Genomic DNA, 257,038 nt, shown 5'->3' with positions numbered 1-257,038 from the left:
GTACAGTGAAAAAGGTAAATAAATCTCAGTATTATAATGAAACTAGTTTTGGCCTTGTGGATCCCCTGAAAGGATCTTGGGGACCGTCGGGGTCAGCAATCTATACTTCAAGAATCACTGCCTATACAGTTACTGTGAGAATTAGATAAAATAATGTATGTAAAGCAGTTGGCATGGTACCTAGAATATTCTAAGTGCTTAATAAGTTCTAGCAACTCCATTTATTCTTCAAAATGATTTCACATATTTCATTTCCCGGTGACTTCTATGTCCTCACCACATCTAGCCCAAACTGCCTTTGTAGAATGAACTTTATACTTTTCTCTGAGCTTCTCAAAAGAAGGGCATGTATTCATAACAGAGGCCTGCCTAGTAACCAACTTATTTAAATGAATATATGAACTAGTCAAGGCAAATGTGCCAAATTCCATTTTACGGATAAAAAATGCTGTATGTCTGAGACTGCCTGACTTTTCAGTTGTAAGGTCAATGCTGTGGGCGGTGGGTGGGGTGGGGTGGAGAGGCAGGGGAGGGTTAGGGGGATGGGGTGGAGAGGCAGGGGAGGGTTAGCGGGGGTGGGGTGGAGAGGCAGGGGAGGGTTGGGGGTGGGGTGGAGAGGCAGGGGAGGGTTGTGGGGGTGGGGTGGAGAGGCAGGGGAGGTTTGCGGGGGTGGGGTAGAGAGGCAGGGGAGGGTTAGGGGTTGGGGTGGAGAGGCAGGGGAGGGTTGGGGGGGTGGGGTGGAGAGGCAGGGGAGGATTAGGCCCAAAGTGGGCATTATTGATTCTTGCATTCTATGAACATGCTGTATCATCCTTCCATTTACTTAGGTCTTTAATTTCTCTCGGCAATGTGTATACAGGTCTTGCTCGTCTTTCATTTAAATCATTTCTAGGCACTTCATGTGATTTTCAATAGATTGAAAGAATCAATATTATAAATATATCAATGTTCCTTAAATTCAATGCAATCCCTAATCAAAATCCCATCAAAACAAGCTAATTCTATTTATTTATTTATTATATTTATTTATTTATTTATTATTATTATTATTTTTATTTGAGACGGAGTTTCGCTCTTGTTGCCCAGGCTGCAGAGCAATGGCGTGATCTCAGCTCACAGAAACCTCCGCCTCCCAGGTTCAAGCGATTCTCCTGCCTCAGCGTCCCGAGTAGCTGGGATTACAGGCATGAGCCACCACGTCCAGCTAATTTTGTATTTTTAGTAGAGACGGGATTTCTCCATGTTGGTCAGGCTGGTCTCAAACGCCCAACCTCAGGTGATCTGCCCGTCTCGGCCTCCCGAAGTGCTGGGATTACAGGTGTGAGCCACCGTGCCTGGCCAAAACAAGCTAATTCTAAAATGCATAAAGGAATGCAAAGGGGCCGGGTATGGTGGCTCACGTTTGTAATCCCAATGCTTTGTGAGGCCAAAGTGAGTGGATCACTTAAGCCCAGGAGTTCAAGCCCAGCCTGGGCAACATGGCAAAACCCTGTCTCTATACAAAAATACAGAAAAAAAAAAAAAAAAAAAAAAAAAGCCAAGCATGATGGCATGTGCCTGTGGTCTGAGCTACTTACTTAGCTACTTGGTAGGCTGAGAAGGGAAGATAGTTTGAGGCTGGGAGGTTGAGGCTGCAGTGAGCCGTGATCGCACTCCATTCCACTCCAGCCTGGGCAACAGAGTTAGACCCTGTCTCAAAAACAAAAAAAACAAAAAAACAAAAAAAAGGATCTAGGGTAGCCAAAATAATCTTGGAAAAGAAGAAAAAATGTCAGGACTTACACTACCTGATTTGAAGACAATAAAACTATGATAATGAAGACAGTGTGGTACTGGGAAAGGATAAACAATGACATCAATGGGACAGGAGAGTTCAAAAACAGCACACAAAATACAATCCACTGATTTTGATGAGGATATCAAGGCAATTCAATGGGTAAAGGGCCGTTACATCAATACATTGTGCTGGAACAAGTAGTTATTCATATAGAAGAAATGAATCTTGACTTTCATCTCATACCATACACAACAATTAATTCAATTTTTTTATACACCTACACATGAAAGCTAAAACTCTAAAGCCTCTAAAAGAAAACATTAGAGACTATCTTCACAAACTTGGAGTAAGCAAAGACTGTTAAGGTAGGGACAGAAAGCTAAATAAGCACAAAAGAAAATTTCCCTCTGCTCCCAGAATCTCCCTCTGGGCTGGCAGCCCCTCCTGCACCTCCGGGTGCTAATACTTGTCCCTGATGCTCCATGCAGAGCCCCCAGCCCTGCACTCCCATCACCATGGGCTTCTGAAAGCTGAGGGTCATTGGGTAGCATTTTCACAACTTTTGCCACGATTTATTCAACATTTCCCTTTAAAGCATCTCCTTTTTTTATATATATTTATTATTTATTATTTTTTTTTTGAGATGGAGTCTCGCTGTGTCACCCAGGCTGGAGTGCAGTGGCACAATCTTGGCTCACTGCAACCTCCACCTCCCAGGTTCAAGTGATTCTCCTGCCTCAGCCTCCCAAGCATCTGGGACTACAGGCGCACGCAACCACGCCCAGCTAATTTTTGTATTTTTAGTAGAGAGGGGGTTTCACCATGCTGACCAGGATGGTCTCGATCTCTTGACCTCATGATCCACCTGCCTCAGCCTCCCAAAGTGCTGGGATTACAGGCATGAGCCACTGTGCCCAGCCTATTTATTTATTTTTGAGACAGAGTTTCACTTTTGTTGCCCAGGCTGGAGTGCAATGGTATGATCTCGGCTCACTGTAACCTCTGCCTCCTGGGTTCAAGCAGTTCTCCTGCCTCAGCCTCCCAAGTAGCTGAGATTACAGGCACACGCCACCACACCCAGCTAGTTTTTGTATTTTTAGTAGAGATGGGGTTTCACCATGTTGGTCAGGCTGGTCTCGAACTCCTGACCTCAGGTGATCCACCTGCCTCGGCCTCCCAAAGTGTAAAGCGTATCCTTTTCACTTACGTCTTGTCCTATCTATTTTAGCCCTGTCCTAAATAATCACTGCTGTGAAATTCCTAGTTTGATAGGTTTGTCATTTTTCTCCACTGCGTATTAGAATAAATTGTAACCGTAAATGTTTAAAATGTGTGAACAACCTAAAATGCTTTCATGTACTGCACTTAGGGTTTTTCCATGTTCTTGTGTAGGAATGTGTGTGAGCATGTCTGTGTGGGGGTGAGTGTGGGTATGGGGGTGAGTGTGGGTGTGGAGGTGTGAGTGGTGAGCATGTATGTGAGTGTCTGGGAATGTGCAAGTGTGTGTGCCTGAGTGTGTGGTGTGTGAGTGTAGTGTGGGATGGGGCTGGAGGAAGTCTAGGCTGACTACACAATGATGAGTCCTCGTCTGGGTGACCCACAATTCCCGGCAATGAGCCACATTCACCAGGAACCAGGCAGGGCAGAGGAAAGGCGTGTGGGGCAGAGGCCCCCACCCCCTTTTCTGCTCATTGCCCACAGGCCCTCAGAGGAGAGAAGGCTCTGTCAGTGGCCCAGGGAGTACCTGGTTACGGCCCGGCAGCCTGGTAACCATCACCAGGGACTAGGAGTACTTCTGGGAGCAGCAGGCGGGGGCAGATCCTTCACTGCTATATTTACAGGTCTGGATTTAGCACAGGACCTTGAGGCGAGGGACTGAGATCCAAAGTGTTCAATATGTTCTTCCCCCGGCAACCTTGTGCAAGGGGTATTTTTATAGGAGCTCAGAGAAGCCAGGAAAGTTCCTCAAGGCCCCACAGCTACGACATTCGGAGTGAGAGGAGGACCCAGGCCTTCTAATTCTAAGGTCAAAGCCTTTTCCAACATAGCAAGGAAGTACGGCACCTCCCAAAAGCACTGTGCCACCTGCTGCCCAGGTGTGAGAACCCAGGAAGGCGTGCCAAGTGCCACCCAATTTCATTGGTTCTTCTTGTACAGGTCTGCCTCAGTGGTCTCAGCTGAGTGGTTCTTGCGCCCATCTCCATGACCAACTGCTCAGCCAGAAACGGCTGGCCTCCCAGGCACAGGAGACCCATGAGCAGGGGTGATATTCCACAGAGCACCTGGCCTGCAAGGGCACTGACTGAACAGAACTAACTTCAGCTTGAGGAATGGGGGCAGGGTCCTGGAGGCGGGGCGGAGGGTGGTTCCTGAGGAGGCATCACAGCAGCCAGTGCACTGGGGACACTTGTGGGGCCTCAGGACGGTGGCTACTGACCAACCAGGAAGGAAGCACTTGCATATGTAAACAATCCATATTGCATACCCACACACTGTGGCTGCATGCCAGCCTTGCTCAAGAGGGCTCCTGTGTATTCACTCTTCTCAGAGGCAGAAGATGAGGAAGCTCCTTTCTCTGTCCCTCCCTCTTTTGCATTATGTGAACTGGGCCCCTTAGTGCCAGGCACAATACTGAAGATAAGAAGATAATAAAATCCAGAGCCCTGCCTGCCCCCAAGGAGCTCGGGCCTGTTTTCCCAGGAGATGTCCTCTCGATAATCTGGCCCCAGTGCTAGGCTGTCGAGGGGCCAGGTTGGTTAGTGCTGGTCAAGGGGCACACAGAGAACCCAGACCTAGTCCTGCATGCAGGCCCCCCACAGTCTTGTTTTGGGCCTCATAGTGGAAAATATACATAGGAACTAATAAGGCTAAAGAGGCTTCACATTAAAGAGAGCGGGATACATCCTGCAGCATGCAGGACCATCGCCAGCTCCGACCAGAGTGTTATTTGGGAGCCCGAGACTCCTGCATAAGGACCTGCCTTCATCTCACTTAGCCATTCCAAATGTTACTGAACACGAAATCACTCTAGGGGGGGTCATGGTTAGAGGTTTATTTTAATATATAATGGAGGCCGAGCATGGTGGCTCATGCCTGTAACCCCAGCAGTTTGGGAGGGTGAGGCAGGTGGATGACTTGAGGTCAGGAGTTCAAGACCAGCCTGGCCAACATGATGGAACCCCGTCTCTATTAAAAATACAAAAATTAGCTGGGCATGGTGGCAGGTGCCTGTGATTCCAGCTACTTGGGAGGCTGAGGCAGGAGAATCGCTTGAACCCAGGAGGTGGAGGATACGGTGAGCTAAGATCATGCCACTGCACTCCAGCCTGGGCAACAGAGTGAGTGAGACTCCATCTCAAAAAAAAAATACATATATATGTGTGTGTGTGTGTGTGTGTGTGTGTGTGTGTGTGTGTGTGTGTATGTATGTATGCATGTAATGGAGACAAACCTGTCAACTAGGAGCTTCACACCACTCTCATAGCAGCTGCTGCCCCCCACACTTGCTTATTCCATCTTTGGGTCTTTCTGCTCAGAACTCAGAGTCCCAGGGGAGGAAGCTGGAATGACAGCCCCAGCAAGACTGTGCACAAGGAGAGAAGGATTCCCCCTAAAAATCAAAGCTGGGCCCTGCTTTCAAAGGAAGGGCAGAATATAAGCTGGACCAACAAATAACAGCAAATATTCCACTGGTTTAGGAGGGAGGTGGGTGGTGCTGGGACAGGGCATGGACTTGGGGCCAAGGAGACATGGGTTAGAACCCGAGCCCTGGCACGGCTGGCACTGTGGACATACCCCACTTAAAACCCCACCAGGCTTCCACTTGCTCCTGGGGAAAAGCCTCCAATTCTTTCAAGGCTCTGCATGCTCTACCTCCAGACTCATTGCCTGGACATGAGCCATTACTTCTCTCTACAGAGCTTTCCCCCTTCCCTTCCTCTGTGTATACTTAACACCTCCTCAGCCTTCAGGCCTCACTCACAGCCTCATCAGCCTGGTTGCCTAAATATATATATGAAGAGAGAGAGATTGAGATTTTGATTTTAAGGAATTGGCTCATGTGATTGTGGGGGCTGGCAAGTCCCAAATCTATTGGGCAGGTCGGCAGACTGGAAATTCAGCTAAGAGTGAAGTTGCAATCTTGAGCTCAAAATCCACAGGGCAGCAGGCTGGAAACCCAGGCAAGGGTTTGATGTTGCAATCTTGAGGCAGAATTTCTTCTGAAACCTCAGCCTGTGTTCTTAAGCCCTTCAACTGATTGAATGAGGCCCACCCACATCATGGAGGGTAATCTGCTTTACTGAAAGCCTACTGACTGTAAAAGTTAACCACATATAGCCCAGGCACGATGGCTCACACCTGTAATCCCAGCACTTTGGGAGGCTGAGGCAGGCAGATCACTTGAGGTCACGAGTTCAAGACCAGCCTGGCCAACATGGTAAAACTCTGTCTCTACTGAAAATACAAAAATTAGCTGGGCATGGTGGCACATGCCTGTAGTCCCAGCTACTCGGGAGGCTGAGGCAGGAGGATCACCTGAACCTGGGAGGCGGAGGTTATAGTGAGAAGAGATTCTACCACTGCACTCCAGCCTGGGTGACAGAGCTAGACTCCTCAAAAAAAAAAAAAAAAATTTAACCGCATATAAAGAATACCTTCATAGCACCATCTAGGCTAGTATTTGACCGAACCACTAGGCTAGTATTTGACCAAACCACTAGGTACCACAGTCTAGCCAAGGTGACAGGTAGAACTAACCATCACACCTTCCCTGGCTTCTGGGGAAGATGGGCACCTCATCTGCTCCCCCGTCCTTACTTACATGCTATTCTGGGGGCTGTGTTCCCTTCTTCATAGAACTATGGCACTTTGTACTATTTATCTGTTTATCTTTGTTGTTCTCCCGATTTTCCACTGAGCTTCCATTAAAATAATTAAGTAGAAGGTCATTAGACTGAGGTGGTTTTAAAGTCCTAGGTTCTTATGTAAGTAAACTGAATCCTAATTCAAAATTAAAGAGAAAATTGGCCCAGTGCAGTGGCTCACACCTACACCTTGGGAGGCTGAGGTGGGTGGATCACTTGAGCTCAGGAGTTTGAGACCAGCCTGGGCAACATGGTAGAACCCCACCTCTACCAAAAATACAAAAATTAGCTGGGCATGGTGGTGCATGCCTGTGGTTCCAGCCATTTGGGGGGCTGAGGCAGGAGGGTCGCTGGAGTCCAGGAAGTCAAGGCTACAGTAAGCCACGATCTCACCACTGCACTCCAGCCTGGGTAACAGAGTGAGACCCTTACTCAAAAAATAAAATAATGAAAATGTTTAAAAAGATAAAAAAAATTAAAAATAAAATAAAACCGTCCAGGTGTGGTGGCTCACACCTATAATTCCAGCACTTTGGGAGTCTGAGGCAGGCAGATGGTTGAGCCCAGGAGTTCAAGATCAGCCTGGGTAACATGGCAAAACCCTGGCTCTACAAAAAATAAAAAAAATTACCCAGGCATGGTGGTGTGCACCTGTAGTCCCAGCTACTCAGAAGGCTGAGGTGGGAGGATCACTTGAGCCCAAGAGGCGAAGGTTGCAGTGAGCTGTGATCGTGCCACTGCACTCTAGCCTGGGTAACAGAGTGAGATCCTGTCTCAAAAACCAAACAAAACAAAACAAAAAAAAAGAAAAGAACAAGAAAATGAAACTTAAGTTCAGCCAATCACAGGTGGCCAACTGGGTGTATATTATATCATCTCGAAATTCCCATAGGATAGTCTGAATAAGGCAATTGCTCAAACATTAACCAGTCAAATAATTTTTTTGCTCTCTTCTGCATTCACCCTATAAAAGCCTTCCCCTTGTACCCCATTGGCAGAGCCCCAAGCCTGCTTTGAAGTCTCTGTTTTAGGGCTGGGTGCAGTGACTCATGCCTGTAATCCCAGCACTTTGGGAGGCTGAGGCAGGCAGATCACCTGAGGTCAGGAGTTTGAAACCAGCTTGGTTAACATGCTGAAACCCTGTCTCTACCAAAAATACAAAAATTGGCCAGGTGTGGTGGCTGGCGCCTGCAATCCCAGCTACTTGGGAGGCTGAGGCATGAGAATCACTTGAACTTGGGAGGTGGAGGTTGCAGTGAGCTGAGATTGTTCCACTGCACTGCAGCCTGGGCAACAGAGGGAGACTTCATCTCAAACAAACAAACAAACAAAAAAAGTCTATTTTAAAATCACCCTATAAAACCCTCTGTTTTAGAGATGCCCAATTCATGAGTTGCTATTTGCTCAAATAAACTCTTTAACATTTTAATGTGCTTCAGTTTACCTTTTAACATTCCTAAGGTGTGAATTTGTGTTATGTATTCTTAAGTCTTCAGATGCTTATTTAAACTGAAGATTTAGGTGTTTCTTTAGTTTTGATCAATTCTCAGCCATTTTCTCTTTAAATATTGCTCCTTCCTCATTTCTTCTTTGATCTCATTTTTCCCTCTATGTCTCTTAGCCACAATTGCTTCCATACTGTTCTTGCTGTGCTGCTGAGAGGGTGATTTTTTTCAGAGGCATCACCCAGTTTGCTAAGCGTGTCTTTAGCTCCATCTTGTTCTGCTGTTTAATCCATTAATTTTAATAAATAATCCTTTTTTTTTTTTTTTTTTGAGACGGAGTCTTGCTCTTGTCGCCTGGGCTGGAGTACAATGGGGCAATCTTGGCTCACCGCAACCTCCGCCTCCCGGGTTCAAGCAATTCTCCTGCCTCAGCCTCCAGAGTAGCTGGGATTACCATGCCTGGCTAATTTTTTTGTATTTTTTTAGTAGAGAGGGGTTTCACCATGTTGGCCAGGCTGGTTTCAAATTCCTGACCTCAAGTGATCTGCCCACCTTGGCCTCCCAAAGTGCTGGGTAAAATTACAGTCATGAGCTACTGCACCCAGCCCTAAATAATTTTTAAAGCTGTATTTTTCATTTCTAGAACTTTGTTTGATTTGTTTCCCAACATTTTTTAATATTATCTTGTTTCTTATTATTATTTCTTTTCTATTTAAAAATTCTCTAGAATTATTTAACCTATTTATTTTATAACTTCAGGTTTCTCTACTACTCCTGCTTCTTAGGGGATGAATTCTGATTGGTTTGGTTTGGTTTGGCTTTGGTTTTGTATTTACTGATTATCTCTTATGGTGGTTTGTTTCCCTGTGTGATTTGTAATTTTCAATTGGGAAACTCATTTCCAGTGGAAGGTTGTTTTTGCTGTGGAATGCCTGTGAGGCTGGGTTGTGAAAATGTACAGAGTACCTTGGGTTTTGCTTCTGTCAGGGCCCTAGGTTCTGGACTAACTTTTTTTTTTTTTTTTTTTTTTTTTTTTTTGAGACAGAGTCTCCGGTCATCCAGGCCAGAGTGCAGTGGCATGGTCTTGGCTCACTGCAACCTCCACCTCCTGGGTGAGGTTGATTCTCCTTGCCTCAGCCTCCCGAGTAACTGGGATTACAGGGGCACACCACTACCTTTGGCTAATTTTTGTACTTTTAGTAGAAAAGGGGTTTCACCATGTTGGCCAGACTGATCTCGAACTTCTGGCCTTAAATGATCCGCCTGCCTCAGCTACCCGAAGTGCTGGGATTACAGGCGTAAGCCACCGCACCCGGCCTCTGGACTAACTTTTAGATTAACTTTTTGGCATAGGAATCCTGGGACCAGTGGCATGCCAAAGCAGGGGATGAGGCGGGAGCAGTCCATCTCTCTCCTCCAAGTGAGGGAGGCCTGGCCTTTCCATCTTTCACGTGAACTTTTCTCCCACCCAAGACTTCTACAGTGAGAAAACTGTTGCTCCTTCTGCAGGCCCAGTTGGTAGTTTTTCCAGCCTTTCTTTTCTGTGACTGGGATACTCCTCAAGGCTCCAAGCTGTATTCAGCTGGATCAGTTCCAACTCTCCTGCCTCAAACAGCCTGGGGCTGCCTCCTGTTTTTGAAGGGGCTTTAGAACTCTGGGCTCTAGGCCTTAGGGCCTATATCTAGTCAAAACCTCACAAACCGGAGGCTTAGCTCTCACTCCATTTTCTGGCTTTGAGTTCTTGGAACTATTTCTGGAATCTGGGGTTTTCCTTTCTCTTGAGCTCAGCTTTGTATGTTCAAGTGTTTTTCTTGTATTTTATACAGCATTTTTATAGTAATGAGAGAGGGGCTGTCTGAAACAGTGCAATCTGGCATGTTGCCAAAAACCTTCTGCTGCATTGACCTGTGATTATTCAAGGAATATAGTCCTCTCCACTAGACCATAAACCCCATGAGGCAGGGGCTTTGTTGACTTTGCTGAATTCCCAGCTTCTAAAAAGGACCAAGCACATGGCAAGGGATATATATATATATATATATATATATATATATATATATATATATAGACAGTGTCTCACTATGTTGCCCAAGCTGGTCTCGAACTGCTGGGCTCAACTGATCCTCTTGCCTTGGCCTCCAAAGTGCTGGGATTACAGATGTGAGCCGCTGCACCTGGCCCCTCAATAAATATTTTTGAATAATGAACAAAGATACTCCCTCTAGGGGCATTAATACCTAAATCTTAGGGATGTTGGGAGAATTTAACAAGAGAATATGTAATATGCTTGCTATATGGTGGCAACTCAGGAAAGGTAGCCATCACCATAATTTGTCTGTTAAGGCAAAAGCTTGAATGATAGTTTCCCTGCAATTCAGCTCCCACCCTCACCTCAGACAGTAGTCCTGGCCCAGGATGGCAGGCAGGTTCTGTGGGTGTGGCCTCTTGCCACTTCCCAAAGTACCAGGTCAGCCCTTCCACCAGAACAGCCACAGCACTGTGGTTTTATTTTTATTTTTTTGAGATGAAGTCTTGCTCCGATACCCAGGCTGGAGTGCAGTGGCTCAATCTTGGCTCACTGCAACCTCTGCCTCCTAGGTTCAAGTGATTCTCCTGCCTTAGCCTCTAGAGTAGCTGGGATTACAGGCACCTGTAACCACATCTGGCTAATTTTTGTATTTTTAGTAGAGACAGGGTTTCACTATGTTGGCCAGGCTGGTCTCGAACTCCTGACTTCAGGTGATCCGCCCGCTTTGGCCGCCTCCCAAAGTGCTGGAATTATAGGTGTGAGGCACCGCGCCTGGCCTGGAAACAGAATTTGAACACTGATTTGTGTGTGTGTGTGTGTGTGTGTGTGTGTGTTGTAATATCTCCTTGGACATATTAGAAGGATAACCCATTAAGGACTATAATAATAATATATATTAAATGCCTATTGTGTCGGACACCCTCTTTAGTTTAATGCTATTCATTAACTGCTAGGTGGGTACCATCCCCCACTTTGTAAATGAGGAAATTGAGTCTGAGTGATCGTAAGTAACTTACCCAAGGTCCTGTAGCTGATAGGTCAAGGGCTAAACTCCTCTAACTCCCAAGCCCAGTCTCCTGCTGCCAAAGGATTTTCTTTCCTGTGAATGAGAAATTCTCTTGGAGCCCTGGTTCCCAACTTTGACTGCTTGCTGGACTCTCCTGGGAAGCTTTACAAAATCCTGATGCTTGAGTCCTACCCCCAGAGATTTTTATTTAATGGGAAATCAGGATTTTCTGAAGTTCCCTAGGTGATTTTAACAGGCATCCAAGGCTGAGCGCCACTGGCTTAGTGGGTTCCAAATCCCACATCCACCAAGGTCCTTGACTGTAAATGTCACCTGGCCTGACCATCCCCACGACTGGAAAGAAGACCAGAAAAGTCCAGGACAGGAGCCCACCTCAAAGTCCAAGGTCCGTAACTGGTGCCTGTAACTGCTTGCCCAGAGCCAAACTGGGAAATAGGCACCAATAATAGTAACAACATAATGGTGACAATAATGATAGCCAGGGTTCAAACAGTATTTCAATAATGTACTTATTGTGACGTAGCAGGCGCCTTGCGTACTTTACCTCATTTGTTTCTCACAGCAATGCTATGAGTGAGGTGCAATGAATCTCTCCATTTACAGATGAGAACACTGAGGCACAGGCAGGTGAAGTGGCCAGCCCAGGGCCACTCAGCGAGGCTGGGCAGGTTGTGTTCTGGACCACTGGCTTTTCTATGCTGCCTCTCCAACCCCGGGCTGCCTCTAACTTTGCAGTCCCTGGGTCCCCTCAGAACTCTCCCGCTACTCACAGCCCTAGCACTTGATTTGCTGAGGGCCTGCCCCGAACTGGGGAGGTGGGGGTGAGCAATAAATGTGGATAAGGGGCCTGGCCTGGCCCCTCCACTGGATCTCACAGTCTGGCAGGGGTGATAAGGCCAGAGTAGGTGGAATGAGACACAGAGGATGGGTGGAGGGCGGAGGTGGTGGGATTCACCCTCAGCCACCAATTGATGGAGAGATCCTAACCCTTGGTCAGCAGGCTTCTAAGACACCCCTGCCACCGTATCCCTTGAGGCCAATGCCTGAGGCTGGATCCCTGAGCCCTCTTTCTGCCCCCGCACAGTTCCTGGAGGAGGACCATGTCATGGTTAGGACACACGTGGGTTCAAGACCAGACACCTCAACTCTGCAGACCTGGTTTCCTCACCTATGACATCCCTCCTCGCAGGTTTGCTGGAAAGATTGAACCAGCTGGACACAGCCAGTGCCTGGAGTCGGCCTAGCATAGTGTGGGTACAGCCCTTCTCTCATCCTCACCCTGCACTCCTCCCAGCGCCCAGCCTGGCTGCCCAGCCACTTCCCAGCACCAGCTTTCCATGTGGGAATGGAAACTCTGAGAGGGACCACGTCTCTTTGTATTTCCCCAGACTGAATTGTTCACAGCTGGCAGCATGGCTGAATGACTCACCCCTCCCGGAAGGATGCCTGTGTCAACCCAGCAGCTTCATTCAGGTCAATGCTTATTCCCTGAGCACCCGGTAAGTCCGTGGCTCTCATCCCTGGCAGCACACCAGAATCAGGGGGTTTGGAAGTGGGTGAAGCCACAAGGCAAGGAAGAGGCAGTGGAATCAGGATCTCTGGGGTGAGGCCCAGGCATCTGCATTTCTTACACAGTCTCTTTCATAAGGTCAGCAGAGGGTCTTCGGTGTAAGACCAGGGTGTTTGCTTAATATACAGAGTTCAGGCACACGCCCACACCAAGTGAATCAGACTCTGGGGATGGGTTGTACAACCTGTTTGAACCCCTTTCCCTGCAGGATTTCTTTCTTTTTTCACAGAAAGGTTTAGAAACTTCCCTACTTAGAAGAAACCAGTGTGAGGAATAAATGAGCCCAGCTGCCGAAGGACGTACCCTTGGGATGAGAGGATGGCCAGGAGCTGGAGGAGGCAAGGGCTGAGGGCCGGGAGGATGAAGATGAATCTCAGCTGAGGGAGAGACCAATCTGGGCTAGGGAAGGTGAGGCTGGGAGGTCTCTTGGAAGAGGCAGCTACATTCCTCTCATTCCTTAAAGGTGAATTTCTGAGGGTAGAATTTCAAGGGGGCGAATGGAAAGGACAGGAGCAGTATCTATCTATATCTATCAATCTATTATCTATCGGTCTATCATCTTCCCCCAATCCCCTCCCAGTGTTAACCAGCTCACCCTGTGGCAGCAGGAGCCTCTAGAGCTGGGTGTGTTGGAGGTTGGTGTGTTAGACTGCTCGGGTTTCCACAACAAGATACCAGAGACTGGATGACTTGAACACCAGAAATCGATTTCTCATAGTTCTGGAGGCTGGAAGTTTAGGATGCCAGCAAGGCAGCTTTCACTCTGAGACCTCTCCTCTTGGCTCGTAGTGGCTGTCGTCTTGCTGTATGCTCACATGAGCTCTTCTGTGAGGGAGAGGGTGGTGAGGGAGGAGAAGATGGGGAGAGGGCAGGGAGAGCTGGGGGAAGAGGGAGGAGGGAAAGGAAGGGGAGGGAGGGAGACAGAGACAGAGCATGCTCACTCTCTCTTGTGCCTCTTACTAATCCTATTGGCTCAGAGCCCCATCCTTATAACTTCATTTAGCCGTAATTGCCTCCTTGAAGGACCTGTCTCCAAATACAGCCACATGGAGCGTTAAGGCTTCGAGGTAGGAACTATGGAAGACATAATTCAGTCTGTGGCAGTGGCTTCTCTGATGTCTCAGCTTGCTCAAAGGACCATGCTGGAACTCACAGCATCCTCCAGGGAGACTGGACCAAAGTGGGAAAGGGTGTGGGTGACTGTTGAGTCCCCCTCGTGCTCGCAGTTCATAGACTGACCTGGGGGCTGGGGGTGGAAGAAGCCTTGCCTGTGCCTAGGCCTCTGGAGACCCAGGTATAGGAATGAAGGAGATCGGGATCCAAATAGCACACAGGGCTGGCCTGGGGATCTCTGAGAGCCAGACACAAGGACAGCAGCCATGGCCCAGGGGAATAGGAGCTTCCCTGGAAGCAGCTCCGAGGGGCACTGCAGCCCCTTAGGCAGATCAGCCTGAGCCCAGGTGCCTTCCTCACAGCATGTGTCCGGAGTGTCACAAGCAACATGTATCTGTTTACTCGTTCATTCATTTATTCATTCAACACTTGCTATGTAGCAGGCACTGTGCTGGGCTCTGCAGCTCAGCTGTGCATGAAGCAGACAAGGCCCTGCTCTCATGGAGCTTACATATGAAACAGGCAGCAGGCAGGACAAGAAACAATCCAATATCTGATGTAATCAAGTTGGGCCATGAGTGTGAGGAAGAAGCATGCAGCAAGTTTCGGAGAGGGAGTGACTAGTGTGGAAGGTTCCGCGCAGTCCCCTGAGAAGACAGCAATGAGTAGAGAGAAGCCTGAATGGTGTAAGATGGGGAAACCTGCGGATCTGCGGGGAAGGGTGTTTCAGGCAGAAAGAACAGCAAGTACAGAGGTTCTGAGGCCAGAAGGACCTTGACACACACGAGGTGTGGCAAGGAGGCCAAAGGGGTTGAGTGGAGGGACAACAGAGTGCCGTGGTGAACAGAGTGAGGGGCAGGCAGGGCCGAGTCACTGGGACGAGTGGGGTCCACCTGTTTCTCTCCGTCTGATGGGAGGCCATGGAGGTTTTGGGCAAAGGAGTGGCATGACTTAGGTTTAGGAGGGTGGCTGGATGCTATGTGGAGAACAGATGATGGGAGGTCAGGTGGGGGAGCTGAGAGACCCAACAGGAAGCCACTGCAGGTCAGGGAGAGGAGGTGACACCTAGGGGTTAGAAACCTACCTTTCATTCACTTCCAGATGGAACTGACCACTGGGGAGAGGCGGGGTCCCCTGGAGAAACAGATGGGAGAGCAGGAGGAGTGAGGAATGAGCCTTGGCCTCCGACTTGTGGAGGTCAGGAAGAGGAGGTTGAACCAGCTCAGGAGACTGAAAAGGAGCCAGCGAGTGGGACCAGGCAAACGGTGTCCTGATGACAGTTCGTGCAGAGGCAAAAAAGAGGGGACGCTGACCTCTGCCAAAAGCTGCAGACTTGCCCAAAAGACGAGGACCACCCCAGACCATCCAGATGGGCAAGTTGAAGTTCATGGCAGCTTTGACCGCAGCAGCTGCAAAGCGGGGATGGGGACTTAGGCCTGATGAGAGTGCAGGAGAGAATGGGATGGAAGGAGATGGAGATGCAAGACAGGCAAATTAGTTGGAGGATTTTGCTAGAAAGTATCAAAGAAACGGAACCGTCAAGCTGGTTGGCCATGAAGGAGGAGGGAGGAGAAGACAGGGTGTGGCCCCGATGGCCTCAGGAGGAGGTTTTAGAGCTGCAGATCAGGTGGTCAGGGACTGTGTCAGTCACTAGGTGGGCTTGACCTCCCTGAGGGTGGAAGGAAAGAGGTTGATCAGGGGAAGGTGTTCTAGGAGATAGAGAGCTCTGCCTGTGTTTTTTCCCCCTAGCCTGAGACATCGCCATCTTTGTGTTTTGGAAGCTGTTTTTAATTTTATTTATTTATTTTTTTGAGACAAAGTCTCGCTCTTGTTGCCCAGGCTGGAATGCAATAACTCAGTCTCGGCTCACTGCAACCTCCGCCTCCTGGGTTCAAATGATTCTCCTGTCCCAGCCTCCCAAGTATCTGGGATTACAGGTGTGTGCCACCATACCCTGCTAATTTTTGTATTTTTAGTAGAGACGGGGGTTTCACTATGTTGGCCAGTCTGGTCTCGAACTCCTGACCTCAGGCGATCCACCCACCTCAGCCTCCCAAAGTGCTGGGATTACAGGCATGAGCCACTGTGCCTGGCCGGGAAGCTGTTTTTTAGAATCATGGAAAATAGCAACTAAAGAAAAAGATGCTAGCTGAAATGCTACTTCCTGATTACTAGCTAAGAGTGTAGCTGAGATAGAGGCTGGTGGTAGAAGGACCCAAAAGAAAGAATGAGCTCTAGGTAAAGCCGAAGGCTGAATCTGGCTGGGTAGGTCTGGTCAGAAAAGCTGGCCTGGCTGACGCAGCAAGCACAGGACAGGACGGACAGGATGTCAGCAGTCCACAGGCTCATGACCTGGGACTTTCCTTACCACTGGGTGGTGCATTGACTTAGGAACCTACTGGCTACAGTGGAGGACTGGTGATGCTGAAGGGCTCATGGACCTCTGGCAGGGAGGAGCCCTTCCTGCTGTCCCAGCATTCTCAGAAGGATACTCCTGCCCCACCTGGGAAATATGAGGGTGACTTTTGCATCCAGAAAAAGGATGTACCAGCTGGGTTGTGTCCATTTAGGGTAACAGTGACCCTGGCTACTCAAAGTGTGGTCCTTGGACTGGCAGCATTGCCATCAACTGGGATCTTGCTAAAAATACAGAAACTCAGGCCCCACCCTAGACCTACTGAAGCAGTGTGTATTTTACCAAAATTCCTAGGTGACTTCTATGCACATTAAAGTTTGAGAAGCACTGGCTTAAGCCACTGGTCCTCAGACTTGCTGCACTTTGGAATTACCTAGGGAATTTTAAAAGATGCTGATGCCTGGGTACCACCCTGCAGCTCCCCAACACTCCCAGAAATACTGATTTTACTACTATGGGGTATGGCCTGGGTACCAGGAATTTAAAGGCTTTTCACGGGATCATAATGTGCTGACTTAACCACTAACTTTGAGAACGACTACCTGAGGCCATAAAGATGTTTATCTGGGAGCTAGATTCCAGGGTAGCTCTAGGTGGACTCAGCAGCCCCAGGATATAGTGGAGGACTCACCACTGTCAGGATTTGTTTTGTTTCCTTAGGCTTGTTGCCTCATGATTAAAGATGGTTGCCATGCCTCCTAGAATACTGCACTTACAGGAGATTCAAAGGTTGGGAAGACAGCTCAGGTGGGAGGTGGTAGGAGAGCTTGTTTTGTGACTTCTCTCATTTTGTCAGGCAGGGAAAAAACTTTCCCCAAATCCCAGCACTTTGGAAGGCCAAGGCGAAAGGATCACTTGAGGCAAGGAGTTTAAGACCAGCCTGGGCAACACAGCAAGACTCCTGTCTCTACAAGACAAACAAACAAGGCCAGGTGTGATGGCTCACATCTGTAATCCTAGCACATTGGGAGGCTGAGGTGGGAGGATTGCTTGATCCCAGGAGTTCCAGACCAGCCTGGGCAAAATGGCAAAAACCCATCTCTACAACAAATACAGAAGCTAGCTGGGCCTGCATTCCCAGCTACTTGAGATGCTGTGGTGGGAGGATCACCTGAGTCCAGTGGGGTCAATGTTGCAGTGAGATGAGTTTGCACCAGCCTGCACTCCAGCCTGGGCAACAGAGTGAGACCCTGTCAATCAACCAATCAATAGAAAAAGAAAAAACTTTCCCAGAATTCCTGCAACAGATATCCCCTTTGTTTTCATTGAGCAAAGACAGGTCACCCTTAGCTGCAAGGGAGCCTGAGAAAGTGCATTTTTGGCTTTTTCACTTTCTATAGTAGGAAGCAGAAAATAGAGAACGGGGTTAGAAATGACTGTTAGATAGCCAGTCATCAGTATGTGCCATAAAATGCACATGAGATATAAATGCTTATGTGGCAAACTCGATAAATTAAATTATTAAGTAATTAGCTGGCTAGGTTTTCAATGGAAGAAACAGGAAAGATGGGGTCTTCTATTAATTTTCTCTTGTTAGCTGATTTGATCAATTGATCTTTTTTCTGTTTAATTGATTTGTTTTATGTTTGTTCAGATCAAAAAGTCAAAAAGTTTTCTTTAAAATACAAGGGCCAGGTGTGGTGGCTCATGCCTGTGATCCCAGCACTTTGGGAGGCCAAGGTGGGCGGATCGCCAGAGGTCAGGGGTTGGAGACCAGCGTGGCCAACATGGGGAAACCCCGTCTCTACTAAAAATACAAAAATTAGCTGGGCATGCTGGGGGCACCTGTAGTCCAGCTACTTGGGAGGCTAAGGCAGGAGAATCGCTTGAACCTGGGAGGCAGAGTTTGCAGTGAACCAAGATGGCACCACTGCACTCCAGCCTGGGTGACAGTGAGACTCCCTTTAAAAACAAAACAAAACAAAACAAAAACAAGCTCCTTTGAAGGCAGGCGTTCCCATTTGAATGTAAAGGTTGTATATTGTTCCTAACTCAACGTCACAACGCTCAGTAAAAATAGAGGTGAAGAGACCAAAAAAATAAGATAGCAGACCATATTCATTCATGCTCTACAAACTAATAAATGTGCTGTCTAAAAAAGCTGCATATAGAAACCCTTAGGATTTTGTATCTGTTTAACACAGAAATTCAACTTCTGGGAATTAGTTCAAAGGAAATAATCATGTATCCATTTCAGAAATAGTCATTGCTGGCCAGGCATTGGTGGCTCACACCTGTAATCCCAGCTTTCTGGGAGGCTGAGGTGGGCAGATCGCTTTGAGTTCAGGAGTTCTAGACCACCCTGGGCAACATGGTGACACCCTGTGTCTACACAAAAAACACACAAAAAAATAGCTGGGCGTGGTGGCACATGCCTGTAGTCCAAGCTACGCAGGAGGCTGAGTGAGAGGATTGCTGGGGCCGGGGAAGTGGAGATTGTAGTGAGCCAAGACTGTGCCACTGCAGTCTAGCCTGGGTGACAGAGTGAGACCCTGTCTAAAAACAACAACAACAACAACAACAACAACAACAACAACAACAAATGGTCATTGCCGTGCTACTTATAAAAATTGGAAACTACCTAAATGTCCCATGACAGGGGATTGGTTGGATGATCCAGCCACATACATACAATGGAATACTACACAACCATAAAAACAACAATGTTGAAGCTGGGCGCAGTGGCTCATGCCTGTAATCCCAGCACTTTGGGAGGCCAAGGTGGGTGGATCACTTGAGGTCAGGAGTTCAAGACCAGCCTGGTCAACATGGTGAAACCCCGTCTCTACTGAAAATACAAAATTAGGGCATAGTGGCACGTGCCCATAGTCTCAGCTACTTGGGAGGCTGAGGCATGAGAATTGCTTGAACCTGGGAGGCGGAGGTTGCAGGGAGCTGAAATCGCACTGCTGCACTCCAGCCTAGGCCACAGAGCGAGACCTCGTCTCAAAAAAAGAAAAACATGTCGAATAGTATTTAATGGCATAAGAAAATGTTCACAACATATTATTAGATGAAAAAAGCAATATGTAAGGCAATATATAGTAAATCACATTTTTATTGTGATAAAGTATATTTATGCTAGGAAAAAAACCACTACAAGGCGACACGACAAAAATACTGCCTTTCTGGATGGTAGGATTATGTAAGGTTTTGCTTTTTCTTTTGATTAATCTACATAGCATGTTTTTGTTTTGTTTTGTTTTGTTTTGTTTTGTTTTGAGACAGAGTCCCGCTCTGTCACCCAGGCTGGAGTGCAGCGGTGCGATCTCGGCTCACTGCAAGCTCTGCCTCCCGAGTTCAGGCAATTCTCCTGCTTCAGCCTCCCGAGTAGCTGGGACTACAGGCACCCGCCACCACGCCCGGCTAATTTTTTCGTATTTTTAGTAGGGACGGGGTTTCACCATGTTAGGCAAAATGGTCTCGAACTCCTGACCGTGTGATCCACCCGCCTCGGCCTCCCAAAGTGCTGGGATTACAGACGTGAGCCACCACGCCCCACCAACATGTTTTATTTCATTATAAGGAAACAAGTTAGGGAGAGTCACACAGCCTAAACAACCTAGCATGTGTTTGTGGAGCCCAGATGAGAATTCAGGTTTTCCTTTCTCATACCTTCTCTCCACCCAAAACTCCACTCCCCACCCCCGGGCTAAGCAAGACACCATCCCTCCATTTCTGAGAATGTCCTTGGAGGCTTCTGGAGACCTGGCCCACTTGGCCAAGTTTATGTTTTGGTGGAAACTCTTAATGTTTCCATTGTCTGACTTGAGAGTCTTTAAATTATTCATCTTAATTAAGTGCAGCCTGGGTGTTCTTTGACAGAGCCCTGGCCCCGTGGATTTTCTTTACCTCTTCTTTGTTTTAGAAGCCAAGAATAAAGAGGGTTTAGAGAGAGGACAGACTGTTGGCTTTGCTGCGTCTACATCTGAAAGGCACCCATTCTGTTGGGAGAAATGACGGCATGGCCATTAGGCCTGTCTGACATCCCACACAGTGGTTCCTTAGGGTCTTGGAAGCCTGCAAGAACTATTTCTCTGCAGAAGTAGCTGCCTGGGTTTCGAGGTGAGTCAAATAACATCCCTTACTTGAGTAGCTTCATGAACAGACATATCCTTTCAACTACGACCTGCATTCTTACTGTGTGCCAGGTACTGGGGGCGCAGCAGACAGCAAGGCAGGCAACAAAGGCCCTCTCTCAAGGGACTTATGATGGGGTAGGAGAGGAGATAGAACAAATTAGTGAACTGGCAATTAAACAAGGTGACCTCAGAGAATGGTAGATGCAAGGAAAAATTAGTGCAGGGTAAAGTAAAAGGCAGTGATGTAGGGGGGAGGGAACAAGTATAGACAGGTGACCGTGGGTGGCCTCTCAGAGGTGGTGGCATTTGAGCTGGACCTCACTGGACATCAGATCATGAGCAAATCCAGGGGAACAGGTTTCCAGACAGAAAACAGCAAAGAGAAAGACTTGTGTGGGAATGAACTTGACCATTTTTATAGAAAAGGAGGGAAGACTGGGAGGTCTTTTCTTGGAATGAATTCCCGGAGTGGGTAATAGGACCAGAAGTTACAAACATATTTATGACTTTCAATATATATTGGTGGATTGCTTTCCAAAATGAATATATATCATGTAGCTAATTGTTAGCAGTCATTATCCTTGGGGAGTGGGATGCAGGGGTCAACAGCATGAGTAAAGGGATTTTAAAGTTTCCATCTTCTGAGCCAGGTAGGGTGGCTCACACCTGCAATCCCAGCTACTTGGGAGGCTGAGGTAGGAGGGAACATTGCTTGAGCCCAGGAGGTCGAGGCTGCAGTGAGCTATGATTGCGCCACAGCACGCCAGCCTGGGTGACAGAGTGAGACCCGGTTTCTAAAATAAATAAATAAATAAATAAATAAATTTTAAAAAGTTTCCATCTTTTGTATGACTTGATTTTTTTTTTTTTTTACCAAGGGCATAACTTTTTTTTTTTTTCTTTTTAGATGGAGTCTTGCTCTGTTGCCCAGGCTGGAGTGCAGTGGCTCAAACTTGGCTCTCTGCAACCTCTGCCTCCTGGGTTCAAGTGATTCTCCCACCTCAGCCTCCCGAGTAGCTGGGATTATAGACGTGCACCACCATGCCCAGCTAATTTTTGTATTTTTAGTAGAGATGGGGTTTTGCCATGTTGGCTAGGCTGGTCTTAAACTCCTGATCTCAAGTGATCTGCACTCCCTGCCTCCCCCCAGCCTCCCAAAGTGCTGGGATTACAGGCGTGAGCCACTGCGCCTGGCCACATATTATTTTTATAACTTAAAGAGACGTAGCATTTTAGGACATTGGTAATAAGCAGGGTGGTAAATAATGTTGTTTTATTATTCTAAATACTATATATGCATTACACAAATTATGTTATATATACTAAATATTTTATAATAAAGCCTTGGATTTTTTATTTTTATTGTGTGTGTGTGTGTGTGTGTGTTTGTGTGTGTGTGTGACTCACTCTGTTGCCCAGGCTGGAGTGCAGTGGCATGATCACAGATCCCTGCAGCCTTGACCTCCCAGGTTCAGGTGATTCTCCCACCTCGGCCCCCTAAGTAGCTGGGACCACAGACACGCGCCACCTCGCTAGACTAATTTTTGTATTTTTTGTAGAGATGAGGTCTTGTCACATTGCCCGGGCTGGTCTGGAACTCCTGGGCTCAAGTGATCCTCTGGATTCAGCCTCCCAAAATGCTAGGATTACAGGCGTGAGCCACCACACTTGGCCAGCTGTGGGTTTTACACAATTTACTAATTTTTCTTTTTCTTTTTCTTTTTTTTTTTTGAGACGGAGTCTTGCTCTGTCACGCAGGCTGGAGCACAGTGGCGCAATCTCGGCTCACTGCAAGCCCCGCCTCCCAGGTTCACGCCATTCTCCTGCCTCAGCCTCCTGAGTAGCTGGGACTACAGGCGTCCGCCACCACGCCCGGCTAATTTTTTTTTTTGTATTTTTAGTAGAGATGGGTTTCACTGTGTTAGCCAGGATGGTCTCAATCTCCTGACCTTGTGATCCGCCCTCCTCAGCCTCCCAAAGTGCTGGGATTACAGGCGTGAGCCACCGCGCCTGGCAAAATTTACTAATTTTTACATCATCAGGTAGCTATAAATGTGGCAGCTTCACCACATGCTCATGAAGATTGATGATTATTACTCTTTGACATTTTTGCTTCTTTATTCAAGTTCAGTCACTGGTTTGCTCTGATATTAGATAAGTTACTTTAGCCTCGGTAGGTTTCAGTTTTTTGTCATACAGGAAGAGAGATCCACCCAACCTCTCAATTTCCTAGTAGAATTGCTCACAGAATTAAACAAAATAGTAAACAGAAAGGCACTCTGCAGATTTTTGAATGCAATAGGATAGAATAGAGGAAAGAGAATTGGGAGGGAATTGTCATCTGGAATGGAGTTTCCCTTTCCAAAATGAATATATATCATGTGACCAACTGTTAGCAGTCATTATCCCTGAGGAGTGGGATGCAGGGGTCAAAAGGATGAGAAAAGGGACTTTAGAGTTTCCATCTTCCATCCACATCTCACCAGGGCCAGCAGATTCTCAATAGAGCCTGCCTTGACTGGACCTTTCACTCTGATCTCTCTGTTCTCTAAATTCTTTCTTTCCTTTCTTTCCTTTTCTTTTCTTTTTTTTTGAGATGGAGTCTTACTCTGTCGTCAGGCTGGAGTGCAGTGGTGCAATCTCGGCTCACTGCAACCTCCACCTCCTGGGTTGAAGCGATTCTCCTGCCTCAGCCTCCTGAGTAGCTGGGATTACAGGTGCCTGCCACCACGCCAAGCTAATTTTTGTATTTTTAGTAGAGACAGGGTTTCACCATGTTAGCCAAGATGGTCTCGATCTCTTGACTTTGTGATCCACCTGCCTCAGGCTCCCAAAGTGCTGGGATTACAGGTGCGAGCCACGGTGCCCGGCCTCTAAATTCTTTTTTTTCTTTTTCTTTTTGAGGTTATCATAAAACAGCACATTCTCTAAATTCTATCTCAAATGTTTTTGAACTTAAGGTTATTTGATTTTATAGTTTAATTGTTTAATGCACATTAATGATGACTTCCCTCTTACTTTCATTTCCTGTAGAGGAGGGTCCACCGAAGGCATGGCATTTCAATGGTGGAATTTTAGGCATTAGCAAGGTGGTCAAAGAGATATTTTTTGAGGGAAAGAGTGGTCTTTTCAGATTCTAAAATTACAGAAAGTTGGATGTATTGGGAAGCTTTCAAAGACGTAGGTTATAGTCTGGGTGTTTCAATTGCTAGCCCTGAGCATGTCAAGTCTCGTAACCTTCCTGATTTCAGTTTCTTGAGCTAGAAAAGGGGGCCTATGAATAACTGCCCTGCCCACTTCCTTGTGGTGTTTTGGGGATTTGGTGAACCAATGTACAATTAAAAAGCTTTGAAGATGGTGGGGTTTTGTGGAACAACAAGGGCCTACAGCTGTAATGTGATGACTTCAAGTGTGCCCAGCAAAGTCACTCAAGGGACACTCTCACACAATGCTTGCTGGCTGAGGCTGGAAGGAAGGGATTCCTCTCATTGGCCCTGAGTGTCATGGACAGACCTCGGGCTTTGGCTTTAGGCAGAACTTGGTTCACCAATAGACCTCCTCCCCTTCCCAGCACATGGGAGACTGTACCTCTCAGCTCCCTTGCTGTTGAGTAGAGCCATGTGGACTAGTTCTGACCAATGAAATGATAGATGAAGTTCACTTCCAGGCTAGTGAAACACACTCATGCATGATTCTCCATTCTCTCTCTTCCCCTCTCATGGCAATTGTAGAGGAGGCCTTGTGTTGACACTGGGAGACCCAAAGATCACAGCAACCAGGATCACTGAGTCCCTGCTTGGAAGGTGGCTGTGTGAAGGGGAAATACACACCAGTTGTGTAAAACCACTGAGATTCTTAGAACTGTTTGTTACTGCAGCACAACCTAACCTATTCTGTCCAATGTACAGCCTGAGTCTCAGGTGCCCCTCCTCTGGGATAATAACACGTATTGCACATGTTTGTGGTGAATATTTAATGAGAGAATGTGTGATGCTCTTAGCTCAATGTTGGCTCATGGGACGAGCTCATGAAATGTTAGATTCCTGTCCTCTTCTGGGAGGGTAGTGCATTCTTGGCAAAGGCAGATAAGCCCACCTGACCAGACCTTCCCTTGGCCCTCCGAGGCATAACAATGAGGTCAGGAGTTCCTCAGGGAAGCAGACACACAATCCTTATTAACCTGCAAGTATTATGAGTTCTGTCTCTCCACACTTCCCATCTCTTTTCATATAAATCCTGGGGCAGTAATTTGAGGCTGCTGAGAGATGTGGTACTGACAGCCGCTGACATCCATCTTCCATTTGCAACAAGCTGTGGCAACTCCACTTTCCCCACCCCACCTCCACCAGCTGGCTTCCCTTCTACTGGGGGTAGGGGTGGGGACTGAATGGCTGGGGAGTGGGTGGTGGGTGGGGAGGGGGCTTTCCTGCCTCACTTACCATGATCTGTCCCCCTCAGCATCAAGAAGCCTAAGGGAAGCATTTGGGAACATCAGCATTCAGTAGGGCTTCTGAACCTCGCTTAGTCCATGCCTTGACTCAATAAAAAACAAAATAAATGCAAAATAATAAATAAAGGAAGAAAATAAAAACTCTAAACTGTGGGTGCCTTTTTTGTTTTTTGAAGTGAAATTGAATGAAATGGTGATATGCTAGGAACAAATCATAAACTCGAAGCCTCAAAAGGTAGAAACAAAACTTCTATAGAAAAGCACCTTTCCCCACCTCCCACCTTTTTCTTTTTTGAGGCAGGGCTTGTTCTGTCACCCAGGCTTGGGTGCAATGTTGTGATCTCGGCTCACTACAACCTCTGTTTCCTGGGCTCAAGCGATCCTCCTATCTCAGCCTCCTGAGTAGCTGGGACTACGGGTGCACACCACCATGCCCAGCTAATTTTTTTAGAAATGAGGTTTTGCTATGTTGCCAAGACTGGTCACAAACTCCTGGGCTCAAGCAATATGCCTGCCTCAGGCCCTCAAAGTGCTGAGATTACAGCTGTGAGCCACCATGCCCAGCCACCTTTTCCTTTTTAATAATGGTCCAAGATGTGGTTCTGCGTGGGTGCTTCTGCAACCAGGCTGGTCCTTTCAGCTGAATCAGGAAAGTGATTTCTTGAGTCCCACAGAGAGGAACTGGAGAGCTTAAAAAGCCTTTAGAAAGTTAATTCAGGGTGAATGTAGTCTTTTCCAGAGCCAGGAACTGAGGCCTCACCTGGACACCTTCCCCCACAATGTCCTCCCACTCTTCCGTGCTTTCACACATCCAGGCGCACACATATCCATTCAGTTATGGAGGAGAGGATGGGAGCAACTGGAGAGGCTTCCAGCCTAACCTTTGAAGACCCAAAAGAAATTCAAGTCCGTTTTCAAAGTGTAGCCCTGGCTGTGGTGGGGCCTGGTCCTGACCTGCAGGAGCTGTGGCCAGACTAGTAAGGAGCTACTCCAGACAGGCCAGGAGAATAGATTCCACTTCCCACACCCCACCTTATGAGAAACAGATGACTCCTTTCTGTAAAATGGTGAGCGCCTCCAGAAATGCATCCTTGTCCCCTGTTTTATTTTGTTGCAAAGCAAATACTTCCCTTGGCTTCTGTTCTCACATCCAGACAAGCTCTGCAGGAGCAGAACTCCCAGAGCCCGGGACCTGGACTTGAATGGAAGTCAAAGAACCTATGGGTGAGCTATGACCACAGACTGGTGGGCTGGTTTCATAACAAATGCTCCAGACTTACATATCCAAATAAGCATTCCCTTCAAAATCATCACCTACGTAGGCTATAGGTTTATTTCAAGGGTAATTAACAAAGGTATCAACATTTATGGAGCGTCTGCCAAATGTTAGGCTCTGTGCTAAGGGGCCTATGGGTATTAGCCCATTTGACCTTCACAGCCTCAATAACAGATGAGGAAACTGAGGTTCAGAGAGTCACATCGCTACTGGGTGATAAGGCTGAACTCAGGTCATCTGACTTCAAAACCAGGGTTAGAATGACTTTCAGAGCCGGGAATGAACGCAGTCCTTTAAGATCTCACTGCCGTCGTAAGGGTATAGCTTTGATCAGTTTCAGCCAGTGCAATCCAGAGCTGTCACACTCTTTCATTATTTCATTGAAATCTCTCCACAGTGTGGCAAATGAGTGATCACCAAGACCTTCATAGGCAGGAAGCTGGGTAACTCAGAGAGGTTAGGGAACTTGCTATTATAGGAAGTGGCACTGAGATAACTCTTGGGAATGGATTTGACTTCTGGAAACAGCCAAAAACTATTTGTAGCAAAGTCAACTAAACTAGGTAAGTCCTCGAGGTGGGCAAAATTAGGCATACTCAATAAAAATTTACACAAACTGCTCATCGTGTGTGGTACATAGGCTGGTCATGAAGACATGGCCTCAGTTCTTAGCCTGAGCCAAAATCTGCCTCCTTGTAATTTGCCTCCGGGGCTCCAATTTGAATTTGGAGGTACATTGAATTGGTCGATTTAATACCTCTCCCTTTCTTCCACGCCTTCCTAACAAGCCTGGTTATCTGGTTACCAAACTGGGCAGACTAGAAGCAGCAAATTAGAAAACACAGAGATGTGGCCAGATGCAGTGGCTCATGCCTGTTATCCCAGCACTTTGGGAGGCCGAGGCGGGTGGATCACCTGAGGTCAGGAGTTCGAGACCAGCCTGGGCAACGTGGCGAAACCCTGTCTCTACTAAAAATACAAAAATTAGCCAGGTGTGGTGGCACGAACCTGTAATCCCAGCTACTTGGGAGGTTGAGGCAGGAGAATCGCTGGAACCTGGGAGGCAGAGGTTGCAGTGAGCTGAGATCTTACCACCGCACTCCAGCCTGGGAGACAGAGTGAGACTCTGTCTCAAAAAAGAAAAAAAGAAAAGAAAAGAAAAGAAATCTCTCCCTCACACATCCCATTGGTTCTGTTTCTCAGAAGCACCCTAATACACCTTGTCTCACAGATATTGCTAATCTTCCCATTTTACAGATAAGAAAATGTTCACGTCAAAGCCACTGCATATGTGGCCAGCCCTGAAAAAAGTTCTATGGCTTGTTCAAGGTCAGTGTCAGTGTCCTTGGTAGAGCAAGACTTGAAAGTGAGTTTAATTTATTAAATTATATAGCCTTTTCTGGGAACTCCCTTTCTCAAGCACAGGACCCTCCTTGAGAACCCAACCCTCAAGGGGCTACTCCTAGACTCATGATTAGCTGTCTCCAGCCCCTGAGAAGCCTGAAAAAACAGAGTGTTTCTCTTCTGGGCTCTAGGTTCTTCCCAATTTAGCTTTGGATTAAAGCGTGCTCTCCTGATGATGGGCCATTGACATGACTCAGGTGTGCACTGCCTTTACCTCTCTAACAGCAGCACCTGGATTTTGCTCATTCTCGCTCTGCTCTCCTTGCCCGCTCCATTCTCCCCATGTTTCGTGCATTCTGCAGCTCATCTTGTCCAGGTAGAGCTCCCACTTCAGCCCCCTCCCCACCTCGTCCAGTATATGCCTGGATCTACAATCTCTGATTCTTTCACAGGGAGCTACGCAAATGGATATTCACAGATGAGTTAAACACAGGCACTGGCCTTCCCTGTTCTACAGTCCTTTCCTTATTTATTTATTTTTATTATTATTTTTTTGAGATGGAGTCTCACTCTGTCTCCCAGGCTGAAGTGCAGTGGCACGATCTCAGCTTACTGCAACTTCTGCCTCCCCGGTTCAAGCGATTCTCCTGCCTCAGGCTCCTGAGTAGCTGGGGTTACAGATGCGTGCCACCAAACCCAGCTAATTTTTGTATTTTCAGTAGAGACAGGGTTTCGCCATGTTGGCCAGGCTGGTCTCGAATTCCTGACCTCAGGTGATCTGCCCACCTCGGCCTCCCAAAGTGCTGGGATTACAGGCGTGAGCCACTGCACCTGGCCAGTCCTTTCCTTTTTAAAGAGTTGAAAATATTTCAGAACCCACATTATTTCCATTTTGCTGTCAAGCCACAACCATTGTTTCAGAGAGAAGGCTGTATATGAAAAAGACTAGGTCTTTTTTTTATTTTTTATTTTGACTTATTTTTTTTTCTAAGTCAGGTGCCTCTGGATATGAAAAAGACTAGGTCTTTTTAATCTCCATTTCTCTCCCCACCTCCTTGTACATTCCTTTCTCATTCCAGATAATTGCCTCCTCCCTGCAGGTTTATTTCCAAAGCAATTCAAGAAAAGCTGTTTGATGGGTCCACACATTGTGATCTTCTGTGGCTCCTAAAATGTTTTAGAGTTTCCCAGTGGGGGGATAGGTTAACTTTTTCTTGGCCATAGACTGGGTAGTTCTGGTATGACAGCAAATGTAATCTGATTTTTCTTTCTTTTTTCTTATTTATTTATTCATTCATTCATTCTTTTTTTTCAGCTCCAGCTCAAAGGAATTCTGATTTTTAGATGATGGAAAAAAGGGAGGAAGGAAAGAAAGGAAGAAAGAAGCAGAAGAAAGAAAGCAAGAAAGAAACGAATAGCAGCATCCAACAAACCAAGTTTACATGTACCTTAAGGGAAAGAATTTTGTAAGAAAGCTTTTATTTGCAGATGATGTCTGCAAATTGCACCTGTGGCCAACCAGAAATGGGGAGGACCGACAACTGCAGCAAGCCCCTTACCAGCTTCAAAATTATATTTATCTTATTTCCCCCATTTTTAGTAGTTGAAAACACTTCAACACATCCACTGTTAATAATTCTTGCTTCTGAGCATATAGAAAATAGGTCAGTGATGGGACATGCTCAGGATTATAGGCCATGGTGGGAGATAAGAAGATCTTTGAGACCTGAACAACTTCCTCCATGAGGCTGTCACTCAGGGCAGCTCCTGGGTAAGACCTGGGAACCATGCTGTTAAGCTGTGCTGAGATGGAGTTAGAGGAAATGTGGAGGAGGGCTTTCCAGAAGGCAGGAGGCTGGAAGAGGGACTTGAGGGTCTTGAAGAAAAGGCATGTGGGCAGGAGTGTCAGGAGGGGCATGAGGTAATGTTCCCAGAGTGCTCTGAGCCCTCTGGTTAAAGGACATTTAACCACAGATTATTATACTACCTATTATTTGTGTCTGTAATAACTGCTATGACAATGGATGCTGCAAAGGTCAGCCCTGGGGCTTCTGTTGTCTGATGCACTTAGTAAGGGTTGGGGGTGGAAAAGAGTTGATGAGGCTTGCTATTGATCTAAACACTTTTCAGCTGGCCAAGGCCAAGGTGTGGGGGGCGGCCTATGAGAAACTCCAGATGAAACTGATCTCCTCTGGGACTCAGGCAAGGATGGCAGCTGAAATTTAACTTGAATATGTGCAGGGTAAGTCCCATGGTGTAAAAGCTCATCTCAGCATCTTTTTGAGTGCAGGACTCTCCACCCTGAGAGGCTGGACCAGCCACAGAGAGTAGGCACTCACTCAGTTCAGGGCAGAGGCCTGCCTTGGTCACCAAGCATGCAGCATGCCAGGTGGAGTGGGGCCCTGGGCTCTGGGCTCCTGAACAGTTACTAGGCCCCACAGGAGTTTGGACTGCCCTTTCCTGTCTAGAGTCATCTCAGATCTCACTGAGCATTGCTTGGTAGGACTGTAGCAATTCCACCCCTTCACCTTACATGAAGAGAGGGAGGATCTTGGAGGAGAAAAGTCTCAAAAAAAAAAAAATTAATAATAATAAAGAGTTTGAGACCAGTCTGGCCAACATGGTGAAACCCTGTCTCTACTAAAAACACACAAAAAATTAGCTGGGCATGTTGGTACATGTCTGTAATCCCAGCTACTCAGAGGCTGAGGCAGGAGAATCGCTTGAATTCAGGAGGTGGAGGTTGCAGTGAGCTGAGATGGCACAACTGCACTCTAACCTGGGTGTCGGAGTGAGACTCTGTCTCTAAACAAACAAACAAATAAATAAATAAATAAATAAGCTGGGCATGGTGGTGCATGCCTGTAATCCCAGCTACTCGGGAGGCTGAGGTGGTAGGATTGTTTGAGCCCAGGGAGTCAAGGCTGCAGTGAGCCATAATAGCACCACTGCACTCCAGCTTGGGTGACAGACCCTCAAAGACAAGACAGAGACCCTGCCTCAAAGGAAAAAAAAAAGTTTCATTGTGTGTCCTTCATTCAGACTGGGTCCCATGCCCTAAGCCAATCGTGTGCTCTGATTGGCTAGGCCTGTCATTTGCCCAGCCCTGTTGACTAGGGGTGGGGTCAACTCTCCCTGAAGCCCAGGGATTGGAGCAGGGGAAGTGCCCTCCCAGAGGAATATCAAGGTATGGTTGCCAGGAGGGGGAAATGGTTGCTGGGCAGCAAAACAGCAGTTATCTATTAGACCCACATTTGCATTGTACTTTTCAGTGTGTGTCTCATGTGCATTATTTCTTGCTAGCTACTGTGACCTCTTGGCTGCTCCTGGAATGCTCATGTTTTCTCACCCCTTTAGGTCTTCAATGTTACCTACTCAACAAACCTTCCCTGAACACCCCATTTAAAATATGTAACCTCCCTCTACCTCTCCCCAAATTCTCAATTCCCCTTCTCTGCTTTATATATACATTCTTTCCTTAGAGCTTAACACTATCATATTATTTTACTTCTTTATTTTCTTACCAGGCTCTCCCAGTTGAAATGTAAGTTCCATGAGGTAGGGACTTGTATCCATTCTGGTCACTGCTACATCATCTGTGGCAAAACAGTGTCTGGCACATAGTAGATACTCAATAAAAAATAGTTGACTGAATGAATGAATGTGCACAGCCATCCTGTGAGGTAGGTGGGATGGAGGTGATTCTCTCTGTGTTATAGATAAGGACATTGAAATTTGAGCAAAGGATCCTGTTGGTACAAAGATCAAAAAAAAATTTTTTTTTAACTTTAATTGTTCAGTGCTAATGAGAAAACAGCAGAGGGAACTTGATTCATTACAGTGTGTTCCAATCAAGTGAAGGTTAAATGATGCCCTGATGCAGTAGTTCAAATAGAGAAAGTGGTAGGAGAATTGAGTCATTGCCTGGCACGTGGTGATATAGGCATCCCCAACGCAGAAAGAACCACCTGCTTGATCACAGTCAGAATTAAATCATGCTGGGAGTAGCAATTTTGTTTCAGCAAATAGCAACAGTTACATTTAAATTAGTGTGGCTAATTTGAATCTTACTGGTTTTATAGTTTCTTTTAAATAGAATTTGTAAGCTTGTTTTCATTTTGTAGTTGATTGTAAACCCCAAATGTTAAGAAGTGTTGTGCCTAGTTTTATGTTCATACACATTTAAGGAACATTAAAATAAAAATTAAGTAACTTTGTGAGGATTTGTATCCTTTCAAAAGGAACTTGCTTAGTATTCAAGATAGAGAAACATTGTTTCAGAAGATTCAAATCATCCTCTCACTGGAGATAAAAAGGAGGAGTTGCAGAAAGACATTCTTAGAACAGTGCTCAGAACTTTATTACCAGGAGCTTAAAGACTGTCTGGTGAATCCAGCCCTGTCATTTTGCAGATAAGTAAACTGAAGCCCAGCGAGCTCAGGTCTCCTTGCCTTGTCCTGCTTCTCACATAAGGATATCTGCCCCTGAAAGCTATCCCATCATTTCCATGGAAATGATCTGGACAGAGTGGCTTTTCAGCTAGTGGCTGCTGTAATTGGTAAGGCCAATGCTGTGTTGTGGGGGAGGTGGAGGGTTAGGCATCAAATTGGGGGTTACTGATTCTTCCAATCTGTGAACATAATAAATCAGCTTTCCGTTTATTTAGGTCTTCACATTCTCAGCTGTGATTTGGGTGTGTTGCTCTGATTTTTGCTGGGAACAAGAGACAGATGGGGAAGAGCTCCCAGCCCTCCTTGGAGGGCCCAGGCTGGGCAGCTCTCAAGCCTGACTAGCTCTGCTCCCAGAGCTGACCTCAAGGTAGCCATCTAAGGTAGAGATTTCTGATGGTCCAGGTTGGTTTACCCTGGGTATCTGGGGGAGATAAATATGCCTGATCACTAGGGAAAAGAGTGTACCTGGCCTGGCGCGGTGGTGTGTGCTTGTAATCCCAGCACTTTGGGAGGCCGAGGAGGGTGTATCACCTGAAGTCAGGAGTTCGAGACCAGCCTGACCAATATGGTGAAACCCCATCTCTACTTAAAAAAAAAAAAAGAAAGAAATTAGCTGGTGTGGTGGCACATGCCTGTAATCCCAGCTATTTGGGAGGCTGAGACAGGAGAATTGCTTGAGGCAGAGGTTGCAGTGAGCTGAGATCATGCCATTGCACTCCAGCATGGGCAACAAGAGTGAAACTCTATCAAAAAAAAAAAAAAAAAAAAGAGTGAACCAGACAGGCCAGATATTCTCTCACCTGAGACCCTAGAGCTGGGCAGAGGATGGGAAGCACAGGAACTTTTCTGCCAGCCTCTTATTAGAGATCCCGCACGAGGGAAACTGCTGAGTGTCTCCTGCCCTGCCTCACTGGTCTCTGGTGGGAGAGAGAGGAATTGACCCTAGGGCAAACTGTTCCAGTGAAGCAGAAGCTGGTGTGGAGGAATTCATCCTGGTGGGTGATGGCTGAGTGCTGCTGGCTGGGGCATCGGAGTAGGGACAGCCAACTCAATTTCACCACCATGGGCTTCATGAGCTTCTCAGGAGGCCCAAGAATTTGGGAAATGCTTGTGTGGACCATGGCAAAGGACTGGCCTCCCCAAGCCTCCCATGGATTGATGGAGAAACAGGCAGTGAGATGGAATTTGGCTAATGCCATTTTTCATTTCATGAATATTGAACTGGAACACTTATTGTGTCCTAGGCCCTGTGTTACACTGAGTGGGGGAAAGAACAGGGTTGAGGCTTCATAAAGGCAGTGTGAGAGAAAAAATGGACAAAGGACTAAAATAAAGCAAAGTATACTCTCTTAGTTACAAATGGTATGCTATGGGCGTTTGGGGAAGAGGAGTCTATTAACTATATTGCTACTGGGACTGGGGACAAAACTGAGGTTTCTGATTTCCCAAGCCCAAAACCCAAAAAACTATAGTGATTTATTTCCTACCTCCTTCTAGCATTCTACAAACACTCTAATGACTACCATGCCCTGGGCTCTTAGGAAGAGCTCATAGGAGCCTATCACCATTAGGCTGTAAGGTTAGAGAAGAACTCAGGATACAAGGAAGGCAATGGCCAGATATCTAGGTGGGAGGTCCATAGTGCTTTTAGTTTCCAGAATCTTGCAGATCCTACGTGTCTATGTCTCCCCACAGGGCCTCACATGGTCAGTCACCCATAGCAGGGTGGAAAAGAAATTCATGAGCATTGAGGTGGCCTGCTGCATGCCAGGCATGGGGCTGGCACTCTCCCTTCTTTATGTCACCTCATGTGTCAATCCAGTTCTTTTTTTTTTTTTTTTTGAGATGGAGTTTCACTCTTGTTGCCCAGGCTGGAGTGCAATGGTGTGATCTCAGCTCACCACAACCTCCACCTCCTGGGTTCAAGTGATTTTCCTGCTTCAGCCTCCCGAGTAGCTGGGATTACAGGCATGCGCCACCATGCTTGGCTAATTTTTTGTATTTAGTAAAGGTTGTCTTATACTGAGACTAAAGTCCCCAGTATCATTTCACAGGGTGGTGGCCATGAGTGAGAAGATGGGTCAGTCTGTTACCTTGGTCCATCTCAGGACCTCCCTTATTGAGAAGATAAGTTCATCAGTTATTGTTTCAACTTACTTCCTTACCGTCTTCCCACACACTGTGGGCATCCTCACGCATCATAACTCCCCCTTTTCTTTCCTCAGGCTCAGATGAGGGTCTTTCTTTTCTTTTTTTTTTTTTCTTTTCTTTTTTTTTTGAGACCGAGTCTCGCTCTGTCACCCAGGCTGGGGTGCAGTGGTACGATCTCAGCTCACTGCAACCTCTGCCTCCTGGGCTCAAGCGATCTGCCACCTCAACCTCCCAAGTAGCTGAGACAACAGGTGTAAACCACCATATCTGGCTAATTTTTGTATTTTTAGTAGAGATGGGGTTTCACCATGTTGGCCAGGCTGGTTTTGAACTCCTGGGCTCAAGTGATCCGCTTGCCTTGGCCGTCCAAAATGCTGGGATTACAGGCATGAGCCACCTCACCCAGCCAGATGAGGGTCTTTCTTCTTGTTCAATGGCCCATCCCTTAGCCTGTGTCCTTGAACCCATATGGTCCTATCTCCTCAAGAACTTTGTGCTATCCCTCAACTTTCCTTTTTTTTTTCTAGACAGTGTCTGGCTCTGTCACCCAGGCTGGAGTGCAGTGGCCCAATCGTGGCTCATTGCAGCCTAGACTTCCCAGGCTCTAGCAATCTTCCCACCTCAGTCTTCCAAGTAGCTGGGACCACAGGTGCACTCCACCACGCCCGGCTAATTTTTAGTATTTTTGGTAGAGATAGGTTTTTACCATGTCACCCAGGCTGGTTTCGAACTCCTGAGTTCAAGCGATCCACCTGCCTTGGCCGTCCAAAGTTCTGGGATTACAGGCGTGAGCCACTCCACCTGGCTCCCTTAACTTTCTTTAGCTTACATTTTCAACTTTTTCCTCTTAACTGAATTCTTCTTTTCAAACAGCTCACATTTTCCAGTTTTAAAAGAAATCTTCCTTTGATCTCAGTACTTGCGTCTAGCTATTGCCCCTTTAGCTACTTCTTTTTCCCCTCTATATTCAGTCTCCATTTATTCACTCCTAATGTCTCTTTAAACTTACAGCTTTTGCCACTCTGCCAAAATTCCATTGGCCAAGGTCACCAGTGAATTTTCAACTGTCATATCCAAGAACACTGTTTAGGCCTTATTTTCCAGACTTTTTGAATATATCTGATATTGCCAATTCCTCTTACTTTGAAACCTTACTCCTTTGACCTCCTCAACGTCATATACTCCAGGCCCTCCTCGTTCCTGGATGACCATTTTCTTTGTCTCCTTCAGGGGTTCTTGTTCTTTGCTGTCCCTTTCTAAGTGTTGTTCTCCAGGGTTCTGCCCTCTTCTCATGTCCACCTGGGCATTCTTCATGGGTGGTCTCCTGGTGTTAATATCATCCATATGCAGATGACTCTCAACTCTGTTTTGCCTGAGGTCAGGGCTATGCAGTCAAACTGCCTGCTGGTCTATGGAATCTGGACATTCTAAGAGCACTCCAAATTCAATGTGTTCAAACTCAATCCATGATTCTGTTCCTAAATATTTTCCTTTTCTGTTCTATCTTAATTGGTCATAGTGCCACCATTCCCCAGATCATCTAAACTATAAACTCATGATTAAAGCAGGATTGCTCAACCTCAGCACTCTTGATATTTTGGGCTGGTTAATTCTTTCTTTCTTTCATATTTGGCTGGTTAATTCTTTCTTTCTTTCTTTTTTTTTTTTCTGGACAGAGTGTTGCTCTGTCACCCAGGCTGGAATGCAATGGTGCAATCATGGCTCACTGCAGCCCTGACCTCCTGGGCTCAAGCAATCCTCCTGCCTCAGCCCCCCAAGTAGCTGAGAATACAGATTCACACCACCATGGCCAGCTAATTTTTGTATTTTTGGTAAAGACGGGTTTTCGCCACCTTGCCCAGGCTGGTCTCGAACCCCTGACCTCAAGCGATCCACCTGCCTCAGCTTCCCAAAGTGTTGGGATTACAGGCATGAGCCATCATGCCTGGCCTGGATAATTCTTTGTTGTGGGGATGCTGTCCTATCCATTGTAGAACGTTTAGCAGCATTCCCAACCTGCATCCACTGGATGCCAGTAGGAACCCACCAGCTGTGATAACCCAAAATGACTCCAGACATCAACAAATATCCCTTGTGAGGGGGAGCTGTTAAAATATCCTAGAGTTGAGAACCACTGGGGTTAAAGGCACAGGTCTGGGAGTCACATGTACTGGTGCCATTTTGGACTAGTTACTACCTCTCTGAGCCTCAGTTTGTTTTCTCTGTAAGACAGAGAAACACCTCATAGGAGGAACTTAATATAGGTAAAGTGCATGGGATCTCTCAACAAAAACACTTATCTTTTCTCCAGACTCCTAGGTCTTTCAGTTTTATCCCCTAAGTATTTCTGGTCTATCCACACTTTTCCATTTCGACCTGGATTATTGCAACAGCTTTGCAACTGGTGTCAAAGCTTCCAGCCAGCCTTGCTCCCCTTAGATCCACACTCCACCTGGCACATGAGGCCTTCATGGTCTGGCTGCTTTGCACCTCTCTAGCCCCGTCTCTTGCCCCTCCCGGCCTTGGATTTCTAGTCCAGCCACGTTGAGATGCTAGACATTCCTTTGTATACCATGCAGTTTCCTGTCCTTGTGCATTAGCTTGTGCTGGTCCTTCCTTCTGGAGTAACTTCCCACACTCTTTATCTGGCTGACTCTCATTCTTTAACGTTCACTTAAGTTTCACCTCCTCCAAAAAGTTAAGCCTGGAGCCTCCTTTCCCACGGGGTTCAGTGCCCCTCATCTGTTCCAACAGTACACTTGTCAGATCTCTCTCCTTGCGTCTAACTCATGACATCATATTTTTGTTTCTGTGTCTGTCTGCTGGGCTGTGTGCGACAGGGACTATGGCTTTTTCATCTCTGTATACATCTAGTACATTCCCTGATATGCAGATGGTGCTCAGCAAATATTTATTGGGTGAATGAATGGATACAGCACTACCATTACCCTCTGTGTTAGGTTTAGAGCCACAGTTTAGAAGCGGTGATAAAATGGTCCATAAATCAGCTGTCTCTGTGGCTCAGAAGCAGTGCTTCCTCAGCCAGGGGCTTTTGGAAGGCACAGTGCTGGAGGGTAACACTCATATGAATATGTGTGGTTGACGAATGATGCAGCCAGAGACACCATCCGATATCTGCTCACAACAGCAGCAGTGGCTCTTCTGAGAACCAGGGGGCACTTTCTTCACCTTTTCCATGGGTGGCTTTCAGGTATCCACCATCGCCTGGAGAGAAGGTAGAGGACAAAATCCAGCCCATAATTCAGGGCCCTTCCTGTCAGTGAACTTCTTCTTCTAACTCCTTCACTCACTTCTGAATTGACATATTTGCATTTTAAATTTAAATTTAAATTTAAATTTTTGCAGTTGATGCAGCCATTCATCCTACAAATACAGTCCTCCCTTAGTATTGGCAGGGTATTGGTTTCAGCATCCCCATGGATACCAAAATCTGAGGATGCTCAAGTCCCTCACAGTCAGCCTGGGTATCTGCGGGTTCTGAAGCCTGTGGATATAAAGGGCCAAATGCATATATGTATGTATATATTTTGAGACAGTCTTGTTTTGTCACCCAGGCCGGAGTGCAATGGTGAAAATGCACCTCACTGCAACCTCGACCTCCCAGGCTCAAGGGAGTCTCCCGCCTCAGCTTCCCAAGTAGCTGGGACTACAGGCGTGTACCACCATGCCCGGCTGATTTTTGTATTTTTAGTAAGGACGGGGTTTTGCCACGTTGGCCAGGCTGGTCTCCAACTCCTGGGCTCAAGCGATCTGCCCGCCTCAGCCTCTCAAAGTGCTGGGATTACAGGTGTGAGCCACCGCCACCGTGGCCAGCCTCAAATCCATAAATTAAGCTCTACTATGTGCTGGGTGCTGGGGTGGAAGACTGGCACATCTGTTGTTCACAAGACAGTGCATAACCTAGGAGAGGTTTATTTGCTACTGTTCTTCGGAACCGGGATCCCATAGAGGAGCCTGCCAGAACGCGAGGCCTGCTCCTTCCCGGGCATTAGCGCGTTTAGACTCTCCTCTTACTAAGCCCAGGGAAAGGAGTCCTGGCAGGTGGCAAGCAGAAGTTAGAGCTATTTAGTCACTCCCGCCCTCCATCCTCCTCCAATGACAATAAGGTTTTGTTTGTCAGGCATAAGGTTACCGGATTGGCCTGTGAAGTCCAGAAGCTCTTTCCGCGCTCGGCTCTTTGAGCCTCAGTTTCCCCATCTGTCAGGCGTGTGTATGTGGGAGGGGGGTACGGAGTAGATTTACCTAGATCACTCGGGGTTGTCCCTTCCAGTTTTGAGGGTGATGTCGGGGTGTCTGTGAGGAGGAGGGAGGACCCTGCCACGCGAAGGTAGTTTTGGTCGCAGCAGCCAGCCAAGTGTGCCCGCGGAGACCGGCAGGGAATTCCGGGAGGCCCCGCTGTGGAGCGGTCCCCAGAGCCCGAGGGCGAGCTAGAAGAGTTCCTGCGGCGAGGCGGGAACGCTCGGTAGCCTCTGAGAGCAGTTCGCTGGCGAGAAACCGGGTTCCTGCAGGGCAGGGATCAGCCGGGTCGCGCCTTGTAGGGTGGGGTGGGGTGGGGCGGGGCCGGGGGGGGCGGCGGTGGAGTCGTGAAATTCCCAAGAAATTCCTTTCCATTGCCCCACTCCGCCCCCTTTCCTAGGGTGCCGACCTGCCCAGACCCAGGTTCCCTGGGAAAGAGAAAATGAATGTTCTTCGGGTTTCCTCGCGTCCTTTCTCCAGCCCCCTCCCACCCCGGGGTTTGGAGCGCGCGTGGGAGCGCAATAACGGTGGCGGGGAACGGGTCCAATCCCGGCGGCTCCTGGGGTTCCCAAGCGCGCTGCCACTCAGTCCCCGAGCTCGGGGAGGCGTCTCCCGGCTTCGGTCCCGTTCAGCTTAAGCTGGCGTCACATGAGCCGCGGGGGAACGGGCACCGCGGGAGTGGGCGGGGGTGTGCGCGCCGGGAGGGGGCCGCCCAGTCCACCTATATGCGCCGCAGCCCGGCTGACGGATGCCAGGAATTCCCAATGAGAGGCGATGGGGGGAAGTTTGGGCAACTCGGCCTGGCCAATGGAGAGCCTCGGGAGGGCTCTGCCCCTTCCCCCCGCCCCCGCCCGCCTCGGCTCCCGCAGCGCTAGTGTGTCCGCCTAGTTCAGTGTGCGTGGAGATTAGGTCCAAGCGCCCGCCCAGAGGCAGGCAGTCCGCGAGCCCAGCCGCCGCTGTCGCCGCCAGTAGCAGCCTTCGCCAGCAGCGCCGCGGCGGAACCGGGCGCAGGGGAGCGAGCCCGGCCCCGCCAGCCCAGCCCAGCCCAGCCCTACTCCCTCCCCACGCCAGGGCAGCAGCCGTTGCTCAGAGAGAAGGTGGAGGAAGAAATCCAGACCCTAGCACGCGCGCACCATCATGGACCATTATGATTCTCAGCAAACCAACGATTACATGCAGCCAGAAGAGGACTGGGACCGGGACCTGCTCCTGGACCCGGCCTGGGAGAAGCAGCAGAGAAAGGTTAGCAGCCGCCCCCGCCCGCTGCAGCCCCCAGCCCCCAGCCCCCAGCCCCGACCCGCTCTGCCTGCCGGGCTCTCGGCTCCGGGCTCTGAACCGGTTCCGGGCGCGCACGGGAGGGGGCGGGGGCGGTGCGGCCGTTGCGAGGTGGGGTGTTGGGTTACAGGCGCCTGGCGGAAGCGGGAGCGCCCCTGCCCCGGAGCCCGGGAACGCCGGGCCGGAGCGCGGGGAGGTGGCGCCGCTGGCGGGCAGGTCTCCTTGGGGGTCCGTGGTCCAGGCCACCCTGCGGCTGTTGCAACCATCCCCGCGTGGGCTGTGCTCGGGGGCGGTGGTCTTCAGGCTGGGGCTGAGACCCCGGCTCGGGGCTGCTTGCTCCGGATCGATTTTCCCTTTTCTTCCGCCCCTGGCCACCTCTCCATATGGCGTGCGGTGGCAGCGCCGCTTCCTGGGCCGCCCTGGGTTCAACCTGAGCGGCGGGCCTCCCGGGACCCTGCTGCCCCTTAGGCGGAGGGGAGAGCGCCGGAGAGATCGGCGGCCGCCTCCGGATCTGCCTGGAGAAGGACCAGCTGGAGTGCGGCTGGGGACGAGAAAACTGGGGGGCGTACGCGGGCTCCCCCGCGGGCCCTGTGGGGGCGGGGTCAGGACAGCAGACCGTTTTATTGCTTAACTCAGTGGGTTGGAAGCTGTAACCCCGACATGGGCTTGCGCTACGTCCTGCCCCTCCGACCCCCGGGAAAGGTGGGCAGCTCGGTTCGAGTTGAGGGGCTGCAGAACGAGGGTCAGTCTTAGGGGATATTTGGGGCCAGTCACTGGGGATCCCTACTTAGCCACGGAGCTGCATCCCAGGCAGGCGCGGTGTGCCGGGTGCGCGCCCCGCCACGGGAGCTGGGCTCGGAGCTGGCGATGGGACCCGGGCACAGTGGCCAGTGGCAGGAAGAGGTCAGAAACCACTCGTGGTGGTGGGGGGAGGGCGCCTCAACCCTACCGCTGCTTCCTGCCTGCGCGGTGAGCCTGTGCCCCCAGGCGGCCACGTACCCTGAATACCCCTTTCCCTCCCCCTCCTCCCGGCTGCCCACTTCCATCCGGTCCCTCCCCGTTTCATACCCTCCCCACCCCCAGGCTGATCTGGGAATGGGGTTTTGGGTGGGGGGGGGACAGGATGGCGCGTCCCTTTGGATAGTGCGGTTAGGGCTGGGCTTGAGGGAGAACGCTCATGTCCAAAAATGGTAACATTCATTCCCTTTTTTAAACTTAAAAGGGGGGTAGTTTATAGAGCCGACTGAAGTTTTTTTTTTCAGCCAAAGGCATCCTGTATTAGCTCACTCAGGAATCCTAGGCCCTGAAACGGAGCCCTTTTACTCACTTCATCAGACAGGCAGAGGTAATCTAAAACACACACAATGGGCTTCCTCAAAGCAGGATGACCTGGGCCGCGGTGCCCAAGGCCTATGCAGGGCTGGGCCCTATACAGCGACATCGGTCATCTACATCGGACATGGGAAGGTCCCCTGACTTCGAACTGACTTCTTTGTAATGTGCCAGTTGCTTAAACTCCCCCTCTTCCTGTCATCTTCCTAGTAAGAGCTGAAGACTGGGGGCTGCAGACAGTCCCCCACTCACTTGGCTTATTTCCTGGGACCATGGGTGCTGTGGGTGGAACTGAAAAGTGAGTGAGTAATTTGGAGATCCCTATGGGGCACCAGGCAGAAGGCTCTTTAATAATTTCAGGGTGAAGCCTTCTTGAGAATGGATTTTAAATTAGAAGTGAGATTAGGGTGGTGGATTGGGGTCTTCCCTGGGGGTTAGAATCGAAGGAGAAATCCCTGCTTAGGGAGCACCTGCTTTGTGCCTGGGAGGGGCAGGAGTAACAGAGCTGCCTAGGAACTAGGCCCCTGAAAGGACTGTGAGACCAAGTTCCTAGGGGACAGACACTGAGCACCGGCCTGAACATCGTATTTAATATTTCTGAATGAATGAATATATTAAACGCAGTGGGGAGAAGAATATAGATTCCCAGGGCTCTGACCTGGGTGGCAGTGGGTGTGCCCCAGGCCTTTGGGCAGCCAGGTAGGAAGAGGTGGTCTGGGAAACTGGGTTATCCTGGAGGCAAACTCAACAGTGCCAAGAACTGGCATTTGCTGATATGTGCCAGGCACGAACAAGGACTAGGAAACCAGGGCCAGAGAGGGGAAGTAACCAGCTCCAAGTCCAGACTGTGTTTGGTGGGGCTGGGATGCAGCCATGTTTGGGACTGGCAGCTTCCCCTCACTTGTCCCTCCTTGGCAAGGGAGGCAGGAAAGCTGGGCCTCGCAGCCAGAGCCAGAGCATCTGGGAACCAGGAGAGCCGACACGTGCTTTGGGCGGGGTTGATGGAGGGGCCATGGCAGAAGGAGCTCTGGGCCTGACTCTGAAGATTCAGATCCACATTTTTTGTTTGTTTGTTTCCTGTTAATTCTCTAGATTATCTTTCGTGGGCCTCAGTCTGCAGAATTTCTGGCCTGCCTAGTTCTCAGTAGGGTGATATTAAGGAGGTGGTATTACAGGTGAGGGATAAGACGTAAGGTAAACGTGTTGCTTTTGACACTCTTTCTACTGACTGGGAGGCGGGGTTTGTGTGGGACCAGAGTCCACAAGTGGACAGAGGCTGATGGTTCCAGAGGGAGGCAGGGGAGTGAGTGTGAGGAGGGGAAGAGGAGGACACAGTGTAGAGGGATACAAAGGTCACCCGGTAGAAGGCAGAAGACCCTCTTTTTAGCTTTGGTGCAGCCATAGCTATTTCTGAGACTTTGGGCAAGTCTTTCCATTTCATCGAGCTTTTATTAGGTCATTCAGCAAATACTTTGTGAGCACTCATTCTGGGTCAGACACAGTTCCAGGTATTAGGGATGGGGCACTGAGCAAGACAGACCAAGTTCCCGTTCTTGTGGCATTTCCATTAGGTTTCCTCCTCTGTAAATGGGACACATTTCTGCCCGTGGAGCCCTCAGGACTCTTCTGGGGAATCAGGTTAAATGATGCATTGAGAAGTGCTTCCTTGGTGAAAGTATGGCCTGATGTGGAGGCAGGGAGAAGTCTGTGCAGGCAGGAGGCATGACTCAAGAAGCTGCACTGGCTTGGCCGAGGCTTGTCCCTCTTTCAAAGAATGCTTCGGTACGGAGTTCATGGGCTGGTCGCCATGCCTCCAGACACAAAATGCAGTTATCTTCCAGACAGAGCACGTGGATTAGAGGCATTTCCTCTACTTTTCCAGGTTTCATAACCTTCCTGATCTTTGAGGCTGGGCTCTGAAGTCACTTTTCCTAGGAGTTGCTGTTATTTTCAGGGTGACTGCAGCCCCCAGTTTTCTCCCTTATGTAATTTCGCTCACATTCTTAGGTGTATGTGTGTACCCAGTCAAGCTGGAGGTAGGTCAAGCTGGAGAGAGCATCAGCTTGGTGTAGGATCCTGGCTCTATTATTTTCAGGCTTGTGACCTTGGGCAAGTTCCTCTCTGAGTCTCCAATTCCCTACTTATAAAAAAGAGCTAATACCTACCTTGCTGGCTTGATGCGAGCAGATATGTAAAATGGCAGCTTCTGCTGTTAAATTTTATTTTCTCTCTTCCTTCTGAAGTCCTAGAGATTATGGTTTAATGTGTGTTTCCACAGGTGCCAGCCTGTGGCCTTTTACATGTAGGAACTTAATCAATACTTGTTGAGCGAATGGATGTTGAAACAGAGAGGCAGCGTTGGCAAGTGCATAGAGGTGGTTGTGAATAAGGCCCACATCCCGATTCTGCAGACAGGTGAGGCTAGGTCACAGGAAGAGGGGACACATTGTTTGCACTTCCTTCTGGACAGCAAGGCCATTGCAGGAGCTATAGCCAAGGCCACCAGTCAAGGTGGAGGACTACAGAGAGAGGAAAATCTGCAGGCTGTGTCGGACTTGGACACCCCTTTTCATCTTCTCGAGGAAGGCATGGGGCTGGGCACCTGGCTGGGGGCCATAAACCATCAGTCTGGCTCAAAGACTTGTCACACAAGACCTGGGGGCCTGGAGCCAGGGTGGGGCAGCTGGAGCCTGAGATGTGGCCTAGTCACAGATGTGCTATGTCGGGTCTCTAGGAAAGAGCCCAGCCCTTAACAGGGTGAGAATGTAGACAGTTCCTTCTCATGAAGGCAATCAGTAGATGTTCATTAAACCCCTGTTAGGTATCAGATGCTCTGCTTGCTGTGTAGAGTGTGGAAATGAAGGTTTAGGTAGAGAGGGAACCAGAAAGATGCAGAGTTGCAACAGGCTCTGCCAATAATGGCCATTGGCAGGAGCTGGTGGAATTGGAGGTGCATCTCAAAGGAAGGCGGTTCTGCTGGGAGCCTTACCTTTCCCTGGCATTTCAGCCACGTGTGTGTGTGTGTGTGTGTGTGATGTTGTAGGACAGAGGTGGGGAGAGGGGAGATGCCTGAAAGGGCAGAGCAGAGCAACAGTGACTATCCATGCTGGGGAGCACCCCCTCCCATTCTCCCTTATCATTCTTCTATTATAGTTTAAAATTTTTAAATTTATGTTTTATAGAGATGGGGGTTTTGCTATGTTGCCCAGGCTCTTGGCCTCAAGTGATCCTCCTGCCCCAGCCTCCCAAAGTGCTGGGATTACAGGCATGAGCCACTATGCCTAGCTTCATTGTTCTTTTCCATTTGTTTTGCCCCTCCCAGAGCTGACCTCTCACCTTTCTGCGAGAGACGGCCAGGCCATCTGGACAGGTCACAGACCAGATTCTCAAGTCCACACCTCTCTACAGATATTGTTGGGATCATCCCAGCCAGTTAACCCCACCTGAGCTGCCTCCATGTGTAACCCACCTGTGGTTTTCCTGGACTTGGTATGGAGCCAAAGGGTACCTTCCCCACTGGCCCTGCTTTTATGCCCTCTTTAGAGTGCATAGAGAGATGTTGGTAGGCCCATGTCTCTGCTAGAGGGGCCTGTGGGTTGGGCTGAGTTACTCGCCATGGACAGTGGTGGGGTCCTGGAACCCACCAGCTGAGATGGTTTGGGCGGTTCTAGTCTGCACCTCCCCAGAGAGGTCATGGCAGAGAGGCCAGGCACAGAGGAAACCCGCTGAGCCTGCTTCCTTAGTTCTGGCAGATGGGTCAGCCCCCACAGGACTCAGGATTCAATTTAGCCCGGGGTTCTGGCTCCATCTCCCACAGTGCCGGTGCCAGTGGCCTCCTAAGTACTGTTTGGCCAAACCTGGCTCTGACTGAGACAAGGAGCCTTAGGAGTAGTAGGGACAGGAGACACAGCAAACTAGGGCTCAGAGCCACCCTGGAACCCCTTCTTCCTCCCTCTTCATGCATGACCAAGGTTTCTGTATTTGTCCATTCTCATGCTTCTAATAAAGACATACCCAAGACTGGGTAATTTATGAAGCAAAGAAGTTTAATTGACTCACAGTTCAGCATGGAGGCCTCAGGAAACTTAAAATCATGGCGGAAGGGGAAGCAAACATGTCCTTCTTCACATGGCTGCAGGATGGAGAAGTGCAGAGCGAAGGTGGGGAAAAGCCCCATATAAAACCATTGTATCTTGTGAGAACTCACTCTCACGAGAACAGCATGTGGGTAACCACCCCCATGATTCAATTACCTCCCACCGGGTCCCTCCCACGACATGTGGGGATTATGGGAACTACAATTCAAGATGACGTTTGGGTGGGGACACAGCCAAACCCTATCAGTTTCCCACCTATCCCCAGGCTGGGCATCAAGTCCAGGCTCCCAGGAATCCTTCTCTTCTCAGCAGATGGGGGGAAACGCATGGAGAGGGTTGCCCAGGCTCCCCCTTCTCTGCCTCTCCTGCTTTCCCTCCTTTCATGTCGTACCAGGGGGTTATCTGGCGGGCAAGTCTGGTTATCTGGGCATGGTGAGTCTGGTCTAGTGATGGGCAGGCCCCAAAGCTGTGTGTGGCAACGTTCATGACCCCAACTGGCCCCTTCCGCATGCACCATTCTGCCATAAAGTTAACAAGATTCCTTTTCTCATAATAATTATAGTGGCTCGCCCTTTTTGAGCACATGGTAATTATCAGCAATTGTCCTAAGGACTCTACATGCATGAGCACATCTAACCCTGTGAGATGGGTCCTCCTGTTATCCCATTTTGCAGATGAGAGAGCTGGCTCGGAGCAGCTGCGGAACTCCTCCAGGCCCACGCAGCCAGCAAATGGTGGAGCTGGGATCTGAAGCCAGGCAGTCGGGCTCCAGCATTTGCACTCCTTCTCAACTTTGCTCTGCCGCTTATACAACAAATGCTTGCGTGGGTAGAACATTTAACCCAAGACAAACATATACAAACAAAACCCCGGTGATGGAAATGTTCTGGAATTGGATAGTAGTGGTGGTTTCACAACCTCACAAATATACGTGAAACCACTAGATTGTACATTTTAAAATGGTGACTTTATGGCATGGAATTTTATCTCAATTTTTAAAAACCTAAGAAATTATTAACTAATATAAAGAAGAAAATGACAATTGCCTGTCATCCCACCTCCCAGAGGTAAACAAGCATTCACAGGATTTCTGATGGCTTCTGCCATCCTTGTCCCTCTTCCCCTGTTTGTGTGTCCCCTTCTCTGTCATGCCCACTTTTTAGAGCTGGGGTCCAGGTTTATGATGAGTGAGAGGAGTTTAGAAGAGGAAGATAAGGGCGGGAGCTTTTGTAGAAAGCGGGATGAAGGATGTGGCTCTTTCCTTGGAAACTGACCAGGAATAGATCATAGATATGCACAGGCAAACAGAAGACTGGGTGGGTTGGGGAGAGGGTGGCCTTCATTTTCCAAGTCTCAGTCCTTGGGGAAAATTTCTCCCTAACCTCTGTCTATAAACCCTCTTGGCCTGGGATTGCTTCTCTCCGTGTGCTCTCCCCAGGGTTGGCAGGGTGGGAGTCCAAGTGAGGCAGCTTTCCTTAGGGTTGTAGGCAGGGGAAGGGGAGGGCAGGGCCAGGGTGCCCCCCAAAGGAGGCAGCTGTACCACTCTTGGAGGTTGCCTAGCAATCGTGGGGAAAGGTGACCTAGCCCACTACAGAAGCGGGAGGAGAATAAAAGGCAGCCAAAGATGGAAATCGGGCGTACATTGCAGAGGAGGCTGTTCCCCTGGAAACTGCCTCCTTGGTCCTTGGCTACAGCAGGCTACTTCTGGGGTGGGGATCTGTTCTCCATTAAGAGGGAGTGGGGTCTTCCCTAGGCCTGCCACCCACAGGTCAGGGCTGGGGGACCTAGGGAAACCCTTCTTGCACATGGAGTGTATGTCAGATGCGTTTGTCAGTGGCTTCATTTAACGTTGACAACAGCCTTGTAAGATATGTGGGATGATGACACTTCATAGATGAAGATCCTGAGTTTAGAGATAGAGAACAACATGTTCACAGCCGCACAGCGAGAGAGGCCTGGAAATGAAGGTGCTGGCACCCTTGACTCTTAAAGGGAGCCATTCATTTTGCTTCAAAGCATTTCACAAGCCCAAGGTACTCGGAGGTAAATGTAAACACTGTCCACCTCCTGGGAAGGGAACAGAAGATGAGAGAGGGAAGGCTGGAAAGGTGTGTTACCTGTTTTATATCAACCATCCAACCAACCAACCAACCAGTACTTATTAACTATGTCTTGGTTTTCCAAGTAAGTACAAAGACGAATAGTTCACACTGATTAAATGCTGAATGGTTTGGAGTACCTCCACATGTCAAACAACTCTTTGGGGAAGGGACTGTTAGTTTTCTTGGTACAGACAGGGAAATGGAAGCCCAGAGAGGTTAAGAAACTTGACCAAGATTAGGCAGATTGACCTCAGAACTCGGCTTTTAACCAGAAGTACAGACACACTCTTTGCTATTAAGGAGTTTATGTTTGAATTGGGAGGCAAGGCTTATATGGAATTGAAATAAGAGAACAACTCATTGTGGCGCATTTTTAACATTTGTGCTTCCATGTGTGGCTTTCTCTTCAGTAATCATGGTGAGCAAACTTGTGAGGTCTTATCCCCATTTTACATGCAGGGAAAGTAAGGCTCAGAAAGGTTAAGCGACTTTACCAGGCTTTCCGTAGCCTGGAAGTAGAGTTGGTTTTCAATCCAGGTCTTTGACGGGAGGGTCTGTGAGGTTTAAGGGGATGGACATAGGCCTCAGTGAAGGTACTTTTCTTGGTTTTAAAGGTAGTGAAGGATGCAAGTTGTATTTCTCTGTGTTTTTCAGTTGAAGCAGTAACTGTCAGGAATAGACTCAAATCCCCTGAACCTGGAGGCCTCCCCAGTCCCACGTTCCTGGTGGCCTCTTCTGGTGCTGACCCCAGCTTTTGGGAGCTAGCTTCCCCTGCTTTAAGATTCAGCAGCACCCTCCCCTTCTCTCTTGTTTTGGTTCCTTCAGTTTCACCTGTTCTGTCTGTCCTTCCCTTTGTTTAGAGAGTCTCTTCCTTTGTGGTCACCACGGGAACCAAACAGGCTTTGAACCAGGCAGCCGAGGCTCAGGTTTATTTTGATTTTAAAAGCCTGTGCACGTGAAACCCGTAACGTTTGAGGTTCTTGTTTAAGCCTTGAGACGATTTAGAAAGTTGATGAGGGAGTGGGGGACTTAGGTTGGCTTTTGGTGTTACAGGGCTGGGGAGTTTTTGTGCCAGGTCAGAGATCAGCACCAAGTGGGGGGCAGTGCCATTTCCTGACCCCCAGCTTTGAACCTTCCAGGCCTAAATCAGAGGCCCCAAATGTTCAGCTCCAGGCCAAAGAGCAGTCGGCTGGGGGAAGGGAGCCTCCTCTCTGTTACCTTGTTTTTCCTGTTTCTTGGTGGTGGGTGATCGTGGGGCTGTTGAAAGCATGGTCACAAGGCCTGTGATTTGAGGCCAGGCCAGGGCTTGTAGGGGAGCATTTTTATGGGCCTGAAGATTTATTTTTTAAAAGCCATCTGCAAAGCTGATTATAATTGATGGGAGTGAGACAGCATCTGAGCTCTATTTTCAAATCATCTGTAGGTGAAATGACGGGAGGGGAGGCAACTTCAAGGTGGGTGGGCTCCTTCAGGCCGGTCCCCTAATGGAACTTGGCTTTCCAGGCTGGAAGAGGCACCAAGCCTTGCATGTGGGTGGGAGGGGTTCTTAAAATCAGACTCTATCTTTTCTCCTTATGTCTGATGTGGAGATGTCCAACGCATAACAGCCTGTAGTTTGGGGATAGAGAAGTGGAGCTTTTAATTCTTCTGAGTCAAGTCTCGACACCCCCAATATGGGGTCTTGGTCCAGGAAAAAGAGGGCAGCCTCCACCGAGGTCCTCTGTCTTAACACTTGTGTCTGTCGGGTCTGTGAGCAGGGGTGCCTGTCTGTCAGCGTTTGGCTGCATGTGTCTCTCTGGCTCCAAGAAGCCCCTCTGTTGTTTTTGGCCACCTCCTTGACCTTGGCAGAGGAGTGGCTCCCTTTTAAACTCCGCAGACATCCTCCAGATAATAGATAATGGCGCTTTCCAGTCGAGTTCCCGATATTTTGTAAGGGCCTTTCTTTCCAGGAACCCAAAGTGCTTTTCCAGACTTGGCCCTGGGAGCTGGGAGATGCAGGAGGTGGCTTATGAATTGTGTTTTCCTGGAGGCAGGGAAATGGGGCCAGACCCCTGGTTTCCTGTCCTTCATCTCGGATACTGGTGGCTGGGGCTGCATGGAGGTGTTTTTGCATGCATGAAGTCCTGAGGCCTCTTATTAGAAATCTGCATATTTTCCCAACTTTAGCTCCAAATGAAGTTTTGCTTTGTAGCTTTCTTTTTCTCTTCTTCTTTTTCCTCTTTCTCTCTTTTCTTATATTTAGAGGTTCATTGTGTATAGTTTCTTTAAGGAATGCCACATTGGGGTCTCAGTTATATAGTGGGCCCGTGTGCCACCCCCTCACTGAGTCTGCTTGGCATGGGCAAGGAGGCCACAGTAGCACCCAAAGGTGCCTGGCTGGGGGGCCTGTACCTGATGCCTTTTCCCCAGAAGCCACTGGTTCGGAAGCAAGCTCAGCATAGGCCCACATTGCTGGCCCTGGGACTGTTCTGGGAATATGGAGCTGAGCATCCCTGCGTCCCGCTGCCCTGCCCCCAGCAGCAGCCAGCCCTGGTACTGTGCTTTGGGCCAGGCACATGTCTAAGTGCTTTGCAGCTATTAATGTAATCCTCACAATACCCATATGGATGGCTTAGTAGGAGGTAAAGGCCATTTGAGGGTATTTGGAAAGACCTGAAAGGTTCAGGTGGTTACAGCAAGTATTTCTAGATTTTCTGACCTTGAAGCCAGTTCACAAAGACCATGTTGGCTTCAGATTTTTATTTTCAGGAAAGAGTACCTTGTAGAGTTGCGACCGCAGTGTTCTCCCTGATCCCGTAACCTTCCCTCACCGGAGTTAACCGCTGTTCCAAGTTTGGTGTTTTTGTTCCTATACATTTCTTGCCTATATAGCTGTCTGTATCTTTGTGCCTGTTTTAAAACTTTGTGTAGATGGGGTCATACCCAATGCATCACTCTGTTCATTGCTCCTTTTGCTCCCACATCTCCTTTGCCCTGGAGCTGTAAAGGTAGACCTGTGGGAGCTCTGCCATCCCTGTTTTGTGGCTGAGACTGCTGAGTTCCAAAGCACTTGCCCAGGTCACACAGCAACTTGTAGGTGGCAGGTGGGACTGAACCCGGCTTCCTGCCTCTGCGGTGGCGTTCGTATGTTACACCTGCCACCCTGCACCCCGCCAGTGTTCAAAGACTTGCTGATGTTTGATGAGGGAGGGCAGGAGACGTCAGTCTCAGTATCTTACTCTCTTTCCACCCACACGTGTGTGTGGCATCTGGTGTCCGTACCTATGGGTCCCTGGTCCCTTGCCTGCTGCCCTCTTTTCCTGGGCTTGAGATTCAGGTTCCTAGGGACCTATGCCACGTTGCCATTTTTTTCACCTCCCAGGGTAGTAGTTGTGCTTTTATTACTTCTTGATAAAGCAAATGTGTCATGACGAAAAGGTGCGTGAATTTGGGAATGCTTCTAAATGAGTTTATATTTTATGGCTCAGCAGCCTCTTGTGCCATTTGGAAGCTGGCTGTGCTCTGCAAGACAAGAGACTGCTCTGGATATGAGGCTTGGGCTGCATGTAGAGTTTTGGAAGAGGCCAGATGTGGGGAGCCACGATGAGCCCCACTCCGCCAGGACCATTCCTAGGCTTCAAGGACAACAAGTGGGGTCCCAGTTGAGTGGCCTTTGTCCCTGTCTGATTTCCCTCCTCTTGCCTTCTTATCTTCTGGCTCTCAGCCACTCGGCCATTGCCTTGCCCAGTTAGTACCTGGGCTAGGAGAGTCAGAAAGGACAGATATGTGGCAGCCTGCCTGCCTTCATTACACTTTCTTGGGGCACTGTTGTGAAACTCCTCTCTAAAGACATTTAGAGGATTCTCAGGGGATGTCACTGATCTGTAACTGATCTGAGGCTCCTTGGATGATCAAAGGTGGATTTGTGGAGTCTCCTGGGGTCCCCCTAGTAATGGACTTTCAGGAGCTCCCTGATGAGCTCATCCCAGCACCCCAAAGAGCAGGTAAGCACGAATCAAGCTTGCACATACTAGGTATTCACCGAGTATCCAGTGTTGATGAACAGTGGTGGTGAGGGCCTTTGGACAGGAGTGTGGCAGCTGTAGTCCTGCAGGAGACAACTGACAGATGCTGAGGGCCTGGGTGGTGGTAGTCTGAGTCACCAAGGACCACCCCAGAGATGAGGTTGATTGCTGGGACCAGGGCAGAGGCCCAGTTGGCTCCTCAGGACTAAGAGGTGTGTCCTGGAATCAGAAGGAGGACAGGGGCCAGGGAAGCTGGCCTTGTCATTGGGATGGGGTCATAGCCTAGGATGACCTCAGCCCCTGCCATGCTGCTCAGCGCCCCTCTCTGAGCTGGTGCGTCCAATGGTAGGCTGGTTGGAACTGGCACAGACCTCCCAGCTCCCTACCAGCCAGCCTAGCTGCGTTTTTTCTTTGGCTAACAGCCCATCAGATTCCAAGGTGCTGGCCATACTGACATGTCCCTCTTCATCCTGCCCCTTCCTCTCTGGAGGGTGGGGTTATTGCATTTGGCTGAGCCCTGCTTCAGAAAATCACAGGGAATTTCTGGTCCTTTTGTGTGGGTTTGTGGACCTTAAAGGAAGTAAAACCTGGGTCTTGGTTTTCCTTCTCCTTCCAGTCCCTCTGCTGAGGGTTCTCTCTGGAGTGTTGGACGTCAGCAGCCCACTGTCTTTAGCCACAGTATCCCGAGGGGTGTGGATCTAGATAACTGTGGGGCCTCAGCAAAGCTTTCACCTGCCTCCTGCTCCCTTTCTGTTGGGACTTTGGGAGTGGCATTTGGGAGTGGGGATAGGTGTGAAAAGACTGTCTTCTTTGATTTATTAGGCCAGAGAGTTGTTTGGCAGAAACCTATCTTGTCCCCCAGGAACAGGAAGAATGGTTGTGTGTTAGGTACCGGGGCCTCAGGAGACCCGAGGTCTTGTCCTAGTGCTGCCTGTGGCCACTTTGTGATGCTGGATAAGTCACACCTGAAACCACCTATAAACCGAGAAATTGGATGGTAGGATGGTGGTGGGGCTCTGTTCTAAAGGCTGTACTTGGATTATCACATGCAGATGATCTCTGGGGTCTGCGGTGATGCCAACATTCTGTGTTTCTGCCCTCTTGGACACTCAGCAGAGTTAAGCACTTCTTTTTTTAAAAACAAAATTAGTTACTTTTTTATTTTTTGAGACAGGGTCTCGCTCTGTCACCCAGGCTGGAGTGCAGTGGCATGATCTCAGCTTACTGCAGCTTCTACCTCCTGGGCTCAATTGAGTCTCCCACCTCAGTTTCCCAAGTAGGTGGGCCCACAGGAGTGTGTCGTCATGCCCAGATAATTTTATTTTTTTTGTAGGGACAGGGTCTTGCTGTGTTACCCAGGCTGGTCTCAAACTCCTGGGCTTAAACGATCTCCTGCCTCGGCCTCCCAAAGTGCTGGGATTACAGGCATGAACCACCATACTCATCCGAGTCAGGCACTTCTAAAGGTGACCTTGCAGTTGACTCCTGGGCTTTGTAGCCTGGCCCTGAAGTTAACTATTCGGCGAACACAGCTTCTTTAGGAGCCCTCTGTGTCTTCAGCTTTGAGGAGTTTGTTCTCACCCTCTAGGGAGGATGCAAGTGGGGCCAGGTGAATGTGCTTCCTTTATAGACAGACCCAGAAGCCAGTGCTCTTGTGTGTCCTGGGCTCTGCATTCACTCTGGCTCTGGAAATACCTGCTTAGGGTGTGGTCCTGAGTGGGAGGCCAGGTGCCTGGGGAGGGGAGAATCAGGGAGGCACTCTCCCTTGTTTGGTGTTGGTGAAGGGTAACTTAGCTCTGCCTTCTAGTCTGGGTGCTCCAGGTGTGTCTGGGGGTGGGGATGCTGGAGGTGGCTCAGGAGAATTGCAAGGTGGACTGATCATAATTGGTCCTTTGTGTAGACTTGGCTGACCCACAGGCCTGGTGTGAGGAGGCTGCTTGCCTGTGGGCTCAGTGGGTCTGAAACACTGGCTGGAGCCAGGGAGCAAGGCTTTCAGCCTGGAATCTGCCCAAGGGACTGGTGTCAATAGGTGGCCTTGTCTTTCACTTGTTTATTTGCAGAGCCCAGCTCTGGCCCTTCTCTCCTTTGCAGCAGTTTGAAGAAATCAATAGAATGCCCAAGCCAGAAGGGACCTGCACTGTCACCTACCCCTCTTCTCCCTCAGATAAAGGGATGAGGTCCATAGTGGTGATCTGATTTGTCCAAGGACAGTCTGCCATGAGTTCATTCCTTGTGGGGCTAGATTTGGTAAGGATTCTTTATTCTGGGTACACGTAAGCCATCTTCTGAAGTTATCCTTGCAGGTGGGCTCCAGAACACCTGCAGATAGATGCACATGGGGCGGGCCTCTGTATTCTGAAGGCAGATGAAGCTGCTGGGGTTCTGGCTAGTGTGTGGGTGGTCAATTTCAGATGAATTTCACACATGCAGGCAGCTGCACCCTGCCAAGTTGGAGGTAGTGATCCACATGCGGGCCCTTACACTCTGATGTTCCTGGGACTGGCTCTTGCGTTTGCAGTTGAGGAGGGAATGGAGAGATGAGCCTGCAGGAGAGAGGCAGCCTGGTGGCGGCGGTGATCTTGGTGTTAACAGCCAGCACTTATTACCGCATGTCCAGCACTGTGCTAAGTCCATTACGTGCATTATACCAAGGAATCATCATAGCCGCCCTATGAGGAAAAGGTACTGTGACATTTTTAGTCCCACTTTACAGAAGGAACTGAGGCTTAGAGAGATTAAATATTTTCTCCCAACTCACAGCTTTTAGTGGGGCAGTTGGGCTTTGATTTCAGGGCTGCCTGGCCAGAGTCCACACTGCTAACCCCTGTCCTAGTTGCTTCCTCTCTGCTAGCTCATTCCTTCTGGTAGCAAGCACCAGCTGTCAGCCCTGACTGGAGAAGGGAGGCCCCTCATGAGAGATGGAGCTGAGTCTCCACCCTCCCGGGCCCCATACACTTCTCTCCTGACCCGTACATTCCTGTGCACCAGGGAAGTGGCCCCTCTCTGGTCGTGGAGACTGAAGTCCCCGTGCTGTGTTGAGCAGTGGAGGTGGGGGTGGCTCAGGTAGAATGGAGGGTACTTGACTCCTGTTTTTTGAGGGAAAGTTGCCTTTAAGTTGGAGGGATGCTGTTGGCTTCCTGCAGCTGCTTGCTGCCTTTTGATGACGCCCCTGTGCATGGGGGCCTTCAAGTGTAGGTGGAATAGGCAGGGTTGGAAAGGCTCTTTTCTCCCCACAGTCCAGGAGAGGCAGTGCTGGAGCCCCTTATTTGCTGTTCATCCTTTGATGGGTCAGCATAACCTTTATGTTACAAATGCCAATAGATATTTAATTCCTGGGGTGGCATAAGGTAGCAAGCAATTTAGAATTTAATAAAATTACAAATTCTTGGGGAGATGATTCTGATTTCTCTCTTTATCCATGATGCATGCTAGTTGCATGAATAAATGAATGAATTTTTTTAAAACTTATGGAAAATTCACACACAGGAGTAGAGAGAATAGTATAGTGATTTCCCATATACCCATTACTCAGCTTCAGCAATTAGCAACAGAATTGCCTGTAATATTTAATCATCTGGGCTATTTTATTGGCACTGAGATTAGTGTGCTAGTGTGAACTGCTAGGAACTTCTCAAGTGAGAAAGGACAAGCGGAGAAGAAATGATATCATAGTATGAATAAAAACTCATCTTTGTGGTGCTGCCATGCTAGGCAAGTTGCAGGTGCTCACCGGAGGGTTTGAACTAACTGCTCTGGATAACTGGCCAGGTGGTGTTGGGTTCCAGCCCCAGGTGGGAGGAAAGTTTCTGAAGGGTGAGTTCAGCTGGATACGTGAGATTCTCAAACACACACTGGGGCAGAAGGCACTGCAGCCAGCCCTAGTTCATCTACTCAACTCATGTTTACTGTGGATCATCTTTTTTTAAAGTTGACATTTCAAACATAAGAAAAAGCATTGAGAATCATAAAATGAATATCTACCTGCTTGCCACCCAGACTTAACAAACATAAAGCAGACATTCTTTCCAGATGAGGGACAGATGCATGGTCTCTGTCTCTAAGGAGGCCTGTGAGTGAGAGACCCAGGGACGGGCAATTTCCTTGTCATATACAAAGATATCACATCTGGTATAGAGAATGGAGTTCCAAGGAAGGCTCCAGCCCATCCTGGAGGAGACAGGTAGGACTTCCTGGAGGAGGTGATCATGTGAGCTAAAAATCAAATCTGGAATATGTGAGTCAGGCCAAGCGGGTGCGGGGGCAGGGTCAAGGGGAGGTGGGCCTGCAAAGGGTGTAACCAAAGGTAAGAAAAAGGGAGTGCAAAGTTCTGGGGAGGGAGGGGCAGGAGGTGAGTGAGGAGTGGGCTGGGTGCAGCTGGAGTGAAAGATATTTGGGAGTGGGCAACAGTGAGGACTGGTGAATCAGTGAGGGACAAGCTCTGGGCATCTTTAGGGCAGTAGCAGGCACCAGGCTTGTCCTGAGACCTGCTCAGTGCGTGGCTGCCTGAATTAGACTCCACACATTGAGAGGATTATAGACCAATATAATCCCATGCAAAGAAACCCACACAGCGGGTGCGGAAGGGCAGAAACTGTATCAGGACTATTTGATTGACCTGGGCTGCTTAGAGCAGGCTCCAGGCTGTCATTTGAAAGAGGGGATGTGTTGGGTTGACCCAATGGGGAGAAGTAGGACTTGGTGAGAGTTGTGTGGACATGGAATCTGGCTCAGAATAGAATTTCTAACAGCCTTCCAAAGAAGGGATGCATGGTTGGGCGAGAGTTTCATGGTCTTAAATGTGTTGAAGTAGTCTCAGGTTGGAAGCAGGCAGGGCTGGGGTGTGGAGGGAGGAGGGCTCTGCATTGCCTGGCCTTCAAGGCCTCTCCTTACTCTGAGTTCTGAGATTTAGGCTGGGGAGGGTGGGTAAGTGACCTGTGGGCACAGGCAAATGGTGCTCCTGGGAAGGCGGCTGTGGAGGAGGTGCTGGCCCGTTGCCATGGGAACCATCACTGCCGTGGGTTTCCAGTTCCAAGGATGCCCTGGAAGGGAATGAGCTCACTCCACCTGCGAGCTGGTGAGTCAGCCCTGCCTCTCCTGCTTGCTCGCCAAGGCTAGGCGGGAATTTGAGCAGTGGACCCTGCCTCTACCCCCTCCTCAGACCACCCAGGCGCCCGTGCCCTGGATGTGGGCTCTTGTCGTAAAAGATGCAGGGCAATAAAGGCAGCTGCCAGCCATTCTGGCATCAGTGGGGATCCTGACTCGGGGAAGCTGCTAGCCTAGTTGGCTAAACCTTGGCTGTGTTGCAGAGGGTGAGCCATTCTCTCTGCCGGCCACTCAGCTGATGTGGGCTGCACACCAGCCACAGCTGTACTGGGCCAGGGCTTGTGGTCCAGGGGGTAGATGGGTGCCGAGGGCAAGCTTTCAGGGTGTCTTGTGAAGGAGAAGTACAGGCTGGGTGGGTGTGAATGCCTGTCGGTCGGGCGTGGGGGTAGTTTCTGGAGGTGGATGAGGAATGCTTCCCGTGGGGAGTGGCTTCTGATCTGGTGCTGGAGGGATGAGGAGCAACTAGTTTGCCCACCAAGTCCTAGGCATCTGAGGCCAGCCAGGGTCATGGCTCCTGCCTCCTCCTTCTGTGCCCCTCCCCAGATGCCCAGTTGTGAGGGAGTGATCAGAACATGTCGGGGGTATTGCAAGAATCTCAAACAGCTGTGACTTGAGTGTACAAGCCATTTTTATCCAAGACCCTGTGAAATCCATGGCACCACCCACTGGGGGCTGGTCCCTCAGGATCCACATAGGGCCTATAGCCCACCCCCGTGCCCCCGCGCCCTGTGCCCCGTGTGGCGGCCTGTGAGATGCATCAGAACACCCAGGGGAACACTGCGTTTCTAGCCTCTGCTTGCCTTACTTGCTTCACCCACATGGGCCTCTGTTTCCATTTGAGAAGATAGATAAGTTAGGGGAGAAAAATGACCATCTTAGACCCTTTCTCCTAAACATAACCATTTATATTTTCAGAAACCTATTTTTATTTTTAATCTTCATGCCTGCATTATTCTGATAGCGGTAATCATAGTGTACATAAAAATTAGCTCTGCTTTTTTATTTCCCCACTTGGCATTTTATCAAAAACACTTTTTCTTATATAGTTACACAGCCTTTATGTTCCTTGCCTGGAGAAAGTGAGATCCAAGTATAGAGATTGTTTCATAAATACATGTTTATTTGTACTTTCCTGCCTCTTTCCAAAAAGCATTTGAGGTGGATATATTAAAAGTCTCGTGTATAACAGGGTTTTTTGTTATTTCGTTTTAGAGACAGGGTCTCACTCTGTTACCCAGGCTGGCGTGCAGTGGTGCTGTCATAGCTCACTGCAGCCTCAAACTTTTGGGCTCAAGGGATCCTCCCACCTAAGCCTCCTCTGAGTAGCTGGGACTACAGGTGCATGCCACCATGCCTGGCTAATTTTTACATTCTTTTGTAGGGTCTTGCTATGTTGATCAGGCTGGTTTCGAACTCCTGGTCTCAAGAAGTCATCTGACCTCGGCCTTCCAAAGTGCCAGGATTACCAATGTGAGCCACCACACCCCCTTCCTTCAGAAGTTTTTTGTTGTTTAATTTTTTTTTTTTTTTTTAATAGAGATAGGTTCTTGTCAAGTCACCAGGACTGCTCTCAAACTCCTGGCCTTAAGTGATCCTCCCCGCCTGGCTTCCCAAAATGCTGGGTTGACAGGTAGGAGCCACTGTGCCTGGGCCAGAGTTTTAAATTAAAGTTAGAAGATCCAGAGCTATGTCATAGTGGAGGTGAGACAATTGTTAAGAAAACAATGTTAAAAGAGGTTAGTTTTTAAGAAATTTTAATGTAATTCCCCCAGCTTTATTGAGGTAAAATTGAAAATTTTAAATTATATATATTTCAGTTATGCAATGTGATGATTTGATAGACATGTACACTGTGACATGATTACCACAATCAAGTTAATTAACACATCCATCACCTCACATAGTTGTCATTGTTTGTATGTATGTATATGTGATGAGGATACTAAGATCTGCTGTCTTAGCAAATTTCAAATAAACAATATACAACCGACCCTTGAACATCACAGGTTTGAACTGTGCAGGTTCACTTACAAGATTTTTTTTCATAAAAGTTATACCGACTGTGCCTGCCTCTCCTGCCTCCCCTTCCTCCTCCTCCACCTCTTCTGCCTCTGCCACCCCGAGACAGCAGTAGCTGTCCTCCTTCTTCTCCTCCTCCTCAGCCTACTCAATGTGGAGACAACCAGGATGAAAACTTTCATGATGATCCACTTCCACTTACTGAATAGCAAATATAGTTTCTCTTCCTTATGATTTTCTTAATAACATTTTTTTCTGTAGCTTACCTTATTTTAAGAATGCAGTATGTAACATACAACATGGATGTCGATGTGTTTTTAATCAAATGTTTATGTTATAGGTAAGGCTTATAGTCAACACTGGGCTACAACAGTTAAGTTTTTGGGGAGTCAGTTATATGTGGATTTTCTACTGCATAGTGGGAGTGTGAGGGTCGTTGCCTCTTACCCACATGTTCTGGGGACTCAACTGTAGGATTATTAGAAATAGTAACTATCCTGATGGAAGGTTTGTACCCTTTGACCAACATTTCCCCATTTCGTTCAACCCCCCTGGCTCTAGTAACCACCATTCTACTCTCTGCTTCTATGAGTTTGATTTTTTTAGATTCCATGTACAAGTTAGATTATGCAGTATTTGCTATGTCTTGCTTATTTCGCCTAGCCTAATATTAAAAGAGGTTAGTTTTTGTAAGTCAACCCTGACCCTGGTTCTGAGCTTCCTGGCAGCCGAAGCAAAAAGAGAACTTGGAAGTATCAAGTGTTTATTTCTTAGTAAAAGAAAGTATACCAGTTCACGAGAAAGGGGCACTTTTTGTAAGCACTAAAAGCTGAGTTTTACCATTTTAGGAGAGTGGTGCAGTAAACAGTGCTGTCAGTATTAGTTTCATGGAACACACAGAAACTTTTTGTATACTTGTTTCTTAAATCAGCTCCCATTGAAAGCCACAGGTATGGTGTTAAATCACACTTGTAGGAAGGCATTTCTGTGGGGAGCTGAGGCAATGAACTCGAGCTCCACTGTTTCCAGAGGTTTAACCTCAGAGAGGCACAAGTCCTTTGAGATACTCTTGAGCACTTCTTGGAGACTCTGTCGTGGCAGTTGTTTGACAGGAGCTGGAGAGCAGGCTGTGTGGACTCCTGGCTCTGAGTTCAGAGGTTTTCTGAGGTCTTCACAGAAAAGAGAGCTAATAGGTTGGTGCAAAAGTAATCGCGGGTTTTGCCATTAAATGTAATGGGAATTTTGCACCAACCTGAATATTTGTTTTGGGTGCTAAGCATGTGAAGGGCAAAGCTGCTTTTTTATTATGAAAATGAGAGCCTGGCCCACTCTCCCTTTCCAGAAGGATGGCTGTCGAGGCCAAAGTTGTCTTCTAGAAGCAGTTTGGGATCTGCCCACAGAACTGGGATGAGGCCCTTCAGGAAGGAAACAGTGTGGTCAGTCGGGGCTGGGCCTGGGCAAGTCCCCCTTACCAGCTGCCTCACGCCCTGGCTGCTGGCATGTCCTCTGCTAATAATTCTTCCATTATTGGACACTTCCGTGGTTTCCAGTTTTGGCCTATCGTAGATAATGCCTCTATAAATATTCCTTTCATGTGGATGTTTTCCTGCATTTTTGGATAATATCCAGGAGCTGGGTTTTTTGATCATACTCGGAAAGGATCATTTCTGAGTCCTTTTCCATGTGAATCAATTGCTTTCAAAAGACTGACCAGCTTAATGTGCCACCTGTTTTTTTTTTTAATTGAAAAGGAAAGTAATATTTATTGTGGAAAATTTGGAAACTACAGCAAACTACAAAGAAGAAAATAAGAATTAGCAGAAATTCTACCACCCTGAGAGCACAGAGGTGTGTGGCCTGGTGCACACACCTGGTTCACTGCTGCAGTGAACTCGTCTCTTGTCAGGCAGGGGTTTGAGCCTCGGACAGTCCCCTGCTAGTAGTCTGTCTAGGTGCATGGGGCACCTGATTTTCCTCTGCCTCAAACGGTCTTCTCAGCCACTAATTTGTCTGCCTCTGAGCATACATTTCTAAGGTTTTGAAGGCCCTGTTAACCTATTAATCTGTTAATCATAGAAAGCGGTTTAGAAAACTTTTAAATGTCTAAATGTTTGGGAGGAAATGTTAAATTATCACTGATTGGCTTCTTAGTAGATTCCTCAACAGCTACCACCTGCCAGGCGTGAAACCCAAGAGGTCGGGACCCCGGGCTGATGCGCTTCGGTGTGAGAAGTGGTGGAATCGCCTGGGAAAGTTTTGCCCAGATCTGACTCCTGACCACGTTCCTCAAGTTCCTGTCTGGCTCTGAGGCTTGTCTGGAGAGCCAGGGTGTTTGGTAAAATGGAAGGGAAGTGCGAGCGATCATAAATGAGAACCTAAACCTGCCGTCTCTCACTTCCCTCTCTTCACTTCGCTGAACCAGACATTCTCTGGGCCAGGTAGACACGCCCCTCTACTCCCCTGTCATTAGGAGGAAGCTTCCAGGGCAGGGAGACCCCTTCCCATGCTGGCCAGATGCCTTGCTGAACTCTTGACCAGGGTACTGGTTGTGGGCTGAGGGTTGCTGACCCCCTGCAACCCACAGAGTTGCTTCTGTTACTGGGTAGCTCCACCATCACCTAAGCAGTTACATGTCAGACTGAATTTCCCAGAATATGGGGCAGGAAGAAGATGGTCCATTCGTGGAATTACTTGACCTCAAATAGAGAGCGAGGCTTCAGTCCTTAGGAACTGTAATGACTGATCAAAGAGTTCCCGGATGGCTTTAAATGCCAGAATGGGCATGGCAGGTGTGCTGGGCACTGTGCACACAGCAGTGGCACACCTGATGGCCGAGTCATTGTTCAGCATATAGGAGCTGATGCACAGAAGGCCCCCTCTCCTGCCACTCTAGCAGTTTCATTGAGTTGGGTGGGATCTGGGCAGGGACCACAGCTGGAGGTCACAGGTGTCTCTTGGGGGAAGAGGGGATGAATGCCTAAATGATGGCATCTTATCCAAACCCCTCTTACCATGCATGGAACTCTCAGACAGACTCTGTTAGAGATGTGCCTTCAAGATAGATGCTCGATGTTCTTAGAGCTGTGTATCCTCCGGCCAGCCCATCTGACACATAGTTGCAAACAGCTTTCAGTTTTCCAATTTCCAGGGGCTGTGGATGATTAGAACTTTGGAACCATGGGATTCACCAGAGAGAATCTTGGTTTGGGGATGTTTCCTTGGGGCAGAGAAGGGGGAAGCCACTGGAATGTCTCAGCTGCTGTTTGTGTTGTTTGGGTGAAGAGCTCCCTGTTGGGATCTCGTGATGCCTCCAGCTTGTGGCCATGTGGATGGGCTGGGATTGATTTGTTCTGTCTGGTTTGTTAGACACTCTACCCGCTTTGTCTCTCCCCACCCAGAAAACCACAATGAACTCTAAAGGCTGGTCCAACTAAGATTCATGGTAACTGGGAGAGAGAGAGAGAGGGACTTGAGGAGACAAGAGTGACTTGTGCTTTGGTCTGTGAAGGAGAGGTTCCTTTGCGATGAGGATTGGAGGTGGGTCATGCAATGAGGGGCCTCCTGCCTAAGCTGTATTCAGTGATCATTCGCTGCAGGTGACCACAACTTCCTTGTAGATATTCTAGCTCCCCTGGGTATGTCCACCCTCTGCTACCCAAGTGGAGAGGTTCACTCCAAGGCTATATTCCTTATAGGATGGCCCGTGGACCACCTAGGTTTGTGTAAAACTGTAGCTTCCTGGGCCTTTTCCAGACCTCCTGAACCAAATGCTCTGTTAGAGCCCAGAAATCTGCATTTCCAGCAAGCGCCCTACTTAATTTTTAGATAAAGCTAGATAACCCTATGAAGGATTATCTGGAGGAATATTATTGCTTCAGTCTGAATGGAAAGAGTTTAGCTAAATGAACTCAATTCCTTTACATTTTTTCCCCCTTTAATGTTTTTCACTTTTTATGAAAATGGAGACAGGGTCTCACCATGTTGCCCAGGTGGGTCTCAAACTCCTGGACTTAAGCGATCCCCCTCCCTCTGCTTCCCAGAGTGCTAGGAATACAGAAGTAACCCACTGTGCAGCCTCTTTTTTTTTGTTTTTGAGACAGGGTCTTCATCGTTCTGTAACCCAGGCTGGAGTACAGTGGCATGATCATAGCTCACGACAGCCTTGGACCCCTGGTCTCAAGCAGTCTTCCTGCTTCAGACTCTTCAGTAGCTGGGACTATAGTGTGTGCGCCACTGTGCCTGGCTCCAGCTGCTTCACTCTTATTTACTCTTCCTCCAGGACCTTCTTAATGAAGCTTTGTCTCCTTGTGGCTTAGACCGTAAATTCACTAGCCACCCCCAAATGTGAATCAAGTATTTCTTCTGGACGCCAAACCCCCATGACTTAGAGCAAAAGTGAAGAAAGGAAAGGCAATCTGTTATTGCTTTCCTGGTTGTAAACTGCTTTTGGATTTGGAGCACGTGGTCTGGTTGGCTCTCTGCAAGGCTGCTTTAAAGCAACACTGCAGTGCTAGCAGTGGAGGCCCTGCTGATCAGTGATTCATCCCAGGGATTCTGAGGGGCCATCCATATCAGGCAGGTGGCCCACCCTGCCCACTGATCCCTCTCACCCTGCTCAGCAGGTCCTCCCCTGCCACCGAGCGCAAACATCTGTGTCCTTCAATGACCTGCCCAACTCTGTTTGGTTTCCTGCGGAGAGAGGGCTTTTTAACTTTCTGCTTCCTGCCTCGCCCTGCTTCCCTGGTTGGCCCACCGGAGTGACCTCTGATCCTCTAGTCTCAGTTGAGCCAAATTCTGACTGTGGACTGTTGTCTGGGTTCTAGCTTTCTTTCAAACCGCGTGACAGTAGGGGTTTGGGTTGGCTCTAGACACGGTGAGCGCCTAGTCATTGTCATGAGACTGGATCATTTCAGCCTGGGGGTCTGCCAGCAGTTGTGTGTTTTGCTGGGATAGACTCAGACAGCTCCCTTGAGACATTCCCAGGCAATGGGAAGCCTAGGAGGCCTGCAGGACTCAGTTTACATGCAATCTCCTACTGACTCCACACCTGGGGTTCATTTTGGAGGCTCTAGGTCAAGAAACCCTCTGGCTGCTTCCCTCTTTTTCCCTGTGGGAGCTTCATAGGGTAGATGTGGAGGCCACAGTGTATATGGGGACCAGGAAGCTCAGAAATAGAGGGAGGCTGATGATGGGGGAGCAGAATTGAGTGTGGCATGGAGGCTGCCAGGGGAGCTGTTACAGGTCTGCTTGCATCAGAGTGGACTAGGTTGACGAGAAGGATTAGTAAAGAGGAGCTGGGACTTGAAGCTAAGATTTAAGAAAAAGGATCTCCAGGACACTTCATCTGGAGGCCCAGAGAAGGCAAAATCTTCCAGTCAAAGCAACTTAGCTGAGGAACAATTTTTAAAAAGAAAAAAAGTCTGACCAGGGCAAGGTTCTAATAGAGCGAGTGATGTGTTCATTTCTTAAGGTGTTGCACATTGGCACAGCCTTCAGGTTAGCATCATGGCTGTTGATGCAGCAAAAGCTATGAAAATGCTCAGACCCTTTAGCCCTGTAATTTCACCCCCCAGGAGTGTGTCCTAAGGAAACTGTCCAGCTGAAAGAAAGACATGCTTAAAAATATTCTCTGTATGGGCCGGGTGTGGTGGCTCATGCCTGTAATCCCAGCACTTTGGGAGGCCAAGGTGGGCGGATCATGAGGTCAGGAGTTCGAGACCAGTCTGGCTAACATGGTGAAACCCCGTCTATACTAAAAATACAAAAATTAGCTCGGTTCGGTGGCGGGTGCCTGTAATCCCAGCTACTCGGGAGGCTGAGGCAGGAGAACCTCTTGAAACTGGAAGGCGGAGGTTGCAGTGAGCCAAGATTGCACCACTGCACTCCAGCTTGGGTGAAAAGAGTGAAACTCCATTTCAGAATAAATAAATAAATAAATAAATAAATTCTCTGTGTGTAACAGCAAAACTGGGGGAAAAAAGTGCTTCCATATCTAACTAACCCTGGGGAAGGAATTTAACAAACTATCCATCCTGATACATCATGGTGGTGTAGTATTTTTGCAGCCTTTAAAAATGATAATTAGGAAGATTATACAGGAATAAAATATTCAACAGACTGTTGAAAGTCGGAGAACACTAAAGAGTAATACATTATAATTGATCGTACTGTAAATAAGGAAGATAGTGTAGTAAGTAGTGTAAATAAGGAAGATAATATGTAAAAATACAAATGGCTATGTTAAGGCTAGAGGATTCATTATTTTAAAAAATTAGTATTTAAATTTTATGGCAAGTCAGAGAATTTCTATCTGAAGCATCATTCCTCTTCAAATATTTTTCTACTATCACTTGTCCCTTTTCTTTTTTTTTTTTTTGAGACAGAGTCTTGCTGTGTCGCCCAGGCTGGAGTGCAGTGGCGCGATCTTGGCTCACTGCAACTCCACCTCCTGGGTTTAGGTGATTCTTCTGCCTCAGCCTCCCGAGTAGCTGGGAGTACAGGCGCATGCCACCACGCCTAGCTAATTTTTTTTTTTTTTTGTATTTTTAGTAGAGATGGGGTTTCACCATATTGGCCAGGCTGGTCTGGAACTCCTGACCTCATGATCTGCCTGCCTCGGCCTCCCAAAGTGCTGGGATTACAGGCGTGAGCCACCGTGCCTGGTCACTTGTCCCTTTTCTTAAGGAGTCATGGCAACTGGGTGAGATTGAATGACCCACTTTGAGCATCTTTAGTGTGTGTTGTGCACTGCCAGGCTCTGCGGAGTACGCACAGTGTAAGATGTGGTCCTCTGAGCTTAAGGGCAGAGGATATGTGTCTTTGCTGGGGAGATAAGATGTCCCTGTGCTGGGCACGCTGATTAGTGCTGAGGCTGATGCATGGCTCAGGCATGGAGTGGGGGACATGGAGGCTGAGGGTAGGGAGTGGGTGGAGTGGTTTGGGCCTTTAGCTGGGGCTGGAAGAAGGACCAGGAGAGCTTTCAGGACAGGGAAACAACCAGCCCGGCATTGGGGAAACCTAGGAAGACCAGGAGAGTTGAGTTTGCCTAAGAGGGATTTTCAGATCATCACAGCTGTGAGTGAGCTCAGAGTTAAATAAGATGTCTGTTATTCACCCTGTTTTCTAGAGATTGGAAACTGAAGTCCAGGAAATAAGCTCTTCCAGGAATCTCCAGAGTCCCCTGGGGACAGGGGTGGGTGCGCAGGCTGACTCCCTGTGGGTTGGCTGCGTTCCAGTGGCAGATGCCCCTAGGGATGGGAAATCATCCCCCCGACCCTCTCAGGAAACCCTTTCCATCCCTTCTGGGTTGGTGGCGTCACTGGTGGTGGAGGATCAGCATTCCTTCTCCTTTCAAATCTGCCCGTGCCCTGCTTGGGTGTCAGGCCCTCCTGGGGGCTGCTCCATCCACACTTTCCATTTGGGGGACTTTGACATTTTGTTTAAGTGGAGATGTGATTGAGAGTGTGTGAGGGTGAGAACCGGAGGCTCTGGCTCTTTAAGGCTCGGCCTTCAAGTGAGGTTTGGCAGAGAAGATACTGAACGTTTAATTTTAGGGCCAAGGTAGGGGGTGGGGGAAAGTCCCTACCGCATCTGGTTTGTGTTAAGCCTGTGCCTTCAGAAAAGGGCTGTGTTTATGGTTAAAATCCAGCAGGGATGGGGGGTGGGCGGGATGCCGCTTTCCCCTACTAGGCATTGCGGCACAGGGACAGGGCACATATCTACCTTCCTTCTCATTCTTTGACCCCATCCCAAGCCCGACAGTTACAACTTGGAGAAAACTGCATGTGACATCCATTTTATCTCTGCAGTTAAAGCCAGATGTTTGCTTTCAGGCAGCCTCCAGCAGCTGGACTTTGCCAGGCTGAAGCTGTATTCTTTGTGCCCCAGAACTCCCTGCCGTTGGCCGCCTGTCACTTCGACCTGTCTGCAGCCCGCAGGGTCCCGGGTGGGTCATTGCTGCTGCGGAGTCCAAGCTGGGGCCTGTCAGAAGCTGCCCAGGGCTGGCCTCCAGCAGGCCTCCCTCTGGCGATCCCAGGATTGAGAAGTTGAGTCAATCCCTAGGATGTCTAGACTACCAGCGCTGGAAGGTCCCACAGAAACCAGAGCCAGCCCCCTCTGTCAGATAAAGAAACTGAGGCCCGGAAAGCTGGAGACTGAACCAGACCTCCCTCAGCTCTCAGCTTGGCTCACTGCTCTTTTGCCAGCTTCATGTGGCTTCCCTTTTGGCTACTGTTTGTTTTGCTCTTCCATGCTCTACTCCCTTAAAGGGCCGGCCCTGGGGACAGGGAGTAGGGTGAAAGATCTTCAGACCCAATGGGAAGTTCACAAGGCTGCGCTTGTTCACTGCTGTTTGCCAGCATTAGTATAGTACCTGGCACAGGGTAAGAGTTTAGAAAATCTTGAATGAATGAACGAACGAATGAATGAGTGAATGAATGATGGGGTTACTTGGCCTGAGGGTGGGGACACTGGTGCTGCACTTAGAGCCATTACTTCTGGGAGGGGTACCAGGCACGAGTCTCCACACCCAAAGCTCTCCCTGTTCCAAGACCACGTCCAGTCTTCTCCAGGCCTTCCTCAGTCCCAGCCCATCACCCGGCTTTTACAGGAGCCTGGAGTTTCAGAGCTGAAAGGGGCCTTGGATATCAAATGTTGCATCACCTTCACGTTAGAGTTGGGGAAACGGAGTCAAGGGCACACAGCTAGTCAGCGGGAACGTCAGGACCAGAGCCCAAGTCTGTGGGGTTGCAGAGCTTCCATGCATCCCTCCTTGGGCATTTATGTTGGGAGTTGAGGTTAGAAAGAGAAGGCCCTGTCTTGTCCATTGTGCCTCCCCTTTTCTGTATCTTCCTCTGTGGGATGAGCTGTTTCCTCTTTCTCTCCCTCCTCACTCTGGCTTCCTCTCCTGTAGTGGAGGACGGTGGGGTGGTTTCTCCATAACAGTCTGAGTAAAAAGGCTGGGCCCCTGGGATTGGGCCAAGTCATTCCCTTGTGTCTTCCTAGAAAGGGAAAAAGAGAGTCGGCTGGCTCACTTCCTTCCGGGGAAACCAGCGCCTGAGTCACCCTGGAGTCAGGGCCCAGGGAGGAGCCTGCCCGTCACCCCGTTGCCTCTGGCCATGGGTGGCGCTTCCCTGCCACTGTTTCTCAAAGGGCGGGGGGCCAGGGAAGGCCTGTGCTATCCAGCTGCCCTGCCGTTCGTCTGCCTTCGTCGCTTCTTGGGAGAGTTTCTTGGCCTTCTGCAGGCAGGCTGGTGCTGGTGGCAAGGAGGGCAGGCAGGTGATAACATTGCCCCCCTCTAACTGGAGGTCTTAAACACCCTCCTGAATCACAATTTGAAATGTTTTTGATTTACAAGTCTTCAATATCTGTTTTGTTTTATGATAAAAGTTTGACATGCTTAGGGCCGGACGTGGTGGCTCATGCCTGTAATCCCAGCACTTTGGGAGGCCAAGGCAGCCAGATCACAAGGTCAGTAGATCCAGACCATCCTGGCTAACACAGTGAAACCATGTCTCTACTAAAAATACAAAAAATTAGCCAGGCGTGGTGGCGGGTGCTTGTAGTCCCAGCTACTTGGGAGGCTGAGGCAGGAGAATGGTGTGAACCAGGGAGGCGGAGCTTGCAGTGAGCCGAGATCATACCACTGCATTCCAGACTGGGCGACAGAGTGAGACTCCGTCTCAAAAAAAAAAAAAAGTTTGACATGCTTGTGGTAAAATAAAAAACAACTCCCCACAGGTAACACTGTTATTTTTCTATACCACAGATTTTATATGTTTGATTTATATATATATATATACACACACGCATATATATTATGGTAAAAGATACATAATATGATATTTACCATTTTAGCCATTTTGAAGTGTACGTACAGTTCAGCAGCATTAAGTACATGTATGTTGTTGCGTAACCATCACCAGCATCCATCTCCTGAACTCTTTTTTTTTTTTTTTTTTTTTTTTTTGAGACAACAACTCACTCTGTCACCCAGACTGGGAGTACAGTGGCACAATCTCAGCTTACTGCAACCTCCTCCTCTCGGGTTCAAGTGATTCTTCTGCCTCAGCCTCCCCAGTAGCTGGGATTACAGGCACCTGCCACTATGCCTGGCTAGTTTTTGTATTTTCAGTAGAAACGGGGTTTCATTATGTTGGCTAGGCTGGTCTCGAACTCCTGACCTTGTGATCCGCCCACCTCAGCCTCCCAAAGTGCTGGGATTACAGGTGTGAGCCGCAGCGCCCAGCCCCATCTTCTGAACTCTTTTCATCTTGTAAAACTGAAACTCTGTACCCATGAACAATTCCTGACCCCCAGTCCTGATAATTCCATTCTACTTTCTGCCTCTATGAATTTGACTACTCTAGGGGCCCCATGTAAGTGGAATCATATAGCATTTATTCTTTTGTGTCTGGGTTATTTTCACTTAGCAGAATGTCTTGAAGGTTGGTCCATGTTGCAGCATGTGTCAGAATTTCCTCCCTTTTTAAGGCTGAATCATAGTCCATTGTATGTATGACCATGTTTGGTTTCTCCGTTCATCTGTTGATGGACATTTGGGTTGTTCCCCCCTTTTGGCCGTTGTGAACAGTGCTGCTGTGAATGTGGGTGTACAAATACCTGTTTGAGTCCTTGCATTTAATTTTTTTGTGTATATGCTCAGAAAGTAGTACTGCTATATTTTATGCTGTTACTGGTTGTGCTTCTCAGGCACCTTGGGTCCCCTGGGCAGTGTTGACAGGTCAGCAGAGGGCTTTGGATACCACCCCTTCCCCCTGCCAGCGCCAGGCCTGCCACAGTAGCTGTCTGCAGAGGCTAGGGCTGGCCTGGCCATTTGGGTCCCCGAGGGCACACTGTGGAGCTGCAGAGCTAATGAAAAGTTTTGGAATCTTGTGGTGCAGAAGGGCCTTTTTGGGCCAGGTCCCCACCCTTCCTTCCTCCTGACCTCCTCGTGTTTTGGACTTGGGGAAGGGGGATGCAGCTTCTGGGAGCCCTGGGGAGGCACGGGGACCCCGAGCTTACTTTGGGACCTAGAGGCCCATTCTTCTTATGACCTCCCCCACCCCTGCCTCCAGTTCTTCCTGTCCTGGGCTGTTTTTCTCTCCGAGGCTCTCCCAGAGGGTTAGTGTGAAAAAGATTTTTGGCCCGTTAATTACAGAGACTAATGCAAAACTTCCTAGCTTCCTTTGGAGGAAAATTCTATTTCTTGCTAACAGAGCAGGAGCTCCTGTCCTGATGCCTGCTTTCACCAAGTTGGGCCCCAGAGCAGCTCCTCGCTAGAGCCCTGTGCACAGCTGACTGGTCTCTGTGGGCTCACTGGTTCGAGCTTCATTATGAGCTGCTTTGACCCCCTGGCAGAGATCTGCACGTGGCTGTCTTTTGGGTGCCCCGTGCGCCTCAGGAGGCAGTGTGTCTGTTCTGTCAGCTAGATCACAGCTCTCTGAGAGCAGAGCTGCTGGTTGTTTTTCTTTGTGGCCTGGTAGTGGCTGGTCTGGTAGCCTGTACTTCCTGGATGCCCAGTTACAGAGAAAGAGAGGCCATGAAAATAATTTGGGATTTGGCATTGGAGAACTCCTGGCTTTTGGTTTGGGGCCTGCTCTTTGCTAGCCGGCTTACTTAACCCTCTCGAGCCTGTTTTTCCGTCTCTAAAATAGGGATCAGAAAACCTTACTTCTTTTTTTTTTAAGATGGAGTCTTGCTGTTTTGCCCAGGCTGGAGTGCAGCGGTGCAATCTCGGCTCACTGCAACCTCTGCCTCCCGGGTTCAAGCCATTCTCCTGCCTCAGCCTCCCAAGTAGCTGGGATTACAGGCGCTCGCCACCATGCCCGGCTAATTTTTGTATTTTTAGTAGAGACGGGGGTTCCACCATGTTGGTCAGGCTGGTCTTGGACTCCTGACCTCAGGTGATCCACCCACCTTGGCCTTCCAAAGTGCTGGGATTATAGGCGTGAGCCCACCGCACCCAGCCAGAAAACCCTACTTCTTAATAAGCTTGTTGTGAAGAGTAAATGGGGTCATTGTTATAAAGTGCGTAGGTAAGTGTCAGTGAATGTCAGCTTTTGTCACCGTTGTGCCTCTGCTAAGTGGAAGGGCCTGGGGGGGACTCCCTGCAGAAGGCCAACTTCCTAGGACCTCTGTGTGCTTTCTGTCCATCCAAGCCCTACTCCCCTGGGAGAGGCTGCGTGTGAGGTTGTCTGGTTGGGTGGCAGCAGCTTCCCCTGCAGAAGGAAACTGCTTCCTCCCCAGGGAGATGGGAGTTGCTAAACTCTGGCTTGGGCCGGCTGTGTGCTCTAAGCAGGGATTATGTGCGTGTGTGATGAGGGCGGTGCCTTGGGCTTCATTCCAGATACACCGTGTTCTCTGACCTCGCACTCCCTTCCTTGGAGCCCCTCACTCCAGCACCAGGCATTGTGGCTCAGAACTCCCACTGCTCCGGATTGCTATTTGACAGTTTCATAGGTGGGTCCTACTTCCCTTTTTAGATGATAGGCTCCAGGACCTCCATATTCCTCATATTTGGGGACAGAAAATAAGAGCTTCTCTTTCCATGCAGTAGGATGCCCCTTTCTCCTGTGGGATGATTGGGACCGGCCTGTCCAGGCTTGGGGGAGGGAATAGGAACGGGAACCCTGCTTGGAGCTGCATTCTGTGTTCGGCCCCTCCCTGCAGAAGACTTCACCTTGCAGAGACTGCAGAGTGTTAGGGAGAACCCAGCTTTGGAGCCAGCAGCACTGGTGTGGAGGCAAGCTCTGCTGTCTGACTTGCTGTGTCCTTGAGCTGGTCCTTATTCTGAGCCTCAGTTTCTTCCTCTGTAAAAAGACAATCTGTCTTGCAGAGTTGTTGCCGAGACTAAATGAGATGATGGATGTAAACCACCCAAGCTGGCATCCCATACCTGGTAGGCTCCCTAAGTGTGTTGTTATTTTGTGTGTGGATGGGCCAAGGGGTGCTTTTAGCGAACCATTCTTCTCCACACAGAGGTGTGGTGAGACAGACTTCCTATATACATTTCTGTAGCCCAGAGTTGCCCAAACTTGCCTGATTATAGGATTCACATGGAGTACTTGTTACTTGTTAAAATACCAATCTGTGAGTCCCATCCCAGAACTCCTGAACCAGAATGGTGGTTGTTGGGGTGAGGGGTCTCTACTTTTAACCTTTTTTATAATCGGGCCAGTCTGGGAAATGCCGTTTCCCTCAGATTGCTCTGCCAGTTGCTGTGTCATTCCATCTTCACGGGGGCCCATTGGAATGAGACAAGTATGGCCCCTTGGAAAGTGGGAGACTTTGCAGGTGAGACTGAAGCTTGAAGGGGCTGGCCTGAGGCCCTGAGCTCCTTGTGGTGGAAGCAGATTTAGAACTGAGATCTCCCAGTGATGTGTGTCCATTGTGCCTGCAAACATTCCACTAAAGCATGGAAAAGGTGAAGGTGGGGATGGAGAGAGATGGAGTGACAGGAAGGAGGTGAGGGCTGAGGGCCTCCATGATGGCCTTGGGAACCTGCAGAGACTAAGTGGGGGATGGATGGTGGGACAGAGCCCTGAGCCCCACTAGGATGCTTCCCCAGGTGTGCCTTCTGAAAACCAGGGCCCCAGTGAGCATGTGGGGCCTTGGGCTTCTTAGAACCACTGGGAATCCACAGGTGTCAGAGCGTAGGCGCGGTCTTAGGCAGCATGGACCCAGCGGGAGGGGCTGGGACTCCTCCTCAGGGCTGCTGGTGGAGTCCTGGAAGTCCTGTGGGTAGGACTTCTGCCACTTCTCCCCTCTTCCTCTGCCTTTTTTATTGGGCTGGGAAGTTTTCTAGAAGCACAGGCAGGGCTGGCTCCCTTGTTCAGATAGGGAAGTTGAGGAATAGGTATTTCCAGGGTCAGCTGATGATGCCAGGAACTGGGGTCCCACTGCCTTGTCTGCTTCCTCCTTCTCAAAGTTGGCCTGGTCCATTAGAGAAAACCCCTTTTAGGTCCTTACTATGTCATCCTTTCCAGTTTACCCTTAAGAGGCCCTTAAGGAGGATTTCAACCTCTGCTGGGCCCCACCCCCAGAGGGTGACTTGATTGGTGGTGGTGAGGTGGGCTGGTGGGCTGGTGGGCTGTGAGCGGAGGGGCCCTGTTACGGACAGTTGTGAGAGTGTGGCCGGGGCACGGTGACCTGCTGCCAGGCCCTGGGGAGAGTCACGCTGACTGAGCCTGTGGTTGAAAGTGTGTGACTGCCACCGCGGGTGGAATTCTGGCTCCTGCATCTACTGTTCGCTGTGACCTTGAGTGGCTGTGAGCTCTTGGCCTCGGTTTTCTCATCTGTAAAATGAGATGCCTTCTGGGGTGGTTAAGATTGATTGGGTTGACACTGGTAGAACACTTGGGGCAGTGGGTTGGGAGTGACATCCTGATCTCTGAAGCTCTTCCACTCAGACCTTTCAATTAGATCTGCAGCCTCAGGACTTTGGACCTTTGGGGACTGCTGTGAACAGCGAGCTGCCCCAGGTGTCTGGGCAGGCAGGGAGTATGGGTGCAAAGCTGTGGCCTCTCTGCCTGTTCCTCCTTCTGTTGGCTCAGGTCTGAAAATCTGGGTGTGGCCTCTGCCCCTCCTCCCCGTCTCTCCTGAGTATCTCTTGTATCCACCTGCTTCTCCCTCTCCTACACTGCCACCCTGGACTGGCTCCCTTTGTCTCTGGCTGGGACCTTTTCGTGATCTTGTGCTTGGTCTCTTTTCAGCCACTCTTTTCCATCTCTGATCTGCCCTTCCCATGGCATTTAGAGGTCTCTTTCTAAGATGCAGGTGGAATTATGTAACCAGCATCTGATTGGCACTCCCAGCCCAACTCAGCCCGCCACAGCCCCATTTGTTTCTTTCAGCTAAAATAAAATGTCTTCGGTGACTTCCACTGCTCTCAGGAGAAACAACAGCTGCAGGAACCCGAACACCCATGTGGCTAGTTGATCTCCAGTCTCTGGCACCCTCTTCTTCCCTCCTGCACTGTGACTTTTTTTTTTTCAGTTTTTTGAACAGACCTTACTCTCTTTTCTCTGGGGCCTTTGCTGTTTGTTTGTTTTCTTCTTCTTCTTCTTTTCTTTCTTTCTTTCTTTCTTTTTTTTTTTTTTGAACCGGAGTCTTACTCTGTTGCCCAGGCTGGAGTGTAGTGGTGCAATAGGCTCACTGCAACCTCCGCCTCCTGGGTTCAAGCGATTCTCCTACCTTAGCCTTTTGAGTAGCTGGGATTATGGGCACGTGCCACCACACCCAGCTAATTTTGTATTTTTAGTAGAGACAGGGTTTCACCATGTTGCCCAGCCCCACACACGCGTAGGGTGACCTACAGCTACCTGCTCCACACACGCATAGGGTGACCTACAGCTACCTGACCCACACACGCATAGGGTGACCTACAGCTACCCGCCCCACACACGTGTAGGGTGACCTACAGCTCTGCCTATACCTGTTATGCTGGTGTAATTATTAGTAGACCCCCTGGTGCCTTGGTTTGGATGACAGGTTATGTGGGCCCCCTTCACATTTACGAACTTTTCATCTAATACTCCCCAGCCTTATAGATTCACTGACTCCCTTGGGGCAGTGATCAGACACACTGCCCCCCTACAGCCCCCCAGGATCAGTTCAGGGTCCTGTTTTAGCCTTATGCCTTCCAGGACCTTTCCTATAGGCACTGGATCTTAGTGTACAAAAATACACGCATTGATAAAATCTTTGCTTATTGTTTGTCTTCTCCATTAGACTGCAGGCTCCATGACTTAGGACAGTGCCTGTATTTGCCCACGATGTAACCCTAGTCCCTGATACAGAATGAGTGCTCAGTAAGAATTTATGGAAGGAAGGAATGAATGAATCTGGCTGCAGCTGTCTGGCAGGGGAGGCCTGGAGCCTGGGCGAGTCTGTAGAATCTGCAGTGGCCTGCGTGAGGGAGGCTGCCAACATCGGGCCAGTCCAAGCCCTAGCAAGCCAGTTGCCCACACTCTGGCACACATCATCGGCTTGGTGGCCCCTTTAATTATTCATCGGTCTTTCTCAATGGCCTTTGTGTTCAGAAACCCAAGACAGAATTCAAACCCTCTTTCCATCTCCCTAAAACTGAGACCTGGAAGAAAAACCTGCTGGCCCATTCTGCATCCCCAGGGGGCCAGCAGGTCCACAGCCTCCTCTCGTGGCTGGCTTTAAGCGTTGAAGTGTCCTGGGCTGCCCTGTGGCTCTCCTCCCCAGTCCACTGGGCTCAGGGACTGCCTGGGCACAGCTGAGTGGGTGCCCGTGTGGCTTGAGACTGAGCAGGGACTGGTGCAGGCTGGTGGGCAGAGCTGGATGAGTCCCCATCATTCCCCAGCCTGAACGGAGTCTGAAGGCTGGCCTGGAAGAGTTTAGCCTCCCAGCAGAGTGGAGCAGGCTCAGGCTTTGACCGACCTAGTTCACACCTCAGTTCTGCCTCTTGCCAGCTGTGTGACTGTGGGGAACTGGCCCTTGGTGTCCTGTTCCTTTGTTCCTTTAACCTAGAATTGTTGAGTGGACTTGCTGAGATGGCGCATGCCTCGTGGGTGATGATAACAGTGAGTGAGCACTCACTGAGGGTTATAATGGTAGCCAACATCTTTGAGCAACCCTAGGATATGATTCCCTCTCCTTCCCTCACCTCCCCTTGGGGCTCCCTGAAGTCCACGTTGCCATCAGTGTCCCCATCTTGAAACTGAGGATGGAACGCTGATCTTTCCTTTCAAGGTTGGGGGGAGGGGGCTGGGGAGCCGAAAGCACCCCAGGGCTGCCCTTGCTGCAGTGTCTGAAGTGAAGCCTAGGAGCCCCGGTGCTGGTGGGCAACAGCAGGCGTGGATCTCTCTGATCTTTGAAGAGGACTGTGAATACACTGACCACAGGCGGAAGCCCCTTGTCCCGTCCTGCCCTGCACTACCCAGAGGTCCCTGGGCTTCTCAGCAGAGGTGGACAGATCTGCTTGCAGCTGCCCTTCTTCCCACGCTTCTGGAAATGGAAGTTCCCACAGACACATTCCTGTTCCTCAGCTTGCTGCTCCCTGCTTGCTGATACCTTGCCGCCCTGTCCCTCAAACCGGGCTGGCCATACCAAGGTGTTGGCGAGCTGCTCAGCCTGCTGAGCTGTTGACACCCCAGACCACCGCCGGCCTAGTGGACAGGCCAGGAAGGCAGTGATGGCACTGGGTCACATTGTCCTGGGCCTGGGTGAGGGTTTCTGTGCTGCTTTTTAATGTGCTGATCTGTGTGTTTGTGTTTTGGGAGAAGAAACTTTGTGTTGCGGAACCTCAGGTGAAGAGAATTGAGGTCGTTAGGCTCCTCCGTCATGGCCCAGTGTCATCTCGGGGCCATGCAAGGCCTCTGTGTGTCCGTCACATTTTATCCTACAATCTCCTGTGATGGATATGCAGATTGTCCCCAGCTGCTCTCCTGCTGACACAAATGAGGCAACGATGAACATTCTCCCATACATCCCAGTGCAGCTGTGTGAGGATTGCATTGAGCAGGGAATTGCTGGGTTGCAGGGAATTTCCTGATACGCTGCTGAGTTACCCCCTAAAATGGCTGTACAGTCTACTCTCCACCAGCCGGGCACGAGGGCTTCCGGATCCCTCAACCCCACCAACATTCGGCGTAATCAACTTTCTAATTGTTTGCCTGTCTATTAGGTGTAAAGAGATGCATTTTAGTTTTGAGCTGCAGCTGAAGAGGAACTCTCCTCCAAGTGCCAAGACTGCTCCCCTCCTCCAGTCAGCTCTCTTGGAACCAGAAACTTCCTCCTGGGTGGTGTTGAGAATCATGGTGATGCTCTGCAGAAAACCTCTCCTCTGTAAGGAGTGGCAGTTTATAGATACAGCCCGTTAATGCCTCAGTCCCTGCAGGAAGTTCTTTTTTTTTTGAGCTGGGGTCTCACTGTCTCCCAGGTTGGAATGCAGTGGTATGATTATGGCTCACTGCAGCCTCGACCTCCCTGGGCTGGGGTGATCCTCCCACCTCAGCCTCCTGGGTAGCTGGAACTATAGGGGTGCACCATCATGCCTGGCTAACATTTTTAAATTTTTTGTAGAGACAGAGTTTTTTGCCTGTTGCGTAGGTTCCTGCAGGAAGTTCTGCTCCCTGGGAGTGTCTGCTCCAGTCCCACCCCGGGGGTGCAAATCACTGCTGTGACTTGTGGTGGCTTGTGATGCTTCCACAGTTGCTGAACTTGTTGCCTCATCCCCTGGTATCTCTGGCATCCTGCGGGCTTGGGTTTCCTGGAGCTTTGAGAATTCCTTTGCAAAGTCATGTGGCTGCTGCCGGGTGGTTGTCCCTCAGGGAGGAGGTGGGTGGCGCTGTGGCATTGGCTTGGAGTTTGGGCTGGATCAGTGCTGAGGTCCTATTGATCAAGTTTTGACTGAGTCAGAGAGGTTGGGGTGCAGTGCCTGCTGGATCCTGCTAGCCCAGATGAAGGAACACACTGGGTGCCAAGGTGTCCCCCATGATCCCTTGATGCTACCTGGGACCGTTTAGTAGACAAGGGCAATTCCATGGGTCCTGGAGTCGTTCTTTTTGTCTCATGCCTTTCCATGAGCACCCTTTCTCTTGTCTTTCTTGTACTTTAGTAATGAACTCTAGACACTATTAACTACTTAGGGTGTGCTGGGCTTTTTGCATAGATTATCTCATTGAAACTCCTTACCAAACCAGTTGAGAAAGGTATTATCCCTGTTTTACAGATGAGGAAACTGAGGCTCAGAAAGGTCAAGAACTTGCTTAGGTTCCAAGGTTAGTAAGTGGCAGACCCATATTGAACCCAGCTCTTCTGTGCCCAAATCCGTTCTTAGCCACTAAGCCTTGGTCCTCAGAGTGTGGTCTCTGGACCGGCAGCATCAGCATCACCTGGATACTTGTTAGAAATGCAGTTTCTCTGCCGGCCTAGAACTTTGGAATCAGAAACTGGCGGTGGGGCCCAGCAATCTGTATTTTAACAAGCCCTCCAGGTGATTCTGGTAAATGTTCAAGTTTACATATTCAAGTTTGAGAACCACCGCACTGAATTATCCTGCTGTTCTTTTTTCTATTTTTTCTGCCTGGCTTCTCCCCTTTTGTCATTGGGCCAGTCACTGTGAGCCCAGACTTTGAACCCTGGCTGCTCTTCAGGGGCTTCATGCCCCTTTTAAAGAGGTGCAGTAATTCGTCCTCTGGGGCCTCCACAGGAACCCCTCCCAAGTCCCCAAAAGCAGTTGACAGAACTGATGCTCCAGCTGACAGCCTGGTGACCGGAACCACCATGGGGGTCAGAGTTCCCAGTCACTATGCCCAAGGAGGTGCTTTGAGGGGTCCGGGTGACCCAGGGGTGGACTGTGGGACAGACCAGGACAGAAGCTCCTGCTGGGAGATTATTTTAGGGGCACAGAAAGGAGACTTGGAAAACTTCCTTGTCCAAGCAGGATCTCTTTCTTTCTTGCAAATTTGTAATGATAAGTGGTTTGACCTTTGGAGAGGAGCTTCCACACAGGGGTTTGGAATCTAGGCAGGTCCTTGTTTCTGGTCAACAAGGCACATTCAGGAGAAATGACCCTGGGGAGAGGATAGAAGCTAATTTTTTTTTTTTTTTTTTAAGTAGAGACAGGGTCTTGCTATGTTGCCCAGGCTGGCCTTGATCTCCTGGCCTCAGGCAATCCTCCTGCCTCAGCCTCCCAAAGTGCTGGGATTGCTGGTGTGAGATACCAGAGCCAGCCTTATTTAATTTTTGAGCCCCTACCGTAAGTCTAGTTTTGTGCTATTTAATTCTTAGCCCAACCCCAGGAGGGGTGGATTTCATCATCCCATTCCACAGATAAGACCATGGAGGTTTCAAGCTGGAAGACTGAGGGTCATACCTCAACTACATGGAGGGGTCAAGTTAGGGGCCAGAGTCTGCCAGACCCCGGGTTCCCATATTGTATGAGTAGCAGGCTGGGCCAAATCCCTGTCAGCTGGGGGAGTTCTCTATGGAATTGAGTGACCCAGAGCTCTCAGCATCTGTGCCAAAAAAACCAAATGACCTCACTTTTGGTGGCTTTTCCTTCTTTGGGGAAGGAATGTGCTGGCCACTGCTGGGAGCTACAGCCTGCTGAGGCCTGTGTGCTCTCAGACCTGCAAGGGCCAGAATCAGACTCCAGACATGGGGGAGGGGTTACAGCAGGACCAAACTGTAACCCCGGAGGACCGGGGAGGAGGCTGTTCTCACACTGGCCTCCCGGAGCGGGTGCCACTCTGCTTCGAAGACCAGCTCCGCCCATTTAGTAATCCTCATCTCAGCAGGCTTACCAGCCACTGTTCAGTAGCTGAACTAGCTCAATTACATCAGTCCCCCGAGAGGGCTCTGGTCCAGGGCCTGTCTTTGAGCCTGGTTTCTTTCCAATGGGCCAAATGGGTTAAAAACAAAACCACGTCTTGATATAAAAGGCTTAGCGGGGTCCTGGAACATTTTAGTTTAAAAGAGAAATAACAGCTTTATTGAGATGTCATTCACATACCCATACAATTAACCCATTTATACAACTTCATGGTTTTTAGGATAGTCACATAAATGGGCAGCTATTTTTGCCATCAGTTTTGAACATTTTTATCACCTTAGAAAGATATTCTGTACCCCTTAGCTATCACCTCCCCCAACTCCTCCGTTCCCAGCCCTAAGAAACCACTAATCAAGCCGCTTTCGGTCTTCCTAGGTGCTTTTGTGTTTTAACATCTAGTGAGTGCTTGGTCTGCGTCTGGTAGCAGACTGAGCCCTTTGCACTAGCTCACATAGCCCTCCCTCGTGACTACTTTATGGGCTGCAGGCTCATTTTATCTTTATTTTATTATTACTATTTTCACCATCATCATTCTGGCCCACAGAAGTCTTTACTGATGTGAGAACCAAGGCTCCGGGAGGCCCAGTCGCAAGTACTGGACAGAGCTAGCTGGTGGCTGGCAGTTGGGGTGGGCTCTTGGGTCCCTGGGAGGGGTGAGGCTGTGGATGGTGACAGATTGGCTGAGGCAGTTGACTCTCATTGGCGAGGAGCTAAGAGGACAGACCTGTTTCTTCACTAGGATCGTGTGTCCACCTGTTTTAAAGTGGCTCTGATTTCTCCTGGGAGCCCATAGGTTCCACCTGTACCAGGCAAGAAGGAGCTGGGCAGTCTGCCTTCTGGGGGGCCTTGGATGGCAGGGAGGCCAGATCAGAGTCTCATGGTGGCCCAGGAGCCCTCTCAAGCACGGTGCCTTTGTTAGGCCTCCCAGAAAAAGCTGCAGGCCCCCTGCTTCTTGGCCCTGGTGACCCTCTGGGTGTCTGGTGCTATGTCTTTTGAAATGGGCTGTAGATGGGTGTAAACCAGGAAATGCAGGCTCCACTCCCCCCTCCCCATCTCCTCCTCTTGGCCAGAGGCCCGTCTCAGAGTTCTCTCATCAGTGGGGAAAAAAAACAACAGGACTTCTTTCTTGCTCTGTGAATGATTAACTTTGATTAAATAGACAGTGGATGGGAAGTGAGAGCATGCTGACCGCTGACATTGACTGGGCTCCTGATGTGTCCAGGGTATCTTGCTGGCTGTTTTGCTTCCATTGTCATAATCTTCACAAAGTGGTGATGTTCTTTATCCCCATTGTAAGGTGAGGCAATTGACACCTAGACAGTTTAACTAAAGCCACACAGCCAGTGAGTGGTGAGGACCTGCTGGGTTAACATTGTTTAAGTGTCTGTTGTGGACACAGCACCAGGCTAAGTCTTTCAGGACATAGGGTCTAATTTGGTCGTCTTTCATTCTGTGCCATTGTAGGCCTTGTTATCCCCATTTTACAGATAGGGATCCTGAGGCTAGGATTAAATCTCCTGTCCAAGCAGACAGATGTAATGTGAGGTGTGGGCTGGCACTGGAGCCTAGGTCTGTCTTGTTCCAAAGTCCAAGGTGCACCCCCAGTCCCCCCTACTCTGAATCTCCAGGACCCCAGCACTCACATGTCCTGGGGACAGGCTGTTAGAGCAGTGCCAGGTCTCAGCAGAGGCCTGGTGGTTGTCAGCTTTTTCAGCAGCCACTCCCAGGTGGGTGGGAAGTGGGCAGATCTGGGTGGAGATGTTCCCGAAGACTCTGCTTTTCATCAGCGCATGAACCAGCTGACGGCTGGCTTTGAAGGGCTGGCAGTCAGCCCCTGATAAGTTAGCCAGATACTCCTATTTACCATGCCAGAACACTGGGCATCTGAGATCACTTCTGGGCAGGTCTTTGCTTAGACAAACCACCCAGGGCCCACGCCCTGGCCAGACTGGCCATACTTGTATGGGGGTCAGAGGGATTCCAGCACGCCCCCTGGCTGCACCTCAGTAACGTCTTCAACATCAGTGGATGCTGCAGAGGACTCAACGCTGAGCACAGGTGCTGGCCTGGCCTTCTCCAAGGACCCTGCTGGTTCACACACCCCGCCCACACAGCAGGGGGCTGGCTTGGGCTGGCAGGGTGCTTGCCTGGGGAGGCTGGTGAGTTTGTTTTTGACTCGATGAGCCTAGACCAGAGTCCTGGGTGCTCTACTCAGGGAGAAGAACGACCATCAGACGAGAAGCTGGCTTGTATAGGAAGCTGTGTACCATTTTCAGGAAGTGTAGAAGCTCATTTGGGTGATTTCCTGGGGTCACTTGGCCAGAGCACAGCCCTTTATCTTACCCAGTTAGCAGTTTGCTGTCTTAATTATTGGGGAGATGTGTGTGATTGCTGGTGTATCCTCATGTCCTGCTCCCTAATTATGACTTTCTTTAAGATTTTACACTGATAAGGCACTTTAAAGTTCTTCAGAGCCTTTTCCCTATATTATATCTTATTTTATTCTCAAACTCATTCTTTTAAATAGATGGGATAATTTTTTCATTTTTTATCTTTATTTTGGAAACATCCTTTTTCCTCCTCCATAATACCTGAGCCTTGTCCCACCCTTGCCAAATAATCCCAGAGAAATGGGAAGTCCTCTCTATCCTATCCTAGAGGTCTGACATAACAATTAAATGTATATATTCCCAGACAGACTTTTCTTTTTTCTTTTTTTTTTGAAAACCACTAACTTTATTGATCTAAAAAACTTTACAAGGACAGTGACTGTTCTGCCAAAAAAGGAGCCAAATGGTATCAAATGGACTGCAAGTGAGGGTGGGGGTGAGAGACGGGGCCAGGAATCCATGCAGGAAAGCTGATAACTGTCACCAGGGAATTGGCAAGGGAAAAAGGAAGGAGGAGGCATACAAGAGCGAGAATCCAAAAAAGTTGAAATGGTTAGGGGAGAAAACTCTCAAAAGACCCTGGAGTACATCAGAGGTGAGTACAATAGCAATCTTTTCCTCTGTAGAGGACAGGGGAGGAGTCCCTTCATGGCTGCAAACTCTGGATGAGGGCTGGGGATTGAGGGCTTCCCAGAGAGCATCACAAGAAGTTGTCCTACCACTCTTAAAGGCATCAGAAGCAGTTCTGGGATTGCTTGGCGTTGGCACCACAAGTGTCCTTCAGCCATTCCTGGAAGAGGTCTTCAGTTTTCTTCAGCACCAGAAACTGGCCAAGGACAACATAGGCTTTGTCAAAGCCCCTTTCCTCCGGCTTCTTGCCCAGGACTTCACCCGGCCAGGCTCCCCACTGGCTCTTCCCCCATGGGCTCTGCCACGAACTCTCGGTGCTTTTGGAAGGTTGTCATCTTGATTAGGCCTAATCGGCAGCTTCAATTCCCGTAACAGTTCCTCCCGCCACCCCCTAGACAGACTGTTCTTTTATTTGCATACTTAAAAAAAAAAAAAAGGTAATGACAGCACATTTTGGTACAAAACTCAAACAAAAGCATATTCTGTGAAAAGCAAGTGTTCTCTACCCCCTGCCTTCCCATTTCTCTCCCTGGAGGCAGCCGATGATCCTGGTCCTTCTGTGTCCTGCTAGGAATGTTCTAGCATAAAGCTTTTAGATGCTGTCCGGGACACTAACGTCAGGATTCTGCTTGCTGAGAAGGGTTAGGAGCTGGCTGTCTTGAGACAGAAACACTGAGTATGTTTTGAGTTCATGGAGATGAAATTGTCCCTGGGAAATTTTTTGGCTTTCTTTGAGAGCCCACCAATCAGAATAAACCCTACACAGGAACAAAAGATTGTTGCCGGGTGCTGTTTGGTTGTGTCTTCTCATTAGGCGTGTTCTGATGGGAAAAGTTTCTGGGCTCCAGCCTGCAAGGTAGGAGGGACTTGTTTGCGCTAGCAGAGCTGGAAGGGATTGAAGTGACTTATCTGAGGTCACACGCCTGGCTGAGCCAGGGCAGGTCCCAGGTTTCCTGATCCCATCCTCTGAACACTTAACTCCCCTGGCCTGAATGGTGGCTGGTATTTTTGATTCCGGGAGAGTGGGAGGATGTGCTTGGAAGAGGTGTGGCCAGCACGTGAGTTTGGAGCCTGGGCTGTCCCACCACTGCCCAGCTAGTCTTGTTTGGCTGCAGGTGGGTTATCTTGTTTATTCCACTGTGCAACAAATGGAAAAAGCACCTTTGTCAATGGAGGCTTCTCTGGGGAGGTCAGCCAGAGTGGATGGCCTGGATTGTGTGTTGAGGCTTAAACATCAGAATAGAGCGCTCTAGCCGGGTGTGGTGGCTCATGCCTGTAATCCCAGCACTTTGGGAAGCCAAGGTGGACAGATCGCTTGAGGTCAGGAGTTTGAGACCAGCCAGGCCAACATAGCAAAACCCCGTCTCTACTAAAAATACAAAACTTAGCCGGGCGTGGTGGCACGCGCCTGTAGTCCCAGCAACTCAGGAGGCTGAGGCAGGAGAATTGCTTGAACCTGAGAGGTGGAGGTTGCAGTGAGCTGAGATTGCACCACTGCACTCCAGCCTGGGCAGACTCCTCTCAAAAAAAAAAAAAAAAAAAAAAAAAATGAACAGAGAGCTCTCTGACAGGAGAAGGGAGAGGGAGCAGATCATCATAAAAACCAACCACATTGCCAGGCACAGTAGCTCATGCCTGTAATCCCAGCATTTTGGGAGGCAGAGGCAGGTGGATCACCTGAGCTCAGGAGTTCGAGACCAGCCTGACCAATATGGAGAAACCCCATCTCTACTAAAAATACAAAATTAGTTGGGTGTGGTGGCACATGCCTGTAATCCCAGCTAGTCGGGGGAGGGTAAGGCAGGAGAATAGCTTGAACCTGAGAGATGGAGGTTGCAGTGAGCGGAGATTGTGCCATTGCACTCCAGCCTGGGCAACAAGAGCAAAACTCCATCTTAAAAAAAAACAAAAACAAAGCCCACAACCAACCACATTTACAGACAACTGTAAAACAGCAAAAAATCCTAATCAGTTCAGTTACTGGAGTGCAAGCCCTGTTAGCATTTTGATGTGTTTTGTTTTTAGTCATTTTTTTCATGTTTGTGTGATTGCCCACATAGTTTTAAACTTGCAGTACATACAGTCTTGAATCCTGCTTTTTTTGGTTAATTATATATAAGCAGTTTTTTTCATAGTAACATAGTTTCAGAACCCATCATTTTGGCCATGTAATATTTCATTAAGTGGATGATGAAGCCTAATATACTTAACCTAATACCTTATTAATACAATTTCTGTCTCTTTCTAATTTTTCTCTCTCAAGGAATACTGGCAAGAACATTTGTATGCTTACAGCCTTTGCTTTATATTTAGAATTATTAGTCTTTATTCAGGATGGTGGCCCAGAATTGGGCTAAGGGCTGGTGCCCATCTTAGTTCACCTTGGTGAGTTGCTGTCCATCAGAGTTGTACCAATCGCCTGCCCACAGTAATGTGCCTTTGTCATTGAACCCACCAGCAGTGGAAATGATCAGAAAACTACTTTGCACATGTAATAAGTGACAAATACACCTTTTGAAAATTCACAAGCATGGCAGCATGTGCGTGACATGTCTAACCACAGGCCCTTGTGACAGGTATTGACGTGGGTTCCTCATTGATCCAGCCCCAGGAGAGGCGCGCCCGCTGCCCCTTACGGGAAGTCTTGCCAGCTTTTGCCGACTCCCAGATGGCTGATGTCCCCAAGACCTGTCAGGAGTGTTAACTGTGGTAGGCACAGCTGTCTGCTGCGTGCTTGTTTTAGCATGTCATACATTATTACGTGTGTAACTTTATTAGCAGACTTAGAAAGCTTTCATGTTTTCCCATTGTGAAACTAAAGACCCATTGGGTCTTAATTCACATTTAGCCTGCTGACATTTTTGGGGGGCCTGTGGGATGTCTTATTTTTATATTGTGGCAGCATTTCAAAACTGAGGGAGTCTACATAAAAATCTAGATTTTTTTTTTTTTTTTTCTTGAGACAGGGTCTCACTCTGTCACCCCAGGTTGGACTGTAGTGACACAATCATGGCTCTCTGTAGCCATCATCTCCCAGGCTCAAGCAATCTTCCTGCCTTAGCCTACTGAGGAGCTGGGACTACAGGTGTGTACCACCATGCTTGGCTAAATTTTGTTTGATTTTTTCTGTAGAGATGAAGTTGCCCAGGCTGGTCTCGAACTCCTGGACACAAGTGATCCTTCCACTTTGGCCTCCCAAAGTGCTGGGATTACAGGCATAAGCCACTACACCCAGCATAAGTTCAGATTTCTGTCTCTTCTTCATTGGAGGTGTGGCAGCCAAGGGCCTATGTTCCCATATGAGGCACAGAGGAGCTGCTTCTGCCCCGGGCCACCTCCTGCCGTGATACAGAGGCCGTATTCTAGTTGCCATTGAGTAGCTCTCATGCACCCTAGTATACTTGTATTTCAGGATAGCCATGTTTTCTTCTGGGTAGAAAAACAAAGGATAGCCCAAGAGGGCCACTGTTTCAAGAACAATGCATAAGAATACAGGGAGGTGGCCGGGCGTGGTGGCTCATGCCTGTAATCCCAGCACTTTGGGAGGCTGAGGCGGGCGGATCACTTGAGGTCAGGAGTTTGAGACCAGCCTGGCCAACACGGTGAAACCCCGTCTCTACTAAAAATACAAAAAAATTACCCAGGTATGGTGGTGCTTGCCTGTAATCCCAGATACTCAGGAGGCTGAGGCAGGAGAATTGCTTGAACCCCTGAGGCAGATGTTGCAGTGAGCCGAGATCGCACCACTGCACTCCAGCCAGGGCGACAGAGCGAGATACATCGCAAATAATAATAATAATAAAAAAAATACAAGGAGGTAAGGACTAACTTGTCCTACACTTGACCCCTCCTTGTGCCTTAGTTTCCTCATCTCTAAAGTGGGGAGAATAATACTTGTCCCACAGTGTCATTGTGATGATTCAATGAGTTAAAGGAGGTAAAGCACTCAGGAGAGGATCTGGCGTGTAGCAAATGGTCAATACGTATTAGCTGCTGCTGTTATTACGATCTGTGGCATATGTGTTTGTCTCCTCCAGATGAGGAACTGAGGGGTGAATTTTGCTTGTCATAGCTTGGGGTTGGGCGATGTTACCAGCAACTAGGGTGTGGTCCAGGGGTGCTGCTGAACATCTATGATGCATACAGCAGCTTCCCTGCCCCCACCAAAAAATTTTTCAGACCCCAAATATCAGTAGTACTGAGGTTGAGAAACCTTGCTTAGACCTTGGCGTGTGTGACCCTTGGTCTGACTGAACTCTTCTAACAGGTCTAGACCAGGTGCAGTGGCTCACGCCTGTAACCAGCACTTTGGGAGGATGAGGTGGGAGGATCACTTGAGGCCCAAAGTTTGAGACCAGCCTGGGTAACATAGAGAGACCCAGTCTCCAAGAAAAATTAAAAAAAAAAAAAAAAAAAAAAAAAAGCTGGGTGTATTAGTCAGGGTTCTCTAGAGGGACAGAACTAATGAGATAGATGTATATATAAAGGGGAGTTTGTTAAGGAGCACTGACTCACACACTCACAAGGCGAGCTCCCACAGTAGGCCATCTGCAAGCTGAGGAGCAAGGAAGCCAGTCCGAGTCCCAAAGCTGAAGAACTTGGAGTCTGATGTTTGAGAGCAGGAGGCATCCAGCACGGGAGAGAGATGGAGGCTGGGAGACTCAGCCAGTCTAGTCTTTTCACGTTCTTCTGCTTGCTTTTATTCTGGCTGTGCTGGCAGCTGATTAGATGGTGCCCACCCAGATTGAGGGTGGGTCTGCCTTTCCCAGTCCACTGATTCAGATGTTAATCTCCTTTGGCAACACCCTCACAGACACACCCAGGAATAATACTTTGCATCCTTTAATTCAATCAAGTTGACAATCAATATTAAACATCACACTGGGCATGGTAGTGTGCACCTTGAGTCCCAGCTACTTGGCAGGCTGAAAAAAAAATCCTCTAAACCAACATTTTCAAGGGCTGCCTCAGGCTCTTATAGAGTCAGAGTGATAAAGGACCTTACTTAGCTCAACTGGAGGGGCTGCTTGAATCCCTTCCCCAGTGCCCTTGCCGAGCCCTGCCTTCAGCCGCAGGTAGCACACTGTACAGCCAGCTTGTGGTCTGTTCTTTATTATGTTGAACTCTAATCTTCCCTGAAACTTTCTGTCCTTCATTCTAAGAATAGTAGCTCCCATTTTTGGAGCCTGTGTGTGGGTGATTCTGCTTAGCATTTTCCACGTGCTACTGCAACGATCTTCCCCACCCTGTGAGGTGGTTCTATTACCATCCCCATTTTACAGATGTGGAGATGGAGGCTTGGAGAAGTCAAGTCACATGCACAAGGTCACTCAGTGGATCCAGGTCCATCTTGCCGTAGAATCCACATTCCTCACCATTCCTCACCACTGGCCTATTCTGCCTGGTCTGTACCCAGCAAGTTTACTCACTCATTCATGGAAGGATCTTTAGATATTTGCAGTGAATCCCTCAGCCATCTCATCTCTCCTCCTGGTCATAGAGCCCCAGTTCCCAAAGTTCCCCTCAAAGGGCTGTCTGGTCTGCTTACCATCTGTAATGATCTCTCTTGCCTCTTGACAACACCTGTCTGTCCCTGGGCTCTGCCTCTGTCTGCCAGGCTGCCCCAGAGGGGCTGCCCATCTTCTGCCAACTCTGCTGATGTTCCATCAACTCAGACTCTCTGTGCCAATGCTGGCTGCGGTCCCCTGGATTTCATCTGGTTGGTGTTTTCACTTCACAGTGACCCATTTTCAGTGATACCCTATGAGATTCAGCTTACCTGTTTGACCATTGAGAATCTCAGCCTTGGTTCTGCTGTTCCCTTCCAGCACCCACCCATGCCTGCACCTGAAATCCACGTCATTCGGGTGGAGCAGAAAGTGTGAGGGGCTGGAGGAGTCAGGAGGTTGAGTTGTGAATATAATCCAGCCGTGTGGACTGGGGAAAGCCTCTCACCCTCTCTTTTTTGTGTCCTTAGTCGTAAAGTCAAGGTTTGACTTGGATGGTGCCTAACACCTCTTCTAGCTCTAACATTCTTTTATGAGGTGTGTTAACAGCATAAACTTATAATAATTATACCCCCAATTGTGGTGGCAATAGTAACAATAGATAATTATTGCAGTTGCTATAATTTTCAGTGTTTTAAGTGGACTGTCTCATTGACTCCTCCAATAATCCTCTGGGTAGGTGCTATTACTACCCCCATTTTACAGATGGTGCCTTAAGGCAGAGCCATGTCAAGTCACTTGTCCAGGGTTTACCACCTGCTAGAAGCTGATAGGCCTGGATTTGCAGTCTTCTTTAGAGTGACTAAATCCTTGCATTCCCATGGATACTTTTCTGCAGAGTGATCCGAGTGAATCCCATGGCCCTCCTGCTTTAGGGTCTTGTGATTTACCTCTCCCTCTCCCCATGACCAAGGGTATGAAGGATGCTTGATTGTAAAAGCTCATCCCCTAACTCATGCTTCTGGGGTAATCTTCTGTACCCCAGCTCCTTGCAGAGTGTGATTATTCAGACATCCTTTTAGAATCTAAAATTCAGGCAGTGATGATGACGGTAGGAACTACCACTTTCTGCACACTTACTATATTTCAGACACATTGATACTATATTGTCATTATTCACATAAATTAACAACATTACTATGCTAAAATTATTTACTGAATAAGGGTACTTCCTGTCAGTCATGCCTGGGAGATGCTATTGTCCCCCATTTTACAGACTTGAAAACTGAGGCTCAAAGAGGCCTGTTGTGGCTAAAGAAACATTGCAGTGTGTCTGTCTGAGCTTGGGGGCAGGGAAGGCACGTTCTCAAAAGCCATATTCCTTTCCAACACATTTTAAAGGAAGTATATCACATGATAATTGTGAAAGATGTGACGAAAAGAGGTTAGCGGAGTCTGTGAGAGCAAGGCTATGAGACCTGTACAGAAGGTGGACAATGTGATTCTGTCTCCATGGCCAGCTCCATGGCTCCTAGCCTGGGCTGGGGCCCCTCTGTTGGCGCCTGGCCAGGTCCCTCTTTGCAACCCTGAACTACAGGGCTGGACAGTTGCACTCTCCACCTCCTCAAACCACCTTCAAACTGGATTAGACATGGGCAGTGGCTTCGAGGTCATTGAGAGGCTGAGCAGGGGTCCAGGCTGTTTTGCGGCCCCTCCCTCTGTCCCGGGTCCTCAGAGACTCTGCAGGGCCGGGGCAGGTGGAGTGCAGACAGGGCTGCTGAGAGGGGAACAGGCCGTTGCCGCTGCTCTGCGGGAACATCCCAGTGTGGTCCTTGGTCCCAAGGACTTTTCCTGGGACCTCTCGGCATCCCTGAAGCCATTTCTGGAACGGAGTGTATCCACTGAAGACCTGCCATCCCGGATCTCCTTTGTCAGGCTGTGAGCCTGAGTATGGCCCAAGGAGGTGACTTGAAGATGGCTCTTGGGGTGAGGGGAGGCCAGATAGGGCAGGGCTTCATCGGGCTGAGCAGTAACATGGCCCTGTACCCTTTGTTTGAATGCGGCTGGGCCACAAACCTGCCGGGGTAGCACTCCCCACCACGCTGGGCGTCCAGGCTGGAGGTCTTGGGGCCGTGGGTCTCTAGCATGGGCCTCTCCTGTGGCTTTGACCTTCCTCTCCTTGCTGGACCCCTGGAGCACTGCTAAGGAGCAGGTGCCACCCCCTCATGCTGGAGCTTGAGCCTCAAGACCAAGGCTGCCCCAGGCTGGAGGGGAGGATATAGTTGTATGGTGTGCGTTCAGCTGTCAGACCTCCTCTGCGGAGGTGCACAAGGCCACTGTCAAAATCCCTGGTTTTCTGCACCCACGCCACTGTTCCAGCCCTCTCCCACGAACGCACCACAGTTCCAGCCCTCTCCCACGAACCCGCCACAGTTCCAGCCCTCTCCCACGAACCCGCCACAGTTCCAGCCCTCTCCCACGAATGTGCCACAGTTCCACCCCTCTCCCAGGAACTCACCACAGTTCCACCCCTCTCCCAGGAACTCACCACAGTTCCAGCCCTCTCCCACGAACACACCAGCACCGGTGCAAAAAAGAGCTCGCATGTTGTCATCTTGGAAACAGTACAGCGCGTGGTGGGGTGGGACCTACGACAGGAGAGTTTGGTGGCTGGGGGCAGGGAGAGGATGTGGGGTGGGAGTGCAGAGGAGCAAGAGCAAGTCCTCTGAGACCTGGTCCCGGGATCATTTTGGGGGAGCTAGTCCTGTCATCTTCCTCCTCCCCACTGTTCACTGAGCACTTACTAAATGGCAAGTTTTTTACAGATGTTTTTGAGTTAATCTTTTTAACTTTTATGGAGCGCTGTTACTATCCCTGTTTTACTGCAAAGGGAACTGAAGTTTAGGAAGGTTAATCTGAAGGTCACACAGCCAGTAAATAGTGGATCTGAGAACTGAATCCAGCTCTGATGCGTCCCGAAGTGCATGTTGTTGATCACCGGGTCACAGCCACCATTTCCTCCTCTAGCCTAAACTTTGCGGTGGCTGCTGCTTGTTGGGGAAACTTTCCAGTTTGAGAGGTGCCCAGAGCCCCCTTCAAGGCAGTAATCTATGGGGCCTCTGAGGATTGGGGGTTTTAGTAAAGCCATGTTCCAGGGCTTTGTCCAGGAGACCTGAGCAAACATAGGTGTGTTTTGTTTCCCAGGGCTGAGCCTGGCTTTTCCAGGAAAGGGGGCTGGCTGCTTTCAACAGCACTTTTCCTCTTTCAAAAGCAGTGTCTTTTTACGACAGCAGCCTCTTCCTCCTTTATCTCATCCCAACCCCCTCCACGACTGGGTAGTAAACAGTGAGAATTTATAGCCCCCAGCTGGGCGGGTGGGCTCAGGGCAGTGCCTGCTAGGACCCTGGATGTTTCAGGCCACATTGGACCTGAAAGCATCCCTTCGAGTTGCTGGGGCTGACACAGTTCCCCTCAAGGAAATAGAAAACCTTAGGCTGAAGGTTCAGTGCTGGGGGACTGGGAGTGGGTGCTGGGGATGGCCAAGATGGTGATAAATGAGAAAAGACCACCCACCCCAGTGTCAACGCACACTCAAGTGTGAACGCACAGCTTGAAGACACTGGGCAGACCAGTGTCAGCTGGGAGAGAATGTGCAAAACCAAAGTAAATTATATTTGTTTTAAAGAGTTAAAAATCCTTTAATATTTTTCTACCAATAAAAAGAAGTTAAAATAAGGATAAAGGCTAAAGGCCCTCTCATCTCCTGCAGTGCCAGCAGCGGAGGAAGGATGCTTGGTACATACGCTTCCCTGTCCTGCTGCGTCCTCTTTCCTCCGAGCTGTCTTCTGTGTCCAGGGGGTCCCTAAGAGCACTGTTTGTCCCATCACCCCCTGCCCTGAGAGCATTCAGCCTCACCCACAAGGTGCAGTTGGATCTCCCAGGACCCTCTCAGCTTTGCATCCAGTTCCCCACTTGTTCCTTCACCTGGCTGCCCAATTCTTACGTCCACTAGAATGTCTGCTGCACAGAGGCAGGGACTTTTGCTGTTTAGTTCACTGCTGTGTCCCTGACTCTGTGCCCTGGGTCTCTGGGATATAAAGGTGAACATTGAGTTTCTACCTCCAAGAGCTCCCAGGCTGGGGGTGTGGAGCTGACAAGTGGCTAGGCATAATGGGTGAATGCAGGGTGCTATGGGTGTGTGTCCAGCCCAGACAGAGCAGGTGGCTATCAGGAAGGCTTCCTGGAGGAGGTGATATCTCTACCCAGTCTTGAAAGATGAGTGAGTTAGTTAAGCAAGATAGAGAGGACATTGGAAATCAGTGTATGTCCCCTATCTACCCTGATCTGTGTGCCAGTCTTCCCAGAGCTCTGGGATAGCACAATACGCCGTTTCTCTTCATCATGGGAGTAGGCTGGCCTGCAGAGTGGAGATATGTTTGCAGGGAGAGAGAGGTATTCCATATTGGTAAGTTACTAGTGAGACATGATTGAAAAATTAAGCCCAAAGTCACAGGGTATCATAATGCTGTCCCTTTCTCCCCGCCTGTGTGGAGGGATAGCTTCTGTCCCCCTGTTCCCTTTCTTGTTCATAGGCTCTTCAACTTTTGCTCCTAAATCTAAGCAGCTATTTCTTTTCCCCTGATACTCGCTGGTGTGATGTTCTTCCCTCTTCCTACCCACTTATTGCCACTTCACCTTTAGAGTTCCCCAGGGCAGGAGGAAGGGATTGGGGAGCATGAAGCTGTGACCTTTCCCATGAGGAAGAGTATTTCTAGTGTGGCTCCTACTGTCACATGAATGATACACTGCCCATCCTTTGAATTTTGCAGGGCAGGTGGGAAGAGAGCTGAATGGCTCTGGTGTTGGGTGAGCCCCATGTAATTGGTAGTGCCATTTGGTGCAGAGAAGTCTGGAGTTGCCAATGAATGGTTTAGATCTAAAGCAAGGGAGCTCTTCTCTCTGGTTGCCACAGAGTGGAGACAGCTGGAGAGAGACACCTGTTTTAGATGGACATGTAAAACTGCGATGCATGCTTTTGTTTCTCATGTTTGTTGAGACACCCTCTTCCTGTTTGAGCCACTAGCTGGTGCTGTTGGCACAGGATGGCTTAGTTGCTGCCTCACCTGATCATAATCTGCTTAATAGAGAAGTAACTATGAAGCTGATGGTCTTTGATTTGACCTCCTTACATTCCCTTTCTGGAACTCTTCATGCTTTTGCAGCTTAGGGTGCCCCTATCCCCACCCAAAGCACACACAGATACACATTGGGGTGCTTACTCTTCTCCCTTGTCCTGACACCCTGCATCTGAATTCTGTTCTCAGCAAAACTTACTACTCCTTTCTCTTAGCTGGCTGCCAAGTGAGAAAGGATTTAATATACTAATTTACCCTAAGGTATCAACAGGGCTTAATATGTTCCTTCGGGGTTACTCTGTCTTAAAACTGTGAAGATTGAAACTAAGTCTTATAACTTAAGAGGTAACTTGTAAGAATGGAATTGTGGCATTTTCAAATGTGGGTGGGCATGAGTCTTTGAGAGAGGGCTGGGAGGCGGATGTTAAGGGAATTTGCTGCTTCATGTATCCTGCTTGCTCCCACCCATGTAGCAGGCTCTGTGTAGGGTCCCTCAGCTGCTGCCCTGTGGGTAGCTCAGTGCTTGGTTGATGCAGTGAATGAGACCATGGTGGGGCAACTGTGTTGAGAGGCTCTGCTGAGTAGGTGTCCACCTCCCACCCCCTGGCACCATTAAATGGCTTGTCCAATGAGGGTGACAACACCAGCCCCCTGACCACTTGCCCTTCTTGTCTCTGCCCAGACATTCACGGCATGGTGTAACTCCCACCTCCGGAAGGCGGGGACACAGATCGAGAACATCGAAGAGGACTTCCGGGATGGCCTGAAGCTCATGCTGCTGCTGGAGGTCATCTCAGGTGAGGCGGAACCTGGCCCAGGACGAGATACTGTCTATTGGTGCTGCCTGACACCTTGGCATCTGCTCTGCCTATGAGCGCAGCTGGTTTTGGTCTCTTGAAACAAGTTGGGGATGACATGTATGAATTCATCCTAGGAGCGTGGGTCTGAGTTCTGGTTCTGCTGCCAGCCATCCAGGTGCCTTGGACATTTGTTTCAGCATCCTTGTTTGTTTTAAAAAAAAAAAAAAAAAAAAAAAGGGTTTGAAGGAACTGAGGTTCCTTCTCCTCCCCAGTGCCAGGATTCTGTGGCCAAGAATGTTAACCATGGGTGACTGTCTCCAAATCTTGGCTCCATTACTACTTATCTACCTGTATCCAGGTGACCCAGGCCATTCCCCAGCCCCTGGTTTGTCCAGATGTCTGGAGGGACAGCTCTACTGGAACACACATCTCATCCTGCTTATGAATGCCTTTCTGCCACCATCCCTTAAGGGGTGGGAGTCCTGTGAGTCTAGCCTTGGTTGATACACTGGGCCATGTTAGCTACTCTCTTCACCTTGATGCCGGTGAGCCTTAGACCTAATCCCAGCCCAGCCCTCTCCCTCGAGCCACCTCTGAAATGCTGAACCTCGCTGGGCGTCTCCACCCCAATGTCCCACACAGTCCTCTCAGCATGTCCAAAACTCTGTGCTTGTCACTCCTGCCCTAGCAAACCTCTTTTCCCTCCCAGAGTCCTGTTCTTCTGCACCCAAGCTGGGATCATAGACAGCTCTTCTTTGCAAGTTGTTACTGATGTTCTGTTTATTCTGATTCCTTCTTCTCAGTCCTTCTTTTAACCCCTACTGTTGTGGTGTCAGTGTGGCCTGTGTCAACTCTCACCTAGATGATCCCACAAAGGCCTTTACCCCAGCTCTTCCTGGCAGTCCACCCCTGTCACTGTAGCCAGAGGGCTTGTCCGACAGTCAGTCCAAATATGGTCACACTGTTCCCTCTCACAGCCCTCAGCCCGCGGTGCCTCTCCAGGGCTTTGAGCCTGCAGGCCACATTCCTTAGCATAGCTTATGGAATCCTGCATGAGCTGGCACCTGCTTTGTTTTCAACTAACTATTCCCAAAAAGGTATCAGACCTTCGATCCTCTGCCAGTTGTGGGGTGGGGGCAGGGGGAACGTGCAGCTCTCCCCAGATGACATGCACTTTCTGTTTCCTGTGCCTTTGCACAAGCTCTAACTGCCCTTTTTTTTTAAAAGTAGTTTTTTCTACTTTCAGATAAAACCTGTGTGTGTGGTAAAATAATATATAACAGAAAATGTATCATTTTAGCCATTTTAAAGGGTGCAGTTCAGCGGTATTAAGGGCATGCACTGACTGTTGTGCAGCCATCGCCACCGTCCACCTTCAGGGCTCTTCATCGTCTCAAACTGACACCCTACAGCTGTTCAACACTAGCTCGCCGCTCCCCCCGGCCCTCCCCTGGCAACCACCATTCTACTTTTTGTCTCTGATTTGACTACTCTAGGTATACCTTGTACGAGTGGAATCATACAGTATTTCTCCTTTTGTGACACTGGTTTATTTCACTTACTGTGTCTTCACGGTTCATCCATGTTGGAGCATGTGCCGCCATCCCTTTCCTTTTTATGGCTGAATCGTATTCCATTGTATGTATGACCTACAGCTATAAAATGGCTCCCCACATTTTGTTCATTCACCTGTCGGTGGTCACTTGGGTTGTTTCTACCTTTTGGGTATTGTGAATAATGCTAGGACATGGTTGTACAAAATATTTTTAAAATCCCTCTTTCAGTTCTTTTTTTGTATATTCCCCAAAGTGGAACTGCTAGGTCACATGGGAATTCTCTGTTTAATTTTTTGAGGAGCCACCGTGCTGTTTTCCTCTGCCGTTATTTATTTATTTATTTTCTTTTTTCTTTGAGATAGGGTTCCACCATGTTGGCCAGGCTGGTATTGAACTCCTGACCTCAGGTGATCCTCCCACCTCAGCCTCCCAAAGCGCTGGGATTGCAGGTGTGAGCCACCGTGCCTTGCCTCTAACTGCCTTTTAGAATGTCCCTGCTTCCTACCTCCTCCACTACCCTTCCCCAGTTTTAAACAAATCTGGCCTTACAATTTATCATTCTTCAAAATGCAGCTTGAGGGTGTCCTTCAAGAAGGCTTCACCCTTCCTCTCTCCCCTAATCTGAGTGGACTGTGCCCTGCCCGCACCACCCCCCTACCTGCCCAGCTCCCCAGCACCTATAATACCCCATTAATTCCTCTGCTGTGTCTTTTATCACAAAGTGTAGTCATTTTCGGTTCGCTTGTTTTCTTCTCTGCTCCACACTGAGCTCCTTGGGGCAGGTCATCTTCTCTCTGTGTCTCAGGTGCTTAGAACAGCACCAGACATGTAGGCGGTGCTCCGGGAACATTAGAATGACTGAGTGCCCAGAGCCGGGCTTGTCCTCATGATACCCAGTGTGTTCCTGCTGCATAGGTCTGACGTGTGCCCAGGGGACCTGTGCATTTCTGTGAAGCATGTGTCTCTTTGCCAGGGTTGGGAAAGATCTGTTCTGTGAAATGATCTGTTCTCCCCTGGACAGGAAATGCTGGGATACCTTTTTCTCCTGATCATCGTTGGAGATGGGTAGGGTGCCCCAGGATGAGGAGAAGGAGGGGTATGCTGCCTACAGAGGTTCTCAAAGTGTGGTCCTTGGACTACCCACACCAGAATCGGCAGGATTGCCTGTCAAAATGCAGATTTCCAAACCTTAACCCAGTCCTCCTAATCACAAACTTAGTGAGAGGGGGAAAGGGGCTGGACAGCCACAGATTAGCCAGTTCTCCAGGTGATTTTGTGCTGACTGACGTTTGAGAACCACTGGCCCAGGCCTGGGAAGCTTTTTCCATTCTCCCGTGTTTAACCCTTGCCTCCTCCACTGTCCTTTGCAGAAGCCCCCTTCCAGCCAGTGTGCACAGCTGCTGAATGGCTGGGGCACTCCGCTTAGCTGGACAGGCCCCAAGGGCTGGGGCTGTAACAGGAGCAGCCTTCCAGGGAGGGGACGTGGTGCTGCCTGCATCCATCCTGTGGGGAGGGAGCCTCTGTGCCATCTCCCCCCGGACAGGAAATACTGGGGTACCTTGCTGGGTTGCAGCCAGAGCCTTGGGAGGGCCCCAAGTGGAAAGTCTTGATTTAATTTAAAAAACAGCTGTGCTTCCCTGGGAGCTGACAGCCAGATCCCATCTGTGGCAGGAAGTCTGCCGTCTTCCAGAAGCTAGCAGGCTGCTGGGAGGCCACCTGGAGAGGTGCTGCTCTGACAGGGTGGGCCTGGCCCAGAATCCCCGTGGCTGGTCCCTGGAGTCCTCGCAGCCAGATTGTCGACCTGCTGGGGAGACAGTGGGTGTGGTCGGGATATCAGGGCAGGCACAAGGGGCCTGAATTCCAGGCTCTGCGATGGTGGTTCTCAGCCTTTTGGGGTCCTTGGCCCCTTAGAGACCCTGAAAGCTATATACCCCTTCCCTAGGTATGGCTCTATGCTGCACTTAGAAAATTCTCAGATCATTTCAGGAGGCCCCTGGATGCTCTTTGTTCTGGAATAAAAGTGCTGTTAATGGGGTATTTGGAGAGCCAGCTCCTCTACCTTTATTTTCTCAAAGGTTCTGACCTTGAAACCTGAGCAGCAGAAGCTACTGTGTGGAATCTGGAGGTGGGGGTGGAGGGTTGACCTGGAGCTGAGCCCTGGGTGCCCACAGGAGGCAGCATAATAGGACAAGAACTGTGGTTCTCAGATGGGGATGGGCTGCTATAGGCAACTCCATTTAAACACCAGGGAAGTCCATAATACTTGAGTGACCTATACCCTCCTCCCAGGGCAAAGGGAAGGCTAGAAGGAGTTCAGGGCCTTTGCATGTACTGTTCCTTCTGCCTTGATCATCATTCCTTGCTTTGTTTGCCTGGCTGCAAAGACTCAGACCTTTCCTGACCACTCCTCAGTTCCTCCTTCCTCTTCCTCCTCCTCTTTTGAAGAGCATGGATCTTTCTTTGTATTTGTTCATTGTATATATTTATTTGTGTTTCTCTATTTAAGGTCTGTCTCTCCTACTGGACTGTAATTACATAAAGGCAAGAAACTGTTTTGTTCACCCCCCTATTCCTAGCACCCAGCCAAATCCCTGGCATGCGGTAGGGGCTCGATAAATAAATGTTGAGTGGATGCAAGCAGATTTCGACCTGAGAAGCAGAAGAAAGAAGAGGCAGGGTAGATTCTCCCTCTCATTCCCTGCCAGGGTGACATTCTCCAGCCCCTGAGCAGCGTGTGAGCACACACACACGTGCACACATGCACATGCTTCTGCCTAGCTAAGCTGTGCTTTGGATGAGGGTGTAGTGGTAGTAGCTCTGGCCCCTGGCTCATAGCGTCTCACCTTCCTCTTCCTCCCTCTTGATCCAAACAGGTGAACGCTTGGCCAAGCCAGAGCGAGGCAAGATGAGAGTGCACAAGATCTCCAACGTCAACAAGGCCCTGGATTTCATAGCCAGCAAAGGCGTCAAACTGGTGTCCATCGGAGCCGAAGGTAAGGCCTACCTCTGGTGGCCCCAAGGAGCCTGATTTTCTTTGTCCCCCTGGTTCTCTTGGCCTTTTTTGTGCTGCCTCCTGGGCCCATGCATCACTTGGGGGCATTGGGCAGTGGGTCCCCAGCACCTCCATCTGGTCGCCTGTGGAGGCTTTGTATTGCAACAGCGCTTTTCTTCTAGTCTCAGCCCTGCCCAAAACCAAGGACTTAGACCCCTGTTCCCATGCCTGCACCTGCTTAGCCACGTCCTTGCTCTGTGGAGTCCTGTGTGTGTGGCATGCCACCTCCCCCATCCAGAGGCCTGACTGCACGGTGTTGCCTGGAGCAGAGGATTTGTGTATGGGCTGGAAAGGGTGTGCAGACACAGGCTGGTGGAGGCTGGAGGCTGCCCCGAGACTCCCCGGGGCCCTGGGAAGACTGAAGTCCCGAAGCCTCTAGGAACATTTTTAATAGCATTTCCCTGCAGTGTAGCTTCCTAACTCTTTAACTTTTACTTAGAAACACTTACCAAAAAAGCTATTAGCATTTCCTTAATGATTAAAAGAAGGTAGTGTAATTTCTTGTGTGCATGGTGGTGGCTCTGAAAAATTGAGAGTGGGTTGTTTAGAGTGGGCAGAAAATGTTCTATCCAGGCCCCTTCAGTCCTGTGACCATGGATTTAGCAAGTATTTATGGGGCACCTGCTGCGTGATGTCAGAGACCTAAAGATGAACGAATCTCACTCATTCAAGACACATCGTGGCTGTGAGAATGGATTGCTCACTCTGTGGCATATACTTAATCCTCACAACAACCCTATGAGGTAGCTCTAAGAATTAATTATCCTGATTTTGCCATAAGAAAACAGATGCTTAAAGAGATTACGTGACTTCCTCAAGGTTCCGCCATCAGTAAGTGGCAAAGCCAGAACTCAAACGCAGGTCTTCGTGACACCAGAGGAATGCCCTGAGAGTGGCCTTCCCTTGGAGGGGGCAGGGGTCTTGCTCCTGGGAAGTCCATAGGAGCAGATCTCTTCTCTGGTTGAAGCTTACAGTCCCCTCTCTTCTAGAAATGGAGGGATATTTATCAAATGGAGAACTTTAACACAGGCTCAGCAAACTGCAGTGCATGGGGTCGAGTCCGGCTGATTTGGATTTTTGGAAATATTGGAACACAGCACACCGGTGTTAATGTATCATCAGTGGCTTTGTGCTGCAATGACAGAGTTGAGTAGTTGCTACAGAGCTTATATGGATCATAGAGCCAGAAACATTTCTTATCAGGCCCTCTACAGAAAAAGTTTGCTCACCTCTGCCTTATCTGGAATTCAGGCCAGTGCCCAAGGTGGTCACGCAAGGTGCCTTATGGATTCCAGCATCTCCCCCACCAGCTGTGAGCTTCTCAAAGGCAGAAACCTTGGTTTCTACATCCTGTGGCCCCAGTTCCTAGCAGCATGATGCACACAGTAGGTGCTCAATACATGTTAAAAGGATTTACATATAGCAGTATAATCTGCTTTGTGATGAGGAAGATGTTCTCTGCCTTATAATAAGAAAAGAACAGTTTGCTTTATTAGGGAGCAATTCAAGACTTGGCAGAAAAAGTTATAACTAAGCAGGCGTGGGAAGCCAAAGAAAGTCACCCAGGTGGTTAGTGCAGGCTCGGATGCCCCTGGGGCAGGGAAGTGTAGAGAATTTGTGAAGTGGTTCAGGGGTCAGTGGCAGGGGTGGGTAGGGACCGTGGCAAGCTAGAGAGTCATGTCCTAAGCGGGATGGGCACCTTGTGGATGTAAGAAGTTGCTGCTGTGTGGATCCAGTGCTGCTAGATCTTCCAGTTTTTCAAAAGAAGCCAGAAATCCAGATTTTTTGAAAAGAAAAATTTGGCAACTAAATTTAAAAAAATAACTTGTTTGCTCTTTAAAGCCTCTACCAAAGGGGAGGAGGGCAGGGAAGGGGAAGGTGGAAGAGAATAGCACTCACCGAGTACCCGCTCTGTGTTGCTAGACAGGGTGCTTTACGTGGGCCATCTCCTGCTACACTCATGATGGGCTCGTAGGATGGGTATCACCAGCCACGTTTTACAGTTAAGGAAACTGAGGCTCAGAAAAGTTGCTAGAGTGGAAGAGTGTCATCAGTTGAGCCCAGGCTCTGAGCCAGACTGCTTCTATGTGGCAGATCCAGGGTTAAACCCAGGGGTAGGCTCCAGAGCTGAGGCCTTCCTCTTCCTGTTACTGTCGGCAGTGCTGCCTCCCCAGTCAGAGCCCAGGACAGAACTTTCTTTTCTTTTTTTTTTTTTAGTAGAGATGGGATTTCACTGTGCTAGCCAGGATGGTCTCTATCTCCTGACCTTGTGATCCGCCCGCCTCGGCCTCCCAAAGTGTTGAGATTACAGGTGTGCGCCACCGCGCCTGGCCTAAGATCTGAAACTTCTTTTTTTTTTTTTGAGACGGAGTCTCACTCTGTCGCCCAGGCTGGAGTGTAGAGGGGCGATCTTGACTCGCTGCAAGTCCGCCTCCCAGTTTGACGCCATTCTCCTGCCTCAGCCTCCCGAGTAGCTGGGACTACAGGCGCCCACCACCACGCCTGGCTAATTTTTTTTTAAATATTTTTAGTAGAGACGGGGTTTCACCGTGTTAACCAGGATGGTCTCGATCTCCTGACCTCGTGATCCACCCGCCTCAGCTTCCCAAAGTGCTGGGATTACAGGCGTGAGCCACCGCGCCCGGCCAGAACTTTCACATCGAATTGTCTTCAGTACTGAGATGGCAGATCAAGCCTGCCCCTGCCATGCTGGCCTCAGGGGTGAGGAGTGAGAGGAACACTGGCGTGAACTCTCATCTCACTGCTGCTGCTGTGCTGGGAAGGTCATTCACCTGGCAGCCTCAGTTTTCCCGTTTCCTTTGACGCAGGCCTAGCTTCTCTAAAGATTTTGAAAAGGCTCCTTTATTTTTTATTTTTTGAGACAGGGTCTCACTCTGTTACCCAGACTAGAGTGCAATGGCACGATCTTGGCTCACTGCAACCTCCACCTCCCAGGCTCAAGTGATTCTTAATCTGCTTCAGCCTTCCAAGTAGCTGGGATTACAGGTTTGTGCCACCACGCCTGGCTAATTTTTGTATTTTTAGTACAGATGGGGTTTCACTATGTTGGCCAGGCTGGTCTTGAACTACTGACTTCAAATGATCCGCCAGCCTCAGCCTCCCAAAGTGCTGGGATTACAGGCGCAAGCCACCACGCCCCGACGAAAAGTTCCTTTAAAGTGAGACGTTCTTTACCTTCTCCCTGCCCTGAGGAGCCAGTGTTTTCAGCTGTGGCTTCCAGGAGTGAAATCATCCACTCCCATCAGGCTGAGCACCAAGATTATGCCACAATGGCCGCTCTGCTGAGCCAAGAAACTAGATGAGGCAGCAAATGGCGTTTTGTGGGCTTTTAAAAGTGAAATGGAGTTTATTGATGTCGATTATAAAATAAAAGGCGATGGGCAGATGGCATAGAATGAGCTCTCCTGGAAGGGGAGCGGGGGAACGTTGCAGGTTGTCCATCCTGGGCTGCTGAAGGCTGTGACTGTGGAGACCAGGCCCAGCAGGGACACCCCTCACCCCCCACCAAAGTCTTTGAAGGATTATCATGCAGTGCAAGGACTAAGACCTCTGGCTGACTCCGAAGGGCAGAACCAGGCCCAGAATAGGTACCCTGTAGGTAGGTGGACTCTGGGAGCCTTGGGAAATGGAGCCGGGGCTCTGGGAGGGTTATGAGTTCCCTGTCCCTGAAGGTGTGCACATGAAGGCTGGAGACAAGGAGCTTCCACACATAAAGGGGAGGTTAGAGCAGATCCTTAAGGTCTCCCCTACGATATTTGGTTCTAGAATGCATAGACTTCATGGAATTGGCCTGGGTGAGTGGTTGGAATGTAGTTAACCAGGGGAGAGAACTCAAAAAGGATTTTGTATTTTAAGGTCTTTGGGCAGGTGGAGCCTGAGGGTTTGGGTGCTGTGAGCATGGAGGTGGGCTCAGTGAGGTAGCATGTATCTTTAGGATGGAGGGGGCGGTGGGTGCCATACCACAGCATTGGTCTGGGAGGTGGTGGCCCCTGGGGTTCTAGTTTCTGTCACATGGAATTTCTGCAGCATTCATTCTGCCGTCTGAATACTGAACAGATGACGGTGTCCCTGGAGAGAGAAGGAGGGAGAAACATGTTCCCAGTAAACAGGGGATGTGAGCAGCTTCATAGCTCGCTGTAGACCAAGAAGGTCTACATTACAGACGCTGTTAATCTGTCACCAAGGTTTTTCCACAAAGCCCAGTTGTGGCCTTGGAACCCTCCCTTTGGGGCCAGCCTTCTAAGCAGTCCCTGACATAAAGCTGCCTGAGAGATGAGGCACCCCTGCTGCAAACGTTGAGAAGCCGGAGGCCCGGTATACAGGACCTGCCATGCCAGGGAAGGGGAAGGAGAGTGGATGGGATGGGAGTCAGGTGGGAACTGGGGCTGGGCGTGCATGGGCTGCTAATTAAGCACGCCCTACTCTCTATGCTCGTGCTTGGCGCCTCTGTTTTCTGGAGTGAAACTATGCCTTTGGTGTGAATGAGAATTCAGTAAGCAAAATTCTCTGGGGAGTTTCTGGGGAAGAAGAAGAGGAATAAGTAGGCAAGACCCTAAAAAGAAGCCACCTGCCTCTCCCAGTCCCTCCGGGAGGACTCCAAGAGGGCAAATCTGCAGGCAGTGAGCTCAGGGCCAGCGGGAGGCCCTGGAGTTTGGCCGTCACAGAGTGGGGCAGCATGTGGGGGACCAAGGGAGGGCTAGCATTGCAGCCCCACTCCTAGGAAGGCCAAACCATGGGATTACCACTCAGAGCTTTTTTCTAGGCTTAAAAAATTTTTCCCTTATATTTTAAACACTGTTTATGAAATTTTTTACCTGCTTTTCCCACTTCCCATGCTAAAAAATTTTTCTAAGTTATTAAGCACTCATAAGCATTAATGTCTGCGTTCATTGTCTTTTTTGTTTTGTTTTTTTGAGATGAGTCTCGCTCTCTTGCTTAGTCTGGAGTGCAGTGGCACGATCTCAGCTTACTGCAACCTCCGCCTCCCGAATTCAAGCGATTCTCCTGCCTCAGCCCCACGAGTAGCTGGGATTGCAGGCATGTGCCACCACATCTGCCTAATTTCTGTTTTAGTGGAGACGGGGTTTCGCCATGTTGTCCAGGCTGGTCTTGAACTCCTGACCTCAAGTGATCTGTCCCACCTTGGCCTCCCAAAGTGCTGGGATTTCAGGTGTGAGCCACTGCGTCTGGCCTCATCATCTGTTTGTCGTACTTCGTCCCAGGCCTGGGCCCTGCCCTGGAAGAGACTGAGGTCCATTGTGTTCTCAGGGGGCCAATGGCAGGCCTGTGTTAGCTCTGCCCATTCCCCCACTTGTGGTTAGTGTTTGTTCACTCATTCGTTCACTCAGCAGATGCTGATGGGGGCTTTGCCTGTGCCAGGCTTCATACTGAACTCTAAGCAGTGATGCAAAACAGGAAGTATTCTTACCCTCAAGGGGCTTACATTCTAGAGGGGAAAGAGAGAAAATACACATGTACACCTGTCAGATGGAGAAAACCAAAGCAGGGAGGAACTTGGGTGGTCAAGGGAGGTGTCCATGAGAAGGGGACGTGTGAGTGAAACTGGCAGGAGGCAGGGACAGGCCACGTGGGTATCTAGGGAAGGGGAGCTGCAGGGAGGCCCGAGCAGGGGGGACGGGGAGGAGGAGGAGGAGAAGGAGGGGAAGAAGGAGCAGGGGGAGGAGGGGGAACAAGAGGCCCAGGCGGCCAGACCACGAGGGCCTCTCTGGCCACTGGCTTTGACTCTCAGGGAGGTGGGAAGCTGTGGAGGTTTTTTAGCAGAGGGTGATATGGGGTCTGGGGATTTACTTGGTCATTCTGTGTACTGTGTACCTTTGCGAGGTTTCTAAGTACGGGGTGTGATAAATAGCCTTGCAGCAAGTGCATTCATTCAGGAACCTTACTCTGCATTTCCTTTCATTGGCTAGGGATAGATTCCTGGAGATAAAATTATACTGCCAAAAAGCTGAGCAACTGTAAAATGCGTGCTCCTTGTGGCCAAATTATTTCCCAGATTAATTGATTAATTTCCCAGAAATTATTATTATTGTTTTTTAAACCAATTTACACTTCTAGTGTGGTGGCCTTGCTGACATCAAGGCGTGTGGTTTTCAACTTTGGGTTTTTTTGTTTGTTTTGTTTTGTTTTGTTTTTAAGAGACAGGGTCTCAACTTGTCGCTTAGGTTGGAGTGCAGCGGTGATATCACACAGCTCACTGCAACCTTGAGCTCCTGGGCTCAGTCCCCAGTCCTCCTGCCTCTGCCTCCCAAGAAGCTAGGACTACAAGTTTGCACCACTGCACCTGGCTAATTTTTTCATTTTTTTGTAGAGACAAGGTCTCCTATGTTGCCCCGGCTGGTCTTGAACTCCTGGGCTCAAGCGATCCTCCCACCTTGGCCTCCCAAAGTGCTAGGATTAAAGGCATGAGCTACTTCACCCAGCCTAACTTTGTTTTTTAACTTTGCTAATTTAATAGCTGGGAAGGTGATCTTATTTCTTTGATTACAAGTGAGATTGAACATTCTTGTGAATTGGTTATTTGTATTTCATGTTTTATGATTTTTTTGTCTTTTGCCTATTTATTGAGAGTTTAGTATTTTTCAATTGTCTTTTCAATTGAGATGAACTCTTTAAACCATTGGAAATAACAAATGAAAGTGCATTTTTTAAAATATCAAAGATTTATGAGCCGATTCCTTTACTTTTTTATTTTATTTATTCATTTTTTTAGAGAGGGTCTTGCTTTGTTGCCCAGGATGGATTCACAGCTCACTGCAGCCTCTGCCTTGGCTCAAGCAATCCTCCCACTTAAGCCTGAGTAGCTGGGACTACAGGCACTACCATGCCTGTTTAATTTTTGTATTTTTGTAGAGATGGGGTTTTGTCATGTTGCCCAGGCTGGTCTTGAACACCTGGGTTCAAGCAATCCACCTGTCTTGGCCTCCCAAAGTGTTGGGAGTACAGGCTCGAGCCACTGTGCCAGGTCTATGAGTTGATTCTTGATGAGTAGTACTACCTCCCCACAATGTGGACTGCAAAATGCTGGCTGGCTGTGTTGCTTGGTAGCAAAAGGGGTTGCATGCTGCTCAGCTCTCTGTTTCTCTCCAACCCAAGCATTTGGATGTGGGACTGTGCCCCGCCTGGTGTCTGGGGCTCTGGGAGGGGCATTTTTACTTCCCTGTTTACAAGAAGGGTTACATCCTATTCCAAGTCCAAAGTGGACACTTGTTCCTTTGCTCAGCATCCCATGCAGACTCAGCAGGTTACCCGCTCCCCTGGGAGGTGGCTGTGGCCAAGCACTGCTCCATGGACTACACCCGGCTGGTCATGGAACAGCATACAGTTTTGCCCTCACTTTTGGGAAAGGGGCTAAGATGTTAGAGTATACCATCCTTAATGGAAATCCACTCTTGTTTCAGGGGTTTGTGGGATGCAAATCCTAGTAGGGTCAGAACTGCCTAGAAATTGATCCTTCTCATGGTTCTATTGGGTCTCCCCTAAAATTAATGTTGCAGGTAGGAAAAAAAAAGATATTCTTTGGGTACCTTACTCTTAACTGAGCGTGTCTTACCATGGGCCGGATTACTATCTCCTGGTCTGGAAGCAGGTGATGAGTGGGTGTGGAATCTACATTTGAGTATCACTTGTTCAACCACAAGACCATAGATTGCTCCATGTATTGGGCTCCTTAAAATAGGGCTTATTTATGTTGTATTCCCTGCCATTAGGCCTGGTACAGAAAAAAAGAGAAAATCTACTTCATAGAACTTGTAGATTCTAAAACTCTAAAAGGTGCTGCTTAGACTAAATATATTGGGTTATCTCTTAGCTGTGATCTTGAAGCTATTGTTTGATTTTTTAAAAAAACATCTGTTTTAATACCCAAACTGATGGCATTGTGAGATTGAGTCAGTGGATAGTTCAAGATGGCAATTTACAAAACTTTAAGTTTGTGACTTTCTCTTGATTCCACTGTTTTTCCACGTGTGGGTGGCTATTTTGAGAGCTGTGATTGCCCAGAGAGCCCCAGCTCACAGAATTGCCAGAACATTTGTGATTGCTTAGAAATCCTCCCCTCTTCATCAGGCTGGGAACACAGATCAGGATTTCAAATGCCCCCTTCTCTGTGGCCTTCCCTGATGTACCCACTGTCTCCAACTAGGATTGATTACACCCTTTTTTTGTGCCCCAAATAGACTTCTCTTCCAGCACCTGTCACAGTTTATTGCATTAACTTTAAGAAACATCCAGGCCAGGCATGGTAGCTCATGCCTGTAATTCCAGCACTTTGGGAGGCTAAGGTGGGAGGATCGTTTGAACCCAGGAGTTTGAGACCAGCCTGGGCAATATCGTAAGACCCTGTCTCTACAAAAAATGAAAAAATTAGCCGGGTGTGGTGGCCTATCTGTAGTCCCAGCTACCCAGGAAGGTGAGATGGGAGGATCGCTTGAGCCCAGGATTTGGAGGCTGCAGTGAGCCATGATTGCACCACTGCACGCTAGCTTGGGTGACAGAGCGAAAACCCTGTCTCAAAAACAAGCAAAAATCCTGTTTCCCTCTAGAAGTAGAGCTCTGGAGTCTTTTGATTCCTAGCGTGGGGCATGGAGTGCTGTGGGTGCTGAGGGAGTGTTAATTCTGTCCCCGCTGAGGCCCTTTCTGATGTGTGCTGCTGCTGTTTCTGTAGAAATCGTGGATGGGAATGTGAAGATGACCCTGGGCATGATCTGGACCATCATCCTGCGCTTTGCCATCCAGGACATCTCCGTGGAAGGTGGGTTTCTGCTTTGTTCCATCCCGCCATCACCATCTCGTCTCCCTCCCTGGGCTTAGCCTGGAGAACTCCCATACCCAGGGCAACGGACGTTGATCAGGGGCCATGTCCTGGGCTTCTTGCTCATTTATTGGGCATCAGCCTTCTCCTCCAGTCAATGTAGAAAAAAGAACTGTTTGCCATTCTGATTCTCATAGGCATGTTGGCCTCAGGGAAACTCCCCACTTTGGGAAAGCCCAAGGCTGCCATGGGGAAGTATATTGGAAAACCCACCTGGCTCTTGGGTTGTTAATCTGAAAGGGTGGGGAAATAGCGGCTGGGAGGAAGGACCAGGAGGGGCGCTAACCCCGTCCTCCACTTTGCTCCCCTAGCACCCTCTAGTGGCCATTTCACAGATCTGCAAGGGCCGCCATGGTCTGGAGAGGTGATCTCTACGCTTGATTCCACACTCGGGCAGTTTTTGAGCTTTATGTCTGCTATGCCTGTATTTATCTTGCATAATAATATTTGTGTATTGTTGTGCCTGTGATAAAACACACATACTGAAACAAACTTTTACAAGATGAGATGGAGATACTATTTTTTAAATATTTGTTTTAATGGCATAGACATCATAAACATTTTTAATCAAAGGAATTTCTTAATGAAAACAACGTGGATTCAATTCAATTGCTTTGTGATGGAGATCTAGGTGTGACACTCTGTGATGCAGCAATGTAGAGTTCCAAGTTCGGTTTATGGGTACTTGGTATTTAGGGTTGAAGTGGTTGGAAAGAGGGTCATAGTAGTCACCTGGGGTGTGGTTCTTGTTAATGATAGTGGATGTAAATCCATTTCTCAAATAGCCTTCTTGATGATTTTGATTCTTTTGGGTGGACTTCTTGTCAGCTCTGCAGTCATCATTGTGTTACTCTTGTGATTTAGCTGACGAAGAGCTTAAGCTAAGTAGAAGCATTAGCTTTTCCAATTTTTAAATTGTCTGCTTTTGCTTAGGTGGTTATGGTCTTTGTAGGAACCCTTGAATGTCATTTTAAAGTCCATTTTGTGTGTTGAAAATAAATGAGATCATTCATGAACACAGTCCACTGAGTACCTTAACCTCCAATTCACAGGCACAAACACAGGGTGTATTAGTCCGTTTTCACGCTGCTGGTAAGGACATACCCGAGACTGGGTAATTTATAAATAAAAAGAGGTTTAATGGACTCACAGTTCCACATGGCTGGGGAGGCCTCACAGTCATTGCAGAAGAGCAAGGGAGAGCAAAGGGACCTCTTACATGGCAGCAGGCAGAGAATGAGAGCCAAGTGAAAGGGGTTTCCCCTTAGAAAACCATCAGACCTCGTGAGACTTATTCACTACCACGAGAACAGTATGGGGGAAACCACGCCCACGACTCAATCATCTCCCACCGTCTCTCTCCCACAACACGTGGGAATTATGGGAGCTACAATTCAAGATGAGATTTGGGCGGGGACACAGCACAAACCTAGCAGGGGGGTAGTGTGGTTTGCAGTCTTTCTTCTGTGCTGGGAGCTCCGTGAGCCCCCTCAGTTGCCTGCCTAACCTCATAGACACGTGGCTGCTTCACACACAGAGGGCAGCAGTATTGATCCGTGCAGTAAATATAAGGAAACCTTATTTTTTAGATTAAAAACAAAATCTGTCTAGGAGTCCTAATGCTTTCTTCTCACTCAGCTGTGTGCACCCCTCAGGCTGTGGGATTCCCCTGTCTGGAGACCCCTAGATGTGTAGATTTCCCAGATCAAATCTTCCTCCCCAACCTGATAGAGGTTGCCGACTTATTTTGTATCATTACCATTTCTTTGAATAAAAGAGAGTAGGGGGAGCTAATTCTTGAAGTTTGAAAAACTGTTGTCTCAAAATTTACACGTGTAACACGACTAGCTCTGAACAGCTTCCCAGCTTGCTTTTTCTGTTTCTCAAATAACTTCTCAAACTCTGTCAAGGGAATAGACTTGATGGCCAGGGCTCCTCCTTCAGTAGCTGCAGGGTTGGCATCAAAGGGTCACAGTGGGGCCTCCTGTGAGCCGGCATCCCTCCCTCCACCGAGTCAGCCCTCTGACCTCGCTGCCCATCCCCTTCCCCATAGAGACTTCAGCCAAGGAAGGGCTGCTCCTGTGGTGTCAGAGAAAGACAGCCCCTTACAAAAATGTCAACATCCAGAACTTCCACATAAGGTGAGTGCTGGGGTCTGAGGGGCTCTCACAGAACCAGGCTGCCTCCCCCGGGAGCTCCCAGACCCCCTTGGCTGGGTCAGTCTCAGCTTTAGAACAAAGTGGAGACCTCTGGGGGAAGAAGTAGCTTTCCTTGGGAAGGGGATGTCGCCATCGCTCTGAATCCCCCCGTCTCTCTCCCTGCAGTGTCTTAGATGGGGCTGCTGCCTGATATAACTTTGGTTGATGCTTTTGCTACTGGGAGCGCCCCCAAGGAAATTGTCCAGGAAGTCCCAGCCCAGGGCTCTGGAACAGCAGACTAGGGCCATAGGCCTTGGTCGGGGGTAGGGCTGGATATGGCAGGTTTATCTGAACTTGTCAACCCCCCCACAAAGTCTTGACCCTAGTGCCTGGGATTTGTGGCAGGAAGAAATGTCCCTTCCCATCCTGTCTTCTAACTCCTACCCCAGAAAGCTCTATGTGTTCATCTCTCTGGTGTCTAGGAGGCCCCTGCTTTGCCCTGGTTGCCCGTTTGTTCAGCCTCATTTACCAGCCTGCTCCTTCTTCTCTCTCCCCGGGCAGCTGGAAGGATGGCCTCGGCTTCTGTGCTTTGATCCACCGACACCGGCCCGAGCTGATTGACTACGGGAAGCTGCGGAAGGTATGTGTGCCCACCTGACCACCCGCTTTGGGTCCCTGGCAGGTGGGGTGGGAAAAGAGCAGGACTAGGACCCTTGTTGTGACAGTCCATGGTCCAGCCTGAGCAGTGTTGGCCTCTTAGAATAGCCAGACAGAGCCCCAACTGAAAGTGAAGAGAAAACACCTTCCCTGTTAGGGCAACTTCATTACCCTTGTGCGTGGTGTGTGTGTACTTGCACACATACACAGCCCATCAGGAAAATATCACAGCTGTGACAGCAGCTTTGTCAGAGGGATGGAATGATACATGGTGTTTCTCCCTTCTGTTTTTCCGGGATTTGTAAAGAGGAGACACTATTTTCATCATTGAAAACAGTGCATATTCTAAGGGACAGTTCATCCCCGCCTTGTCCTTTGACCTGCTGTGCGGTCCTGGGCAGCTTATCCCACCCATGGATTTGGTTTCCTTTATTGCTCAAGTTTGGCTGGGGGATTTTCTTTTGGTTTCACTCCCGCCTTCAGCATGAAGCTGCAGTGATTTTTCTTGAGTGGGTGTGTGGAGTGGGGACAGATGCAGGAGTGGGAGCTGTGTTTCTAGCCTCATGGTGGTTCTCAATGTCTGAGCTGGTTGGACGACACTGCCCTGGACCTTGGAGAAGCCTGTCCTGGACCCTCTGACCACACTCTCCAGGTTCCCTCCTGGACCCTCTGACCACACTCTCCAGGTTCCCTCTTGGTCCATCTTGGTGCCAAGAGGCCACATGGCATGGCCATCCAAGGAAAGACCCTTCCCACGCCCCAAGTTGGTGACCTGGAGTTGGGGTTGGAATGTCGCCTATCTGTGCTCAGATCTCTTGGCAAGGGAGGCTTCAAGGAGCGGCTGGACTTGTGTGTCTCTACTTCACCTTGATGCTGGAGAACACAGTGTTCAGTGTAGCTCTTGCCTTGCCTGGGCCTCCAGGAAGGGCGTCTTGCTTCTCAGTGGCCAGGAGAGGTTTAATATCACTGGGGCAGGAGCTGCTGTGCAACTCATGGTGGTGGCAGGCCCTTTGTTTCGGGCGGGTGGATAGCAAGCTGCCAAAAAGGATCTTGAGGGAGGAAAGGAGCAGATGCCTACCCGCTTCCCTGCACCGTGCCCCGCCCCACCCCCACCCCATACACACTGCCCCGTCACCTGAAGCTTGAGGCTGAGGCCTCTGCCCACTGGAAGGGCCCATCTGCTGAAGGAGAGGAGCCACAGCAGGGGCCAGCCCTTCGCCAGCTAACCTCCTGGGGGAAGAGGATCCTTGGCCCACCTCCTCAGCTGCTTTGCAAGGAAAAAAAAAAAAAGAGAACCTTCCTGTCCTGCTGGAAAGTTGTGTGGCCAAATCAAACGTGGCCAAGGGGGAATATTCTACAGGTGGCAGTTTTTTCTTTTGAAGGCATCACCACTTCCTATTCAGCTGATGGGCTTTGGTGACAGGTGTGCACCTATCTCTGTCCCTGCTTGGGTATGCTGGGGTGTCAGTGGCCAGTTCATCCACAGCTGTTGGACATCCCCACTAAAGGGGTCTGTGCCGACCGTGGCTCTAGAGCCCCCTCCCTTATTCTGAAGGATTTGGAAGCATCAGCCATTTGGGAGGTGAAAGTCCAGGGGTTCTTTCTGATACCCAGTTAGCACTCTCCCACGCACTATCCCTCTCTGTCTTTTTATTTATCTCTGCCAGTTTCTCCCTGTTTTGCTGTCTCTGCCTCTCCTTCTGTGTTTTTTTGTTTTTGTTTTTGTTTTGTTTTTTGAGACAGAGTTTCACTATTGTTGCCCAGGCTGGAGTGCAATGGCGTGATCTCCACTCACTGCAACCTCCGCCTCCTGGGTTCAGGCAATTCTCCTGCCTCAGCCTCCTCAGTAGCTGGGATTACAGGCGCACGCCAGCACGCCTGGCTAATTTTTGTATTTTTAGTGGAGACGGGATTTCACCATGTTGGTCAGGCTGGTCTTGAACTGCTGACCTCAGGTGATCCACCCGCCTTGGCCTCCCAAAGTGCTGGGATTACAGGCGTGACCCACCATGCCCAGCTTTTTTTTTTTTTTTTTTTTTTTAAGAGAGTCTTGCTGTGTCGCCCAGGCTGGAGTGCAGTGGCGTGATCTTGGCTCACTGCAACCTCCGCCTCCCAGGTTCAAGCGATTCTCCTGCCTCAGCCTCCTGAGTAGCTGGGATAACAGGCACCCAGGCTAATTTTTGTATTTTTAGTAGAGACAGGATTTCACCATGTTGGCCAGGCTGGTCTCGAACTCCTGACCTCAGGTGATTCGCTCACCTTGGCCTCCCAAAGTGCTGGGATTACAGGCATGAGCCACCGCGCCCAGCCCCCCTTCTGTTTTTTAATTGTAATTTTTTTGTAGAGATGAAGTCTCACTATATTGCCGAGGCTGGTCTCGAACTTCTGGCCTCAATGTGACCCTCCTGCCTCAGCCTCCCAAGTAGCTGGGATTACAGGAACAGCCACCACACCTGGCTTCCACTCCTTTTAATTCAGTATCATCATCAGTAAAATCCAGCCCAAATCCTAGCACACACCTGAGCCCAGTGAACCAGGAACACCCTTCCAGAGAACAAGGAGGTTGTGAGACCAACTGGTGCCGAAGAATAGGGACAGAGGGCTGAGGGGCTCCGACTGGGAAGCTCTTCCTTCCTGCAGCAGCCATGGGTGGGCATGGGGCCCTGGGGTCCCTGGAACTCACGTGGGGCGGGTGTGTGTATACCTGGACCTGAGCACTGGCAGCTGCTGCTCCAGGCCCTGGATGAGAATGACCTTGACTACTCGGCAGTGTTCATCCTCCTGGCTGCTGTTGGAGACTTTCCCAGAGGGACCCCACCTTCTCTGTTTAGAGCAATTTCCTCCTGAAAACATCCTGGATGATGTATTTATCTTTGTGTTACCCTATACTTCTCCCTTTAGCAAACAGGGAAACTGAGTCCTGGGCCGACACAACCAGCTTGCTTTAGGTTAGTCTGGGGAACCAAGAATAGAGGAGAAGGGCCCAGCCAGAAACTCTTCCACTAAGGTTTTTTATCCTCTGCATTAAAAACTTATACAATAACTGGTACAATATACAAAACAAAATTTACCACTTTAACCATTTTTAAATACACTTACTGTTCAGGGGTATTCCGTACACTCACATTATTGTACAACTGTTCCTACCATCCATCTTCAGAACTCTTTTCTTGCAAAACTGAAAGTCTGTACCCATTAAACGGTAGTTCCCCGTTCTTTCCTGCCCCCCCGGCCTCTGGCTGCTACCATTCTGCTTTCTGTCTGGGAACCTCATAACAGTGAAGCCATATGGTGTTTGCTGTTTTTTTTTTTTTTTTTGAGACGAGGTCTTGCTCTGTTGCCCAGGCTGGAGTGCAGCAGCGCGATCTTGGCTCATTGCAACCTCTGCCTCCCGGGTTCAAGCAATTCTCCTGTCCCAGCCTCCCGAGTAGCTGGGACGTGCCACCACACCCAGCTAATTTTTGTATTTTTAGCAGACACGGGGTGTCACCACGTTGGTCACGCTAGTCATGAACTCCTGACCTCAAACAATCCATCTGCCTCGGCCTCCCAAAGTACTGGGATTACACACGTGAGCCACTGCACCCGGCCTGTGTCCTTTTGTGTCTGGCTTATTTCACTGAGCATAACATTCTAAGAGTTCATCCATGTTGCAGCATGTGTCAGAAATTCCCTCTTGTTGAGGCTGAATAATATTCCATTGTATGTATCACCACGTTTTGCTCATCCGTTCATCCATCAATGGGTACTTGGGTTGCTTCCACCTCTTGGCTACTGTGAATAATGCTGCTATGAACAATGGAGGTATAAAGATCTCTTTGAGAACCTGCTTTCAATTCTTTTGAGTATCTCCCCGCAAGTGGAATTGTAGGACCATGTAATACCATGTTGAATTTTTTGAGGAACCACCATCCTATTCTCACAGCATTTGACATTCCACCTACGTTTATGTTGCATTCATCGCACAAGGATTACAGCTTCTCAACATCCTTGCCAAGCCCCGCTAAGTGTTCTTGCGAAGGTAGCAGAAGCCAGAATAGTCCAAAGCTGTGGCTATTTAAAGGAGCCCCCAAATTTCATGAAATGTGAGCACCAGAGGGGCTCCTGCTCCGAATCTTGACTAGTCTAGAGTTTAGAGCTCCCTACCCCAACTCTTGAGTTATGGATGGAGAAGCTGAGGTCAGGTTAGCTACCCACGAGTCCCACTGGTTGAGGGCAGAGCTGAAACCAGAAGCCAGGATGGATGGTGACTAGGCCAGTGCCCTGCCCTTGGCACACGTTTCTTAGGAACTCCTTCCTACCCCCGACTCAGGCTGCAGACTACTTCGCCCCATTTTCCTGACAATCTGAAGCTTGAAGGGGGAAAGAGAATGCTTTAAACCTCCAACCAGTGAGCCCCAGTGGTGAGACCAGCCTTCCACATCTGGAGCTGTCCCCTGAGGATCGAGCTGGGGCTGGGAGAAAGTCGCTCTGCTCCCCAGTTTGGGTGGCCACCCAATTGGGAGTAGCCAGTGACTTGTGGTGGCTCTCACTTTATCATCCCTTCCTCCTTTTCTCCCTCTAGGATGATCCACTCACAAATCTGAATACGGCTTTTGACGTGGCAGAGAAGTACCTGGACATCCCCAAGATGCTGGATGCCGAAGGTGAAAGGCGCTTTCCTTCTGTGTCTCTTGCCCATCGCCCACCTGCCACTCAGCGGCTAAGAAGGGGTGGACCCCAGCAGTCCGGGGCTGGACGGGAGGAGGCCTGGTCTTCTGGGACCGCATTTGAGGAGCATGGGGATCACAGCCTCTTGGGGATTCTTCCATCGTTCTTTGAGCTTTGGAGAGAGAGGTGTTAGTTGATTCTGCAAAGGTCTTAGGGGCTGTTCTTGCATCGACTGCCTGAGGATGGTTCTTGTCTTTGCCTTGGAGTCAGGATAGCGGGTGCTGGGGTGTGGGGAAATGTGCCCTTGTTGTCCGGCACAGTTTGGGATGGGAAGTTTCCCTTGCTGAGAGGTGCACTGTCCTCACCCTCTGAGCCCTGGGTGGTCTCTGGACAGCTGAGCTTAGCATCTCCTCTATGCCCCAGCTCTGACTGGGGCTGGCTGGGCATGGTGTTTTTCTCATCTGTAACCCTGGCTTCCTTCTAGCATCTTCTGAGGAGGGTGCTAGAGAACTATGGCTTGGACTTTCTCAGTGGTGGAAGTGTCCAGTTCTGATCTGTCTGGGAAGATCCCAGCCAGAGGCAGTGGCTCCATGTTGGGTAGGGAAGGAAGGAGGGGGCCCAAGTTGAGTGTTGACTTTTCTGTTCCTCACCAAGGCCTTGCTGTCCCAGATGCTGCTAGCCAGGATGCCTGGATGGGGACAGGTTCAGGGTTCGACACTAGAACATCCTTACCAAAGATTGGGCCTGGGGCTGGAAACCCAGCTCTTCCTGGCTGCTGACCTTACCATTGCCCCTCTCCCTGTGTAGAGCGTCTCGGATGGGGTGAGCAGGGGCTGTGGGGGGAAGGGAAGCATCTGGGAGCATAGGGGTCTGTGGGCTTATGAAGCCAGGGCTGGCAGCTCCAGGCTGGGGTCAGGCTGGGTCTTGTCCCACCTCCGCGCTTGCCCCTTGGGAGGAGCCTGACTCACCACAGCCCCTTCCCTGTGTGCTCTCCTTGGCCCCAACTGCTCAGTGCTGAAGGGCTAGAAAGGGGTTATGGAGACAGGAAAAGACCACGGTGGGGTCCAGACTGTTCCCTGCCCCTCTGCCCCACCAGTGGCTTTTTTTTTTTTTTGAGACGGGGTCTCCCTGTGTCACCCAGGCTGGAGTGCTGTGGTGCGATCTCCGCTCACTGCAACCTCCGCCTCCTGGGTTCAAGCGATTCTCTTGCCTCAGCCTCCCAAGTAGCTGGGATTACAGGCACCCACCACCGGCTAATTTTTATATTTTTAGTAGAGACGGGGTTTCACCAAGTTGGCAAGGCTGGTCTCGAACTCCTGGCCTCAAGTGATCCACCTGCCTTGGCCTCCCAAAGCCACCAGTAGCTTTTAAAATTTCAAAATGTCATGAGGAAAATTTTCAAACGCATAAAAACCCAGGCAAAAGCAGAAAGAATAGCACGATGACCTTTCCTATTTCCATCATCCAGATAGAATGGCTACTGAGGTCTTGCCACACTTTGTGTTTTTCTTGTTTTCTTTGTTGAAGTATCTTAAAGCAATTCTGAGATATCACATCATTTTACCACTGCATACTTCCGAATACATCCTTAAAAATAGAGTTATTTTCTTAGTCAATGATAAAGTTATCACATTTAGCAAATTGATAATTCCATGTGATACCCAGTTCATAATGAAATTTCCCTAATTACCTATGACATTTCTTTGAGGGTTGGTTTGTTTTAATCAGAATCCAAACAAGGTCCATACTGGCATTCGGTTGTGTTTCTGACAGCTTTTCCCATCTCTAGTACTTCTCTCCTCCCTTTGACCCCTTTTATTCCTGCCAATGAACTTGCTGCAGAAATGGGGCCGCTGTCCTGTAGCAAGTTCCTTATACTGGGTTTGTCCGCCTCCTTTGGGGCTTCATTTCACCTGTTCCTCTACTTACATTCCCATAAGCGCAAGTTGACGCCAGAGGCTGGTTAGATTCGGGCTCCACATTTTGGCAAGAAGACTTGGTGGTGCTGCGAGCTTCTTTCTGCCTCACGTCGGGGGTGTATGGTGTTCTTGGAACCAGCTGGCTTTAACTCCAGATTTTTCTTGACAGACATCGTTGGAACTGCCCGACCGGATGAGAAAGCCATCATGACTTACGTGTCTAGCTTCTACCACGCCTTCTCTGGAGCCCAGAAGGTACCCGGGGCCCCCTGCTCCTTCCATGCCCAGCACACCTCCTGCTGGACCCCAAACCATGTCCTCCTGCCCGCCTCCACCTCTCCTGGTGACAGGTATCTGGATGGTCTGGTCTCTCGGACAGAGGCAGTCCCTAGTTCTGAAGTGGCGTGTTGTTCTTACCTGGCTCCCGTCCCACCCCACACCTCTCTCTCTCATCTTCTACTGTTAACAAGAAAATTGGGCAGCAGCTCACTTTCTGGGACCCAGATGACTGGCTTAAGCAGGAAGGGCTGTGTGCATGAGGCAGCCGGGGTGGTTCTGGAAGGCTACTGAAAGGTGAACAGGAGCAGCCCTTCCATGCCCACGTCTGTTGAAGCCACTGGCTCGATAGAGCAGCTGGAGCTCCCTTAGAAGGGCAATGCTGGGAGACACCTCCAGTCTTCACTTACCCACTTGGCAAAGGCATCATAAAGCCCCACCTTTGTCCTGCTCATGGGCATGACTTAGCAGATCTGTCCTCAGCCCCTTGGGCTCTAGTGCCTTCTCCTGTATCCTGCCTGGGACTCCCATGCGGCCATGCTGCACTCTGTGTTCTCAGACATAAGCAGAACCTCTGGGAGGAAGGGAGAGGCGGTGGGCAGCTGTGAGCCCCGTCAAGTGTCCTGGCCCAGTTTTGCTCCGGGAGGCCTGAGATTAAAGTTCAGTCGTGCAGGTTCTGCACCACACAGGGGTTCCACGACTAAAGGGCACTGTCCATGCTGTGGACATTGAAGATTTGAACATTTTCATCACCAGGCTTAGGCAGCATACACCCCTCCCCCAGACCTCCCTGGTAGGCAGGACTCCAGAAGAAGCACAACATCACCATGACCACAGAATCTTCACGTCTCATGCAGATCTCCTGCCCTCCACATGGCATCTGAGTGACCGTTTTAAAATGCATGATGAGGCCGGGCTGGTGGCTCACGCCTGTAATCCCAGCACTTTGGGAGGCCAAGGCAGGCGGATCACTTGAGGCCAGGAGTTCGAGACCAGCCTGGCCAACATGGTGAAACCCCGTCTCTACTAAAAATACAAAAATTAGCCGGGTGTGATAGCACCCTCCTGTAATCCCAGCTATTCAGGAGGCTGAGACCAGAGAATCGCTTGAACCCGAGAGGTGGAGGTTGCAGTGAGCCAAGATTGTGCCACTGCACTCCAGCCTGGGTGACAGAGTCAGACTCTGTCTCAAAAAAAAAAAAAAAACAAAACAAAAACAAAACAAAACAAAAAAAAAACAAAAAAAAACCATAAAACAAAAAAAAAATGCATGATGGGAGCCCCTGCCCTCTCCCACCTCTCCTATGCCGTCCCTGCCTCAGACTCTGCTCACCTCCCACCCACTCCCTCCCCTGCTGTTTCATTTTTTCTCTTTCTGCTCATTCCCTCCTTTTCTGTCTGTCCGTCTGTCTTGTGTCCTCTTTCTGTCCACCATGGCTGTTTGGGTTTATTCTGTGCTGCTGCCGCTGCCTACTTTCTCCTCTCAACCTCTTCTCCTTCTCTGTGCAGATGTGTAGGCACGCTAAGGCCGGATGGGAAGGCCGTGTGACCTAATGTTTCATGTCACGGCCACGCCTTCTCGGGTGTGCAGAAGGTGAGCTCTCCCTCGGCCTCCTCCACTCTCCCCTCTTGCCCATCTCTTCCGTCCTCCCTGGACACTCCAGCAGCAGGCCCTGGGATGGAAGGAGGGACTAGAGAAGCCCCTCCTTCTCCTGCAGGGGAACAGGACTCTGAACTTTGGCCAGGACACTTGAAGATGCCAGAGAACCCCAGCCTCTGAATGACCTCCTGTGTCTCTGTCCCTATGCCCTGGGCATAGCGGATACCACAAGCGAGAGAGAAGCTTGTGGTCTCAGCTTCTTCCCTGCACCCCGCATCAAGAGCCCTTATCCCAGGCAGCACAGCTCTTGGCAGTGCTTTCTATTTCCTTAAACATCCAGGACCTCTTCCCTCTCTCTCTCTCCCTCCTTCCTGCTTGAGCAAGGCCACCCTCGCAAATTTAGCCAGCAGCCAGAGCAGGGAGAACTCTTCCTGCCTTCTCCAGGGAGTCCAGACCAGAGCCCTGCCTGATGCTTCTCAACCAGGCTGCCATGGACAGTTGTGCAGGTTGCAGACTACTCACAAGTGCCACGTGTGTGCAGTGGACAATGGAGATTTGAATATTGATTACTAAAGTGATCCTGCAGATGGCAGTGAAAATGTCTTCTAACAAAATCAGTAGGACATTTTCCCAGTAGAAGTGCCCTTGGGGAAGAGGTAAAAAATGATCCAGAGACACCATATGGGCTGGCAGCAGCCCTGTTCCCTGCCTGGTTGGGCACCCAAGACCCTCCGGAACTTCCTTCCAGGGCTCATTGGTGCGGGCCAGAGACAGGAGACCAGCCCCGTCTGGAGGCTGTTTCTCATAGGTATCCCCCGAGCCTGCCCAGCCCCTCTCAGCCCCTCCTCTGGCCTTCCTTCTGCTTCCTCTTTGTCCTTCCCACATCTCCTGCTGCTGTTCCTGTGCCCCTCCCCTGGCCCCTCGCAGCCAGGGTGTGAACAGCTTCTCTCCCTTGCCTTGGTTGGCCTCCTGGCCCAATAGCCACGGGTGTGCACCTGCCCGTGTCCGTGGTCAGGCTGAGCTCTCTGCTATGGTCTTTTCCCCTCTTCCCAAAGCTCCTTCCTTCTCTTCCAGTCTCTCCCCTTCTCCTTCAGGGGTCTGTCCCGGGCTTCATGCCCATTGGTGCTGGCCTTCCCTGTCTCTGAAGCCTTCTCTGTGTCCTGGCTGGTGACAAAGCTTGGAAGGGAATGTGAGATGCGTGTGGGTGTAGTGGGTATGAAGTGGGTGTGTGGTATGTATGGGTATGGGGGGTTCTGAGGAGTGTGTGGTTTGAGGTATGTATGGTGTGTGGGGGATGTGATGGGTGAGATATGGGGTGTGTGTGAGGTGTGTGTGTATGGTATGGATGTGGTGGGTGTGAGGTGTGTATGGGGAGTGTGGTGTGTGTATGTGGAGTGTGGTGTGTAAGGTGTGTGTCTGGGGGGTGTGGGGAATGTGGTGTGGAAGGGTGTAGTGTGTGAGGTGTGTGTATGAGGTGTATGGGGTGTGGGGACTGGTGTGTGTGGTGTGTAGGAGGTGTGAGGGGTGAGGTGCGCTGTGGGTGTGGTGTGCTGTGGGTGTGAGGTGTGTTTGTGGTGTGAGGTGTGGCATGTGGGTGTGTGTGTGAAGGGGAGTGCTGTGTGTGTGGGGTGTGGTGTGTGGTGTGGAGGGGTATAGTGTGCTGTGGGTGTGAGGTGTAGGGTGTGAGGTGTGTGTGTGGTGTGAGGTGTAGGGTGAGGTGTGGGTGTGGTGTGGTTGTGGTGTGGAGGGGTATGGTGTGCTGTGGGTGTGAGGTGTGTGTGTGGTGTGTGAGGTGTGTGTGGTGTGAGGTGTGGCATGTGTGTGTGTGTGGTGTGCTGTGGGTGTGAGGTGTAGGGTGTGTGTGGTGTGAGGTGTGGCGTGTGTGGTGTGTGTGTGTGGAGTGAAGGGGAGTGCTGTGGGTGTGGCATGTGTGAGGGGTGTGTGGGGTGTGTGGAGTGTGTGGGATGTGGATGGCGTGTGGGTGACAGCCTGCTCCCCCTCCCAAATCTCATGCCACCTCCCCATGCCCCCTTCCCTTTCACTCATCCCTGTTGCAACCATTTCACGCTGCTTTTGTCCACACCTGAGGGCAAGGTCACAGCTGGGTTGGTGGTAGTGGTGGTCGTCCTCTCATGTCCTGGTCAGGGGTCTGACCCAGAGTTGCCCCCACCACTTCTAAGGTGACTGCTTTGAGCTGAGCAGGCAGGGGAGGGGAACCCTACCTCGCCTTGTGTGGTGGGGCTGATGGAGGAGAAGGACTCTTGCTGACTCACACACTCCTGTCTTGTCTGTCTCCGGGCTGGCACCGATGAGGAAAGTCTTCCAAAACCCGTGCCCAGTGCCCTCCATCCTCTCCACTGTCTTTCTGTCGCCCAACCTTGTATGGTGGAATGAAAAGGCAACAGCGCCTAATGTGTGTGTGCACGTGTGGTGCACAGCTCGTGTGCCTGTACAGGCACGTGCTGTATAATAAGTCTGTGTACTGATTTCCCTCATTAGATGAGGACCAACTGCTGTTTGACAGGTGGGTTTTGGTTCTAATTCTTTCTCTGCTTCCCTCTCCCCTCCTCTTCCCTTACAGGGACTTAGAATGGATGGAGAGCATTAAGATTTTGTTTATGTAGCTTGTGTTTTAGAGTTCATGGTCTGCTGTTTCTGAGAAAGAACACTTGAAGGCTTGGACTCGATCTGAGAGAAATTCATGAGCCATCTGGGAAAACCTAAAAAAAGGAGCCGGCAGTGGCTGCGGTCTGACCAGTGCCCTGCTCTGCCCCAGATCTGAGCAGGGCAGGTGCAGTCACAAGACTGCCGGCCACCAAGGTTTTCTTGAGCAGCAGAAACTTGAACATGAGGTCTGTGGGGGGAAGGCTTAGCAAGGCCTTGGGAAGGGGCAGACAGTGTTGTGGAGGGAGGTGACCACAGCTTGTGCAAGAAGCTTCGGGGTATGCAGGCGGAGCCTGCAGTAGGAGAGGAAGCTGGCAAGGTGTGGGCTGCCTGAGGAAAGGGGCCAGTTTCCCTCTGCCTGGTCACCCACCCTGGCCCACTCACCGTGAGGAAGCTCGGATGCCTGGTCTGAGATCTCTGCTGATCTGGGGCTCTCTTAGTAGGAACCCTGGGCTTGGTGGCTGACTCCGGACAGAGGGAAAGACTGGGCAGTGGACAGCTGTGGGAAGAAGAAAAAAGCAGGTCCAGCTAGATTTGGGAACATTTTGGCTACAGATGACATAGATGAGATCCTCGTGGCATTCATGTGAATCTGTGGGTTGTGGGTGGTGGAGCCACAGCACATCATCTGGCCACGTTTGGGTGTTTTGATGTCACCTTGAGGACAGTTCCTCTCTAGACTGTGCCTGTATCAGGCAATTGGATGCTGATTATTAGGGTAGCAGTTTGGCTTGGGATAGCTAAGTACTCCAGGGATAATAATAGTTCATATCTTTTAAAAAATAACTCCAGGGATAATAATAGTTCATATCTTTTAAAAAATAACTCTTGAATATACAACAAAGTGTATATGTTAAGTTGTATAATAGCGCAGCTTAAAGTAGGTCATAAAAAAACATGAAAATTCAGGTTGGGCGCAGAGGCTCACACCTGTAATCCCAGCACTTTGGGAGTTGAGGCTGGTGGATCACCTGAGGTCAGGAATTTGAGACCAGCTTGGCCAACACCGTGAAATCCCATCTCTACTGAAAATACAGAAATTAGCCAGACATAGTGGCGCATGCACCTGTAATCCCAGCTACTCGGGAGGCTGAGGCAGGAGGATGGCTTGAACCTTGGAGGCAGAGGTTGCAGTGAGCCGAGATTGTGCCATCGCACTCCAGCCTGGGTGACAGAGCAAGATTCTGTCTCAAAAAACAAAAAAACAAACAAAACAACCATGAAAATACAAACTAAGGGAAAGGAAACACAGATTTCTAGTAGTCTTCTCCTTTGGCACTTGGAAGCAACATTTTGCTCATTTCCAGAGAATATTTTCTGAAGCCATCAATTATCTGTTACATCTGTTACATTATCTCATGAAGCCATCAATTATCTGTGCATCTGTTACATTATCTCATGTCAGGGCACCTGGTTCTTCTTGCTGGGGCCAGAGCAGCCCATCTCCTCTTCAGGAATAGCCTGAAGCCAGGTCTCTCCCGGGGTTCTCTTCTGAAGTTGCTTCTGAAGCTGCTTCAGTTCCTGAGGTTCTCAGGGAAGGAATCTTTCCTCCCCTAGAACACATCTCTCCTTTGAACTTCTGGACTAAAGGGTTGTCTTTGAGATTCTTTATGTACTTGGTGGTTCTGGGTGCCTCTCTCCTAGATCCCTCAGAGTTCATGGGGTTCTTGTAGCTGTGAGAGGAAAAAGCTAGAAAACCAGGAGTTTGCGGTGATGGGGAAGGCCTGTCACCCCCAGCGGCCTTTCCTTCTGCTCCCGGGATCGTGTCCCGTGGGCCTAAGCCTGGCCTTCCCAGCTGACCTCATCTTACTTCTCAGGCTGAGGCTGGTGGGTGATGAAGCCGCCTTCATCAAGGGACCACGTGGAAGCAGGTCCAACTCACCACCCAGTGGGCTTCTCTGTGGTGCATCCTGCCTGTAGGGGGAGTCAGGCTGCGAGAGAAAGGGAGAGGATGAGGTTCTGAGGATTCTGCCGTAGTTTTTTTAGAAAAATCAAATCTGGACTTCAGGAACCTGCTTCCTGAAGGTAATGTAGGAGCTGGGCTGTCTCTCAAGGGAACCCGGTGGAGTCTGCAGCCTGGCCTGCCATACAGAAAGCACTCTTGTGTCTCCCGTGGTACTTGTGTGTTATTTCTGAAGGCTGGTTCACTGGTTATAATGGATGGTATTCTCAGTCAGTCTCCTTCTGGAGAGGCCATCCTGGGAGCAGGTGGCTGAGACTCTGGCTTGGGAATGCGGTTGGATCTTTGTGGAAAGTCCCCAGGAGGCCCACCCGGAATCTCCCCCAGACTTCATCCAGAAGGGAGCCCTTTTGACCCTGACTCTGGAGTAGTCAGCAGGCTCTTGGGGATGGGCGAGGCTCTTGAGGTCCCATAGGACACATGTAAAATCCCACAAATGCAGACCTTAGTCCACCAGTTTGATAAATTGGCACACATCAGATTTTATGACCATCGAGCCGATGGATCAGGAGAGTAACAAGGTGAAGGTGGCTTTATCCATGAAAATCACAGCCGCAGTTGCTTCGTGCCAGTTATGAGTAGCTGCCAAGGGGTTTCAGCTGTTTGAGTGGCACATCTCTGGCATAGTCTTCCGGGGTGGCACATCCTCACAAAAACATCAGCCTGGAGGAGGACACGCGGGTCTCTCTGCAGCCCCCTGCCCCAGCCTTGAAGGGAAGTAGTCTGGGGCTTCCGGCAAGCTGCTCCCCAGTCAGTCCCATGAGGCTGCTGGCCTGGTTCCCATGGCCCCACTTGCTTTCTGGGGCTCCAGGTCTCCTAGACAGGCTCCAGGAAAAGCATTTCCCTCTTCGTTGCTTCTTGGGATTCCCCGTGGGTGCTTGTTGGTTCTCGAGAGAGATGGCGATCAGTCAGGAGTTGTGGGTGAGAAGCAGTCATGGCATCTCCAGGACAGGGTTGAGTTGGGGTCAGGGGGTGAGGGCCTAAGGATGTGACTCCCTGTCTCAGTTTCTTGAGGCCCAGGACTCAAAGTCCCCACCTCAGGGGACTCTTAGACCACCCTCTGGCCATTCCCACCTTCTCCTTATTGGTTCTCCCAACCCATTCTGACACCTTGCTCTGCAGGTCATGCCTCCCTTGACCTCCTTGACTGTGTTTCTGACAAGGCCTTTAGGATGATCTCATTCTGCCCCTTACCCCCTGCCCCACACACCCCAGCATAGTCATCCATCCACAAAGCACATGATTTGGTGGGCGGATTCGAGAAGTTCTTCAAGGAAAAAACATTTCCGTCTTCCATCTTAGTCATTCCTTCCAATTCTAAGCACGTTCATTCTCAGGAAGCTCTTCCTTACAACCAGCCTCAGTTCATCTTGCTGCAGTTGAAACCTGTTTTGTCTTGTTCATCAACCAGTTGTGAGGTCCTGTCTTTCAACCTGTTAATCCAGGGATCATTTTTCATCTGCAGGGCACCCTTCTCCAGGGTCTCAGGATGCATGTCTGTCTTCTCACAGATATCATCTTCTCCCACCCCCAGGCTGTCTTCCTTTCTACCCTCTGGCCCCCAAAAGGCTTTGAGTTCACTTCCCCCTTGGTGTAGGGTTGGAATGTATGCAAGAACACAGCTGGATTTTAAAACCACCTATTTGAAGTGGACTCAGGAATGCTGGGTCCCTGCTGGTGTTAGGGGTACAGTAGCCCCCACAGCTGCAGAAGGCGCTCTCCCACTAAGGTTTCTTAGTCTTTGCCTGGGATTGCCATTCAGTCCCCTTTCCTTCCCTTTGCTGCTGAGGCCATCTTGGGTCCCTGCTAGCCCAGCACGCAGCGCATGATGTGTGCTTAGCTGTCTGGAAGAGGCCTGTGCTGGGTTTGCTGGGCATTGAGCCCATACTTGGTTGATCCGGAAGTCTGGACTTGGGTGCAGTAGAATGTCCGTCAGTTTTCTCTAAAGTGCTTCAGGCTTTGGGCCAAGAGCCTTGGGAGATTCTGCAGGGATCCCAAGAGGTCCCATGATTTCTCAGTCAGCACTTTATCCCAGGACTCCCGGATTTGAATTCCCACATCTCCAAGACCCTGGAAAATCCAGCCAGAGGTCCTAAGCCTTGCAGTTCCAGTGCCTCCACTTGGAATTCCAGGATGGGCATGAATTTTCTCACCTCTCCACCTGACCTGAGTATTTTGATTATATCAGTCATTGGATTAGTTTCTTCCCAACCTGCAGGTTGGGCCTTAAACTCAGGCTGTTCTCCAGGGGCCCAGTTCAGCCACCAAGACCTCTGTCCAGGCTCACTTGACCCATGGGACCTGGCCATGGGCTGGCAAGGAGGATGGTAAGGAGAGAGGAGGAATGTGACCTCACAGCCTTCTTAACTCCCTTCCAACCACAGGGAGCTGCAGGGATGGGAGGGGCTTTGTCAGCACAGGTGTGTACCAGGTGCCCCTGCTGCTGGGGCTGGCTGGTCGTGACTCTCTCTGTCTTGTTGCCAGGCGGAGACAGCAGCCAATCGCATCTGCAAGGTGTTGGCCGTCAACCAGGAGAACGAGCAGCTTATGGAAGACTACGAGAAGCTGGCCAGTGATGTGGGTACCCCCGGGTTCACCTGGCCTGACTCTAGCAAGAGTCAGTCCCCTAGAACGTGTACCTCCAAGTCTTTCCTTGGAGCATAGTCTCAGGCTTGTATAGTCTCTGATCCCAATACTGCTAGTCCAGGGCAGCCTGAGCTCTGTTGTGGCTCTCCCAGAAAGTAGTGAGGTGGGGGCAGAGGCCAGTCCCTGAGTTATCATGAGCCTAGGATATCCCTTTGCCTCTCAGAGTCTTCTTGTTTTTTTCACTTGTCAAGTGAGAGTTGAGCCAGGGGATGTCAAAGCCTTTCCAGCCTAGTGTACTCTTAGTCTGTGAGTTTTGCTTCAGTGAGAAAAGGAGCACATCTGGTTCTAAGAGGGTGAGGGTAGGGTTTTCGGTAAATTAGTGCCGGCTCAGGCTAGCATAACAGCTACCAAAAGTAGCGGCTGTCCCCTACTGTTCAGGGAACAGGATGGCACAGTGCTGGGTTTCCTGTTCTGCCATTGGCTACATTTAGGTTAAGCCTCCTCTTCTTGAAAGAATTCAGCCCGTTGAGCTGCTCAGCCCAGCCTCTTGGTGGATCTGCTGCCCAGCATAGTAAGAACGCAGGTTCTGGAGCCCAAGTGCCTGGGTTTAAATTTCTGCCATTCCAGCCAGGTCACCTTGGCAAGTTACAGGACCTGGTAGGGCCTCGGTTGTCTCCTCTGTAACATGCAGGTGATCACAGCCCTTAGCTTTGTAGTGTTTCTGTGGTGATTCAGATGAGTCCATGTGTGTGATGTGCCTGGCCCCCTGCAGGTGTTCAGTGTATTCCTATTGTCATGTGCACCCCTCCACCTTCTCCACCACCATCACCTTGGCCCAAGGAAAACAGTCCAGGCCGTGCCTGCTTGTGCTCCAGGCCAGCTCTCTGCCCAGAAGCCAGCCTCTTCCCTTTTAAGTCAGAGACCCACATTCTAGATTCTTAGGAAGTCAGATGGCAAGAACTTCTGGAAATAGCTGTTAACCCCCTCCATGGTATAGATGAGGAAACTGAGGCCCAGCCAGTTAGAACCTGGTACTAAAACCCAGGCTTCCTTCCTGCCTTTTAGTTGCACTAACTTCACACCAGGTCTATGGGTCTTCCCTTAGCAAAGCAGGGAGGTTGAGTGACGTGACTGTGAGTCGATGTACCCTAGTAGCCAGGCTTCACGAAGCCTGTGGTTCTCAGAGGGAACACCCTGGAAGCTGACTTCATGGCCTGGGAATGTCAGTGGTTGGGAAGGAGTGTGCTATTAGGAGAGACCCCTTCCCCATGTGGGAGGGCTGTTGGGAGGAAAGGGAGGCTGGCCCTAGCACACTCCCTCCCCGCCTCCTCACCTCCTGCCCCCACCGCCTTCCCACCCTAGCTGTTGGAGTGGATCCGCCGCACAATCCCGTGGCTGGAGAACCGGGTGCCCGAGAACACCATGCATGCCATGCAACAGAAGCTGGAGGACTTCCGGGACTACCGGCGCCTGCACAAGCCGCCCAAGGTGCAGGAGAAGTGCCAGCTGGAGATCAACTTCAACACGCTGCAGACCAAGCTGCGGCTCAGCAACCGGCCTGCCTTCATGCCCTCTGAGGGCAGGATGGTCTCGGTGAGCACTGGGGGTGAGCCTGGGCCCCCAGACTGGACTGCCTCCACCTCTGAGCTGCTCCTAGTTGTGGTCAAATTCAGCTTTATGGGGGTGCGGATGGGCGTGTTTGCTTCTACCTACATACACTGCTCCAGAAGTCACTTCCCCCTTCCAGTTACCACCCAGGCTCAATCCCAAACTCGGCCATGTGGGGCAGCCCCCTCTGCCCAGACCATTCTGGGTCAGGCTTGCCCTTCCAGACCCCTGAGCATCTACTCCAGACCTCCCTCTCACAAAAAATCATCCCTATGAACACAATGCTTTTGACACCCTGAACCAAACAGGGCATAATTGAATCGCAGTCAAGTTGATTTCTACTTCCATGGAATCTTAAGTAGTTAAAAAATATTATTATTGAAGTAATAGTTTTGTGGGTTTTTTTGGGTAGTATATTTCAAAGATACAAATAAGCAAAATACAGAACATGGAAATTACTGAAAATCTTACTACCCAGTATCAACTTTAAAAAAAATGATTTTAATCCTTTTGGTTTTTTCGTGTAAATATTTGAGGGAATCCTAAAGTATATGTATTTGAAATTAAACATTTTTTCCCGGTTTCTGTACTCAAGTGTCCCCTGACAGATAACTAAAGCCTGTTTTATATAATAAGCTGCTTTAGGAAAACCCCCAATCTTACATTATATTCTGACCAGCTTTCCATGTCATAAAATACTCTTCTTTTAGGTTATTTTTGTTATTCATCCTTCTTGACCCTGTCCCCACAACTTAGGGAAAAATTTCATAAGCCAGAGAAACACACAGAAGAAAATGTAAGAAATTTGCCATGACGCAGCTTTTTGTCCTTAAGTGAAAAGTAACAGGAGTGTCATGGGCACATGACAGGTCTAGAAGGGGAGGGTGAAAGGCAGACAGCATCGTGGGGAGACGGCAGCCCAGGGGGTCATGGAGGGAGAATACATTGCAAGTGGGTATGCAGTTTGGAAAATTGCAGTCATTTCGGGGCTCCAAGGCTGAATCAGTAGCTTTTAGGTGGCCAGAGCCACTGCTAGCCTAAGGGTGCTCTATGAGAATTAGACAAAGTACCCTTTCTGGGGGACAGATGTAGCTTGGCCTGGGGACATGTGGGGAGGGTGGCTTGCAGGGTGCAGCCCCAGTGACTGTCCAGCTGGGCACTGTTGCACAAACTGGAGGCATGGCCCTGTCTGAAGGGGCGTGTGGGTTTGCACTCAGCATCTGTCCTCCCAGAATTCTGGCCGGCTCACCCAGGCCGGGGTCTCTGTAGGCTCCAGGTTATTGCCCAGAGGCCTGAGTCCATGAATGGATCCAGGACAGTGGGGAGGCTGGGCAGCTCCAGTGCCTGCTTGCCTCATTGCACATTGTTGGTCTGTTTACCTCGGGGGCCCTTTGCCTTAGCACATGTGTGACCTCTGTGATCGGTTAGAGTCCTGCGGGAAACCAGTCCTAGTCAGGGAGAGTCTGGGGCCCTTTCCCCACAGGGCTCTGTTCTCAAAGTCCCATAGCTGGGTGACCAATGTAGATGCAGGTCCCATGCCTTGCCCAGGAGGCCTGGCTCCTGGGAGCCCAGAAAATACCAGTGGGAGATGGGAGGTATGGTGGGGCAGCCTGGCTAGGGTGGATATGGGGCAGAGATAGGGAAGAGGCTCTTCCTGGAAGGCATGGGGCACCTTCAGGGGTCTAGGGGGCTAGGGGACCTGAAGCCTAGGCCCAAGCCAGACCCTGACCCTGTACCTCCCATCCCCACAGGACATCAACAATGCCTGGGGCTGCCTGGAGCAGGTGGAGAAGGGCTATGAGGAGTGGTTGCTGAATGAGATCCGGAGGCTGGAGCGACTGGACCACCTGGCAGAGAAGTTCCGGCAGAAGGCCTCCATCCACGAGGCCTGGACTGACGGTGAGGCCAGCCCAGCCTCCTGCCTCCCCCCAGGGCTTCACTTCCCTACTCTTCAGCCCAGCCAGCAGCCACTATGCTATTCTTTGCTTTTCATTTGTTTCATTTGGTCTCTTACTAGTTCCATGGCTTTAGGCAAGTTCATTAGCCTTCTGGTCGCCTCAGCTTCCTCATCTGTAAAGTGGGAATAATAATAGTACCAACCTCACAGGCTTGTAAGAATTGAATCAGTTAATACATAACGAAGTTCTGAGGAGAGTTCCTGCATAGTGCAGTGCTGTGTGAGTGTTCACTTTGCAGTCAAATCCTCTACCCCGAGTGTTCACTTTGTTTTTTAGTTTTATGGGGGTTTTTTTTTGAGATGGAATTGTGTTCTTGTTGCCAGGATCGAATGCAATGGTGAAATCTCAGCTCACTGCAACCTCCACTTCGTGGGTTCAAGTGATTCTCCTGCCCTAGCCTCCCTAGTAGCTGGGACTACAGGTGCCTGCCACCATTCCCAGCTGATTTTTGTATTTTTAGTTTCACCATGTTGGTCGGGCTGGTTTTGAACTCCTGATCTCAGGTGATCCATCTGCTTCTGCCTCCTGAAGTGTTGGGATTACAGGCGTGAGCCACTGTGCCCAGCCGTATAATGTCATCTTAAGGAATTATGTCTGCAAAGAGCCTGTTTCCAAATAAGGTTCTATCTTGAGGTTCTGGGTTGACATGAGTTTTATGGGGGACCCCATTCAACCTAATTCAGTCTCCTCATGGGTTGTTGTGAGGCTTAAATATTATAGTACATTGCATGCTTGTGGTTTTCATCTCTTCAGCTCTTTTTCCTCTATTTCCTGGCCTCCAATTACAGTGAACCAGCCTTTGCCTTAGCACATGTGTGTCCCTGTTGCTCCAACCTTGAGGCTCTTGGGGGCGTGTCTGGTGTCTGCTTATTGGCAGCTAAGGTGAACTCTGAAGAGAGAGGATCATACCTAGGATAGTATTTTCCCCAGAACCTGGACCAGGGCTGGAGGTGGGGAACAGGCTGCCTATCTGCTGGGGCCCCTCCGGCCATTTCAGCTGGAGCGTGGGACAGACCTATTGGCCGGCGGAGCTCAATGCCCTAAGACTCCCCCAGTCAGCCCTGTTTTGTACTCCTCAGATCTTAGGTTGGAGATGAGAAGGAAGAACCATACCCCAAGGCCATTTGGGAGTGGCTTGGCTTGGTGTAGGGCAGCGGTCCCCAGCCTTGTTGGTACCGGGGACCAGTTTCGTGGAAGACAGTTTTTCCATGCAGTGGGGAGGAGGCAGATGCTTTCAGGATGACTGTTCTACTTCAGATCATCAGGCATTAGATTCTCATAAGGAGCACACAACCTAGATCCCTCGCATGCGCAGTTCACAATAGGATTTGAGCTCCTGTGAGAATCCAGTGCCGCCCCTGACACAACAGGAGGCGGAGCTCAGGTGGTAATGCTCTCCCACCTGCTGGCTCACCTCCTGCTATTTAGCCCAGTTCCTAACAGGCCACGGACCAGTACCAGTCTATGGCCCAGGGGGTGGGGACCCCTGGTGTAGGGGATGGGAGTGTGCTTGACTGGCTAAGGGGGGTTGGCTCTAGTTCCCCTTTGTAAGTACAAATGCTGGGCTTTGCACACAATGGTAAGAGGTTGCTGCCCCCACATCCACTGTGCGTGTATGGAGTTATTTATCCAGACGTGACGGGCAGAGTGGAGGAGGCACAGTGGGGATTGCACTGATTCATCACATGCTTCTGTCGGGTCCAGCTCACAGCCAAGGTACAAAGCAAAGATTGACCTCGTTGCCTTGCCAGCCACCAGCAGGGGCATGAGAAGTGCTGGCATGCTGGCACAGCCTCTGGGGAAAGCAGTTTGGCCACATGTATTCAGTTCTACCAATTTTACTACACTCTGACCTGGGAATTCCATTTCTTGAGACTGTCTAAAGAATCTATCCTGGGCGTGAGGAGTGGCAGCGGCCAGGCAGCACAGTTTCGCAAAGGCTGTCAGCATGCCGCGGCCCGCAGACACCTGGCACGCGCCCTCCCTGCCGCCAGGATGCCCAAGGGGAAGGTCAGCTCTGCTGAAGGAGCCGCCAAGGAAAAGCCCAAGAGGAGATCGGCGCGGTTGTCAGTTAAACCTCCTGCAAAAGTGGAAGCGAAGCCGAAAAACGCAGCAGTGAAGGATAAATCTTCAGACAAAAAAGTGCAAACAAAAGGGAAAAAGGGAGCAAAGGGAAAACAGGCCGAAGTGGCTAACTAAGAAACTAAAGATTTACCTGCAGAAAACGGGGAAATGAAAAGTGAGGAGAGTCCAGCCTCTGATGAAGCAGGAGAGAAAGAAGCCGAGTCTGATTAATACCATATACCATGTCTTATCAGTGGTCCCTGTCTCCCTTCTTGTACAATCCAGAGGAATATTTTTTATCAACTATTTTGTAAATGCAAGCTTTTTAGTAGCTCTAGAAACATTTTTAAGAAGGAGGGTATCCCACCTCATCCCATTTTTTAAGTGTAAATGCTTTTTTTTAAGAGGTGAAATCATTTGCTGATTGTTTATTTTTTGGTACAACCAGAAAATAGTGTGGGATATTGAATTATGGGAGGCTTTGACTGTCTCGGGTGTCAGCTTAACATTCCATAGATGGGGGGGTTAGTTTTTATATCCTATAATACAAAGCATATTAAATGGCAATATGGAGTCAGTCCTGCATTTAATATCTTGAACATTTTAAATTACTTCTGTTGCCATGTTGTTTTTTTAGTAGAATTGTTTCCTAAAGAAAACCACTCTTTGATCATGGCTCTCCCTGTCAGAATTGTGCACTCTGTAACATCTTTGGTTGTGGTAGTCCTGTTTTCCTAATAACTTTGTCACTGTGCTGTGAAAGATTACAAATTTGAATATGTAGTGTACGTGCTATTCAGTTGTGAACTGGTGGGCCGTATGTGACAGCTGACCAACATGTGAAAATACTGGTACTTGATAGCCTCTTAAGGAAAATTTGCTTCCCGATTTTAAGCTGGAAAGTCACTGGAATAACTTTAAAAAAGAATTACACTACATGGCTTTTTAGAATTTCATTACGTATGTTAAGAATTGTGTACAAATTGAAACGTCTGTACTGATCTTCAACCAATAAAATCTCAATTATTAAAATACAAAAAAAAAAATCCATCCTGAACATGGAGACATCCACACTAGGGCAAGCTGAGGGCCCAGCAACTCACAGTAGGGCAGTGAAGGGTTAGGGGAGTGGACGTGCAGCCTTTCTGCAGACGTCTACATGAGAAGACTATGGAGCCAGGGCAGAAATTCCAATAATGTGCCGCCAATTTTTTTTTTTTTTTGAAACGGAGTCTCGCTCTGTCACCAGGCTGGAGTGCAGTGGCATGATCTTGGCTCACTGCAACCTCTGACTCCCTGGTTCAAGCGATTCTCCTGCCTCAGCCTCCCAAGTAGCTGGGATTACAGGCATGCGCCACCACGCCCAGCTAATTTTTGTATTTTTAGTAGACATGGGGTTTCACCATGTTGGCCAGGATGGTCTCGATCTCCTGATGACCTCGTGATCTGCCCGCCTCGGCCTCCCAAAGTGCTGGGATTACAGGCGTGAGCCACCGTGCCCGGCCCATGTGCTGCTAAATATTTTAAAAGCAGGAAACATAATTTATATATGCCCAAAGAATATCCACATAAGGAAAGACTGAATAGGAGTGGATAAGTAGGCTTACCTGTAATTTTTTTCCTAAGCTTTATATATTACCATTCTGTTTTAAAGAAGAAAGAGTAGGGGGAAGGAAAGAAATGCCACCTGGGGACACAACCTTGGCTCCCAGCCCAGCCTTATTTATTGAGATGGGCCGAGCATACCAGCAGCAGAGGGTTGGGTATGTGAGTGAGGGAGGCTGGGCCAGCCCCCATCCTGTGCCTGTCAACTTCACAAGGCAGCTGGTGAGCGTCGTCTAACAATGGCCCTGGGAGGTCATTTCTTGTTCCTGCTTTCCTCCTGTGGAAACAAATTTAAGAAACGCAAGACCTGCTTGTGCCCTGTAGATAGAGGGCAGTGTGTCTGAGGGTCAGAGAAGGCGCTAGCCACTGTCGGGTTCTGTGCAGAGTGCACTGGACACACTGACCGAGGGAAGGGGCCCCTGCAGGGCTGCCGGCAGCCAGTGACGGTAACTGGGGACATTCTAAAGGCAGGGTACTCCTGAGGTGCTTGGGTTGTTTTTTTCCTGGTTATACCAGAGGGTGTGGATGGCTGTGTTTCCCGCTGTGTGTATAGCGTCATGCCCTATGCATTCCCACAGACTCCTGCATAGCCTTCCTGCGTAGACACTTTCATGGCCTTGGAAGTGCTCTGAGGAGAGTGCTTTTCCCCGTTGCGCCGGTTGGTGGATGTTCTAGTTGCACATCTGCTTTTGCACCCTGCAGATCCCTGCACAATGGGCACCTCCTTGAGAAGCACCCCCAGAAGTGGAGCTCCTGGGGCCCTGAGGGGTGGGCGGTTGGGACCAAGGAGATGCTTCTCACTCCAGCTCAGCCATGTGGCCCTCTCTCAACCCAGGCAAAGAGGCCATGCTGCGACAGAAGGACTATGAGACCGCCACCCTCTCGGAGATCAAGGCCCTGCTCAAGAAGCATGAGGCCTTCGAGAGTGACCTGGCTGCCCACCAGGACCGTGTGGAGCAGATTGCCGCCATCGCACAGGAGCTCAAGTAGGTGGCCCCAGACACCCCTACCCTGTGGTGAGGGGCTGAGGCTGGGCTTTCTCAGCTGCTGGGGGAGGTGGGGGTGTGGCCGTGGAAGATGGGGAGGGTGGGTACAGGTGGGTGCCCAGGTGGGGAGGGAGTCAACGCAGGAGACAAATATCTCTCCTGGTGGGGAAGGAGCCCGGGACCACTGCCATCCTGTTAAAGGCCACCAGTTCTCGCCTGTAGCTAGTACAGGAGCAGAGGGTGACCAAGACTTGGTTCTGAGCTTTCTCGTTGGGCCTCGAGGGCTCCCTGCCATTGGCCATTGAGGTGAAGGCTGGTGTCACCTCCAGCCATGACTGGGAAAGGGGTCTTCTTTGGTCTCCTCTCTGCCAGTCTCCTGAAAGAGGGGAGGGGTGGAAGGAGTGCCTGGAAGGTCTCTTGAAGGGAGCGCCCCTGGCTCTTCCCAGCACCACCAGCCACCCCACTGACAGCCTCAGAGAGAGGGAGATGGGCCATGAAATTAACCTGGGTCCCCTGACTTCCTTGTCTCTTCCCTCCCCAGTGAGCTGGACTATTATGACTCACCCAGTGTCAACGCCCGTTGCCAAAAGATCTGTGACCAGTGGGACAATCTGGGGGCCCTAACTCAGAAGCGAAGGGAAGCTCTGGAGGTGAGAGGTCCCAGAGGGAGATCTAGGCCCATATCCGGCAGCCCTGTGGTGCCCCTTCCTGCTTCTTGACTCTCTTTGCTTTGGGCTAAAAGACTCTATGGCTTCCCCAGACCTCCCCCAACCCTGGCCTAAATGTGGAAGATTCACTTTGGCACAGGATTTGGACTTTGCCCTCATGGCGATGCCTCCTCTCTTGCCCTCACATGTCTCATCCTCCCAGTTTAGTGTGCTTTACAGCCCAACCCCAGCCATTTGAGAACCCTCCTATTCTACACACCAGACTCTGGGACCCAGGCCAGGTGACTGTGATGTGAGATGGTTCATACAGCTGGCAGGAAGAGCTTGTTCTTTCTGCCTGATTGAGTCAGTGCTTCTAGACCTGGGGCTCACCAGGAGGATCTTGATAGGAGTGGGGGATGATTCTGGACATCACTGTACTAACCCTTACCCTATTTGGCACTCCCAGCGGACCGAGAAACTGCTGGAGACCATTGACCAGCTGTACTTGGAGTATGCCAAGCGGGCTGCACCCTTCAACAACTGGATGGAGGGGGCCATGGAGGACCTGCAGGACACCTTCATTGTGCACACCATTGAGGAGATCCAGGTGAGCCCCACCTCCACTCCCCGGAGGCTGGCTCCCCTGGGGCCCCTGGCCCATGCTCTGTGGGTCACTTTTGCAGGACTGCCCCCTGAGGAAGAGCATCCTAAGGATTTTATAGACCCAGAACCTTTGCATTTGACTTATTTTGACAAGATAATATATGTGCATGATCTAAAATTTAAAAAAAATTAAAAAGGTTTATGATAGGGTCTCCCTCTGACTCCTTATCCTCCAGCCCCTAGTTCTCTCCCCAAAGGTAAGAATTTGACTACAGTCTCTGCACACAAGCAAATGTTTGTTTCCATGCTTTGTACCCTTTTTGTATAAAACAAAAAGTACCTTTTATTATATACCATATTCTGAACCTTGATTTTTATTTATTTTATTTTTTTAGAGACAAGGTCTCACTCTGTCACCCAGGCTGGAGTGCAGTGGTGGGATCATAGCTCACTACAGCCTCCAACTCCTGGGCTTAAGCGATCCTCCTGCTGCAGCCTCCCTAGTAGCTGGGACTACAGGCTCACATCACCATGCCTGGCTAATTTTTTAATTTTTATTTTTGTGGAAGTGGGGTTTTTTCTTTGTTGCTCAGGCTGGTCTCGAACTCCTGGCTTCAAGAGATCCTCCCATTTCGGCCTTCCAAAGTGCTGGGATTACAGGCATGAGTCACTGTGCTCAGCCATGAACCTTGATTTTTAATGTAACATTTATTTGGAGCTCATTTCACATCAATTAGCAGCTTCCTCAATCTTTCATGCAGTTGCAGAATACTGGATTTAAAAGGTTTTGCCAGGAGCTAAGGAAGCTCATGTTGTGGGAGGTCACCTGGGTAGTGAGCCTCTGGAGCAGCCCTTCTCCCTGACCTGTGAGGTGGTGAACACACCAGAGAGGTTGCTGCTAATTTGACCAGCCCTAAGGATGAAGCTGTTGCTTTTGATGACTGTGGCTTCACCTTCCTGTGGCCATACCTGCCATCCTGGTTCTCAGCCACAAGAATCTTTGAATTGATGCCTCCTGGTCTCCCAGCTGGTGTGGAACTCAACCTCCATGGCCCTTCCACTCACTTCTAGCGCTCCCTTTGTTCCTCTTGCCCACATATTCCCATCTCTGTCCAGGGACTGACCACAGCCCATGAGCAGTTCAAGGCCACCCTCCCTGATGCCGACAAGGAGCGCCTGGCCATCCTGGGCATCCACAATGAGGTGTCCAAGATTGTCCAGACCTACCACGTCAATATGGCGGGCACCAACCCCTACACAACCATCACGCCTCAGGAGATCAATGGCAAATGGGACCACGTGAGTTGAAGGGCATGGGCCGAGCCATTGTAAGTTTCATAAAGGCAGGGATTTTTGTCCATTTTAATTGATTTTTGTCAATTTCATTTAAAATTGTCATATAGTAAACACTCATTGTTTGTCCAAATGTCAAATGACTGGGTTTCCAGAACAGGTTGACACCTTTACTCCTGTTCTGTTACTGACCGGCCCTTCCCCTTCTGGGTCCTCCATTTCCTCATCTGGCACATGGACAGATGGCTGACCCATCCTGAAAGTCGCCTTGTTGTTCCTGCCCCAGGTGCGGCAGCTGGTGCCTCGGAGGGACCAAGCTCTGACGGAGGAGCATGCCCGACAGCAGCACAATGAGAGGCTACGCAAGCAGTTTGGAGCCCAGGCCAATGTCATCGGGCCCTGGATCCAGACCAAGATGGAGGTGGGTCCCATGCTGGGAAGCAGTGCTGGGGCTCCCACCCCTCCCCCCCGACACTATCCTAGCCAGCCAGGCTGCCTGTCTCCCTGGGTGGGACCCATGGAGGACTGAGGCCCGGAGCCCACCGTGGGTCTGCTGTTCTGTAGAAGGCTATGGGGGCCTATGTGAAGAAGCCCTGCTGGCAGTATCTGATTTGGGAGCAAAGACATATGAGGACACCACTAAGAAGCTGCCTGTGGGCTCACGCCTGTAATCCCAGCACTTTGGGAGGCCGAGGCAGGTGGATCACCTGAGGTCAGGAGTTCGAGACCAGCCTGGCCAACATGGTGAAACCCCGTCTCTACTAAAAATACAAAAATCAGCCGGGTGTGATGATGCGTGCCTATAATCCCAGCTACTTGGGAGCCTGAGGCAGGAGAATCGCTTGAACCCGGGAGACGGAGATTGCAGTGAGCTGAGATTACGCCATTGCACTGCAGCTTGGGCAACAGAGCAAGACTCTGTCAAAAAAAAAAAAAAAAAAAGAAGCTGCCTATGAAAGTCCCATACTAGGGTCAGTTCCTGAGCGCCCGATCCAGCTTAATCCCCTTGATGTCTCTTGTTGATCAGGCCTCCCCTTCCTCTCCTCCTCCTCCTGAGCAATGAGCCTGGCCAAAGAAAATGATTGATCTTCCCAGAAAGAGAACTGAACCCCAGTAGAGCATAGAATTTTTTTCTGAATTGTGTGGGGTAGATAGTGGGGTGCTTTAGCAGATCAGGAAAGAGGCCCTGCTTGGCTAGAGCATGGCCTCTGAGTTCCTTAAGAACAGAGACCATGTTGAGTTCACATTGGTATGTGTCGCTCCCCTGCACCCCTGCCAGCACATTGTCCTTAGTAGACAGGCAGGAAATATCTACTGAATTGAACTGAGTGGACAGAAAGTGCTTTCACAAACAATGGTTGTTTACATGGATGAATAACAGACAGAAATGGGCATTAGGCCTGGCCTGCAGGGATGAATGGGATTCAGGTGGGCCAGGGCAGGCATCCCAGGAGGCGGAACAGCAGGAGCAAGAGCATGGGTACTGAGGAGGTGAGTGAGGTCTGCCGAGGCTACGAGGATCCTGGTTCAGTGGGTCCCTGAGATGGACAAGACTTGGGAAAGGGCATTTGAATGGCAAGCAGAGGAGTGAATATTTAGGTTAGAACTGACCCTGCATCCCCTTTCTGAGGCTGACAGGTACCCGAGAGTTGGTAGGTATTTCATCCAATGATAACAGTGCTTGTTATATACCTCTGTGGTGCTGTTTCCATACCTAAGAGCACCCATGCTAAAAGTGTCTTACTAATTACCAGTGATGGCCTCCTTAGGGCTGGGATGGGAACTGAGAATCATTTGAGGGCTTAATAAGTGATTTTGGAGGCCCCAGTCCCCACCCTATGGGAGCAGAGTGAGGTGGTCTGACAAGGTGCTTCCTTCCCGGTGAGCAGGAGATCGGGAGGATCTCCATTGAGATGCATGGGACCCTGGAGGACCAGCTCAGCCACCTGCGGCAGTATGAGAAGAGCATCGTCAACTACAAGCCAAAGATTGATCAGCTGGAGGGCGACCACCAGCTCATCCAGGAGGCGCTCATCTTCGACAACAAGCACACCAACTACACCATGGAGGTGGGTGGGGCTGGCCTTGTTCCTCTTCGGGAGCCCGTGGCCCCTTCTGCTCTTTCTCCTGGGTGGGGAAGTCTCCAAGGGAACAGGTCATAGTTGGAGGATAAATTAACTTCACCCCTGAAGCCTCACATCTTCAATTTTTAGTACCTTCTGCTTTCCCAAGGAATGTGTTGAGAATGCACATTTCTAGGCCCCATCTCTAGAATTTGCTTCACTAATTCTGGGGTGGAGTTCAGAATAAGCACTTCTGGTGGTTCTGGGTGCTGGTGGGCTCCAAACACTGGCTCAGGCATCTGCTTTGAAAATGGCTACTTGTTTTAACTGTGCAAGAGTGTGTGTGTGTGTATGTGTGTGTGCGCGCGTGGCTGTGGGGTTGGAGGTTCGGGGAATCACACATTTTTTTGTCTCAATCTTTCCTACCCCCAAATCTGCCCTCCTTCCTGACCTGACCCCCATTGGCAAGTCCTGGTTTCTTTGCTCTCCCAGGCAGAGGCTGCCACCCTGCCCCTTGGTCATCTAGGGTCCTTGTCCTAGTAGGTTGTCCTTGTCCTGGTTCCCCTTCCTCTGGTGACACTCAGCCACACAGAAGGCCAAGTTTGATGGCTTTGGCCATTTTGATGGTTGGGGAGTAGGATGGGCAGGGGCCGCCAGGAGCCCAGGCCTGGGACCCCTTTGCTGACAGGCCCCTTGCCGTCCTGCAGCACATCCGTGTGGGCTGGGAGCAGCTGCTCACCACCATCGCCAGGACCATCAATGAGGTAGAGAACCAGATCCTGACCCGGGATGCCAAGGGCATCAGCCAGGAGCAGATGAATGAGTTCCGGGCCTCCTTCAACCACTTTGACCGGGTGAGAGCCCCATCCTGTGCTTTCTTAGTGCAGCCCCCAACCCCTGCCCCAGGGCCCTGGAGGGCACTTCCCCGGGACGTGGGCTGCCATGCAAGTGAGGAGGGAGAGAAAGGGGAAACTGCCGTCAGCCTGCCCTGACTCAATGCACCCTGCAAAACCAGCCTTGGAAAACCTGTGTTGGTGCCCCATAAGCTTCCCTGCTTTCCGGGAGAGAGTGTTCAGACTGTGGGTAGAAAGAGGACCTTTGACCCCTGATCCTTGCTCTCCTACCATGAGGAGTCACCCTCAGTGAAGGCTTGCTGCTCCCTGGCTGTGGAGACAGAGGAGCAGAAGAGACTCCTCCTGCCCTCGCTGGCCCCTACCCCTACCCCGACCTCCAGTGGCCTCTGGGACTCTGCTGGGGATGTCAGAGGCCTTGGTCCTGGGTTCCCATCCCAGCTCTGGGTCAGGCTGGGTTTTAGTGGGCTGCCCCTTCCCAGTGCCCTGGGGCTTGCGGGCGGTCCCAAGGCGTGGGAGCATGGGCTTGGGTGCTGCCCACCACCCCACCTGCTTCATGGCTCTCTAGGCACCTGGGGGGAAGCCCCTGGGGAAGCGGGGGGGCTGGGTCACTTCTGAGGGAGCTTCTCACCCTTGTGGCTCATCACACCCCACTGTGGTCCTGCTCCCTGGAGCAGGGCTGCGTGTGCTGGGGGGAGGGCACCCCCTGGAGCCTCGTTGGTGTGTCTAACCGTGTGCACTTTTATTTCCCCTCCTCCCCCGCCCCCCCACCCTCCCTCCGCATGCCTGTCCCTGTGTCTCCCCACACACGCCACCCTCCCCCGGGGCATGCCCCCCTCACGGCTCCACCTCCCTGACACCGCATGGCTCGCTGCCTGGCGCACCGCGGCCCCAGGATCACTCCGGCACACTGGGTCCCGAGGAGTTCAAAGCCTGCCTCATCAGCTTGGGTTATGATATTGGCAACGACCCCCAGGTACTCGCCTCCTGCATGGAGCACGCTCAGGGGTGGCGTCTGGGGCAAGAAATAATGCGTTTTTCCTTTTTCTCTTCTCTCTGTCTGGATCTCCTGTCCCCCTCCTGTGGGCCATGGGGCTCGTCCTCTCCTGCTGTCTCTGTCTGCCCCATCACTGGTCCACCCTCTGCCCTCTGCTGTCTTTCATGGCAACCTACTGGGTGCCCGCTGTCTTCCGTCCTCGCTGCTCTTCATCCCATGGGTGGATTTTTGCATCTCCCTGCTCTGTCTTCCTCCTGTCTTTGGACATTTCCACCGATGTGTGTTCGCATCTTCTCCTATGTTCCTTTACCTATCCTGACCCCCAAAACCATAAATCTCATCCCCGTTCTGGCCATCTGTTCCTGTCTTCCTGGCCCCGGGCCGGCCCTTCCTCTTCCTGCCTTCCCGACCCTCCTTGTGTCTTGGTACCACTGCCCCCCACAGAAGAAGACAGGCATGATGGACACGGATGATTTCCGCGCCTGCCTGATCTCCATGGGTTACAACATGGTAACGTAAACCCCACCCTCTGTCTGCCCTGGTGAGAAGGCAGCCAGCTGGCGGGAGCAGCCAAGTCCCAGGAGTGGCAGGCTGGAGGCCCTCAGGCTAGGGGCTGCCCTCCCTGGAGGAGCCCCAGGGCCCATGTCCTTGGGGAAGATGGCTCCCTGAAAGCCGGCCCGGCCACGGGCGTGTGTGTATCCGGGAGGCCTGACCTCCTCGCCTCAATCTCTGTGCCACTTCATCTTCTGGTACTTCTCACTCCCACTGTGGACAGCTGGGCTGACCCTGAGGCTGGCAGGAAGGACTGGTGGTGTGGGACATCCCAGGTTTCGGGCTGGCATGCGTCACCTCACATGGAGCATGGAAACCGAGACTTCCACCTCTGTCCTGGCGGTGACTCTGGTTGGGCCTGCCGCCCCTCTGGATTGTCCCAGGCCGTCCCCCACCCCCCAACCTTCCTAGTCTGTCCCCCCTTGCACAGACATTCTGAGCAGAGCAGTCAGGTGACTCCTGAGCCATGGTGCCAAGTGCAGAGCCCACAGGCTGTCCAGCGCAGGGCATGGGCATGGGGCTAGGAGCAGTGAACCTGGGAGTAAATCCCAGCCCTGCCGTCATTAGTGTGTTACCTCAGGTGAAGTGGGGGAACCCTACAGGACTGTTACAAGGATTAAATGAAGGAATTTAAGTGTGTGCATGTATCTGGCATGTAGAAAATACAGTGTGGTGGGGAGAGAACAGATTCTAGAACCAGACTGCCTGAGTTCAAATCCCAGTTCTGCTGCTTCCTGGCTGTGTGACCCTGGGCAAATCACTTAGCCTGTCTGGGCTTCAGATTTCTCATCTGTACAATGAAGATAATAAAATACCTATCTTTATGGTTGTAGTAAGGATTAAATGAATTGAAATAAAGCTTTTAGATTAATACTTGATATGCTACATAGGTGTCAGCCATTGTTAATCATTGTTGTCATTATAGTTATTATCAACATGATTATTTGCTCTAAGAGGAACTCAGGCATCTGCAGGGTGTGGGGAACCCTGAGCTGGGTCTCCCCTGTTGGGTGTTGTGTCCCCATCATACCCTTAGGACAACCCAGGTTAGGTCAGGGGGATGTGCCCTTCTCTTCCAGCCATAGGCTGCTCTGAGCCCCCAGGGTCTTCAGTCCATATGAGATATTCCCAGCAGGCCATGGGCTGACAGGCCTGGGTTTGGCTGTTCCCTCCAGGGAGAAGCAGAATTTGCCCGCATCATGAGCATTGTGGACCCCAACCGCCTGGGGGTAGTGACATTCCAGGCCTTCATTGACTTCATGTCCCGCGAGACAGCCGACACAGATACAGCAGACCAAGTCATGGCTTCCTTCAAGATCCTGGCTGGGGACAAGGTGGGTGTCCTATGGGTGGGCACTGTGCTGGGGTGGCAGGCACTGGCTGGACTGTGATCTAAAGGGGTGAGAGCTGGAACATGAACTCCTCAACCGCCCCTTCTTCCAGGGTCCTTTGGCCTCTCCTTGTTTGCCACTTCTACTCATTTCTGTAATGTCTTGGGCTCAGCTAAGGTGTCAGGACACAGGATTAGTATAAGTGACCCTTCCAGGATCACTGCATGCCAGTGAGGGACTCCATAGCTGGGATGAAATGACGGGTGGCAGATGAGAATAGAGTGGTGTGGATGTGTGATCGGACTCTTGGAGTCCATCTGACAATCCCTGGGACTTCACCCTTGGTCTCATCCCGCGCATCGGCACGGACTATAATGGGAGCAGGAAGAGGGACTGTGGGACCCAGGAAGGAAGCATGTCTCTCGTGTTTTCTACCCTGAGCAGTGATCTACTCTGGGTTTCCCAGTCTCCCAAGTACCCTGCAACACTCCACCTGGCAGTGGATGGATGCAGGGGGTTGTCTCCATGGATGCCAGAGGCTCAGTCCAAGTCTCCACTGTTCTGAGATGGTCATTGGTAGACCTGGATGTTACCCAGAACCACAGCCATCTCCAGCCCAGGGACCTGAGGGGATCTGTAGAAGCCACAGATCCCTCGAATATTAGAGAAAAGACTCACAGAGCAGCCAGAAGAAATGGTGGGGGTGGGGTGGGGGCCTAGGGTCTGTGTTCTGTTCAGTAAAAGTCACAGTAAATCCTTATGCCATCCTTCCTTCAAAACTGAAAAGATTCAGGCCAGGCACAGTGGCTCACGCCTGTAATTCCAGTACTTTGGGAGGCTGAGGTGGATGGATCAGGTCAGGAGTTCAAGACCAGTCTGGCCAACATGGGAAAACCTTGTCTCTACTAAAAATACAAAAAATTAACCGGGCGTGGTGGCGTGCACCTGTAATTCCAGCTACTTGGGAGGCTGAGGCCTGAAAATCGCTTGAACCTGAGAGGTGGAGGTTGCAGTGAGCCAAGATTGTGCCACTGCACTCCAGCCTGGGTGACAGAGTGAGACTCCGTCTTAAAAAAAACCTTAAAGAATCAGTTAGCGAAGCAAAAGCCAATAGGGAGGGAATATAATTTCTGGAATGTCTGTCTATAAGGGAATAAAGGCTGAACCTACAAAGAAGTCCCTAAAGTTCTGATTTAAATACAAGAACAACGTTATTTGCATCATAGCACTTTGGAGCTGGAAGGATCCTCAAACCATTTAGTTGTAGTGGCTAATTTTGTAGAGGAGGAAAACTAGGGCCCAGCTAGGGGCCTGGTCTCCCAACTTTTGGCTTGACAGTGGCAGCTCTACCCTCCCTCAAACTGGTTCCCAGGGCACTCTGGCAGAGGTAGGGCATGGTGCAGGGCGACTACCTTGTGGGTCAGAGCCCCCAAATGAGCTCTCCTGGATCTTGAAGCTCCTAAAAGAAGCAGCTTCCAAGTAGACCTATCATGAGCAAACCTGGGAGAAGGTAGATACCCAGGCTGGAGCTGCTTGCATGGGGCAAGGCCCGCATTTCTGCAAAGCTGCTTAACATAGCCTGGCCATATTTGGGAAGCAGTGATGCCCAAACATGGATGGTGTTCTTAATCTGCTGGAGGGCTCATTAAAATTAGACTGTCTGTCCGAGGCGTCCAGAGAGCTCAGTTGAGTGCGTGTGGGGTCTCCCCAGGAACCTATACGCTCCACCAGAGTATCTGCTGATACTGCTCCAGCACGCAATTATTGCAGACTAGTGTGATTCAGAAGATGATTATAGGTGTAATTGGCACATGGAATTAGATTGGAAAGTGGCTTACAAAGTAGGTACTGAAGTGGAAAACCTGAGAGAATTTTAAAAATACATGTTGTGTATGCGGTATGTACATGTGTGGATATTTACGTCCGTACATCCTGTAGTTACAGGAGGGAGGCAAAATGCAAACGGCACATGCTGCCTTCACGCCGCCAGGCTTTGCGGCTGTGTCGGGCCGCGCCGCTTTACGGCTGCTGGACTTTGCGGCCTTCCTGACCACTCTCTCCTCGCAGAACTACATTACCATGGACGAGCTGCGCCGCGAGCTGCCACCCGACCAGGCTGAGTACTGCATCGCGCGGATGGCCCCCTACACCGGCCCCGACTCCGTGCCAGGTGCTCTGGACTACATGTCCTTCTCCACGGCGCTGTACGGCGAGAGTGACCTCTAATCCACCCCGCCCGGCCGCCCTCGTCTTGTGCGCCGTGCCCTGCCTTGCACCTCCGCCGTCGCCCATCTCCTGCCTGGGTTCGGTTTCAGCTCCCAGCCTCCACCCGGGTGAGCTGGGGCCCACGTGGCATCGATCCTCCCTGCCCGCGAAGTGACAGTTTACAAAATTATTTTCTGCAAAAAAGAAAAAAAAGTTACGTTAAAAACCAAAAAACTACATATTTTATTATAGAAAAAGTATTTTTTCTCCACCAGACAAATGGAAAAAAAGAGGAAAGATTAACTATTTGCACCGAAATGTCTTGTTTTGTTGCGACATAGGAAAATAACCAAGCACAAAGTTATATTCCATCCTTTTTACTGATTTTTTTTTCTTCTATCTGTTCCATCTGCTGTATTCATTTCTCCAATCTCATGTCCATTTTGGTGTGGGAGTCGGGGTAGGGGGTACTCTTGTCAAAAGGCACATTGGTGCATGTGTGTTTGCTAGCTCACTTGTCCATGAAAATATTTTATGATATTAAAGAAAATCTTTTGAAATGGCTGTTTTTTAAGGAAGAGAATTTATGTGGCTTCTCATTTTTAAATCCCCTCAGAGGTGTGACTAGTCTCTTTATCAGCACACACTTAAAAAATTTTTAATATTGTCTATTAAAAATAGGACAAACTTGGAGAGTATGGACAACTTTGATATTGCTTGGCACAGATGGTATTAAAAAAACCACACTCCTATGACAGCTCTTTGCCTGCTCCTTGCTTGATGTTTTCTGGAAGTGTGTGTGGGGTCAAGGATGGTGTGGGGCACCTGTATCTACTCCTAATGTTTTTGACCCTGCTGTGTTCAATCTTCTTACACTTCAGTTTCTTCATTTTAAAAAGGAAAAGGTAATTTCTTCACAGTCTCCTATGAGTTGGACAGAAAGTCATGGATGTGTAAAGGACTTCTTGATGATAAGCCCCACCTTCATTTTTCCACGGCACCAAACAGCCCTGTGACATCTGCATTCACCCCACTCGTTTTATTTTTGCTGCAGTGAACAGCTTGAGTTGTCTCTTAAGAGTCATCTCATCCCTTGCTATTCGAGATGACCCACAGATGGCAGCTGTTCAGCATCACCTGGGAGTTCATTGGAAATACAGAATCTCAGGCCCCACCCCTGAATGTCGAATACTGTGTGTACTGCTCTAGCTTCTCCAGAGTAAAAGATAGTCTCTATAGGATGCCGTCTGCTCTGGCACCAGGCCCCCTGAGCCCATGCCTTTTATCTGACGTTTGTTTTGCAACCCATTACATCACTTGCCCCCGGGCATCCTTTAAATTTCATCCTTGGCTAATTCTCATTGTAACCGGTTCCAGCTTGCTTTAAATGATTGGGTGGATGGAATTCTCCCCATTGACAATTGACAGGTGGCAATTAATTGTTCATGCCTCAGTGGGATGAATCCATTACATCTCTTTCCTGCCTAATATTTTTATCTACCTCCGACTTTTTTGTAGGGACTTTGTTGATATCCTCATGAAGGCCCATCTCTCCTCTCTCTGGCTTGTCCATCCCTTGACAAAACCTTAATGACTGTTCTGGGTACCAAATCTGTGGCAGGAGTGTGACCCAGCTGCCACCCACCTCCTCCATCACTGGACCAGCTCATAGTTGTCCCTTGGACATGGGGTTAGTGCCCAACAAGTGTAGTCATTTGGCTAAGTGAGTTACTAGGAGGGAGAACAGATTCAATTTCCTGAGGTGGTGAGGAGAGACTGAAGGCTTTGCCAGTTCTTTGGCCTATGCCAGGCTCTCTGGTACTTCTGCAGGTGGCATGAGCTGTGTGAAGCGCCTCTAAATTTAAGGCTCCAAAGCTCTCCAACACAAACAAGACTTTAGGGTCTGCGTTATGGACGCCAAGGGAAGAAATACAACCTCAACATCAGTGCCTGTCAAGGGAGGCAGATGTGAGCTCGTCTGCCTGCCACCGGCCATTTGGACTACCTTGGGCAAGTGACCTCCTTAAATGGGGCCGATAATGTTGCTTTCCTTCTCTCCCTGGCACACAGTAGGCATTTAATAAGTGGCAATGGGTATTGTCCCTAGAGTTGTATAAAAAACCAGCTCTAGCAGGGCGTGGTGGTGCATGTCCGTAGTGCCAGCTGCTTGGGAGGCTGAGGTGAGGATCACTTGAGCCCAGGAGTTTTGAGTCCAGCCTGAACAACATAACAAGACCCTGTCTGTAAAATGGGGGAAAAAAGTCAGCTGTGCTTTGTTATGCTGTTTAAAATATTCTTAAAGAAAAAGGCCTGATTACAGAAAAATACCATTAAGGGGAACCCTCTTTCAGTCTCTGTGCTGAGGGTAGTAGTAGGCTGAGTAATGGTCCCCCAAGATATCCATTTCCGAGTCCCTGGAACCCATGATTGTTAATTCATATGACAAATAAGACTTTGCAGATGGGATTAAGAATCTTGAGGTGGGGAGATTGGTTCTGGATTATCTGGGTGGGTCCTTAGGGAGCAGGCATGTCGGCATCAGAGGAAATGTGACGACAGAAGCAGGGGTTGGAGTGATGTGAGGCCACAAGCCAATGAATGCGGACAGCCTCTAGAAGCTAGAAAAGCCAGGGAAACAGATTCTCCCTGAGAGCCTCCAGATAGAATGCAGGTCTACAGACCCATTTTGGGTCTCTATTCTCCAGAACTGTGAGATAATACGTTTGTGTTGTTTTAAGCCACTTCATTTGTGATAATTTGTTACAGCAACCATAGGAAGCTAATATGTGCTCCATCGTTCATGCCCTGGGGAGCTGGCTGCCTCCCTGACGTCAGTGACCCGTGGTATAGGCATGACCTGCTGGAGAAACTGCCCTAGCTTCAAAGGCCTGAGTGTGCAACATTGGCCCTTGGGAGGCTGCCTTAGCTGCTGGACTTGATCTCCTAAGCCTTAAAAGCGCCATTCATGGAGAGGGGAGAAGGAAGCTTCCAAGTTCTGAGAGCCCAAAAAGGCCAGAATAGCTGGGCCCAGCAGGAGATGTAAGGCTTCCTGTTGTCTCAGATGCAGGAGCCAGAGGGCAGCCCAGCTCCAGGTAGGCACCAGCCACAGAACTGGAAAGCCCTTGGGAGGCTGAGGTCCTGCCTTCTCTATAGCTTATCTTGGCCCCTCTCTGTGTGTCAGCCTCCCTCCTCTCCCTGCAGCCCAGCTTTGGGTGCACACCTCCCCATGGTGGCAGAGGTCAATTCCACAGTGCCTAGTGTTGACATTTTCTTGACACGAGACTAGTCCCAATTCCAAATGTCCAGGAGGCACTTGGCCCAGTCTGACCTGGTGTGATAAAGTGATGCCTGTCAGTGGATAAGGCTGGGGCCGTTGCTCATGGGCTAGATTGGGTATCACCTTTAGGATAACCCAAAAGGTGGCCTCATAAGAACTGTCTCAGTTCATCAATTTTCACATTTTAGCATCTCTGATATTGAGATAGAGCATACAATTGATCTCACTTTAGGATTAATGGTGTCTTACAATTGCTGTTGGCCAGATAGCAGTCATGACTTAGTGTCATTGCCTGCCTATTTGAGACAGGAATGTGAGTCCTGTCTTTTGTCTCAAAAACTTCCATTAATCTTACCTCCTGGTAAGATCAAGCTCCAGTATCAAAAGTTGCATAGTGGGTACCCAGAGAGAAAATGCTGATGATCATAGTGTAGTACTGGCTTACGAAATGCTAGCCAGGGTGCAATGGCTCATGCCTATAATCCCAGCACTTTGGCAGGCTGAGGTGGGCGGATCGCTCGAGCCCAGAAGTTCAAGACCAGCCTGAGCAACATGATGAAACTCCGTCTTTACTAAAAATACAAAATTAGCCGGATGTGGTGCCGCATGCCTGTAATCCCAGCTACTTGGGTGGCTGAGGCAGGCGAATTACTTCAACCTGGGAGATGGAGGTTGCAGTGAGCCGAGATCATGCTGAAGGAAGGAAGGGAGTAAGGGAGGGAGGGAGGCGAGAGAGAGAGAAAGAAAAAGAAATGCTGCATTTTCAGTTCTATTGATGGCACAGCAGGCAACGGTGTGTGAAAAACAGGCACTTAAAGACTCTGGGCCGGGCACGGTGGCCCATGCCTGTAATCCCAGCACTTTGGGAGGCTGAGGCGGGTGAATCATGAGGTCAGGAGTTCGAGACTAGCCTGACCAACATGGTGAAACTATGTCTCTACTAAAAATACAAAAAATTAGCTGGGTGTGGTGGTGGGTGCCTGTAATCTCAGCTACTCGGGAGGCTGAGGCAGGAGAATTGCTTGAACCCGGGAGGCGGAGGTTGCGGTGAGCCGAGATCGCGCTACTGCACTCCAGCCTGGGTGACAGTGTGAAACTTTGTCTCAAAAAAAAAAAAAAAAAAAAGACTCTGACAAGGGATTCAGAAGAGAATTTTAGCAAATTTGGTTTCCTCCTATTGTCCATGATACAAGTCTAAAAAAGTCTGAGCTCTTTCAATAAGTATATAATAATGTACATATATGAGTACATAAAGAACATAATAAAATTCTAAAGAAAGCATTGTGTTATGGTTTAACTGGTTACACTTTATAGCTCATAAAATAATGGAGCATCTATAAATCTGATCATATCTGAAGAGTATAATATGGCCTATGGGCCCTATTGCCTGTCAAATCCACCAAATCTGGATTCTATATTTGATGGAAGAGGAAAAGAAAGATACATCCTAAACTTAATCCAAAAGCAATGTAAGGGATGTCTGGAGGGCCTGGGAAGGTCTTCAGAGTGGAAGAAGTCTGTGAGAAGTTAACCTGGTGATACCGATTCAAAGAGCCTGTCAAGTGAAGCCCCCTAAAATGGGGAGAATAAGAATCTTAGAGGTTGTTCAGTAGAAGTCTTGGAATGCATTTTCAGTGGTTAAGGGAAAAAAATGACTACTCTTAAAAGTTGAGAAACCAAAGTCGCCCTTACTTCATCCCCAAACTGAGGAGCCACCTAAATCTGTTGAAGTTCCCTCTGGGGTCCAATCCAGAAGCCATCATAGCCTTCAGGGTCCATGGAAGAAAGCAGTTCCATTACAGAGAGCCCAGGAGTTCAGCCAGGGAAAATGCTCACTGAAAAGCAGTAGAAGTGGAAGCTGTAAGAATATTAGGTCCCTCTGGGCGTGATGGCTCACGCCTGCAATCCAAGCACTTTGGTGAGGCCAAGGCGGGCAGATCACCTGAGGTTGGGGGTTTGAGACCAGCCTGACCAACATGGAGAAACCTAGTCTCTACTAAAAATACAAAATTAGCTGGGCGTGGTGGTGGGCGCCTGTAATCCCAGCTACTTGGGAGGTTGAGGCAGGAGAATTGCTTGAACCCGGGAGGCAGAGGTTGTGGTGAGCCGAGATTGTGCCACTGCACTCCAGCCTGGGCAACAAGAGCAAAACTCTGTCTCAAAAAAGAAAAAAAAAAAAAAAGATTATATCCCAAAGCTACTATAACTTATGATAGCTCCAACAAAAATATAAAAATACAATAACACATGATAGCTCCAACAAAATTATGATGTCTCTGGGACATCATAAAGGAGAATTCCTTAGTCAGAGGGAGTTTACAGAACCTAATAAGGAACTCTCAGAGTAAAGAATGTATTGGAGGCTGGCTCACGCCTTTAACCCCAGCACTTTGGGAGGCTGAGGCAGGTGGATCACGAGGTCAGGAGTTTGAGACCAGCCTGGCCAATATGATGAAACTCTGTCTCTACTAAAAATACAAAAATTAGCCGGGTGTGGTGGTGCGTGCCTGTAGTCCCAGCTACTCGGGAGGCTGAGGCAGAAGAATCGCTTGCACCTGGGAGGCGGAGGTTGCAGTGAGCCGAGATTGTGCCACTGCACTCCAGCCTAGGCAACAGAGCAAGACTCCGTCTCAAAAAAAAAAAAAAAAAAGAAAAGCTCAAGAATTATGAAAGAAGGTTACTACAGGACAAAGAAGGTCTTTGAAACCAGCTCTGTATACAGAAGGAGGTAAATCATGAGATTAAAAAGTTGCTGATGGCTTCTGTTGGGGATGATCTTCAGTATCACTTTGAATGTCTAGTCCTTGAGAAAAATCAGCTTATTTTAGAAAATGAAGCCCTAGGTTGAAATACAGCTCAGCTTTCCAAACAGAACGTATGTCAATACAGTGTGATACATGGCAAAGTAAATTCCTTGCAAGCAGGGTAATGGCAGATGAGTTAACCAAGTCAAGAGCATCAAGAGCAGTTTTGTTTTTCTTTTTTTTTTTTTTTTTTTGAGATGGAGTCTTGCTTTGTTGCCCAGGCTGGAGTGCAGTGGTGCAATCTCAGCTCACTGCAACCTCTGCCTCCCGGGTTCAAGCGATTCTTGTGCCTCAGCCTCCCAAGTAGCTGGGATTACAGGCACCCATCACCACGCCTGGCTAATTTTTGTATTTTTAGTAGAGTTGGGGTTTTGCCATGTTGGCCAGGCTGGTCTCGAACTCCTGGCCTCAAGTGATCCTTCTGCTTCAGCCTCCCACAGTACTGGGATGACGTCAAAAACGTGATGCACGTGGGGCCATACAGGATCTCCTAAGTGAATGGGAACAGTTTCTTCAGGAAATGATAGCTACCCAGAAATTATTGGAGGAGCTCTTAGTCTCCTTGCAGTGGGGAAGAGGGCAACTTTACTCCCCTAATGTACAACCCCACAGCACAGCAGAGCTGGCATTAACAAATCACAAGTTGGCAAAAGCAGCAAATTCTCATCTTCTGCGAAACGTTGGCATTAACTATCAAAAAAAGATTCCATCGACAGTTGAATTCTGCAGCACCCCAGCTGAGAAAATGGCTGAAATGGTTCTATAAACTTTAGATCCAACTACCTATACAGAGAGCTCACCTGATAATCCATGTTTTGAGTTTTCACCAACCACCTTACTTGCTGCAAAGAAAAATTCTGGATGATTTCATCCCTAGGCTAGATATGAAAATATAACTTTCAATTTCTGCAGTCACTGCCAGGGAGAACTTACTGCCCTTTAACAGTCAATATATTGGAGGCATGCTACAGGTACTTGCTTATTACCCGAGAGTCATTATTTGGGAGCTGGGGTTCTTAGAATGCTAGAAGTAATATCACTTCCTATTTACAAAGTGTATATACCCAAAGATGTTTTATGTACTAGACTCCAGATTACCCCTTCTTAATAAATATCTCAGGGTAATAAAAGAATGAAACTGTATTTAAAATTTAAATACAGTTGCATTTTTTTTCTTTGAGCTTATACAATGTTTTAGAAACAGTCTACTTTTTATAAATATCAAGTTGGATATTCTTGTGTGTTAAACTGTATTTAATATTTAAAATAGAGAATACTTCCCAAGCAATACATGATGCTTTTCCTAAAGGACTCTAAAAGTAAAAGGTTCTATAACTTTCTTTTAAGCACTAAATTATTATTTATCTTACTGGATATTTTATATGAACAGTGTTAATTTAGTTACACTAAAGCAAGGGTAGGCAAACTACAACCATGAGTCAAATATGGCCACACCCATTCATTCACTATTGTCTAGGTTGTTTTTGCTCTATAGCTGCAGAGTTGAGTAGATGCAGCAGGGCATGTATGGCTTGCAAAGCCTACAGTATTTACTGTTTGATCCATTACAGAAAAAGTTTTCTGACTCCTACTCTAAAGTAATTGTAGTAGAAGGCCAGAGGGCTTTCTTTCCCTTTATGGTAATTTTTTGAGCTACAAAAGAGCCTTGGATAAGTGAATGAAGGGATTAATCTTTTTAAAATAAATGCTGTAAGTTAGAAAAAGAATAAATATTTTAGAGCCAAATTAACAAGTACTTCAGCAAAACATGTTAGTTTTATGCAGGGGATTCTGTATTCTGAATGGACACAATCTGACATAGATAAACAGATTCTTAACTGTTGACTCTTTAGCAAATGCAACACACAGGAATATCCATTTGATATTTATAAAAAGTAGACTGTTTCTAAAACATTGTATAAGCTCAAAGAAAAAAATGCAACCCATCAATTAATATATATTATGTAATATATACTATTGTATATTTATTATGAGCCATCATAAATACCCATTGATTGGCCTTTAAGAATAATTACAAAATATTTATATCAAATTATGCAAATTTGTTGCAGAAGTGCCTATCAGTAGAGAAGTCTTCAAAAGACAAACCTGGTCAAATAATAATATATTTTAATGTCAACTTAAAAAAGGCAATATAAAAATCCCCTCTTATCACAGATTACCTTAAGATATACTTTCTAATTGCACTCTGTAGCATCTTCCATTTCTAATCATGCTTCTTGTCTAGAAATCTCCTTAAGTCCTACTTTTCCAACCAACAATGCAAGAGAAATTTTGCAAACTCCAATAGCTGGGGAAGCTGGCTTCTGGAAACAAGCTATTTGAAAGATGGCTTGTGAGCACTTGTAAAAGGATAGGGGGGGCCAGGCGCGGTGGCTCACGCCTGTAATCCCAGCGCTTTGGGAGGCTGAGGCGGGTGGATTACAAGGTCAAGAATTCAAGACCAGCCTAGCCAACATGGTGAAACCCCATCTCTACTAAAAATACAAAAAATTAGCCAGGTGTGGTGGCAGGCACCTGTAATCCTAGCTGTAACCCTAGCTACTCAGGAGGCTGAGGCAGGAGAATCACTTGAACCCATGAGGCAGAGGTTGCAGTGAGCTGAGGCCAAGCCACTGCACTCCAGCCTGGGCAACAGAGCGAGATTCCATCCCCCGCCCCCCCCCGGATAAGTTACTGGCTCAAATAACTGAAGTGTTCAGAGGTAATGCTGACTTTCCAGGTGGCTGAGGCAGAGGCTCAAATGCCAGCAGGGCCTAGCTTCTCTGGCTGGACCCCATTCTCAAAAGTGTCTCTCTCCAAGGCAGCAAAATGACTTCCAGCAGCTCCAGCTTCCCCACCTTGTGATTGCAAGTCTGGCAGAGAGAAAAAGGAGTGACCCCAGCTGGAGGCAGGCAACATAGTGGCCCCAGCCAGGACAGTGGGTTTTGCTTATTGTTATATGTAAAATGTTTATTCAGAAATAGAATGCTTGTTCCTCGGCACCACAAGGAAAAATTAGCATTCAGACAAGAAGTTTTCTCAGCAAGGCAATTTTACTTTCTGCAGAAACGGTGCTCCTTGCAGATGGAACAATGGTGGGAGCACACCTGAACAAAGGAGGGAAGCAATTTTTATCCTTTACACAGCTTGTCCCTGCTACTGTGTCCTGTCTCCATTGGCTGGAGCCAGATCTCACAATCTAAACTAAAACCCAACAGGCTAATAATTTAAAACTTTTCTAAATAGGTAAAGGCAAGGGAGAACAAAGGAAAAGAGGAAGTTGCTTATGCCAAATAGGGAAGGGGCATAGGCTAAGAGCTGGGACATGCCTGTGAGCACGTCCGGCACAAATATCTTGGTTAAAGTACAAGGACATAGACTGTATTACGTGCCTGTGAGCATGTCTAGCACAAGTATTTTGGTTAAAGTATAAGGAAATAGAATGCACTTATTCCTTTATATCTAGCAGCTACATAGGATAGGGCTTAACAAAGAGTTAATAGCACAAAGCAAGGAGGCTTGAAGGAAGTTAGTCTTTAAAATAAACTATTATTTCTAACATGATTTATTTTTTAACAAGAAGGAAAACTTTGAAGAGGAAACTTTTTACTTTCTACACTTACTGTTTGAGGCCTAGCTTGGGTTGTATGCTCACCCTAGGGTGGCGGGTGCGGTCCCACCCAGGCCACCTGAATTCAGAATGGCCTGGCCAGTATGTCAGGGCTCCTTATCACAAGCAACAGAAACCCTTTCTGCCTGCCCCCAAAACTCATATAGGGCGTGGGCTTCTCCAGAGGCAGATGCCGGTCGAGAGACAGGACAGACATCTATGAGCATGGGGAGGAGTGGGCTCCCAGCCCGGATCCAGGAGAAGCGCTGTTGGGACAATAGGCAGCCAGCACCTGAGTCAGAGGTGAAGGTAGCCTCTAGCAGCAGTTGTCACCACCCCGCCCGTGCCTGTCCCACCCTTCAGTTTGTTCCAGCAAACTTCCACCTGTGTGTACCTGCATCTGTGTGCCTGGGGCTTTCCTCCCAGAACTGCAGAAGACCACTCTGCCTGTGGATGGAGCAGGCTACTGAAGAAGCAGCCACCAAGAGCAGCCCTCAGCCCTCAGGGTGGGTGTCTGAGGCCCTCAGCTCCCTCACACTTGGATGGGATGATTCTGAGGCACGTGTTTTAGACTGTTTCTTGGCGCTTCTTTCTCCCATGGGATTCAGTGCAGATGCCCATGCGGTGCTGAGCTCATAGCACAGCTTCACTGTTAAGTCCCCCTTCCCTGAGTCTCTTCCTCATTTCCATCCCCTGCACCTCCCACGTAAACCACTGGTGCTAGAACCCTCATCTAGTGCGTGCTTTGGGGTGTCCCAAACTAGGACACAGCCCACTCTCTGGGACCTACCTGGGGACAGTGACTTCACCTGGAAGTCCCGCTCTAGACCTTTGAGATGGGCTGGGAAGGAGCCCCACACCAGGTCCTCAAACAGCACTGGAACACTTAGACCCACAGGTAAAGAAACCATTCCTGCTTCTGCGGTAAGGAGGGGGCACCAAGGGCTTGGGAAGGAGCTGCCACCTCTCCTTCAGCTGCCCCCTTGTTCTTCATTGGCAGCCCCCACGGACCAAGCGGGAGAACAGGAAGCTCCTGTGTGCCTGCAGGAGTGGGGGTCCAGGCATGCAGGCATGTGGCACAGCAGGGGTCACCTGTGGAGACCTCGGTGCCTGTAGGGGACCCCAGGTTTAGAAACAAAATTCTCATTTTATGATTCAAGACAATGAGAAAACAGTTCTTTAAGGAAAACATCTCTCTATAGGTTATATAGGTTATATTTTATAGGTTGTATTAATATTTTATAGAACTTAGGCTGGGTGCGGTGGCTCATGCCTGTAATCCCAGAACTGTGGGAGGCCGAAGTGGGTGGGTCACCTGAGGTCAGGAGTTCGAGACCAGGCTGACCAATATGGTGAAACCCCATCTCTACTAAAACTACAAAAATTAGCCAGGCGTGGTTGCATGCGCCTGTAGTCCCAGCTACTCAGGAGACTGAGGAAGGAGAACTGCTTGAACCCAGGAGGCGGAGAGTGTAGTGAGCCGAGATTGCGCCATTGCACTCCAGCCTGGGCAACAGAGCGACACTCTGTCTAAAAAAAAAAAAAAAAAAAAAAAAAAAAAATTATAGAACCTATTCTGTGTATTCTGTGATAGGTTATATCTGTTTACTAAGGGCTGCCTGGAATAGGATGCATAAAATGAACTACTAGGATAAAAGAACTAACCCAGTGTCCAGTAAGCCCCCATGAAGGCTTCCTTCCATCTTCTGCACCTCTGCAGCTGGAAAATGCTTTTTTAGAATGGCCTTCCTAAAAAACGAGCGAGTGGATGCTGCCCTCCAGTGGCCAAGTGTGCCCTTAAAGCATGTCAGAAGAGGACCAGGAAGCAAAATCAAACCCTTCCCCCCTGCTTCTTCCCAGTGCTTCACAGACTGCTCCTAATGGGAATACTGCTGGGATATTCCTGGGGTGCTGAAGGGGCTTGGATCTGTGCCACAAAGGGACAGCAGAAGCAACAAGGTGCATTTAGCAGGAGAAAAACAATAGCTAACATTTGCTGAGTGCTTACTTTGCATTGGCCTAAATCTCAAATGATTGACATGCCTTTAATCATCACACATACCATTGTTATCTCAACTTAAAAAAACAAGGCCAAGCTATGTGGCTAATGCCTGTAATCCTAGCACTTTGGGAGGCTGAGGTGGGCAGATTGCTTGAGGCCAGGAGTTCAAGACCAGCCTAGGGAACATAGTGAGACCCTGTCTCTACAAAAAACCACAAAAATTGGCCAGGCATGGTGGCACGTGTCTGTAGTCCCAGCTGCTACTTGGGAGGCTGAGAGGGGAGATCCCTTGAACCCAGGAGGTTGAGGCTGCAGTAAGCTATGATCACACCACTGTACTCCTGCCTGGGTCACAGAGAGAGACCCTGTCTTTTTTTTTTTTTTTTTTTTCAGGATTTGGTATGTTTTATTAGAGCAAATTTTTAACAAAAGGTGGCTTTTATTTACAGAATTTAATGTGGGGACAGTGGGGACTGTCCAACCCATGTGGACTCAAGTAAGGGTAACCATTAAGCCTGCTAATGTATTTTCTTATTTTCAGTTTACATACAATTTTTTTTGTTAGCTTCACATTAATAAAAAAAACCAATATTGTAAATGACAAATAACCCCTCCCATCCCTTAATTAAATATACAAACAGCTTGAAAAACATACAATTTAAATTGGGTTAATCTTGAAGTGTAATCCAATGAGACTGAAAACTAAACAATTCAAGTCTTGTACCAAATAGTAAAATACTCGAAGGCCTTCGGGATCCTTTGACTGATTTACATCAATAAGAGAACCTATTTTTGATGTGGTAAAAGATATGTGGGCCGGGCGTGGTGGCTCACACCTGTAATCCCAGCACTTTGTCATCCCAGCACCACCACCAAGGCGGGTGGATCATGAGGTCAGGAGTTTGAGACCAGCCTGGCCAACATGGATAAACCTCGTCTCTACTAAAAATACAAAATTAGCCGGGTGTGGTGGCTTGTGCCTGTAATCCCAGCTACTTGGGAGGCTGAGGCAGGAGAATCGCTTGAACCTGGGAGGCAGAGGATGCGGTGTGCCGAGATCGCACCATTGCACTCCAGCTTGGGCAACAGGGCAAGACTCCGTCTCAAAAAAAAAAAAAAAAAAGATATGTGCTCATCTCCAATTACAATTTCAAGCTCCTGTCGGCCAGCCCTGTCAGGGGGAGGCCACAAACCATCATCTTCTTTTGTGATTTCATTGTCATCAATAATTCTCTTCAGTTCTTCCATTAAACTCTTGTGCACGTAAGCCTCTTTTCTGATCATGACGTCATTTTTGTAATTGCTACTGTTGGCATATCTAAGCTTTCCATCCAGCTGAAATTCGGACTCCAAAAACTCATGCCCAAACTTGCCCTTGTGCCCTACGTAGTAGCGCAGGTAGAAATCGCTAGCCATAACCATTTTTGTCCCTGGGAAGCCCGCTGAAAACCCAGACAACTGAGAGACCCTTTCTTAAAAAACAAACAAAAACAGGAGGCCACGGCCTGAGATCTCCAGTGAGTGACAGAGCTAGGACTTGAAACTATGTTTCCCTCATCCCCAGGAGCGATATTTTATCCACTTCACCAGTGGTTCTCAAACTTTGCGATGCCCAAGAATTGTTTAGGGAGATTGGTAAAGAGGCAGCATGTAGGACTGTGTCCCCAGAGATTCTGATTATTTCTAAGAGAAGTAAAGACAACTGGGAATTTGTCCCTAGGACATTCTGGGTGGGGTCTGGTAATGGAAACAAGTTCATGGACCACCTTTGAGAAGTGCTAGATTAAAACCTCATCATTACCAAGAGGGAGATTTTGTATGGATAGAAGAGAGAACTTTCTAATAGTCATATCTATATTCTGATCCAACTATTGCTGCGTGCCAGCATTTGGATTGGTGCTTTCATATACACAATTTCATCTCCTCTTGGTGGCTCTTTGAGTAGGTGCCTGCAGTTTGCAGATGAGGATACCAGGCTCTGATACCTTCAAGAGAGTATTAATCTCTCCCTCCTTTCTTCTAACTTGGGGCCCTGCACCTGCTTCATTTGGCATTCCATTATGTGCTTATGGTGAGTCTCCCTATGGAAATTGTGCACCTTGATGTTGTTGAAGGCCTTTGAGTGTTGTCTGGCGAAGGTCACAGATTGTATCTGTTGAGCTGAAATGCCCCATCTGCTGTGAACAGGCTTGAGCGATGAGGAACTGAGGGACCTATGGAGCAGCTGCCCCATGTGTCACTAAGGTGACATCAATCCTGGTATCTGGAGCCGCTAATCCCTGGGGGAAGGTCCTGTGGAGGAGAGAAAGTGCTATAACTGGACATTTGGGAGCCGAGTCCTGGTCACCTTGGGGCTGCTTCTCAGGGGAACCTGCCAAGTGCTGTCAAATCAGAACATGTCCTCCGCAGGGAAAAGATCCCATGAAGGCAAGCCCAGGGTTGTCAGAGGGTCCCAGGAACCAGAGTAGCATGAAAGCTCTGAGGAAGGCTGGGAGCAGGGTGAGGCTAGCTATCTCACAGTTTGGGCCCTGTCACTCCCAGTTCCTCCCCAGAATCGGTAGGGCGTCTCTCACTTCCACCCCTGAAGGTGCTCCTCTCCTTACATTCTGCCCCTCACACTTTCCCTTTTTTTTTTCTTTCTGAGACAGAGTCTTGCTCTGTTACCCAGGCTGGAGTGGAGTGGTGCGATCTTGGCTCACTGCAACCTCTGCCTCCTGGGTTCAAGCGATTCTCCTGCCTCAGCCTCCTGAGTAGCTGGGACTACAGGCATGTGCCACCACGCCTGGCTAATTGTGTTTTGTATTTTTAGTAGAGACGGGATTTCACCATGTTGGCCAGGCCGGTTTTGAACTCTTGACCTTGTGACCCGCCCCCCGGTTCAGCCTCCCAAAGTGCTGGGATTACAGGTGTGAGCCACTGTGCCTGGCCACACTTTCCTCTTTATACCATGTTGTATTAGCTGATTTTTTTTTTTTTGCATGAATCAAGTGTCACTTTTATAATCATATATAAAAAAGTTTCATTTGGAGAAAACTACAAATGGAATGATCTCCAGGAAAGCAGGGTGTAGGGGAGAAAAACTAAGATCTTTCCTTCACCCACCAAGAGGTTCATGGCTGACACCCCTGTAACAAAAGACAGATTAACAAGAGGAAAGTTTAACAAATTTATTTAACCAAAGTTTTATGTCACATGGGAGCCTTCAGAAATAAAGACCCAAAGACCCAGGGAAAACGGTATTTTTATGCTTAGGTTTGATGAACAATGGACAGTTTTGGCCAGGTGCGGTGGCTCACGCCTGTAATCCCAGCACTTTGGGAGGCCGAGGTGGGAGGATCACCTGAGGTCAGGAGTTCGAGACCAGCCTGGCCAACATGGAGAAACCCCATCTCTACTAAAAATACAAAATTAGCCAGGCGTGGTGGCACATGCCTGTAATCCCAGCTACTCAGGAGGCTGAGGCAGGAGAATCGCTTGAACCTGGGTGGCGGAGGTTGCGATGATCAGAGATCACGTCATTGCACTCCAGCCTGGGCAACAAGAGCAAAACTCTGTCTCAAAAAAGACAAAAACAAACAAACAAACAAAAAAACAAAACAAAGAAAAAACCTCAGATGCCAAGGCGCCATGCTTTGGAGTATTGCAGGGGAAAAATAATAGCCCCCATGGGTTTGTAGTTAGAAAAGCGCCCCTGTTATGAAAGACAGACTAAGAAGAGAAAAACAAACAGAAGTTTATTAACATGTATATTTTATGTATACATGGAAGACACTCAGAGAATGAATAGTTCTCAAAGAGGTAGCTTTGAATTCTAGCTTGTGTAGCATCTTCAACACAGAGCAAAGAACAGTCCATTTTTAGAGCAGTGACAAGACAAAGGAAAAGGGCGTTGAGTCTCTGGCGGCAGCGGCTTGTGGGGAAGGCAAATAAATGGCAGACAAAGACTAGTTAGTAAAGCTTATTAATGTAGATTCCTCTGGTACCATCTCCAGGCTGATAGGGTCTAAATCTGTCTTCAGTGGTTAACCTTTGTTCTCCCTGGTTAGAAAGGTGGTTGGGGCTGGGCAAATTGGCTCACGCCTGTAATCCCAACACTTTGGGAGGCCAAGATAGGCAGATCACCTAAGGTCAGGAGTTCGAGGCCAGCCTGACCAATATGGTGAAACTCCGTCTCTACTAAAAATACAAAAATTAGCTGGGCGTGGTGGCAGGAGCCTGTAATCCTAGCTACTTGGGGGACGGACGCAGGAGAATCGCTTGAACCCGGGAGGCGGAGGTGGCAGTGAGCTGAGATCGCACCACTGCACTCCAGCCTGGGTGACAAGAGCAAATCTCCGTCTCAGAAAAAAAGGGGGGTTGGGACACCTTTTGTTGTTGTAAGTCTATGTCCTACATTTAGGCAAATAGAGGGAGGTCAGGGATCTTTCCCACATCTGCTCAAGGATCCTTCATACTTTGGGGCGGCACGTTCCGGACTCCTGCAGTATTGTGTTCTTAACCCCGGCAAGGTTAAGAGGGATCATTTTATTTCAAAGAAAACGTCTCAGGACCCAGTCTGGAAAATTCTAACTTGGAAATTTAAGGTCTTATTCTGTTAAAATGGCTTTCAGTTGTGAAATAGTAATATAACAATGTCATCCTTAAAAACTTGTAAAAAAAAACACAAAACCTTAAGATTATTTATTAAAATAAACACAAAACTTAAAAATCTCATAGAATTTTAGTTCCTGAACACGGGCAGGTCTAAGTGCTCCAATTTGAGACACACTTACGTGCGACACATACGGATGTCAAGTTGGTGCTAAGACGCCCCCATGGCCCCCAGGTATTACCAGGCAGGTGCAGATAAGACTGTGTGATGGTGTGGAGGAGTGCTGAGAACTGAAGTAGTAGGATATAAAGGAAATTGTAGGCTTGAAGTTTCAGGCCGCAGGGTCCGATTGCTTGTGCTCAAATCCTAGCTCTGTCCCTTGCCAACTTTGTGTCCTTAAGCAGCTTTAATTCTCTAAATCTTGATTTCCTCATAGAGTTAAAAATGACCTCTGTTTTAAGCCTCTTTGGAGGGTTGAATGAGGGGGAAAAAAGGCAAAGCATTTTTATAGCATACTGGCACCTGGCACCTGTAGCAAGCCTTCCGAATGAGGAAAAGGTGTTGCAAGGTCTACCCCATACCCTTATTGCAAAAGACAGATTAACCAGAGAGAGGCATAGCAAGGGTATTCAGGGTAAGTTTTACATGATGAAGACACAAAGACCTGGGGGTATGACCCAGTGGTAATGAACTGGAGGGATCTTGCCAAAGCCTGTTTGTTCAGATTCTTTCTGGCCTCTCTGTGAGGCATGTCCTCGCCCCAAATATGGGGTAGGATCCTTTTGCAATGAGGTTCCTGTGGCCACCTTGAGGGGAAGGTAGGTCAGAGGTCTCTAGGTTTTATGGCTGGCTTTGCGGGAGAGTAGTTCTAGTTTTTATGACACACCTTGGGGAGGAGAAATTCTAGTTTCTATGACCTGCTTCGGGGAGAAATGGGAAAAGAAGAAATGAGGGCAGGAGAAGGTCAGAGAGAGACTTTGCTTCTGAGGCCTTCTAATCTCCTTTAGTTCAAAGTACTCAGCCTGCCCAAGGTCCAGACTTCAGGGTATTGTTTTCTGAGCCCCGACACTATCAATGTTTACCACATTAGAAATGAAAATTAAGAAAAAGTTAAAGTAGTATTTATTAGTTTAAAATAATGAATGTATATATTGTTATATTTATAATAAAAATTTTTTAAATTATATCTTCCAAAACAAAAAAGTGAGAAAATCAGTATTATTTTTAAAATAATTTTTAATTTTTGTGGGTACATAGTTCATGTATATATTTATGAGGAACATGAGATGTTTTGTTTGGTAAGACGTGCAATGCATAATAATCATATCATATAGAATGGGGCATCCATCCCCTCAAGCATTTATCCTTTGTCTTACAAAGAATCTAGTTCTACTCTTTTAATTATTTTTCAATATACAATTAAATTATTATTGACTATAGTCACCCTGTGGTGCTGTCAAATACTAGGTCTTACCCATTCTTTCTATTTTTTTTTTGTACTCACTGACCATCCCCACCTTCTCCCCACCCTCTTACTACCCTTCCCATCCTCTGGGAACCATCCCAAATCAGTATTTTTTTTTTTTTTGGTGCGACCATACCTGGCTAAATTTTGTATTTTTAATAGAGACGGGGTTTCACCATGTTGGCCAGGCTAGTCTGGAACTCCTGACCTCAGGTGATCCACCCGTCTCGGCTTCCCAAAGTGCTGGGATTACAGGCGTGAGCCACAGCACCTGGCCCCAAATCAGTCTTTTTAATACATTTTTTTCAAGTCTTTTTAATGTCTGGCTTAATAGAAACCAGCTGGACACTCATATTTGCTTCTGCATTCAATCTACTGCAATATCACATGTCATGCAGCCTCTGGAAAATTCTGTACACACAAGAGAATGAGAGGGCACAAGAGAACGAGAGGGCAAAATACTAATGTCTTAGTGTTGCTATAAAAATAGTTTTGATCTTGTGGGGGAGAAAAAGTAATATCTTTTCCTCACCTGTCGCAAGGTTCATGGCTGACACCCCTAAAACCAAAGACAGATTAATAAGAGGAAAGCATAACAAATGTATTCAATATCAGTTTTATGTGACTTGGGAGCCTTCGGAAAATGAAGACTCACAGACCTCGGGTAACCTGTGTTTTTATGGACAGCCATGAAGAAGTAGGATCGGAGCACAGGGAGAGAGGATCTAAAATTTAAAAACTGGGGGAAGTCAGCAAGGCCTGTTTGCTCAGATTCTTCTTGGCATTCCCATGTGACATTTCTTTTCTCTGTGTATGGTGCAGGACATCTCTCACATGAGGGTCTTCGGGGAGAAGGGAGGGAGAAGGTCAGAGAATGACCTTTCTAGGTTTTGCTGTTTTCTCAAATGCCCGAGTGCCGTATTTTGGGGTAGGATTTCTTTTTCTTTCTTTCTTTCTTTTTTTTTTTTTTTCCTGAGATGGAGTCTTGTTCTGTGGCCCAGGCTGGAGTGTGATGGTGCAATCTCAGCTCATTGCAACCTCCGCCTCCCGGGTTCAAGCGATTCTCCTGCCTCAGCCTCCCAAGTAGCTGGGATTACAATGGCGCACCACCACACCCGGCTAATTTTTTTATTTTTGTATTTTTAGTAGAGATGGCGTTTCACCATATTGGCCAGGCTGGTCTCGAACTCCTGACCGCAGGTGATCCACCTGCTTTGGCCTCCCAAAGTGCTGGGATTACAGGTGTGAGCCACCGCGCCGGCTTGGGGTAGGATTTCTAAGCCACAACAATCTTATGACTCTCCTGACAGGTCTCAAGGACGCCCGGGGGCAGAACAGCAGTCTCTGCAGGCAGGAAATGTATAGTCTGGGGGTGCCGAGCCTCCAGCCTGAGTGGGCTCCCTTACCAGACACGGTGGTACCCTACCCAGGTCACCTCTATTTGAGGGCGGCTGCCTGCACTGAGTGCCTCAGGTGCAGCATTTTTCCTGGAAACGGGAGCAAGCTGGGTCCAAGCACAGAACCCGCTGGAAGCGCCAGGGAGTCAATGCGGGCCAAACGGTGACGGGGTTGGTGAGTAAATACTGGCTTGCTCACGGCTCCGTGTGACCGCTGAGGTCTGCTCTACCTCTGCCATGCCTGGTAGGATGGAGTTCCGACTGGCCACGTTGGCAAAATGGCTTGATAATCCCCGTCTAAATAAGCCCCTTCCCTTCCCTGCCTCACTGTTGTTGCTCTTTGTGATCACTGATGGGGCTCGGACACCCCAGGATAAGCACCTTGACATAGTGAGTATTTGACGATGCAGGAAACTGAGAAAACCACAGAAGCAAGAAGGTCACTTTCTGACCTCATTCCCGTCTACCCTGAAGTAGGTCGTCTTCATTAACGTTCTTATCTCAGAAGACACAGAGAGGCCAAGAAGAACCCGAACAAACAGGACTTTTGTTTGTTCTGTTTGTTGTTCTGTTTGCTAAGTTCTCCCAGATTTCTACCATTAGATTATACACCCCTGGTCCAACATACTTTTTCATGACTGTCCTTAAGAATGTACAAATTTCCCTGTTTCTTTGGGTCTGCATTTTCTAAAGACTTCTGTGTCGTGTAAAACTTATATGAATTAAATGTGTGTGCTTTTCTTTTGTAAATCTGTCTTTTGTTGTAGGGGTTCATGGCTGACAACCCACGGGCCTTGTGATGGGTGAGCAAAAGACATGACTTTTTCTCTCCTACATCGCCTTCCAAAAAAAATACTTTCTCCCAAGTGCTCGTCTCAGGATCCATTTTTAGGGCGAACACAAATGAAGCTAGCAGCCTTCTCGGGGCTCACAGTCCCCTGTAATGCTGCTTCTGCAGTGGGGTGCTAGGAAACATTTAACAACTTGCAGAACGGGGAAAAAAGCCCTGGTTTGCAGTTTGCTGATTTCCGTGGTGTAAATACTGCCCCCATGGCTGGTTTCCATCTATGAAGTTGACGTCACTGACCACAGAGTTGAGGAGAAGTGCATAGTGTTGGCTCTCACGAAGTGGTTTGGGCTGGCTGCAGCCTGGGTCACTGCTGTAACCCTTGCCACCCTCTAATGTAATTGTCTGTCTAGTACTCTGTGTCCCCTCTACAAGGAGACCTTAGCACTGTCGCAGTGTCCACTCATCATGGGTACTAATACTCGTGGAGCCATAAGTAAAAGCCACAATGGTGGTTGGAGAGCTGCTGTCAGGGAAGCATGTCCTGGGCTAGGGGAGAGGTGAAGAGGCTGCATGGAGGCCACCTCCCAGCTGAGACTGGAAACATCAGCTTGGGGGTCCTCCAGCCCTGGCAGGGAGAGACTGAACATGCAGGGGTCTGCAAGGGCAAAGCTGGAGCCAGGGAGGGCGTGTCTGGAGAATATTGGGTACTCCGGGTTGCGAGGGCTGCAGCATAGAGGAAGAGAAAGGTGACCCTCTGCCTCTGTGGGGGACAATGACCCTGGTTTGGCCTGCTGTCCCCTGGTACCCCTGAGACCAGAACCCAGGCAGGCCTTCCAGTGACCCCTTCCGTCAGTGCTGACATGAAAGTGGGAGCCCTGGCCTGGCCACAGAGCCTGCCAGTTCCAGCCTGACTGGAGAACTTGCAATTCGTGTCCTTCCCAAAGATGCCACCTGGAGGAGAAACTTCAACCTCTTTACCCAGGGCCTGGTGTGGGTGGAGGAGCCGGTTTGGCTAGTAAGGAGCCCAGTGGGCCTGGGAAGGTCACAGGAAACCCACAGCTAGAGCTGGGCAGGGTGCGGGGTGGAGGCAGGCACGGGAGGCCAGGTTTACAGAGCTGCTCCAGATCCAGGCGACATGTAAGCACAGAGCCAGGGCTCCCTGGAAGTTTCTCAGTTTGGAGCTGAACATAAGCGCCTTAGACTGTTCAGGCTACTGCAACAGAACACTGTAGACCACGTGGCTTAAACAACACAAATTTATTTCTCCCAGTGCCGGAGGCTGGAAAGTTGAAGATCAGGGCACTGGCAGATGCAGTGTGATGAAGGCTCACTTCCTAGTCCATAGATGGCTGTTTTCTCATTGTGCCCTCACAGGGCAGAAGGGGTAAGAGAGTTCTCTTAGCTCTCTCTCTTTTTTTTTTTAAAGACAGAGTTTTGCTCTTGTTGCCCAGGCTGGAGTGCAATGGCGCGATCTTGGCTCACTGCAACCTCCGCCTCCCGGGTTCAAGTGATTCTCCTGCCTCAGCCTCCCAAGTAGCTGAGATGACAGGCATGCACCACCATGCCCGGCTAATTTTTTGTATTTTTAGTAGAGATGGGGTTTCTCAATGTTGGTCAGGCTGGTCTCGAACTCCTGACCTCAGGTGATTCGCCTGCCTCGGCCTCCCAAAGTGCTGGGATTACAGGCATGAGCCACTGTGCCCGGCCTAAGCTCTCTTTTAAAAGGACACTTGGGCAGGGCGCAGTGGCTCATGCCTGTAATCCCAGAATTTGGGGAGGCCAAGACAGGTGGAAGGCTTGAGCCCAGGAGTTCAAGACTGTTATATGTAAAAATGTTTATTTAGAAATAGAATGCCTGTGGGCCGGGCACGGTGGCTCAAGCCTGTAATCCCAGCACTTTGGGAGGCCAAGGAGGGTGGATCACGAGGTCAGGAGATTGAGACCATCCTGGCTAACACGGTGAAACCCCATCTCTACTAAAAATACAAAAATTAGCCGGGTGTGGTGTCAGGTGCCTGTAGTCCCAGCTACTCTGGAGGCTGAGGCAGGAGAATGGTGTGAACCCGGGAGGTGGAGCTTGCAGTGAGCGGAGATCACACCACTGCACTCCAGCCTAGGCGACAGAGTGAGAAGCTGTCTCAAAAAAAAAAGAAATAGAATGCTTGTTCCCCAGTGCTGCAAAGAAATAGCACTCGAACATAAATTTAATTCTCTCAGCAAGGCCATTTTTACGTTCTGCAGAAAGGGTGCTCATCGCAGATGGAACAATGGTGGCAGCACACCTGAACAAAGAAGGGAAGCAATTTTTATCCCTCCCTTACGCAGTTTGTCCCTGCTACTGTGTCTTGTCTCCATTGGCTGGAGCCAGACCTCACAATCTAAACTAAAACCTGATTGGCTAACAGTTGAAAACTTTTCTAAATAGGTAATGGCAATAGAAAGACAAAGGAAAAGGGGAAGTTGCTTATGAAGGGACTTAGAAAAGTAATAACATTCCCAAATAAAGAAGGGGAATAGGCCGCTAGCAGGGACATGCCTGTGAGCATGTCTAGCACAGATATCCTGGTTAAAGTACAAGGATATGGAATGTACTACATACCTGTTAGTATGTCTAGCATAAAGTTAGTTTTTAAAAGAAACCATTATTTCTAACACTTATGATTTATTCTTTAACAAGAAGGGAAACTTTGAAGAGAAATTTTTACTTTCTACAGAGACCAACCCCATCTCTACAAAAAATACAAAAATTAGCCGGATGTGGTGGCATGTACCTGTAGTCCCCAGCAACTCAGAAGGCTGAGATGGGAGGATCACTTGAGCCCGGGAGGCAGAGGTTGCAGTGAGCCGAGATCACGCCACTGCACTCCAGCCTGGGTGACAGAGTGAAATCCTATCCCCAAAAAATATATGTGCAAATTAATGAAAAATAAATAAAAGGACATGAATCCCATCACTTAATCACCCCCAAAGGCCCCATCTCCAAATACCATCACACTGGGGGTTAGGTTTCAACATATGAGTTTTGGGGGTACACAAACATTCAGTCTATTGCAGTAAGGGCCCAAATAGAGGTGCCAGAGGAGTGACCTACCCTGGAGAATTATCCAGGACCCACAGACCTGAGGACCGAAATGACACACTGAATTTGGCCTTGTCCCCCATCACTTCACCTAGAAGGAAAGGAGATGAGGCCAATATAGTGAGAGGGATAGATGCATTGGGCCCCAGCACACTTGGGTTTGAATGCTGCGTCTGCTGTTTACAGGCTGTGTGACTTTGGGAAGTTTTCTGAACCCCTCTGAGCCGCTTTTGTGGTTTGTAATGCAGATCTCTTGGAGGGGTATGATGGTGTGTGCTAACTGGCCAAAATGATGCCTGCAGCATAATTAGGGCTCCGTAAGTCATCCTATATTTCATTGAATCTGGCATGCCACTCATTTGAAGAGGCACCTTTACTTTAGCTCCTCTAAGAAAGGAAAACAGCTGCCAAATAAACTGACCTGCCATCAGTTGTAAGATGCACCCAGATTTCAGAGATAACAAAATGTAATATAAAAAAATGTGTATCTTACAATCGATGAAATGCAGTAGTTCTTTTTCTTCTGATTGGTGGTTTGTGTGCTTCTGGGGCTTCTGTCTCTGGAAGATAGCAGGGTACAATGACTGATGAGGCGGCCCCACTCCGGAAGTCGCCTCTGCCCAGGCACTGCTGCCTGCTCCTTTTGCCTGTGCTGCTGCCCCTGGGTGGCTTGTTCTTGAGGGTCTCAGCTTTGCCTGTGGTTTCTGGCTTCTGTCAAGGTCCGTTTGAGTCTACAAGGCTGCTCAGCCTTTCTGAGGCCAGGGAAGCCATTTTCTTTTCTTTTTTTTTTTCTTCTTTTTTTTTTTTTTTGAGACAGAGTCTCTCTCTGTTGCCCAGGCTGGAGTGCAGTGGCAATCTCGGCTCACTGCAACTTCTGCCTCCCGGGTTCAAGCAATTCTCCTGCCTCAGCCTCCCGAATCGCTGGGATTACAGGTGCCCACCACCATGCCTGGCTAATTTTTGTATTTTCAATAGTGACAGGGTGTCACCGTGTTGCCCAGACTGGTCTTGAACTCCTGACCTCAAGTGATCCACCTGCCTCGGCCTCCCAAAATGCTGGGATTACAGGCCTGAGACACTGCACCAGGCCCAGGGAAGCCATTTTTGATCTCTCCGCAATTCCTGGGGGCAGAGCTGAGCTACAATAGATGCGCAGAGTCTGCCACTAGCCCTCTGTTCTTAGAAGGTGGGAGGTGAAAGTGAACAGGCCATGCATGAGGACAAATGTGCCCATTCCTCACCTTGCCACGAGGCCTGTTACATGCTGGCAGCTTTCCCAGTGAATTTTCTCCACCCCAGGACCTGGGAGGGAAGCAGGGCAACCCTTGGGCTCCCTGTGCTGCAGATGAGGAAACGGAGTTAGGACAGGCTAAGTGATTTGAGAGCATTATCTGCTTAATAAGTGCCTGACTAGATCCCAGGCCTATCTTAGGGGCTGCTTCTCCTGTTTAATGAGCAGTCGCTGGGTGTAAGAAAGACACGATGATGCTGTGCAGGTGAGGCAGGGACCAGAATGTAGTGCTGAGCATGTTCCAGGGATGCTGACAGGTTGGGAAAGCCTAGACCTGCACTAGTGTATATATTTAAATACTTTGTGGAAATTATTTAAAAAATACTTTGTGAAAAAAATAAAATAAAATTCTATATATTGGGTTAAATAACATATTTCAAACTTAATTTCACCTGGCTGGGTGTGGTGGCTCATGTCTGCAATCCCAGCACTTTGGGAGGCCAAGGCAGGTGGATCACTTGAGGTCAGGGGTTCGAGACCAGGCTGGCCAACATGGCAAAACATCCATCTCTACTAAAAATACAAAAATTAGCTGGGCATGGTGGTATATGCCTGTAATCCCAGCTACTCAGGAGGCTGAGTCAGGAGAATCACCTGAACCTGGGAGGTGGAGGTTGTAGTGAGCCGAGATGGTACCACTGCACTCCAGCACTCTACCTGCACTCCAGACAGAGCAAGACCCTGTCTCAAAAAAGTAAATAAATAAAAATAATTTCACCTGTTTCTTTTTCCTTGTTTGACGTTACTACTAGAAAATTTCAAATTATATATATGCCTTGCAGTATATATATTTCTGCCCCCACAGTGTTCCCCACCACCCCATCCCCTGCTTTTCTCCAGCCCAATCTCTGAGACTTCCCTGTCCCTAAATAGCAGAGTGATGGCCTGTTGGCTGCTTTCCACTATCACAGTGGGGCTCTGGGAAAGTCTGGGTCTGCAGTGGCTCGGGTGTCCGAGGGCTTCTGGGAGCTCTGGGCCATGGCTGTTGGCCTCCTAGGTCTCCCAGCTCTCCAGAGGCCTGCAGGCCTATTTCACTTTCCCTGGCTACTGCCTGTAGAGGTTCAGGATAGAGTGAAACAGGCTCCCTCCACCATGGTTGAGCTGCAGTCCTGACCATGTGTGCCCTAGGCACTAGTTAAGGCACGTAGGGGTCTCTGAGCTTTTTGCCCACCCAGCTATGGCCTGTGTTTGGGCTTTCCCATCAGTTTTGTCCTATCTAGTGTTTTCCTTTATTTTATTTTATTTTGTTTGTGTTTTGTTTTGAGACAGGGTCTCACTCTGTTGCCCAGGCTAGAGTGCAGTGGTGATCAGAGCTCACTGTAGCCTTAACTTCTTGGGCTCAAGAGAGCCTCCTGTCTCAGCCTCTCCAGTAGCTGGGTCTATAGATGCAGGCCACCACTACAAAAAAAGTTTGTAGAGATGGGGATCTTGCCATGTTTCCCAGGCTGGTCTCAAACTCCTGGCATAAAGTGGCCCTCCCACCTCAGCTTCCCAAAGTGCTGGGATTATAGGCATGAGCCACCATGCCCAGCTGTGTTTTCCTTCAATATATAACACATGTATGTGCTTGCTTTTGGCCACACTTTTAAAGTAATGCTGATAGCTATGAATCAGAAATCTGTTTCCAAAAATTTGTTGTTGCTGTCGTTTTGAGATATTCTGGCTAAATGTTTGATAGTTGTGTGTTTTTTTTTTTTTTTTTTTTTTTTTTTTCTGTATGGAAGCTATATTTACATTTCAGATTAGGTGCAGTGGCTCATGCCTGCAATCTAGGCACTTTGGGAGGCTGAGTGAGAGGACTGTTTAAGGCCAGGAGTTTGAGACCAGCCTGGTCAACATAGTGAGACCTTGTCTCTACTAAAAATAAAAATTAGCTGGGTGTGGTGGCAGCACCTGCAGTCCCAGCTACTTGGGAGGCTGAGGTGAGAGGAGCCCTTGAACCTAGGAGGTCAAAACTTCAGTGAGCCATAACTGTGTCACTGCACTCCAGCCTGAGTGACAGAGTGAGACCCTGTCTCTAAAAAATAAAAAATTGAAAAAGTTATATTTGCATTTCAAAACCTATTGATCCATTCAAGGACTCTCAGTTTATTCTGAAACCCTGACTGTGGACTGTGGCCCTTGGCACTTGGACAACTAGAAAAGTGGTTTTCTTTGGCAAATGTACCACAGCCCTTCTTTTCTCCTTGTTAATGGAAGAGTGTGGGTTTTGGAATCAGACAGACCTGATTTTCAGCTCCTGCTTTGGCACTAACTCTCTGGGAGACAGTCGATGAGCAAGGGTCCTAGCCTCAGCTTCCTATAGGTAAAATGGAGATAATACCTGTCTCATTGTGAAAAATAAGTGAAATAATATATATAAAGTGCCTAGTAGAGTGCTTTGTGCTTAGCAGGTAGTGCATTCAATAAATGTGACTACAGGCCGGGCGCGGTGGCTCACGCCTGTAATCCCAGCAGTTTGGGAGGCCGAGGTGGGCAGATCACCTGAGGTCAGGAGTTCGAGACTAGCCTGGCCAATGTGGCGAAACTCCGTCTTTACTAAAAATACAAAAATTAGCCAGGTGTGGTGGCAGGTGCCTGTAATCCCAGCTACTCAGGAGGCTGAGGCAGGAGAATAGCTTGAACCCGGGAGACGGAGGTTGCAGTGAGCCAAGATTGCGCTGTTGCACTCTAGCCTGGGTGACAGAGTAAGACTCTGTCTCAAAAAATAAATAAATAAATAAATAAATAAATAAATAAATAAATAAGTAAGTAAAATGACCATAGGATGTACTATCATGTTCTTGAATAACATTTTAAGAACATGGGAAAATTTGCATGATATGGGAATTGATGGAAAAAAAAGAAAATACATAATCATTTGTAGTGGGTTCATAACATTGTAAAACAGAAAATTGTGTACACATAGTAACTGGCCGAAAATACACCAACATGTCTGCAGTTGCTGTAATCGGGTGGGGTATAGGTGATTGTTGTTTTCTTCTTTTTATATTTTTCTCTTTTAAAATTTCTATAACAAACAGTTATTATTTTTATCAGCAGTAAAAAACTCCACCATTTGTGTGTCTATTCTAGGTCTTATCATCATGGAAGAAATGTTTTCTTTAAATTAGATTTATAAAGACATAAGTTCCTTGTGTGTAAAACCTATGCCTTTTGGTGAAGAAAAAATTCCTCGTTTCTTCAAGTTGTTAAAATATTAAAGGCATTTCTTATTCTACTTAAATCCCTGGTCAATTACTGCTGTGGAAACTATTGTAATGGATATTCTATGAAAGGATAAATGCAACTATTAAAAATTATTGAACAAGTGTACCTGCTACGGTAAAAAAAATATATATTGTACAGTGTATGTAATAAACCTTTCCCCTCCCCAAGAAATAATCACCAGAATGTTACCATGCATATACCAACCTATGTGTGTATTTTTAATTTAGTTTTATAGAAGAGAATAAGTTACATACTTTTTTATGATCTTTTAAAAACGTTTTATTAATGTATAATTCACATACTATAAAATCCCCTCATTTAAAGAGTATAGTTCAGTGATTTGTGTGTGAGATGAGGTCTCAACTCTGTTGCCCAGGCTCAAATGCGGTGGCACGACCTCAGCTCACTGCAGCCTCGACCTCCCGGGTTCAAGCAATCCTCCCACCTCAGCCTCCCTAGTACCTGGGACTACAGCCATGCACCACCACGCCTGGCTACTTTTGTAATTTTTGTAGAGATGGGGTTTCACTATGTTTCCCAGGCTGGTCTCGAACTCCTGGGCTCAAGCAGTCTGCCTGCCTCAGCCTCCCAAAGTGCTGAGATTACAGATGTGAGTTGCCATACCCAATTCAGTTCAGTGATTTTCAAGGTTAATTTATACAGTTGTGCAACCATCACCACAGTCCAGACACTCCCATGGTGCTTTCTCACTCAACACTGCCTCTTGGAGATGGTTCCGCATAAGTGAGTATGGATCTCTGTCATCGTTTTCAGTGGTTTGCTGGTTTTCCATCACATGGATGCACCATCCTTTATCTAACTAGTGCCCTACTGGTGAGTCCCAGTTTTTTTGCTACTATTAACTGGGCTTCAGAGGAATCCCTGTACATACATCTTTACACCCATGAACATGAATGTATCTGTAGGGTTCGTTACCAGTGAAGGAATTGCTGCATTAATGAATATGTGCTTTTATAATTTAAAAGACTTAAAATTACTTCTAATTAACATTCCTACATTAGTGTTTGAAAAAAACCATTTGTTCAACTAGGACTTTAAAACAATCTAATAGGATAAAAACTGCATAACCAAATTTGATGTAAGAAGTGACAGAGAGGCCAGGCATGGTGGCTCATGCCTGTAATACCACCACTTTGGGAGGCTAAGGTGGGAGGACTGCTTGAGGTCAAGAGTTCAAGACCAGCCTGGGTGACATAGTGAGACCCCCATCCCTAAAAAAATTTTTTTAAAAACTTAGCCAGATGTCATGGCACACACCTGTAGTTCCAGCTACTCAAGAGGCTGAGGCAGGAGAATTCCTTGAGCCAAGGAGGTGAAGGCACCAGTGAACCAAGATTGTACCACTGCATTCCAGCCTGGGTGACAGAATAAGACACTGTCTTTTTTTTTTTTGAGATGGAGTCTCGCTCTGTCACCCAGGCTGGAGTGCAGTGGCGCGATCTGGGCTCACTGCAAGCTCTACCTCCTGGGTTCACACCATTCTCCTGCCTCAGCCTCCCGAGTAGCTGGGACTACAGGCGCCCGCCACTGCGCCTGGCTAATTTTTTTGTATTTTTAGTAGAGACAGGGTTTCACCATGGTTTCGATCTCCTGATCTCGTGATCCACCCGCCTTGGTCTCCCAAAGTGCTGGGATTACAGGCATGAGCCACGGCGCCTGGCCTGACACTGTCTTAAAAGAAAAAAAAAAAAGAATAATAATGATAAGAAGAGAAGAAGTGGTAGAGGTATCTTTGTGCATTTGTATGTATGTATGTGTGTGTATACAAACACAAATTTTTTTCCTAATGTTTATAAAGTATATGTCTTTTTTTTTTTTTAGACGGAGTTTTGCCCTTGCCACACAGGCTGGAGTGCAATGGCGTGATCTCGGCTCACTGCAACCTCCGCCTCCTGGGTTCAAGCGATTCTCCTGCCTCAGCCTCCTGAATTGCTGAGATTACAGGTGCCTGCCACCACGCCCAGGTAATTTTTGTATTTTTAGTAGAGACAGGGTTTCACCATGTTGGCCAGGCTGGTGTCGAACTCCTGATCTCAGGTAGATCCACCTGCCTCGGCTTCCTAAAGTTCTGGGATTACAGGCGTAAACCACTGCGCCCAGCCATGTCTGCTATTTGTTAAGTCTCTGTATCCCTGGAAACCACACAATTTACATATGTAAGAGTTAGTACATTAGACATCACTATTTCTATGGAGTTTTTAAAATGAGAAAAACCTGCTGGATACACACACACACACACACACACACACACACACACACACGTATATCCAAAAGAAAGGGAATAAGTATATTGAAGAGATATTTGCCCTCCTGTTTACTGCAGCACTATTCCTGATGGCCAAGATACAGATCAACATAAGTGTCCATCAATGGATGAATAAAGAAAGAAAATGTGACGTATATACACAATGGAATATTATTTAGCTATAAAAAATGATAAAATCCTGTCATTTGCAGCAACATGGGTGGAATGGAGGTCATCATGTTATGTGAAATAAGCCAGGCACAGAAAGACAAATGCCACATATTTTCAGTCATGTGGAAGCTAAAAACAAAAGTGGATCTCATGGAGCTAGAGGGTTGAATGATAGTTAACAGAGGCTGGGAAGGGGGCTGGGGAAGATGAAGAGAGGTTGGCTAATGGGTACAAACATACAGCTAGACAGAGGGAATAAGATCTAGTAGTTGATACTACTGCAGGGGAATTATAGTTAACAATAATGTATTGTATATTTCAAAATAGCTAGAAGACTTATAATGTTTCTGACACAAAGTAGATATAAATGTTTGGGGTGATGGGTGTCTGATTTTCTCTTTACATGTTGTACACATGTAATAAAAATATCACCTGAGGCTGGGCGTGGGGATCACGCCTGTGACCCCAGTACTTTGGGAGGCTGAGGTGGGAGAATAGCTTGAGGCCGGGAGTTTGAGACCAGCTTGGGCCACAGATGGGGATCCTGTCCCAAAAGAAGAGGGGTGGGGGGAAGAAACAGAATAAGAAATAAATTAAATTTAAAAAATCACAGACACCCCCAAAATATGTATAACTATGATGTATCAATAAAAAAAAAAACTCCAACAATGAGAAAAACCAAAGCGAAATGGAGGACCGGACACTTGATTGACGGTGACCGGGGACTGTGCGTCTTGAGCTGGTTGTGCTCAGGTCTCGTCCTCTCTTGGAATCTCGCTGTGGGCCAGCAGGTGGCGCTTGTGCTCCCCGTGGCCGCGATCCGTGAAACTGGATTTAATATAGTAACCCGATGTTGCCCTGAACATATAATTTTCAAACCTTCCAGTCCACCACAAGGAAAACCTCTGAGGATTTTCTTCTGGGAAGAGCAATTAGCCTAACCTCTTAGGAGGAGAAATTGCATCGCTGAGCTTGTCTGGGAAAGCAACATACCCTCCCAAGAGCAGTCTTGGGGAGGGCGGAGAGAAACCGCCAAGCAGCCTTTGTGAAGAGGGAGGGGTGCTGGAGAAGGGCTGGGAACGGCAGGGTAGGATTTGGGGCTTGGAGTGGGAAGTATCCTAGGTCTGAGGACAGCAAGTCCCGGGCCTGTGGGCTTCTGGGCTTAGGCGGGAGGGTAACAGAGACCGAATGGGTGCAAGATTACTTGGGTGGGCTGAAGATGCTCTGCCCAGCCCAGGCCAGGCTGGGAGAGCCCCTCCTTCACCCACCTACTGTGACTAAATGCCAGGCACTGGTGACACAGCTGTGACAAGACAGGCCTGGTCCCTGCCCTCACAGAGCCTGCAGGACGGGGGGCGGAGGGGGGTGGGCAGGAAATAGCAGTGACCAGGATCTAAGGGGGTTGTTGAGGTGTGTTTGGGGAGGGAGTAGGGCAACTTTCTCAAGGGGTCCAGGCCACTGCCCAGACTCCAGACTCCCTGGGATGGGGAGACTAGACTGGAAGGAGCCATCGGGGAATAGGGATCAGCTGAACCAGGGCAAGGGAAGAGAGTGGCTACTGGGGGTCACAGGGCAAGAGCAGGGAGCTTCGAGCTGGGGGATGCCCAGCCTGAGCCTGTGGGAGGGGAGAGTGGCACCCTGTGCCCTGGTCACAGATGAGGCTGGGAGGGGTGTGTCCTATTTTGAAGAAGAGGCCTTGCTTTGGCAAAGGCTGTAGTTGGGAAGAGAGGGAGAGAGATAGAGAGAAAGAGGCAGGGAGATAAAGACAAAGGGAAGAGAGAAAGAGAATTATTTTGTCTCTACCCTCAGGGACAGTGTAATCTTGGTGGAAAGTGAAAATGTGCCAGTGTACAAGTGCACACACACACACACACACACACACACACACACACACACAAAGACTGTTACCATAAGGTTGTCAGCAACTGGAGCCAAGGGAAGCATCCAGATGGCTGAGCCTATATGACCTTGGGCAAATACTTAACCTCCCTATACCTCAGTTTCTTCATCTGTAAACTGGGAGCAATATTAGTATTGACCTCATAGGGCTGTTAAGAGGATTAAACACAATAATCCTTTTGAAGCATGCAGCATAGTCCCTGGCAGCTAGTAAGGTCTCACAAGTGATTGTTGTTGTTGTCATTCATCATGATCATTAATATCAGTTGTCATCTGCTGGAAAAGGAGGGATTAGAAAAGGTGGGATATGGATAGGCACAGCCAAGACAAATGCGCGGGATGGGAAAAGCAATTCAAGCTGGAAAAGAAAGAACTCGTGGGAACAAAGGTGAAGAGGTAGGAGGGTGAGATTCTAAGTCCTCACTACTCAAAGTGTGGTCCAAAGACTCACCAGCAGCAGCTGCTCCTGGGTGCTTGTTAGAAGTGCAGAATCTTGGACCCCAGCCCAGGTCTACTCACCCAGAATCTGCAACTTTTCAAGCTGTTCAGGTGATTTGTTTGCTTGGGGGAGTTTGAGAAGCACAGCTATCAGCCATAACTCATGGGAGTGAACGATGCTGGTGCCACAGTGGGAGCAGCAGAGAGAAGGCTACAGAGGGATGGGGACCAATCAGTACATGTCCCTGAAATAGTTCCACGTGCAAGTTACTGCCCAGGATTCAATATTTGTTATAATTTTTCCCTTTGAGGTAAAACCTATATACAATGAAATATATACATGAACTGTACCTCTAAGTTTTAACAAGTGCATCTACCAATGTAAACTTGGACTCCAGTCAAGACATAAAACCTGACCAGCCACCCAGAAAGTTCCCTCATACCTCTTCCTAATCGATCCCTGCTCCAGTCCCTAGAGGCAGCAGTTGTTTTGACTTATTTTCTGCAATATAAATTACTTTGCCAGTTTTAGAATTCCGTACCCATGGAACTGTATGATAGGTACTGCTGTGTAACCCTTCATTTATGCAGCATAATGTTTTTAGACACATCTGTGTCACTGTATCAGTCATCTGTCCCTTTTTATTGCTGTGTGCTCTTCCGTTGTATAGGTATGTCACAGTTTGTTTATCCACTATGCTGTTTCTGATTTTTGGTTATTGTAATTAGGCTGCTAGGAAAATTTCTGTATGTCTTTTTGTGAACATACATTTATATTTCTCTTGGATAAATACCTAGAAGTGGGAGTGCTAGGTCATAGGGTAGGTTATGTTTAGTTTTATAAGAAACCACTAGCCCTATTCCAGAGTGGCTGTACCGTTTTATGCTTTTACCAACTGTATTAATCAGCTCAAGCTGCCATAACAAAATACCATAGGCAGAATGGCTTAAACAACAGACATTTATTTTCTCACAGTTCTGGAGGCAGGAAGCCCGAGGTCAGGGTGCCAGAGTGAGGGCTTTCTTCTAGCCAAGAAGGCCCCTGCCATCTTGCCGTGTGCTTACATGACCTTTTTTTTAAGTGTGTGAGTGGAGACAGAGAGAGAAAGAGAGAGAGAGAGAGGGTGCTCTTTAGTGTCTTTTCTTATAAGGACATTAATCCTATTGAATCAGGGCCCAGCCTTTATTACTTTATTTAACCTTAATCTTAACTTTAATGGTCCTATCACCAAATACTGTCACACGGGAGGTTTCAAGATAAGAATTTTGGAGGGACACAAACAATCAGTCTGTAACACCAACAATGTGTGAAAGTTCCAGTTTTGTCAGGTATTTTAATTTTAGCCATTCCTGTGGGTGTACAGGATATTTCATTGTGGTTTTATTTCCCTGATGACTAATGATGCTGATGATCTTATTTTTTCCATTTAAAAAATTGCAGTAATATACACATAACATAAAACGTACCAACTTAACCATTTTCTTTTTTTTCTTTTTTTTTTTTTTTGAAACAGGATCACACTCTGTTGCCCAGGCTGGAGTGCAGTGGTACGATCATGGCTCACTGCAGCCTTGACCTCTAGGGCTCAAGCAGTCCTCCTGCCCAGCCTCCCAAGTAGCTGAGCAGCTGGGACACAGGTATGCACCACCACACCTGGCTAATTATCTTTATTTTTATTTTTGTAGAGGCAGGGTCTCCCTATGTTGCCCAGGCTGGTCTTGAACTCCCAGCTCAACTGATCCTCTTGCCTCAGCCTCTCAGACTGTTGGGATCACAGGTTAAGATGAGGCCACCATGCCCGCCTCATCTTCATCATTTTTTAAGTGCACAGTTTAGTGGTATTAAGTGCATTCATAATGTTGTGCAACCAATCACCACCATCTGTCTCTAGAACACTTTTTATCTTGTAAAACTGAAACTCTATACTCACTAACCAATAATTCCCCATACCTCCATGTCCTGGCCCTGGAAACCAACATTCTACTTTCTGTTTCCATGGTTTTGACTACTCTAGGTACTTCACAGACTCACGCATTATTTGTCCTTCTGTGACTGGCCTATTTCAGGTAGCAAAATGTCCTCAAGGCTCATTCATGTTGTGGCATGTCAGAGGGTTTTTTTTTTTTAATTTTCAAGGCTAAATAATATTCTGTTTTTTTTCTTTTCTTTTTTTTGAGATGGAGTTTTGCTCTTGTTGCTCAGGCTGGAGTGCAATGGCACAATCTTGGCTCACTGCAACCTCTACCTCCCAGATTCAAGAGATTCTCCTGCCTCAGCTCCCGAGTAGCTGGGATTACAGGCATGAGCCACCACGCCTGGCTAACTTTGTATTTTTAGTAGAAGTGGGGTTTCTCCATGTTGGTCAGGCTGGTCTCAAACTCCTGACCTCAAATGATCCACCTGCCTTGGCCTCCCGAAGTGCTGGAATTACAGGCGTGAGCTGCTGCGCCTGGCCAAGGCTAAATAATATTCTGTTACATGTATATACCACATTATGCTTATCCATTCATCCAGTGATGGACATTTGGGTTACCTCCACATTTTAGCTATTGCAAATAATAATGCTATAAACATGGTGTACAAATATCTGAGACCCTTCTTTCAATTCTTTTGGGTATATACCCAGAAATGAAATTACTGGATCATATAGTAATTCTATTTTTAATTTTTTGAGAAACAGTAAATGCATCATTTTGCATTCCCAACAACGTTGAACAAAGGTTCCAATTTCTCCACATTTTCAGCAACACTTGTTATTTTCTGTTTTTTTGTTTTGTTTTGTTTTTTTAATAGTGACCATCCTAATGTATGTGAGTGGTATCTCATTATAGTTTTGATTTGTATGTCCCTAATTAGTGTGTTCATCCATTATTGCATTGCTATAAAGAAATACCTGAGCCTGGGCAATTTATAAAGGAAAGAGGTTGAGTTGGCTCACTGTTCTGCAGGCTGTACAGGAAGCACGGCACTGGCATCTGCTCAGCTTCTAGTGAGGCCTCAGGATGCTTTCAACCATGGTGGAATGTAAAGGGGGAGCAGGCATATTCCATGGTGAAAGTGGAGCAAGAGAGAGAGGGTGGAGGTGTCACACACTTTCAAACAACCAGATCTCATAGGAACTCAGAGGGAGAACTCACTTATCACCAAGGAGACGGCACTAAGCCACTTATGAGGGATCCACCCCCACACAGTGGTGGGGACTCCCACCAGGCCCCACCTCCAACACTGGGGATTACATTTTGACATGACATTTGGAGGAAACAGACATCCAAACCATATTATTCCATCCCGGCCCCCTAAATATCACGTTCTTCTCACATTGCAAAATACAATCATTCCCTGCCACTAGTCTTCAAAAGTCTTAACTCATTCCAGCATCAAGTCCAAAGTCCTGTCTCATCTGAGTCTCATCTCCTTCCATCTCTTTGGCTGTACAATCAAATCAAGTTATTTACCCCAAGATAAAATGGCAGTACAGGCATTGGGTAAACATTGTCATTCCAAAAGGGAGAAATTGGCCAAAAGAAAGAGGCTGAAGGCTCCATGCATGTCTGAAACTCAACAAGGAAGACATTAAACCTCAAAGTTCCCAAATGATCCTTGACTCCATGTCTTGTATCCAGAACACACTGGTGCAGGGGGAGGGCTCCCAAGGCCTCAAGCATCCTTGCCTCTGTGGCTTTACAGAGTGCAGCCTCCGTGTCTGCTCTCACAGATTGAGGTTGAGTGCCTGTGGCTTTTCCAGACTCAGGATGCAAGCTGCCCATGTCTCTACCATCCTGCGATCTGGAGGGCAGCAGACCCCTTCTCACAGCTCCACTAGCCAGTGCCCTGGTAGGGACTCTGTGTGGGGCTCCAACCCCACCTTTCCCCTTGGTGCTGCCCTAGTAGAGGTTCTCCATAAGGGCTCTGCCCCTGCAGGAGGCTTTTGCCTGGACACTCAGGCTTTCTGGAACATCCTTTGAAATCCAGCAGGAAGCTGGCAGCCTCCTTTACTTTTGCACTCTGTGAGCCTGCAGGCTTAACACCATGTGGAAGCACCAAAGCTTATAGCTTGCACCCTCTGGAGTGGTAGCCCAAGCTGTACCTGGGCTCCTGTGAGTTGAGGCTGGAGCTGAAGTAACTGGAATGCGGGGAGCAGCCTCCTGAGGCAGAGCAGAGCAGCTGCATTCTGGGCCTGCCCCCTAAAACCATTCTTTCCTCCTAGGCTTCTGGGTCTATAATAGGAGAGGGTTTCTCCAAGATTTCTGAAATACCTTCAAGGCCTTTTCCCCATTGTCTTAGATATTAGCACTTGGCTCCCTTTTAGTTGTGCCAATCTGTTTAGCAAGTGCTTGCTCTGCAGCCTGCTTATATTTCTTGCCTGAAAATGATTTTTATTTATCTGCCACAGGGCCAGTTTGCAAATTTTCCAAACTTCCATGCTCTGCTTCCCTTTTAAATATAAGTTCCAACTTTAAGTCATTCCTTTTCTCCTGCATCTGATTTAGACTGTTGGAAGCAGCCACATCACTCCTATATTTATTTTTTCCTAAAAAAATTTTTTTTTTTGAGACAGAGTCTCGCTCTGTCACCCAGGCTGGAGTGCAGTGGAATGATCATGGCTCACTGCAGCCTTGACCTCCCAGGCTCAATTGATCCTCCTGTCTCACTCAGTCTCCTGAGTGGCTGGGACCACAGGCATGCACTGCCATGTCTGGCTGATTTTTAAATCTTTTGTAGAGACGGTGTCTCACTGTTTACGCAGGCTGAACTCCTGGGCTCAAGCAATACTTCAGCCTTGGCCTCCCAAAGTGCTGGGATTACAGATGTGAGCTACCATGCCTGGCTACATGCCACTTCTTGAATGCTTTGCTGCTTAAAAATTTCTTGCATCTGATACCCTAGGTCATTACTCTTATGTTCAAACTTCCATAGATTATAAGGACATGAACACAATGCAGCCAAGTTCTATGCTAGGGCATAACACAAGTGACTTTAATCCAGTTCTCAGTAACTTACTCATTTCCATCTGAACCTCATCAGCCTGGCCTTCACTGGCTATATCTCTCAGTATTTTGGTCACAACCATTTACTCAGTATCTAAAAAGCTCCAAATTTTCCCTCATCATCCTGTCTTCTTCTGAGCCCTCCAAACTCTTCCAACCTAGAAGACTAGAGTAAATAACTGATCCTTCAGTGCAAAAACAGAGGAGACATCCAGAAGAAACAACAGCAAACAGGGAACCATGACCTTCTGTAATGGACAAAGCAAGGAACCAGTGACTGACTCTAATGAGACAGTGATACATGAACCCCTTGACCAATTGTTCAAAACAGCAGTTTTAAGGAAACAGTGATCGCCAAGATAACACATAAAATCAATTCAGAAATGTTTGAGACTTTTGTTTTGTTTTGTTTTTGAGATGGAGTTTCAGTCTTTTGCCCAGGCCAGAGTGCAGTGGCGTGATCTCGGCTCACTGCAACCTCCGCCTCCCAGGTTCAAGTGATTTTCCTGCCTCAGCCTCCGAGTAGCTGGGATTACAGGTGCCTGCCACCATGTCAGACTAATTTTTGTATTTTTAGTAGAGACAGGGTTTCTCCACATTGGTCAGGCTGGTCTTGAATTCCTGACCTCAGGCGATCCACCCACCTCAGCCTCCCAAAGTGCTGGGATTACAGGCATGAGCCACTGTGCCCAGCCAAGAAAAATTTAACAAAGAGATTGAAATAATAATTAAAAAATCAAACAAACAGAAATCTTGGAACTGAGAAATACATTTGCCAAACAGAAAAATGCACTAGAGGCTCTTAACAGCAGAATGGGTTAAGTGGAGGAAATAATTAGTGAGCTTGAAGACAGGCTAATAAAAAATATGGCCATAGGAGAAAAAAGAAGAATGAAAAGGAATGAAAATTATCTACAAGATATAGAAAATTACCTCTAAACACCAAATCTAAGAATTATTGGTATTCAAGAGGGATATGTACAACAGCAAGGGGCAGAAACTCTATTCAAAGAAATAATACCAGAAAACTTTCCAAAACTTGAGAAATATATGAATATCCAGTACAGGAAGGTCAGAGAACATCAAACAGATTCTACCGAAATAAGAGCACCCCAAGGCATAAAATAATTTTCTCTCAAAAGTCTAAGATAAATAAAGGATCCTAAAAGCAGCAAGAGAAAAGCAAATAACATATAAAGGAGCATCAGTTTGTCTGGCAATAGACTGCTCAATGGAAACCACATTGGCCAGGAGGGAGTAGGATGACATTTTCAAAGTGCTGGAAAAAACAAAACAAAACAAAATAACCCTGCCATCCAGGAATACTGTATCCAGCAAAGTTGTCCTTCAAATATTAAGGAGAGATGTAATCTTTTTCAGACAAACAAAAGCAGAGAATTCACCACCACCAGACTCATCTTACAAGGAATGCTAAAGAGAGTTCTTCAACCAGAAGGAAAAAAACCACCCCACGAACATGCAAAAAGAAAACACTTGAAGGTATAAAATCCACTGGTAAAATTAAATACATGGACAAACCCAGAATATTCTAATATTGTAAATGTGGTGTGCAATTCATGCATAACTCTAGTATGAAACCTAAAGAGCAAATCTATCAAAAACAATATAGCTACAGCAGCCTACTAAGAGATAGGCAGTATAAAAATATGTAAATTGAGACAATAAAAAGACAAAATGTGAGGAGGATGGAGTTCAAGTGTAGAATTTTTTTCATTTTTGTTTCTATTATTTTCTTTGTGATCTAGAACTTTGTGATAAGTTGCCACCTCTGTAAAATGACTTGTTATATTTATAAGATGTTTTCTGTAAGCCTCATAGTAACCACAATGCAAAAACCTATAATAGAGTCACTGCAAATAAAAAGCAATGAATTAAAACATACTGCCAGAGAAAACCACTTAACCACAAAGGAAGACAGTAAGAAAGAGAGAAAGGAAGAGAGGAGTTACAAAACAACCAAAAAACAAGCAACAAAATGGTAGTGGTAAGTTCTTACTTATCAAAATAACACTGAATGTAAATGAATTAAATTCTCCAATTAAAAGGCATAGAATGGCTAAATGGATAAAGAAACAAGACCCAACTATATGTTGCCTACAAAAAAACCCATTTCACCTATAAAGACACACATAGAGCCCAGGAGATTGAGGCTGCTGTGAGCTATGATCGTATCACTGCACTCCAGCTTAGAAGACAGAATGATACCTTTTTTTTTTTTTTTTTTTTTTTGAGATACACATAGACTGGGCTGGGCACGGTGGCTCATACCTGTAATCCCAGCACTTTGGGAGGCCAAGGTGGGCGGATTACCTGAGGTCAGGAGTTCGAGACCAGCCTGGCCAACATGGTGACCCCGTCTCTACTAAAAACACAAAAATTAGCCAGGCATGGTGGCACATGCCCGTAATCCCAGCTACTCGGGAGGCTGAGGCAGGGGAATTGCTTGAGCCTGGGAGGCATAGATTTCAGTGAGCCGAGATTATGTCACTGCAGCCTGGCTGACAGAGCAAGACTCTGTCTAAAAAAAAAAAAAAAAAAAAAAGATACACATAGACTGGAAGTGTGTCCAGTTAAAATAAGATATAGTACGCAACTGGAAACCAAAAAAGGGAAGTAGATATGTTTATACCAGATAAAATAGACTACAAGTCAAAGACTGTAAAAAGAGACAAAGAAGGTCACTATATGATGATAAAGGGGTCGATTCAGCAAGATGATACAACAATTATAAATATCTATGCACCTAACGTTAGAGCTCCCAAATATATAAATCAAACATAAATCTATCTAAAGGGAGAGATAGACTACAATATAATAATAGTAGGGAATGTCAACACTCTACTCTCAGTAATGCACAGAACATCCATGCAGAATATCAATAAAGAAACATTAAACTACACACTAGACAAAGTAGACCTAACTAATATTTACAGAATATTTCACCCAACTGCTGCAGAATACACATTCTTTTCATCAGCATATGGAACATTCTCCAGAGTAGACCATGTCTTAGGCCACAAAACAAGTCTCAACAAATTCAGAAAAGAAGAAATAATATCAAGTATCCTTTCTGGCTACAATGGAATAAAACAAGAAATCAATAACAAGAAGAACCTCAGAAACTACACAAATACATGGAAACTAAGCAACATGCTCCTGAATGATGAATGGGACAATGAATAAATTAAGAAAAAAAATGTAAAAAGTCTCTCAAAACAAATTAAAAGGAAATATACCATAATCTGGGGGATACATCAAAGGCAATACTAAGAAGGAAGTTTATACAACAAACAACTATATCAAAAAAGCAGAAAGATTTCAAATAAATAACCTAATGATGCACCTCAGGAAACTAGAAAAGCAATAACAAACCAAACCCTAAATTAGTAGAAGGAAATAAATACTAAAGATTAGAGCAGAAATAAATGAAATTGAGATTTAAAAAATACAGAAGATCAATGAAACAAAAAGTTGGTTCTTTTGAAAAAATAAAATCAACAAACATTTAGCTAGACTATCTAAGAAAAAAAGAGAAAAGACCCAAGTAAACAAGATCAGAAACTGAAAAGGAGACATAAGTGAGACTACAGAAGTTCAAAGAATCATTAGAGACTATTATAAACAACTACATGCCAACAAACTGGAAAACCTAGAAGAAATGGATAAATTCCTGAACATATACACTTATCAAGACTGAACTATGAATATTGTTCATATGAATATCAAGACTGAACTATGAAGAAAATAGAAAACCTGAACAAGCCAATAATGACTAATGAAATTGAAGCTGTAACAAAGAGTCTCCCATCAAGAAAAGCCCAGGACATGATACCTTCACTGCTGAATTCTACCAAACATTTAAACAAGAATTAATACCAATTCCATGCAAACTCTTCAATAAAACTGAAGAATAGGGAATACTTCCAAACTTGTTCTACAAGGTCGTCATTACCCTGATACCAAAACTAGACAAGGACATGACAAGAAAAGAAACAACAGGCTAATATCACTGATAAAAATAGATGCAAAACCCCTCAACAAAATACTAGCAAACTGAATTCAATAACACATTAAAAAGACCATTTGGCGGCTGGGCACAGTGGCTCACGCCTGTAATCCCAGCATTTTGGGAGGCTGAGGGAGGCGGGTCATGAGGTCAGGAGATCGAGACCATCCTGGCCAACATGGTGAAACCCCATCTCTACTACAAATACAAAAATTAACTAGGCATAGTGGCACATGCCTGTAGTCCCAGCTACTCGGGAGGCTGAGGCAGGAGAATCGCTTGAATCTGGGACGCAGAGGTTGCAGTGAGCCGAGATTGTGCCACTGCACTCCAGCCTGGGGACAGAGTGAGGCTCTGTCTCAAAAAAAAACCATTTGCCATGACCAAGTGGGATTCATCCTAGAGACATAAGGATGGTTCAACATTTGCAAATCAATAAATGTGATACATCACATTAACAGAACCATAAGACCATTTCAATCAAGGCTGAAAAAGTATTCAATAAAATTCAACATCCCTTTATGATGAAAACTCTCAACAAATTGGGTAGAGAAGGAGCATATCTCAAAATAATACAGGCCATATCTGACAAACTGTCAGCTAACATCATACTGAACAGGGAAAAATGGAAAGCCTTTTCTTTAAGATGTGAAACATGACGAGAATGCCCACTCTCAACCTTTTAATCAACATAATATTGGAAGTACTGGCCGGAGCAAGTAGGAAAGAGAAAGAAATAAAGGGCATCCAATTGGAATGAAAGAAATCACATTAGCTTTGTTCACAGATGACATAATTTTATACTTAGAAAAATCTATAGATTCCACCAAAAAACTGTTAGAACTGATAAACGAATTCAGTAAAGTTGCAAAATCAATGTACAAAAATCAGCATTTACATACATCAACAGCAAACAATCTGCAAAAGAAATCAAGAAAGCAATGCCATTTATAATAGCTACAAAGAATATAAAATACCGAGGAATCAATTTTTTTTTTTTTCTTTTGAGACAGAGTCTTGCTCTGTCACCCAGGCTGGAGTGCAGTGGCTCAATCTTGGCTCACTGCAAGCCTCCCAGGTTCAAGCGATTCTTCTGCCTCAGCCTCCTGAGTAGCTGGGACTACAGGCACATGCCACCATGCCCGGCTAATTTTTTGTTGTTGTTTGTATTTTTAGTAGAGATGCAGTTTCACCATATTGGCCAGGCTGGTCTCAAACTCCTGACCTCGTGATCCACACACCTCAGCCTCCCAAAGTGCTGGGATTAAAAGCATGAGCCACCGTGCCTGGCCCCTAGGAATCAATTTAACCAAAGACGTGAAAGATCTATACAAGGAAAACCATAAAATTTTGACAAAGGAAATTGAAGACGACATACGAAAAAGGAAAAGATAGTCCCTGCTCATGGATTGGAAGAATTAACATTGTTAAAATGGCAATATTACCCAAAGCAATTTATAGCTTGAACACAAGCCCTTTCAAAATACTAATGATATTATTCACAGTAATAGGAAAAAAAAAAACCCTAAAATTTATATGGAACCACAAAAGACCCCAAATAGCCAAAGCAATACTGAGCAAAAAGCACAAAGCTGGTGGCATCACATCCCATTATGTGATTTCAAAATATACTACAAGGTTGTAATAACCAAATCAGCATGGTACTGCCATAAAACAGATACACAGATCAATGGGAACACAACAGAGAACTCAGATATAAAATCCATTCATTTATAGCCAACTAATTTTCAATGAAGATGCCATGAATATACACTGGAGAAAGAAGAGTCTTTTCAATAAATGGTGCTGGGGAAACTGGATAACCATATGCAAAATAATAAAACTAGACCCCTATTTCTTACCATATATAAAAATGGATTAATTACTTAAGTCTATGACCTGAAACTATGAAACTACTAGAAGAAAACATTGGGAAACACTCCAGGACAAAGATTTTTTGTGTAAGACTCAAAAGCACGGGCAATAAAAGCAAAAATAGACAAAGAGGATTACAGCTAGCTAAAAAGCTTCTGCACAGCAAAAGAAACAATCAACAAAGTAAAGAGGTAACCCCCAGAATGAGAGAAAATATTTGCAAACTACTCATCCAACAAGGGATTAATAACTGAATATATAAGGAGTTCAAACAACTTAATAGCAAAAAAAAAATCTGATTTAAAAATGGGCAAAACATCTGAACAGACATTTCTCAAAAGAAGACACACAAATGGTGTATGAAAAAATGCTCCACATCACTAATCATCAAAGAAATACAAATCAAGCCTGGGCGAGGTGGCTCACGCCTGTAATCCCAGCACTTTGGGAGGCCAAGGTGAGCGGATCAACGAGGTCAGGAGATCGAGACCATCCTGGCTAACACAGTGAAACCCCGTCTCTACTAAAAACACAAAAAATTAGTTGGGCGTGGTGGCGGGCGCCTGTAGTACCAGCTACTCGGGAGGCTGAGGCAGGAGAATGGCATGAACCCGGGAGGCGGAGGTTGCGGTGAGCCGAGATCGTGCCACTGCACTCCAGCCTGGGTGACAGAGCAAGACTCTGTCTCAAAAAAAAAAAAAAAAAGAAAAGAAAAAGAAAAAGAAAAAGAAAAAAGAAATACAAATCAAAACAACAGTGAGATCATCTCACTCCACTTAAAATGGCTTTTATCAAAAAGGGATGCTGCTGAGGATATGGAGAAAGGGGAACCCTCATAGACTGTTGGTGGGAATGTAAATTAGTACAACCACTATCAATAGCACTTTTTGAGCTATTTTTAGCACAAAAAACTAAAAAGAGAACCACCATTTGATCCAGCAATCCACTACTGGGTATATATCCAAAAGAAAAGAAATCAATATATCAAAGAGATATCTGCACTCCTGTATTTATCACAGCACTATTCACAATAGCCAAAAAATGGAATCAACCTAAGTGTCCATCAATGGATGAATAGATAGAGAAGATGTGGTATATATACCCAATGAAGTATTATTCAACCATAATAAAATAAAATTATGTCATTTGTAGCAACATGGATGCAAGTGGATGTCACCATGTTAAGTGAAATAAGCCAAGTGCAGAAAGACAAATATTGCATGTTCTCACTCATATGTGGGAGCTAAAAACTTGGATCTCTTGAAGACAGAGAGTAAATTTGTGGTTTTCAGAGGCTGGGAAGGAGAGGGGAGTGAGGGGATGAAGAGAGGTTGATTAATGGGTACAAATATACAGTCAGAAAAAGTAAGATCTATTGTTCTATAGATCTGTAGGGTGACAATAGTTTGCAATAACCTATTATGTATTTCAAAATAGCTAGAAGGGAATAACTTGAATGTTTCCAGTATAAAGAAAAGACAGATATTCAAGGGACAGATATCTCAATTATCCTGATTTGATATTTACACATGATATGAATGTATTAAATTATTACATGTACCCTGAAAATATGTACATCTATTATGTATCAATAAAAAATAAACATACCTTAAAATAAAATAAAATGTGTAAAGGAAAAAAATCATTTGACCATATATGTGAGGGTTTGTTTCTGGGCTCTGTCTTCTACTTCATTGGTTTATATGTCTGTCTTTATGCCAGTTCCACATTGTTTTGAATACTGTAGCTTTGTTTTGAAATCAGGAAAAGTGAGTCCTTTAGCTTCGTTCTTTTTCTTTTTCTTTTTTTTTGAGACAGAGTCTCTCTGTCGCCCAGGCTGGAGCACAGGGGCGCGATCTTGGCTCACTGCAAGCTCCGCCTCCCGGGTTCACGCCATTCTTCTGCCTCAGCCTCCCAAGTAGCTGGGACTACAGGCGCCCGCCACCAGGCCCGGCTAATTTTTTGTATTTTTAGTAGAGACGGGGTTTCACCGTGTTAGCCAGGATGGTCTCGATCTCCTGACCTCGTGATCCACCCACCTCGGCCTCCCAAAGTGCTGGGATTACAGGTGTGAGCCACCGTGCCCGGCCAGCTTTGTTCTTCTTTTTCAAGATCATTTTGGCTACTTAGGGAACCATGAAATTCAATATAAATTTTAGGATGAGTTTTTCTTTTCTGCAAAAAAAAAAGTCATTGGGATTTGATAGGGCTTGCATTGAATCTGTAGATTGACTTGCTGTAGTGAGAACTTCCAGTACTATGTGGAATAGAAGTGGTGAAAGCAGGCATCCTTTCCTTGTTCCTGATCATAGAGGGAAAGCTTTCAACTTTTCACCATTGAGTATATTTGCAGTGAGTTTTTTGTATACAGCTTTTTAATGTTGAAGTAATTTCCTTTTATTTTTTAAAAAAACTTTTATTTTTTAAAAATCAACAGATAATAATTGTGCATACTCATGGGTTACCTACTGATTTGATTATACATATAATATGTAGTGATCAGATCAAGGTAACTAGCATATCCCTCATCTCAAACACTGATCATTTCTTATATTGGGAACAGTCAGTATCCTCCTTCTAGCTATTTGAAACTATATATTTTATTTTTAACTATAGTCATCCTACAGTGGTACAGAACACAGAACTTATTCCTCCTATCTAGCTATAATATTATATCTTCTAACAAATTTCTCTCTAACTCTCTCTTCCCCTTACCCTTCTCAGCCTCCAGTATCCTCTGTTCTACTTTTTCTATGAGGTCAACTTTTATTTTTCACTTCCACATATGAATGAGACATGCAGTGTTCCATTCCTGGCTTATTTCACTTAATATAATGTCCTCCAGTTCCACCCATGTTGCCAAGAATGACAGAATTTCATTCTTTTTTAAATAGCTAAAAAGTATTCCATTGTGTATATATACCACATTTTCTTTATCCATTCATCTGTTGTTGAACATTTAGAATTCTATTCCTAATTTGTTGAGTGTTTTTATCATGAAACGGTATTGAATTTTGACAAATGCTTTTTTTGCATCAGTTGAGATTATCATTTTTCCCTTTTGTCTGTTAATGTGGTACATTATATTGATCATTTTTTGTATGTTGATCCATCCTTGAATTCTGGGAATAAATTTCACTTGGTCATGTATGTAATCCTTTTAATATGCTGCTGAATTTGGCTTGCCAGTATTTTGTTGAGGTTCTTGCATCAATGTTCTTAAGGGATATTGGTCTATTGTTTTCTTGGCATGTCTGTCTGGCATTGCTTTCAGGGTAATACTGGCCTCATAGAATGAATTAGGAAGTGTTTTCTCCTTTTTTTTTTTTTTTTTTTTTTTAGATAGGGTCTCGCTCTGTTGCCTAGGCTGGAGTGCACAGCATGATCATGGCTAACTGCAGCCTCAACTTCCTGGGCTCAAATGATTCTCTCGCCTCAGCCTCCAGAGTAGCTGGGACCACAGGTGTGCACCATGATGCTTGACTAATTTTTGTATTTCTTGTAGGGACAAGGTCTCACTGTGTTTCCCAGGCTGGTCTCAAACTCTCAAGCAATCTGCCTGTCTTGGTTTCCCAAAGTGCTGAGATTACAGGTATGAGCCACTTTGCCCAACCCCTCCTTTTTAATTTTTAAAAACGTTTGAAAAAAATAGGTGTTAGTTCTTTAGATATTTGATAGGATTCACCAGTGAATCCATCAAGTCTAGAGCTTTTCTTTATTGGAAGGTTTTGATTACTGAGTCAATCTCTTTACTAGTTATAGATCTATTCAGATTTTCAATTTCTTCTTGATTTAGTCTTGGTAGGTTTTATGAATATGTCTATTTCACCTAGGCTATCCAATTTGTTGGTGTACAATTGTTCATAGTACTCTCAGAATCCTTTTTATTTCCATAGAATTGGAAATAAACGTCCCCACTTTCTTTCTTTTTTTTTTTTTCTTTTTGTGAGACGGAGTCTCACTCTTGTCACTCAGGCTGGAGTGCAATGGCGCGATCTTGGCTCACTGCAACCTCCGCCTACCAGGTTCAAGAGATTCTCCTGCCTCAGCCTCCTGAGTAGCTGGGCATTACAGGCATGTGCCACCACGCCTGGCTAATTTTTGTACTTTTTTAGTAGAGACAGGGTTTCACCATATTGGCCAGGCTGGTCTCGAACTCCTGACATCAGGTGATAACACCCGCCTTGGCCTCCCAAAGTGCTGGGATTACAGGAGTGAGCCACCGCGCCCGGCCAAATGTCCCCACTTTCATTTCTGATTTCAGTAATTTGAGGCTTCTCTCTCTCTTTTATTAGTCCATCTAGCTAAAGGTTTTTCAATTTTGTTGATCATTTCAAAAAACAAACTTTTTGTTTCGCTGGTTTATCTCTATTGTTTTTCTTTTTCTTTTTCTGAAATGGGGTCTTGCTCTGTTGCCCAGGCTGGGGTGCAGTGGCATGATCTTGGCTCCCTGCAACTTCTGCTTCCCAGGCTCAAGCGATCCGCCCATTTCAGCCTCCTGAGTAGCTGGGACTACAGGCACACACCGCCATGCCCAGCTAATTTTTTGTATTTTTGGTAGAGGTGGGGTTTTGCCATGTTGCCCATGCTGGTCTTGAACTCCTGAGCTCAAGTGATCTGCCTGCCTTGGCCTCCCAGAGTGCTGGGATTACAGGCATGAATAACTGTGCCCAGCCTTTTCTATTGTGTTTCTATTCTCAGTTTCATTTGTTGCTAATATTTATTTTGACTACCACGACTGGCCTCCAGTTATATTTCTGTTATTGATTTTTAACTTCATCCTGTTGTGGTCCGAGGAGATACTTTATATGACAGTTATCTTTTTAAATTTATTTAAATATTGGGTTGTTTGGTTTTCTCTTTATACTTCCTCAAGTTGTAAAGTTAGGTTGTTGATTTGAAATCTTTCTTGTTTTTTAATGTAAACACTTACAGCTATAAATTTCCACCTTAGCACTGCTTTTATTGTATGTCATACATTTTGCTATGTTGTGTTACTTATAGCTATAAATTTTCTCCTTAGCGCTGCTTTTGTTGTATCTCATACATTTTGCTTTGTTGTGTTTTCATTTTCTTTTATTTCTAGGTATTTTCTGGTTTCCTTTGTGATGTCTTCTTTGATCCATTGGTTAAGAGTGCATTGTTTTTTCACAAATTTGTGAATTTTCCAGTTGTATTTCCTTTTCTTTTCTTTTTTTGTAGACAGGGTCTCACTCTGTCGCCCAGACTGGAGTGCAGTGGTGTGATCACAGCTCACTGCAGCCCCAACCTTCCCAGGCTCAGATGATCTTCCCACCTCAGCCTCTAAGAGTAGCTGGGACTACAGGTGTGCGCCACCATGCCTGGCTATTTTTTATTTATTATTATTATTATTATTATTATTATTATTTTGTAGAGATGGGGTTTCAGCATGTTGCCCAGGCTGTTCTCGAATTCTGGGCTCAAGTGATCTGCCCACCTCCGAGGCCTCCCAAATTGCTGGGATTACAGGCGTGAGCCACCACGACCGGCCTTCAGTTATATTTCTGTTATTGATTTTTTAACTTCATCCTGTTGTGGTCCAAGGAGATACTTTATATGACAGTTATCTTTTTAAATTTATTGAGACTTCATTTGGGTTTGGTCCCATGGGGCTTGTGTAGCTGCAGGGCTGGAAGTTAAGTGGACAGCTACCTTTGGAGTTACATATTGGATGGGGCTAATACTTCCTCCCTCACAGGGCTGGTGTGACGTGCAAATAAGATAACACAGGTGAAAGGCCTTTGTAAAGTATAACAAGATAAGGAAAAGTTTATCATTGATCCTTTTTACCACAGAGAGGAGGAAGAGCCATTTCCCTGCTTTCTCCTCAACAGTGCAGTCTCTCTTGGGAGCAGGAGACAGGAGAGAAAAAGCTACGCTTTTGGTTGGAAATAGCCTCTTGTTAAAATCTGAGCAGTTAAAGTCGAGTGCCTAAACACCAGCACAAGTTTGCCATCACAGCTGAGTTGAAAAACCCAAGTTCTGTATCTTTTTCATTTGTATTTTTTGTTTGTTTTATTTTGTTTTTATTTGAGGCAGAGTCTTGCTTTGTTGCCCAGGCTGGAGTGCAGCGGTGCAATCTCGGCTCACTGCAACCTCTGGCTCGTGGGTTCAAGCTATTCTCATGCCTCAGCCTCCCAAGTAGCTGAGATTACAGGCGCCTGCCAGCATGCCTGGCTAATTTTTGTGTTTTTAGCAGAGACGGGGTTTCACCATGTTGACCAGGCTGATCTCAAACTCCTGGCCTCAAGTGATGCACCCGCCTCGGCCTCCCAAAGTGCTGGGATTACAGGCGTGAGCCACCGTGCCTGGCCACCCCTTTTTCATTTGTGAACTAGAAATAGTAACACCTACCTCATGGGTCATTGTGAGGATTAAGATAACTTTTACTCTTGTTGGTGTTGTCATCACTAATATTTGAAGAAAGCCATGCTAAAGGGCTGTATATGTTGTTCTTCCATCTTGCAATGACCTTCTGATGTAGATCTATCACTTCCTTTTTTCTTTTGAAAAAATTGAGGGTTAGTTGCACAACGCTTCCAGACCCTGTAGGAAGGAGACTGGGATTGTCCCTGTGCTCCTAGGCGAGCTGTCTTTGGGAAGTGGGGCTCTATGCAACCCGTGCCGGGAGAGGCCACTAGAGGGCACTCGCCTGCTCCTCATGGCCTGTGCTGGACCGGAAGGTGTCCAGCCCTAAACACACCCCCTCGGACAGCCGCTGTGCCGCATGCCCAAAGTGACCTCTATGGCATTTTCCAGGATGGAGCGTAGTCTCCAGGACCACATGTGGGAATATGGGGCTAATAGGCCTGCTCAATTTGTTCTCAGAACAGGGTGGTGAAAACATTTGCCCTGCTCAGGTTCCTGGGACTCTGTGCAGAAAGGTGAGGGAGGATGGTGCTGTCTGTCCCCTTCAAGGATTCCTCCAGGACAGGCAGCTCATGCAAGACCTGAGTGCACAGGGGAGGGCACCAAGGTGTTGAGCAGTTTCCTGTGCACCCCACCCCCTCCAGGAGGCCCTTCATACCCTCTGTTAGCTCACTGTATGTCATGACAAGCCCCCACTCCCGAAGTGGGCAGTGGGTACAAACTCACTGCTGGGGAGGGGCTGTGCCTGACCAGGCATGGCTCTGGGGTCCCCTCTTGGCTTCCTCTGACCCCAAGTTGAGCAGCATCTGGGACTTGTTCTCCAGAAGCACGCTGGCCAGCACCTGCCCCTGGCTTACTCCAGTCTTCCTTGGAGAGCTGGCTGAGGGCTGGATGGGAGAGTTCCCCTGTGTGCCCTTTAACTCATGGAGTTGCCCTTGACTTGGTCCAGTTACTTTCCCCTTGTGCCTCATGGAAGGTGTTGGTGGGCTATAGATCCCTATGTTTCCCTGCCTGCAGCCCCAAGATCCACAGCCCCTTTTTGCCAAGTTATCCTGACTCCTGGGTCCAGTCCAGCCTGCCCCTTACCCCATTGGCCTTCCCTGTCCATGGCAGTGACCCCTTGCTGAGTCACATCCGCACCACCTTGCACCCACCCCCTTGGGCAAACAGGGCCCGGGCAGTGACCCCCAGGGCCCAACAGCCAGTGCAAAGGAGTTCTGCCCTGGCCAGGCCTACTTGCCTTTCCAGGACAGCAGTTGGGGCCTCTTGGCCACCCACCCCCACCTCCACCTTGGGCAGAACCAATGGATCTCTTTTTCTTCTTTTCCTCCCAGCAGGGGTGGGCAGATCGATACGTGGCCCAGGTTCCTCTTAAGCAATGGAGCTCCCAAAGCCCTGTAGATGATTGACCTGGCCAGCCCATTACTTGGTCATGGAATGTGTGTGTGCCTGGCAAGCAGAAGCCCTGTGGCCTCCAGAGTCCCTTTCTGGGTAGGGTTCTTTCCAGGGGGGGAGACCACCTGGGGGCTATTATTCATGGTAAGCCAGATCCCAGTGGGCCACCCAATTTCTCAAAAGCCCCATTCCCTCTTCACTCCCAGAGGCCATTTGACAGAGCAGCGATTGCTCCTCTCTCTAGGTCAACCCTTTAACCACCGCAACATTCATTTACTAGTCTGCATGTCCACTGACTGCTCAACCACTCACTCACCCATGCGCGCTTATACACTCACTTGCCCTCCCACTCATCCCCATATCCTCTCACATATCCCCTTACCTGTCCACTCCCTCCCTCATCCCAGTGAATACCTGAACATCTGAGGTGCCAGCCTGGTGCTAGGCACAGCCAGCAGAAAAGCTCTAAGCAGTTGTCAAGGGCAAAGCCTTTGGAATCAGAAGGATGTGAATCCTGACTGTACTGTTTCCTGGCCACCTAGCTATGGGCACATTTCTCCAATCTGTGAGCCTTAGTTTCTTCATCTGTAAAACAGGGACCTCATGCACCTTCCTTTCAGGGAGGCTGTAAAGATCGGCTTTAGGATTAATGCATGCAAAGTGCTTCAACCAGAGCCCAGAGAACACAGCTGTGGTCACCGGGCCTCTCAGCAGCCATGTCCTGGCCGTGGGGACTATAGTTGGCCCCATCTGACCCTGGGCTGACCCTGGGACAGGCAGGGGCCCATTCCTGCCCCTCAGCTAGGCTATGCTCCCTGGACAGGTGGTCCCCACCCCCAACCCTGGAATAGAGGGCAATAATCACCCAGCTTCCCATGCATCCCTTCCCTGGCTTTCTTTCCCTCAGGGCGCCCTGGGGTTTTCAGGTCAGCCAAGACACCTGGAGCAAGATCTAGCTTGCTCTCTCCCCTCTCTGCCAAGGAAGTTCTCTGTGACAGCAGCAGGGGGTGGGAACTGGTTGAGAGCATCTGACCCTCTGAGGGAGCATTTTCCTTCCCACATGAGGCCCTATGTGCCCAGGACCTGGTTAGCCCCCATCCTCTTCCCTTCCACCCAGAGCCCCAGTGCAGACTGTTCCCTCCAGCTCATCTGGGAGTTCCCTGGGGCAGGAGGTGCACCCTGAATGCCAAAAGGTGGGCTTAGCTGTGGGGTCAGCTAGGGCAGGGGAAAAGAGAGGGACTGGAGCACGGCTGGGGCAGGGGCTCCGTGTGAAGGGATTTCCTTCATTTCCCCTAGACAGGCAGCCATGTGAGGTTCACAGGGGAGCGTTGTGGGCCCCTTGGCTTTTATTAGGGGATGTGTAGAAATGTGGGTGTGGACCTTTGAGTGGCTCACACCAGAATGCAAATTTTCTACACACTGGCCTGGTGACCTTGGATAAGTCACTGGTAAAATCTTAGTGGTTTAAGAAATACACGTGACATACTCAGCATGCACTGACACCCAGGAAGTGCTGTGTTATAAGGGGATGGCCCTGGGGCCAGTGGCTTTGTACCAGCCTGGGTAAGTCCCTGGCCATTCAACTCAGCCAGCAGGGGAAGGGCTGTAGGGAGCCCTTCCCCTCCCCTTGGCCGGTCCTTGGTGGCACTTTCAGTGGCCATGTCCTTGCTGGATAATGCTTCTTTCATCCTGGATGGGGTGCAGGTGGGGGTGGCAGTTAAGAAGTCCCAACTCCCCAGGCTCATGTTTTCAGCCTGACTTACTGAGTAGACCTGCCTTGGTGAGGATGAGGTGGGATGGGGTGAGCGGTAGGGGTGCATAACTGTCTGGAGGTGAGCTCGGCTGTGGACATGTGAGCACACACACACTGTCTCATATATTCCAGCTGCAGCTGCCCGTGGGTTAGGGCCCTGCCTCTGGTCTCCTTGCCCCTGGCAAGGTGGTCATTATTAGTTTCCTTCTCAGTTTGCTCTATTTTAAGCTTCTAGAGGACAGGAACATGTTTGTTTTGTTTTTAAAATGTTATATCCTTATTGCTCAGTAGAGTAACTGGCACTGAATGAGTGAGATGGAAGAATAATTGGACACTAGGCAGTCAGTGTCAGAACAGGGTGTGTGGACAGTGCACACTGAGTCTCAACTGGCCATCAAGTGGGCCAAGGTGGGCATCCCCAGGCAGGCATTCTAGGGTCCTGTGTATTGCCATATCTGTGCCCTCCACCTAAGGCTGGACGTTGGTAGGGGCCCTTATGTCATGGCCTTCTTGATGTGACAGCCCTGCTTTCCTGAGGCCAGGGATCCCCGGTGTGGGCTGTGTCAGGCGCTGCCAGCGGGGAACTCCCCAGGCTCAGTGCTGGTGCTTGTTCTCCGGAGCACCCCTCTGTCCTGCCCCTGGCCCCAGCACCCAGTTTCTGTTCTGGGGTGGCTCATCCTCATCAGAAAGGGAGCTCCTTGGAGGCCTCGTGGTGCCTGGCTGGTATACAGTGGGTGCTCAGTACATGCCTGCCATCTGAGTGGTCCACTTGCTGGACGGGGCTGGCCATGTTGCCTAGGGAAGCTGGCTGGGAACAGCGTTCCCAACCCGGCCTGCCACCAGGCTGGCCCCCAGGGTTGAGCACCTCCCAGCTGTCACAACCCAGTTGTGAGAAACGGTTCAACCCCCGGGAGTGCTATGGTCTGTGGTTGGCCAGGGGCTGGAATTCCCCCAAGGAGGCGGCCCCTGCGGCCACGCTATGGTCTTGCCTGGATCAGGGTGACTGGGAGGCCAGAGCACCCTCGCCTGTGAACCTGCGCTGAGAAGTGAACCTGCGCTGAGAAGTGAACCTCAGAAGGGGTCAGGTCACCACTCAGGGACCAGCATGCCCCCAGGGGCAGCCTCCTCCCAGACGGCAGTGCCAGGATGGGGCCATCTGGGGAGCAGGCTTGCACGGACCATGTCTCTCCGGTGTGGACTCAAGCTGGGAGTCTCAGCGCCTCGGGACTGTTTCCTCATCTGTAAGATGGGAGTGCTTACAGACAATGGAACATTATTTAGCCATAGACCAAGGTGTAATAACAATACATGTTACAACCTGGATAAACCTCGAAAACATGATGCTAAGTGACAGAAGCCAGACACAAAAGCTCTGGATAGGTGAAGTATCCAGAATAGGCAACCCCATAGCGACAGGAAGTAGAGGGTGGTTTCCAGGGCCTGGGGGAGGAGGGAAAGGAGAGCAACTGTTTAGTGGGTATGGGTTTCCTTTTGGGGTGATAAAAATGTTTTGGAACTAGACAGAGGCGGAGGTTCCACAACCCTGTAAATATACTAAATTCCACTGAAGTGTTCACTTTAAAATGCTTCATTTTATGTTATGTGAACCTTACCTTGATAAAAAACACAGGGGTGCTACTGACTTCACCAGCTGGTTTGGAGGCTTCAAAGAGAAGATGGCCGTGTAGCCTGAGCTCAGCCAGTGACACTGGTGAATGTCAAAGAATGGAAGCCATCGTGACCCTGGGGGCTGTGTCAGTTCCCTTGCCTTGCTGGACTCCAGACTGCGGGAGTCAGGGGCAGGAGCCAAGGGGGAGGTGAGGGCAGGTGGCTTCGCTGGGCACACCCCTTAGTCAGGGGCAGAGGGAGCTGCTGCGGCTGCTTCAGCAGCTGTGGGTGAACATTCCTATGCTGCAGGCCCAGGCTCCCGCCTCTGATTTGCTGCGCACTTTGGGTTGGCCCTTCAACCCTGGTTCGTTTCTTAATCTGCCCATATCTGCCTGGGTACCTGCTCTTCTGCCGCTGTATTGGACACCTGACCCCATCCTCATACCCGATTCCCACAGCGCAGGTCACTGCCAGGCAGTGTATTACCGATCTCTTGGTTCTGGGGTCTGTGGTCTATCTTCCCTACAGAATCAAGGGAAAATGGATCTGTTTTGTTCATGACTGTATTTCTAACACCCAGTGCCTGGCACATAGCAGGTACTCAATAAATATCTGTTAAATGAACAAATGTACAAATCCTCATTCTTTACGTAGTGGGTGCCAGGTCCTGTCTGTACTAAGTGCTGTCAGTAAATAGCTGTGAGGTCAATGTTATCATTATCTCCGTTTTACAGAGGAGGAAGCTGAGGCTCTGGGACATGGAATGGCCATAGCAGAGCTGGGATTCTGACCTGGCAGCCCAGCAGCAAAGCCCTCGCTCTGACCCACCCAGTTCTAAGCTGTCTTCTGACCTGGAGCTCCCACTCTGGGAGGCAGCTTGGGCCCTGAAGCATTCACTCTGCCTCCTCAGCCACCGGGCCCCGCCCACTCCCAGGGAGGGGCTCCCTCTGAAGCCGCACACCCACCACCCCGAGCCCTTTCTCAGGCTCACTGCCACCCCAGCCGGCTCCCTTCCCTGGGAACCTCCGTCATAAAGAAGGCGAGGCCCTGATCTGGCCTGTCTCTCCGCCCTGGGGCCTTCCTCACCTCAGGGAACCTTAGTTATACATATGGGAGTTACGCCTTGAGCTTGTATTAAGCACCTTTCATCTGGAGAGCTCCTGGCTGCTGGGAGGCTAATTAGCTGCTCTCTGGAAAGAGTGAGTAAGAGCTGACGTCCTAGCCAGGGAACTGCCTAGCTAGGCATGGGGCTGGCCCTCCTGGGAGAGGTGTGTGAGCCATCATCTTGGGTCACCCACTTCTCCATATTTCTCCTTCTGTAGGACCTCCTCACAGAGTCCCTTCTCTCTGGCTAATGATGAAGCCCACCGTTTATTGAGTGCTTATTATGTGCCAAGAGCTTGCTAAGCCCCTTCGCCTGTTAAATATGTGTGCAGAGCAGTAGGGCCGTAGGACTACATAAATATATGTGTGCAGAGCAGTAGGGCCGTAGGACTACATAAATATATGTGTGCAGAGCAGTAGGGCCGTAGGACTACATAAATATATGTGTGCAGAGCAGTAGGGCCGTAGGACTACATAAATATATGTGTGCAGAGCAGTAGGGCCGTAGGACTACATAAATATATGTGTGCAGAGCAGTAGGGGTGTCATGCGTTAACAACTGTGATGGAGCCCTACTCCTTGCTGGCATGGGACCAGTACTTCTGCACATGACCTCATGGAGTGGATGGGAAGCCTCTAGTGTGCTGCCTGGCACGGATCAAGCACTTGCTAAGTGGTAGCTATTATCAGTAATCTTCAGAACAGCCCAGTGAGGTAGGTACCATGCTATTCCCATTTCTCAGATGAGGAAACAGGCTCAGAGAAGTTAAACCACTTACTGGCTATCACAGAGTCAGGAATAGAGTTGGATTGATTTGATTGATTCTAAAGCTGCACATAGTTTTTCAGCTGCTCCCCGCTCCCTTCCCCTAACCTGGAGTCTGTTAACGACAAAGGCCTTGCTTTGCATAATGCTAGGGTCATGGGGTCATTGGGCAGGGCTGTTCTCGTCCATCTCTCCAACAGTGCACTGGTGGGCTAGGCATGGATCAGAAACCCTTGGAGATCATCTAACACAACTCATCCGCACCCCACATTTTTCAGATGTGAAAACGGGACAGAAGGGACTGAGCAAGGTAACAGGATTAATGGGATGATACCTCCTTGTCAGCACAAGGGATAAAGTGGCAGTGGTTGGTGGTCATCCTGGCCCCTGCCATCAAGCTGGCATTGATACAAAGTAAGAATCATTAGAACACTAGAATTCCTGGCTGCCATTTGTCAGCCTGGCCCACCTGCAATGAGTGACCCCAGGGATGTTTGGGTGGGGTGGGGGTGCACACAGCAGGCTGGAGCTGAGACTGGGGCGGGGAGGGTGTACTCCACCTACCTGCCCTCCAGGGTGCTTGGCGCCTCCTAGGGCAGGCTGGCCTCTTTGTGCCATGCCCCACAGAGCATTGCAGTGATCCTAGTGCAGAGCACATAGTAGGTGCTTAAAAATGCTCATTGGAGAAACAGCTGGATCCTGGACTGCAGGAGGGAGGAGATGGCACACTGAGGGCATTGATGGGTAGATGGTAACATCATGTCTGTTCATCATTACTCAGCAGACCTGGTTCCATCAGATGTGACTGCCCTTCAGGCCTTACAGAAGGTACCTACATAAATCTGCTCAGGCAAAGAGAAGTTTGTGGGCTGTGGGCACCTGGCTGGGGTTCCTCAAGGTGGAGCATTCTTCTTGGCACTGACGGGGGTAGCTAAGATCTGAGCATGCAGGCAGGCCCTCTTCTCCCCTGGATGCTGCCCTTCTGAGGAGGCAGCTCTGTGGGTACCAGAGGCATGGGCCTAGGAGGCTGTGACCCCCTGCCTGGCCCCCTACCAGTCTCTGCTTCTACAGACAGGGTCTGCATCTTACCTGCTCCTCCTGCCAGTTCCAGTCCCCTCCCCATTCCCCTCAGGACCTCATCCCTCCTCCTGGCCTCAGCTTAAGGGTTTCCTCAGAGAGGTCTTCCTCAAGAACCTTCCCATCCCAAATCTAAATGAGTGCCCCATTTATATATGTTCTCTGAGCACCTGATTCTTTTCCTTCATAGGAATTTGAAAGTCTTTTCAAATGGAATCTTATATTTCTTTCTAGGTGATTTGTTGAAACAAGTCTGTCTCCTCCGTTAGACTAAGCTCCGCGAGGGGTGAGAAAGTTGTTCCGTCCACTCGTCCTCCGGGGCTAGCAGGACATATTCTGTATTAAATGAGTAGATGACAGAAACCCCGTGAGAGAAAGAGTGAGCCGAGCCAGTGGTTCTCTAAGTGTGGCTCCAGGACCAGCGGACCAGCAGCTCAGCATCGCCTGAGGATTTGTTAGAAATGCAAATTCTCTGACTTGGTTGGGGGACCCAGCAATCCGGGTTTGAAAGAACTGTCCAAGGGGGGATTCCTGTGCACACTGAAGTTTGAGAACCACCGAAGGCGGCAAATCCCCTGCTGTTGGGTGAGTGTGCACTGTGGCAGCTTTGGTGACCTGTAAGAGGAACCATGGATGAGCAAACCCCACCTTCAAATGTAGCAAAGGGCAGAGAGAGGGTGGACACGTCACCCAGACCCCCAAAAGGGGCCCAGACGTGTTGTTCGGCGAGCTGGCCACTGGAGGGCAGTGTGGCCACGTCCATCGTGCTGCCTCCGAGGGCTTCCGGGGGAGAGCGGCCGCGGGAGGACGGGAACGAAGCCGTAGCGAGAACCTCGCCCCACGCCGCAGCCTCCTGCAGCAGCGTCGGCTCGCCGGCCCCTTGCGTTCCGAGCCGCCCAGGGAGCTCAGCCGCCGCAGCCCCGGCCCCTGTGTCTCCCCTCGCGGGCCGGGCCTGGTGTGCACGTCTGGATGGCCTCGGGCCTGGAAGGTTTGCGAGGCCCCGGGAGCCGCAGACCGCGCCGGGGAGGAGATCCCGGCAGGCCGGCCGGGGCAGAGCGCCAAGGAGGGCGGCGGAACCTTGGCTGTTTCCCGGGAGGCCAAGGGCAGCCTTCCCGCGTGATCCGCGCGCTGCCGAGCGCGTCGGCCATCTTGGCGGCCTCGCCCGGGCCCCGCGCCCGGCCCGGCTTGGTTCTCGCTCGCGGCTGAGCAGACGCCGGGGTGGCGACGGGAGAGCCCGACCGCGAAGCTCGGCCGCAGGAGTGCGTGGGCGTCGCAGAAGCCCAGGAGAGCCCTGGACCTTGGTAGCTTCCCGGGGGTGCTGGGAAACGCCACCCCAGTAGCCGCCAGGAAGGCAGGCCTGAGCCTCCGAGCCTCAAGTGAATTGGATGGTGCCAGTCGCCCTTCTTCTTTTTGCCCCATATTCAAAGAGCGGGAAGTCAGAGGGCGTTAAAGTAGGTCACAGCGGTCAGCAGGTTTTTGTGGGGCAGGCAAGTGGCAGGGTCCAAGGCCAGGCGTAGTATCTGGTTGCCTAAGATGCTTGGGCAACTCCTTCACCGGGCACACCAATCTCCGAGCCAGAGGTCAGGGACTGGCCCCGCGGAGCTGGCTGCAGGCGGCCGATGCATTCCAGTCCCTGACCACCATGGGGACTTGAGGTGCCATTCTGAGGAGCCCCAGGCCCCACCACGCCTGTTGCCTCTGTCTAGAGTAGTTCACACATGGATGCTGTCTCTCTGGTACTTGGGTGTTTCTCAGGTTCCAGAACATCCGTTCATCTTACCAGTCCTTCAAGGTTCAGCTTAAAGATCAGCTCCACCAGGAAGCCTTCCTGGATTTCCCCTCTTAGTTTCCAACAGAATCCGTCTCTTCCGTTCTCTGCCCACCTTGAGTAGCAGTAGCTTCAGCTGTAGACTCTCCTGTTTTTCCCTTACAGTCTTTGTTGCTGCATCCTCTTTCACTGAATTGTTGATGTGAGACCCTAGACTCTCTTGTTTTTTCGTTACAGTCTTTGTTGCTGCATCCTCTCTCACTGAATTGTTGAATTGTGAGACCCTGTGAGGGTCGGCACCCTGTGATACTGGCCAGGAAAGGGTTGTTGCAAGGGGATCATGGGATTGTTGAATGGGTTTTGATCTGGATTTTGATGTTGGAAATCAAGTTCCCAAATGTTTTCAACCTTGGGTAAAGGAACATGTAATGGTGTTTTTTAAGGCTGTCATGGAATCCTTTTGTGTGTTTAATTGCTTTGTTATTTTAGTAGAAATGTCAGGGTGTCAGAGGAACAAAAGCCATGGGTCTGAGCCCAAGCAAGAAGACAAACCACTGAGCCCGTGCTGGGTGCTTCCTCTGCGTGGCCTCAGGGTCAGGGCCTGTCAGATGGAATGGCAGGCTGCGGGTCCAGCCCCAAGGTCCAACCAAGGAAGCTCCTGGGGCCTTGGCCGAGCTTGAGGCTGTGATTTCAGACTCCTCGCTGGTCTAGGTCGGTATTTCAGAGGAGGCAAAAGAGAAAGTGCCTTCACAGCCTTGGAGAAGACTGGGAGCTAAAGGAGACATCCTTGCTTTTTCCTTTTAAAATAATAAGCCAAATGTTCTCCCATGAAGGACTCCAGAAAACCCCGTTCATGCCTCACCCACAGATGATTTGCTGAATGCTCATTAAGGGGAAAACAAAGAGGTGGTTTTGTTTATTTATTTAAAAGGAAAAATAAATGAGCTGTGACAAAACAATTTGAAACCAGGCCCCTCTGAGACCTGGGCTTTCACTTCCTTGATGGGAAGTAAAACAGAGAATCAAATCCCCCTCCAAATAAAAGTGAAGTTAATAATCAGACAGCTCGAGCCCTGGCCACATCCTGTCAGCCCCCTCCCTCCCTAGGCTCTCTGTTTATAGCTGCCGAGTGCTTTCCCTCCAGAGCCCAAGCCGGCTTAACCCTTTCCTCCCCATCCAGGGAAGCCCAACCCTGCTCTTGAGACTGGAGGTGGGTTCCTCACACCCACTGGTGCTGGCCTAACCTCAGCAAGCGGTGGCTCTCCCCAGGCCTGCCGGCATGGGCCTGTGTCCCCCACAGGGCAGCCAGCTTGGATTTGAGTGATATTCTCTGCTTGTCCTGCACAAAGCCTGAAAGTGTCACCTTTCCTCTCCATACCTCCAGGGGAAGACTAGGCCAACCCATTCCCATTCCAGACGCCATGCAGCTTCTATAGCCCGGTGGGCTCCAGAAAGCTGCATTCTGACAGAAAGAGGCACAAATCTTTGGGGTTTCTGGTCTGCACAGAGAGCAGCACTCTGTGCATGTCTCTGGGCTACTTTCTGTGAAAACTTTCCACTTCCTTCAAATGCCTTCCATTGTAGTAGCATGTTGATTTCTTCCAGAACCCCATGGGGTCAATAGTAGCACATCCCACTGGGCAGAGGAGGGCCCCTTGCTAAATTAATTTTGAGTTCTCTACTGTTCTAGGCAACGACTCTGCCCTATAGGGCCATAGTTATCCTCATTTTACAGAGGAGGAAACAGGGGTTAAGTACTTTGCCCAATGTTACAGAGCTAATACATAGCAGAGCTAGGATTTGAACCCAGGCATTCTGGCCCCGGCGTGCCCTTAGCCTTTGCACTCAAGGTTTAGCAGCCAGAGATTGCTCTCTTCTCTGGAGCCAGGGGGCTTTCAGAAGCTCAGGATAATCTTATGACTGCATTGTGAAGGTCTCAAAGCCCAAGGACCTTTCGAGAACATTCTTGAGTTTTGTCTTGGGCTCTCCAGCCTCCTTTCTTGTTTCCTCTTATGGGAGAAGAGGGAGCAGGTGGAGCCAGTGCAGGGCTCCATCCATTCTCCTCCAGAATCAGCAGGGTCAAGATGTGGCTGGATGTGAATCCTCCATCCCTTCATCTGGCTGGCAGACTTAGAGCAAGAACCCAAAGACTTGGTGTGGCCACTCTGACGGTGGTCTGGATGACCTTCTGCTTAGGTTCCCTTGTCTCCTCCAGTCTTGTCACCCAAAGTCCCAAATACCCGCTTCTGGCTGAAGCTTGTCAGCAGGAGGCCACCCACACAGTAGCCTGGAGCGTGAACTGGCTGTGCAGGCCACCTGCCTCTCCTGGGAGTCCTGCGTGCCATGGCTCCTTGATTTCTTCTTAGAACTGTATCTCTTGCCTGGCCACTTTTGCACAGCCATTTGGCAGGGCCTTTGCACCAGTGAAGGTACATTGTGGTGTATAGAGGCCTTCAGGGACCACTTGCCTGAGACTCAGCTCCTTTTTGGGAGATGTTGCCACGCCCAGGGTCTGCTGTTTGTCTAGAGGACCCTGAACCCCATCTTTGGGAAGGGTTGGTCTGCTGCAGGTCTGCTTTCTGGGGGTGCATTTTGACATTCAAAGCCATGGACCAGAGTGGGCAGTGCCTTACTCTTCATTTTCCAAGTAATTCTTCAACTAGAGAGAGCTGTGGTGGCTCTATCCCAACTGCCCTGTTCTTTCCAGAGCCTGGGCAGCTCCTCTGGCTGGGGGGCGCTGAGCACAGCCATGGCTTCTGTGACACTTGAAGGGGCTGACACCCAGCAAGGTACCTGGCCCAAAGGGGTTTCAGAGGATGTGTGCCTTGATTTTTATTTAATTTAAATGTTTAAGAAAAGCATTCAAATTCAGAGTGTTCACGATGGGGTGGCTCTACTGTGGTCCTCTCAGAGGCTTAACAGCCACAAAAAAGCCACATATTAGACCCACCCTGTTACAGTTCTTACTGTGCTAGGCACTCGACACACTGATCTCATTCACCCTCATGCCCTGGGAAATGGGGGATATGTAAGTATCCCCATTTTCCTGTTGTGAAAAGTAAGGTTAGAAAGGTTGAGTAGCTTGCCTACCCTGCTATGATGGCTTTCTGCTGAGGAAATAAAAAAAAAAGTTCATTGTGCTTTAAAAATATATTGAAACCAATTTTATAGTAATTTTTACTGAGCTTAAAAGCAGTGTCAAAATGGACATCAGTCCTTCTGCCTGTACTCTTCCAGCCCAAGAGGCCCAGAGGGGCAGGACCCCACTCTTGGTCCCCACATAAGTGTGGGGAGGGCTGTGTAGGTTGCTTTTCTGACCTCGGGTGGGGGTGTCCATCTGTTCTCCAGCCCTCCCTGACAGGTTTTTCCATAGCTTCATTTCTTGTCCAAGAACACGTCTGTAGGAAGTAAATACTGTATTGCAAGTGCTAGTAAGACAAGAATCATTGAGTTAAAACATTTTTAGTTTTTCTGAACTTAAAACATTTTATTATGGAAAATTTCAAATATATGCAGAAGGAGACAGAGTGATATGATGAACCCCGTGTACCCACCCAGTCTCAGCATCACCAACTCATGGCCAAACCTGTTCATCAGTGCCACCATCCACCGCCCTACCTCCTGTACAATTCTGAAGTATATCCTGTATATCACATCATATCATTTCATCTGTCAATAGTTCTTCTGGGCCGGGTGTGGTGGCTCATGCTTGTAATCCCAGCACTTTGGGAGGCCGAGGTGGGCGGATCAGTTGAGGTCAGGAGTTTGAGACCAGCCTGGCCAATATGGTGAAACCTTGTCTCTACTAAAAATACAAAAATTAGCCGGGCGTGGTGGAGTGTGCCTGTAGTCCCAGCTATTTGGGAGGCAGGTGAATCGTTTTAACCCGGGAGATGGAGGTTACAGTGAGCCGAGATTGTGCCACTGCACTCCAGCCTGGGCAACAGAGCAAGACTCTGTCTCAAAAAAAAAAAAAAAGTTCATTCTTTATCCCCAAAGAATAGATTCTTGTCAAACTTAGCCACATTATCATTATTCCACCTAAAAATTAATAATACCCCCTAAACATTACCAAGATTCAACTGGTGTTCAGATTTCCCAAAACACTTTCAAATTCTTTGCTTTTCCACTTACTGAAAGAAAAAAAAAATCAGCCTCCAAATAAAAATTTCTCAGCATCTGGTCATCTCCTTACAATCCAGCTCACAAAAGGACAGACTTCTGAATCTGGGCAGAAACACCCAGTTATTAAGTCTCTGAGGTGATGATCACGCTGAAATCTCCCGCTGCAGCTCCCTATTCAGCCAGCGCCTTGCACATACTGGGTGCTAGGTCAATATGGGCTCCGTTTCACATAAGGATGAACACATGCAATGGTAAGGATGTAGCCAGGTTGAGCTAATTAGGGGAGACTGGAGCGCAGCCCCCTGCGTCCTCCCACCCACACAGCCGCCCTGGCTGCGAGTGCCTGTCCTTGGCTTTCCCGACCAGTGCTCCACCCGCCAGCTGCCTGGGCCTCCTCTGGGACCCTCTCCTCTCTCTTGCTTGGGATACTTGACTATGCTCCAGTGGCTCTATGGAATCCCACTTTGTGGGGCCTCCAGGGCTCTTCTTGGTCTTGCCAGTTGCTGCTTAACAACAAAAGTTGACTGGGTTCCTTTTTTTTGGAGGGGACCTCATACCCAAGAGTGTGCCAAATGCTTTGCTCATCTGTCCTCACAGCAACCCCAGGAGATGGGTATTGTTGTCATCGCCATTTCACAAAGGAGGAGACTGAGGGAGGCAGGTGAGTCCTCTGCTTGCCTAGGAGGGGGCAGTGCCAGACTTTGAATATGGTCAGCTTGAACATTGAGTTGGTGTGCTCCATGGCAACATACCGGTTCCCAGCTCTTAAGACTCCTTTAACAAACTGTTGGGCAACTCGGCCCAAGACCAGGCACTTACCCTTTTGAGGACAAATCTCGACAAGCTGCGATCTGCTGTCACCTTGCACTTTTCCTGAAATTTCCATGTCTTTCAAAACAGGTAGAGCATGACTTCTCAATATACACACACTTATTAGGAGATTCGTTCAGTTGAATAGAATAAATTTTAGGTATTTCAGCCTATAATTTCCTGGTTTGTCTTTTTTCATGGTTAAAGAATAGTTTGAGTCATAGATTATATGACTGTGACAGGTTGAAGGTTAGGAGGGATGGCAAGAAGCTGAGTGTGTAAGGCCACAACTTAGACATTCATCCTTCTGCACTTTTTGTCACCTCTCAGTTTTTGATAGAAAAAAAAAATGTTACTTTTGGAATATATAGAAGTATCAGGGTCAAGTATGTAAGAATTTTTGGAGGGAGATGGGCTGACATGAGTACCATTTTCCTTGTCCCAGCTGATCAGAGCTCAGGGTGTGGCTGAACTTGGGAGGAGCAGTATAAGGTGCTTGGTGAGCCGCCTGTCTATGGGGATCCTGCCTCACCCACTGAGGACAGCCTGGGAATTGCACAGCTGGCCACTAAACCCAACACCCATGTGTTACTTTCTTTGCTTCTGGATTTTGCCTGGGTTTGCTTCAGCTTTCTCCCAACTCCTGCTCCCTTAGGGAAACGAAGAGTGGGCAGAGGTTTGATTAAGTAAGGAAATTGGAAAAACCAAAGCAGTCATGGAGAAGGGAGGCACTGACAGAATTACAGAAGACAGAGAACAGTTAGAAGGCTGAAAGAAGCCAAGCCGACAAAGGACTAGCATCTTCCATAAGTTTTCATGGGGTTTATGGACACAAGGCATTGAGGCATTGAATTTCAAGAAGCTGTTTGCCAACCAGAACGATGGTTGTGGCTGTCTTTAGGCTCCCTTGGGAACACCTGGAAATTAATTTAAATCATTTTAGTTGTTAACAAAAGTTGCATTTGCTGGGATTTCTCTGGCTTTGCATAGAGGTGGGTATGCCAATCTGCCATGAACCTCTGTTTTTCTAGAAATGGTGTGTCTGTGAGTTAGATGAGCCCTTATCCACAGAAAGGTGGCTGGGCCGGACCTCTCTCTAGATGAAAAGCTGATCACACCGCTCTACTCATACCTGATGTTCTCCTGGCACAGGGCTCCTGCTCAAATTCTCCAGTGAGCCAGCCATAGGGTATCATGATGGCAGCCACCCTACTCTGGGGTGAGTTGGACTGGTTTTTGGCCTTGTCCCAGGAAGACTAGCCCTTTCTCTGCAACAGACTAACAGCGGGGGTGAGGTGGGAAAAGTTAGGAAACACAAAGGCGAGAAGGAAAGCTTGCTTTTCTAGGACTGTCCTTGTTCAGTGTTAGGAAGAGTCTGAAATCCACACATATACAAAAGCCCTAAGACTCACTTGTAGTCACCCAGAACATTACTGAGTGGATTTGGTTGGGATCAGGGCAGTTGTTTTAAATTCACTGCTGCCTCCTTTTCTCTCCTGGGTCTTTTAAAAAAAAATTTTTTGGGTGTTGTTTGCTTTGACATTCTTCTCCCTTTTCAGAATATTTATAACTGGCCCCCTCTTTATCCTTCTCAGCTCCTTTCCCCACCTCACTCTGCCTTCTTAGCATAATTTTTATTTTCTTTTGGCCTGCCTTGTTTTACATCTGGATTCCTGGATGATTTATTTTGTCTGTTTCTTGAATTCTGATCCTCTCCCATTTCTTAAGAGTTTTTTGGGATTTTTTTTTTTTCCCTTTCAGCTTCAGTTCTTTTCCCTAAAGCTTTCCTTGGGTCACACAGCTTTTATTCTTGTTCATCTGTTTAAGCAGAGCTGGCAAGGAGGAGGCCACAGCCGGCAGGCAGAGCCACGGCGGCAGAAGAGGTCTTGGGCGCCTGAAGATTCTCCTCCCAGCCCTGGTGTCCTTCTGGGGAGGGGGATGGGGACAGTGCTGCTCTCCCTGTTAGGGTTGATGTTGTCTGCCAGGCCTGGGCTGAGGGTTGGGGCAGATGGTGTCTCCTCCACAGTGTGTGGGCCTGGGACTTCATGGCTCGGGGAGGCAATGGAATCCACCCTTCGGGCTGTGGGTTGGAGGATTAACCAGGTTAGACCAGGAAAGGCTGGAGCTCCATGGAGTTGCACCCACTGGGAATGTATTCCTTACAAAACTCGGTGCTGTGTTTGAAGACTTTGCAGCATAGGGACTGCCTCCTGGGACCCGAGTCTGGGTTTCCTTCAATTCTGACTCAGTGGCTGAAGTTGACCTGGGCATCCAGAGGTGTCTGCTGGGGAGACAGAGGCAGTTTTCCAGTGGAAAGTCCTTTTTTCCCACTATCACAGCCCTTGGCCAGTGGTCATTTTGAGGGTGCAGGGGGAATGCTAGAAGAGGCTGGTAATTGTGGGGTGTATTAAAGACTCTTGGCCGCTGGGCAAACCCCACCTGTGGGAGGCTCTGAGGGTCAGCCCTGGTACTGATGAGGCAGGTGGCACTTCTTGATGGGCATAGTGGCAGAGAAATCCTAGAAATTGCAACCACACCCCTCCCTGTCTGGAGTGGTGGGGTGGGGTGGGAGCATCCTGGGCCCTGCTCCCCAGCTGTCCAAGGCAAATCGACTGGAGTCCATCTGGCTGTCCCCACCGGTCCAGGCATGCTTCCCATCCTGGGGCGTCAGTCCTCAGTGGGTGCGGCTGAGGGGCCGGTGGATCAGTGCTCTGCCTGGGCACACCCGGAGCTGAGCGGCATCCTGGGGTGAGGGGGCTCAAGAGCTCCAGGTAGACACCCACTGGACTGCCTTATCTTTTCTAGGCTCTGTGCTGATGGTGGCCACCTGCTTCTCTGGCAAGTGTGGTTGAGGGCTGTTTCCATAGGCACACCTTGCTCTCTTTCTGGGTCCCATCTGTCCTTCATCATCTTCATCAATGCACAGTGTTCCCTGTCACTTGAGGGAAGTGCTGTTGGTTATATAAAGGCTTGAGACAACTCTTTGCTTACATTTTGTATTTTGTTTATATTTTCTAAGCCTTTAGCTCTGGAGTCCAACTCTCGGGGTCCAGCATCCTTTAAGACCCGAAAAGCATAAACTTCAGGAGGCCAAAGGCCCTTACTCCTAGGCCCTGTGGACTTGGTTTATCTCTGATTCCAGGCAGTGCCTCCTGCTTTATATAGAGGGCTATAATCAACAGGAGGAATGACTAGGGGATGGGTGATGAATGTTCTTCCAAGTTGCTCCCCTTGACTGTGGCAGGAGAGCTGGGGGCAAAGACCCAGCCTCTTTGACATAGGAATTCAAGTGGGGATTAGGATCCCAGCAGCCTCCTGCTCCTTCCTGCCTGGGCCGCCTCACTCCTAGCTGGGCCCCAAGTGCAGCCTCCTTAAATCTGTCCGTGTCAGTGCCTCCTCATTCCTGCCACCTCGCTCTGCCTTCCCTCTTCCCACGCACCAGCACCACGTTGTATAAATATTTACACCCCCGGGGCTGGCAGGAATCTTTCTCCAGCTGCTTCCCTGGTCTCTGGGAGAGCTTGTTTCCTCACCCAGCAGCTGCAGCAGATCTGGTTGCCTTTGGTCAGACAAGAGCAGGCCCTGGTTTGGGGGCCCACAGTACCCCGGGGTGGAGGGTGCAGTTGGTGGGAGAAACTCAGCACTAAAGAAGTCACAGGGCTGTGGCAAAGACCCGTCCTCTCTCACTCCCCCGCCGGCTGTCCACATGGCAACCCTCCAAGAGCTGTCTGATCTCTGCTCTGGCTGGGGAGGTTCCTGTTTCTCAAAAGAACAGCTCTCAGGGTGGAGTTGGCCATACCAGGGCCTTGCTAGGGAGTAGTGGAGGATAATTCCAAAGCAAACTCACTGATGCTAGGACAAAATAGTACCTTGGTTTACCTGTGAACACTTTACAGCTTACTAGTAAGTGTGAATCCCTTGATTTGCCCTGAAGATGACCCCACAGTTTAGAGCAAGACCCCCCTGGATTATCTGCAAACCAGGCCTCTCCCCAGCATCTGCCCCAGGCCACCCTCCCTCCCACCAGTCCCTGCCAGTCTTCCCGCCTCAGGGGTAGAGAGAGGAGAGGACAGACGCTCCTTCTCCCACCTTCCTTGGTGACCCAGCCAAGGAAGAAAACTGGCACTTGGGTTCCCATGGGCTGGGCACTGTGCACGGTACTTCCCCATGTTCTCATGTAGTTATTCAAGTCTCGGGCACAGCAGATTTCTTAGCTTCCTCATGCATGTCTCCTCTTTCTGCCAGCAAACAGCAGCAGCCAGGCAGCAGCAAGCCCCCAGATACAGAGCCCAGGCTTTCTCTAGTCCTGAGTTCAGCCAGGAACCTCTGAGAGCCAGCCAAGGACTGGACATCAATACTGGACTTCAATCTCAGCCACTTGCAGTAGGTGCGGGTCACCTGCTGCCACCTCCTGCTCCTGTGCCTCAGTTTCCCCTTACATCTGTGGGAGGTCATTAACCTGTGCTTTGTAAAGTATTTCAAATTTAGCAAAAAACAAGTTTGAAAAAAGCAACATCATTTCTTTTTTTTTTTTTTTTTTTTTTTGATGGAGTCTTACTCTGTCGCCCAGGCTGGAGTGCAGTGGCGCTATCTCGGCTCACTGCAACCTCTGCCTCCCAAGTAGCTGGGATTACAGGTGCCTGCCACCACGACTGGCCAATTTTTTGTATTTTTAATAGAGATAGGGTTTCACCACTTTGACCAGACTGGTCTTGAACTCCTGACCTCATGAGTCACCTGCCTCAGCCTCCCAAAGTGCTGGGATTACAGGCGTGAGCCACCACGCCAGGCCAAAAAAGCAACATCATTTCAAATCCTTTTTCTAGTTATAGGGGTTTGGGTGGCAGAAGAGATTGTTCAGGTATCAGGGACTAAGGAGAATGTGTGTTCAGTGCTTTGGGGAAGCTGGGGAGGAGGTAAACACGGTTTAAAAGGCCTGAATTTTATATCCAACAACCCCTAAAATTCAAGTAGTAGAGCCATTGGAGGTATGTGTGTGTGGGATTGGGTAGGGGTTCTCATGGGGGCCAGGGACAAATACCCCAGTTTCCCTCCACTCACACTTGTGCCGGAAAGAAAGCAAGCAGATTCTCTCTCTCTCTCTCTCTCTCTCTCTCTCTCGATAACGTACATGGAGAAAGGTAGGAAACTGCAATTTGAAAGTCGTGCATTTGTGAGACACTCCTGCTGCCTGCCTGTCTCTCCAGCCCCGCAACGTAAAACAAAACCCAAATAAAAGCCTGAACCCGGCAGATATTAATGCTACAGAGCCAGGGTTGGTGTGCAGGCACCCACCCCCTTCTTCCCCCTTCTGTTTCTATAAGTGGCTGAAATAAATTTAGCGAAACAACCCCACCCATCTGAGGGCCTAAGATTTCAGAGCAATGGGATTCTCTATCCTGAAAACCCCTGTTTTTCAGAGCTGAAAGCTTTTTGTTTAAATTCCTTTTGGGAATGGAATGCTCTTGATCTGAAATAATTATTATACTGCGGTCATCTATTCCTCATAGATAAATGCTTTGACACAGGATAGCTTGCAGAAAAGCTGATCTACAAATGCTCTGCAGCTTAAGATTGTCAACTCTATGGGGCCAATGCCTAGTTGGATCTGTTGGGGTATTTATTGTAAGATTATTCTTCTAATGTCGTGCATATTCAGCCAAGTCCCTCTGTTGTCTGTCATACAGAACCCTGATTGTGGCTGGCTAAGTTAGCGAAGTAGAGAAGTACTAAATCTTCATTTTTTTTCCACGAATACTTATTGAGGGCCTACTCTCTGCTAGGCACTAAGCCAGGCACTGGGAGTTGAGCTGAGAGCAGAGAGAGCCTGCTTTGATGGAGCATACATCCTAGTGGGAAGGGAATGTTAAAAAGTTAAATGACTACAAAAAAACTGGCAACGAATGTTGTATTTTAAAATGAAAGACTGAATGCTTTCCCCCTAAAATCAGGAACAAGGTCAGGGCATCTACTCTTACCATGCCTATTCAACACTGTATTGCAAATCCTGGATAAAGCAATAAGGCAAGAAAATGAAATACAATGCATACGTTAGGAAAGGAAGAAATTAAATTATTCCTATGTATAGACAATATGTGCTTGTCTGCATTAAAAACAAAAACACACCTGGTACAGGGGCTCATGTCTGTAATCTCATCACTTTGGGATGCCCAAGCAGGAGGATTGCTTGAGGACAAAAGTTAGAGACCAGCCTGGGAAACATAGTGAGATCCTATCTCTACAAAAAATTAAACTAGCTGGAATGGTGGCATGTACCTATAGTTCCAGCTACTTAGGAGGCTGAGATGGGAGGACTGCTTGAGCTCAGGAATTTGAGGCTGCAGTGAACTATGATTGCACCACTGCACTCCAGCCTGGGTAACAAGGTGAGACTCTACCTCAAAACAAAAACAAAACAAAAATAAGTAAACAAAAACACCCCAAGTAATCTATCAAAAAAATCCTCTTACAACTAAAGTGATTTTGTGAGATCACAGGAGACAAGGTCAATACACAAAAATCAACTGAATTTCTATAAACTAATACACAAGTGGAGACCAAGATTTCAAAAGGCTGGGTGTGGTGGCTCACGCCTATAATCCCACACTTTGGGAGGCTGAGGCGGGCGGGTCAACAGAGGTTGGGAGTTCAAGACCAGCCTGACCAACATGGAGAAACCTCGTCTCTACTAAAAATACAAAATTAGCCAGGCATGGTGGTGCATGTGTGTAATCCCAGCTACTTGGGAGGCTGAGGCAGGAGAATTGCTTGAACCCAGTGGGGTGGAGGTTGCGGTGAGCTGCGATCACACCACTGCACTCCAGCCTGGGCAACAAGAGCAAAACTCCATCTCAAAAAAAAAAAAATTACAATAGTTCTAAAAACTAGGAAATATTAGGTATAAATCTAATGAAATATATATAGAATCCCTGTGCTAAAAACTATAAAACAGCTGGGCATGGTAGCACATGCCTGTGGTCCCAGCTACTTGGGAGGCTGAGGCAGAAGGATCACTTAAGCCCAGGAGTTTGAGGCTAGCCTGGACAGCATAGCAAGACCCCATTTCAAAAAAAGATTAAAACTATAAAACACTGATTAAAGAAATCAAATAAGTCCTAAATAGACATACCATGTGCATGAATTAGAAGACTCAACATAGTAATTCTCCCTGTAGTGATCTATAGATTTAATGCATTGCCAATAAAAATCTCAGTAGGGTTTTTTTTTCTAGATACAGACAAGCTGATTCTGAAGTTTATATGAAAAGGCAAAGGAACTAGAATAGCTAAAACAATTTCAAAAAATAAGAAAAAAGTTGGAGGAATTACACCATCTTAAGACTTAGTAAATACCTACAATAATTGATCATGTAGTATTGGTGAACGGGTGGACACAGATCAGTGTAACAAAATAAAGAGACCTTACAAATACGGCCATTACATTTTTGGAAAGGTGTAAAGGCAACTCAATGGTAAAATGACAGTCTTTTCAACAAACAAACAGTGTTGCAAGTGAAAATCCACAGGCAAAAAAAGAACCTCAATCTAAATTTTACATCTTATATAAAAACTAACTCTAAATGGATTACAGATCTGAAGTAACTACTTTTAGGGGAGGATTCTAGGAACATGGCAGAGTAGGAAGCACTAGGAATGTTTCCCCTCTTAGAAAACAATTGCACTGGCAGAATCTGTCTGATACAACTATTTTGGAACTCTGGAGTCTATTGAAGGCTTGCAAATTCCAGGGGGAGGCTTGAACAGTAATTTGTGTTTAATTTTGGTCAATATCAGCTCTTAGAGCAGTAGCAGCTACCCATCCCCCACCTCCAACCCTATGGCAGACAGCTGTGCATATGTTCCTGGAGTAGCTTGCACACAGCTTACAGGAGCTAGGGTGGGCCAAAAGACCCTGTCCTCCAAATATCAGGGATTTGTGCTCTGATTACTGCTTCTGATAACAGAGATGTAGACAATGATGCAGGTGGCCATTGTTGTTGCACCTTCTCCCATTGTTTTTATTTTTTATTTTATTTTTATTTTTATTTTTTTGAGATGGAGTCTTGCTCTGTCGCCCAGCCTGGAGTGCATTGGGGTGATCTTGGCTCACTGCAACCTCTGCCTCCTGGGTTCCAGCGATTCTCCTGCCTCAGCCTCCGGAATAGCTGGGATTACAGGCCCCTGCCACCACGCCCAGCTAATTTTTGTATTTTTAGTAGAGACGGGGTTTCACCATGTTAGCCAAGCTGGGCCCACCAGCCTCGGCCTCCCAAAGTGCTGGGATTATAGGCATAAACCACCACACCGGGCCAACACCTTTTCCCATTGTTGCAAGCTCCTCTTCTGCTGAACTAACTTATAGGGCATTTAAAGGGATGAAGGCCTCCTTTAAAAAAATCAACTCTTCATTTCTGTCTTTTTCCTCTTTTTGGAACCAGATATTAAAGACTAGGACATTCAAAATCAATTACATACACCGGGAAAATTTGAAAATGAATGCCCATGCATGATCAGAGAAAGGCACAGGCTCAGAATAGATCTCAGAAGACCTCACATTTATACCTCAGGCTGATCCTTGGCACAGAGACAGCCTACAACAATAATTAAAAAAAAATTTACCAAACCCAGCAAACCTTGGTGAAGGGGGAGAATCTGATTTCCAGAGTAACCACATTATTAGATTGAAATGTCCAGTTTTCAACAACAACAAAAATCACAAGACATACGAAGAAACAGGAAAGCATGGCACATCCAAAAAATAAATCAACAGAAACTGTTCCTGAAAAATAACTGATGGAAGATCTACTGATAAAGACTTTAAAACAACTGTCTTAAAGATGCTCAAAGAACTAAATAAAGATATGGAGATGGTCAAGAAAGAGATGTATGAATAAAATGGGAATAACAATAAAGAGATAGCAAGCCTAAAGTGAAAGTAAAAAGAAACTCTGGAGCTGAAAAGTACAATAACTAAAATGAAAAATTCACTTTAGGATTCAAAGACAGTTTTGAGGAAGCAGGAAAAATAATCAGCAAATTTGAAGATAGGACACTGGAAATAATCAAGTCTGAGGAACAGAAAGGAAAAAGATTGAGGAAAGTGAAGAGAGCCTAAAGGACCTGTGGAACACCATTATATGCATACTGGGAGTCCCAGAAGAATAAGAGAGAGAAAAGGGGAAAGAATATCTGAAACTATGGCTAAAAACTTCTGAAATGTGATGAAAGACATGAATATGAACATCCAAGAAGTTCAATGAACTCCAAGTAAAATAAAGAAACCCACACCAGGATACATTATAATCAAACTCTCAAAAGTCAGAGACAAAAAGAGAATCTTGAAGCAGCAAAAGAGAAGTGACTCACATAAAATAGATTCTTTTTTTTTTTTTTAATTAAAGACATAAGGTCTTCCTTTGTTGCCCAAGCTGATCTTGAACTCCAGGTCTCAAGCAATCCTCCTGCCTTGGCCTCCCAAAGTGCTCGGATTTCAGGTGTGAGCCAATGCATCCAGCTACAAGGGATCCTTAATGAGATTATCAGCAAATTTCTCATCAGAAATTTTGGAGACCAGAGGCAGTGGGCCAACATATTTAAAATGTTAAAAGAAAAAAAAAAATCAAACAAGAATCCTGTATCTGGAAAAACTGTCCTTCAAAAGTGATGGAGAAAATGACATTCCCAAATAAACAAAAGCTGAGGGAATTCATTACCACTAGACTTGTCCTATAAGAAATGCCCCAAGGGTGTCCTGCAAAGTAAAATAAAGAACAGTAGATAGTAACTTGAAACCATATGAAGAAATGAGGATCTCAATAAAGGCAATTATAAGAGCTAGTATTATTGAAACAACAGTTTGTAAGTTTACTTTGTGACATAATTTAAGAGACTACTTTAAAAAACAATGATTAGTCTAAAAGCTTAAATTATTATAACTTTGGATTGTAATGCCACATTTGTTTTCTACAGAATTTAAAAGACTAACACACTTAAAATAATTATTAGTTTATATTTTTGGGCACAAAATGTATAAAGACATAATTATGTGACATCAATAATCAAAAGGGATGCAGATGCAGCTGTAAAGGAGCAGAATTTTTGTATGTTTTTGAAGTTAAGCTGTTATAAATTCAAATTACAGTGTTTTAACTTTAGGATGTTAAATGTAATCCCCATGGTAACCACAAAGAAAATACAGTAGTCCCCCCTTATCTGTGGTTTCACTTTCTGTAGTTTCAGTTATCCACAATTGACCACAGTCTGGAAATATTAAATGGAAAATTTCAGAAATAAACAATTCTTAAGTTTTAAATTGCATGCCATTCTAAGTAATATGATGAAATCTCGTGCCATCCTGCTCCATCCTGCTTGGGACATGAATCATCTCTTTGTCCAGTGTACCCACACCATATCTGCTACCTGCCCATCAGTCACTTGGTAGCCATCTCGGTTATCTAATTGACTGCTGTGGTATCACAGCACCTGTGTTCAAGGAATCTTTATTTTACTTAATAATGGCCCCAAAATGCAAGAGTAGTGATGCTGGCAATTTGGAGAGAACAAAGCAGTAAACTGCTTCAAGTGAAAAGGTGAAAATTCTCAACAAGGAAGAAGAATCATATGCTTATATTGCTAGGATCTATAGTATGAATGAAACTTTTATCCATGAAATTCTGAAGGAAAAAAAATGTCATAGTACATGCAGGGTTCAGTACTATCCCTGGTTTCCAGCATCTACTGGGGGTCTTGAAACATATCCTGTGTGGATAAAGGAAGGACTACTGTAGTTGTAGTATAGAAAGAAAATGTACCAAAGAAAATGAGAAAGGAATTTAAATGTTTCACTATGGAAAATCAAGTAACACAAAATAAGATAGTAGTATAGAAAAATGAGGAACAATACAACTCTAAGGCATCTAGAAAACGAATAACAGAATGACAGAATTAAGTCCCTTCTCATCAGTAGTTACTTTAAATGTTAATTAAGTGCCCCAATCAAAAGACAGTGATTGGCAGAATGGATAAACAAAAAACCTGATCCAACTATATGTTGCCTACAAAAGACTGACTTTAGATCTAAAGACACAAACAGATTGAAAGTACAAGGACAGAAAAAGATATTTCATGCAAATAGTAACCAAAAGAGAGCAGGAATGGCTATACTAATATTAGACAAAATAGACTTTAAATCAAAAAAGGTTACAACTGGCCAGGCACGGTGGCTCATGCCTGTAATCCCAGCACTTTGGGAGGCTGAGGTGGGTGGATCACGAGGTCAGGAGATCGAGACCATCCTGGCCAACATGGTGAAACCCCGTCTCTACTAAAAATAGAACAATTAGCTGGGTGTGGTGGCGCATGCCTGTAATCCCAGCTACTGAGGAGGCTGAGGCCGGAGAATCGCTTTAACCCAGGAGGTGGGGGTTGCAGTGAGCAGAGACCGCGCCACTGCACTCCAGCCTGGTGCCAGAGCAAGACTCCGTCTCAAAAAAAAAAAAAAAAAAAAAAGGTTACAAGAGACAAGGACATTATATATTAATAAAATGCTCAATATAGCAAGAAGATAGAACAGTTATATACATTTATGCACCTAACAACAGACCATGAAAAATATAACACTTTCAGAAGGTAACAAAAAATCTTAATGACCTGGGGTTAGGCAAAGATTTCTGAGCTGTGACACCAAAAGCATGACCCACAAAAGGTAAAACTGATAAATTAGACTTCATTAAAATGAAAAACTTTTGCTGTGTGAAAGATCCTTTGCTTGGAGAGTTAAAAGATAAGGTACAGACATGAGAAGATATTTGCACGTCACATAAGCAACAAAGGAACTTTATATATCCAGAATATGTAAAGAACTCTCAAAACTCAACAGTAAGAAAATGACCAACTAAATGACCCAACTAAAAAATAGGCAAAAGGTTTGAATAGACACTTCACCAAAAAGTATATGCAGATGGAAAATAAGCATATGAAAAGATGTTCAACATCATTAGCCATTAGAGGAATGCAAACTAAAACCACAGTGTGAGACTACCACATACCTATTAGAATGACTAAAACAAAAAAACAGTAATACTGTTAAGTGCTGGTGAGGATGTGGAGCTAGTGGAAACTCTCATATGTTGTTGTTGGAAATGCAAAATAGTATAGCCACTCTGGAAAATGATTTGGCAGTTTTGTATTAATTTCAACATGCAGTTACCATATCACCCAGAAATCTCACTCCTAGTTATTTACCCTAGAGAAATGAGAATTTGGCCAGGTGCAGTGGCTCACGCCTGTAATCCCAGCACTTTGGGAGGCCGAGGTGGGCGGATCCCGAGGTCAGGAGATCGAGACCATCCTGGCTAACACGATGAAACCCCATCTCTACTAAAAATACAAAAACAAAATTAGCTGGGCGTGGTGGTGGGCACCTGTAGTCCCAGCTACTCGGGAGGTTGAGGCAGGAGAATGGCGTGAACCTGGGAGGCGGAGCTTGCAAGTGAGCCAAGATTGTGCCACTGCATTCCAGCCTGGGCGACAGAGCGAGACTCGAAAAAAAAAAAAAAAGAGAAATAAGAACTTGTGTTCACACAAAAACCTGTACATGAGTGTTTATTGAAACTTTATTCATAATGGCCCAAAGCTAGAAATAATCCAATGCCCTTCAACAGGAAAATGGATAAACTATTGTATAAGCACACAGTGAAATACTATTTATCAATAAAAAGGAATGAACTATTGATACATGCAACAACATGGTTAAATATCAAAGGCATATACTGCGTGAAATCAAACATACAATATGATTCCATTTGTATGACATTCTGGGAAAGACAAAATTGCAATGATAGAGAACAGATCAGTGGATGTCAGGGACTAGAGATGGAGAAAGTATGAATGCAAAGGGATAGTATGAGGGAGTTTTTGAGGGGTAATGGAACTGTTCTGTTACCTGATTATGGTGGTGGTTACATGAATCAATTCATAAGTTAAAATTCATAGAACTGTATGCCAAATAAAGATCAATTTTACTGTATGTTAAATTGAAAGTAAAAAAAAAAAGTTACAGGAATGAATGTATACTCACAAACTGAAATAACTACTTTGAAGGAAATGAACATTCCATGAGAGCCTAAGAGAGAGGAGGGACACTGTTTTGTGACAAAGGAAAGCATCAAGAATGTTTTCCCTGAGGAAGTGAGGCTTGAGTTGGGTTCTAAAAAATGATTTAGAATTTACTTGGGCTAAAGGAAGGTTGATTCACACAGAAGCATTTGCATGTGCAAAGGCCCCGGAGTAGGAGGAAGATGGCTCATTCTCATCTAAAAAGGACTAGAGCACACGGAGTGCCCTGGAGGGTGGGAGAAGTGCATGGGGAGTGAGAAAAACCCAAGCTGGAATAAGAGAGTCAGATTACGCCAGACTGCTCTAGGTGGGGCCTAGGTTAGGGTGGGTGGAGAGGTGTAGCTGTGGGCTGGCCTGATAACTTCACTGACAGTTGGAACATCTTGCAGAGACCCGGGCAATCAGACCCCCCAGGGCAATGCTGGACCTGGGATTGGATTCTCAGTAGTCCTAGCAGGAGGCGGCCTGCTCCCAAACCCAAAGATTCCAGACACCCTGCAGTGCCGCATTTACCGTAGACCCTAAAGTGCCCTCTCCTGAGGCCTCTGCCTTGTTCAGGAGAATATTGACAGCTCAGTAATACACACTAAGCTTTCTGAGGGGCTTGAGGGCTTTGAGAGATAAGATAGTCTGGCTTGTACAGACTACCACAGGGCCCCAGTGATGTAGTTGTTTTCAAAAATACTTGTGTCAATAATCAGGTATTTTTCAGATGGGCAACAGATCCCCATCACCCTACCCTGAACCACTTTACTCTCCCCCAGGCTCCAAGCCCAGGGCCTCTCCCCATTTCCAGGCCTCAGGGCCTGTCTTATCCAGGGCTGGGGGTGGAGGCTAGAGAGTGACACAGATCAAACTTATAAGTTGTCAGTTGACCATTTAATGGAAGTCTACACTGAATAATCCTTTGCCAAGTGAATAGCCCCGGAATTTGTTTTGTGGTGTAATAAGGGTTGCCAAATGGCTTAGTTTACATACAACAGCATGACATATAGACGGTTGCAGCGAGACATGACTCTAGGCACTTTATGGGCCAAATGTAGGCAGTTATCATGATTCCTATTTCAGAGATGAAGAAATTGAGGCCTTGGTCAGTGACTTGAAAAGTCACATAGCTAGAAAATGGCCAAGATTTGGATCCAGGATTGCCTAACTTCAATATACTGGCTCACTGATTCTCAAACATTAGTATTTGGGTCGTGAGATGGAAATTTACCAAAAATGCAGATTCCCCGGCCCCATCTGGGCCAGGGAATCAGCATTCCAAACTTTAAACAAGGGGACTCCAGGTGTCTCTCTCTCTTTCAACCTGAAGAATTTGGGGGATTTTGCAAATGACCTGAAGCCTGAGAGGAAGTGCAACACTGCAGGGCTCTCAGGAGGGGGTACCCTGCTGACGCCTGTGACTAGGCCTAACCTTCTGGGGTCCTGCGGCCCAGTGCTGCACACTGTCATCTGCCTTGAGGTGCGCCTGGGGTCCAGATTGGCCGATGAATACGTACACCCGCAGCGCCTCCTTCACTCCGAAGACTTTCACTTTCCCCCTTGCACAAAACCGAACATCCCACCCCACCACCACCTCCAAGCTAAAATACCTGGGCCGCCCCTCCCCACGAAGGGACGCGCTCCAGGCGAATGGGGAGGGCCCGGAAGTCGGGCCTGGGACAGAGGAGCCGGCCCACCGCCTCCCGGTCGGAAGCGGCAGTGCAGGTGAGGCGGCGGCCAGCCTGGGGACTGCGCGGGTAAGGAGCGGGAGGGCGGAATGCACCGCGAAGTTGGCGGGGGACGGCCACGCACGCCTCGCCTCGGCCTTCCTGCACCGTAGGGCCGCCCTCCCGCCACCCCTGGGCACCTGTCGACCACGTCTGGGCGAGGGCGGGTCGGCTCCCGCCCTCGGGCCCTCACCGCGGCGGGGACGCCGGGTCAGCGAAGGGTTAAGGGACTCGCTCCCTCCTCTCGGCTCCCTCACCCTTGGAAAGTCCCCGAAATGACGTTTCAACCCGACAATTTAAAAAAGAGTTTAATTATAGAGACAGGCTCTGGGAGCTGGAACAAACCCTTGGTCGGCGGGGCCGGTAAACAACTCGGGAGCGAGCGGGCTAGGCCAGTCGCAGCCTTGCGGAGCCCGCGCCCCCGGGGAGAGGGGGAGGGGAGGGCCTCCGGGAGTTGGAAAAGCCGAGGAAATTCGAGGAATCAGCTTTCTTTGGAAAAATCCACTTTGTAGCCATTCTGGGGCGCCTGATGGTGCTCCTGGCCGGTCCCGCAGCCTTGGAGGGAAAGCGGCGCCGCCCGAAGCAGGGGCATAGCCGGTGCCCCGCGGGGACAGGCCCTGGGCCGGGAAGGGGGCCCCGCCCGCTCCCAGTCCCCTTCCCCTTTGCTTTTTTCCAGCCCCTCCTCCGGTCCCCCCAGCTGAGCTTCGCGAACCCTCGGGAGTTAAAGACCAGCCGGCCTCTTTTTTGGGGGGGGTGGGGGGTGGGGGAGCGGGAATGGGTGGAGGCCGGGGGAATAAAAAACCGAAATAGCTTCACATCAGAACTCAGACTAACCTTGTGGTTTCAACGCGCACTCTGCTCTGTCCTGAAATCTGGAACTCATTACCTCATCACCAAGAAACTGCACGAAATCTCTCCCCCACCGCCCCAACACCCACTTGGGAAAGGAACGAGCAAACATCCCTCTAAGAAAGAAACCTACACTTGAATGATTTAAATTAAGGTGGATGGAAGTTATTTCCCTTTCTGGCGCTTGCCAGATTTCAAGAAAAGCTGAAAAATGGGAGCGGGGGAGGGAAGCAACAGACGGCTGGAGGGCAGCAGCAGAACAAGCGAGGGGCAGCAGCCGAGTTAAAGTGGGGGCCATCCATTTCGGGCAGAGGAGACAAATGAAAGCCGACCCCGCTGGGATCACGTAGGTTCGTGGCTGCAGCAAAAGTTGGGTTTCACAAAGTTGAAAAACAGCCGGTTTCTCAAACAATTGTGATTTGGAAGGTTTCGCTGGGTTTGCCCAGATGTTTACGAATAAATAAGAAATGCAGTTTTAAAAAAAAGTGTGTGTTGGGGGTGGTGAGAATGCGCTCTCTTCGGCCCGCCCCGTCCTTTCCAAAGAAACGTGCTCATAATGGGGTGACCTAATTACATCGCAATGGAACTCAATCTTAGCCACTCCGCAGCACCGGGTTTCATAACAGACTCGGCGGCCTCGAGTGCTGGGAAGAAACGTGCGAGGGCCGAGGGGGGCGGCGGAGCCCGCGTGGAAATCGGAAAGAAGCGCAGCCCTGCGACTTCCGCCTGGGTCATCACGCCAGCAGTCGGGCCAAGGCGCAGGGGGCGGGTGGGGGACTCGTTAACTTTTTATTTGGGTGGGCGGCATCCAAACCTAACAGTATATATTTTATCATTTTCAAGGGAGTCATGCTCCATTGCGGGCCCTTCGGTTTCGTGGCTCCCATGTCCCCCTCTCCACCTCCCGCCAAAACGGCGCAGCGTGACAAGCCATATGTTCCACTCCGGTGGGGGCGAGAGAGAAGCAACAATAAGTTAAAAGTGCCGCCTCCCTCCACCTCTTTACCTTCATTCTTACCAAAGTAACCTTTTTTCATTGTTCTAGAGTCTTGAGGTGTGTGTGGGGAGGATGGAGGAGGAGGGAGGGTTGTGGCGCCGCCCAGAATTCGGAGCGCGCGTGGAAAGTAGTGAGTTGCTCGGTGGGCTTTTTCTGGGAGGAAGGGGCATTCAGGAAGGATTAGGGTTTTCTTGACTAAAAAGTTTAAAGATTGGATGCGTGAAAAGAAACGGCACGCCTAGGCCTGGTAAAACAAACAATCGTCCCGGGTTGTGGTCTTTTTTTGCGGCGCCCCCCACCCGCCCACACCCGGAGAGCGCCGGCTGCAAAGCGAGCGCGAGTGTCGACGCGTGCGGCGCACTAAATTGTGCCGCGCTCGCCCCCGCCAGACCATGTCCTCCTGGGGAAAAAGTTTCCCTAGTCCCCCCAGCAGCGCGCCCCACCCTACGCCCCGCTGGAAAAAAAACAGCAACATAAAATCCTAGGCTTGAACATTCTGTGCGTCCCAAATTTCTAATGTCCTCGGCCTGCCCGGTTTGCCGAAGGGAGCCGAGTGTCGAAGAGAAGTCGGGAAAAGGTAAGTTGTGCAGACACTTGGGGAAGTTTCAAGGAGACCGCCAGCTCAAGATGGAAACCGCGGCCCGGGCGCTAAGGACGGGCTTCAGCTCCCGCTGGCAAAAAGAGAAAGTCGAGCCCGCCTTCCTGCCCAACAAAAAACAACAACATGACAACAAGAACCCCGGAGGGAGTGGAATGAGTGACGTCACAGCCGCGCTCTGAGGCTGACAAAGGAGGGGGCGCGCCCCTCCCGCTCTGCGCCCGCGCGGCCCCGGAGAGGGGGCGCCTGAAGCGCCGGGTAGGGAAGTCAGCCGACTTGAAACTTTTCCTCTTAAAGAAAAAAAAAAAAAAGTTGTGCGCGGCTCACAGTGGGGTTTTTTTTTTCCGCCTTCTTTTCTCGTCTCCCCTCCCCCTTCTTCCTTTTGAAAGTTTCTTCTCCTCCCCCTGCCCCCCCTCCCCGCCTGACCGCATGGCTGATTCAACTCCAGTGTCAATCAACTTCTTTTTCCTCCTCTTCCTCATTTAAATAAGTTTAAAGCTCCTCCTCCCCCCGGCCCACCAAATCTGAACTTTATAAATTGGGCTTTGCGCGCCCCAGCCCGGAGTCAGAAAGGCGAGGGGCGCCGGGAACTGGCGTGTGGGACTCCAGACAGGAGAGGCTGCGCCTTCCCCGCACCGGGACCTTCGCGACACACCAGATCCTCGCCCCTGGCTCGCGCGAACGCACAGGATGACCACCACCCTCGTGTCTGCCACCATCTTCGACTTGAGCGAAGTTTTATGCAAGGTAAAGGGGGGCGGAGCATTTGCTTTTCAAAAAGTCTTTTTCTTTTGCCTTAAGAAAGAACCCCCAAAAGTTTGGGTCTTGGAAGGCAATGGGGAAAGTGGTGCAGCGAGATGATTCTTTTCTCCTCCGGCATTTCTCCCAAGTTTGAAGGAATTTGGCCCCGTCCTTCCCACCCTTTGAGTTTCAACAGTTGCTGGCGGGGATTACATGTGAATCTGGAGGCCAGGGTTTTGAGGGGCGAAGTTTGCCTGGCAGGGCAGCCCGGGGGCTTCGGGGGGAGGGCTGGGATTGGGACAAGTTTTGGGCGATCCTGTTTTACGTAACGTGCTGCTGGATCCCAGGTTTGCTGGTCTGATCGGGTTCCCAGTCTGCGCCCTAGGTCTGTCCAGCGGCATTACCCACCCGTGGGGTTGGGAGTGGGAGGTCCCTCGGGGAAGTGAGTCTCGGGACAATGTTTTCCTCCACTCTTTGGGGGGAGCTGGGGATATGCGAGGAAGAAAGGCCAAGTTGTGATTCAAAAAGATGTTGCAGAACAAGTTTGCAGTGGGGCTTGAGTCCGCCCTAGCTCCGTTGGGCTTCTTCCCGCGATAGCCGATCGTGCAGCAAACTTTGGGGTGAAAGAGGCATTCAGGTTGACCCGCTTACCTGTGTTGCCGAGGCATTGCGGCTCATCGATTGCGGGCGGGGTTGGGGGGGGAGGTGGCGACAAAATGCTGGCTTGAACTCGAGAGTCCCGCGAGTAAGGATTTAATGGGGGGCTCCTTAAAACATGTTGCTTGTCAGCCAGTGTTGAAAAAGCAAGTTTTAAACTCGGAATGTTCCAGGACTGCGGTTTAAATGTACATAGCAAAAGTCTATGGATGTTGTTAAATTTCTTTCCAACCTCCCCCTCCCAATTTGAAAGGGTGAAGCTGCTGGGCTACTTTTTAATTGCTGAAGTGTTTTGCCTTCTCTTAACACGTCGGGTCATGTTGCTCTGTTTTCCCAGCTTGCTGCTCCTGTTGGTGCAGCTGCCAACGCCCCAGGGCTGCAGGGTTGGGGTGCAGGGACGCCGAGGAGCTGAAGAGTAGCATTTAAAAAGTTTGAATTTTTCAGCTTCCTTCCCTCCCTGCACATTCCCAAACTCCACTTGCCAGCCCGGCTGCCAGCGCTCCCCAACATTTCTTCCTTCTTTTCTCGACTCTCCCGCTCTTTGATCTATTTCTTTCTTTGGCCCCCCTCCCCCCTCACGACTTTTTAAATGAACCTCATTGTTGGGAACCAGCTCTCGACTGGGTTCCTGTAATCCTCTCGGTGGGGTGGTTGCAGTTACAGATTCCCGGTCCCCCCCTGCTGATCCTAAGGGACCAACATTAGAATTTGCACAATGACACCCACATGGGCTGGGAACTAACTCCTAGGTCCCTGACCTGCACCATTTCCAAATCTTGGGTACAATTTGGGCAGGTGACCAGGGTCCTATTGGAACAGAAACCTGCCATTGGTGGCTCTGCCCCCATCCCCACCACCCCCAATCCGCTATTGACTAGGAGGTGGGTAGGGGGGTTGGTGCTTTCCTTTTCCTTTCCATCTGCAGCTTTGCGTTAAAGATTAAACACTGGAGCTCTTATCCAAGCTTGCTCTTGCAGCCAAAAGACTAATTGCAAAGGCATCTTCTCAGTGAAGGGGGCGGGGTGGGCTAGGGCTGAGTGGAAATGGTGAGAGAGATTATTGTAGAAAATATCTCTTCCGGGAACTTAGGGCAAAGAGTTTTATTTTCAGGAATCACATCCCTGTCTCCCCCAACCTCAGACCAGGCCCCCAATCTCCTCCCCACAAGAAAAAGCAAAGGCAGTCTGAAAACCTGTTGCCAAAGGAAGGGAACACTTCTGAAGGAGGAAGTTGAGAGTCTTAGGCCAGGTCTTGAAGGAGGGGGTATCAATTAAGCAGAGACTGATTGGAAGGGGACCTAACGTAGCCTATGATAGACTCCTTTCTGAGGTTTACCTGTTTTTGTCGCGGGCGGTGGCGGGGGCGGGGTGCGGTAATCTAGAGAGGTCTGGGTTGTGTGAGATATTTTGAGTTGAAGAATCTATTTGACTAGTAAAAAAGTTGAACTTTAAAGTGGTAGCTTTGGGGACAGAGGACATGGGGGTTGCATTGCAGGAGTCAGCATGGAGCAGGGTGCTTGTCACACAGTTTGGATCTTGTGGTTTCTTACGCATGGGGCCAAAATAAACCCAGGTGAATGGCCTATGGGAGGGAGAGAGGGAAGGGAGCTTGCTAGAGCCGAGGTAGAGATGAGTTCTTTGAGAAAGAGCGGGCGTTTGTGATTGTGTAGGGGGCTGCCCATAGTGGACATCCTGGTGGATGTCCTCTGTCCTTACCATCCTTTCTCTTCTCTCTCCAGGGTAACAAGATGCTCAACTATAGTGCTCCCAGTGCAGGGGGTTGCCTGCTGGACAGAAAGGCAGTGGGCACCCCTGCTGGTGGGGGCTTCCCTCGGAGGCACTCAGTCACCCTGCCCAGCTCCAAGTTCCACCAGAACCAGCTCCTCAGCAGCCTCAAGGGTGAGCCAGCCCCCGCTCTGAGCTCGCGAGACAGCCGCTTCCGAGACCGCTCCTTCTCGGAAGGGGGCGAGCGGCTGCTGCCCACCCAGAAGCAGCCCGGGGGCGGCCAGGTCAACTCCAGCCGCTACAAGACGGAGCTGTGCCGCCCCTTTGAGGAAAACGGTGCCTGTAAGTACGGGGACAAGTGCCAGTTCGCACACGGCATCCACGAGCTCCGCAGCCTGACCCGCCACCCCAAGTACAAGACGGAGCTGTGCCGCACCTTCCACACCATCGGCTTTTGCCCCTACGGGCCCCGCTGCCACTTCATCCACAACGCTGAAGAGCGCCGTGCCCTGGCCGGGGCCCGGGACCTCTCCGCTGACCGTCCCCGCCTCCAGCATAGCTTTAGCTTTGCTGGGTTTCCCAGTGCCGCTGCCACCGCCGCTGCCACCGGGCTGCTGGACAGCCCCACGTCCATCACCCCACCCCCTATTCTGAGCGCCGATGACCTCCTGGGCTCACCTACCCTGCCCGATGGCACCAATAACCCTTTTGCCTTCTCCAGCCAGGAGCTGGCAAGCCTCTTTGCCCCTAGCATGGGGCTGCCCGGGGGTGGCTCCCCGACCACCTTCCTCTTCCGGCCCATGTCCGAGTCCCCTCACATGTTTGACTCTCCCCCCAGCCCTCAGGATTCTCTCTCGGACCAGGAGGGCTACCTGAGCAGCTCCAGCAGCAGCCACAGTGGCTCAGACTCCCCGACCTTGGACAACTCAAGACGCCTGCCCATCTTCAGCAGACTTTCCATCTCAGATGACTAAGCCAGGGTAGGGAGGGACCTCCTGCCTACTCCAGCCCCTACCCTGCACCCACATCCCATACCCTCTTCTCCCTACCCATCCCATTCCCCACAGGCCCTACATTAACAAGGTTAAGCTCAACCCCTTTCCCCCAGCACCTCAGAATGTGCCCTCCCTCTCCCCCTCATAACCCCACCTAACATAAGGACAAGTCAATTTGTCAGTAGCTTCTTCTGGCTTGAAACCCCCTCCCTGGATTTTATAGCCCACTTACCATGCATAACAGACAAGTCCCATATTTTGTCAGTAGATGCCTTTTTTTTTCCGGCTTAAGCCTTAAGTGCCAAATCACAAGAGAAAAAGCAGTAACAGTTTACAGAAGCAACTTAGTGCCTTGTAATCTAACTTTGTCACTGTGACTACATTACCTCTTCAGCGCCAGAGGGCACCCGTGGGCCTCCCGGAGCCTCTGCCCATGGCGGGGTGGAGACCCGGAACCAGCAGCCCCCTCCACTGGCGACACAACTGCACCTTCCCTCATTTCAGTCTCCCGCACACTTATTCCTCCTCCCCTCTTCCCGGTGGCACCTCTCCACCTGTACCCGCCCCCCCACCCCCCCCACCCCTGCCCCTTGGAAGAGTTGTTGCCAGACCAGGGTTTTGGGGGAAACCTGTCTTGACATTCAAAACCTTTTTCTTCCCGATCTGAACCCCTGTTGACTAATCTTGCCTGGGTTTGTGTAGGTCTGCAGGAAGGAAGGCTGAAAAAGCGGACGAAGATTTTGACTTAAGTGGGACTTTGTGATTTAATTTTTTCTTTTTTTTAAGTGGGGAGGAAGGGGAAGCTAGATGGACTAGGAGAGACTTGATTTTGGTGCTAAAGTTCCCCAGTTCATATGTGACATCTTTTTAAAAAAAATAACAACAAAAAAAAAATGAGAGAAAAGCTAAAAAAAAAAAAGTAAGGGGTGAGCAGTTAATGGTATTCATTCCACATACAATATCTGTGTAAAACGATTTCCTGTAGAAGTAGCTTTAATGGTTTTTGCTCTAGAATACCGTAGGTCTATCCTTAGAGCACTCACGCCATGCTTTCTTCCCTGGGTTTTAAACTTCATATAACTTTCAGAAATTGGAGAGCAAAAATTTTGCTTGTCACTGCACATCAATATAAAAAAGCTTATTTAACTTATCAAAACGTATTTATTGCCAAACTATGCTTTTTTTTGTTAATTTTGTTCATATTTATCGGGATGACAAATCCATAGAATATATTCTTTTATGTTAAATTATGATCTTCATATTAATCTTAAAATTTTGTGACGTGTCTTTTTCCTTTTTTTCCACAGTTTTAATATATTATTCTTCAACGACATTTTTTGTAACTTTACACTTTTTTGGTTATTTTATTTTAAAAAAATGAAAAATTAATTTAAAAAAATGCAAAAAACTGTTGGATTATTTATTTTAGAAATTCCCCCCTTTGTGTTGGACTGCAAATTGAGTTTCTTTCTCTTTAGGCCTTTCACAACTAGGACTGAGAATGTATGTAAAAGTTCTGTGACAGTACAGAAGGAAAACAACTTTTTATGTATAGCTTCTAAAAGGGGAAAAAAAAAAAAAGAGAAACCCTTTGACTTCCACGTGCCCATCTCAAGACATTCCACTCACAGATTTGAGGTTCTGGATTCCAGGTCTGGAGTTTTCCAATGTTAATGTAAACAGAACTGGCACACACACATTAAGATGAATGTAATTATTATTCCTCTTGCTGGTCACTACCGTCGCTTTCTATTTCTCTTTCTTTGTGTGAATTTATTTAAAAGAAAAAAAAACTTTTTGTAACGACTATTTGCAGTTTAAAAATCAATAAACCCCGTTTTTTCAAGAAACATTGATGGTGGAGCTGGTTTTACTTGGTTTTGGTTTGACTTTGCCAGTAAGGTTCTCCCCTTGTATACCTTGCAAGTCCTGGGTAGGGGGAGGCGGAGAGAGAGGGCTGTGGCTGTGGGTGGCGGCATCTCTCATCCCTATAAGCTAAGCCTATAGCTCCCTTCCTTGATGCTGGCAGTTTGCTGCGCTTAGAGGGGACGGGGTGGAGGTTTTCTGCAAAGGAGCCTGTACTTCCTGCTGTATTACTTCTGAAAAGACTGTGCAGTGTGTTAGTTGTTGGCTGAATAGCAGCGGGCCCAGCCTTGCCGACACTTGTGTGGCCTCTGCGGTTCTTCTGGGGAGCCAAGGCTCAGGGCCTTCCAGTCCGCCCCGTCCAGCCTGTGCTCTTCATTCCTTTGGATGGTGTTTGGGGTGCCAAAATGATAAAAGAGGACCTAGCACTTGGCACACTTGCAGGCTTGGATTTGAGTGAGTTCTTTTATTGGGGTGCCTTGGGCTCATTTTGCCCATAAGAAAGAAATTTACCTCAGTACTGGCCTCTCAACACCTACCCGTGTGGGGAGGGTATAAGGAAGCACTGCCTGCTTGGAGAGGAATGTCCAGCGGGGTGAGGGGCTCAGTCACAAGGAACTGGGAACTGGGACTGGATTTGACATAGCCTTTTGGGTTTGGAGGGCTGTTAAGGGGAAGTGAGTGTTAACACTGGCCAACACAACACAGCAAGTCACCAAGGGTTCCCACCACCTTAGTTACAATCTCAGGTGCTATGCAAAATTAGGTATGTCGTCATCTTGGGAAAGGTGGGGTCTCCTTGGCTAGATGCACCCCCACCAAGGCTAGATGACCACTTAAGAGGTGGCATTTCACCCGCCGGAGGAGTTGGAACTTTCACAAATCTTGAGTGTGAGCCTTGGGAGGATTTATTTGGGGAGAGGCAGAGATTGCTATTTGCAGCTCACTTGCCTTTGGTTCCTTTACACCCAGGAAGTTTTGGGAGTTCAGCTGAGTCACCATGATTCCACCAGGCCTCTTCCGAAGGTCTGCAGCAGACATTGGGCAGGCCAGGGATGTCCCTGAGACTCGAAGACCTACCTCTACTCTCAACTCATTTCCCTGGTCATCAGATATCTACTGGGGGTCAGGGGGTGAGGTAGAAAAATAGGGACTATTACCTGTTCCAGGGCAGGGGCTGGTGGTTTAGGAAGGGGAAAAGCAGCCCTTCTTAGGACTGGAGTAAACCTAGGCCTCTTGTCCCTTAAGGAGGAAATGAACTTTGTGTGTGTGTGGAGGTGGTGGTGGTGGTGGTTGGTGGTGGCATGTGATCTTCCTTTCGGAGTAAAAGCAAAAAAGACATTTAATCATTCACCTTGAGCTCATTCCCTGCAGGCATACCTGAGCATGTGGCAGACACCTTTCTAACTTCCCCTCTCATGGTGACGCTGGTTAGGTTCCTAGAGGCCCAGGCGTACCTCCTGGCCAGCCCTGAATTTCCTCTAGAGGAGACAGTCCTTTGACTGAGTCAGTCCTTTGACTTTGTCTAACCAAGATAGAGACATTGACTACTGGAGGCCCTGGAGGGTGGGGGTTGGCTGTAAAGCCCAGGGGAGACTCCTTATCATGTGGGGAAGCTCCATGTCCCCGGGTCTTAACCCTTTACCTCTACCTAAGTGTCTCCCTGGGGAACTCACTCAGGCTGGGATTTAGGTAACCCAGGCCCATGTGTGGTGGCCACAAGAGCCTGGTTGTGTCCCATTGAGTCCTTAAAGTTAGAGGAGATGGCCCTTGGGAAAGGGAACAGCAGAATATTTCAGGCCCATTATTTCTCCAGGATGTTAGAAGAAGGGGCCTCAGCAGCAGCCCTGTGCTGTAGTCTGGCAGGGAGGCCAGGGAAGTGTGAGCCCAGAACTGGCAAGAAACCCCTATCTCTGAGCTCCTCTGCAGCTAGGAAGGATAGGAACTATGCTGAGGGAGTTGAAGGGAAGGCTTTCACGAGGGAAGTGGGTCAGGAAAGGCCAGGCCAATCCTGGGGCACAAAGCCTTCTTCTCCACCCCTTACCCTGGAGGCCAGGGTGTCTTGAAGGCTGGGTTTAGGGGCCTGCACCAGGTCTGCCATGGATGGGTGGGGCCTCTGTGGCTACTGGCCCTGCAACCCACTCTCTGGCTGTTGGATGAAGATCTTCTCTTGGAGCAGCTCAAAGAAATGAGCTATTTTGGCCACCGAGCAATGCCTTTCCTGGCCTGGAGGCCTCATTCTCAGGAGGAAGGCTATGGTTCAGTGACACTCATGAAAGGAGGGCTTTGAGGGCCAACTGAGATTGTGGGTTAGTCTGAAGATGGGTTTTACAGTCAACTGGATCACGAAGCACTGGTTACCGAAGAGGCAGGGGTCATGGCAGGGGAAGGATCCAGGGCGTGAAGGAAGAAGGGGTGTTGAATGGAGCCCTTGGACCAGGGTTCAAATCCCAGCTCCCCTTCTACCAGCTTGTGCTTTGGATAAATGACTCAACCTTGGATTTTTCAGCTGTATCTCAAGGAGTTACTATGAGATCAAGCGAGCCATTAGTCATGACAGCTCTTTGTAAGTGCCAGGTAGTCCTCTAAGAATTTCCTGTGTGTTAACTCATTGAATGATCATAATGACCCCACGGAGGAAGCTCTATACTGTTCCTTTTGTATAGATGGAGAAATTGGGGTGCAGAGAAATTCACTAATTTGTCATACAGGGAGTCGGTGTCAGGATTTGAACCCAGGCAGGCGACCTCCATCACTATGCTAGAGTGTTGTAGGCTGGGACACTGGAGCAGTCCCTGGCACACAGTAACTGCAAATCAATCAGTGTTAGTTGCCCTCTCCCTTGGCCTTTTGTGGAGATTCTGCATGAACACAGGAGGCAACGAGTTGGATTAGATGATTCTGCACACACCCCCTCCGTTGAGTGCCATGACCTCACCTCCCATGAGGCCCTGCATTGGCACATTTGGAGGACGGAGTCTGGGAGGAGGGGGTAGGCCATCCCCTTGGACTTTCCCCTTCTCTGCCTGCCATGAGGTGGCTTCTGTTAATGATCAACAGACCAAAGGGTGCCCTAGGGCTGCCTCAGGGAGTTGGCTCCATGCCCTTCTTCCCCCGGGGTCTTCCACCCCTGTGTGTAGCCAACCATTTAATCATGTCTGGGTGGACTGACTGGAGGCTACCTGAGTTCAGAGGGGGAGGAGGTGGGGAGGTTAGCCAGGCCCCTGGTCACCCCCTTGCTGCCTTGCAGGTGGCCCTTCTAAGGCCTGCCACTTGCCTGCTGGGCAGAAGGCAGAGATTCTGAAGGTTGGAAAGCAAGGCAAAATCTCAGCCTTTTCTTGAATAAGGTCAGCACTGGGGGTCTCACCTCTTGATAGGTAAGGCTGGTGTTGAGAAACCTGGCCTACAATGCTTTCTGTGGGAGTCCCAGATGGTTACAGCTGAGTTACCATCATAGAAAACCAGACTCTGAGGAGCCAGGGCAGGGGCTGCCCATAAGAGCCAGCTGCTGGTCAGTGGACAAGGATGCCTCCTCCACATTGAAGCTGTTTGCAGTTGTTCTGAAATGTTGGCAAAGCCCAGGTCTCAAAGTACAGGGCTGTGAGTGATGACTGTACCTGTGCTATCAGCTTGGGTTGCAATGAAAATAAATATGGGCAATCGCCAAAACTAAGGCAATTTTTTCAGCACCTGGAGCCAGGCAGGTAGCTTCCCCCTGACTCCAAATGTACCTCAGGGAGAAGGAGCTCATGACCACACAGGTCAGCATTCATTTCCGCCAATCCCAGTATTCCAGAGCTATGGGAGGCTCTATTGTCCGTGGTAAGGAGCTGGTTTTGGAGTTACAGGGACCTGGGTTCAAGTCCCTGTTTGGCCTCAAGGTCACTCTGTGACTTCAAGCTAAACACTTAGTAAGAAGTTCAGATCCCAGTTTCCTCATTTGTAAAATAGGATGATGGTGATAATGATGATGATAATGACACCTAGGTCAATGGATAAACAAACAAACTGTGGGATTGTCACATCATGGAATACTATGCAGCTATATAAAAGAACAAATAACTGGTACACAACAATGTGGAAGAATTGCTAAAACAAAGTTGAATGAAAGAAACCAGCCACAACAGAGCACATATTGCATGAGCCCATTTGTATGAAGTTCATAAACAGGCAACAGTGATCTATGATAATTGATATTTGATTAGAGGATAGAGAATACATGTAAAAGTTCATTGACCTGTGCACTGAAGATTTGAGCACTTCACTGTAAGTTATACTTCAAAAAGACAAACCTATACAGTTGTCGTGAGTGTTAATACATGTAAGGAAAAGAAAAAGAAATTCAGTACCTGGCCCATTATAGGCACTTAATAAATTGTGGCTGGTCTTTGTAATAGCAACAACTGGATGATGCAGGTACTGTTCTAGTCCCCTTTTATAGAAGGAGGGAATGGTCTCAGAGCAGGTGAGTGACTTGCCCAGGGGATGTGGGGCTTGAATCCCACCCCAATGGCTCTCAAGCTTGCACAGTTTCCTACTACCTAATACTGTCCCTCAGTGAACAGGTGCTGTTTCTGCAGGAAAGCTAAATTTGCAGTAACCCAGGCACAACGAAGTTGACTAATTAGTAAGTGTAATCATCTGCATTAGAAAAGTTTTTCTTTTTGCAGATTTAAAATAAGCCTCCTTGCTAGTCAGTACCTCCTACGCCCTGTGGGAGGTAAAGGGAGGCCGAGTTGGGGGCTAGCTGGGCTCTGAGCGGCCGGAGAGTGGAGAGCCTTGACTGTCTGGTGGGCCAGCATCCAGAAGCCACTGTCCTGGGAGCCACCCCTGTGGGCTGCTTGCCTGCCTGTCCTGGCCTATCCCTCCCCTGGGCTGATAAGGGCTTAGAGGGGCCTTGGGGAAGGGCTGCCTGGCCCAGCCCCTCTTTACTGGCCCTCAAACTCAAGGGTGCATGGAAGCCTTACATGGCTGTCGCAGCACCACTTCCACCCTCTGTTCCATTCTACTTTTTTGGGAAGTGGTCCTTGGAGCTCCACAGGAAGATGTTCAGCTCAGCCAGTAGATCCAGCCACCCCAAGGAGCTGGGAGTGAGTTCTTGCTGGGCTGACCTCCTCTGTGCAGTGTCTGCACAATTGGCTCAGCCTCAGTGCTCTAGGAAGGGCCCAAGGCTTGGGGTCAGACAGCAGGGCAAAATTTGAAGAGATACTTACTCTCAGGGTCTTACGAATGAGTGTCTCCCGAAGTTGCACACGCTAGGCTTCTGACTTGCTTTATTCTCATTCCAGCCCTGTCAGGCGGCCCTGGATTTGTGATCCTGCTCAGCCACTTTCAAGCTGTTTGATCTTGAGCAAGTTGCTTAACCTCTCTGAGACTTGTTTTTCTCCTCTACGCATGGGGTACAGGAAGCATACTCACCCTGCCCACATTATAGGGCTGTGGTGAGGATCAGATGAAATGGAGAGGAAGGAGCTCTGGAAATGATAAGACCCTAGACAAAGGTCATATTGAGAGTGTGGGAGCAGCTTGCAGTCCTCAGAATGACAGAGCCCTTCTCTAAAGATGTTTGAGTATCAAAACGTGGTGCTTTGCCACCTTGGCTCACTCTCTCGATTTTCTGCCTCAAACTCACATATGGTGTGTGCGTTATAGGTGGTTCTCTTGAATTTATATAGTAAAAATAATAACATGAACCAGCATTTGTGAAGACTTACCATGCACACTGGGGGCTGGGCCTCCGTCACATGGTTACGTTTGATAGTACCTGCGAGTCAGTGCTATCATTAGCCCCATTTTACAGATGGGGAAGGTCAGGCTCAGGGAGAACTCGCTATTCCCAATTGCACAGCTGTATACCACTGAGCCGGGACCCAGGTCTGTTGGGCTGCAACACCCAGGCTCTCAGCCTCCACTTTTAAAAGGAGGCAGATGTCAAATGGCATGGGCCACTTAACAGGTCCAGGTTCCGATGTTCACCCTCCCCTGGGGACCCATAGTCATGGAGGAGAATTTCTCCTCTCAGCCCGTCCTTTCCTGAGATGTCTCCATCACATGTGGTCACCCTCTCTGCAGCCCAGGGGCCTGGGGTAGTGAGCAGAGGTTGGGCTCGCTTTCTGCCTCCTTTACAAACGGAAATGCTGAGGTGCAACGTGGTGTTGGCAACTGCGCTGGGCTCACCTTTGGGTGCAGCAGTGGCTTTGAAGCCACGCCTGGTCTCAGTGGTGCTGCTGCCTGGTTGGGGTGGAGGAAACCATATTTTATCACTCACAGGGGTGTTGTCTTGCATGATGTGTGATCAGGAGGGAGGCTGCTAAGGGCTAAGCTGATTATTTTCTAATCAGTTAGCAGCTTTATAGTCTGCTTGAAACTTGTGACCTTGGGGCTGGCTGTAGAAGGCACCAGCATGGTTGCTGGCATCGGTGTTCCCTCTTTTGGTGCCTTGTTTTCTGAGAGATACTGTCCATTATGATTAAACTGCATTCTAGCAGTTCCTCTCCATTCAAGGAAGTCATTTATTCCTGCGATTGCAGGGCTCAGAGGGGGAAAAATGGTAGATTCTCAGAGCTCCAGCCAGCAGCAGAAGCCAGCAAGGGAGGAGGAAGGAGGCACGGCCAGATCAGCACAGCCAGCGCTCAGATCCTCCCCCAGCTGCCTCAAGCTGGGGGAAGGAGGGCAGGGCTCTGAGGCTTCCTTCATTGGCTCAGGAAGGCCTGTCTCCTAAACAGTTTTTCTTCCTTTGTTGCTAACCATTTTACTGGGCCAGCCTAGAGGGCTCTGAGGCATTAGGAGCAGCCAGGCAGTTGGTTCAGTCAGACTATTAGACTTGGGTAAAAGCTGAAATAGTGCCAACTTTGGTGTTGTCCCTAACCCCTGCTTCTCTCTGTGCATCCTGTAGCTTTTGGGTTGGTTTGGAGCAGGAGCTGCATCTTCCCACACAACGGATGACACCTGCAACCCAAACAATGTGCCCACACTTGAATGGAAACCCCTTCAGCAGCGTATGGTGCTGGGGACCTTCTGGGGAGATCGCTGGAGTGCAGGTTCACATGAAAGGGAGTTAGGGAGCTGGGTTTTCTCTTCATAAGTATGCACTAACTATCTCTGGAGGCTTAGAAGTCCATCCCCACATACAAGCAAACCTGGGGCTTACGCATTGTTGCAGCTGCCACCAGTTTGGAGGCTGAAGGGAACAAGTCCTACCCTGGCCATTGCTTGCTGATGAAACTTGATGGTCACTTTCTATTTCCAGGCTTCCATTTTCTTCTCTGTGAGATAGAGGGTGGGAGCCAAAGAGTAGTTTGTTTCATGATTCCATGAATATCTTAGAAAGCAAAATGCACAGAGCCAAATTTCCTTTGCCATGCCGAATGACAGGGCAACGGAACTGGCAGTGTTGTTGCTATAAAACCCCAACTAGAGTTACAGACGGAAGGGAGTTGGTATGTCCTGTCACTGATGTCAGGTGACTCACACAGACGGGTTTGGGACTCTAGAAGCTGGCTGTCGGAACATCCTTTGAAGTGGTGGTTTTAAACACTTTTATGAACTGCAGGCTGAATGTGAACATGTAAGTCATTCTCCTGGTATGTCGTATTTTCCCAAACACGCTATTTCAAATTGAAGCATTGCAGCAACTGTCTTAATTTAGGATGTGCTTTGCATTTGAACATGCTACTTATTAGCTGACTGGTTTTTGTGATGCTCAGAGAATGAGTTACTGAAGTTTGAAGTCACAGGGAGGCAGATTTTGGCTCAGTCCGGGGAAGACCTTTTTAAGACACTGAGCTGGCCTTTGGAGGTAGTGGAGTTCCTGTTGTTAGTAATGTTCAAACAAAAGCTAGGTGTTCCCCCTACCCGACTCTCCCTCTCCTGGGTTAGGGACATTGCAGAGTGATTCTCTGACATCCTATCCAAAGCAGCCCCCTCCTCCTCACTCTCTATCTACCATTCTGGTTTAATATTTCAGTACTTATTACTCTCAGAAAGTGCCAAGTTCATTTAATTCTTGACTTGTCTGTCATTATCTCATCCAGCTTGAAGGTAAATCTGGTGAGGCAGGAGCCTGGGCTCTTGTTAATTTTTTTGTTTTGTTTTGTTTTGGTTTGAAGCAGAATCTCACTCTGTCACCCAGGCTGGAGTGCAGTGGCTCGATCTCGGTTCACTGCAACCTCCACCTCTAGGGTTCAAGTGATTTTTCTGCCTCAGTCTCCTGAGTAGCTGGGACTACAGGCGCCTGCCACCATGCCTGGCTAAGTTTTGTATTGTTAGTAGAGACAGGGTTTGACCATGTTGGCCAGGCTGGTCTCGAACTCCTGACCTCGAGTGATCCATCTGTCTCAGCCTCCCAAAGTGCTGGGATTACAGGCATGAGCCACCGCGCCCAGCCTCCTGTTCACCGTTCTATTTCATGTCAACGCTGATGCCTGGCACTCAGCAGGCACTTACCTACTGAATGGATGATTTTTCTATTGGTACAGGTGTCATAGCTTCTAAGAGCCCACGATTCTAAGGGATTAGCCCTTCAAAAGCTGGCTGTGGGTGTTTGAGGGAGCCGTGGTGTCCTGAGGTTAATGAGTAGTGGAATGAGTATTAGGAATTGGACATGTGGCCCCTCTCCGGCTGTTTGTCCTGGGGTGAGTCACCCGACCTTTTTGGGTCTCAGTTGCTTCATTTGTAAAAAGACAGAGTTGAATTCAGTTATCTTCAAGGCTCCTTCCAGCTGGACTATCTTGTGATTCAAGTACTCTGTGTTTGTACTCACTCCTCTGTTCTCAAACTGTTTGTTCAACTCTCTTTTATTAGGGGTTCTAGGCCTGTCGAAACTGAAAAAAAAAAAAAAAGTAGCCCTGGGAAGCAAAGAGTAAATATTATACAAGTGCAAATGAATTACTATTGTATTCTGTATAACAAATTATAAGGACTGCAGAGAGACTCCAAGGGAACTATTTAATTAAATAATCATCAGGTTAAATATAGCTCATTCAACCCTGGCACAAATGAACAATTGAGGATTTCTTTCCTGATATGTTTTAGCCATCTAATAGTGTGCTCAGCCACAACATACCCACTATTCTCTGATTTTAAATATACTTTATAAATGGGATCAGTTTATACTTTCTTTCTGCTCTCTGTGGTCTCTCCAGGAGATGGCTAGTAAGCCTGGATGTTTCCATTTTACTGGCGAGAAAATGCAAAATAAGCTATTCTTAATAACAGCATTAAAACAACACTTGCAAAGGATGGCACTGAATGGTGGGTGCGTGTTGAAGTGGAAGGCACAGAGATGGCTAATTTTTTTGTTGTGAAGTAAATTTTGTTGGGAAATACATTTTCCTGTTTCTGCATATGCTCCTGGAAGAACTCTCCTCTTCTGTATCCTCAAGTGTTACCCAAATGCCACACACAATAGCAACCAATTCAGAATGACCTCTGTGATGAATCAGTCAACACGTAAATGGGTATTGGGTACTAATGCAATGTAGAAGGTGCTGTATGGTTCCAAAAAGCATAGAATGTGGTCCTCATGCATAGAGTTTACATTTTAGTTGGTGAGGCAAGACATAAACTAATGAAACCATCAATTAACCAGATCAGATTTTGTCCTGTGGATACAAATAATGGATACAATACAATCCATACAAATTTGTATAATCTGTACAAATATGGATACAATAATAGACTAACTTGAGAGCAGATAATTAGAGGATAGTACAATTTGTGATACTCTGGGCCCCTGGCAGCATCTGGTTTGGAGAGAAGTTCTCTTGTAGCTCCACACTGACCTGGCTCTGGGAGTATCAGAGGAACCCTGCATACTTCCCTGAGTCACAGAGACTCAAGGAGTTAAATGTAAATGGTGCTCCCTGGAGCTGTGTATCTTGGTGTCCCTGCATCAGAAGAACTCAGACTGTAGAGACCTAGCAGACAAGAGCAAAGGAGAGTAGTCTTAAGGTCACTGCCCATGCGGTGGAGCCAGCCTACAGACCCATTAAAATGTACTGTGCTTTATACAATATTTCTAAATATTTCGAGCCAACATTTAAAAATCAAAAGATTTAATAATAATAATAATTATTCAAATTTCTGGCGTCTCTGGGAAAACTGGGGTATCTGGCCATAGACGGCTCATATTCCCATTTGGCATCAGCCATGTGGATGTAAATAGTATCTGTATTTGTTTTTTTTTATAAAGTGCTCTCCAGTTTGCCCCAGTCCCCACCACTCCCTATGTGTCCCCAGGACCTCCTGAACTTTCTGTCCTCTAATGTTAGAGAAATTTTTCTCTGTACCCGTATCTCTATCAAAAAATGAAAAATAAAAACTCAAGGGCTGCGTGTTTTAAAAAAAACAGGCAATAGGAAAGACTATTTCTTTTTTTTTCTTTTTTTTTTTTGAGACGGAGTCTCACTCTGTCCCCAGGCTGGAGTTCAGTGGCGCCATCTCAGCTCACTGCAAGCTCCATCTCCCGGGTTCACGCCATTCTCCTGCCTCAGCCTCCCGAGTAGCTGGGACTACAGGCGCCCGCCACCACGCCTGGCTAATTTTTTGTATTTTTAGTAGAGACGGGGTTTCACCGTATTAGCCAGGATGGTCTCGATCTCCTGACCTGGTGATCTGCCCACCTTGGCTTCCCAAAGTGCTGGGATTACAGGTATGAGCCACCGAGCCCGGCGGAAAGACTACTTCTTCATGCAAGAAAAGGGTGGCTATGTTGAAGGAATGGAGCCCACCAGCCTCACTCATGTCCTTCCCCACTGGGCTCCTGTGCCAGATGAGTTTGAGAGAAACATGGCAGGTTATATAACAGAGGCACCACCTCAAGGATTGCCTTAATAGTTGAGGTGTATTAAGGGTTTATATGTGCCATGTGCTACCTCATTAATCCTTCCAACAGTGCTGTGAGATAGGTACTGCTATTATTCCCTGCCTCCCAGAGGAGGAAACAGGTGCAGAGAGGTTAACCAACACGCCCAAGGTCACACAGCTACTTAAGGACGGAGACAGGATTTGAATGCAGGCCTGCCTGACCTCAGAATCCATGCCCACTTTTGCTTCCTCTGTGCTATGAGTCTGTAAGACAGATGCCCCTGGCCTGGGCTGATACATACATGTAGTGTCTGTGTGTATGTGTGTATTGTGCCTCCCACTAGAATATAAGCTACATGAGAGCAGAGCTTTGGTCTGTTTCATTCCTTGCTGTCTCCCAGCATCCAGAGCAGTGCTTGGCAGGTAACAGGCACTCAGTAAGCATCTTTGAATGTACGTGCTGGGCAGACAAACAAATCCCTGATCCCTGGGAGGCTGGGGCTATATTTGCTGAACTCTTTCCTCTGAGTACTACAGAGGGGCTTAGGTACTGATGGGGGCTTAGGTTGGGCCTTTTGCCAGATTTGGTTAGGGTAAAAGGGACAGGTAGGGGATAGCCCAGCTTGCTCCACACCTTTTTGTTCCAAGTCTGGGTCTTCCTCTTTTCCAAGTTTTTCCTTCTCCATCCTCCAGAGCATGAAATGAGACAGCCACGGGACTGGAAAGTGAAGGACAAAGCATTAACTGTTTACAAAGACAGATGGTGGAGGAAGTAGTTCTGCGGACCACGTGGTGGGCTGTCCTGGGGTGCTTGTGCTCAGGGGCAGTGGGAGTGGGTTAGTGGGCAGCTACTTCCTGACTGAGGTGGGAGAAGTAGCGAAACCCAGTCATAAGGGGCTTGATGACAGCAATGGCTTTGAGTGGTGGCCCTGTCTCTGGTGCCCATCTGCTTTCGTTGCTTAGAAGCAAACCCCAAGATAAGGATTTGAATGGAAGTAGTTTGAGAGGTAATTTCAAGAAGCACCACTAGGTGAGTGGGAAAGTGAGTCAGAAAGAGAAGGCAGCCAGTAAAGGGTTTGTATCAAGTTAGTTATCACTCTGGGTGTCTAGGCCTTGATGCCGCTGGGAAGATCGGGGAGCCAGTGAAGGACACATGCCTCAGAGACAGCACATCCAAGTGGTGAGGGAGCTGGGGTATTTATACACTAACTCTCTCAGTCCTGGGTTGAGAGCTGCTTGACACTTCTGACCTTCTGTGAGGGTGGCTAGACAGAGCCCACAGGCACAGGTACAGGGACTGGCAGGTGGAATTGGGCAGATATGCGCTGAAATGGTGAGGGTGAAGGGATGTGGTGGGCCAACAACAGCATCTGCAGCCCCTCTTCTGTTCATAGAGGCTGAGCATCACAACTGGAGCCCAAGAGGCTTGACAGAGGTACTATACCTGCCCTGTGTCTGTTAGCTTTTGCTACATAATAGACCACCCCCAAAATTAATGCTTAAAATGACAACCACTTATTTAGCTCACATTTTAGTGGGTGGGAAATTTGAGCTGGGCTTAGCTAGGTGGTTCTTCTGGCCTCATCTGGGCTTACTTATGTATCTGTGATCACCAGCAGGTAGGCTGGGGGCTGGTGGTCTAAGATGGCCTCGGCTAGGACAGTTTATTGGTGCTCCACGTGGTCTCTTATCCTACCGCCCTAGCTGGGGCTTGTTCTCATGGTGGCAGCAGCACTCCAAGAGAATGAGTGTGGGCAGGCAAGGCTCCAGAGGGCTAGATTTGGAATTGGCACAACAGTACTTGCATTATATTTCATTGGCCAAAGAAAATCACAAGGCCAGCTCAGATTCAAGAATAGACTCCACCTCTCTGTGGGAGAAACTACAAAGTCATATTTAGGAGGATAGATACAGGAAGAGGAATGCTTGTAGTCATTTTTGCAAATAGTCTACCACATGCTCATGCCCTTAGGCATCTTGTGATCTGGTGGACAATCAAAACCAGTGTTTATTCTACTATTTTAGGCACAGTAGGAGTCAGAAGCTGTTGGCTAGAGTGTGGGAAAGTCTCTGTCCTACAGCAGCTTCTCCACTTATGCTTTCTGTTAAACGTTGTCCTTTCCTTTGTTTGTTTGTTTGTTTGTTTTGGAGATAGAGTCTTTCTCTGTTGCCCAGGCTGGAGTGCAATGGCACAATCTCAGCTCACTACAACCTCTGCCTTCCAGGTTCAAGTGGTTCTCCTGCCTCAGCCTCCTGAGTAGCTGGAATTACAGGCGTCCACCACCACGCCTGGCTAATTTTTGTATTTTTAGTAGAGTCGGCGTTTTACCATGTTGGCCAGGCTGGTCTCGAACTCCTGACCTCAGGTGATCCACCCACCTTGGACTCTCAAAGTGCTGGGATTACAGGCATGAGCCACCGTGTCCAGCCTTGATCATCTTTAAGAAAGCAATGACCTCTGCGAGATAACACATTATGCCTCTACTTATTGAGGATTGTGTGTGGGTGGGGAGAGCTGAAAAGAGCCAATCTGAGAATTAGGTTGAGTCAAAGTCATGTAATTTGAATTTAGCAGTTTATTTTTTTCTAAAAGTTTGTACTTGCTTATCTAATAAGATTTTTTTTCCTAATAGAAGGTATTTTTGTGGAAAGAACCAGGTGTGTATCACATAGGACATTACTGCTTTCCTTGGTTTATCAATCCTTAAAGGAAGTTTATTTTTGAGTGTAAGAAAATGGCAGCCACTTCAAATGCAGGTGGCATCATCAGGAGGTATTAGTTTTCCTCCCCACATAAAACACAGAAGAAATACACTTACAAAAAGCCAAGTAAAAGAGCTTTTAAACTGGACAATATGGTTCTGCTGTTTACCTTGGGTGGAGTGATAGCTCCGGTGGAGATGTGGGGAGGGAGAGAGATGTCCAGCCATGGTCTGTTCCTTGGGCTGCCTGGGGTATATACCTCCACCTTTGGGTCATGCACCTCCCCACTGCCCCACAGCTCATGTTCAGATGGATCTGCCAGCCTCCCGAAGGTCTCTGGCCTTTTCTCATTCACTTCACTTCTCTTTCTTAGTTACCTGCTGCCATGTAAAACCCCACTGTGTTCCTGCGGCATCATCAGGCTTGGAAAAGAGCAAGTCCAAGGGTTCTCCCAAGGTCTGGATCTATCTGCATGAATGGCCCTCACCTGCGGTGCTCCTGACGCATCTTGGAGGCCAAAGGAACTTTCTTCCTGGCTCTTGGCAGCATTGACTGGGGATCTTCAAATGGCCAACCAGTTCACAGCCATTGTGAACATTTATGTAATAACACTTCATTTCACCTGTTCCTCACAATGGTCCCTGCTTTACAAATAGAGAAGTGAAGCTTCTGGAGGTCAGATGATTTGCCCAAGGTTATGGAAGTAGTAAGGAGTGGAAACCAAGCTTTTTAATTTCAAATCCAATGCTCTTATCACAATACCTCACTATTAATCCCTAATCTGCCCAAATATTGCATTAAAAGGAAATGATTTAGGGAAGAGATTTGAGGGTTGTCTCCTTTGAAAGTATACTTTTAGAATTTTCCAGCCATTCTATTCAAGGCATCAACCCCAATTCCCCTTCTGTACATCCTCAATGAGTGACAGCTTACCTCCTCCAGCCCATACAGCCCTCCCCTCCCCACATAGGGCCAGTGTCTTAGCATCTTCCTCCCCGCCAACCACCGACTCTGGGTGGTGGGTGCCCAGTGTTGAGTCAGGGAACTTGGGAAGCTGCAGGGTTAACAGGCCCATCATCCCCTGCTGTTAATTTCACTAGAAGCACTGTTAGGGGAGAGCAATCTTACGGTGCCTATCTACCTACTATGCAGCAGGAAGTACATTTTGAAGATTAGTATTTTTTATCTTTCAAAACAACGCAAAGAAATTTTTGCTTGTCGCAGGTGTTTTCAGAGACAGCCCTGAATCTTCTAGAGATGTCTCCTCAGCAGGCTGTGGGTTTCATTGCTGAAATACAACCCTCATTATCTGAAAAGCTCATTGGGTATCTACCATATGTCCCAGGACAATGTGCCACGCTGGTGTTTTTCTCATGTATTATTAGATAACTTTCCTCATCTTTACATTGCTGTTAGGTTACACCCTCCTTGAAGCTCTTGTAGTAAATAATAGCACGTACCTACTATGTGCCAAGAGTGGGGCTCAGACAAGTGTCAGGCAAGCGAGGGGCCTAGTGTACAAAATTTAAGGAGGCATTCAGCTGCTGACCCTGAGACTGAGTGCCTGGTCCTTTGTGAGTGCCGCTGTCACCCTGGTCCCACCCTGGCCAGGTTCTTTTTTATTATTTTATTTTATTATTTCTTTTTTAGAGACAGGGTATCCCTATGTTGCCAGGGCTGGTTTCAAACTCTGGGTTCAAGCGATCCACCCACCTTGGCCTCCCAAAGTGCTGGGATTACAGGTGTGAGCCACCTCACCCAGTCTACCCTGGCTAGGTTCTTTACATATATATATATATCCTATTATCTTCACAATGGTCTCATTTTACAGATGGGCAAGACCTGAAGCATATGCTGGTTAAGAAGCTTGCCCAAGGTCACACAGCTGGTTCCAGCAACCTGCTGGTGAACACTGACATTATGGTATTTGGATTTACAACAGCCCTGAGAAGTAATTGGTCCTATATAATATTGGTTCATGAGCACTGATTGCTCGATTTTCAGGCATTTTGGAAATCAGCGGTTAAACACAGCCATTATTAAAGATGAAATTATATAAGCTTAATCAATTGTATTAAAAACAAATGTAATAACTACCCCAAACTCATCATTTCCTAGTTCTCCTGTGTTCCCTGTCCAAGGGCAAGGCAGAGTGGCTGCTGCTTTGGAGCAAAAAAAAAATCCCTTCTCTGTAGGGCAGGCAGAGGCAGGCTCCTCCCTGCACCAGCCGGAAGCCACTTCTTCCTGTCATTCTCCAGTGCGGATACACTGTAGGAAATGGCCACCAAGGCCGCAAGCAAGAAAAACACCCGCTTCCCATGCTCCCAACATGGGCGGTAGAAAGCGGTAGAAAGCTCCAGGCTGCAGCTCCCCGAGACCTCTCCCTGGGTTCGAGGAGAAACAGACTTTCCACTGAAGTGACACGCTGTAACCCACAGTTTGAATGTTTGGATGGGAGGAGCTTTCACCCTGAGGCTGGAGAAGCAGCCGGTCTACAAGAGAGAACTAGGCTTTGGGTACCTGAGAGGCCTGGGTTTGAATCTTGCCTCTGCCTGGGTGGCCTCGGTCAAGGCATTGAACTTCTCCTTGCCACGCTGGGTGGCCTCGGTCAAGACATTTTGCCACACTGGTTGGCCTTGGTCAAGGCATTTAACTTCTGCTTGCCTTAGTTTTTCCAGCTGTAAAACGGGAGAATACCCACCTTATGGACTCTTATGGAGTTGTTGTTGAAAAATCAAAGACATTGTGTAGAAAGCATTCTAAGACATACATGATGGAAGGCGTGGAATAAATGTGAAATGAGTGAATACCAATAACAGTTATGTGCCAGCCACCATGCTAGGCAAGGAGGATTCCAATGTGAGTGGACAGGAGTGCTGACTCCAGGACTCTCAGTGCAGAGAGGCAGGGAAACAGAGAAGGTGATGGTGGGAGGGCTGGTGCTTTGGTAGCAGCGTGGGGAAAGAGCAGGGAGCACCGGGGTGGGTTCTAACTTACCCTGCCCAGCCACTCTCAGAACAAGCATTTCCTGAGATCTACTATGTGTCTGTGGATATTACCCGGGGTGCAGCTATGACTATGACACAGTCCCTTTTCTTTCAGAAACAGCACTAACAGGCATGAAAGGTGAAATGATTACACAGGCAAGAAAACGCTTAAAGATCAAGGTAGAAGAAATTATAGAGCGAGGAATGTAGTGCCGGACCACTGGAGAGGGCTAAGTAGACAGGGAGGGGCCTCCATTCAGACTTGCTAGAGAGGCTGGCAGGTGAGGGTCCTCTGGGAAGGCCTGCAGTTCTTCTCTGGCTTGTTTTAGCAAAGTGGAGGAGAGGGGAGCGGCAGGGCTGGAGTTTGCCTTCTGCTGTGGTGACGATGCTCTGAGTGTCCAGCTGCTCTTCCCATCCTTGCTGCCGCTGGACTGCCTCTCTCCCTGCCACAGCTTGAGCCCAGGGCTGAAGCACCGCTGGACCTGTCTCCACGGGACCCTGAGGCCAAGCCAGAACACTAACTTGCCACAGTGTCCCTAATCACACTGATTTGGTGTGCTGCAGACATGCAGAGAGAGGGAGTATAGATGCTCAATTAAATCCTTTTCAGGAGAGAGGACAGGGTGGGAGAGGAACTGGCCTTTAGTCACAAGTCCATCTCATCCTTCTGGAGGCTCCTCTCAGTTGAGTCAGGGTGATCTTCCTGGTTTGAAGAAACAGTTTCAGGACAGTTTGGAGGTTGTGTGAGGCTGGCAGGTGAGAAAATGAGGCCCTCCCCATATTCCCCAGCCCTAGGCCTTGCATTCTCCGAGATGCAGGCATGTTCTGGATCTCCCGAGCCTTCTCTTGGTGAAGGGAGTTTCTCCTACAGCACAAGGCCTGCTGTCGGGGCTGAGGTCAGCCACGGCCCCGAGGCTGGGTGGGGGGACAGTAAGCTGGTGTTTAGGGGACATGGCCTCTTGGCAGTTGTGCCATTGTGCCTTAGTAGGAGGCACCTTTTCTCCCCACCATCAACCCGTGATAAGCAATAAAAAAGACATCGACGTGATGATGTCTCATTCAACGATATTCCATGCTCACATGATATTACTAAGGGAACTGTTTTTCAAATTAAGGGCACAGGCCGGCACGGTGGCTCACACTTGTAATGTAATCCCAGCACTTTGGGAAACTGAGGCAGGGGGAATCACTTGAATCCAGGAGTTCGAGATCAGCCTGGGCAACATGGAGAAACCCCGTTCCTACAAAAAAATACAAAGAATTAGCTGGGGATGGTGGCACACGTCTGTAGTCCCAGCTACTCAAGAAGCTGAGGTGGGAGGATGGTCTGAGCCTGGGAGGTCAAGGCTGCCATAAGCCGTGATGGTGCCACTGCACTCCAGCCAGGGTGACAGAATGAGTCCTGTCTCAAAAATAATAAAATAAAAGCCGGGTGTGGTGGCTCACACATGTAATCCCAGCACTTTGGGAAGCCGAGGCAGGCAGATCACCTGAGGTCAGGAGTTCGAGACCAGTCTGGCCAACATGGTGAAACCCCGTTTCTACTAAAAATAAAAAAATTAGCTTGGTATGGTGGTGTGTGCCTATAATCCCAGCTACTCAGGAGGCTGAGGCAGGAGAATTGCTTGAATCCAGAAGGGAGAGGTTGCAGTGAGCTGAGATCATGCCACTGCACTCCAGCCTGGGAGACAGAGCGAGACTCCATCTCAAAAAATATATATATATTATTATTATTAGTATAAAATAAAATAATTAAGGGGCAGAGAAAGAGCAGATTAAATGCTAGGTCTGTTGAAAAGTATGGGATGAGGTGCTACCCAGCACGACCCCCTCTTTTCTGTACTTATCACGGTCACACCTGTGCCTCCATGGCTCTGAGGAGCCTGTCCTCATGCTGGATGTGTTTCCCCTGTGTGCATCTTCATGTTATAGATCATATTACTCTCGGAGAAAGGGACTCTTTCTGGAAGAAATAGGCTGAACCCCACTCTGCTCCTTGTGTGAGGGATGGGTAGGGGATTGGAAGAGAGGCAGTAGAAAGTGGTGATTACAAGCATGGGCTCTGAAGTCAAAAAGCCTGCAGTTCTTTCCTGATGTTGCCCCCTGCTCCTTGTGTAAACTTGGGGAAGTCACTTAACCTCTTTAAGCCTCAATATTCTCATCTGTGACATACGAATGATAAAAGTGCATATCCTCGGAGCTTATGTCATGTGGTGACGGGGGAAACCTGGAGAGGACATCTGGGCACTTCTTGCTGTGGGGCCCTGGGAAAAATTGCCAAACCTCCTGAGCCTCAGGTCTGCTCAGGTGTCCAGTGGCGGGGGGGCATATTTCCAACCCACGTTTCAGAATTGCTGTTAAGGGAGGATGGAATGAGACCTCTGCACACTGCGCAGCACTATGAGGAGCACGTGGGAAGTGCTCACTACATGTTGGCCATTCCAATGATTGCGGCTGACTGTAGTTAGGGCCAAGGGGAACGGACAGAAGGAAGTTGACCTCCTTCGCCCACTGGGCTCTTTCTGTGTTTCTCTAAGGAAACCCAGTCCTGGAGTAGTGAGCAGCCCTTGAGGCCAGGTGGGTTCCTCTTCCCCATGGTCTAACCCTCTCAGGGACACCCTCCCTGCTTCTTTGCCGTCATCAGCTGGGCTGTCAGTCACACTGGGCAGATGTGTAACCACCAGACACAGCAGAAGCACACTCATTTCACAGCCTCCTCGGTTGGGAGTAAACTCCCTGGCTCTGGGATTGTGGGGCCACCTCCTCTCGCAACCTGGGCCACGTTTTCATGTGGTGGGGATGCCCACCACACAGAAGAGTTGGAATTTTCTTGTCTCTCACAGAGCCCCAAACATCTCCCATCCACCCCTTGTTGGACTGGTAGCTAACTATGTGTCTGTAAGTCAGAGAGACTAAGGGCTGGTAGTGGGTGCCGGGTGCGGGTTGTCTGCTCAGCCCTTTCCCAAAAGGCCCCTCTTGGCTGGTTTTCTTGGCTCTCAGCAGTGGCAGGTCTCTCTGACCACCCATCTTCTGCACCACTCAGGGTTGTTGCACTGAGGCCGGTGACCGGCTGTTCTCCATCTCCTGGGGACAAGCAGGTGTTGATGCCACAGTGCACACACTGTGTCTGAGAAGGGCCAAAGGGGAAAACCACCTGCCTGGATTGTTCTGGCTGCAGCAAAGCCTCCAGCCCTGGAGGTCTTTTCCAAACAGAATAGAGCTTCATCTCTCTGGAATGCCTTAGGGCAGCAAGGTCTACCCTGCTCTCTCTACACAGACAAAGCTCGTCTTCCATGAAGGACTGGGTCCCACTTCTGGACGCCATAGAGCTCCAAACTCCTTGAACTCCATAGAACACAGAGTACTGCTCAGGGCCTTGGCTGCCTGGAATGTGTGTCTTCTTCCAGGTACTCGTTTTATTTCTCTAACTCCCCTGAAGGTGAGGAGCCCATCCCGCTTGATATCCACATGTCACTTACCTCAGTGCTGGGTGCTTCCTAAGCATCTGCTGAGGCCTTACAGTAATTGGGTGGCGGCCCCTAGGGGGAAAGCAGAGCTTGGTAGGATGGGTCACCAAACTGGGAGGTGCTGAAGAAGCCATGAAAGGTCTGGAATTTGGGGTGCTGCCCAAGGAAGGCAGGCTCCACAGTAGGGACAGGGTGGTGGGGTTCCGTGCTGGGGGCAGCCAGGGCACTGTAGTAGCCTGGGGAGAAAGGGCTGGGGCATGAAGGTACTGGGCAAGGGGGACAATCGACTTCCGTCAGAGCTGAGTTGAGAGCCATCCCTAGAGCCCTCCAGATGGCCCCAGTCTTTGTATCAGTGAGGGGTTTAGACCAGGCAGGCCTCTGCTAATCTCCAGCTGGATGGGAAGGGGTGCAGGGGAAGCGTGAATGCAATGTGGTTTTGGGAGAGATGGGGGCTTGGGTGGGTGGAACCAGAGGATGAGTCCCTGGCCAGGAGGGTAAGGGGAGACAGGGCACCCAAAATGCCACAGAACACAGAGCTCCCTGCAAGCTGGGGGACGTGGCCAGGACGTGTACCCTTAAGAGAAATCGAGCCCTGGGGTTGACTCATGCTAGGTGCCAGAGTCACTCTGAGACTCTCTTGGAATGACATCAGGTGAGAACCTGGGCAGACTCCTGGGGCAAAAGGGAGAGTAAATCATCATCATCATCATCATCACAACCACCACAGCACTACTCTACATTTCAGTGATGTTTCACAGTTTACAAAGGGCTTTCACATTTATTAGCGCATGAAGAGGGAGAGGACTGAAGAATTTCGGTTGCCTCCACCCACATACACTCCCAAGGCCTTCACCTTGACCCTTTGTCTCTCTCCTCCCCATTTCCAGGACTCAGAACTTGTACCAGGATCTGCTGCTGTGTGCAGCCTTGGAGCAGGGTGAGAGGAGAGGCTAAGGATCCAGAAGGGTGCTCCTCCCTGCAGCCCCCTCCTCTCTTGTGGTCCTGAGCCCCTCTTCTTCTCAGACATGCACACACATACCTGGCTTACCTGGGTTTCCAAGAAGGCAAAGAAAATAGAACTTCCCTTCCTGTGTCTCCTAGAAGGGAGGAGCTCTGGGCTAGGAGGGGGATGGACCAGAGCTCCTGATACTTTGTTGGCATCACAAAACCCCTGTTTCTTTCTTCCCCTGTCCTACCTGCTGGGTCCACCCCTGGCTTTCCCTCTTGCTCCACGGCTCCGTCTGTCATGTGAGGCAAAGGTCAATAAATCTCCCCCACATTGACCCACATCTCAGCCTCCTTTCTACCAAATGGCACAGATGGCAGCCTCAATCCCTGCCTGGATAAACCTCAATATTTCTTTTTTTTTCTTTTCTTTTTTTTTTTTTTTTTTTTGAGATGAAGTCTTGTTCTGTGGCCCAGGCTGGAGTGCAGTGGCGTGATCTCGGCTCACTGCAACCTCTGCTCCCAGGATTCTAGCAATTCTCCTTCCTCAGCCTCCCAAGCAGCTGTGATTACAGGCACACGCCACCATGCCCCGCTATTTTTTTGTATTTGTAGTAGAGACAGGGTTTTGCCATGTTGGCCAGACTGGTCTCGAACTCTTGATCTTACCTGCCTCAGCCTCCCAAAGTGCTGGGATTACAGGTGTGAGCCACCGTGTCCAGCCAACACTCAATATTTCTGTATGAGCATACCATCTTTCCAAACTTCAGAAACTCCAACATCTGCAGCCTGTCTTGGGCTGGCCAGGAAGTAACAGAAAGAGGAAAGGTGCACAGCAGCCCCAAAGGCAAATGCTTTTGGCAAGGAAGCAGGGAGACACAGTAAAGGGCAAGGATGGCTGGCCGCAGGGGAGGGTGCTGCCATGGGGCCATGGGACAAACAGGGCCAATGCAGAATGCTCTGAACTCAGAGTGGGGGAAGAGGATGAGGATGTGGGTATCCTTGATACAACCAGTTGACTCACCTCGAATGTTCAGGCTAGGATACATAAAAGTATGAATTAGATGGTCCCACCAATTAAAAAAAATGGGACATTACAACCCAGATTGATAAAGCCTTGTCCTTTAGGAGTGGCAGGAAGAACAGTGTGGGAGAGCCATGAATATAACAAATGAAGCTACACATAGTCTATGGAGGGTTTAGTGTCATCTACCGGCATCAGTCAATCATTTCCCAGTGAAAAGTCAGTAGGGAGGCCAGGCGCGGTGGCTCACGCCTGTAATCTCAGTACTTTGTGGGGTCGAAACAGGCAGATCGCCTGAGCTCAGGAATTCGAGACCAACCTGGGCAACATGGTGAAACCTCATCTTTACAAAAAATATAATAAATTAGTCGGGTGTGGTGGCATGCACCTGTGGTCCCAGCTACTTGAAAGGCTGAGGTGGGAGGATCGCTTGAGCCCAGGAGGTTGAGGCTGCAGTGAGCTGGGGTCGCGCCACTGCTCTCTAGCTTGGGCCACAGAGTGAGGCCCTGTCTCAAAAAAAAAAAAAAAAAAAAAGTCAGTAGGGAGATAGAAAACAACCTGTCTAATCACCTTTATTGGACACAACTAGTGTACAAAAACAACATCAAGGTGGGTGTGGTTATGCTGTGATAACAATCACAAAATCTTGGTGGCTTACAATAAGAAAGGTTATTTTTCATTTGTAATACATGTTCATTGCGAGTTGGCCACGGACTGCTCTGTTGATTTCACTCCTGGGCTGATGGCGTGACACTGGGACTCCTGGATCTGGGGAACTCATGGTTTCACAGCAGAGGGAAAAAAGATTGACATACGGAATCACTCACTAATTCTTAAAACTTCTGTCTAGAAGTGACGCCTGTCACTGCTGCTCACATTTCACTGGCCAAAGCAAGTCATATGGCCAAACCTCAACTCTCCTGGGGCAGGGAAGTATAATGTTCATCCAATAGTAAGGTCTACCACACAAAGGGTCCTTAAGTCAGCACTGTTTTAGGCTAGGGGGACCTAAATTCTTGGAAGATACAGAGACCTCAAAATCCAGTTGGTGAACAACTGTCTTGAGATGGAGTTATAAACAAATGTAAGAATAAAATATAATGGCTAGGCATGGTGGCTCACGCCTGTAATCTCAACACTTTGGGAAGCTGAGGTGGGAAGACTGCTTGAGCCGAGGAGTTTGAGACCACCCTGGAAAACATAATGAGACCCTGTCTCTACAAAACAATTTTTAAAAAATTAGCTAGGCACGGTGGTGCATGCCTATAGTCCTAGCTACTCAGGAGGCTGAGGTGGGAGGATTGCTTGAGCCCAGGAAGGGAGGCTGCAGTGAACTATGATCGTAGCACTGCACTCCAGCCTGGGTGACAGAACAAGACCCTGTCTCTCCAAACAAACAAACAAACAAACAAAAAAAGCAAAACAAAACAAAAAAACCCAAAATACAATATAAGCTTCACAAGGGAAGAGTCTTGAGAAGACTAACTGGGATTACAGGCATGCATCACCAAGCCTGGCTAATTTTTGTATTTTTAGCAGAGGCAGGGTTTCACCATGTTGGCCAGGCTGGTCTTGAACTCCTGACCTCAGGCAATTCACCCGCCTTGGCCTCCTAAAGTGCTGGGATTATAGGCATGAGCCACAGCGCCAGGTCTCAGCCAGGTTTTGAATCTTGCTATATTGTTGTAAATTCCAGGTACTCCACCCCCTCGGTACCCTCATTTGTCTTGCTTTGGGACAGTGACAGTGGAGTCCACTCTCCCTGTTTGACCTTCTCCAAGGACCTCCTAGAATATGGTGGGAGAAGGGAAGCGCATGTGGCTGGGTGAGGGAGGAAGACTTGGCTTTTCCTCCATCTTCATTTCAGTTGATCTGGGAGGTACAGAAATCTATCTTTTTAGGGATGTGGCTCAGATATTTTCATTTTATTAAAACTGAAGTCTTAGACTCACAGGTTTCCTTCAGGCTGGAATGCTTCTGGTGTAACATAACATTCTGGGGAGTATTAGCCAGCCGCCCCCTCTTTCTGGGTCAGTACCAGGCTTATGTAATTAGAAGTCCAAAGTGGAGACGAGTCAGACAGTCAGACTCACCCAGCCAATAACCTTCCCCCGCAGCTTTCTATCTGGTCGTCACAGAATTTTTGGGCAGGAGGAGACCTTGCACCTAATGAACTCTCATCTGTCTTGTTCCAACTAAACAGCTGAACATCATGAAGACCAAAATGCAACCCTCCTGTCCTAGATGTCAAAGCTAAAGCCTAGGACCCTAGTGGTCACTCTGTACCCTTCAACTGACTTACAGACTGGGGCCCACCATCCCTCCCTACCTCCTCCAACAAGATAAACACATCCGTGACCCCATCCCTAGGGAGCCAGGGAGGGAGGGAGGGAAGGATGGAGGAGGGAGCCTCCCCGGCACAGACAATCAGAGACTCGGCCTTGACTTAGGTTGTTAAGATAGCTGCTGCCTCCCTTCTCCAGCTGGCGGGAAGCAGTGACCCAGGGAGCCTGAGCCACCTCCGGGGGAGGAGAAGCTGGCTAGGGAGGAAAGATAAAGGAGAAGGGGGAGGAGTCTGGCCAGCTCCCACCTCCCGGCTGCTGTTCCAGCCAAGTGGCTGAGCTGGAGAAAGAGAACTGATAACAGATAAGGGTCTTGCTTTCCTGTGGCCTTGTTTATACAAGCTTAGGTTCTTGCCGGCTGGTCCCTGGGGGTGGGGGTGGGAGTGGAGTAGCTATGTGGGTGGAGGGCAGTATGGGTTTCTGGACCAAGGCTGGGTTTCAGCTGGCCAAGGCCTGCTTGGCTTAGAGATTTTCCCTGTACCTCCCACCCCACCCCCACCCCCAGATTTCCTGCAAGAAGCTGGCTGAGTGGACGCTTGAGCTGAAATGCAAGGCTTTCCACACGTGGAGTTGGGGGGCATTTTACCTGAAAAGCAGTGGACATGGCAACTCTGTCTCTCACTTGGCCTCTGGGGCTCTGGGCATCTGACAAAAGATTTCTATTTCCAACAGAGCCTTGTAGTCCTATATTCAAGCGAATTCAAGAATCCCCTGCACTCTATTCCTCAGCCTCCCTGAAACAAATTGGGTCAGACTTGTGCTGTGTCTGAGGCCCTGGAAGCTGTGGAAGAGCAAGTGCCATGTGCCAGGTCCTGTGCTAGGGAATAGGGGTCGGGTCATGAACCAAAAAGACACAGTCTATGCCCTGGTGGACATTAAAAGCAAGTAAGTGAGTCTACGAATCATGGCCAAGGCAGCATATGCTCTGGAAACATGGCAGGGGATCTAATCTCTCAGGTGGTCGGGAAAGACTTTTTGGAGGGATGGCATCTAAATAGAGGATTGGGCTGGGTGCGGTGGCTCACGCTTGTAATTCCAGCATTTTCGAAGGCCGAGGCAGGTGGATCACTTGAGGTCAGAAGTTTGAGACCAACCTGGCCAACGTGGTGAAACCCCGTCTCTACTAGAAATACAAAAATTAGCCAGGCGTGGTGGTGTGTGCCTGTAATCCCAGCTACCTGGGAGGCTGAGGCAGGAGAATCACTTGAACCCCGGAGGTGGAGGTTGCAGTGAGCTGAGATCATGCCATTGCACCCCAGCTTGGGTGACAAGAGCAAAACTCCATCCCCTCTCCTGGCAAAAAATAATAAATAAATAAAAATAGAGGATTGACAGACAAGCAGGATTGAGTAGAGTCGCAAGAGACACATAGAGAAAGAGCATCCCACGCAGAGAAAACACTGCAGGGAAAAGCATTTTAGAAGCAAAAGAGACGGGGTGTTTGGGGGGAAAAGAAAGGGGCGGTGTTTTGTGGGACCCTGAGGAGGAAGGGGGCAGAGCAGAGGTAGGCAGAGGCTAGATTATGGTTGGGGGTAGGAGTGGAAGGCAGAAAGGGGACTTGGAGAGAGGAGAAGAATGGGCAGACTGGAGGACTCCAGGAAGCTTTCCTCTGCAGGAAAGTGGGAGCCATGGTCCTTTCTGAGGTATTCCTAGATGGTGACTCCTGGAGCAGAGCTTGTCAGCCTCACCTGGCTGCCTTCTGTGTCAAAGCTCAGCAAACGCTTGTGGGTTTGGGGCTCCCTCCCATGGGTGTCCTCTTGGCCTCAGCCCCACCTGTGGCAGGCACATCTGGTTTCCCAGCCCCACCTTGGTTGGGTGGAGATGACACCCTGGAGGTGTTGTCCTGGGAGGTCAGCATCTCCCAGGTAGGACAGGTGGGATGAGGGTTGAGGCTGAGCTGCAGCTTGTCCAGGGAGGGCCTGACTCCCTTGAAGCTGTCTGCAACTGCCCCCCATCTCCATTGTGC

The 257,038-nt window shown here is 48.6% G+C and overlaps 2 protein-coding genes, 3 long non-coding RNA genes and 4 pseudogenes across 30 annotated transcripts, besides 68 other annotated features; 6 read left to right on the top strand and 3 right to left on the bottom strand.

The window, feature by feature from the left end:
* Positions 3,251 to 4,213: an enhancer, noted in NCBI's record as "H3K27ac-H3K4me1 hESC enhancer chr14:69480951-69481913 (GRCh37/hg19 assembly coordinates)". NCBI's record gives its function as "activates a minimal SCP1, AML or CMV promoter by ChIP-STARR-seq in naive H9 embryonic stem cells {active_cell/tissue: H9 hESC(naive)}" and the evidence as "EXISTENCE:reporter gene assay evidence [ECO:0000049][PMID:30033119]".
* Positions 12,379 to 13,578: an enhancer, noted in NCBI's record as "CDK7 strongly-dependent group 2 enhancer chr14:69471586-69472785 (GRCh37/hg19 assembly coordinates)". NCBI's record gives its function as "activates an origin of replication core promoter dependent on BRD2, BRD4, P300/CBP, MED14 and CDK7 cofactors, with strong dependence on CDK7, by STARR-seq in HCT116 cells {active_cell/tissue: HCT116}" and the evidence as "EXISTENCE:reporter gene assay evidence [ECO:0000049][PMID:35650434]".
* ACTN1-DT (ACTN1 divergent transcript) lies at positions 30,984 to 38,765 on the bottom strand. Its single transcript, NR_073422.1, has 4 exons — positions 38,663 to 38,765; positions 38,260 to 38,519; positions 32,646 to 32,762; positions 30,984 to 31,102 (listed from the first exon to the last, which is right to left on the bottom strand). It is a non-coding gene; the product is annotated as an ACTN1 divergent transcript (long non-coding RNA).
* Positions 38,279 to 39,277: an enhancer, noted in NCBI's record as "H3K27ac hESC enhancer chr14:69445887-69446885 (GRCh37/hg19 assembly coordinates)". NCBI's record gives its function as "activates a minimal SCP1, AML or CMV promoter by ChIP-STARR-seq in naive and primed H9 embryonic stem cells {active_cell/tissue: H9 hESC(naive and primed)}" and the evidence as "EXISTENCE:reporter gene assay evidence [ECO:0000049][PMID:30033119]".
* Positions 39,088 to 39,137: a silencer, noted in NCBI's record as "silent region_5875". NCBI's record gives its function as "represses an Ori minimal core promoter by ATAC-STARR-seq in GM12878 lymphoblastoid cells {active_cell/tissue: GM12878}" and the evidence as "EXISTENCE:reporter gene assay evidence [ECO:0000049][PMID:35858748]".
* On the top strand, positions 39,145 to 144,319 carry ACTN1 (actinin alpha 1). 24 transcript variants are annotated; one of them, NM_001130004.2, is made up of 22 exons: positions 39,145 to 39,495; positions 92,775 to 92,889; positions 97,322 to 97,441; positions 106,205 to 106,291; positions 108,405 to 108,492; positions 109,051 to 109,129; positions 113,711 to 113,792; positions 115,885 to 115,970; positions 124,700 to 124,792; positions 126,164 to 126,394; positions 128,161 to 128,308; positions 132,872 to 133,022; positions 133,564 to 133,672; positions 134,139 to 134,279; positions 135,392 to 135,574; positions 135,855 to 135,989; positions 137,458 to 137,637; positions 138,339 to 138,485; positions 139,378 to 139,458; positions 139,924 to 139,989; positions 141,207 to 141,365; positions 143,430 to 144,319. In NM_001130004.2, the coding sequence occupies exons 1-22, from the start codon at positions 39,391 to 39,393 to the stop codon at positions 143,586 to 143,588; spliced, it is 2,745 nt and encodes a 914-aa protein (NP_001123476.1). In that variant the 5' UTR covers positions 39,145 to 39,390; the 3' UTR covers positions 143,589 to 144,319. The 24 variants fall into 24 exon arrangements, with proteins under 24 accessions (NP_001123476.1, NP_001410959.1, NP_001410942.1 ...); NM_001424030.1 differs by lacking the exon at positions 139,924 to 139,989 and adding an exon at positions 117,501 to 117,585; NM_001424013.1 differs by lacking the exon at positions 139,924 to 139,989 and adding an exon at positions 93,251 to 93,376.
* Positions 39,278 to 40,277: an enhancer, noted in NCBI's record as "NANOG-H3K27ac-H3K4me1 hESC enhancer chr14:69444887-69445886 (GRCh37/hg19 assembly coordinates)". NCBI's record gives its function as "activates a minimal SCP1, AML or CMV promoter by ChIP-STARR-seq in primed H9 embryonic stem cells {active_cell/tissue: H9 hESC(primed)}" and the evidence as "EXISTENCE:reporter gene assay evidence [ECO:0000049][PMID:30033119]".
* Positions 44,578 to 45,078: an enhancer, noted in NCBI's record as "H3K4me1 hESC enhancer chr14:69440086-69440586 (GRCh37/hg19 assembly coordinates)". NCBI's record gives its function as "activates a minimal SCP1, AML or CMV promoter by ChIP-STARR-seq in naive H9 embryonic stem cells {active_cell/tissue: H9 hESC(naive)}" and the evidence as "EXISTENCE:reporter gene assay evidence [ECO:0000049][PMID:30033119]".
* Positions 45,096 to 46,051: an enhancer, noted in NCBI's record as "H3K4me1 hESC enhancer chr14:69439113-69440068 (GRCh37/hg19 assembly coordinates)". NCBI's record gives its function as "activates a minimal SCP1, AML or CMV promoter by ChIP-STARR-seq in naive H9 embryonic stem cells {active_cell/tissue: H9 hESC(naive)}" and the evidence as "EXISTENCE:reporter gene assay evidence [ECO:0000049][PMID:30033119]".
* Positions 49,838 to 50,676: an enhancer, noted in NCBI's record as "H3K27ac-H3K4me1 hESC enhancer chr14:69434488-69435326 (GRCh37/hg19 assembly coordinates)". NCBI's record gives its function as "activates a minimal SCP1, AML or CMV promoter by ChIP-STARR-seq in primed H9 embryonic stem cells {active_cell/tissue: H9 hESC(primed)}" and the evidence as "EXISTENCE:reporter gene assay evidence [ECO:0000049][PMID:30033119]".
* On the top strand, positions 50,268 to 54,983 carry LOC124903336 (uncharacterized). The gene is made up of 2 exons (XR_007064228.1): positions 50,268 to 50,316; positions 50,384 to 54,983. It is a non-coding gene; the product is annotated as an uncharacterized LOC124903336 (long non-coding RNA).
* Positions 55,838 to 56,533: an enhancer, noted in NCBI's record as "H3K27ac-H3K4me1 hESC enhancer chr14:69428631-69429326 (GRCh37/hg19 assembly coordinates)". NCBI's record gives its function as "activates a minimal SCP1, AML or CMV promoter by ChIP-STARR-seq in naive H9 embryonic stem cells {active_cell/tissue: H9 hESC(naive)}" and the evidence as "EXISTENCE:reporter gene assay evidence [ECO:0000049][PMID:30033119]".
* Positions 62,285 to 63,010: an enhancer, noted in NCBI's record as "H3K27ac-H3K4me1 hESC enhancer chr14:69422154-69422879 (GRCh37/hg19 assembly coordinates)". NCBI's record gives its function as "activates a minimal SCP1, AML or CMV promoter by ChIP-STARR-seq in naive H9 embryonic stem cells {active_cell/tissue: H9 hESC(naive)}" and the evidence as "EXISTENCE:reporter gene assay evidence [ECO:0000049][PMID:30033119]".
* Positions 63,011 to 63,737: an enhancer, noted in NCBI's record as "H3K27ac-H3K4me1 hESC enhancer chr14:69421427-69422153 (GRCh37/hg19 assembly coordinates)". NCBI's record gives its function as "activates a minimal SCP1, AML or CMV promoter by ChIP-STARR-seq in naive and primed H9 embryonic stem cells {active_cell/tissue: H9 hESC(naive and primed)}" and the evidence as "EXISTENCE:reporter gene assay evidence [ECO:0000049][PMID:30033119]".
* Positions 65,362 to 66,219: an enhancer, noted in NCBI's record as "H3K27ac-H3K4me1 hESC enhancer chr14:69418945-69419802 (GRCh37/hg19 assembly coordinates)". NCBI's record gives its function as "activates a minimal SCP1, AML or CMV promoter by ChIP-STARR-seq in naive H9 embryonic stem cells {active_cell/tissue: H9 hESC(naive)}" and the evidence as "EXISTENCE:reporter gene assay evidence [ECO:0000049][PMID:30033119]".
* Positions 66,220 to 67,075: an enhancer, noted in NCBI's record as "H3K27ac-H3K4me1 hESC enhancer chr14:69418089-69418944 (GRCh37/hg19 assembly coordinates)". NCBI's record gives its function as "activates a minimal SCP1, AML or CMV promoter by ChIP-STARR-seq in naive and primed H9 embryonic stem cells {active_cell/tissue: H9 hESC(naive and primed)}" and the evidence as "EXISTENCE:reporter gene assay evidence [ECO:0000049][PMID:30033119]".
* Positions 66,220 to 67,952: a biological region, named in NCBI's record as "P300/CBP strongly-dependent group 1 enhancer GRCh37_chr14:69417212-69418411".
* Positions 66,753 to 67,952: an enhancer, noted in NCBI's record as "P300/CBP strongly-dependent group 1 enhancer chr14:69417212-69418411 (GRCh37/hg19 assembly coordinates)". NCBI's record gives its function as "activates an origin of replication core promoter dependent on BRD2, BRD4, P300/CBP, MED14 and CDK7 cofactors, with strong dependence on P300/CBP, by STARR-seq in HCT116 cells {active_cell/tissue: HCT116}" and the evidence as "EXISTENCE:reporter gene assay evidence [ECO:0000049][PMID:35650434]".
* Positions 67,076 to 67,933: an enhancer, noted in NCBI's record as "H3K27ac-H3K4me1 hESC enhancer chr14:69417231-69418088 (GRCh37/hg19 assembly coordinates)". NCBI's record gives its function as "activates a minimal SCP1, AML or CMV promoter by ChIP-STARR-seq in primed H9 embryonic stem cells {active_cell/tissue: H9 hESC(primed)}" and the evidence as "EXISTENCE:reporter gene assay evidence [ECO:0000049][PMID:30033119]".
* Positions 69,810 to 70,358: an enhancer, noted in NCBI's record as "H3K27ac-H3K4me1 hESC enhancer chr14:69414806-69415354 (GRCh37/hg19 assembly coordinates)". NCBI's record gives its function as "activates a minimal SCP1, AML or CMV promoter by ChIP-STARR-seq in primed H9 embryonic stem cells {active_cell/tissue: H9 hESC(primed)}" and the evidence as "EXISTENCE:reporter gene assay evidence [ECO:0000049][PMID:30033119]".
* Positions 75,338 to 76,127: an enhancer, noted in NCBI's record as "H3K27ac-H3K4me1 hESC enhancer chr14:69409037-69409826 (GRCh37/hg19 assembly coordinates)". NCBI's record gives its function as "activates a minimal SCP1, AML or CMV promoter by ChIP-STARR-seq in naive H9 embryonic stem cells {active_cell/tissue: H9 hESC(naive)}" and the evidence as "EXISTENCE:reporter gene assay evidence [ECO:0000049][PMID:30033119]".
* Positions 76,128 to 76,918: an enhancer, noted in NCBI's record as "H3K27ac-H3K4me1 hESC enhancer chr14:69408246-69409036 (GRCh37/hg19 assembly coordinates)". NCBI's record gives its function as "activates a minimal SCP1, AML or CMV promoter by ChIP-STARR-seq in naive H9 embryonic stem cells {active_cell/tissue: H9 hESC(naive)}" and the evidence as "EXISTENCE:reporter gene assay evidence [ECO:0000049][PMID:30033119]".
* Positions 78,438 to 79,271: an enhancer, noted in NCBI's record as "H3K27ac-H3K4me1 hESC enhancer chr14:69405893-69406726 (GRCh37/hg19 assembly coordinates)". NCBI's record gives its function as "activates a minimal SCP1, AML or CMV promoter by ChIP-STARR-seq in naive H9 embryonic stem cells {active_cell/tissue: H9 hESC(naive)}" and the evidence as "EXISTENCE:reporter gene assay evidence [ECO:0000049][PMID:30033119]".
* Positions 79,272 to 80,105: an enhancer, noted in NCBI's record as "NANOG-H3K27ac-H3K4me1 hESC enhancer chr14:69405059-69405892 (GRCh37/hg19 assembly coordinates)". NCBI's record gives its function as "activates a minimal SCP1, AML or CMV promoter by ChIP-STARR-seq in primed H9 embryonic stem cells {active_cell/tissue: H9 hESC(primed)}" and the evidence as "EXISTENCE:reporter gene assay evidence [ECO:0000049][PMID:30033119]".
* Positions 79,481 to 79,775: a silencer, noted in NCBI's record as "tiled region #9851; K562 Repressive non-DNase unmatched - State 23:Low". NCBI's record gives its function as "represses a minimal TATA promoter and a strong SV40 promoter by Sharpr-MPRA in K562 cells {active_cell/tissue: K562}" and the evidence as "EXISTENCE:reporter gene assay evidence [ECO:0000049][PMID:27701403]".
* Positions 79,481 to 79,775: an enhancer, noted in NCBI's record as "tiled region #9851; HepG2 Activating DNase matched - State 1:Tss". NCBI's record gives its function as "activates a minimal TATA promoter and a strong SV40 promoter by Sharpr-MPRA in HepG2 cells {active_cell/tissue: HepG2}" and the evidence as "EXISTENCE:reporter gene assay evidence [ECO:0000049][PMID:27701403]".
* Positions 79,558 to 79,702: an enhancer, noted in NCBI's record as "145 bp enhancer 116 fragment used in the MPRA reporter construct; PK_construct_135". NCBI's record gives its function as "activates an SV40 promoter by MPRA in HepG2 cells {active_cell/tissue: HepG2}" and the evidence as "EXISTENCE:reporter gene assay evidence [ECO:0000049][PMID:23512712]".
* Positions 79,624 to 79,637: a transcriptional cis regulatory region, noted in NCBI's record as "HNF1 motif; MPRA enhancer 116 activity is reduced when this motif is scrambled". NCBI's record gives its function as "necessary for full MPRA enhancer 116 activity {active_cell/tissue: HepG2}" and the evidence as "EXISTENCE:site-directed mutagenesis evidence [ECO:0005528][PMID:23512712]".
* Positions 81,212 to 81,900, bottom strand: BANF1P1 (BANF1 pseudogene 1; annotated as a pseudogene).
* Positions 82,278 to 82,777: an enhancer, noted in NCBI's record as "H3K4me1 hESC enhancer chr14:69402387-69402886 (GRCh37/hg19 assembly coordinates)". NCBI's record gives its function as "activates a minimal SCP1, AML or CMV promoter by ChIP-STARR-seq in naive H9 embryonic stem cells {active_cell/tissue: H9 hESC(naive)}" and the evidence as "EXISTENCE:reporter gene assay evidence [ECO:0000049][PMID:30033119]".
* Positions 82,778 to 83,279: an enhancer, noted in NCBI's record as "H3K4me1 hESC enhancer chr14:69401885-69402386 (GRCh37/hg19 assembly coordinates)". NCBI's record gives its function as "activates a minimal SCP1, AML or CMV promoter by ChIP-STARR-seq in primed H9 embryonic stem cells {active_cell/tissue: H9 hESC(primed)}" and the evidence as "EXISTENCE:reporter gene assay evidence [ECO:0000049][PMID:30033119]".
* Positions 84,653 to 85,163: an enhancer, noted in NCBI's record as "NANOG hESC enhancer chr14:69400001-69400511 (GRCh37/hg19 assembly coordinates)". NCBI's record gives its function as "activates a minimal SCP1, AML or CMV promoter by ChIP-STARR-seq in primed H9 embryonic stem cells {active_cell/tissue: H9 hESC(primed)}" and the evidence as "EXISTENCE:reporter gene assay evidence [ECO:0000049][PMID:30033119]".
* Positions 93,394 to 93,929: an enhancer, noted in NCBI's record as "H3K27ac hESC enhancer chr14:69391235-69391770 (GRCh37/hg19 assembly coordinates)". NCBI's record gives its function as "activates a minimal SCP1, AML or CMV promoter by ChIP-STARR-seq in naive H9 embryonic stem cells {active_cell/tissue: H9 hESC(naive)}" and the evidence as "EXISTENCE:reporter gene assay evidence [ECO:0000049][PMID:30033119]".
* Positions 93,930 to 94,467: an enhancer, noted in NCBI's record as "H3K27ac hESC enhancer chr14:69390697-69391234 (GRCh37/hg19 assembly coordinates)". NCBI's record gives its function as "activates a minimal SCP1, AML or CMV promoter by ChIP-STARR-seq in naive H9 embryonic stem cells {active_cell/tissue: H9 hESC(naive)}" and the evidence as "EXISTENCE:reporter gene assay evidence [ECO:0000049][PMID:30033119]".
* Positions 97,000 to 97,574: an enhancer, noted in NCBI's record as "H3K27ac-H3K4me1 hESC enhancer chr14:69387590-69388164 (GRCh37/hg19 assembly coordinates)". NCBI's record gives its function as "activates a minimal SCP1, AML or CMV promoter by ChIP-STARR-seq in naive H9 embryonic stem cells {active_cell/tissue: H9 hESC(naive)}" and the evidence as "EXISTENCE:reporter gene assay evidence [ECO:0000049][PMID:30033119]".
* Positions 106,452 to 106,571: an enhancer, noted in NCBI's record as "active region_8631". NCBI's record gives its function as "activates an Ori minimal core promoter by ATAC-STARR-seq in GM12878 lymphoblastoid cells {active_cell/tissue: GM12878}" and the evidence as "EXISTENCE:reporter gene assay evidence [ECO:0000049][PMID:35858748]".
* Positions 127,433 to 127,933: an enhancer, noted in NCBI's record as "H3K4me1 hESC enhancer chr14:69357231-69357731 (GRCh37/hg19 assembly coordinates)". NCBI's record gives its function as "activates a minimal SCP1, AML or CMV promoter by ChIP-STARR-seq in naive H9 embryonic stem cells {active_cell/tissue: H9 hESC(naive)}" and the evidence as "EXISTENCE:reporter gene assay evidence [ECO:0000049][PMID:30033119]".
* HMGN1P3 (high mobility group nucleosome binding domain 1 pseudogene 3) lies at positions 130,264 to 131,465 on the top strand (annotated as a pseudogene).
* On the top strand, positions 148,319 to 151,788 carry BLZF2P (basic leucine zipper nuclear factor 2, pseudogene; annotated as a pseudogene).
* MAGOH3P (mago homolog 3, pseudogene) lies at positions 155,654 to 156,722 on the bottom strand (annotated as a pseudogene).
* Positions 174,335 to 174,847: an enhancer, noted in NCBI's record as "H3K4me1 hESC enhancer chr14:69310317-69310829 (GRCh37/hg19 assembly coordinates)". NCBI's record gives its function as "activates a minimal SCP1, AML or CMV promoter by ChIP-STARR-seq in naive H9 embryonic stem cells {active_cell/tissue: H9 hESC(naive)}" and the evidence as "EXISTENCE:reporter gene assay evidence [ECO:0000049][PMID:30033119]".
* Positions 193,241 to 193,535: an enhancer, noted in NCBI's record as "tiled region #4438; HepG2 Activating DNase unmatched - State 1:Tss, and K562 Activating DNase matched - State 5:Enh". NCBI's record gives its function as "activates a minimal TATA promoter and a strong SV40 promoter by Sharpr-MPRA in HepG2 and K562 cells {active_cell/tissue: HepG2 | K562}" and the evidence as "EXISTENCE:reporter gene assay evidence [ECO:0000049][PMID:27701403]".
* Positions 193,312 to 193,361: an enhancer, noted in NCBI's record as "active region_8630". NCBI's record gives its function as "activates an Ori minimal core promoter by ATAC-STARR-seq in GM12878 lymphoblastoid cells {active_cell/tissue: GM12878}" and the evidence as "EXISTENCE:reporter gene assay evidence [ECO:0000049][PMID:35858748]".
* Positions 193,532 to 193,731: an enhancer, noted in NCBI's record as "active region_8629". NCBI's record gives its function as "activates an Ori minimal core promoter by ATAC-STARR-seq in GM12878 lymphoblastoid cells {active_cell/tissue: GM12878}" and the evidence as "EXISTENCE:reporter gene assay evidence [ECO:0000049][PMID:35858748]".
* Positions 195,168 to 195,267: an enhancer, noted in NCBI's record as "active region_8628". NCBI's record gives its function as "activates an Ori minimal core promoter by ATAC-STARR-seq in GM12878 lymphoblastoid cells {active_cell/tissue: GM12878}" and the evidence as "EXISTENCE:reporter gene assay evidence [ECO:0000049][PMID:35858748]".
* Positions 195,848 to 195,907: an enhancer, noted in NCBI's record as "active region_8627". NCBI's record gives its function as "activates an Ori minimal core promoter by ATAC-STARR-seq in GM12878 lymphoblastoid cells {active_cell/tissue: GM12878}" and the evidence as "EXISTENCE:reporter gene assay evidence [ECO:0000049][PMID:35858748]".
* Positions 197,218 to 197,417: an enhancer, noted in NCBI's record as "active region_8626". NCBI's record gives its function as "activates an Ori minimal core promoter by ATAC-STARR-seq in GM12878 lymphoblastoid cells {active_cell/tissue: GM12878}" and the evidence as "EXISTENCE:reporter gene assay evidence [ECO:0000049][PMID:35858748]".
* Positions 201,340 to 201,389: an enhancer, noted in NCBI's record as "active region_8625". NCBI's record gives its function as "activates an Ori minimal core promoter by ATAC-STARR-seq in GM12878 lymphoblastoid cells {active_cell/tissue: GM12878}" and the evidence as "EXISTENCE:reporter gene assay evidence [ECO:0000049][PMID:35858748]".
* Positions 201,414 to 202,153: an enhancer, noted in NCBI's record as "H3K27ac-H3K4me1 hESC enhancer chr14:69283011-69283750 (GRCh37/hg19 assembly coordinates)". NCBI's record gives its function as "activates a minimal SCP1, AML or CMV promoter by ChIP-STARR-seq in naive H9 embryonic stem cells {active_cell/tissue: H9 hESC(naive)}" and the evidence as "EXISTENCE:reporter gene assay evidence [ECO:0000049][PMID:30033119]".
* Positions 201,490 to 201,539: an enhancer, noted in NCBI's record as "active region_8624". NCBI's record gives its function as "activates an Ori minimal core promoter by ATAC-STARR-seq in GM12878 lymphoblastoid cells {active_cell/tissue: GM12878}" and the evidence as "EXISTENCE:reporter gene assay evidence [ECO:0000049][PMID:35858748]".
* Positions 201,640 to 202,029: a silencer, noted in NCBI's record as "silent region_5874". NCBI's record gives its function as "represses an Ori minimal core promoter by ATAC-STARR-seq in GM12878 lymphoblastoid cells {active_cell/tissue: GM12878}" and the evidence as "EXISTENCE:reporter gene assay evidence [ECO:0000049][PMID:35858748]".
* Positions 202,170 to 202,399: an enhancer, noted in NCBI's record as "active region_8623". NCBI's record gives its function as "activates an Ori minimal core promoter by ATAC-STARR-seq in GM12878 lymphoblastoid cells {active_cell/tissue: GM12878}" and the evidence as "EXISTENCE:reporter gene assay evidence [ECO:0000049][PMID:35858748]".
* Positions 202,480 to 202,699: an enhancer, noted in NCBI's record as "active region_8622". NCBI's record gives its function as "activates an Ori minimal core promoter by ATAC-STARR-seq in GM12878 lymphoblastoid cells {active_cell/tissue: GM12878}" and the evidence as "EXISTENCE:reporter gene assay evidence [ECO:0000049][PMID:35858748]".
* Positions 203,305 to 203,424: an enhancer, noted in NCBI's record as "active region_8621". NCBI's record gives its function as "activates an Ori minimal core promoter by ATAC-STARR-seq in GM12878 lymphoblastoid cells {active_cell/tissue: GM12878}" and the evidence as "EXISTENCE:reporter gene assay evidence [ECO:0000049][PMID:35858748]".
* Positions 211,252 to 211,301: an enhancer, noted in NCBI's record as "active region_8620". NCBI's record gives its function as "activates an Ori minimal core promoter by ATAC-STARR-seq in GM12878 lymphoblastoid cells {active_cell/tissue: GM12878}" and the evidence as "EXISTENCE:reporter gene assay evidence [ECO:0000049][PMID:35858748]".
* Positions 222,153 to 222,212: an enhancer, noted in NCBI's record as "active region_8619". NCBI's record gives its function as "activates an Ori minimal core promoter by ATAC-STARR-seq in GM12878 lymphoblastoid cells {active_cell/tissue: GM12878}" and the evidence as "EXISTENCE:reporter gene assay evidence [ECO:0000049][PMID:35858748]".
* On the top strand, positions 222,204 to 230,792 carry ZFP36L1 (ZFP36 ring finger protein like 1). Of its 3 annotated transcripts, none has more exons than NM_001244701.1 (3): positions 222,204 to 222,372; positions 225,377 to 225,565; positions 227,955 to 230,792. In NM_001244701.1, exons 1-3 carry the CDS (start codon positions 222,298 to 222,300, stop codon positions 228,912 to 228,914), a joined length of 1,224 nt encoding a protein of 407 aa, NP_001231630.1. In that variant the 5' UTR covers positions 222,204 to 222,297; the 3' UTR covers positions 228,915 to 230,792. The 3 variants fall into 3 exon arrangements, with proteins under 3 accessions (NP_001231630.1, NP_001231627.1, NP_004917.2); NM_001244698.2 differs by lacking the exon at positions 222,204 to 222,372 and having other exon boundaries at positions 225,031 to 225,565; positions 227,955 to 228,920; positions 229,638 to 230,785; NM_004926.4 differs by lacking the exon at positions 222,204 to 222,372 and having other exon boundaries at positions 225,380 to 225,565; positions 227,955 to 230,785.
* Positions 222,333 to 222,652: a silencer, noted in NCBI's record as "silent region_5873". NCBI's record gives its function as "represses an Ori minimal core promoter by ATAC-STARR-seq in GM12878 lymphoblastoid cells {active_cell/tissue: GM12878}" and the evidence as "EXISTENCE:reporter gene assay evidence [ECO:0000049][PMID:35858748]".
* Positions 223,215 to 223,759: an enhancer, noted in NCBI's record as "NANOG-H3K27ac-H3K4me1 hESC enhancer chr14:69261405-69261949 (GRCh37/hg19 assembly coordinates)". NCBI's record gives its function as "activates a minimal SCP1, AML or CMV promoter by ChIP-STARR-seq in naive H9 embryonic stem cells {active_cell/tissue: H9 hESC(naive)}" and the evidence as "EXISTENCE:reporter gene assay evidence [ECO:0000049][PMID:30033119]".
* Positions 223,393 to 223,552: an enhancer, noted in NCBI's record as "active region_8618". NCBI's record gives its function as "activates an Ori minimal core promoter by ATAC-STARR-seq in GM12878 lymphoblastoid cells {active_cell/tissue: GM12878}" and the evidence as "EXISTENCE:reporter gene assay evidence [ECO:0000049][PMID:35858748]".
* Positions 224,933 to 225,132: a silencer, noted in NCBI's record as "silent region_5872". NCBI's record gives its function as "represses an Ori minimal core promoter by ATAC-STARR-seq in GM12878 lymphoblastoid cells {active_cell/tissue: GM12878}" and the evidence as "EXISTENCE:reporter gene assay evidence [ECO:0000049][PMID:35858748]".
* Positions 225,153 to 225,222: a silencer, noted in NCBI's record as "silent region_5871". NCBI's record gives its function as "represses an Ori minimal core promoter by ATAC-STARR-seq in GM12878 lymphoblastoid cells {active_cell/tissue: GM12878}" and the evidence as "EXISTENCE:reporter gene assay evidence [ECO:0000049][PMID:35858748]".
* Positions 227,847 to 228,462: an enhancer, noted in NCBI's record as "H3K27ac-H3K4me1 hESC enhancer chr14:69256702-69257317 (GRCh37/hg19 assembly coordinates)". NCBI's record gives its function as "activates a minimal SCP1, AML or CMV promoter by ChIP-STARR-seq in naive H9 embryonic stem cells {active_cell/tissue: H9 hESC(naive)}" and the evidence as "EXISTENCE:reporter gene assay evidence [ECO:0000049][PMID:30033119]".
* Positions 228,570 to 228,649: an enhancer, noted in NCBI's record as "active region_8617". NCBI's record gives its function as "activates an Ori minimal core promoter by ATAC-STARR-seq in GM12878 lymphoblastoid cells {active_cell/tissue: GM12878}" and the evidence as "EXISTENCE:reporter gene assay evidence [ECO:0000049][PMID:35858748]".
* Positions 228,660 to 228,719: an enhancer, noted in NCBI's record as "active region_8616". NCBI's record gives its function as "activates an Ori minimal core promoter by ATAC-STARR-seq in GM12878 lymphoblastoid cells {active_cell/tissue: GM12878}" and the evidence as "EXISTENCE:reporter gene assay evidence [ECO:0000049][PMID:35858748]".
* Positions 231,152 to 231,331: an enhancer, noted in NCBI's record as "active region_8615". NCBI's record gives its function as "activates an Ori minimal core promoter by ATAC-STARR-seq in GM12878 lymphoblastoid cells {active_cell/tissue: GM12878}" and the evidence as "EXISTENCE:reporter gene assay evidence [ECO:0000049][PMID:35858748]".
* Positions 231,621 to 231,915: an enhancer, noted in NCBI's record as "tiled region #7662; HepG2 Activating non-DNase unmatched - State 6:EnhF, and K562 Activating non-DNase unmatched - State 5:Enh". NCBI's record gives its function as "activates a minimal TATA promoter and a strong SV40 promoter by Sharpr-MPRA in HepG2 cells, with weak activation in K562 cells {active_cell/tissue: HepG2 | K562}" and the evidence as "EXISTENCE:reporter gene assay evidence [ECO:0000049][PMID:27701403]".
* Positions 232,192 to 232,241: a silencer, noted in NCBI's record as "silent region_5870". NCBI's record gives its function as "represses an Ori minimal core promoter by ATAC-STARR-seq in GM12878 lymphoblastoid cells {active_cell/tissue: GM12878}" and the evidence as "EXISTENCE:reporter gene assay evidence [ECO:0000049][PMID:35858748]".
* Positions 232,262 to 232,331: a silencer, noted in NCBI's record as "silent region_5869". NCBI's record gives its function as "represses an Ori minimal core promoter by ATAC-STARR-seq in GM12878 lymphoblastoid cells {active_cell/tissue: GM12878}" and the evidence as "EXISTENCE:reporter gene assay evidence [ECO:0000049][PMID:35858748]".
* Positions 233,574 to 233,633: an enhancer, noted in NCBI's record as "active region_8614". NCBI's record gives its function as "activates an Ori minimal core promoter by ATAC-STARR-seq in GM12878 lymphoblastoid cells {active_cell/tissue: GM12878}" and the evidence as "EXISTENCE:reporter gene assay evidence [ECO:0000049][PMID:35858748]".
* Positions 233,778 to 233,922: an enhancer, noted in NCBI's record as "145 bp enhancer 48 fragment used in the MPRA reporter construct; PK_construct_57". NCBI's record gives its function as "activates an SV40 promoter by MPRA in HepG2 cells {active_cell/tissue: HepG2}" and the evidence as "EXISTENCE:reporter gene assay evidence [ECO:0000049][PMID:23512712]".
* Positions 233,843 to 233,856: a transcriptional cis regulatory region, noted in NCBI's record as "HNF1 motif; enhancer activity is reduced when this motif is scrambled". NCBI's record gives its function as "necessary for full MPRA enhancer 48 activity {active_cell/tissue: HepG2}" and the evidence as "EXISTENCE:site-directed mutagenesis evidence [ECO:0005528][PMID:23512712]".
* Positions 237,168 to 237,669: an enhancer, noted in NCBI's record as "H3K4me1 hESC enhancer chr14:69247495-69247996 (GRCh37/hg19 assembly coordinates)". NCBI's record gives its function as "activates a minimal SCP1, AML or CMV promoter by ChIP-STARR-seq in naive H9 embryonic stem cells {active_cell/tissue: H9 hESC(naive)}" and the evidence as "EXISTENCE:reporter gene assay evidence [ECO:0000049][PMID:30033119]".
* LOC107984709 (uncharacterized) lies at positions 238,250 to 245,131 on the top strand. Its single transcript, XR_001750793.2, has 2 exons — positions 238,250 to 238,365; positions 244,681 to 245,131. It is a non-coding gene; the product is annotated as an uncharacterized LOC107984709 (long non-coding RNA).
* Positions 249,428 to 249,597: an enhancer, noted in NCBI's record as "experimental_36402 CRE fragment used in MPRA reporter constructs". NCBI's record gives its function as "activates a minimal promoter by MPRAs in K562 erythroleukemia cells, with activity observed for both the introgressed and non-introgressed 14:69235652 variant alleles {active_cell/tissue: K562}" and the evidence as "EXISTENCE:reporter gene assay evidence [ECO:0000049][PMID:34662402]".
* Positions 255,003 to 255,503: an enhancer, noted in NCBI's record as "H3K4me1 hESC enhancer chr14:69229661-69230161 (GRCh37/hg19 assembly coordinates)". NCBI's record gives its function as "activates a minimal SCP1, AML or CMV promoter by ChIP-STARR-seq in naive H9 embryonic stem cells {active_cell/tissue: H9 hESC(naive)}" and the evidence as "EXISTENCE:reporter gene assay evidence [ECO:0000049][PMID:30033119]".
* Positions 255,504 to 256,004: an enhancer, noted in NCBI's record as "H3K4me1 hESC enhancer chr14:69229160-69229660 (GRCh37/hg19 assembly coordinates)". NCBI's record gives its function as "activates a minimal SCP1, AML or CMV promoter by ChIP-STARR-seq in naive H9 embryonic stem cells {active_cell/tissue: H9 hESC(naive)}" and the evidence as "EXISTENCE:reporter gene assay evidence [ECO:0000049][PMID:30033119]".

The sequence above is a fragment of the Homo sapiens genome, chromosome 14 (genome assembly GCF_000001405.40).
Source record: "Homo sapiens chromosome 14, GRCh38.p14 Primary Assembly".
Lineage (NCBI taxonomy): Eukaryota > Metazoa > Chordata > Mammalia > Primates > Hominidae > Homo > Homo sapiens.
The sequence above is the reverse complement of the archived record's forward strand: the minus strand, read 5'-3'. Positions and strand labels throughout refer to the sequence as shown.

Bases quoted from the DNA above. Each gene is read 5' to 3' on its own strand.
- ACTN1 (NM_001424012.1), top strand. From the start codon at position 39,391: ATGGACCATTATGATTCTCAGCAAACCAACGATTACATGCAGCCAGAA. The intron at 124,793-126,163 runs GTGGGTACCCCC...TTCCCACCCTAG, and splicing joins ACGAGAAGCTGGCCAGTGAT to CTGTTGGAGTGGATCCGCCG. The intron at 135,575-135,854 runs GTGAGTTGAAGG...TTCCTGCCCCAG, and splicing joins TCAATGGCAAATGGGACCAC to GTGCGGCAGCTGGTGCCTCG.
- ZFP36L1 (NM_001244701.1), top strand. From the start codon at position 222,298: ATGGGGAGGGCCCGGAAGTCGGGCCTGGGACAGAGGAGCCGGCCCACC. The intron at 222,373-225,376 runs GTGAGGCGGCGG...TGCGCGCCCCAG, and splicing joins GGTCGGAAGCGGCAGTGCAG to CCCGGAGTCAGAAAGGCGAG. The intron at 225,566-227,954 runs GTAAAGGGGGGC...TTCTCTCTCCAG, and splicing joins TGAGCGAAGTTTTATGCAAG to GGTAACAAGATGCTCAACTA.